Source organism: Phacochoerus africanus, chromosome 8 (genome assembly GCF_016906955.1).
Source record: "Phacochoerus africanus isolate WHEZ1 chromosome 8, ROS_Pafr_v1, whole genome shotgun sequence".
NCBI lineage: Eukaryota > Metazoa > Chordata > Mammalia > Artiodactyla > Suidae > Phacochoerus > Phacochoerus africanus.
The window spans coordinates 96,188,610-96,439,598 of record NC_062551.1 but is presented as its reverse complement, the minus strand read 5'-3'; the positions used below and the strand labels follow the sequence as shown (position 1 = coordinate 96,439,598).

Genomic DNA, 250,989 nt, shown 5'->3' with positions numbered 1-250,989 from the left:
CCTCGGCCGGCATCCCACCACAGCCTCTGCCTGGCATAAAGCAGCTTCTCTGAAATGACAGTTTTCTGTGAAATGATATTTTATCATCACGAGAGTGAGTTTTTTTCTCCCTTTCTCTCAGTATCTTTAAAGCCTAGCCAAGGCTCATTAAATAATCTCCTCTGAAACTTCTACCATTTTCAAATATCTTGAAAATGGAATAAACCAAGAACCACACAAATGCTCTTGAAGAAGGAACTCTGAGGAAGTTCACAGCTTTGCTCCATTTGTGACCTCAGTGGGCCAAGCGTGTCCCATTTTGTGGCCATTGTTTAAGCTGTGTGATGTCACTTCATCTTGAATCACAGCTGGGATTGCCCTAAATGGAGATGGGTTTGAATGAGCTACACAATTGTAGCTTAACATTCTTCTTTTTTCAGTGACAACACCGGATCCTTAACTCACTGTGCCACAGGAGAACTCACTGAGTTTCTCTTTTTAATTTACAATATATCAAGAGACATCCTCACGTCACTTTTATTGGACCTTTTATAGAATTATTTAATTGTGCAGTTTTTGTTTGTTTGTTTTGACTTCACCAGTGGCATGTGGAAATTCCTGGGCCTGGGGTGGAACCCGCACCACAGCAGTGACAAGCTGGACCCTTAACCTGCTGATCCACTAGGGAACTCCCAGATTTTCTTTCTTTCCTTCTTTTTTTTTTTTTTTTTTTTTTTTTTTTTACAGCCGCATATGCGGCATATAGAAATTCCCAGGCTAGGGGTTGAATGGGAGCTGCAGCTGCCAGCCTATGCCACATCTATGGCAACACCAGATCCGAGCTGCATCTGCAACCTACACCAAAGCATGTAGCAACCCTGCATCCTTAACACACTGAATGAGGCCTGGAATCTAACCTGCACCTTCATGGATACTCTCAGGTTCTTAACCCACTGAACTCTATTTTTTATGTTTATGTTTTTCTTTCTTCCTTTCTTCCTTCCTTCTTTTTCCCTCCCTCTATCCCTCTCTCCCTCCCTGTCTCTCTTTCTTTTTGGCCTCTCCGAAGCATATGGAGTTCCCTGGGCCAGGGATCAGATCAGATCTGATGGGAGCCACAGTTTCGAACTATGCCACAGCTGTGGCAACATCAGCTTTGGACTGAACCCGCATCCCAGTGCTCCAGAGACATCGCCAATCCTGTTGCATGCCAAAATGGGAACTCAGATTTTTTTTTTTCTTTTTAGGGCCGTACCTGCGGCATATGGAGGCTATGAGGCTAGGGGTTGAATCTGAGTTATAGCTGCCAGCCTACACCACAGCCACAGTAATGTGGATCCGAGCCGTGTCTGCGACCTACACCACAGCTCTCGGCAACACCAGATCCTTAACCCACTGAGCGAGGCCAGGGATCAAACCTGTGTCCTCGTGGATGCTAGTCAGATTCATTAACTGCTGAGCCACGACGGGAACTCCAGATTTTTTTTTTTCTTAAACCAATATATGCTCATGGGAAAAGAAAGTAAACAGCACAAAAAGCTGTACTTCACCCCAACACTCCCAGTTTGCCAGCTCCCCTGTCTAGAAGCAGCCATGCTTTTTGAGATTTTCTTTTTAGTGAATCCATCTAAAGACACTATCCACTAATCAGATATTAACTGAAGTTCTCTCAAATCCTTTTGTTAAGTTCCTTGGTGACCATGGTCCCCTTGACTCTAAGAAGAAGGGCAAAGTAAGACGCAAGCTTAACATTGGACTTAAAATCCCAGCTTCCGAGACCCACGGCATCATCCTGAAGGCAAACAGTTTATACTAGTAATAGTTGTGCTGTGTATTTAAAAAATAAAATTGAGTAGTAACATAGAGTGAAGTGCACATATCTTAAATTTACAGCTTTATTTTTTTTCAATTTTTTAAAAAGAGGATTATTGAGGTAGAATTTATGTATGGTGAAATTTGTCCTTTTGTTTAATTAATTTATGTTTTTGGTCGAGTTCATGGTATATGGAAGTTCCTGGGCCAGGGATCAAACCAGAGCCTCAGCAGTCATAATGCCAGATTCTTAACTACTAGAATCCGATGTTGCAGCTGCGGCATGGGTCAAAACCAAGGTTCAGGAGTTCCCCGTTTGTAGCTCAGGGGTAACGAACCTGACTGGTATCCACAAGAATGTGGGTTTGATCCCTGGCTTTATTCAGTGGGTTCAGGGTCCGGCATTGCCGTGATCTGCCATCTAAATAGATGGGTATCCTATAAAATTGGATTGTGATGATCATTGCACAACTATAAATGTAATAAATTCATTGAGTAATAAAAATTAAAAAAAAGATGGGCAAAGGACTTGCATGACATTTTCCCAAAGAAGCTGTTAGATGGCCAATAGGTACATGAAAAGGAAACATGAACCAAAACCCCAATATCACCTCGCACTTCTCAGAATGGCTATTATCAGAAAGAAATAACACGTGTTAGTGACGGTGTGGAGAAAAGGAGCCCTCCTACCTTGTTGGTGGGAAGGTAATTTAGTGCAGCCACTAAGGAGAATAGCATGGCTGTTTCTCAAAAAACTAAAAATAGAGCTACTATATGACTCAATTCTACTTTCATGTATTTATTTGAAGGAAATGAAAACTCCTAATTTGAAAAGATTATCTTCATCCACATGTTTACTGACACATTAATTTCAACAGCCAAGAAACGGGAATAACTTAAGGTTCCTCAGTTGGTAAGTGGATAAAGAAACTGTAGTAATATATTCAATGGAATACTTTTCAGTCATAAAAATGAATGAAATCTTAACATTTATGACAATATGGATGGACATGGAAGGCATTATGCTAGGTGAAATAAATCAGAGAGAAAAACTCCAATACTATGTGATTTCAATTCTATGTGGAATCTAAAAAACAAAACACCCAAATCAGAGAAAAAGACATTAGATCTGTGGATACCAGGGGTGGAAGGTTGGGGAAAGGTGGTCAAAACGTGCGTATTTCCAGTTACAACACGGAGGACGTAGAGCCTCGTGACTGCAGGTGCATAGGGAAGTTCAGACAGTAAATCCTCAGAATGCTCACCAGAAGCAAACTTTCTTTTTTTTTAATTGTGTAAGATGACGGGTGTTAACTTATTGTGGTAATCATTTCATAAGACAGCTGCCTCTTGACCAATGCAGAGGTTGGAGGCACCCACCTCCAGGCGGCAGGAAATCCTTGTCGGCATCTGTATCTATGATTCAACCTTCATCGGTTGTGCAGTCCTGGGGTACATGCTACTGAAAACATCCATGCCTAAGTGCACCTGCACGTCCAAAGCCAACTGTATATGCAAAGCAAACCATCATGTTTACAATCTAAACTTGTACAGTGATGGATGCCACTACCTCTCAACAAAACTGAGGGTAAAACCAGCACAGACAGTTAAGAGTGAAAAGATGAAATGGTGCACAGAATGTGCTGGGATTTAAATGAACGCAACATTCCCTAAAGTGGCATCAGAGAATTTTAAGGAGGGAGACAGCCAGATCTTCACGTGAAATCACTTGGGACACTGTGAGAGTGGACTATCAGGAAAACCCACGAACCCAATGAAGGCGTAAACCATGGCAGGGGTGCTAGGAGACAGGCTAGCAGAACTGTGCGGCTGGATGTTGAGCCCAGGCAGAGGAATTCAGAATGAACCTCAGGTTTCTGGCAGATGTGATCAAATAACCAGGAAAACAAAGGAGGAAGATGTGATGGATGTAAAGGAGATGACATTCAATTCTGGAGTTTCAGGGATTTAGGCAATGACCTCGTAGGGATCTAGATGTACGGTGTGTTGCTCAGAAGGGACATCTGGCAGGGGTCTGAAGTTGCACGTAATGAGCACAGAGGGATCAGATCAGGAAGGCAGGTGTTGGCACTGAGAGTGAGGCCCCAAAATGAGGCCTTAGGAACTGCAATATTCGAGTCAGCAGGAGAGAAACAATCAGAGTGAAAAGGCAGCCTACTGAAAGAGAAAATATTTGTAAAACATGAATTTGATGAAAGATCAGTCTCCAAAATACATAAGGAACTCCTGCAACTCAACAGCAAAAACCCCTAATAACCCAGTTAAAGGGTAAAAGATTTAAATAGACTTGTGTCCAAAGATGACATACAGATGGTGAACAGGTATATGAACAAAAGGCTCAATATAACTAATTTCCACAGAAATGCAAATAAAAGCCACAATGAGATATCACCTTATACCTGTCAAAAATGCTATTATCAAAAAACCAAAAAACCAAAGCAACAGAAACAAAAGCAAAAATAAACCAATGGATCTAATCAAACTGACAATCTTGCACAGCATAAGAAATCATAAAAAAACCAAAAGACCCCACGTACTTATAGCCAATTCATCTATGACAAAGGAGGCAAGAATACACAATGGAGAAAAGACAGCCTGTTCAATAAGTGGTGCTGGGAAAACTGGACAGCTACGTGTAAAAGAATGAAATTAGAACACTCCCTAACACCATACACAAAAATAAACTCAAAAGGGATTAAAGACCTAGATATAAGACCAGAGACTATAAAACTCTTAGAGGAAAACATAGGCCAAACACTCTCTGACATAAACAATAGCAACGTCTTCTCAGATCCACCTCTTAGAGTCATGACAGTAAAAACAGAAATAAACAAATGGGACCTAATTAAACTTAGCAGTTTCTGCACAGCAAAGGAAACCCTAAACAACACAAAAAGACAACCCACAGAATGGGAGAAAATATTTGCAAATGAATCGACTGACAAGGGATTAATCTCCAACATTTACAAACACCTTCTGCAGCTCCATACCAAAAAGACAAACAACCGCATCAAAAAAGGGGCAGAAGATCTAAACAGACAATTCTCCAGAGAAGACATACAGATGGCCAAAAAACACATGAAAACATGTTCAACATCACTCATTATTAGAAAAATGCAAATCAAAACCATTATGAGGTACCACCTTACACCAGCCAGAATGGCCATCATCAAAAAGTCTACAAACAGTAAGTGCTGGAGAGGGTGTGGACAAAAAAGAACTCCATTACACTGTCGGTGGGATTGTAAATTGGTGCAACCACTGTGGGAAACAGTATGGAGATTTCTCAGAAAACTAAAAATAGAACTACCACTTGATCCAGCAATCCCACTCCTGGGAATCTATCCAGAGAAAACCATGACTTGAAAAGATACACGTACTCCAATGTTCATTGCAGCTCTCTATACAATAGCCAAGACATGGAAACAACCTAAATGTCCATTGACAGAGGAGTGGGTAAAGATGTACACATACATGATGGAATATTACTCAGCCATTAAAAGGAATGAAATACTACCAACATGGATGGACCTAGAAATTATCATGCTAAATGAAGTCAGTCAATCAATGAGACACCAACATCAAATGCTATCACTGACACGTGGAATCTGAAAAAAGGACACAATGAAATTCTTTGCAGAACAAATACTGACTCACAGACTTTGAAAAACTTATGGTTTCCAAAGGAGACAGGTTGGGGGGTGGGGGGATGTGCTGAGGGTGCGGGATGGAAATGCTAGAAAATTGGATTGTGATGATCATTGTACAACTATAAATGTAATAAATACATTGAGTAATAAAAAAATAAAAAATAAAAACAAAAACAAAACAGAAAACAAAGACAACTTACAGAATGGGAGAAAATAGTTTCAAATGATGCAACTAACAAGGACTTAATCTCTAGAATATACAAGCAACTTATAAAACTCAACAGCAAAAAAGCCAACAACCCAATTGAAAAATGGGCAAAAACCCTGAATAGACATTTCTCCAAGGAAGATATGTAGATGGCCAACAAGCACATGAAAAAAATGCTCAACATCACTGATTATTAGGGAAATGCAAATCAAACCTACCACAAGATACCACCTCACACCAATCAAAATGGCCATCATTAATAAGTCAACAAATAGCAAATGCTGGAGGGGGTGTGGAGAAAAGGGAACCCTCCTGCACTGTTGGTGGGAATGTAAGCTGGTACAACCATTATGGAGAACAGTATGGAGGTACCTTAGAAAACTATACATAGAACTACCATATGACCCAGCAATCCCACTCCTGGGCCTATATCCAGACAAAACTTTCCATGAAAAAGACACATGCACCCACATGTCCATTGCAGCACTATTCACAATAGCCCAGACATGGAAACAACCCAAGCGTCCACTGACATGATTAAATTAAGACGATGTGGTGTATATATACACAATGGAGTACTACTCAGCCATAAAAAGAACAAAATAATGCCATTTACAGCAACATGGATGGAACTAGAGACTCTCATACTGAATGAAGTTAGTCAGAAAAAGAAGGACAAATACCATATGATATCACTTACATCTGGACTCTAATACATGGCACAAATGAAACTCTCCACAGAAAAGAAACTCATGGACTTAGAAAACAGAATTGTGGTTGCCAAGGGGAGGGGGAAGGAGTGGGATAGACTGGGAATTTGGGATTAATAGATGCAAACTATTGCCTTAGGAATAGATTAGCACTGAGATCCTGCTGTAGAGCACTGGGAACTATGTCTAGTCACTTATGATGGAGCATGACAATGTGAGAAAAAAGAATGTATACATGTATGTGTAACTGGGCCACCATGCTGTACTGTATAAAATTGATAGAACACTACAAACAAACCAGCTATAATGGAAAAAAAATCATTATATATAAAAAAAGTAAAGGCCAAAAAAAAAAAAGACAACATGGATGTGGTGAGATTGGAGCTTTTTTTGGATTTGGTGGGAATGCAAAATGGTACAGCTGCTACAGAAACAGTATGGATTTTCCTCAAGAAATTAAAAGCACAACTAGGAGTTCCTGTTGTGGCGCGGTGGAAACGAATCCGACTAGGAACCATGAGGTTGCAGGTTCGATCTCTGGCCATGCTCAGTGGGTTAAGGATCTGGCATTGCTGTGAGCTGTGGTTTAGGTTGCAGATGCAGCTCGGATCTGGCGTTGTTGTGGCTCTGGTGTTGGCTGGTGGCTACAGCTCCAATTCAACCCCTAGGCTGGGAATCTCCATGTGCTGCAGGTGTGGCCCTCAAAAGACAAAAAACAAAACAAAAAAACCCAAAAACCATAATTAGCACACAATCCAGCAGTCCCACTTTGGGTATCTATCCAAAAGGTCTGAAATCAGGATCCTAAAGGCATATGAGCACTTCTATGTTCACTGCAGGACTATTCACAGTAGTCAAGATGTGGAAATAAAGTCCATTGACAGATAAATAGGTTAAATTGTGGTCTAGGAGTTCCCCTTGTGGCTCAGCGCTAACAAAACTGACTAGTATCCACAAGGACATGGGTTTGATCCTGGCCTTGCTCAGTGGGTCAGGGATCCATCATTGCCATGAGGTATGGTGTAGGTTGAAGATGTGGCTCAGCTCTGGTGTTGCTGTGGCTGTGGCGTAGACCAGCAGCTGCAGCTCCAATTCGACCCCTAGCCTGGGAATTTCCATGTGCGGCCCTAAAAAGACCTAAAAAAAAAAAAAAAATGGTCTAGACAATGGATGTCAGCCTTAGGAAAACATGGTAAGTTCCTGTCGTGGCTCAGTGGTTAACGAATCTGATTAGCATCCATGAAGAGGCAGGTTTAATCCCTGGCCTTGCTCAGTGGGTTAAGGAGCCAGAGTTGCCTGAGCTGTGGTGTAGGTCGAAGATGAGGCTGGGACCCTGTGCCGCTGTGGCTGTGCTGCAGGCTGGCAGCTACAGCTCCGATTGGACCCCTAGCCTGGGAACTTCCACGTGCCACAGCTGTGGCCCTAAAAAGCAAAAAAAAAAAAGAAAAAAAGAAAAGAAAAAGAAAGAAAACATGATGAGCCTTGAGAACATTATGTTGAGTGAAACAAGCTGGTCAGAGAGGCAATGAGGGGTGATTCCTCTTACATAAAGTCCCTAGAATAGGCTACTTCAGAGTCAGAGTGGAATGGAGGTTGCCAGGGTTGGCAGGAAGGGGACCAAGGAGTGACTCTTCGACAAACCTCTTCTCTCCTGAGAAGCTTCAGAGGCGCTGGTGCAGCAGCCAGGGGGCAGGTCCAGGAGCACTGAGAGTGTCCAGGGGACGTGGCCGTGGCATGAGCCAAGGGGAGCCTTGGGGTGATATCTGGAGGGAAAGTCAGCTACCACCCTGGAAGAGTGCTGGCAAGTCAGGGACAGAGGGCCCCGTGGGCAGCCTGGTCTCTCAAGCTGTGTTGACGCGATGGAGGACTGTCTGTGCCAGTGTCCCGGGCACTCTTCAGGAAAGCTGGGTAGGGTCTACCAACATGTGATTACTCCTAAAATAGACCCCAAACCCTTGATGATGAAGCAAAGAGGAAAAACGTGAATCATTAAATTTTTAAAAGATGAAATAGATGTATTCAATGAAGAGTGTTACAAAACTCTCACAGTTGTCCAAACAAAAACAATTAGGAGTTGGGAATTCTCTTGTGGTGCAGCAGGTTAAAGACCCAGTGGTCTCTCTGCAGTGGCTCAGGTTGCTGCTGTGGTATAGGTTCAATCCCTGGCCTGGGAACTTCCACATGCTGCAGATGAGGCAACCCTCCCACCCCGCCCCCCGCAAAAGTGTGAGCTGTTAGACCTTAAGGTGACACATGATACAGAGGCCTGGGTATCTCTGGACAAGAATGTCACCAACAGCCTTGACTTGGTTGGGAAAGTAGATGGTTTAGAGGCCAAAAGCCCCATTCAGGGAAGAATCTCTAGTTTCTACAATAGGGAAGGTTTGGGGGAGGCTCAGCATCCGATACAAGAGTAACACCATGACTTAAAAACTGCACTGAATTGCTGTACTTATTCAAAGTTAATTTAATACCATTATCCATATTGATATTTTTCCAAATAGCAAAAGAAATAGCATCACTTTTCTTTGGTTGCATTCACTTAACCTACACTGATAGAGTACTGAGGAGTAACTTAAAAAAAAAAAATCTTAAAAAAGCAAGGGACCAATGTTTTGAACCAATTTCAATTTTTTTTTCCTTCTTGTCTTTTTAGGACCGCACCTCTGGCATATGGAGGTTCCCAGGCTGTGGGTCTAATCAGAGCCGTAGCCACCATCCTACGCCACAGCCCCAGCTATGCCAGATCCAAGCCGCATCTGCAGCCCACACCACAGCTTACAGCAATGCCGGATCCCTAACCCACCGAGCAAGGCCAGAGATCAAACCTGCGGCTTCATGGTTCCTAGTCGGATTCGTTTCCACTGCACCGCGACACGACGGGAACTCAATTTAAATGTCAATTGCTGGTTATAAAAATTTGAGAGAAAACCCTTAAGAAAACATTCATTATGTGGAGCAAAGCTGGCCTAAGATAATGCACACAAACCAATATAGTCTATTTAATAAAAATATTTAATGCTGCCAAAAAGTATAAAAATACAGTAGGAATGGCAGTACAATACAAAGTAGTCTCTCTAATTTATTTCTTTTACATCTTTCTACATTTCACACACGCATTAAAAAAATTTAACAATGCATCAAATTAGAGGGTTCTGCAAAGTCTTCTGCTGGTGGTGCTCTTCGTTCCCTGGATGTAAGGTTTACTTTGTAAACAGACAAGTGTGAGGCAATCTACAGGCTTATCAAGCCTCACTTAATTTCCGGAGTGGGCTTCAGGTCTTGCTTTGCACATCAATGGTTCAAAATTTATAGCTGCAGAATATTCTCAAGTCATGAATATTTAGGTGTCTGTCAATCTTGGCCTAAAACATAAAATAAGAAGTCATCTATTCAATTCATAGTTACCAAACACACAGACGTACACAGATACACGCAAACATAAAAGGACTAACAATGAACCAAAAAGGCAACACATTCCAACACATCACACTCAAGCACACTGAGGGCTTTGCTGTGTCTCAGTAAAACTGCTTACGTGCCTGATTTTCAAACAGAATTGGTGGCCTCATTTTAAATCGGAGTAACTTTTGAAAGCACCGTAATTTTTCAAGATTTACTAACTATGAATTTTTTAGGTCATCCTGTATTACTCAAGAAATGACCTGCATGTGCCATACATAGACAGACAGGTTTAAAAAAAATGTACCCACAACAGTTTAGGAAGATTACATGGTATGTGCTAGACTTACCAATACTTTGGAATTCAATGCAAAAGCCTAATCCAATTGGACCTCCACTGTATCACACTGCTAAAAGTGTCATGAACGTAATGTCTGAACATAAAGCTGGCTTACACCGTTAAATCATGGACCGTGAGCAGATGCCTTCTGTCCTGAAGGATAATGCTAATGATTATAGCAATACATAACTGAAGTGACACGATTAAAGTTACTATCAGTATAAAAGAAAACACAGACATAAAGTAATTGATAGGTTTATTGTATTTTTAGGCCAAAAAGTAAAGATAAATGAGAGTTTAAACAAGCAACAGAGGAATGAAACGACTACATTAAGGGCAGTTGAGCTTTTAATGTTATTTCACAGAATTTGCAAACAGCTGAACTTCTGAGACGGTAACTGGTCTTCCCTTTAAGAACTTCCCTTACTAGGACAAACCCCCAGGTCTAAACGCTATAAATAAATAGGGGATTTAAACCACACCCCACACTTATCCAAACGTTGAGTCAAAACCCCCAAGTACTGCGACTGGGCTTCTTCCTGACCAGGCTCCTTGGTGTCTGATCTTCTGACACTGACAGAGAGACATCAAGACATCGAGGAAACATTGCTGCGAGATGCCTGTGGTCATAGAAATGACCACAGATGCTTCTGGCGGGGACCTAAGAACCCCAAGCCTAAGTGGCTGAGTGAGGAAAGGACTCTGACCACGGCAAACATGCATGTGTTTCGCACGCAGAGTCCGCTTGTTAAAATGCAGGGACCCGGTCCACTGGTCAGAGTGAAATGCTTGTGTTGTTTAGGCTCTGATGCCCCACTATTGCTCTGCTCCTGTGCTACTTGAAACTGTTTCACGAAAGCTTCTGGAGTGAAAACCTTTGATTTGCTTCACTTAAAAAACAGAATCAGCAAGGCCCTGCTGTAGAGCCCAGGGAGCTGCACTCAATGTTCTGTAATAACCTACAAGGGGAAAGCATGGATGTGCATCTATGTCCAACTGGTTCACTGTGCTGTAATCTGACACCAACACAATACGGCAAGGCGACTATACGCCAACACAAAATAAATTTTTTTTTTAAAGTAAGGAGAGGAAAAAAAAAGAGGGTTATTTTGGATTTTAACAGGAAAAATTATCTGTCTAATGCTTTTCTATTTAAATATCTGGTTGAACTATCACAAAACAACAGATTTGGTGAGATACAATGGGAAAGCATGAGTTACGGGGAATCCAGTCAGACAGGAGTTTAAACCGCAGCTTTGCAGGAATGAGCTGTACAATCTTGGGCAAGGTACTTATTTTCTGACTCCATTTTCTCATCTGAAACTAGGGTAACATGATGCAGAACTGCCAGGCACTGTCTCCCCCAGCAGCGTGACAAAGACACGGTCAATGACTGAACCAGCCTGCCAGTGGCCAGCTTCCCACCGGAGGTTACAAACACACCCAAGGAGCTCCTGCCATTAAAACATCACACTAGGGTTTTAGTGGGAGAACCAAACACTCAGTCTCTGGGATAAGCAAGGCACTGCCTTACAGACAAAATCAGCTTACTCGGTTTCCCTTTTTTTGTCTTTTGTCCTTTTAGGGCCGCTCCTGCAGCATATGGAGGTTCCCAGGCTAGGGGTCGAATCGGAGCTGTTGCTGCCGGCCTATGCCAGAGCCACAGCAACGCCAGATCCGAGCCTCGTCTGCGACCTACACCACAGCTCGCGGTAACGCTGGATCCTTAACCTACTGAGCGAGACCAGGGATCGAGCCCACAACTTCATGGTTCCTAGTCGGATTCGTTTCCACTGCACCACGACAGGAACTCCAGCTTCCCTCTCTTGAATTCGCCAAAACTCAAAATAACTTTAGGTTTGTTTGCTAGTCAGATTCATTTCCGCTGAGCCATGAGGGGAACTCCAGATGCTTTTCTTTAAAAAATGGCTTCCCAGAGTTCCTGTGTGGCTCAGCAGTAATGAACACAACTAGTATCCATGAGGATGTAGGTTCAATCCCTGGCCTTACTCATGGGGTTAAGGATCCAGTGTTGCTGTGGCTGTGGCGTAGGCTAGAAGCTGCAGCTCTGATTCGACCCCTAGGCTGGGAACTTCCATATGCCTTGAGTGCAGTCCTAAAAAAGACCACCACCAACAAAAAAGGCTTCTGTAAGGAAAAAGAAATTCACATGCAATTGTCTTTACAGCATCCCAAAACATACTACATGGTGGAAAACCAGACATTATTAAAGTAGACTCTCTAAGTAGTACCATCACTGAGTCCTGTCATTCCCATATTCCACCCTAATGAAGCAGGAAGAGTTCAGATGATGCAACTTTTCATTCTCCCAGTGGACCCACAGAGATGGCCAAAGAGTCCAAGGGCTTTTTCACTGTCAGGCTGTTACTGGTAAATACAAGCCCTCAACCCAAGTAAAGCCCCTGGTACGAGTCTGTCACTTGGGGTAGCACTCTGAGACGTAGCGAATAGCACACAACGTGAGCAAAGGCTCAGCAACAGCAGCTGAAAAAGTCCTCCCCACAGAAGCTTCGAGACCCAGCAGCAAAGGGAGACAACATTTCTCTGAACAGGCTGAGCTAAAGCCCTGGGCACAGCTGCTCAACGCTGCTCTTGCAGCATCTGAAGACAGCGGGTACCGAGGAAAATTCCTGCTGCCGAGGGGAAGATCGCCAAACCCACTATCCTCCTAGAAGTTTCATCTTTACAAACTACTCAAGAAAGTGGCTACCTTAAAACTCCCAAGTTAAAAGCTTAAATTCCCAATCTGGACAAACAACAAAAGGGCTGTCTTAGGGCCAGGCACGAGAGGGAAGCCACTAAGTGTGCAGAGGGCTCCCGGGCAGGGCAGGCGCCATGACACCACTTACACACTCGACAGAACAGGATATGGTGTGTGTAACCTGCCCACTACTGCAGGGAAATGCAACCAGGTCCAAACCAGCGGACTGGGGGAAAGGCGGAAGAAATAGGTCAAGCCCAGAATAAGTCATCCAGGCAACAACCAAGACCTGGATTTTAAGCCAAAAGGGCTTCATTTTATTTTTTATTATTTTTTATTTTTATTTTTTTGTCTTTTATTGCCATTTCTTGGGCCACTCCCGTGGCATATGGAGGTTCCCAGGCTGGGGGTCTAATCGGAGCTGTAGCCCCCGGCCTACACCAGAGCCACAGCAATGTGGGATCTGAGCCTCATCTGCAACCTACACCACAGCTCACGGCAGCGCCGGATCCTTAACCCACTGAGCAAGGCCAGGGATCGAACCCGCAACCTCATGGTTCCTAGTAGGATTCATTAACCACTGAGCCACGATGGGAACTCCAGGGCTTCATTTTATTATGTGAAAAAACACTAAATTCCTATTTTTCAAAAATTTATTTTTAAGGTGTTGTGCCCCTAGCATCGAAGTAATAAGTCAATGCCAAGCGAGGGTTTTCTGACGTAATAAAAGAGACAGATGGCAGTGAGATGGGTGCCCAGGGAGTTTGCTGGTGCCTTGGTGGGTTAAGGCATTGTCACTGTTGTGTCTCAGGTTCAATCCCTGGCCCAGGAACTCCTGCATGCTGTGGGCAAGAAAGGGGGGAGGGAGGGAAGAAGAGAAGGGAGGGAGGGAGGAAGGGAGAGAGGAAGGAAGGAAATGGGAGCCCAGGGCACATCATTCCTGCTGGGCCAAAGCTCCAGATGGGGAAGCAGCACAAGCCCAGCCTCAGCTGTCCACACCCTGCCAGCAGGCAGACCCTCACCCCTGCGCCACACCTGCCACTGACACACCCTCTTGGACCTGCTAGGACTCAAAGTTGGAGCTCACAGAAAGCGTGACTCCTGCACATAGGGAGCAATAGATGATACGTGTAGACATTAGGCATACAATACCCTGCATCAAACTGATCTCTATGAGGCTTGAGTCTGAAAGCAAACATCAAAGCAAACCAAATTTAAAATCTGTGCAGTGGAATTCCCGTGGTAGCTCAGTGGTAACAAACCTGACCAGAACCCATGAGGATGAGGGTTTGATCCCTGGCCTCTCTCAGTGGGTTAAGGACCCAGCGTTGACATGAGGTCATAGATGAAGCTCGGATCTGGTGCAGCTGTGGCTGTGGTGTAGGCCGGCAGCTGCAGCTCCAATTCGACCCCTAGTCTGAGAACTTCCATATGCCATAGGTGTGACCCTAAAAGCAAAAAAATAAAATAAAATAAATAAAATCTGTTCAGTAACGAGGCTGGCACCTTGGAAATGTATTCCTTACAACAGTATACAATAGCCAATAAAAGACTTCTAACATAGCTAGGTTCTGATCTCTGTCTTTTCATATAGAATCTAATCAGAAGTGTTTTTCTAAGAGGGAAACAACCTTTTTTGAGAATGATCTTTCTAGATGCACCATATACCTGACACTCTTCAATGACAGCAGCATGGACAAAGGTAGGAAAGCCAAGCCTCAGGCTGGTTATGGCTCAATAATGTCTGACCTGTCTCACACTCCTGCTGGGAGGCTCACTAGGGTAACCGTGGAAGGCGCAGGGCACCGAGCCTGGCAGGGCGAATGACCACTGCGTGGGAAGCACCACCCCTCCTATGGCAGTGAAAACCAAGAGGGAACCGTGACAAACTGCAGGACTGCTCTATCTCATGCACCAGTTTTTTTTAACCAGTACGTATTTTTAAAATTCAAATCATTAAATTCTAATTTATTTGAAACAAAGGGGACATGCACAAGTGTACGTAAAATTAACATACAAGTCACAACTCCTTCCTCTGGCACACCTGTTAGGCAGAGCTATTAAAAAAAAAATCAGGTTGTTTACCTCCTTTGTCTTTTTTGTTCATTTCTTGGTAGAAATACTAATACATAATGAAATGGACCAAAAATATAGAAGAGGAAAAGGACAGAGAAATGTATAAAACCCCTCTAAATATGAGAACTGGCTACTATTATTATTCAAAGTTCTCTATGTACTCTTATATTACTTTTTTTTTTTTTTAAATTCCCTTAAGACTTCAGGAAAGGAGGAGTTCCCTCGTGGCGCAGTGGTTAACGAATCCAACTAGGAACCATGAGGTTGCAGGTTCGATCCCTGGCCTTGCTCAGTGGGTTAAGGATCCGGCATTGCCATGAGCTGTGGTGTAGGTCGCAGACGTGGCTTGGATCCTGCGTTGCTGTGGCTCTGGCGTAGGCTGGCAGCTACAGCTCTGATTGGACCCCTAGCCTGGGAACCTCCATATGCCGAGGGAGAGGCCCAAGAAATAGCGGGGGGGGGAAGAGTTCAGGAAAGGAGCTCCCTTTGTGGCTCAGCGGTTAACGAACCCAACTAGGATCCACGTGGGTTCGATCCCTGGCTGTGCTCAGTGGGTTAAGGATCCGATGTTCGTGGGCTGTGGTGCAGGTCGCAGACGTGGCTCAGACCTGGCGCTGCTGTGGCTGTGGCGTAGGCTGTTGGCTGCAGCTCCAATTCAACCCCAGCCTGGGAACCTCCGTATACTGCAGACGTGGCCCTAAAAAGCAGAAGCAAAGAAAAAAAAAAAAAAGAGTTCAGGAAAAAGGCATTATTTTAATATTATGTTATACATGGGTAAACTAAATAAGAATTTATTTTTAGATATAAAAATCAGCAGGTGAATGGGATAAAACGCTTCGTTGATGAAAGTGGAAATGAGCACAGAAGCAGTGGTGCATCCCTGAGTCGAGGCTGCTGTCAGTTTGTTGGCAGGAACAGATGTGAACACACACAAACTAGGAATTTAATGCAAATATCCTTTCTTAAAAACAATAAGGCCTCTGGCTTTTTTTTATTAGCAAAATACCACCACTTCATCAGAGTCAAAGCGCACAAGTGATCTTCAGCATCTGCCCCAAGGGGCAAATACCACGGAGATCCAAAGACACGCTGGTTCCCAAGGGAGCAGACCCACGAGGGCTGCTGACTAGACCCCTCCCGACTGGAGGCTCAGCACACTCCCCAGGCATCCACTTGCAGGAGGAAAGCCCACTCGCCTTTGCAGAGGTTTATCAACAAGCGCCCCTGCACTGGTGGGATCTAACATACAGGTAACAGACACCTCCCAGAAGGACAGAAAGCAGGAAAAGCAAAGTGTCCCACAGAGCACGTTCCCTGTGCAGGGACAAGGGCATCCTACCAGTGTGCCTCCCATAAAGTCTTTACCCTTCACTGAAAGCAAGGCTCTCTGCAGCTGGAATTTAACAGGTCTACCTGTATTTGACTTGCCGAGTAATATACTATATTTCAGCAAAGATAAACCAAGAAAAAAAAGTGGGTTTTTTTTGTTTGTTTGTTTGTTTGTTTTTTAAGGGCCACACCTGAGGCATATGGAAGTTCCCAGGCTAGGGGTCGAATCAGAGCTGTATCTGCCAGCCTACACCACAGCTCACAGCAACACCAGATCCTTAACCTACAGAGCGGGGCCAGGGATCAAACCTGAGTCCCTATGGATACTACTCAGCTTTGTTACCACTGAGCCATAACAGGAACTCCAGAAAAAAAAATATATATATTTTTTTAACCAATAGTAACCTAAAATGTAAGGGTCCTGGTTCCTGAACATAGGTGTAATGCAGACAGACACACAAACGTCCCTTTCACCTCCTTCCATTTAAAGGCTGCAGGACACAATGGTTACTGGGCTGGGGCACAGGTGCACGGTACACAAATTATACTTAATACACAGCCCCTACGTGCTTCTATGCTTTGTGTGATTCAACACATTTGAGGAAGCTATTCAAATCAACTCCAAATGACTATTTATACCAATGGTTTTCAAACGGTTAACCGCCCCCTTAAAGTAATCAAACTTGAATTCAGGAATTCTCACGCATTGAGTAAAACAGACAAAGCAGAGGCAGTCTGGGGGGAAGGGAAGGCCGAGGGCTTGAGCAATTCCTTCCACCTCTTGGGAGTCTGCACCCTGAGAAATCCATAGTTTAAAAACTACTGAAATAATGTGATTTCATTATTTCAGCAATTAAATTTATAACAACTGTAACTGGGACACCATGCTGTATAGTAGAAAAAAAATTGTACTGGGGAAATAACAATAAAAAAATTTATAACAACTATTTAAAGTTTAAGTAAAACAAGTTAAACACTGGAAGGAATGTTAGGATCTGAACAAAGCTAGCGCTCAAATGAGCAGTTAAATTCGAACACAAAATGCTTAAAAAATACCCATTAAGAATTTAAAGGGACAGCGTAAGGTTTGTACATCATTATACTATTTATTGAAGTGGAAAGAACTTAAAAATTTTTTTACTTCAAAAGTTCAGTCTAGTAAACTGAAAACATGGATAAGAAAACGCTGCTCCTTATTTTTATTTCCTACATCATGATATAACCCCAATTATAAATTAGGGTAATTACATTGAAATTTTCATGAAAAATAAACAGTATTAATAATGGGGTTTACAAAACCAGTTTTTTTGTTGTGTTTTCTTTTTACAAAGTCTTGACCAACTGTTACCTGACTATGCCAGTAAGGAGAATTACCCTTCAAAGATATTTTTTTTAAAGAGAAAAATTTTGTTTGTTTTTCTTTTTAAAATTAGGAAACTGTAAAACATAAAAGAAATGCAAATATATAGTAAAAACTGCTTATTCAGAGTTCTAACTGCTCATATCAAACCTCTCTTTAGGAAAACTTATCCAGTACAATTGAATCAACACACAATTTATTTTTTTATGGTAACAGAATTTTCAAATTGAGCTTTTAAAAAAGTACATTTAACTACAAAAGTAAGATTAAATAGGTACTTATAAAATATATTTACCCTGAAATGGTTAAGAATATAAATGTTGATGCCCATGTCAATAGTACATTATACATAACACACGTTACTTAAAGGTCATTTTCTTTCCAGTAATAATGTAGATAAGAGCACAATATTTATTGCTTTTATCAAGTGCAGGTTAAAATCCAGACAGCCTCCAAAACCAAATCCTTGTGATAAAGGACATTAGGCTTAACGTACACAGATAGAGCTGAGAATGAGCCAGTTCTGCATAAGCATCCGAGTCTTTATCTGGGGCAGTGGGTCCAGGACCCACCACCTCTTGTGGGCATCCAGCCTCCGCACCGTCTGCACACAGACGGACCCCTGTGATTCACGCAACACCGTCAGCTAACAGTGCTGAAGCTTGTGGCAAAATTAATTATTCATAGGACATTTTGCTGAAAAAACAGTGTCCAGCCAACAAAAGCGCCAACCAGAATGACCGACACAAACCCCATCTTAGTGAGAATAGGTTGCCAATATAACCACCTTTTCCTCTTTCGCTCGGTCTCGTTGAGCCTCTGCTTCATCTGCTGCACCTTCTGAGCTGTGCCGGCTCTCCTGTCCTCTCGAATGCGCTTCCGCAGGGCACTGTGGACCAAGCAGGACAGGTGAGCGGGAGGCTGGTTCAAACGCATCCACTCAGCCTTCTCTACCCAAACACCTAGACGCAAGTGCCCAGAGGGGCAGCTGGAGGCCAGTGGCAGTTACGTTAATAAACTCAACTTTTTATTAACACTTTATGTGAATAAACACTTGGAGCAGGACATGAAAAGAAGTGCAGTGCCAGCTTCCTTTGTTTCTTTGCTAACCAGCCAGCAGGGGTGGGAAGACAGGGTCTCCCAGGATGTGAGCCCCTTTAGAGTTTATATTTGATTTTTCACCAAGGCCCTTAGACCTAATGTTTCCATGAATATTCCATTGCACCTACTGCTGTTTGTCCACACACTTTTCTTTTTTCTTTTCCTTTTTTTTTGTATTTTTGCCATTTCTTGGGCCACTCCCGAGGCATATGGAGGTTCCCAGGCTAGGGGTCGAATCGGAGCTGTAGCCGCCAGCCTACAACAGAGCCAGAGCAACACGGGATCCAAGCCGTGTCTGCAACCTACACCACAGCTCACGGCAACGCCGGATCGTTAACCCACTGAGCAAGGCCAGGGATCGAACCCGCAACCTCAAGGTTCCTAGTTGGATTTGTTAACCACTGAGCCACGATGGGAACTCCTGTCCACACACTTTTCCAGCTCCCATTTTCCTTCCCAATACAGAGTTCTATTCCAACAGAAGCTCTTGACTCCCAAGACCACAGTCCTGGGACAATGCCAAGGGCAACACGTAAATCACTGTTCCTTCCCTTACCAAAAAACCCTCACAAATCCCATCTCTTTTCACTCACTGCTTATATTTCAGCAAAAGCCTAACTAGTTTCCCTTCCTGCCACAGTAGCTATTCTAAAGCATAGCTCTGATGGTACAGTATGATTAAAAATCTTGAATGTCTTTTCAGTGTCTACTACATTCAGAGTCAATTTTTTTCCTGGCCAAAATGTTTCCTTTTTCTTTTTTTTCTATTTCTTTTTACAGCCGCACCCCGAGGTACATGAAAGTTCCCAGGCTAAGGGTCAAGTCGGAGCTACAGCTGTCAGTCTACACCACAGCCAGAGCAACGTGTGATCCCAGCCACATCTGCCACCTACACCAAGGCTCACGGCAACACTGGATCCCTAACCCACTCAGCGAGGCCAGGGATTGAACTCATGTCCTCATAGTGGACATAGCAGTAGTGGGTTCATTACTGCTGAGTCACAACAGGAACTTATGTCAATTTCTTGAAAGACTTTTTTCTTCTTCCAATGATGGAATAAAACTGAAACATTCATTTAAGTATTTCATAATTTTATAAAGGCATATTATCAATCACATTTTAAGAATATGAACACTACGTAACTGCACAAACAGCAAGCATTCACACCATTTATTTTCTGTACCACACTATACATATTAGCACCTAATTGTATTAACTTTTACATCCAATTAGTATTGCATTAAATCATTTTCCAATGAGTTTCTGTCTGTAATTATTGGCATCTTAGGACTGGAAGCTCTTTGAGATGAATGATGTCATCATATATTACTTAGATGCCCTTAAGCATTAGTGTAAATTAATCCAGTACACAAGGGATTTATATCTGCTTATATCCAGGGAATCTAGTAAGAGTCTCATATTTTAGACACTTTACTGGAGCACCTTACCTCTCGCTGTTGTCCTCCACAGCATCCTGCATTTTAGAGGACAGCCCTGTGCACCTGTCCCCTGTCAGTTTTTCTTCTTCTAGGCCTATCCTGTTCCCATTGTATTTTTCAGTCATTATTTTGGTTGGTGAATGATCAAAAACAGGACAGACATCTTCCTTAGAAAGTTCTTTCCATCGTTTCTATATAGGAAAAAAGAAATGAGAAATAAAGGCAAACACTAAAATTTTGGCTTTCTTTAAGAAAAATTTATGAACTGAAATTCCTATTTAACTTAAAAAAATCCTATGATGTTACACATGAATGGAAAAGGCATTTTGTCATCCTTTTTCTATCTTTGTCTCTTTTAAGTTGAAGACTTAATAAAGCATTGAATATTGCAGCACACCAGTATTGAGTTGAATATAATCTTAATAAAGCTTAGTGGACTTTAACCTGAGAGAGTCTATACAAGAACTCATTATAACACCGGTCATAGTGAGATTTTTAGCCAAAGCCTGACTCTGCCGGCCTCCTAAGCCCAAAGGCAGTGGTCACTTCAGAAGCAGTGGCCAAGGTGGCACCTGAGTATGACCACTGTCTCCCTGCCGTTGCCACTGTGTAGTTTCCTGGAGAACCAATGGTGAGCTCGCATGTAGGTCCGTGCACACCTCAATCTGCCCCCACCAGCTATAGCAGCAGCCTGGGCAGCGAGGCCAGCACCAGGTGAAGGGACAGCTCAGCATGCCCAGACTTCAGAGCAAGCAGGATCCAGACCCAGATGAGGCTCTATTTCCTTCTATAGACATAGGAGGAATGTTACTCACCTCGGGACCTGCTGCGATTTATGCCTAGCAGCATGGGTAACAAATGCTAGCTTCCTTGGGCCTCACTGCCCCCATCCTAGGGACAAGCGGGGGCGGTGGTGTGCAGAATAAACTGGGCCCTGGAAGATTCAGGCAGTGACAAAGCGCGGGCTGGAGAGGGCAGAGGCAAGTGTAGCCTCTGCACAGGGACCCTGCGCCCTCGGTGTCCTGCAGGGGTAGAGCACTTCCGCCCTCTCCCCACCACAGAGAGAGGAGCCAAGGTGGCGGTCTGAGTGCCTATGCTGGCACAAAATGGCTACTTAGCACAGACGGGGTGGCCCTCTTAAAAGATGCCATCCTGAAAGCGTAGAGTCTTAGATCTAATGAATAAAGTCTCTAACTTACTGTCTGAGGATTAGTGATTCTAAACACAGACAAACCCCTCAAAACTTATACTGTTCTGGAACTTACACAATACTCATGCCCTCAAGGTGCTCTGCTACACCTGTATATTTGAACAATGCCTGTATATTTAGATTTTGTAAATTGCAGCAAATGCATTGACACACCAATAAACTAGTTTTTAACTTCTCTCATTATACAACAGAGGAATTAAAGATGGCATTTTACCACATTCTACCTTTTCGCAATATAGCTCTTCTATTGCGTAATTAATGCATCTCTTTGTTTTACAGTAGCTGACTCACAAAAGACTCAGAGAATGTAAACCTCTGTAACCTGTCACATTTGGAGGACAGTGACGAGAACAATTTGGCTAGAAGGAGAGCACGGAGGAGAGCCTGGCCTGAGAGGAGGCCGGGAGGGAAGCTGACCTGGGAATGACCTCTGCCCCTGACCTGGGGACCTGGGGGCCCAGCGCTCCTGAGCAGGGGCCGAGTCCAGGAAGAGTGTTCTGCCAACAGTAGAGAAAGAACTAAACACATGAGAGAAGGACTCATCACTGAGGGGACCATGTCAACTCTCTTCCTTCCCATGACAAAGCTGTTTCACTCAGTCCGAACAGCATTTGTTATATTGGAAAAAGCGCTAGTGGGGAAATGGTTCCTCTCTGAGCATATCCCATGCCCACCTGTACTGGTTCTAGGTCCTCAGGAGACCCCCCTGGGGGAGGCGCTGCCACTGTTACTCCTATCCCCCGCATTACAGATGTGATGGACTAATGCGCAGCAGAGCCAGAATTTTGCACCCAGACAGTCTGGGCCTGCTGTGCTGGAGCCCCTCAACAATACCTGTACCTCTGAAGCCATCATCAATTTCAGACACCAGATAGTTCAGGAAAGTACCAAATAAAAATGATACTGTCTCCAGAACTATGCTGGTCAATTCTTCACAAAGGTCTAGTTACAGCAACCTGGGCTCATATTTGGACAAGGCTCAACAATGTCAATAAACAAGTTGATGCCAAAAACCAAGTCTTACTGGACCACTTCCCAGATAGGTACAAATCCGGAATCTGTCAATAAGACTCAGCAGGGGGCTGCAGCGTGAGGGGGGGAGAAAAAGAGACTGAAGGCTAGTAAATTAAAAAAGAAAAGGACAATGCTGTTTTGCCATGTTTTGGGGCAGCAAACTTTGCTTTCCCATGACACAGGCAAAGAGGCGCCATTCACCTAGTGAAGTAGGAGTCAACACTGCACTCAGCCCCAAACTGAGCGGCTCCCTGTGCCCAGACTCACACCCACGTGGAGCCACTCCCACAGGCCAAGTGCAGCTGGGAACACCACCCCAGCTGCTTCTCATGGAGAAAAGCCCCTTGAAAGAGCTGGGGGTGATGTAACTAAACCTGAAATGCACTGTAATTTGCTGAAAGTATATAATTTCCTTATTACTTGATTAGTGGTGTCAACCTGGCAGCAGGAGGTCTGACACCATCAACTTTGATTTGGCAAATTACGCCCCCTGGGAGGTTTCCTGCAATCACCGATCTTAGGGGTCTACTCATGAGGATGTGGCAACGCCAGCACCTGTACTGCGTGCTTATGGCCACCTCGTGCCAGAAGGATGGAAAGTAAATGGTGTCATTATTAGAGACAACCAGCAATCATGTCTAGTCACCCAGGTAGCGCCAGGCCATGCGGACTGGTGCAGTGAATCACGATAGGTGACTATAATCACACACGTACTTACTGGTTTCAGGCACAATCACTTCAGATGTGAATATTAACAGCTCTCCTTTGTCCTTGCAGGTTTTAAATGATTGTATATCCACCTACGTCAGAAATCTTTGCGGGAAAACTAACGTGAAATGGTATCAAGAATGAAAACACCACGCCCTTCACATAAATCTACATTAAAGCTCAGGTGAGGACAGATGCTCCCTTCAGTAAAAAGAACTGGGGACATTGCTTTCAGGGTCAGAGGCACAGAGACGGCACCCTGGGGTGTGCTGAGGCAGGGAGTGCCCCGCCCACCCCATCAATTCACACTGGAAAATCTTCCTTCTTTCTTCTTACAAATACTGAGTTTTCCCAAAAATTAGAGGCAAAGAGGAGGCAGATGGAGAGAAAGAAAAGTCTTTTCATAAATTGAGCATCACATCCTTATACATCAAATGAGATATTTCTGGGGGCACAGGACAGTTAATTCATGCAGTTTGGGGATTCTAGACAAAGTAACTTCTGATCTTTGTAACAGTAAATTTATTTTTTTTTTTTCAGTTTTATTATGCAGTCAATACATAGAATGGAGACTGCTGAGGAAACTAAAGAGCAGGGGGAAGGACACCCTTCACTTCTTGCTGGCCTTCACTGCCGCCTTGGTGATATCTTTTATTTTGTCTTTTTAGGGCTGCACCCATGGCATATGGAGGTTCCCAGGCTAGGGGTCCAAACGGAACTGTAGCTGCCAGCCTACACCACAGCCACAGCAACTCAGGATCCGAGCCGCATCTGCAACCTACACCACAGCTCACGGCAACGCCGGGGATTGAACCCGCAACCTCATGGTTCCTAGTCGGATTCATTAACCACAGAGCCACAACGGGAACTCCAATAAAAATATCTTTATGAAAACAAAGCCACCAATCAATTTTGCGTCTGATACAAGTACTCAAGTTGTTTGCTTGTTGTTATAAAAGATGAAATATCTACTACATAAACTAAGTATTTCTGTATAAGTCCAGGTCGAATTTTTAATGGGGCAAAAGTACCTAAATTTTCTGATCATATTGATGATTAAATACTTAAACACTCCTTACACGAAAACTTTGCTTTCTTCTGGGTAATAGGCAGGATGTAACATGAGGCTGAGTTACATGGGTGTGACTGCACATTTTAGAATCTCAAGATGACCAGCTGGGAGTCCCCACTGTGGCTTGGGGGGTAGCGAACCCAACTAGTATCCATGAGGACACGGGTTTGATCCCCTGAGGATCTGGGGTTGCAGTGAGCTGTGGTGTAGGTCCCAGATATGGCTTGGATCTGGCATTGCCAGCTGGATTTACCACGGTCAAGTAAAGATGCTTTTCAGAAGGAAGGGAGAAGACAGGTGCTCAAATGGAGTATAGTTACTTGATACACAGGTACTATTTTCTCCCAAACAAGTTTACCTGTATATTTGAATCTCCTTTTATAAATTTTGCTCCTTCTATTATAGTCATATATGAAAATCTGAGTTGATCTGGTGTCTGAATCAGCCCCATTCGGTACTGTCTCATATTTAGTAACAGTTGTTTAATGTTAATATCATCTCCTTTTTCCATCTGCAAGAAAAGAAAAATTATTCAGGCCTTTCACTAAGAGCCCGGGCAAAAGAAACAACAAGGGAAAACTGCTCGGCATTCTGCGGGGCGCTGCCAGAGGAGGGGAAAGTGGGCACAGGGCGCCCAGGCCTCCTGGTCCAGCAGCAGAGGCAGCAACTCTGGTCCCTGGGGATCCATGCTGACACAGTAACCTCACTCGCTCTGGCTACTGGCTGGTCAAAGGAACGATTTATGACCAGTTCTGGTTTAACGTAAGGATAAATACATCAAGATTCAGGCTCTTTTTCTTACAAAGATCTTGGGAGGAGCAGCTTGGTTTTAGCTCAGTACCTTCAGCCTTCACGTCTGTGTGCAGCAGCCTCCTGAGGGTAGTGGAGCTGAAAGTTGGGCAGAGCCAGACTCACAATGACACCAGGGGGCCGAGGCACCAGCCTCTAACCACCACACCCCCACCCCAACCAGCAAAGAGAGAAGCTGAAGTTGCGTCTGCAGGGAAGAGGCAAATACCTACGTCAGTGTTAACATTTTCCATGAACAGGACAGACACCAGCGTTCTCAAACGTGTCAAAGTTCACTTCAGGAGTGCCTGTCGTGGCTCAGAGGTTAATGAATCTGACCAGGAACCATGAGGTTGTGGGTTCTGCCCTGGCCTTGCTCAGTGGGTTGAGGATCTGGTGTTACTGTGAGCTGTGGTGTAGGTCACAGACATGGCTTGGATCCTGAGTTGCTGTGGCTGTGGCTGTGGTGTAGGCTGGCGGCTACGGCTCTGATTAGACCCATAGCCTGGGAACCTCCATATGCCACGGGTGTGGCCCTAGAAAAGACAAAAAAAAAAAAAGTTCACTTCAAGATAACAATCCACTTGTGACTGAAGTAGATACAACATCAGGCAGAGAGCCAGGTGATACAGGACACGTGCTGACACCTGCCCAGGTGAGGAGTGGCATGGGCCTGAATGCGGGCTTCCGGCAACACAGGAACCTCGGGTGATACTAACACGACATGTGCCGAGAGCTTAGGCAGGACGTGTCCTAAGTGTACTGACTCATTTAATCCTCGACAGCCCTGCAAGGAAAATACCACCACCATCCTCAGTTCTAAGTAAGGAAACTAGGGCATGAGAGGAATTCAATGTTATCTACCAGCTGATGTTTGCCAAATAAGGGGGGCAGGGGAGGACATCTTAGTTACATAACATAAAGCCACCAGGAAAAGTCTTGGAGAGCGCTAGAAGCACTGCAGACACAACCCCATCAGCCACAAGCAAGACAGATGAGAAAGGACATGAATGAGATTTTCGGCCTCTTCTCAAAGGTAGAAGTTTGAAAAACAGAGTTCTGGCATCCTGACGCTGTCAGGACGCTGCCAGCTGCCAGCGGAAACGGTAAAAGGCACGAATGACGGAGGTGGGTGCCCAGAACACTTACCAGGACGAGACAGGTGTCCACCAGAGAAAAGGTGCCTGACCGCCCGATGCCGGCACTACAGTGGATCACCGCAGGCCCATGCTCAGGATCCAGGGAGCCAGACTCTCGCACTTTAAATAAGAAATTGAGAAATGAAGCTGGTGATTCGGGGACTCCGAAATCTGGCCAGGTAGTATAATGAAAGTGAGATATTGTTCTGGTTTCACCACTCTAAAAAGTGAAAATCAAGGGGAAATGTTAGTTCTACGTTTTTCTTTCTTTTTTTCTTTTTTTGGATGACCTAGTGCCTTTATTTTTTTAATGATTTCTTTTGTAGTTTTCTGTCAATTTTCTACTGTAGAGCAAGGTGACCCAGTCACACATACATATATACATTCTTTTTCTCACATTATCATGCTCCATCATAAGTGACTAGACATAGTTCCTGATGCTATACAGCAGGATCCCATTGCTTATCCATTCCAAAGGCAATAGTTTGCATCTATCGACCCCAAATTCCCAGTCCATTCCAATCCCTCCCCTCCCTCCAAGGGGAGCCTCTTGGCAACCATGAGTCTGTTCTCCAAGTCCATAATTTTCCTTTCTGTGGAAAGCTTTGTTTGTGCCATATATTAGATTCTAGATATAAGTGATATCATATGGTATTTGTCTTTCTCTTTCTGACTTACTTCACTTAGTATGAGAGTTTCTAGTTCCATCCATGTTGCTGCACTAAGGATTTTCTTTTAAAAACCTAGTGCGGAAAGATGTGTTTTGCGTAATGCTTTGAAACCTTAAGGATATTCTGTACCATGATTTTTCTTTTTCTTTTTGCTTTTTACGGCCACACCCACGGCATATGGAGGTTCCCAGGGACTGAATCAGAGCTACAGCTGCCAGCCACAGCCACACCAGATCCGAGCCACGTACGTCTGTGACCTACACACCACAGCTCATGGCAACGCTGGATCCTTAACCCACTGCGGGAGGCCAGAGATCGAACTCACAACCTCATGATTCCAAATTGGATTCAATTCTGCTGCGCCACAATGGGAACTCCTGTAACACATTATTTTGATGGCATTTTCTAAGCTTTTTAGGTATTAATTCATACAACAATCCCATTAAAATTCACTTTCCAGATGAGAAAACTGAAGCGAAGGGCTAAGTAATTTACCGAAGGTCATACATGGGGCAATGGCAGAACCAGGACTGGTGCCATAGCCTGTGCAGCTCTGGATTCCTCCATGAACCTGTCTGTACATGGTGCAGTATTTTATTTCATACATCATGATGAGTGGATGGATTCTCTTTCTATTTTTGAAATTTTCTGCCAGTATAATTTTGCATTCTTTACTCGTTTCTTTTTAAAGAACTCCAGCGTTTTTAAAGGTGTAATTGTCCCCTTCATACCAGTTATCTTTTAGATTCTGTTACACAGGCACAGAGGAACAACTCACGAATTAAAGAAACAATCTTTCCATTTTTTTGTTGAAACTGCTGTAATTGCTGTTTTTCCCCCTGGTAATAATTGTGGTAATAATTTCCCATCCGAGAACTGCTTGCATGCCCTGCCAATGTGCTGAAATGGTTTACCAAGACGCTAAATGCTTCCTGTCTCTTAAAGCCTGCCTGGCACTCGCCACCACTTCCTGGATATTCCCAATGACCTTTATTTCTGACTAACTCATTATGAAAATGCTCCTTAGCTTTTGCCAACTGCCTTCTGCCCCCAGGAACACTTCTCTGCCTCACACTCTTCACTTCTGTAAACAGTAGTAACTAACACGCCTTTGCACAATTTTCCAACTTTTATTACAGGACTGCTTTGGGAGAAGGGGCCACAGAAGCAACATAAAAAATCCCTGATTTTCCAATGGTGACCAGCTGCAGATTATTACTGTACCAGCCACCTTTCAATACAAATGTAAAAATTAAAGTTAGTTTTCAGGGTTTTTTTTCCTGTGTGTGTGTGTATTTTTTGCCTTTTCTAGGGCCGCTTCCCGCGGCATATGGAGATTCCCAGGATAGGGGTTGAATCGGAGCTGTAGCCACCGGCCTACGCCAGAGCCACAGCAACACAGGATCCAAGCTGCATCTGCAATCTACACCACAGCTCACGGCAACGCCAGATCCTTAACCCTCTGAGCAAGGCCAGGGATTGAACCCGCAAACCTCATGGTTCCTAGTTGGATTTGTTAACCACTGCACCACGACAGGAACTCCAGTTTTCAGTTTTTAAAAATAAAATTTCCTGGATTTCCCATTGTGACTCAGCAGTTAATGAACCCAACGAACATCTATGAGGACGCAGGTTCAATCCCCGGCCTCGCTCAGTGGGTTAAGGATCTGGCATTGCTGTGGCTGGGGTGTCGGCCACCGGCTATAGCTTTGACTGGACCCCTAGCCTGGGAACCTCCAAATCCCGCGGGTGAGACCCTAGAAAGACAAAAAAATTAATTAATTAATTAAATTTCCCCCTTTTCAGTAGAAATTAAGACTCCTAAGTCCAAGACTCGTTATATGAAGTACAACACTGATAAAATACAGTGCAGGAGTTTAAAATTTCTAAAAAATTATACACTCCTAGTTGACCAATTTTTCTTAATATCTAGCTTTCATAATTCCACATACACTGTGATCCCCAGGTTCTCACTATACTGCAAGTACTAGAAGATTTCCCTATTACTAATTAAAATGCTCATTATGACTACTATTATTTTATTTATTTATTTTTTGGCCGCCCTGCAGCATATGGAAGTTCCCAAGCCAGGGATCAAATCGAGCCACAGCTGCTGCAACGCCTGATCCTTAACCCACTGCACTGGACCAGGGATTGAACCCGCGCCCTCTAAAGACGAGGCAGATCACACTGTGCCAGAGCAGGAACTCCTCATCATGATTATTAAAGTTCAAAACACCTCCTTTTAAATTCCAAATGAAGTATGCTAAGTCAAAGCTGCCAGATTCTAAGTACACATATGACTCTGTTGATAGGACAGTCAGGAAAAAGCTCAATTATATGAATAGAAACCAGCTCAGTGGTAGCCAGGAGCTGGAAGGGGAGGTCAGACAGACTGTGCACAGGCAGCACAGAAAAACTGGGGGGCGGGGGGAGAGTTGTTCTTTATCTTGATTGGGGTGGTGGTGACACAACCGAATGCACTGTCAAAACTCAGAACTGTACACCAAAAATACGATCTTACTGTACAAGATGAAAGGAATTAAGTTTACTGTATTAAAAGGTGTTTTAAAACACTCCAAATTAAGAAGGCTAAACTGTAGCTTCCTTTTAGAAAAACCACAAATGGCAGCCATCCAGCACCCATACAGGCAGACTGTTAACTCAATGTCACCTTCGCCTTCAATGGGGCCTAAGACCCCAGGTGGTGTTCGAACCCTTCCTCTGACAACCGCCTGTTGCAGCCGCCAGCCACCAGACAGTGCTGACCACTCCAGGGGCCGACCCGGTAGGCCTGCTAGAGGTCCCCACAAGCTGAGCTCCCCAGGGCGTGGCCAGTGCTAGCATCAGTGTGTGTTCAACTGCTGCATCGCCTCCTGCCCAAAGATGTGGTCACCCCACAGTCCTGAGTGACTGCTTGCTTTCTCTTTGCTTGTGTGATTTTGGCTCAAGACTAATGGCCTCTTTCTTTCCTTCAAATTCAGGTCACACCGTCTGGGATCCTCAAAGCGAGTTCCCAGAAATGCTCACCAACGTTCATATAATACAGTCTTCCTCACTAAGAGACCTTTGAAAATCAGTCTTCCCCTACAAGATCAGAATAAAGAATTTCCTAGAGATTAATTTTTTATTAATTCACTCCTACTGAAACAAGATTTAAAAAACATAGCTCACAGAATCACATAATTCCCAAAGGACCATGTGAAGTAATAAGATCCGTATGTTTATGACTAGGGTAGAAAAAAGTTTATATCCGTGACTGGATACCTTTTCCTTCTTTTCTAGGCAGAAAGAAAGGAAGAAAGAAAGACAGAAAGATAGAAAGAAAGACAGAAAGACAGGCGAGGGGAAGGGGCTCCAGAGGATAGAAAGAAAATTCGTCTTTATTCGGAATAGGCTCTACATTGAGATGTTACAGTTCCTGACGAACTCCAAGTTTCCAACCTATGGGGGACGCCCCTCCTGGGACGCCCACCCCGGCCCACACCCACATCACCCAAGTGTCCTCCATGCAACTGGCACCACGCATGCCACACTCTGCACACAGCGGCAGCTCACTGTTCCTTTTAGGCAAAAGCTCCTTTACAGGTTTGGGAAGAAACCTAAATTTGAAGACTGCGATAAGATGCCAGTAGGATGTCTGTCTGTGAGGCCAGAGGCCATCTGAGCCGAGCAGGCGGGAGCCAGTGGGGAGCTGAGAGGCTTGTGGCAGCTGGGTGCCGCCTTGGCCCGCCGGCTTCCATCAAACTCTTCTCATTAGCAATGCAAGTAAAATGACCAACTCTCTGGTCATCAGGAAGATCCTAGACAGCCAACTATTTTCACACCTTAAGTCCGAATGAAGGTAGCAAGACTTTCATAAGCCCCGTTTCCTTGTCTGTCAAGAGGTTTAAGAAGTGATTACCTTCCAAGGCTAATGAGAGGAACAGGCAACACCTAGGGAGGATCCCGATCCTGCCGCACGTGGAGAATCCCAGAGATACCCCCATGATCGCCTCCACTGCAACCCCTGGACACAGCCGCACCTCTCTTCACCTGCCTTTCTCTGCTCCTGGAGAGGGGCAAGGAGTGTCGACCTGCCCCCCAAACACAGTACGACTGTAGAATCTGCACCACACTGCCACCGCCTTAGCTCAGGGCCCTGTGAGTTCTGCAGGGTCATTGAACTGCCCAAATTAGATATGTGGTCAGTCACTCACTCTGGAAGATGACCAGAACTCACCAGGCCAGGAGGAGAGGGGAGCCACAGAGTAGCTGGGACCTAAGCAGAGGGAAAGGTGATGGCAGAGGCATAGTCCAGGGACAAGCTACTGGACAGGCCAGGACAAAGCCTGGGTGTCACAGGAGGTAAAGGTGGACAAGAGGCAAGGGCCAGGCCGAGGACATCTGCATCAGCCACAGAGGGGTTCCTGGAGTGTGGGGGAAGCACCGAGCCTGTTTTAGAACAAGCACTCAGGTGTGTGTGGGTCACAGGGCACTCAGCACAACAGCAGAGGTAAGGGCCCTGCCCATGGGGAGCTGAAAACTCCATTATGGTGTCCCAAGTACAGACATACTCAAGTGCTGAGCAAGCTGGCAAAATGGTAAAATTTAAATTGTGGGGAGAAGTGTAAGAAGACTTGAGCTATTAGGAACGAGTGCATCACAGACACATTAAGAATATCGGAAGCAGGAGTTCCCGTCGTGGTGCAATGGTTGACGAATCCAGCTAGGAACCATGAGGTTTCGGGTTTGGTCCCTGGCCTTGCTCAGTGGGTTAAAGATCCGGCGTTGCTGTGAGCTGTGGTGTGGGTTGCAGACGCGGCTCAGATCCAGCGTTGCTGTGGCTCTGGCGTAGGCCGGGGGCTACAGCTCCGATTCGACCCCTAGCCTGGGAACCTCCATATGCCGCGGGAGCGGCCCAAGAAATAGCAAAAAGACAAAAAAAAAAAATATATATATATATATCAGAAGCAAGAAGTGAGCAGGAGCTGGTGCAGAAGGTACTCAGGGCAGAAGAAGCAGGGAGAGGAGGACGCCCAGGTGGGCACAGGATCTCAACTCGCTCAACCAAATTCCCCGAGCATCACACAATCAGGCTCTCAGCCTGCTCTGCAGAAATCTGCAGGGGCAGGAAACACAAGGCAGTCAACACAACAGCCTTCCTGGAACTCAATATACTGAAGCTGGCCAAGGACAAAGAAAACTGCGAAAGCCAACCAAACAGAAAAGTCCAAAAGACAAGTAAGTTCTCCAGCTGACCTCAGTTGAGACTCTGAGCTCCCATCAAGACTCAGGAGAGGTAGCTCCTGTTGAGGCGCAGTGGACACGAATCTGACTAGTATCCACGAGGACGGAGGTTCAACCCGTGGCCTTGCTCAGTGGGTTAAGGATCTGGAGTCGCCGTGAGCTGTGGTGTAGGTCACAAACAAGGCTCGGATCTCCCTCAACTGTCTCTCCCACTGCCCTTGCTCCACCCCCCTTCTCATCCCATCATGGGGGAACCCCTGACACGGATGGAGCCCACCCTGAGTCTCAGGCATGTTAGAGCAGTCAGTCACTGGAGCATTACAACACCCCACAAGGCAAGTAGTCATTATCCTCCTCGTGAAGACGAGAAAATGGAGGTGCAGAAGTTAAGTGATGGGACCGATCTCACAGACAAGGGTGCTAGAGCTGGGATTTAAAATCAGGCCATATAGTTTCAGAGTCTAAGCACTTAACCAAATGCAATTCTGTCTCTCCTCCTGAAATGCTATTTATTCTTTTACCTTGCCTGGCTCTTACTGAACATTGTAAAGTAGAACATAAACAAACTGTTCCTATTGAATCATGGTGGACTCTGAACCCAGGCAGGAAGAAATCACTCAACTGCTAGCAACAGAAATGTGGTAACTGGCCAGCTCTCAGGGCAGCCTCAGCAACTTTAGAGTGAGGGGCTTCCTATGTAACAATTAGCATCTTCTCCAAAAAACCTTGTCCTACAACATTAGAAGAGAGGAGTTCTGGTCTGTCACTTATTAGCTGAGAAAGCTGTTTATGGGGAAAAAAAATCTTATAATCTAGTGGATTTTCCAGGTTTCTTAAGTATGAAAATCAGGATTATTAAGAACATTCTATCCACATTACAGGCAGGCTGTGTGTTAGATGAAAGTAGCTTGCAAACTGATAAACAAAATACAGTTATTTACCTATGTAATTGAGGTGTAATCAATTCTCAGGACGGGTTTCAGAAATGGAAAAATATCAAAGCCTACCTCCATCTAAAACAATTTTAATGCCACAAGCAGATGAGGTACCTGGAACAAATAAGTACCAAGAGAAGACTTTTCTGAGCACCACAGGAGTTTAAGGAAATGCAGCTCTGTTTCTGGGAATAAGCAAAGAACACCCAGCATCAAGGAGCTGCTGGTGTGTCTCAGTGCAGCACAGAACGTGGGCAGATGGGACTCACGGGTACAGAACAAACATGGTAAGGAGGTTTACAAACAAGGCCCAGCCTCCTAATTCCCACCCGGAACCCCTCAGATGACCCAAGAGATCCCATGTAAGCTTAGTTACAAATGTCATGGGAGGCCGGGCCAGCCTTCAGCTCACGGTACACACCTGTGCTTAGCGTGGAATGGAAAACAGGTGTTTTAAGAGAGCAACCATAAAAGGTATTTCTGCACATCTGAAGAGTCTGTATCTCCCTTCTCCATAAAGCCTTTTTTTTTTTTCTTTTTCTGGTTAATGATCACATGCGAATCACTTAATTCACCTAATGCTTAACTAAAACACTATCTTGCTTTATAGACTAAATATATTCCTGAAGCCATTTTTAAAGTATTTTCCTATTTTCCAAGTTTCTAACAGCATCCAAGAATCACTCTCATTTGAAATTTTCTAGTTACTCTAATTATAAACCAGAGAAGGCAAGGAGTAAGTGGGAAGAGAGGGAGGGCTCTCCTCTGACAAGAGCAGACTCACAAGCCCCGCACACCTGCACCTCAACCAAGTGCCAAGGAACAAGTCTTGAATTTCTGGAAAAACCCAAGCAAATGTTCTATGCTAAATTGATTTCACCATCCTCACCAGTTCAGTAAAGACAAGTTTCTGTGTGGCGAGTCCCTGGGGTCTCCAGGCAGTAGCAAGTATCGGGCTGGCGGTTCCTGGGCACCTGCTGAGAACATGGCTCTCTGCACACCCTTACCCACCACTACCCTGAGCAGGAGCCGTAATGGGCTCTGCCCCCAGAGGAAGCCAGGCTTCAGGGGTCTAGAGCAGCAGAGGTGGACAGGAATCCAGGCCGGCCCGATTCTAAGCCTGCTCTTATTCCTCAACTAATTTTAATAAACTATTTTGAATCCTCAAATATCAACGTGAACTTTAAAATGCTTAGTTTCTAGGGTTTCTTGAGAGTCCCGGGAGAGCTGTAAAGAAATGGTTATGGCTATCCACCATCAGAGATGGCATCGAAATGTATGGGCTGCCCCAAACTTCAAGTCTAATAACAAAGAACCACCCTTAAAATCATCCTATGAAGCCCCATCTTTTGGGCACGAGAAGTCTTACATTGGTGTTTCCTAACTGCAGTAGATGGACTGTGTAATAGGACTTCACGTCTTCTGACAGGAACTTCACACTGAATCCCGTTTCCTTAAACAGCATTTCTCGGCTGTCTTTTGTCGGCCAGTACTGTGCACATTTAACCTAAATTTAAGAACGTGGATATGATTCTTTTAGTTCACAGACATTATGAAACCATAAAAAGCTGGAAAGGAAAACAAACCACATACACGGTGTATATTTTTCAAGTACCAAAATCTAAGAATAGTCACACTTCGTTTTATGTTCAATGTATTTCAGTAAGACTGACATCTTACAAAAAGCAGGTTTGTAAAATGTTCCTCTAACTTATACATTAAAGAAAACATAATTAGATATCATGTTCATAAAATAAAAATCATCTGTCATTTTTCTTTTCTTTTCCTTTTTAGGGCTGCACTGGCGGCATATGGAAGTTCCCAGGCTAAGAATCAAAATTGGAGCTACAGCTGCCAGCCTATACCACAGCCATAACAACATGGGATCCGAGCCACGTCTGTAACTGATACCACAGCTCATGGCAACGCTGGGTCCCCCACCCCTGAGGCCAGGGATCAAACCCACATCCTCATGGATACTAGTCGGATTTGTTTCTGCAATGCCCCAATGGGAACTCCCATTTGTCACTTCTAAAGCAGATAATTTATATTTTAACATCATACTGGCATTCACTCTGCTTCTAAAAATATCAAACTCTTGAAAGGATCTTACCTTCAAACAGTACTGAAAGGCTTTATTTTATAATATTTTCCATAAATAACCATTAATCTATTAAATACTGCATATCTAGAAACAACATTCATACTTACTAAAATCATGTCAGGGAGAGAATAGGAAGATAAGCCCCCTTTCTCTAGAGTTGTTACAATTTGGCGTAACTGCTGATGATGGAATTCATATTCATGATAATCAAAGCATCTCCCAAAAAATCAAATTATGAAGCCAGCAGGACAGGTAAGGTGAGACAGAGCCACTTCATTATGAAAAAAACACCAGAAAAACACCCTTGTAAAAATATGGAAAAAAAAAAAAAAAAAAGGAGTTCCCATCATGGTGCAATGGTTAACGAATCCGACTAGGAACCATGAGGTTGCGGGTTCGGTCCCTGTCCTTGCTCAGTGGATTGATGACCCGGCGTTGCCGTGAGCTGTGGTGTAGGTTGCAGACGCGGCTTGGATCCTGTGTTGCTGTGGCTCTGGCGTAGGCCAGTGGCTATAGCTCCGATTCGACCCCTAGCCTGGGAACCTCCATGTGCCGTGGGAGCAGCCCAAAGAAATAGCAAAAAGACCAAAAAAAAACAAAAAAAATTTGGCCACTCTACCTTTTTTAACTCACAAAGACCTACAAATAACAAACAATAGAAAATGCCTCCAGGAGTTCCCATTGTGGCTCAGCAGGTTAAGGACCCAACATTGTCCCTGTGAAGATGCAAGTTCAATCTCTGGCCTCGCTCAGTGGGTTAAGGATCCGGCATTACCACCAGCTGTGGTGTAGGTCACAGATGCAGCTCAGATCTAGTGTTACTGAGGCTGTGGGCCAGGCCACAGCTGTAGCTCTAATTTGACCCCTGAACCAGGAATTTCCATATGCTGCACGTGAGGCTGTAAAAAGGAAAAAAAAAAAAAAAAAAAAAGAATCCAAATGCAGTAGCTCAGGTCACTGAGGAGGTGCAGGTTCGATCCCTGACCCTGCACAGTGGGTTAAAGGATCCAGTATTGCCGCCATTGTGGCTCAGATTCAATCTCTGGTCCAGAAACTTCCATATGTCACAGGTACGGCCATGAAAAAAAAAAGAGAGAGAGAAAAGAAACAGAGGCTAACTAAACTAAAGGTAAAAGAGGTGAATAAACACAACAGACGATGTCTAAAGAGAAAAAGAACATCTTTTTAAATAAAAAAGAAAGGAAGAGTGAGTCAAATAGGATTAGAGAAAATGTGGCAAATACAAAAAACAGGCAAAGAAAATCTAACACATATATAATAGGAGGCCCCACAGAACACCAAAGCAAGCAAGGGAACAAAATAAATGTTAACAAGTATAATTCAATACTTTTTTCTTTAAAGAAAGAAAAAATATTTGAAATCCACACTGGAAGAACACACTATGCCCCTGGACAAACTGACCCAGCATGACCAACACTGACATATTTCAGTAAAATTAATGGAATTTGAAGGAAAAAAGTCCTATGGGTAACAGAGGTTTAAAAAAAAAATAAGCAACTTATAAAGGAAATAAAATTAGATGTCTGTCTGGCTTTGACAGTAGTTTGTAATGTCAGAGGAAATGAAATAACACATTCAAGTTGCTCAAAGAAAAGCAAATGTGAACCAAAGATTTTATACCCTGCCAAACTGACTTGAGCACTGGGACAGCAAATAAATCATCCAGAACGGAAGAAACAGGGACTACAGTGTCCCTGAGTCCTTCCTTAGGATCCTTTTGGGTAAGAGCTGCAGACAGAGTAATGGAGAGACACAGCAGTATGCACACATGTACACGAAGCAATATGAGAGATTGTAAAGCACTATAAACCCTGGCAGTGTAGGCGAAGTGCAACTTCAAAAACAATAGAATGGGGGTAGTTCCCATCCTGGCTCAGTGGTTACTGAACCTGACTGGTATCCACGAGGACTCAGGTTTGATCCCCAGCCTCAGTCAGTGGGTTAAGGATCTGGCACTGCCGTGTCTGTGGTGTAGGCCCTGGCTACAGCTCCAATTTGACCCCTAGCCTGGGAATCTTCATATGCCATGGGTGAGGCCCTAAAAAGACAAAAGACAACAAAACAACAAAAAATCAGAATGGGGAAAACAAAAATTTTCAACTTTTTTCAGTGGTTATTTTGATAATGAAGTTTTGTTATTATGAGTATATTCTCTGTGTAACATGGGACAAAGTAAAAGAGTCATTATCAGATGTTCTACATCCCTAGTGTCTCTGAGAACCAGAATTTATGGCCTGGAAAAAGGTTGTAACAGATGTAAAGCAGAAAGGGTTAAGCCACCTCTCACAGTTCTGCATTTGAATACTGAGGTATGTTATCTTAACACAAACATTTTTTTTTCTTAGCTCTGTTTACTGAAAGGGTAACAATAAATATCCCTATTTTTGTTGTGACCTTGAGGCACTATTGCCCAAGAAAAGAAACCGAGGCTCCTTAAAGAAATAGCTGATTCTTACAGAGGAGTTTTAAGATGAGCCTGCAGTATGGGGTCAGAACAGACAGCAAGAAAGCAAGAAACAAGACTCTTAGGCTTGTTTCAGAAGAACTCAGGGCCCAACTTGAAGAGACTTCTGCTGGCCCTGGAGGGACAATTTGACTACAATAGGGATAATAACTGTAATTGAGTGAAATGAATCAAATACCTTGAAATTCATGACTTCACAGTAACTGATCCCCTCCTGCCCCTGCCCCTACAGCAAGGAAACCTAAGTGATCACATACTGAGGACACTAGGGAATTAGCTTTTTTTTTTTTTTTTTTGCCATTTCTGGGGTCGCTCCCATGGCACATGGAGGTTCCCAGGCTAGGGGTTCAATCAGAGCCGTAGCCACCGGCCTAAGACAGAGCCACAGCAACGCAGGATCCGAGCCGCATCTGCGACCTACACCACAGCTCACGGCAACGCCGGATCCTTAACCCACTGAGCAAGGCCAGGGATCGAACCCGCAACCTCATGGTTCCTAGTCAGATTCGTTGACCACTGAGCCAGACAGGAACTCAGGGAATTAGCTTTTTTTGAAGACTGCTTTTCCTATACATATATGGTAAAGTAACAAGAGTGGGAGGGTTTTTTTTTTTAACAGAAATATTCCAACAAAATCTCAAGACTGCTTTGTCTAAATGACAAAACTGGAATATCACTACTTTATAACCGCTATCAATTAAGGAGCTGCGCACTGACTAGCAACAGCTGACTAACAACAGTATCATCACTATGCTGATAAACAATATCACCCAGAAGGATTAAACCCAAACCTCATGAAGCATCTAGATCCAATCACTGCAAAAGTGATTTCTAATTTCTGGTGGCAGTCTTATCTCTTTAACACAGTAATTATACTGCAAAGTGAGGAATAAAGCTTATAAATCCTCTAGCTTACAATGCTTCTCAAACTGTCCAAACCACAGTGATCTGTAATCACAGTGGGAAGCACAAAACCACCCTAAGTGACTACTGCTGACTCTAGGGGCACTGTGGTATAGCAACGCCACTTCAGATCAGAAACACTTCACCACAACTGAAGACCACTAAAAAGAAGGAAAAATCAGGAAGCTTAGGAAGTAAAGTGGACTCAAGGCTTAGGGCTGTAAGAGACCTGACAGACAGTACTCTCCAATCTGGTGTCTGACAGAAGAGGACCCTAAAGCCACAGAAGTTGAAAGACTTAAGCAATGTAACACCACTAGTCGCCAGTGGGACTAGATTGCACTTCAAACATTAATACATTTATATATCCCCACACTTACTATCTCATGAGCTGAGAGCCGATGGTAACTTAACAAAGATTTGAAAAACCTGTCACTTTTATCTTTTACAAAATTTCCAAGATTTTGGTAATAATAACTGTAAAGGTTCTAATAAAGCCTAGGGATTCCAAAGGTCTATATACTACTAGTCAGTATTTGTCACATCATACTTATACTTGGTGGAGGATAGCGGTCTGCGATTGATATTTAAATATTTATGTAAGAAAGGAAAGGAGACATTAGTTCTGGCCAGAAACACCCTACTAGCTTTTAGCAATTAAAGACCAAAACGAACAAATGAATATCCCCAAAGAAATACGAAAATACTTATAAGTTAATAACCACAGGCAGTACACAAAATTGTAAATATCAAGTATTACTCACCGATTCTTTCTCCACAACTCGGTTCAGCATGACGACTGCTTTGGTCTTTTGCTGCCAAACCATGAGCCAGAAATGACAACCTGTATTAGGAAGCGGACCCTGTGAGAACAGAGAAGAAAAAGTAGGTATATGAGAAAGGGATGAGCAAGGCACCAAGGAAGCTGCTTCAGGTAAGCGTCTTTTTCCAGAAGAGTGCATCTGATCATACCGAGGACATGGAGACCTGAAATCCACTTCAAATACAAAATAGGACCAGGGGTTCCCACTGTGCCACAGACGTTAAGGATCAGCATTGTCTCTGCAGCAGCTTGGGTAGCTGTAGAGATGTGGGTTCAGTCCTTGGCCTGGGAAGTTCCATGTGCTGGGGGCTTGGCCAAAATAAAATAAAAAAAAGGATGTATCAGGAGTTCCCGTCGTGGCGCAGTGGTTAACGAATCCAACTAGGAACCATGAGGTTGTGGGTTTGATTCCTGGCCTTGCTCAGTGGGTTGAGGATTTGGCATTGCTGTGAGCTGTGGTGTAGGTCACAGACAAGGCTCGGATCCTGCATTGCTGTGGCTGTGGTATAGGCCGGTGGCTACAGCTCCAATTCGACCCCTAGCCTGGGAACCTCCATATGCCGCGGGAGTGGCCCTAGAAAAGGCAAAAAGACAAAAAAGAAAAAAAAAAGGAAAAAGAAAAGGATGTATCGTTTCATCAATACAGTCATTCCTTAACCTTCTGTTAGTGGTTCTGAAAGGGGAAGGAGGTTCTCAGCCATTCCACTTAGCAGCAGTACTGCCAATTTCCTCCTGCAAAATGGAGATCTATACCAGACATGGAGAGAGAGAGAGAGATATCCTTATGCATTTGGGGGGGGGGGTGTCTCTATAGCATGTGAAAGTTTCTGGGCCAGGGATTAAACCCTTGCCACAGCAGTGACAATGCCAGATCCTTACCCCACTGCACCACAAGGGAACTCCTTTAGCTACATTTTACTTATTATTTTGTCTTTTGAGGGCCGCACCCACAGCATATGGAGGTTCCCAGGTTAGGGGTCTAATCGGAGCTATAGCCACTGGCCTATACCACAGCCACAGCCACAGCCACACCAGATCCGAGCTGAGTCTGTGACCCACACCACAGTCCATGGCAATGCCAGATCCTTTATCTCACTGATTGAGGCCAGGGACCGAACCCACAACCTCATGGTTCCTAGTCAGATTCGTTAACCACTGAGCCACGACAGGAACTCCCCTCCTTCAGCTACATTTTAAAGCAGACCAACCACAAAAGCAGCAGTGAGGTATCTGGTCCAGATCACACACTTGCCTGTGTTAAGATGTAACTCCTCCGAGCCTCTGCTATGTCAACCAAGCTGGCGTTAATATAATCATTTTCAACATTCTGCAGTTTAACACGACTATGATCATCTGAAATAGAGAGTAAACCATACTGTCATTCAAACGTGCCATTTCTCTTAAAATTTTATTTATTTAAAATTTTATTTTTCTGTTTATAGCCGCCACCTGCAGCATATGGAAGTTCCCAAGGTAAGGGTAGAATCCAAGCCGCACACGCAACCTACAGAGCAGCTTACAGCAACACCACTGAGCAAGGCCATGGATCGAACCCACATCCTCACAGACACTATTTTGGGTTCTTAACCTGCTCAGCCACAACAGGAACTCCTCTTTTTTATTTTAATTTTCTGGGTATTTATAAAATGACAGAAGAAAATAAATTGGACAAAGTCAAATAAATTAGCACCACAGGAGAGGTTAAGTCAAATCCCAAATTATGCTCTTTTTATTTTTTATTTTTTTTGGCTAAGCCCACAGCATGCAGAAGTTTCCGGGCTAGGGGTCGAACCTACACCATAGCAGTGACCCAAGCCACAGCAGTGACAATGCCAGATCCTTAATGAGCTGAGCCACCAGGGAACTCCAATTACTCCCTTTTTAAAAAGGGATGCAAAGATGAAATCCTTTTGTTACTGTATGTTAAAAGGAAATGCTTCTGCTTGTGTAGATTAGGTATTGTTTAACTAGAAAAACAAACCAAAGAGCAAAACGTAAGTAAAAAGAATAAAGCATTTATCTTCCTAAAAGTAAAAGGATGGAAGCTTCTTGGTGCCTAAGAACTAATAAGTCTACCTACAAAAACCAATGGCCTCAAATAAATAAGGCCAGACTCCACAGTAACTACATTTCATTCTCTTCATTCCTCAACAGATCTGCATTCAACTAAATTTAAATAATTTTAACTATATTTAGACTAAGTGCTAAACTATATTTATTTAATATACTTGGAATATTCCAATTCTTTAAAGGACAACTAAAGATGCTTCATTACTTAGGCTGTGTTATAGGAGTTCAGATATACCTCTAGTTTTTGAAAGTAAAAATCTCACAGATTTAGAATTCATGCTTAAATATGTGGAACACACAACTTTACCTTGGATTGTGTTGGTGGGAAGGGAAAAGAAGTATGACACTGGGAGAGAAAGCACATGTATAACAGCAGAATTGGCATTAACTTGAATTCCACATATGATCGTCAGAGGCACATGACTGAATTATAAACTAAACTCACATCTGATGTCTAAGTGGACAACACGTTCTATTAAAAACTGCTCCCCCTGAGCAAATAACAACCATTCTCTCCCCTACTTTTAAACTAAAAAGAACTGTTCACATTATCTCTATATGAAAGCAAATGTTAAATGGCTTTAGTTTCACATGTCAATTTACCTTCAGTTTCACACAACAATTTATCTGAGATGTTTCGGCAGGATTGAACCTAAGACCTCTGTAAATATTACATGCCATTTGCCAACAGGAAAAGGGAAGATCTTGTTATAGTAAATTACTGATACTAGTGTTCTCGGAAAGATGATGTCAACACTTAAAAAAAAAAGTCACTTCTTTTTAATAGTCTGATCACCCTTTAACTGTTATATTATGGGAGAAAGTAGAAAGGTCAGCTACATAATTAAAATAAAGATCATCTACCTTCTAGATAACACATATCAAGAGAATAACATGTGCTTTTTAAAATGCTACAGCCTCCCTAAAATTCAAGTCCCACTAAAATATAATGCCAAAGGAATGTATTTCCTCATGTTGTAATCACAGAAAGAACACAAACCCCAAAGATTAATCATATCTATTGCACAAGTGAAAAAAGAAATTTGGCAAAAGAAGCAACAATGCATAAGCACCAGGCAGGTTCCCTTCCATAGCCCTTGGAATTGGGGCTTATCTGGCAGGTCATCCAGACCCTTCCATGGCAGTGGAGGAAATAGGCCTGGGCAGAGACAGAGGTGCCCTCTAAAGGGTACCAACACCCTGCCCTCTGAACTCACTGTTCTTTTCCCTCTGGTGTGAACATGGACCCCAGGTGTCACTCCGGTTCATAAAAAACACCAATCACACACCCACATAAGTACAGAGCCATTCCTTGGAGCCCCAGCGCTGACCAGTGAGGAGCAGGGTGCTACCCTAAAGGCACCCCTATGAAAGGAAGGTAATCCTTGGGAAAGCGGTAGCTACTCAGGACTGGCTAAGAAATGTTTGTTCAACCTATATTTTTAATTCAGAACTGACTGATTTTTTTAAAAAAACTCTCCGAATCACCTACACCATTTTAATTCTTCCATTAAGATTAATAAAAAATGAAAAGTAGGTAACTCTTTGATTAAGAAGAGAATCAATCTGTGTAGAGAAAAAACTGAGTTTCTTGTATTAAATAAAACATATCCCTTTAAAACTATATACAAATACCCGCAAGTGACACAGGTCCCCTTAAACCTGAGGGTCTCCTCCCCCAGGTCACAGCTGGTCTGTGCGAAATCTGAAGGGTTCACTCCAAATCAAACTTTCAACTTCCGAATTAGGAAAAACCCAGAAAGCCACATGCTTGCTCCTCTCCCAGAGGAGTTAATTCTGCATAGGAACCTCTGAGATGAGTGTCAAGATGTCAGAGCCCCCTAAGCTCTGGGTCCCCAGTCGCAGCACCCACAACCTTCCTTAGGGGACGGCCATCTCCCCGCCCTGTCTTCAAAGGGTCCACAGAGGGAGAAAGTGACAGGGATTCTCACTTTGCCACACAACAGGCCACTAAAGCAAACAGACCATACTGCACAGGAAACCTAATTGCTCAACAACCACCAGCGGCAGAACGCAGGGATGAGCGCTTCCTCCTGCCAGGGAGGTGGCAGCCTGGGGAGGTGGCGGCCTCAGAGGGGCCAGCTCCCTCGGCCCCGCCCTCTCGGGCTGTTTTCTGAGAAACGGCGGCATCTGTCAAGAAATGACTGGCTCGAACCACAGCCTTAGCTGACAACAGAGCTAAGCAGCCTTTTCAACACTGTCACAATGAGCTTTTTTTAAACACCACCCCCCACAACTGGCTTCACCTTTTATCATTATTACAAAGATATCTTCTGGAAAGTCCGTCAGGTCAAATAGGAAGGGTTCACATTTACTGGAGAGAGATCAGGATTAACAGAAGCTGGGAAGAAGTCCGACCATCAGAACAGCACAGATTCTGCCCCCACCCCCGCCCCCAATCTCCACGGAGGACAGTGGCCTGCAGCACGGATTTCCATGGTACACAGCACTTCCCTGCCAGGAACGCAGCGCGTGCGACAGCTGTGTCAACCTTCCTCGACCCTCCAAGGAGAAGGCGTGAGGCACCAAGAACATGAATTTTCTCTTGTAAATCAAGTGCTAAACCAAAAGCGGCGCTGGAACTAAAGCCAGGTCCCCATAAGCACTAAGTGCCATGTGACAAGGGAACAGATGAGCATCAGACAGAGTGTCAACACTGCAGTTGAGAAAAAGCCACCTGCCACAGGATCCTTCACTGCCGACATAACCACCATGTCATTCTTGGCTGAAGGACACAGCTGGCTGGTCACCGCTCCACCCCGACACCTGTGCAATGTTCTGCTCATCTTACTGACACTCGTGAGCCAAGGTCATGCCCTGGAAAAGCAGGGACAGCAAGGCCACCACTGGGCCCGGCCCTGCCTTCATCACTGCGCACACCGTTCTCATGGGGAACCCACCTGTGACTTCCCTTCTCTGCTGGGTGCCAACCTCCCTGCACCCTCCATGGTCTGCTCCTGACCTTTACCACCTCCAACACTCAGCACACAAGTCCCACAAGCCGGACAAGAGGACAATATGACACTAAAAAGCTTTGTTCAAAGCTTTTTAAAAGAAAAGAATCCTATCAAGCAATGAACTTCACTGCCCCGGGAGCCAGGGAGCAGGCCAATGGGGAGGAGGAAGGCACACTTGGGCTGGGAGTGGGCAGGGGCCCCGAGGGCTGTGCAAGGCACCACAACCACCCCCAAGCACATGAGAGTTTCCAGGAGAGAAGAGCAGCAGGACAGTGGGCAGACTGGACAGAGGAGGATAACCCACCCACTGAGAGCTCAACCAGGGGTCCCTCAGAGGTAGAGGGGACCGAGTGGCCACCAAGCCTCTCCCAGAGCACATGTCACCAGGCTGGCTGCTTGGAGCACACAGTGGATTCAACCTTCTCCAAACAAGAGGTCAGCTGTCGGCAGACATCTGTCTCTCTCAGCCAATCATGATTTCAAGTTCCTAAACTTCACAGGACAGTTAGCTAACTAAATCCTGCTTACATATTCCCAAAATGACTCTACCCCCAGAGTCTCTGAGATGGAGAGAAGACCTGGAAAGTGTCCTCACAAAAGGGATAAAATGTGGAGTTCCTGATGTGGCACCAACAGGATCAGTGGCGTCCCTGGGGCGCTGGGACACAGGTTGAATTCCCAGCCCGGCACAGCAGGCTATGGATCTGGCGTAGGTAGTGACTGCAGCTCAGATCTGATCCCTGGTCTGGCCAGTATCTCATATCCCATATGCCAAGGGGCAGCCAAAAAGGGAAGAAAAAATAAAAGGGTAAAATTCATCACTGCCATGTGGAACATGGACACTGTTCCTCTTGGACAGCTTCTATAAAGTAAGACACACTGGCTTCAACGTAATACAGTCAGTGAGCATCTCACCATCTTCCTGGAAACTCTGAATCTCCTCTTCTAAGGGAGTCAGAGCCTAAAAAATTGAGGGGAGAGGCAGTTGGGGGAAGAAGTGTTACTTTCCTTACATCTACAAACACGTGGGGCACCACACAAACAATACAGACCAGGCATTTATTAGATACCCTCCCCATTCCAGGCACTTGGGACCTGTCCATACCCCAGGGAACACAGCTCTCAGAAAGGCGTGGACAAAAAGCAAAACAATGCAGCCAATGACACGTTTACAGTAATAACTCCTATGGGAAACAAGAGCAGAGTAAAGGAGATAAGCTGTCCTGGGGAGGGGCAGGTTAAGATTCTAAATGGGGTGGTCAGTGACACTGACATGCAGCAAAGACTTGGATGAGGTCAAGCACATGAATATCTGGGTTCAGAGTGTGCCATACACAGACAAGAGTGAATGCTTTACACAGGAGACTCGCCCACATGTCGGGGACACACGCCTGAGGCCCGAATCCTGAAAACAAAGGGAAGGGAGAGTTGAGAAATCCTGTTTGGATTCACCAGTCTCAATGCCCAAATTCAACAACCAGAGAAATCAGGTTTCCACTTCCATAATCTCCTAGTGCCAGTGCCACTGAGGCTGGCAAGAGCTCAAGTATTGTTTACACAATGAATTCCAGAAAACATTCATATTCAGATGGTGAAGCTGTGGCAGAATGGTTCTCGAATGATATATCGCTATTAAGCCACCATAAACGCCAGCAGATGAAGCCATGTTAACTGACTTTAGGAATGAAGTAATTTGGCCAAAGCAAAGAACTCAGAAAGCTTCAGGACTTACCAACACAGATAACTGAGGTTCTGTGAGGCAGATGAAAGCAGGCGTGGACTCTGGCGTCTGCTCTGGCCCTGCAGCTGCAGGCGTGGCTGGGATGTCCACGGGCAGAACAGCCTGCTACTGGAGATGCATCCCCTGGTCAGCACCACTGGTGCTCTGGGGCCTCATTCTCACCATGAAATGAGACGGCTGGCCTACCCAGCCTTTTTCCACTGTCTACTGCCCGACCCCCACTCAGATCTCAAAGTGTCAAGTATAGAGCCCTCGAAACGTCCTTTTTTGTCTGAAACATTTACATGAACTTGAAGTTCCCTAGTGGCTCAGTGGATTAAGGATCCAGCATTGTCAATGCTTTGGGTCAGATCACTGCCATGACTCAGGTTAGCTTCCACAGGCCACGGCATAGCTGGAAGGAAAAAAAAAAGGAGTTCCCATTGTGGCTCCGCCAAAATGAATCTGACTAGTATCCATGAGGACACAGGCTGGATCCCTGGCCTCATTCAGTGGGTTAAAGGATCCAGCATTGCCATGAGCTGAGGTATAGGTAGCAGACACGGCTTGGATCCTGTGTTGCTGCGGCTGTGGTGTAGGCCAGCAGCTGTAGCTCTGATTTAATCCCTAGCTTGGGAACCTCTATACACCACAGGTGTGGGCTAAAAGACAAAAACAAAAACAAACAAACAAAAAACCCCCAACTGTATAGGAGGTTAAAGATTCTACTTGTCTATGTACCTGTACTTTGTTGTTGTCATTATTCTTGGCTACAGTGAGCAATGCCTGACATGGGATCTCAGTTCCCAGACCAGGGACGAAACTCCGGCCACAGCGATGAAAGCAACAGACACGGGGAACTGCCTGTGCACCTGTATTTTAACATGTAAACTAGTCCTCCCCCTGAAGCCCGTTCTGAGTACAACTGCCGAGTGTAACTGACATCCTGGTGGATGTGCCAGGCTTCTTTCTTGACCCAATGCCCCATCACAGCTCAGACAGCAGAGCTCCCCCAGCAATGCGGCTGCTACCCTAGGGACAAGGCTGTGACCCACTCAGCCTGGGAGTAGTGGCAGCACCAGGGCCTTCTTTGTTCAGGCTAAGCTTGTGGTGGCTAGGGACCCTGACAAGCTCACCATGCCCCCACTGCCTCACACAGTGCCTTGCCCAGCACCCAGTTCAGGAAGGCCAGCAGATTCAGAAACCTAGAAAACTCTGGTCTAACCCACAGACACAGCCCCGCCTCCAGTTTTGCTGGAATCATTTGTGTGGTGAAAATAGTTCACACAGCTTTATCACATGTGTAGATTGATGCTTCCACCACAAGGTCCCCAGGGGCCACCCCTTCTATTCTCGCCCTTCCCACCCCACCCGCTAATCTGCCGGCTTCCCATCAGCATGACTTCGAGACTTCAAGAACACTGCAAGGTCAGAAGCACACAGCAGGGAGCCTTGGGAGTCTGGCCATCTGGCTCAGCCCAAGTCCTGTGTGGCCCATCCAAGTTGCTGCGTGGCACGTGTGCTACTCCATAGGATGAACACAGCCACAGATGGTTAACCACCAACTCACTAAAGGACATCTGGGTTGTTCCAATTTGGGGCTCTTACAATTAAAGCTGCTCTGAATACCCATGTACGCATTTCTGTGTGGACATAAGGCTGCAATTCTGAGATACACATCTAGGAGGACAGTGATCAGGTCCTATAAGGCAAGTAGATGTTTACCTTTTAAAGAAACTGCTTGTGCTATTTTCCCAAGTGGCCACATGGTTTTACACCTTCATCAGCCTTGGGGATCCTGTATCCTCAAAGTACCGGGGCCTCAGCTGCTCTAGTAGGTATGGTGACCTCTCACCACCATGGTTTTCATTTGCTTTTCCCTAAGGAAAAGCATGCATGTACTTATCTGTCATCTATGTTCATTACGTTTTTCCCATTACCGAATTGGATTGTTAGGGTTTTTTACTGTTGTATTTTCAGAGTTCTGTACACATTCCACATATGAGTTCTCTGTGGTTTATGCTTTCTCCCAGTCTGTCCTCATCTATCCATCCTCCTAACAGGGTCATTCGCAGAGCACAAGTTTTTAATTTTGGTTGAGTCCAATTTGTTAATATTTTCCTTTTGTGGATTGCGCTTCTCGTGTCATGTTAAAAACTCTTCAGTCAACATCAAAAATGAAGATAGACTCATAGGCCAAGGTCCTAATTATTAACAAGGACACTTTTAAGTAAATGAGCTGTCATACAATGGATTTTGAAAATGTTACGCAGATTCAGTTTTTAAACTTTCGATGGGATGAGGAAATGTTAGCAAATATGTACATAACAGTTACCATAAAATTTGTTATACCTATACTTATTCTGAATACTAATATACAACAGTCTTGGATTGGTTTGTTTTTGGCCACACCCAAGGCATATGGAAATTCCCAGGCTAGGGACTGAATCTGAGCCGCAGCTACAATCTACACCACAGCTACAGCAACACTGGATCTTTAGCCCACTGCACCGGGCTGGGGATTGAACCTGGGCCTCCACAGTGACCTGAGCTGCTGTAGTCAGATTCTTAACCCATTGCACCATGGCAGGAACTCCTTATACAAGAGTTTTTACCTAAGTCTTACTATGACAAGCACATCCTTGTCATGTATATATCTGTCTTCATAAATTGATTTACTGTCGTACAATTCGGAAATTATCAAAATGTTTGATAATTATTGGTCTGTGCATCTTTGGGATTATCTGTGAAGAAAACTGTATCATCTACAATCCTCATGAATTCTTCCATGATTCTCCATGCCATGGTGGCGTACTGACCCTCTGCCTTAATCTAGATGGCACAGTGCCAACCCCAACCAACAGCAGGAGCTGGAAGTGATGGGTGATGCCTAAGGAGAGATGACTGGATGCAGTGTGGCACTTGGGGCAAGTCCAGATCACATGCAGGGGCCCCGTACAGGCGTTTCAGCCAATGGCCCACAACTGGGGAGGGACAAGACAACCCGGCACAGCCACCACCTGAACCATGCTGCTCAGCAGATGTGGGCAAGGTTGCCTGAGTCTAACAGGGCCCTGATTCGAGACAGCATGAGGGACTTCTGCAGCATGGGTGGCTTGTCAGCCAGCAGCAGATCCAGTGGCAGCTTTGCTTCCTCCCCCCAGTCTGCATGCCCTCATCCCTTCCCTTCCTGCCCTCTTCCTGCAGAGGTAGGACCCAGCACCCTGAAAGGTGGACGTGGTACTTGTGGGCACCCTGCCTTGGCCTCGACTTTTAAAAACTGTTTGCAACATGTTAAGAGTGATGTGATTGCAGGTGTCATTTAGATATCTGACGTGAGGTTATAAAAGTTCCCTACTGGAAGGCAGGGGATTAAGATGGTGGAATAGAAGGACTGGAACTCAACTGCTCTCCTAAAAACAACAAAATTTACAACCAAATACTGAGCAATCTTCAACCAAATGGACTGGAAACTTTCAAAAAGATATCCTATTCTAGAAGACAAAGAGGAGGCCACATCAATAGGTAGGAGGAGCGATTACACGATATAAGCAACCCCATACCATTCGGGTGGGAAGCCCCAGAGACTGGAAAGTAACTGTATCACAGAGACTCACCTACAGGAGCGAGAATTCTGAGCCCCACATCAAACTCCCATGCATGGGGGTCTGGCACTGGGAGAAGGAGCCTCCAGAGCATCTGGCATTGAAGGCCAGCGGGGCTTGGGTGCAGGAGCTCCATGGGACTGGGGGAAAGGGAGACTCCATTCTTTTTTTTTTTTTTTTGTCTTTTGTCTGTTGTTGTTGTTGTTGCTATTTCTTGGGCCGCTCCCGCGGCATATGGAGATTCCCAGGCTAGGGGTTGAATCGGAGCTGTAGCCACCGGCCTACGCCAGATCCACAGCAACGCGGGATCCGAGCCGCGTCTGCAACCTACACCACAGCTCACGGCAACGCCGGATCGTTAACCCACTGAGCAAGGGCAGGGACCAAACCCACAACCTCATGGTTCCTAGTCGGATTCGTTAACCACTGCGCCACGACGGGAACTCCGAGACTCCATTCTTAAAAGGCAAACACAGACTTTCACGTGCCCTGGGTCCCAAGGCAAAGCAAAGTCTCCATAGGAATCTGGGTCAAACCAGACTGCAGTTCTTGGAGAACCTCTTGGGAAAAACAGGGGTGAAGGTAGCTTATTGTGGGGGAAGGACATTGGAAGCAAAGCTCTTGGGAATATTCATCAGCATGTGTCCCTCTGGAGGTGGCCATTTGGGGAAAATCTGGCCCCACCCATCAGTGCTGAGAAGCTCCAGGCCAAACAACAATCCAGGTGGGACCACAGCCCCACCCATCAGTAAACAGGCTGCCTAAAGACACCCAGGCACACAGCCACCTCTAATCTCACCCAGAGACAGAGCCCCACCCACCAGAGGGATAAGAATCAGCCCCATCTAGCAGTGGGTAGGCATCAGTCCCTCCCATCAGGGAGCCTACAGCAAGCCTCCCCTACCAACTTCAGCCACAAGAGGGGCAGACACCAGAAGTAAGACAGGCTATAACTCTATTATCTGTAAAAAAGGTCACCACAACAAAAACCTATAAAAATGAAAAGACAGAGAACTATAACTCAGATGAGGGAGAAAGAAAAAACCCCAGAAAAACAGCTAAGTGATCTGGAGATTATCAGCCTCCAGGAAAGAGACTTTAGACTGGTGATGCTGAAGATGATGCAATACATTGGAAATAAACAGGAGGCAAGATGGATAACTTACTGGAAACACTGAGCAAAGAGATACAAGATATAAAACTTAAGCAAGAAGAGATGCAAAATACAATAACTGAAATAAAAAATTCATTAGAAGCAGCCAGTGGCAGAATACAGGAGGCAGAAGAACGAATAAGCGAGGTAGAGGACAGATTAGTGGAAATTACGAATGTGGAAAAAGAGAAAAAAATTGAAAACAAATGAAGAGAGTTTCAGAGAACTGTGGGACAACGTTAAACACACCACATCCATATTGTAGAGGTGCCAGAAGAAGAAGAGAGAGAGAAAGGGACAGAAAAAATATTTGAAGAGATAATGCCAAAAACTTCCTAAACAGGGAAGAGGAACTACTCACTCAAATCCAGGAAGCACATGAGTACCATATAAAATAAACCCAAGGAGGAAGACCCTGAGACACATATTAATCAGACTGACCAAAACTAAAGACAAAGACAAAATATTAAAAGCAGCTAAGGAAAAGAAACAAATAACATAAGGGGAACCCCAGTAAGGTTATTGGCAGATTTTTCAGCACCAACTCTGCAGGCCAGAAGGGAGTGGCATGATATACTTAACATAATGAAAGGAAAAACCTCCAACCAAGAGCACATTACCCAACAAGGCTCTCATTCAGATTTGAAGGAGAAATCAAAAGCTTCACAGATAAGCAAAAGCTAAGAGAATTCAGCAACACTAAACCAGCTTTACGACAAATACTAAAGGAACTTCTCTACGCAAAAAAGAAAAGGCCACAACCAGAAACAAAAATACCGCAAATGACAAGGCTCCCCAGTAAAGGCATATATACAGTAAAGATAGGAAATCATCCATGCACAATTATGCCACCCAAGTCAGAAATCATGAGAAGGGGGGGGGGGGTACAATGCAGGACACTAGAGATGCACTTGCAATTAAGAGACCAACAACTTAAAACAATCTCATATATATAGAGACTCATATCAAAACTTCAGAATAACTACAAACCAAAAATCTACAATTGATACACAAATAAGAAAAATAAACTCAAATACAACACTAAAGATAGTCCTCAAACAACAAGAGGAGAGAACAAGAGAAGGGAAAAAAAACCAGCAACAAAAACAAATCCAAAGCAATTAATAAAATGGCAGTAAGAACATACATATCAATAATTACATTAAATGTTAATGGACTAAATGCCCAACCAAAAGACATAGACTGGCTGAATGGTTACAAAAACAAGACCCATATATATGCTGTCTTCAAGAGACCCATTTCAGTTCTAGGGACACATACAAATTGAAAGTGACCGGATGGAAGAGAACACTCCATGCAAACGGGAATCAAAAGAAAGCTGGAGTAGCAACATGCATATCAGACAAAATATACCTTAAAATAAGAATATTATATGAGACAAGGAAGGTCACCACATAATGATCAAAGGATCAATCCAAGAAGATATGACAATTTTATATATGTACGCACCCACAATAGGTTCACCACAATATATAAAGCAACTGCTAACAAACTTAAAAGGACAAATCGACAATAACACAATAATAGTGAGGGACTTTAACACCACACTTACAGCACTGGACAGATCATCCACACAGAAAATCAGTAAGGAGACACAGGCCCTGAATGAAGCATTAGACCAGATGGACTTAATAGGTATTTATAGGACATTCCATCCAAAAGCAACAGAATACACATTCTTCTCAAGTGAAAATGGAACATTCTCCAAGATTAATCACAGCCTGGGCTACAAATCCAGCCTCGGTAACTTTAAGAAAGTGGAAATCATATCAAGCATCTTTTCCAACCACAACGCTATATGACTGGAAATCAACAAGAAAAAAAACTGCAAAAAGCACAAACACGTAGAGACTAAACAAACATGCTATTAAACAACCAATGGATCACTGAAGAAAACAAAGAGGAAATTTAAAAATACCTAGAACCAATGACAACAAAGATGTGACACTCCAAATCCTATGGGATGCAGCAAAAGCAGTTCTAAGAGGGAAGTTTATAGCAATACAAAGCCCACCTCAGGAAACAAGAAAAAGCTCAAATAAACAAGCTAACTTTACATCTAAAGCAACTAGAGAGAGAAGAACAGACAAGACCTAAAGTTAGCAGAAGGAAAGAAATCATAAAGATCAGAGCAGAAATCAATGAAATAGAAACAAAGAAAACCATAGAAAAGATCAATGAAACTAAAAGATAGTTCCTTGAAAAGATCAACAAAATTGATAAACCCTTAGCCAGGCTTATCAAGAAAAAGATGGAGGACTCAAATCAATAAAATCAGAAATGAAAAAGGAAAAACAACAATGGACATCACAGAAATACAAAGGATCATAAGAGACTACTACATACAACTATTTGCCAATAAATGGACAACCTAGAAGAAATGGACAAATTCTTAGAAATGTATAATCTTACAAAACTGAACCAAGACGAAATAGAAAAGATGAACGGACCAATCACAAGTACTGAAATTGAAACTGTGATTAAAAATCTTCCAACAAACAAAAGTTCAGGACCAGATGGCTTCACAGGTGAATTCTATCAAACATTTAGAGAAGAGCTAACACCTATCCTTCTGAAACTATTCCAGAAATTTCACTGATAAACATCAATGCAAAAATCCTCAACCAAATACTAGCAAACCGAACCCAACAATACATTAAAAGGATTGTACATCATGATCAAGTGGTATTTATCCCAGGGATGCAAGGGTTCTTCAATATCCGCAAATCCATCAGTGTGATACACCACATCAACAAACTGAAGAATAAAATCCATATGATCCTCTCAATAGATGCAGAGAAAAAGCCTTTGACAAAATCCAACACCCATTTCTGATAAAAACCCTTCAGAAAGTAGGCATAGAGGGAACCTACCTCAACATAATAAAGGCCATATATGACAAACTCACAGCTAACATCATTCTCAATGGTGAAAAGCTGAAAGAGTTCCTGCTGAGATCAGGAACAAGACAAGGATGTCCACTCTCGCCACTACTATTCAGCATAATTTTGGAAGTCCTAGCCACAGCAATGAGAGAAGTAAAAAAATAAAAGGAATCCAAATTGGAAAGGAAGAAGTAAACTATCATTATTTGCAGATGACATGATACTGTAAGTACAGAATCCTAAAGACTCTACCAGAAAACTGTTAGAGCTCATCCATGAATTTGGCAAAGTTCGCAGGATACAAAATGAATACACAGAAATGGACTGAATTTCTATACACTAACAATGAAAGATCAAAGAGCAATCCTATTTACGATCACATCCAAAAGACTAAAATACCTAGGAGTAAACCTACCTAAAGAGACAAAAGACCTGTACTCTGAAAACTATAAGACACTGATGAAAGAAATCAAAGATGACACAAACAGACGGAAAGACACACCATACTCTTGGACTGGAAGAGTTAATATTACCAAAGTGGCTATACTACCTAAGGCAATATACAGATTCAATTCAATGCCTATCAAATTACCAAGGACATTTTTCACAGAACTCAAACAAATTATTTTAAAGTTTGTTTGGAAGCACAAAAGACTCAGAATAGCCAAAAACATCCTGAAAACGAAAAATGGAGCTGGAGGAATCAGGTTCCTGGACTTCAGACTATACTACAAAGCAACAATCATCAAAATCGCATGGTACTGGCACCAAGACAGAAATATAGATGAGTGGAACAGGATAGAAAGCCCAGAATTAAACCCACACACCTACAACCAACTAATCTATGACAAAGGAGGCAAGAATACACAATGGAGAAAAGACAGCCTGTTCAATAAGTGATGCTGGGAAAACTGGACAGCTACATGTAAAAGAATGAAATTAGAACACTCCCTAACACCATACACAAAAATAAACTCAAAGTGGATTAAAGACCTAGATATAAGACCAGAGACTATAAAACTCTTAGAGGAAAACATAGGCCAAACACTCTCTGACATAAACAACAGCAACATCTTCTCAGATCCACCTCTTAGAGTCATGACAGTAAAAACAGAAATAAACAAATGGGACCTAATTAAACTTAGCAGTTTCTGCACAGCAAAGGAAACCCTAAACAACACCAAAAGACAACCCACAGAAGATCTTTGCAAATGAATCGATTGACAAGGGATTAATCTCCAACATTTATAAACACCTTCTGCAGCTCAATACCAAAAAGACAAACAACCACATCAAAAAATGGGCAGAAGGAGTTCCTGTCGTGGCACAGTGGTTAACGAATCCGACTAGGAACCATGAGGTTGAGGGTTCGGTCCCTACCCTTGCTCAGTGGGTTAACGATCCGGAGTTGCCGTGAGCTGTGGTGTAGGTTGCAGACGCGGCTTGGATCCCGAGTTGCTGTGGCTCTGGCGTAGGCCGGTGGCTACAGCTCCGATTCGACCCCTAGCCTGGGAACCTCCATATGCCGCAGGAGCGGCCCAAGAAATGGCAAAAAGACAAAAAAAAAAAAAAAGGGTAGAAGATCTAAACAGACAATTCTCCAAAGAAGACATACAGATGGCCAAAAAACACATGAAAACATGTTCAACATCACTCATTATTAGAAAAATGCAAATCAAAACCACTGTGAGGTACCACCTTACACCAGCCAGAATGGCCATCATCAAAAAGTCTACAAACAATAAGTGCTGGAGAGGGTGTGGAGAAGAGGGAACCCTATCACACTGTTGGTGGGAATGTAAATTGGTGCAACCACTGTGGAAAACAGTATGGAGATGCCTCAGAAAACTAAAAATAGAACTACCACTTGATCCAGCAATCCCACTCCTGGGCATCTAACCAGAGAAAACCATGACTCGCAAAGACGTGTACTCCGATGTTCATTGCAGCACTATTTGCAATAGCCAAGACATGGAAACAACCTAGATGTTCATCGACAGAGTGGTGGATCAAGAAGATGTGGTACATATACACAATAGAATATTACTTAGCCATTAAAAGGAAGGAAATACTGGCAGTTTTAGCAACATGGAGGGACCTAGAAATTATCATGCTAAATGAAGTCAGCCAATCAATGAGACACCAACATCAAATGCTATCATTGACATGTGGAATCTGAAAAACGGTCAGAATGAACTTCTTTGCAGAACAGATGCTGACTCGCAGACTTTGAAAAACTTATGCTCTCCAAATGAGACAGGCTGGGGGTGGGGGGATGAGCTGGGGGTGTGGGATGGAAATCCTAAAAAATTGGATTGTAATGATCATTGTACAACTATAAATGTAATAAATTCATTGAGTAATAAAAAAATAAAATAAAAATAAAGCAGTCCTGATGGGGAAAAAAAAAGTTGCCTTCTGTTTTAGTTTGCTATGAGGTTTTTGGGGTTTTTTTTTTGCCATTTCTTGGGCCGCTTCCGCGGCATATGGAAGTTCCCAGGCTAGGGGTCTAATCGGAGCTATAGCTGCCAGCCTACACCAGAGCCACAGCAACGCAGAATCCGAGCCAAGTCTGCAATCTACACCACAGCTCATGGCATCACCAGATCGTTAACCCACTGAGCAAGGGCAGGGATCGAACCCTCAACCTCATGGTTCCTAGTTGGATTCGTTAACCACTGCGCCACGACAGGAACTCCGAGTTTTGTTTTTAATCAGCAGCAAGAATTGACTTTAGCTGTTTTGGGGGGTTTTTTTTGTTTTTGTTTTCTTTTGTTTTGTTTTGTCTTTCTAGGGCCACAGGTGCAGCACATGAAAGTTTCCAGGATAGGGTCAAATTGGGCTGCAGGCAGTGGCCACAGCCACAGCCACATAGGATCTGAGCCGAATCTGCAACCTGTACCACAGCTCATGGCAACACCAGATCCTTAACCCACTGAGCGGGGCCAGGCATCAAATCCATGTCCTCATGGCTACTAGTCAGGTTTATTACCGCTGAGCCACAATGGGAACTCCAACAATTGGCTTTAAGTAATCTTTCTGCATCTACTGAGATATTCACATGAATTTTTCTCCCTTACCTTGTCACTGTGATGAATTACACAGATAAGACTGTCTGATGCTGATCCACCCTCACATTCCAAAAACACACTTAGTACAGACCCTGCTGTCTTTAGGATTTTTACATCTCTATTGACAACGGAGCTGTGCTTGTAACTTTTATTTCTCTTACTAAATTTTTCTGGTTTGGGTATCACAGTCATCTAATAGCCTCAAAAAAGGAGTTGGGGGATCATTCCCTTTTTCTGTTCTCCGGGAGAGCTTGTATTACTATCAGCAAGGCTTATAAAACCACAAGTTCCATTATTTTCTTAGTGGAAATAGAGTTCACCCAACACAGTACTTATTAATTTATTTAGCTGTGACAGGCTACTTAGACTGTACTTTTTTTTTTTTTTTTTGGTCTTTTTAGGGCCGCATCCACTGCATTTGGAGGTTCCCAGGCTAGGGGTCGAATCCAAGCTGTAGCTGCCGGCCTACTCCACAGCCACCGCAACGCCAGATCCAAGCCAACACCAGATCCGAGCCGCCATCTGCAACCTACACCACAGCTCATGGCAATACCAGATCCTTAACCCAATGAGCAAGGCCAGGGATGGAACCCACAACCTCATGGTTCCTAGTTGGATTCATTTCCACTGTGCCACAGCGGGAACTCCTCTCCTGCTTTTATATTTGTATCATATCCTTTCTGCTTTTTGGGGTTACTTTTATTCTAAATTGGACACTTACCACTTCAATTTTCAATCTTTTGCTTTAATACAAACATTTAAGACAGTATTTTTTTTTGCAGTACTGTTTTTGTTACTTTATGCAAGTTGTGACGTATATTTCTTTACCTATTATTCACTCTTGAGTTTAAGTTTCCATTATGATGTGTTCTTAACTCACGAATTAGTTAGAAATCTTTAAACCTCCAAATTTATGGGAATTTTAATCTTCTCATTAATAATCCATAATTTAATTGCATTACAGTCAAAGAACATGGCCTGTAAGACAACAATCCTTAAATTGTGAAAATTTACTTTATAGCCTAGTCGATGGTCCATTTGTTAAATACTCCATCTAAGTCCTAGACGGATGTGCATTCTCTAACTGTTGGACATAAAGTTGCATATAATTTTCTTATGAAATTAAGCTTAACTGTGTGGTACAAGTCTTCTACTTCCTTACTAATATTGTACCTTATTAAGAAGTCCATGAAGGAGTGCCTGTCATGGACTAGGAACGAATCTGACTAGGAACCATGAGGTTGGGGGTTCCATCCCTGGCCTTGCTCAGTGGATCGAGGATCTGGCGTTGCCCTGAGCTGTAGTGTGGGTTGCAGACGTGGCTTGGATCCCTCATTGCTGTGGTTCTGGCATAAGCCGGTGGCTACGGCTCCAATTAGACCCCTAGCCTGGGAATCTCCACATGCCACAGGAACGGCCCTAGAAAAGGCAAAAAGACAAAAAAAAAAAAAAAAGTCCATGAATATTGGAGTTCCCTTCGTGGCTCAGCGGAAACAAATCTGACTAGGATCCATGAAGATGCTGGTTCGATCTCTGGGCTCGATCAGCAGGTTAAGGATCTGGCGTTGCCGAGAGCTGTGGCGTAGGTTGCAAACTCAGCTCGGATCCCATGTTGCTGTGGCTGTGGCGTAGGTAGGCCGGCAGCTGCAGCTCCGATTAGACCCCTAGCCTGGGAACCTCCACCTGCTGTGGGTGTGGGCCTTAGAAAAAAAAAAGCAAAAAAAAAAAGTCGATGAATATAGAATTATCCATTTCTTTCTGTAATTCCACTCCTCTTTGCTTACTATATATAGCCTGAGACTGTTTTATTAGGTGAACACAAGTGCCGCAGCTGATAGTGGCTGTGCATTCGGACAAGCTATGCCATTTGCTGAAGTCTGAAGTCTTTTGCTTTTTAGGGCCACAACCTCGGCATGTGGAGGTTCCCAGGCTAGGGGTCTAATCGGAGCTGCAGCTGCCGGTCTACGTATTCCACAGCCACAGCAACACCAGATCTGAGCCGCAACTGCGACCTACACCACAGCTCACAGCAACACCAGATCCTTAACCCAGTAAGAGAAGCCCGCAACCTCATGGCTCCTAGTCGGATTGTTTCCGCTGCACCATGAGGGGAACTCCTACTGAGGTCTTTTTAGGAGGTGAGGAACACAGAAAACGTTTTCCTCACTTCCTCACCATTTAGCAACTTACTTCAAATTGTTTATTTAGAATCTTTTTGGTTTTTTACTTATTTATTTATTATCTTTTTAGGGGTGCAACCGAGGCACACATAAGTTCCAGGGCTAGGGGTCAAATAGGAGCTGCAGCTACCAGCCTACCCCACAGCAACAGAAACTCGGGATCTGAGCCGCATCCATGACCCCACATCACAGCTCATAGCAACGCAGGATCCTGAACCCACTGAGTGAGACCAGGGATCAAATCCACATTCTCATGGATACTAGTCAGGTATCCTCTCTGGTGAGAGGAACTGAGAATCTTTTTGTTTAGATGGTCCCAACTAACATGCTACACAAGCTGAATCAGAAGTCTGTGTGTTCGTTACTTTAAAAGCTGACAGACAAACCTTAAAGACATTATTCTATGTGACATAAGCCAATCACAAAAAAACAATGCATAATTCTAAAGTACTCAAGCTCAGAAACAGTAAGTAGAATGGTGATTTCCAGAGGCTGGAGAGAAGGGGAAATGGGGAGAGTCTGTTTCAGGAGAAGAGCTTCAGTGTCACAAGATGAAAATATCTGTCGAACAACAATGTGCAGAGTTTAGAATACTGTAATGTACACCTAAATGTTAAAAGGGTAAATTTATGGTATATGTTTTCACAACAAAAACAAAACAAAAAACTACTCTTTCATGACCAGTGAAGGGAAGGCTAGTATCTCCTTTTAGATCAGAGAGTAAACTGGGACTTCTATGAGCAAAAGCAAACAGGAAGATTTCACCATCTGGCAGCAGTCTCTAATGGTATAAACACAATTCTCAGGGTGATTACCAAACCCATCTGCTCCTCCCAGCCCACCACTTTCTGGCCCATCTTTTCTGCAGTCATCTCATGGTTAACTGAGACAAATGAGGCATTTTTGGTCAAGGCAATTACACAAAGACTGTGGACTTCTTAACATTCTTTCTATTCCAAAATACCCCTCTTGGAACACATACCTCACATTTATACCTCTAAATGTAGTTTCAAGCCAGTATATAAGAATCATGTAAGGAGATACATTTCCAGGAGTTCCCTCATGGCATAGTGTATTAAGGATCTGACACTGTCACTACAGAGGCTCAGGTCACTGCTGTGGTGCAGATCTGATTTCTGGCCAGGGAACTTCTACATGCCTTCAGCTCCCCCACCAAAAATTTCCAGATTTGCTGAATTAAAATCTAGGAAGATCTGGGACTTAAAAAAAAAAATCCTTCGGCTTGCTCTTTTCAGCTTTGCACTTTTATTTCCTATATGAATGTGAGCAACTTTTTACATGAAAAATAATTGCTGGTTTAAAATAGACCTTTCTTTTTTTTTTTTTTTTGGCTTTTTAGGGCCACCTCCCACACCCCCAGCATATGGAAGTTCCCAGGCTAGGGGTCAAATTGGAGCTACAGCTGTAGGCCAACACCACAGCCACAGCAACACCAGATCCTTAATTCACTGAGTGAGGCCAGGGATCAAACCTGCATCTTCACGGATACTAGTTGAGTTCATTACCACTGAGCCACAATAGGAACTCTTAAGATAGACCATGTTGGCAAAATTAAAAAAAAAAAAAATAACATTATCTTAAAAGCCACCCTGACTCCTTAGGCAGAGGTAAGGGCCTCCTCTTAGCCCCCCACCACTGTGCTTCTCTGGGTACATCTCGTGCCTGCAGTAGACGTCATTAGAGGTCAGGGTGCGTGGACCCACAGTTCTCTCTGTGCACAGCAAAGGGAGACACAGAGCTGGTCTTCAACACAAGTTTTCCGAACCAAGCCAATGACTGTTCAGTACTATGTGTAGAAATGACACAAGGACTACCAATCAGGAAAAATGACCAGCATCACCTCGGGAGCTTTTGAAAAATACATATTCCTAGGAGTACCCACTGTGGCACAGCAGGTTAAGGATCTGGCACTGTCTCTGAGGTGGCGCAGGTTTGATCCCCAGCCCACAGTGGCTTAAGGATCTGCCTTAAGGTTAAGGTTGCTGCAGCTGTGGTATAGGTTGCAGCTGTGGCCCAGATTCGATCCCTGGCCTGGGAACTTACATATGCACGGATACAGCCAAAAAAAGAAAAAGGAGAAAAAACAACATGAACAACAAAAAGCCACATTCCTAAATATCCCATGCTCTTGGACTGGAGGAACTGTCAGAATGACTAGACTGCCCAAGGCAATCTACAGATGTAATGCAATCCCAACCAAATTACACATGGCATTTTCATATAACTAGAACAAATAATCCTAAAATTCATATTCTAGGTCCATAAAAGAATTGCCAGAGCAATCCTGAGGGGGAAAAAACCAAGCAGAAGGCATAACTCTCCCAGATTTCAGGCAATACTACAAAGCTACAAAAATCAGGACAGTGTGGTATTGGCAAAAAAACAGACAAATCAATGGAACAGAGAGCTCAGAAAGAAATCCACATACTTGTGGTCGATGAATCTTTGACAAAGGAGGCAAAAATATACAATGGAGAAAAGAAAGTCTCTTCAACAAGTGGTGATGGGAAAGCTGAACAGCTAAATGTAAATTGATAAAACTAAAACACTCCCTCACATCATGCACAAAAATGAACTCAAAATAGCTTAAAGACTTAAATATATGACACTGTAAAACTCCTGGGAGAGAACATAGGCAAAACATTGTTTGACATAAAATGCGCCAAAGTTTTATTAGGTCAGCCTACCAAGGCAATAGAAATAAAAGCAAAAATAGGAGTTCTTGTCATGGCTCAGCAGTTAATGAACCCGACTAGTATTCATGATGTTTCAGGTTCGATCACTGGCCTCGCTCAGTGGGTTAAGGATCCATCATTGCCGTGAGCTGTGGTGTAGGTTGCAGACACGGCTCGGATCCTGCACTGCTGTGGCTCTGGTGTAGGCCAGTGGCTACAGCCCCAATTAGACCCCTAGTCTGGGAACCTCCATATGCCTTGGGTTCGGTCCTAGAAAAGACAGGGAGAAAAAAACAAAAAGAAAAAAAGAAAAAAGAAATAAAACCAAAAATAAGCTAATGGGATCTAATCAAACTTAAAGGCTTTTGCACAGCAAAGGAAACTATAAACAAAATAAAAAAACAACTTATGGACTGGGAAAAAATATATGCAAACAATATGACAAAGACTTAATTTCCAATATATTCAGACAGTTCATACAACTCAACAACAAAAAAACAAATAGCCCAATGAAAAAATGGGCAGAAGACCTAAATAGTTACATTTTTCCAAAGAAAACATAGAGGTGGCCAACAGGCACATGAAAAGATGTTCAACATCACTAATTATGAGAGAAATGCAAATCAAAACCACAATGAGGAGTTCCCGTGGTGGCTCAGTGGTTAACGAATCCGACTAGGAACCTTGAGGTTGCGGGTTCGATCTCTGGCCTCATTCAGTGGGTTAAGAATCTGGTATTGCTGTGAGCGATGGTGCAGGTCGCAGATATGCCTCAGATCTGGCGTTGCTGTGGCTGTGACGTAGGCCAGTGGCTACAGCTCTGATTAGACCCCTAGCCTGGGAACCTCCATATGCCTTGGGTTCAGCCCTAGAAAAGACAAAAAGACAAAAAAAAAACCAAAAAACCCTACAATGAGGTTCCATCTCACAGGAGGCAGAATGCCATCATTAAAAAGTCAACAAGTGGAGTTCTCCATCATGGCTCAGTGGTAACAAATCCAACCAGTAGCCATGAGGATTCAGATTCAATCCCTGGCCTTGTTTAGTGTGTTAGGGGATCCAGCATTGCTGTGAGCTGTGGTGTAGGTCACAGACTCGGCTTGGATCTAGCATTGCTGTGGCTGTGACATAGGCCAGCAGCTACAGCTCCGATTTGACCCCTAGCCTGGCAACGTCTATATGCCAAGGGTGCAGCTCTAAAAAAAAAAAAAGTTAACAAATAATAAATGCTGGAAAGGGTGTAGACAAAAGGGGACCCTTCTATGCTAATAGAAGGAATGTAAACTGGTGCAGCCATGACAGAGAACAGTAAGGAGGTGCCTTAAAACACTAGGAGTTCTCTTGTTCCACTCCTTGGCATATATCCAGAAAGGATGAAAACTCTAATTTGAAAGATACATGCCCTCAATGTTCATAGCAGTACTATTTGCAAAAGCCAAGACATGGAAGCAACTTAAGTGTCCATAGACAGAGAAATAGATAAAGAAAATGTGGGACATAAATACAATGGAATATTACCCAGCCATAAAAAAAAATGAATAATGCCATTTGCAGTACATGGATGGACCTAGAAATTGCCACACTAAGTGAAGAAAGTCAAATATCATATGATATCACTTGTATGTAAAATCTAAAATTGACACAAATGAACTTATCTATGTAACAGAAACAGACTCACAGACATAGAGGACAGATCTGTGGTTGCCAGGGAGGTGGGGAGGAGATGGGCAGACTGGGAGTTTGGGATTAGCAGATGTAAACTAGTATACATAGGATGGATAAACAACAAGGTCCTACTGTATAACCCAGGGAAATATACTCAATATCCTGTGATAAACCATAATGGAAAGAATACAGGCAGTTCCCATGTGGCACAGCAAGTTAAAGATCTGGCATTGCTGCAGCGGTGGCACAGGTGGTAACGGCATGTGACCTGGGAACTTCTACATGCCATGGGCACAGCGGGGGGAAAAAAAAAAAGAGGAGAAAGTTCCTGTTGTGGCTCAGTGAGTTAAGAACCTGACTAGTATCCATGAGGATGCAGGTTTGATTACTGACCTTAGTGGATTAAGGATCCACTGTTGCCACAATCTTTGGGGTAGGTTGCAGATGTGGCTCAGATCAGGTGTTGCTGTGGCTGTGGTGTAGGCACAGCTACAGCTCTGATCCAACCCATAGCCTGGGAATGTCCATATGCCACAGGCACAGCAATTAAAGAAGAAAAAAGAAGAGTATGAAATATATATGTGCGTATAACTGAATCACTCTGCTGTATAGCAGAAATTAACACAACATGGTAAACCAGCTATACATTAAAAAAAAAAATTCCCTGGTTCATCTGGATTTAATGAGTCACCTCCTCCTCTTATGAGAGCAACACCCATGGGAAATTGATCATTGAAATGATAGCTGAAGGAAGAGGACTTCTTTTTTTAAAATCATGTTGTTTTTAAATCATGGGATCTTTTTCCTTTATACATTTGTCTTAAAATTTTTCTACAGTGAGTACACACTACTTTTGCAATTTGGGGAAGGAAAAATTACACCAATAAATACTTTAAATAATACCAATAAAGTCCATGGAATAACATGAAAATAAGTATACATAAATGAATTCACGATATATATATATTTTTTTTTTTGCCTTTTAGGGCCGCACTTGCGGCATATGGAGGTTCCCAGGCTAGGGGTCGAATCGGAGCTGTAGCCGCCGGCCTACGCCACAGCCACAGCAACTTGGAATCCAAGCTGCATCTGCGACCTATACCACAGCTCACAGCAACGCCAGATCCTTAACCCTCTGAACAAGGCCAGGGATCGAACCTACAACCTCATGGTTCCTAGCTGGATTCCTTAACCACTGAGCCACGACGAAACTCCTATAATTATTTTAAAAAGAGAAAAATCAGTATAAGAAAAAAGGTTGGTAGGAAAAACATCAAAATAATGGTGGCTATGTTGAAGGATGTAATAATTATGGACAACTTTCCTTCCTACTATTTAGGCCTTAAAATTTTTCTTTAAAGAACATGTACCATATTAATATGAAAAAAATCACTGTATTTATCAACCCTGACCCTACACTTTTTCAATCATGCCCTGCCTCCTACAACAAACCAACACACACACACACACATACACACACACACACACACACACACACCCCACAAGTACTTACATGGGCTTACATCTCTGTATCTGTTCCGATTTCTGTTTTCTGGAAACTTGGCCACTCTATGAGGATAGTCGTGGGACTCACTGCGAATTTCCTTAAAAGAACAAAAATATGTTTTAATATTTCTCTTGTATTTTATATAGCAAAACAGATGCTTTCCCAGTCCGTATAAATAGCTATGGTTCAGCACTTAAGATACACCAAGTACTATGCAAAATATGTCATCTACATGACCTTATTCAATTCTGACAATGCCAGTGGGAAGGAATATCTGCCCCATTTTTGTATGACAGGCTTTCAGGGGTGAAATAATCTATCAAAGGTCACAAAGCTAGTAAGTGTGAGTCCTCAGTACCGAACCAAGATCCTTCAAGAAGGCAGGCTCTCCCTGCATATACTTTTACTGCCATGCTGTATTCCACATCTACAAGCAATAAACACTGTATGGAACAATTAATGCAATGGAGGGGGGGTGGAGGGATGCGCTGGGGTTGTGGGATGGAAATCCTATAAAAGTGGATTGTGATGATCATTGTACAACTACAAATGTAACAAATTCATTGAGTAATTAAAAAAAAAAAAAGCAGTGGAAGAAGCCATGATTACATCATACTCACTGAGCCGCTCTGCAACCTACACCACAGCTCACAGCAACGCCAGATCCTTAATCCACTGAGCAAGGCCAGGAATCGAACCCGAAACCTCATGGTTCCTAGTCAGATTTGTTAACCACTGCACCATGATGGGAACTCAGTGGGTTAAGGTTCCGGCGTTGCCATGAGCTGTGGTGTAGGTCACAGATGGGGCTTGGATCCTGCGTTGCTGTGGCTCTGGTGTAGGCCAGCGGCTACAGCTCCAATTCAACCCCTAGCCTGGGAACCTCCACATGCCGAGGGAGCGGCCCTAGAAAAGGGAAAAAGACCAAAAAAAAGAAAAAAAAAGTCTACAAACAGTAAGTGCTGGAGAGGGTGTGGAGAAGAGGGAACCCTATCACACTGTTGGTGGGAATGTAAATTGGTGCAACCACTGTGGAAAACAGTATGGAGATGCCTCAGAAAACTAAAAATAGAATTACCATTTGATCTAGCAATCCCACTGCTGGGCGTCCATCCAGAGAAAACCATGACTTGAAAAGATACACGTACTCCAATGTTCACTGCAGCACTCTACACAATAGCTAAGACATGGAAAAAACTAAATGTCCTTCGACAGAGGAGTGGATAAAGATGTGGTACATATACACTGGAATATTACTCAGCCATTAAAAGGAAAGAAATAACAGCCTTTACAGCAACATCGATAGACCAAGACATTATCATGCTAAGTGAAGTCAGTCAGACAGCAAGACACCAACATCATATGCTATCACATACATGTGGAATCTAAAAAAAAGACACAATGAACTTCTTTGCAGCACAGGTACTGACACACAGACTTTGAAAAACTTATGGTTTCCAAAGGAGACAGGTTGGGGGGTGGGGGAATGCACTGGGGGTTTGGGATAGAAATGCTATAAAATTTGGTTGTGATGATCATTGTACAACTATAAATGCAATAAAATTCACTGAATAATTTTTTAAAAAGAAAAAAAATTATTCCTAGAGGAGTTCCCATTGTGGCGCAGCAGAAACAATTCGGACGAGGAACTATGAGTTTACGGGTTCAATCCCTGGCCTCGTTCAGAGGGTTAAGGATCTGGCGTTGCTGTGGCTGTGGCATAGGCCGGCAGCTGTAGCTTTGATTGGACCCCTAGCCTGGGAACCTCCATATGCCACGGGTGTGGCCCTAAAAAGCAACAATAACAACAACAAAAAAATTTATTCCTAGACCCAAAGATGCTCATTTTAGGACCTTATGGTTCTCGGTACTTCACCACAGAAGAAGCTGGTGAAGGTGTGCCTGCACTAGGCATCCAGCTACTTGGTGTATCCATCATGACAGTTTTTCTCCCAAATGAAACATTATTCCAATAATTCATGTAAAAACAGAAACACACAGAGAGAGAATGCATTAACAGTGAAAATTAATTTGGGATTTTGCTCATACTACCACATGTGGGAAAACCGTATTTTAAAAGTTAGGCATCAGGCAATTTTATAAAGTAGGCATAAGTAAGTTATCCAAGTTATTTCCCTCTGTCCCAGAAGCCCTAGGACAGCTAACTTTGTAGCTCATATTTTCACTCAATGGGCCTTCCAAGATGCAAGAGTAGGGAACAGAGACCACCCTGAAGTTCAAGGACTCACACCCTCTGTGCAAAGAGCATGCAGGATGCAACATACATTGATGCAGTCATTTTGGAAAATGCAACGGGCCACACACAGAAACAAACTCATACACACCCTTACAATTGTTGCTATTGACCTTCTAATGCTACTCTCACATTTAGCAATCTTGCTGAACTCTCCAACAACTGGCAGCTGGTTCTGAAATTCTCATTACCAGCAAACAGTGATAATTCTATCTCTTCTGCATACTTCATGTTTCTCATTCATACCTCATTCTTTTTCTTACCTAACTGTACTGGCTAGGACTGCCTATTCAATTCAAATAGAATTTTTCTTCCCTGATCTTGAAAGAACTGCTTCCAAGATTTAACCACTAAGTATAATATTTGCTTATGTTTCTCTTCAATATCCTCACAATTTCTAGTTTGCTACATGTTTATCACAAATGGGTGCTGAATTTTTCTCAATGTTTTCCCTGCATTCATGATGGTAAATTTTCTCCTTTAATCTGGTAATGTGTTGAATTACAATAATAGATTTTCATTTAGCAATATGCATTTAAGGTCCCTCCACGTCTTTTCAGGGATTAATAGCTCATTTCTTTTTTGTGCTAAATAATATTCTATTTTTTGTTATGTACCACTATTATTTTATTTAAGATGTACCCATTATATTTTTAAGCTGAACTGACTTCTAATTTTCTTGTCCATTACAATTTATTCAGTTTTGGTATCAAAATCCTACCAGCCTCAAATAGTATGTTGAACAAAACAAACAAACAAAAATTATATATACATATATATTTTTTGGTCTTTTTAGGGCTATACTCGTGGCACATGGAGGTTCCCAGGCTAGGGGTCTAATCCGAGCTGTAGCCACTGGCCTACGCCAGGACCACAACAATGCCAGATCCAAGCCGTGTCTGCAACCTACACCACAGCTCATGGCAACGCCGGATCCTTAACCCACTGAGCGAGGCCAGGGATCAAACCTGCAATCCCATGGTTCCCAGTCCTATTAGTTTCTGCTGCACCACAACGGGAACTCCCTTGAACAAAAATATTACCTTTCAGTTTCAACTACTTTTACATGAAAGCGTAACGAATTATTTTAACTGGATGGAAAGAAGAAAAAGCTTCATTTCCACAAATTATAAGTAAGTTTTAAAATGTCAAATAATAAATTTTGTATGTAAAATAAAACCATTCAGGTCTAGGCTTACATCTGTTGTACAACCTCAAACAATATATGAAGAGTTGAAACACTACAAAGTACAAGTAATTTTATATTTGAAGTTAGTAACTGATATAAAGAAAAACCTTAAAATGGTACTAAAACATGTACGTTTCTGTTGACAGCTCTTCTGTATCAAGTGCAGAGAAAGCAGTTGACAAGAATAAGAAATTCCAGTCTCACGAGGCAGGTGAGGCAAGTGAGGGATGGGTGTTTCCACATGATGCTATGGAATGTACACTGCTATGATGTTCTCATGAGAACAATCCAGTAAGATCATAATAAACTTGACCCACCGATTCTACCTCCAGAAATTCACACCATATAGTCACACACCTGTGTGCAAAGACTTATGCACAAAGATGTTCACTGTACCTAACAGAGCAAAACTGTAGCAAGCTCAGTGTTCTTCAGAAGTGAAATGTGCGGTAAGTGAGGAGGTAAGACGGCTGGGCACCAGGAAAGGGACTCAAGCACTGCACACACTTGGGGGATGGGGTCTCAAAGATGTACTGTGTGGTGAAAAGGTACAAAAGATGCTGAGTGGCTCCCATCTGGGAGAGCGGCCCACTCAAACATAAACAGGCCTGAGAACATGAGACATCCCAGAAGGAATCAAAACACTAGTACCTTCTGGCGAGGAACACCAGGGGCCTAATTGTCCGGGAGGGTGAGATCTATGTAATTAAAATTCTGATTACAAAATATTTCAAACAGGAGAATACAGATAATAGGAAACCCCTGTTTCCACCAGTGAGATTAAACACTTATTAACCACTTTTGCCATATTTGTTCCAAATGTAATTTTTTTAGAAAAGTAATAAAACACATCAGATACAGCTTTTCCCCACCCTGCTCCTCTCTCGTCTTTCCAAAGTAACCCACTGTCATTTTAAACTTTTACTGGAGACCTTTTGGGTCAATTAAATTTTAAACCATGTTTTCACACATTCTTTGGTTTATAAAGTACTTTATTTTTATTTTATTTTTGTCTTTTTGCCTTTTCTAGGGCCGCTCCCCTGGCATATGGAGGGTTCCCAGGCTAGGGGTCTGATCGGAGCTGTAGCTGCCGGCCTACACCAGAACCACAGCAACACAGGATCCAAGCTGCGTCTGCAACCTACACCACAGCTCACGGCAACGCCGGATCCTTAACACACTGAGCAAGGCCAGGGATCAAACCCACAACCTCATGGTTCCTAGTCAGATTGGTTAACCACTGAGCCACGATGGGAACTCCTAAAGTACTTTAAAACAAACTTGCTAAAATACTAATGAGTCCTAGTATAACATCAGTCAATGCAAATATATACTTTTTGGAGGGTGGTATGGTTTTTTTTAGGGGTCTATACCTGCAGCATATGGAAGTCGCCGGGCCAACGATCAAATCCAAGCGCCAACGATCAAATCCAAGCTGCAGGAGTTCCCATTGTGGCTCAGTGGAAACAAACCCGACTAATATCCATGAGGATGCAGCTTTGATCCCTGGCCTCACTCAGTGGCTTAAGAATCCAGCATTGCCACGAGCTGGGGTGTAGGTCACAGACGAGGCTCAGATCCCGCACTGCTGAGCCACGACGCGAACTCCAGTTAAATTTTTTTTTTTTCTTTTTGGCCACCCCTGCAGCATGCATTAGTTCTCGGGCCAGGGACAGAACCTGAGCCACAGCAGCACCCAAGCCATAGCAGTGACACCACCAGATTCTTAACCCACTGCACTACCAAGGAACTCCTCAGTTAATTTTTAAAAAGAGAGGATTCTTACCAAGTCTATTCTCTCAAATTTCCAACATTGCAGTTATCTGTTCTCCTTTACCTTCCTTTAACTGCTGTGGGTTTAGGAAGACAAGAATTCTGATACTGTAGAAAGTGGCAGCAGAGGTATGTACTAGCTGCCTATTCTTTCTTAATAAAGGTTTCTGAATTTATTTTTATAATGAATCCAACTAAAAGCCATATTTTCCAGTCTCTCGTACAACTACAAGAGTCCTGAGACATAGCTATGGCCAAGGGGAATAAGCAGAAACCCCCAGTGGGAGTTGCAGGTGAGCTTTTATGAAAAGGCCAGGCTCAGCTGAGTACATGCTCTGATGTAGGGGAGCAGTGGGAATGCCCAGGCAGCAGCTATGCTGTGACCCCAGCAAAAGCACATTCTGAGGAAGGCCAAGCAGAAACAGAAGAGACTGTGTCATCAATGATATCACTGAGCCACAATAACTGCTCTGGACTCCTATCCCCAGAATTCTCATCTCATGAGAAAAGTAAGTCCCTATTGGTTAAGTCAGCATTGCTTGATTTTCTCTCCAGGCAGCTTAATGCAGGCCTCTAACTAATATCCACAGAACTGCCAAATTAAGAGCTGAACGTCTGGACCAGACACTGATGAGGCATCTTCAGGAATACCCAAGAGACAAAAACAAACCGCTTGTGGGACCAATAAAACACGCAGTGTTTCTCGAGGTGGAAAAGGGAAGGCAGGTGTTCAACAATCCCTAAATCTATCATATTCACCCAAATCAGCCTCTATTGATGACTGATCAGAAGACGATAAAATGCTCCCCTCCTACAGCAGACAGGACCCATACACAGTGGCCCTAAATACTACATCAAGGATGTTTCCCCTCAGCAGGAAAACCTGTTAATCTGATGATTCTCACTCTGACATAGGGCTGGGTGACTGCTGTGGGCTCCTTGTGCACCTTGTGTGCCAAGCAGCAGCACCCAACTCTACTCAGATCAGCAGCAAGAGCCCTTCTCCCAGCTTAGCTGTGAAAAGCCAAATTCTCTTCTGCCAAAGCCAGTTCTACCACAAATACACCCCACCAGCATCCAGCTGAGAACCACTGTTCTCAACAAATACTCTTTTTTTAAGCTAAACTTAAGTGGAAAGGACTTTTGGTTTAAAGAATAATTTGATCCCCCAAATTTAAACCACATCTTTCTTTCTCTTTTTGGCCACTCTGTGGCATGTGGAATTCCCAGGCCAGGGACTGAACCTGCGTCCTGGTGCTGCAGAGACGCTGCTGACCCCTTTGCGCCACAGCAGAAACACCATGTTTGGTTTTAATTTTTTTTTTTTTAATTTTCCCACTGTACAGCAAGGGGATCAAGTTATCCTTACATGTATACATTACAATTACATTTTTTCCCCCACCCTTTGTTCTGTTGCAACATGAGTATCTAGACAAAGTTCTCAATGCTACTCAGCAGGATCTCCTTGTACATCTATTCTAAGTTGTGTCTGATAACCCCAAGCTCCCGATCCCTCCCACTCCCTCCACCTCCCATCAGGCAGCCACAAGTCTTTTCTCCAAGTCTATGATTTTCTTTTCTGAGATGTTCATTTGCGCTGGATATTAGATTCCCGTTATAAGTGATATCATATGGTATTTGTCTTTCTGACTTACTTTACTTATTATGAGAGTCTCTAGTTCCATCCATGTTGCTGCAAATGGTATTATGTCATTCTTTTTTATGGCTGAGTAGTATTCCATTGTGTATATATACCACATCTTCTGAATCCAATCATCTGTCGATGGACATTTGGGTTGTTTCCATGTTCTGGCTATTGCGAATAGTGCTGCAATGAATATGCGGGTGCATGTGTCTCTTTTAAGTAGAGTTTTGTCTGGATATATGCCCAAGAGTGGGATTGCGGGGTCATATGGAAGTTCTATCTATAGATTTCTAAGGTATCTCCAAACTGTTCTCCATAGTGGCTGTACCAGTTTACATTCCCACCAACAGTGCAGGAGGGTTCCCTTTTCTCCACAACCCCTCCAGCACTTGTTATTTGTGGATTTATTAATGATGGATATTCTGACTGGTGTGAGGTGGTATCTCATGGTAGTTTTGATTTGCATTTCTCTTATAATCAACGATGTTGAGCATTTTTTTCACGTGTTTGCTGGCCATCTGTATATCTTCTTTGGAGAAATGTCTATTCAGGTCTTTTGCCCATTTTTCCATTGATTGATTGCCTTTTTTGCTGTTGGGTGTTTTAATTTTTAATGGCCGCACCTGCAGCATATGGATATTCCCAGACCAGAGACTGAATCTGAGCCACAGTTGTGACCTATACTGCACCTGCAGCAACACTGCATTCTTTAACCCACCGCACTGAGCCAGGGAACTGAACCTCACCTCCACAGCAACCCAAGCTACTGCTGTCGAATTCTCAACCTGCTGCACCACAGCAGAAAACTCCTAAACCATACTGATTTTTATATGATTTTTATCAAAAAAAAAAACTAGGAATAATTGACTCACTCATTACTTCTTAGGGGCAATGATCCAAAATGTAGGTAACTCCCCTCTTAAAATGTTTTTCATGGAGTTACTTATAACATTTGAAAGGCTAGAAATAACCTAAATGTCCTCTGACAGGCAAAGAATTAGTTGGCTAAACCATGATACACCCAAATAAAGACTGTGTAGCCATTTAAAAGAGAGGCGCTCATGACAGCAATAGTATAAACCCATACAGTTTCTTAGAATCACACTATGTATGAACAAAGGCATTAAAAAACCAGTATGTGGAACTGAGCTGCTGTTGGGAGCAAAATTCATTTAGTTCCTTAGCTGTATTTGAAATTTATAGACATGTGTGAGTTAACTGCATTGCCCATCTTTTCCAAAGGATCTGATACAAATCTGATTTGTACTTCCCTAAACATAATTTATCTTTTTTTTTTTTTGTCTTTTGTCTTCTCAGGGCCGCACCTGTGGCATATGAAGGTTCCCTGGCTAGGGGTTGAATCGGAGCTGTAGCCACCAGCCTATGCCACAGCCACAGCCATGCCAGATCCAAGCCACACCTGCGACTCGCACCACAGCTCTGGCAATGCCTGATCCTTAACCCATTGAGGGGAGGCCAGGGATCGAACTGGCAATCTCATGGTCACTAATCGGATTCATTTCCGCTACGCCACAACGGGAACTCCAAAAGATAATCTATCTTATTTTCTCTTTACCCTAAATACTTAGAAAACTCAGACACACTCAGGTTTTCATGCTTTTTGGTTCATTTGTTTGCCTTTGGGGGGGGGGGGCCTGCGCCCATGCCATATAAAAATTTGAGGTTAGGGATTGTACCTATGCCACAGCTGCGACCTTAGCTGCTACAGTGACAACACCAGATCCTTAACCCACTGTGCCACCAGGGAACTCCCTTTAAATATATTCTTGGTGGAGACTTTGATCTTGAAATTCAAGGCTTTCTTCACTCAGAGATGTTTTTCCAGGGAGTTCCCATCATGGCTCAGGGGTTAACAAACCCAGCTAGCATCCATGAGGATGCAGGTTCGACCCTTGGCCTTGTTCAGTGGGTTAAGGATCTGGCGTTGTCGTGAGCTGTAGTGCAGGTCGAAGACACAGCTTGGATCCCATGTTGCTGTGACTGTGGTGTAGGCCAGCAGCTACAGCTCCAATTTGACCCCTAAGCCTGGGAATTTCCATATGCCACAGGTGCAGCCCTAAAAAGTGAGGAAAAAAAAAAGAGAGAGAGAGAGAGAGAGAAATGTTCTTCCAGATTTCCTGTCATGGCTCAGCGATAATGCCCTACTAGTATCTCCAAGGATGCAGGTTTGATCCCTGGCCTCGCTCAGTGGGTTAAGGATCCAGTGTTGCCGTAAGCTGCGGTGTAAGTCACAGATGCGGCTCAGATCTGGCATTGCTGTGGCTGTAGTGTAGGCCGGCAGCTGCAGCTCCAATTTGACCCCTAGCCTGGGAACTTCCATATGCTGAAGGTGGGACCCTAAAAAGACGAAAAAAAAAGAGAGAGAGAGAGAGAGAGAAATGTTCTTCCACTGTCTCTTTGGTTACTCTTTCATCTCAGTCTCCTCTGATCTTTTTCAGGAACTCGTGTCACAGATTTGAGACCTTCCTGTGTTTTAAACGCTCTCTCTGAATATTCATTTTAAAAATCTTTTCCTGGGAGTTCCCATTGTGGTTCAGGTTAAGAACCTGACTAGTATCCATAAGGATGCGGGTTTGATCCCTGGCCTTACTCAGGAGGTGAAGGATCCAGTACTGCCACAAGCTTTGGCATAGGTCGAAGCTGTAGCTCTGATGTAAACCTTAGCTCAGGAACTTCCATGTGCAATGGGTCTGGCTGTAAAAAAGAAAGTGCCAGAGGAAAAACACGCTCACAATTTGAGGTAAACGAGGAAGAGGATTTGTTTTCCCTGAGGGCGTGGCCAGCACAGTGTAAGAACACACCTGAAGCAAGCAGATGCCACGTCAACAAGGGGGGAAGGATGGGTCCAAGCAGAAAAAGCAGCTGTGCACAGTCACAGGGATGTGAGTATACGTAACAAAGAAAGGAATGAAAAGAGAAAAAACTGACATTTTGCAAGAAGTATAAGCAAAACAAGACTTGCGATGAACAAGAGAGGGAAACGCCAGAAATGAGGATGAACAGGTAGAGAGAGATTTCTGTTCATGGTCCATTCACCCACACATAGACAGGGACTCTGCAGCTATTAAGATGGTGACGCAAATGAAGGGGAGGGGGGAAGGAGAGAGTAGGCATTCTACAAACCAGATGATAAAAGCAGGCAGTTATTTAAGAAAAAAATCTAAGTGTTCAGGAACAAGACAAGGATTCTCACTTTCATCACTGCTATTCAACACAGTACTGGAAGTTCTGGCCAGAACACTTAAGCAAAAAAAAAGAAAAAAAACGCTAACAGGCATCCAAGTTGGAAAGAAAGTTGTTAAACTGTCTCTATTCACAAATGTGATCTTGTATGTAGAAAACCCTAAAAAAATCCACAAAAAATTACTAGAGTTAATAAATAAATTCAGCAAAGTTGCAAAACACAAAATCAACACACAAAAATCAGTTGTGTCTCTACCTGCTAATAATGAACAATCCCCCAAAAAATGAAATTAAGAAAATAATCCCACTTACAGTAGAATCAAAATTCTACTAAGAAAAAGCCTGGAGTTCCCATAGTGGCTCAGCAGAAACAAATCGGACTAGCATTCATGAGGACGCAGGTTCAATCCCTGGCCTCAATCAATGGGTTAAGGATCCGACGCTGCCCTGAGTTGTGGTGTAGGTTGCAGATGTGTCTTGGATGGCATTGCTGTGGCTGTGTAGGAGGCCAGTGGTTACAGCTCTGATTGTCTGATTGGACCCCTAGCCTGGGAACATCCATACGCCATGGGTGGGGCCCTAAAAAGACAAAACAAAACAAAAAAGCTTAACCAAAGAAGGTGAAAGACTTGTACTCTAAAAACTACAAAACATTGCTGAAAGGCGTTAAAGACAACCTAAATAAACAGAGCTGCCCTGTGCTCATGGACTGGAAGACTTAACATTAAGATGACAAAACTTAATATTTCAGTGATTTACTGATTCAATGTAATCCTTATCAAGATTCCAAGGGCGTTTATAGAAACAGGAAAAAATCACCCCAAAATTCATATGAAAAGTCAAAGAATGCTGAAAAGCCAAACAATACTGAAAATGAATAACAAAGTTGGAGTACTCACACTTCCCCATTACAAAACCTACAACGCTACAGTACTCAAATCTGAGTGGTGTGGCACAACAGGGGGCCAAGACTACCCAATGTAGAAAGAACAGTCTTTTCAACAAAAGGTGTTGGGAAAACTGGACATCCACATGCAAAAGAACACAGCTGGACTTCTACCATGTACAACACATAAAAGTTACTAAAAATGCATCAGAGACCTAAGTATGAGAGCTAAAAAACTACAAGAAATTCTCAGAAGAAAACATAGGAAGTGAAAATCTTTACATTTTTGGGAGTTCCCATGATGGATCAGCAGTAATGAACCCAACCAGTATTTATGAGGATACAGGTTCGATCCCTGCCATCACTCAGTGGGTTGGGAATCTGGCATTGTTGTGCCTGTGGTGTAGGCCAGAAGCTGAAGCTCTGATTTGACACCTAGCCTGGGAACTTCCATATGCTGTGGGTGCTGCCCTGAAACAAACAAACAAAAATCTTCACAATTTTGAATTTGGCAATGGTTTCTTAAATTACAACACCAAAAGCACAGGCAACAAAAGAAAATAAACTGGACTTCATCAAAATTAAAAACTTGTGGGAGTTCCTGTTGTGGCAAAGCAGAAAGGAGTCTGACTAGTTTCCATGAGGATGTGAGTTCAATCCCTGGCCTCGATCCTGTGTTGCCATGAGCTGTGGTGTGGGTTGTGGATGTGGCTTGGATCCCGTTGCTGTGGCTGTAGCTGTAGCTCCAATTCCAACCCTAGCCTGGGAACTTCCATATGCCGTGGGTGTGGCCCTTAAAAAAATTTTTTTAAAACTTGTATCCATCAAAAGACACTATCTAAAAAGTGAAAAGCCATGGATTGTGAGAAAATATTTGTGTATCATACATCTGATGAGATATTTATAACCAGAATACATAAAGAACTTACAATCCGGGAGTTCCCGTCGTGGTGCAGTGGTTAACGAATCCAACTAGGAACCATGAGGTTGCGGGTTTGGTCCCTGCCCTTGCTCAGTGGGTTAACGATCTGGCGTTGCCGTGAGCTGTGGTGTAGGTTGCAGACGCGGCTCGGATCCCGTGTTGCTGTGGCTCTGGTGTAGGCCGGTGGCTACAGCTCCGATTCAACCCCTAGTCTGGGAACCTCCATATGCCGAGGGAGCGGCCCAAGAAATAGCAAAAAGACAAAAAAAAAAAAAAGAACTTATAATCCAACAATGAAAGGACAATTTAAAAATAGTCAAAGGCTCAGAGATCCCATCGTGGCTCAGTGGTTAACGAATCTGACTAGGAACCACGAGGTTGTGGGTTCGATCTGTGGCCTTGCTCCGTGGGTTAAGGATCCAGCGTTGCCGTGAGCTGTGGTGTAGGTTGCAGACGCAGCTCGGATCTGGCATTGCTGTGGCTGTGGTGTAGGCCAGCAGCTACAGCTCTGATTCGACCCCTAGCCTGGAAACCTCCATATGCCGCGGGTGCAGCCCTAGAAAAGACAAAAAAAAAAAAAAAAAAGTCAAAGGCTCTAGAATGGCCAAAATCGTAAGCCCTGACAACACCAACAATTAGGATGCAGAGCAAGAGAAGCTCTCATTCACTGCTGGTAGGTACACAGATGGTTCAGCCATTTGGGAGGAAACTTCAGCTCTTTCTTACAAAACTGCATTTTTTTTTTTTTTTTTTTTTGCCACACCTTCGCAGCATGCAAAGTTCCAGGACCAGAGATTGAATGCTCGCCACAACAGTGACAACACCGAATCCTTAATCCACTGAGCCACCAGGGAACACCTGCTCTTTGGATTTACCCACAGGAGTTGAAAATCATGTCCATATAAAAACATGCACACAGATGCTTCTATAAGCTTTAGGCGTAACTGCCAAAACTAGGAAGTCCTTCGGAGAGTGGACGGATACATAAACTGAAACACGGAGACAAAGGAATACTAATCAGTGTGAAAAAGAAATGAGCTATCAACCCACGAAAAGACTGGAAAAACTAAATGCATTTTACTAAGTGAAAGAAGCCAATGTGAAAGGCTGCCCACTGTTTAATTCCAACTCTGTAACAATCTGGAAAAGGCAAAACTGTGAAAAAGATCAGTGGTTGTCAGGGGCTGGTGGAGAGGAAGGATGATGAGGAGCACAGATGATTTGTGAAAACACTCTGCATGATGCCTTAATGAGGGATACACATCATACAACACATTGGTCCTAACTCAGGGAGTGTGCAACACCAAGTGTGAACCTTAATGTAAACTATGGATTTCGGTGATTATGTGTCATAATATGGATTTCGGTGATTATTACAGTTCATGGACTGTAACAAATGCACCACCCAGTGTAGGTGTAGATAACAGCGGAGGTTGTACATATGTAGAGGCAGAAGGTATATGAGAAATCTGTCTTCCTCACAATTCTGCTGTGAAACTGAAACTGCTCTAAAAAAAAGTAAACTCTTGGGGTTCCCTGGTGGCCTAGTAGGTTAAGGATCTGGCATTGTCACTGCTATGGTGCGGGTTTGATCACTGGCCCAGAAACTTCCACATGCAATGGGTGCAGCCAAAAAAAATTCTTTTAATTAAGAAAAAAATTTTTAAGAAAAATAAGGAGCTTCTGGAGTTCCCATCGTGGTGCAGCAGAAACAAATCTGACTAGGAACCATGAGGAAGCGGGTTCAATCCCTGGCCTCACTCAGTGGGTTAAGGATCCGGCATTGCGTTAGCTGTGGTGTAGGTTGAAGACGTGGCTCGGATCCTGCGTTGCTGTGGCTGTGGCTTAGGCCGGCAGCTGTAGCTCCAATTGGATCCCTAGCTTGGGAATCTTCATATGCCAGGGGTGCGGCCATAAAAAGAAAAAAAGGAAAATAATAATAATAATAATAATAAATAAGGAGCTCCTGTCATGGCTCAGTATCCATGAGGACGTGGGCTCAATCCCTGGCCTTGCTCAGCGAGTTAAGGATCCCGTGTTGCCATGAGCTGTGGTAAAGGTCACAAACACAGCTCAGATCCCACAGCATTGCTATGGCTGTGGTGTAGGCCAGCAGCTGTAGCTGATTGGACCCCTAGCCTGGGAACCTCCATATGCCATGAGTGCAGCCCTAAAAAGCAAAGAATAAATAAATAAAAATTTAAAAATAAAATAAAAAGGCAAAAGACTTAAATAGCCATTTCTCCAAAGACACACAAATGGTTAATACGCACATTAAAAAAGATGCTCAACGTCCTTAGTCATTAGGGAAATGCAAACTAAACCACAATGACATACCTACCTGGCAAGACCATCAATTTAAAAATGGAAAATAACAAGTGTTAGTGAGGATGTGAAGAAATCAGAATTCCCAAACACTGCTGGTGGGAATGTAAAATGTTGCAGCCACTGTGGAAAATAGTCTAGCAGTTCCTCAAAGACTCAACACAGAACTATATTATCCAGCACCTTCACTTCTGGGTCCAAACCAAAAGAATTAAAAACAGGAACGTCAACAGATATTTGCATGCCAATGTTCACAGGAGCATTATTCACAATAGCCAAAAGGCGGAAACAATCCAATGTCCCTTAAGTGATAAACAAAATATTAGCCATAAAAAGGAATGCGTGATGTGCACCCTGACATGGTTCAACCTTACCAACATTATGGTAAGTGAAATAATCCAGACACAAAGAGACAAATATTGTATGAATCCACTTGTATGAGGTACCTAGAGTAAGCAAATTCACAGAGCTAGAAAGTGGAGTAGAGGTTACCAGGATTGGGGGAGGAGGGGAGACAGCTTAATGGGGACAGAGTTCCTCTCTGGGGAGCAGAAAGGGTTTTGCAAATAGTGTGAAGGTTGCACAACAGTGTAAATGGAAGGACACTGGATTGTGTACTGAAAAATGGTTAGAATGGCACACTGTTAATATATTTTATCACAGAAACAATTTTATTGGATGTCTACCCCATTCCCAATACCAAAATTAAGTCCTGATTAAGCAATGATTTAAACTTAAAAGAAATAAGAACTCCATATAGGGCACAGTGGGTTAAGAATCTGGGGATGAAAAAAAAAAAAAAAAAAAAAAGGAGTTCCCGTCGTGGCGCAGTGGTTAACGAATCCGACTAGGAACCATGAGGTTGCAGGTTCGGTCCCTGCCCTTGCTCAGTGGGTTAACGATCCGGCGTTGCCGTGAGCTGTGGTGTAGGTTGCAGATGAGGCTCGGATCCCGCATTGCTGTGGCTCTGGCGTAGGCCGGTGGCTACAGCTCCAATTAGACCCCTAGCCTGGGAACCTCCATATGCCGCAGGAGCGGCCCAAGAAATAGCAACAGCAACAACAACAACAACTACAACAACAAAAGACAAAAAGACAAAAAAAAAAAAAGAATCTGGGGATGCTGCAGAGGTACAGGTTCAATACCCCGCCCTGCACAGTGAGTTAAAGGATCCAGCACTGCCACAACTGTAGCATAGGTCAGGTTCAATCTCTGGCACAGGAACTTCCATACACCAAGGGTGTGGCCATAAAAAAATAAATACTAAAATAAACGTAAAAGAAATAAAACCATAAGCCTGCATTGAGGAGTTCCCGTTGTGGCTCAGTGGTTATAAACCCAGCTAGTACACATGAGAATATGGGTTGGATCCCGGATCTCACTCAGTGGGTTAAGGACTTGGTGTTTCCATGAGCAGACACAGCTCAAACCCCACGGGCGTGGCACAGGCCAGCAGCTACAGCTCCAATTTGACCTTAGCCTAAGAACTTCCATATGCCACAGGTTCAGCCCTAAAAAGCAAAAAAATAAATAAATAAAACTGCATTGAAAACCACTGGAGAAAATATTTTGTAATCATAGAATATAGAAGGCCTCTCTGAGCTATGGCACAAAAATCTAGAAAAGGCTGATAAATCTGATTTCATAAATATTTAAATTTTCTACATGAAAAAATACCATAAACAAAAGATAATCGATATATTTAAAACTACTTGCAATATACAACAAAGGCTTAATTTCCTTAATATGTAAAGAGCTCTTACATATCAGAAAGGGAAAGGAAATACAAAAGGCTTTTAAAATAAAAACTGTTGGGAGTTTCCATTGTGGCTTAGTGGTAATGAACCAACTAGCATTCATGAGGATGCAGGTTCAATCCCTGACCTCACTCAGTGGGTTAAGGATCCAGCATTGCTGTGGTCATAGCGTAGGCCAGCAACTACAGCTCTGATTCGAGCCCTAGCCTAGGAACTTGCATCTGCTGCAGGTACGGCCCTAAAAAAGAGCAGCATTCTTTTCTTTAGTGGATACTAACTAAACATCTAACAAGTCACAGGCCCATAGGCAGACAATGGGGAAACAAGGAAATGAAGCAACACTCAAGGAGCTAGGCAGACAAGCGGATATCCACAAAGTAATGTGACAAAGTAACGTGACACGTACACTATATAAAAGACAGAGGGCTCAGAAATCCCAGAAGGAGCACATAACTGCCTAAGATGAGAGTCTGGTCTTTTTTTTTGGGGGGGGCACGCCCACAGCATATGGAGGTTCCCAGGCTAGGGGGTCAAATTGGAGCTGTAGCTGCTGGCCTACACCACAGCCACAGCAACGCCAGATCTAAGCCACATGTGTGCGACCAACACCACAGCTCACGGCAATGAGAGATCCTTAACCCACCAAGCAAGGCCAGGGATCAAACCCGCAACCTTATGGTTCCTAGTCGGATTCATTTCCACTATGCCACGACAGGAACTCCAAGAGTCTGATCCTGAAGCTGTTTCCCAGATAAGGCAGCACAAGGGATTCCAACATTCGCAAAGACTCCAAGGTGTGACAGAGCAGGTGACTTTCAAGGAAATTCAAGGCATTTAACACAGTGAGCACTGAGCACCAAACTTAAAGGCTGGCAGGAACAGGTGCAGCAGACACTTGAAGGGAAGTGTTTTAGAGTAAGATGGCTGTGACTTATCCTCTGAACTGATACCCACTGTAAACACTAGAAGAATAGAGCTCACCTGACATTTCTAAAAATTAGCTTACAAATGCTAAGAACTCTGACAATATTTACAACTACAAATTTCTAATAAAGAAAAATGACTCAGGAGTTACCGTTGTGGCTCAGCAGGTTACAAACTCAACTACTATCCATGAGGATGCAGGTTCAATCCCTGGTCTTGCTCAGTGGGTTAGGGATCTGACGATGCCATGAGCTCTGGTATACGTTGTAGACATGGCTCAGATCCTGCATTGCTGTGGCTGTGGTGTAGGCTGGCAGCTGTAGCTCTGATTCAACCCCTAGCTCAGGAACTTCCATATGCTGCAGGTGTGGCCCTAAAAAAGCAAAAACAGAAAAATTACTAGTCAGTTAAAAGTTCCACAAACTCTGATTAATGAACAAAATTCTGAGCTACCCCTTACTAGAAACATAACTCCATGACTTAGCTTTTGCCATTTCCTTAGTTTTACTCTCCTCCCCAAGACTCAAAAAACTCCATTCCTATCCTCTGCCCTTTTACCACCCCAGCCTGATTCAGACAGCAATCAGCTGACAAAGGAAAGGCCAGAAGGATCAGGAACATTTCTCAGGAAGCCAGAAGTAACCTCAGGCTACATGAATGTTAGCAGTTTGTAGCTCAGAGCAATGAGACTTCTGCAGCTCAGCCCTCTGTGCCTTTCAAGGCAGCTCCGGCACCGGTGCCCCACCCCACCTGCTCCTGCTTTCCAAGGTTCCTGCTCCAATAGTCACCTACTACCCCTCACCTTCCAACCTCTTTCTTTAGCCCCCCCACCCCCACCCCACCCAATCACGTGAACACGTCAAGTTGCCAGTCTGTGGTGGGAAGTAACCACTCGGCTAACATTTATCAAGTGCCCCTGAGGGGCCTGAACCTGCCTGCTTGCAGCCTGATGAGATGGTGAAAAGATAACTTCCAACTCAGATATCCATTCCCAGAAACCTCCTATTTCGAAAGCTATGTTATAAACCTAACTGTTGGGGGGTGGAGGGGGAGGCGGGTAAGGGGCCAGAGTATTTCAGACTCAAAATAATAACAATCACTTTTCCTGCAATATATTTTCCCTGCATACCTCTGAGTGACAGGATATGAAGCATAAGTTCTCAATATTCAGCAAGCACAGTTTGCATTTATACTGAGCTTCTGCTCCAGAGCTAAGCCTTTCCTTCCCTAGACAACTCTGTATTTCCAAAACAGCACTACTCCTCTCCCACATTATCACCAATACACCCACTGCTGTGATCTACAAAGCAGAAAACCCCCCAAACACCCTTTCTCTACTCAACAATAGCGGCTTGCCTCACACCATCTGTGGTCCCAAAATTCACGAGCATCACGTCCAAGTCCTGGCATCGAAAGGGGAAGCCAAGGCTTCAGTGAAGTGTGTGCCAGGGAGGCTGGGAGGCCCGAGGAAGTGAGACCCTGAGGGATGAGTAGGAGGCAGGCACATACAGGGGGCAAGAGGAGGCGGAGAACTGCCCTCTGGCAAAGAGAACTCCCTCTACAAAGACCTGAAGGAAGGCCAGACAGCAAGAGAACTCAATTGAAAGGAAGAAGAAAGTCACATGGAGAGATAGGACATGTGAGCCGGCAGGGGTCTGAATTCTATATTGTGAGCAACAGAAACACCAAAGGTTTTAGGCAGGGGAGTCACACATTCATGCTTCACTGCAGCCACCACAGGCCACCCTATCATGCATGTGACTTGGCTCTCTTTGAGGTATCTGTTGATCTTTTAGCCATTGATGCACTGGACCCTTTTGGTTTCGACCACATTGGTCCCCTTGCAGCATGTGCCTGCTGATGACCATCAGCTCCTCCACACCCACCATCGATTTTTCTCCCTACTTCTAAGGCAATTTCTCTCCAGCCTCTCTTCTTGAAAGCTCCTCTTTCTCTACCTATGCCCTGAAATGTTCCTGTCTGACAAGATTCTGTCCTTGGCCTTAAGCATCTCCAAACCCTCAATTTTCCCTAGGTGGCCTCATCCACGTCTGGAACTTCATATACCACCTGTGTGCTCGTAATTCCCAAAGTCATGTTCACAGCTCAGACCTCTCCTCAACTCCAAATTTATGTATTAAACTATTCCTATTTTGATGTTTTATAGGAATCAAACGGTACTGAACAGCTTCAAAGCCAAACACATCCCTCACCTCATTGTTTCAAACCTGTCTCCCCATCCTTCTTCCAGCCACGCCTCCGCTCAGGAGCTCAAGGCTTCCCGGGTACCTGCCTACAGCTAGACCCACCCACCCTGCCGGCAACATGATCTTGCTAAAAAAATGTAAAGAGAACATGACTAAGGTACTTCTAAGCTTAAAAGTCCATGGTGAGTCTTCTTGACCAGCACCAATTCCTCAATCCCACCTCCAAGGGCCCGTAGGCTCTGCCTTACTGTCTGGTCCGGTCTTTGAGGCACCTCAGCCTCACACTGCAGGCCTCCCCAGGTTCAAGCGTTGACAGTTCTCTTGGCACTGTTTGCTCTGTGCCTCTGCACATGTTTCCTCCTCCTCTGAACATGAACCCCTTCCCCAGGCTGATCTGTCCTTAGGGAAGGCCCTCCCCCTGCAAGAAGCTGCAGCAGGACTCCCAGGTCATGGGGGACACAAAGCACCCTGTGCTTAATAACTTAACTAGCTTACCTAGTTACCACTCCCCAGTCTGCTGGATCCAGGAGAGCAGGGACTCAACTGGCATTGGCACACGGTGAGGGTGTGATAAGTGATGAATGGAAAGATGGAATTGCAGTGAGGCCCTCATGAGAACAGAACAAGTCTGAGAAGGTGAGGGCCTCAAAGCAAGAATTTGGTCAGGGTGCTCTGTGCTGAATCTCCAAGGCTGTGAGCAGGGTGCTCAGCAAACATCTACAGAATGGCTGAACTTAGAGTCCAAGGAAAACACTTAAGAGTCTAAATTCTTCCTGGACTTGCTTTCCATTTCTTTCTTGGTTTGTGGCCTATTTTTAACATAATACCAGTGTCTGCAGGATTTGTACCGAGCAAACTAATGTGCTTGCTCTTCCATTAGGAAATAAAAAATAACAGCACTGACCAACCCACTATATGAGTCCTAGGTACATGCCCACAGAAGGGTTTCCTTGAAAATGCATGTGAAGGAGTTCCCATCAGGACTCAGTGGTTAACAAACCCGACTGGCATCCATGAGAACTGGGGTTCAATCACTAGCCTTGCTCGGTGGGTTAAGGATCTGGCGTTCCAGTGAGCTGTGGTTTAGATCACAAACATGGCTCAGATCCAGTGTGGCTGTGGCTCTGACATATGCTGGCAGCTACAGCTCCATTCGACCCCTAGCCTGGGAACCTCCATATGCCGCGGGTGTGGCCCTAAAAGACAAAAAGAAAGAAAATGTATGTGAAAATTTCAGTTGATATATATGCATTTTTCTTGTGAGATAGATTACAGTTTTCATTAAATATTCAGGGATATTAATGATTAAGAAAAAAAATCAGACAGCTTGGGAGTTCCTGCTGTGGTGAAATGGGTTAAGGATCCCAAGCTGCTGCAGCTATGACACAGGTCCCAGCTCCCACTGGGCGCAGATTCGATTCCTGGTCCAGGAACTTCCATATGCCCAGGGGGCGGCCAAAAGAAAAAGAAAGAAAGAAAAAAGTCAAACTGCTTAATCAAAAATGTTAGCTGAATAAAGCTGCAACAGGCAGCTTTCTCTCTTCAAACATGAATTCTAATAAACCACTAACAATTTGGGGACAGGAGCCTCGGCTAAAACAAACAGAACTGCACAAGACATAGCTGGAAGGCTCTCACATAAAGCTTCCTACGAGAATTTGCATTTAAAACTTTCTATAGCTGGAAAAGTCCTTAAAGTTAATACCCAATTCTCCACACTCTAACCACGTGAATCAGGGTATTTATTACACTTCCTGCTAAAGTGTTCAAGAAGAAAACGTTACATCTCGAACACAAGAGAAACTGTCATCTAATTAAATGGGAAGGGGAAAAGTCCGGAATCACTGTGGTTTACAGGAAAGCCTTAATTCTGACGTTTCACTGTGCAGAGCGACCGCGGGAGCAGCATTAACTCACCAACCACTCAGTACGATCTTGGAAACAACGTGCTAATGATTAAACGGTGGAGAACAGACAACCGAGTCATTTTAAAAGAGCTTAACTCAAGTACCCTTGGAAGTGAAATGCTCCGCAGGTGGCCTGAGAAGCCAACATAGAGCTCGTTCCCTCGCGGAAAGGACTGTAACCCAGGAGGGCCTGGGGAAACAAGCGCCCGGGCGGGGAACCCCTCACGTCGCGCGGAAGTCGGGATGGGGTACGGGGCGACCATTCTCGGCACCCCCCTACCTCCCCGAGCTCCTCCCAGAACGCCGAGACCAACCGGGCGCGCCGCAACGCCCCTCCCCGCGAACCCCCGCCCCTGTCACCCCGAACCCCGTCACCCCGAGCCCCGTCACCTCGGGCCCCGCCGCATCCCCGCCCACGCCCGCCACCGGCACCGCCCCCCGGAGACGACTGCGCCTGCGCGCACGCCGGTACCCTGCTGCCCAGGCCCAGGCGGCGCACGCGCGTCCTGACGCGGCCCGCGCGCGGCCACTTCCGCCCCAGCGGGAGGCGGGGGAGGCGGCGGGCGCTGGCGGGCGCGAGCCGGGTCCTCGGAGGGGGCAGGCGGCGGCTGCGTGAGCCCTCCACTCACCAGGTATAGCTGCTGCCAGCGATTCTGAGCGTCCAACTCCTCAAACTCCCGCTCGATGGCGGCCGACATGGCGGCGGGAGGGAGCTGGCGCGAGGGAGCCTGCGCCGGCGGAGAGGTTCGGGCCCCGCACGATCCGGGCAGCGCGCTGCCGCTGCCGCGCATGCGCGCTCCACGCCCGCCCCGCCCCCTCGCAGACCGGGGCGCGGGGAAAGTACCTGGTGCGTGACGTCAGCGCGCTGCTTGCGCCACGCGGGGCGGGGCACTGGGGGAGGCGTGGTCCTGACGGCGCCCAGGTGGAGGGGGCGGGGCCGGGAGGAACCCCGGATATGCAAGCGAAGGACGCGGAAGGCGAGCTGCCAGGGTTCTGGGCCGCGTCGCCTGGCGAGGGTCCTGGGGAGACCTGTTTCCTCCTTGCCGTCCCATGTCTTTTTCCCTGTTAGTCTTAATTTTTAGAACACCGTTGCTTGAACTGATTTTGGGGGGAGGGGTTTATGCTTTTTAGGGCCTCACGTGCAGCATATGGAAGTTCCCAGGCCAGGGGTACAGTCAGAGCGCTGCTGCCAGCCACAACCAGGTCCAAGCTGCCTCTTCCACCTACACCACAGCTCATGGCAACTCCGGGTCCTTTACCCACTGAGGAAGGCCGGGGATCAAACCAGCATCCTCATGGGTACTAGTCCGAGTCTTCACTGCTGAGCCAGAACAGAAACTGCTGAACTTCATTTATTTATTTGTCTTTTTAGTGCCACTTCCTCTGCATATGGAGGTTTCCAAGCTAGGGTTTGAATTGGAGCTGTAGCTGCTGGCCTACACCACAGCCACAGCAATGCAGGATCCAAGCTGCATCTGTGGCCTATACCACAGCTCATGGCAATGCCGGATCCCTAACCCACTGAGCAAGGCCAGGGATGAAACCTGAGTCCTAATGAATACTAGTTGGGTTCATTTCCACTGAGCGACAATGGGAACTCCCTGAACTTTAAATGTTATCTAGGTCAGTTTAGACCCGTGTCCCACTTTCTCCTCTAGGAGGAAATAAACCAGACCTGAGGCCAGCTTCTGCGCAGCCTCGGGTTTTGTGCCAAATAAACCGCTATAGCAGAAGAGGTAACCTCTTCTGGAGGTTGGAGACTACACTTGTAAATGTTCCACAACTGAAAAACTAGTGTTACCTCTGAAAAGGACAAATCATCTTTTACCAAACAAACTGCTGATGATGGAAATCATCTCACTTTATGTTAAGATAATCCATTGTCGGGAAGCTCACATGCTTAGAACATCTTATATCACCTTCAGTTAGTAATGTGAAGGGTTAGAAGAACTTTAGCTGTGCATCCAATAAATAAAAGTTAAATTTAACCAAAGTTCCCATCGTGGTTCAGTGGGTTAAGAACCAAACTAGTATCCTTGATGTTGTGGGTTCATCCCTGGCCTTGCTCAGTGGGTTAAGGACCCCACATTGCTGTGAGCTGTGGTGTAGGTCGCAGATGTGGCTCAGATCTGCTGTGGCTGTGGCGTAGACCAGCAGCTGCAGCTCCGATTCAATCTGTAGCTTGGGAACTTCCATATGCTGCAGATGCATCCCTAAAAAAAAAAGTTAAATTTTAATTAAAGTGAAATGATAGAGTCCTCTGAGCTCTTTCTCAGCGAGGTCTGGGTTTTGGAGTTCCCAGTTTCTCTCTGCATTGTCGAATTTCATTAGGAGTCCCCGAATCTCAGTATCTGAGTATTTACAGTTTAAATCAGGTTCATCATCTTCTGCCATCCCCCAAGTGACATCTGGCCCACCTTCAGCAAAAATCCTACTAGATCAGCTTGCCCAACCAACATCCGTCTCCCCTTTCTTTGTGTAAACCAAGACTACTACAGAGTGTTCCCAAAGTGACGCAGCCAGTTATTGATCCCAGGTGGTCTTTGGATCAGTGCGGGTTTGACCCTGCAGAGGAACTTCAAATGGAGTCCTTGGGAAGTTGCATGTCCCCAGAGATAGACTTGAGTGTAGTTTCAGCTTTTCCAGAAATGGAATCTTAAAAGGAGTATGGTAGGAGTCACCTGATCATCACTAGTTGGGTGATCTCTGTGATGGACCCCTGACCCTGACCTTGCAGTAACCAATTGGCTTCTCTTCTGAGAATAATTCCCTTGTTCCTGCTCCCTTCTGCCCATAAGTCTGTCTTTTTGGTAGTTCCTCAGAGCTCCTGTCCATATGCCCAATTCATGAATCGTTTAATAAAGCAAATAAGGAGTTCCCATCGTGGCTCAGTGGTTAACGAATCCGACTAGGAACCATGAGGTTGCGGGTTCGGTCCCTGCCCCTGCTCAGGGGTTAAGGATCCAGCGTTGCCGTGAGCTGTGGTGTAGGTTGCAGATGCAGCTCGGATCCCGCATTGCTGTGGCTCTGGCGTAGGCCAGTGGCTACAGCTCCGATTAGACCCCTAGCCTGGGAACCTCCATATGCCACGAGAGAGGCCCAAAGAAATAGCAAAATGACAAAAAATTAAAAAAAAATAAAAATAAAGCAAATAAGATCTTTAAATTTTACTCAGTTTAATTTCGTTTTTTAAACACCGCTTGGTGTAGTTCCCATTGTGTCTCAGCAATAACAAACCCAACTAGTATCCGTGACAACATGGGTTCGATCCCTGGCCTTGCTCAGTGGTTTAAGGATCCGGTGTTGCCATGAGCTGTGGTGTATGTTGCAGATGCCACTTGGATCTGGCGTTGTTGTGACTGTGGTGTAGGCCGGCAGCTACAGCTTGGATCTGACCCCTGGCCTGGGAACTTCCAAATGCTGCGGGTACGCCCTGAAAAGACAAAAAACAAACAATAAACACCTCTTGGTAATTTTCCGGCCACTGACACCCTGTTCCTGGCTGGGCTATAAATTTGGCTTTCACATTCTATATATGGATCTGAGCCCCATTGTTCCCCCTTAAGGTGGTCCCTATACCTAGCTTAGTAGTCACCCTACAAACACCCTGAAGAAAAGCTTCCTTACCTCATCATCTACACGTGTCAGCAATAATTATTTTCTTTGACAGAAATTAAGAATTCGGTTCCTCAGTTGAACCAGCCACAGTTCAAATGCTCAAGAGCCACATGAGCCAGTGGCCAACACATTGCAGAGCACACAGCATCAAAATGCTCTGGAACAGAGCTACCTGAGAGGTTTAAAATACCTGGGGCCAAAAAGTGTCCTTCCACACCTAAAATAATGATAACACTGATTAGAAAAAAACAAAACAGTAAGCTGTGGGAGCTAGAAGAAGTTGAAGAAAGAAAATTAAGCAGCCAGTCGGACTTTCTACTTACAGAGTATAATTTAAGATACACAAAAATCTCACTCCAGAAATGTCCCACAATCTATTGTCCTGGTTTCTGAAGTTCTGTCCTTGAAATGGATTACTGACGTTCAAGGCGTGGTATCTCCTGGGATATTCTGCAGTTCTTGGCCTCAGTCAGCTCATCAAATCCAGATCTCTATCTCACAGAAGCAATTCTTGTCACCAGATACACACTGTCCCTTAACTCACTTGTCCACCTCCCTGGTTGGGGAGCAGTGCTTGTCCTCTAATGGTTTGCTCCAGTTTGCTGAGAGCAGCGAGGATTCTAAGGCAGTGCTTGTCACAGCAGCAGCATTTGCGTCCACTGTGAGCCATGAAAGGAAAATTTCAGGCCCCAGGACGTTCAAAGCACAGGTGAATTACATTCCCAGGTGGCACCATCTACTTGGTTCCAGGTGGGGGACAGGTTGCCCCAGATCTTCCAGCCTCCCTAGAGTGGCTTGGAAGACCTGGTAGCATCTTTCAGTGGCACGTGACAGGGACAGAGAGCAGAAGAGGAAATGAAGGTTGAGGAAAGCATGACGGTGGGAGAATTACTGCACAGGAGGCAAGTAGGAGGTCTTTTTTATGACCTCGGAAACTTGAGATGCAGCAGGGTGTAAAGATTTCTGGGAATGTTTCTGGGGTGTGTCCTGTGAAAACTCCTGGAATAAGACTAAGAAAAGTGATAAGAAAGATCTAAAGTGGAGTTCCCACGGTGGCTTAGTGGTTAACGAATCTGACTAGGAATCATGAGGTTGCGTGTTCAATCCCTGGCCTTGCTCAGTGGGTTAAGGATCCGGCGTTGCCGTGAACTGTGGTGTATGTTGCAGACGCGGCTTGGGTCCTGCGTTGCTGTGGTTCTGATGTAGGCCGTCAGGCACAGCTCTGATTTGACTCCTAGCCTGGGACCCTCCATATGCCGAGGGAGTGGCCCAAGAAATGGTAAAAAAGACAAAACAAAGAAAGAAAGAAAGATCTGAAGTTCCCGTCGTGGCTCAGTGGTTAACAAATCCGACTAGGAACCATGAGGTTGCGTGTTCGATCCCTGGCCTTGCTCAGTGTGTTAAGGATCCGGTGTTAAGGATCCGGTGTTGCCGTGAGCTGTGGTGTAGGTCACGGACGAGGCTTGGATCCTGTGTTGCTGTGGTTCTGGTGTAGGCCGGCAGGTACAGCTCCGATTCAACCCCTAGCCTGGGAACCTCCATATGCCGCGGGAGCGGCCCAAGAAATAGCAACAACAACAACAACCAAAAAAAAAAAGACAAAAGACCAAAAATAAATAAATAAATAAATAAATAAATAAATAAAGTATTCTTCAAAGCTGTAGTTGGATTTTTGGTTTTCTTTTTTTTTTCGGTCTTTCTTTTTAGGGCCACACCCATGGCATATGGAAGTTCTCAGGCTAGGGTCCAATTGGAGTGTAGGTACAGCCACAGCAACTCAGAATCTGAGCTGCGCAGCTCACAGCAGTGCCAGATCCTTAACCTACTGAGCAGGGCCAGGGATCGAACCTGTGTCCTCATGGATACTAGTTGGATTCATTACCACTGAGCCATGATGGGAACTCTGGATTTTTGTTCTCTTTTGAATGAAACTTCACACAGACAGGGGTCCAGGGGCCTGGCTTAAATAGTGCAGTGGCAGGAGGGTCCATAGACATTAAATAATGTCAAAGCAATCTTGCAAATCTTCTCAAACTCAAGTTACCCAAATGGAGGCCTTCTAGCTGAGACCTGCTTCTTTTCCCGCATTCTCTCTCCCATCACCCATCCACCCCAGCACAGACCTGGACTTTATCATCCCCATCTCCCCATCCTTTATCTTCTGTGTCTACTGGCTCACTTGGTTCTGTTGATTCTTCCTTCTAAAGACTCTCTCAAATGCATGCTCCACTCTGCCCCCTCCCCCATGCTGCCTTTGTTCAGGTTCCATCATCTTCCTGCCTTGTTTCCTGTCCTGTCCAATTGTATGACATTCCATTTGGGAATGCCCAGTCCAGCACAGTGCCCAGGATACAGTAGGTGAAAAATAAATGTGACTGGGAGCTCCCCTGTGGCCCGGAGGATTAAGGATGTGGCAGCGTACTGCAGGGGCTTGGGTTGCTGGCTGGCCTGGGAAATTTCACATCCCTTGGGCACGGCCCAAAATAAAAAAATAAATAAACAAACAAATAAATGTGACTGGATTTTTTTTTGGACGTTGAGATTGTTTCCAGTTTCCCTGTCATAAAAATGCTGCGATATGATTTTTAGATATAACTGCTCCTTCCTCTTGAAGGATTATTTTCTTGGGATAAATACCCAGAAGTGGAATGACTGGGCCAAAGGTATCAATGCATCTCCGTTTAGACATCCCAGAGGCCAGTCCGGAGGGGGGCCTGAGTGCAGATGCACTGTGTGGGAGGTAATGCCAGGAAAGCCTGGTAAAGGAGTGTGGAAGGGAGGCAGGGACAGGAAGGAAGGAAGTGGTAAAGGGTTTGCAACCAACTGGACCTGGTCCCACTGGGAACCCTACAAGGAAGTACAGAACCAGTGCTGTTGCCCAGATGGAGGCAGAGGAAGCTGGGGTTACCCACGAGCTGCCCCACCTGTCCTGGTGTGAAAAAGGCTCCTAGAGGCCATTAGCTCTCTAGCGCTCCAGCCTGCTGGCCAATGTGACCTGGGTGCCTTCCCGCCAGATTCACAGGTTGAGGTGGAGGCGGGGCCTTAGGGAGGCCAGTAGGTCCTGAGGGTGGAGCCTCCTTAAAAAATCCTCAGAGAGTTCTCTTGTGAGAAGACCAAAGGCAGCTACTGTGAACCAGGAACCTGGCTCTCTTTAGACACTAAATCCACTGGCATTTGATCTTGCACTTCCCAGCTTCCAGAACTGTAAGAAAGTTTTATTTGACCCACCCAGTTTATGCTGCTTGGGTTGTAGCAGCCCAAATGGACGGTTCCCACGGCCAGAACATTTTTAAGGAGAAAATAGCCTCTGAGAGTAGAGGTGATTGTTGAGGGGAGATGGGCCAGTGCTTAGCTCACCCACTAAAGATATTTTTGTAGCTTTTGAAAAGCACTACTAAATTGCTTTATGAAAGAAAAGAGCCATTGTGTACTTAGATAGGTATCTAAAACTATATGAAAGGAGTTTCTGTTGTGGCTCAGCGGTAGTATTGGACTAGTATCCAGGAGGATGTGGGTTCGATCCCTGGCCCCGCTAGGTGGATTAAAGAGCTGACGTTGCCGTGAGCTGTCTCGTAGGTCGCAGATGAGGCTCAGAGCTGGCGTTGCTGTGGCTGTAGTGTAGGCTGGCAGCTGTAGCTCTGATTTGACCCCAAGCCTGGGAACATCCATATGCTGCTGGTGCAGCCCTAAAAAGACATAAATAAATAAATAAATAAAATGATATGAGTTTACCCACATCCCTGCTAACATTAGGAATTATAATTATTCTCAACAAACTTAAGATATTTGAATGCGCTACATTCTTTTCTTTGTTTTCTTTTTATCTGCAATTGCTCCCTACTTCCTATTATTTTATGCTTAAGTATAAATTGGACTGCTTCTTAAGCGAATTACAACTAAATTAAATAAAAATACAGGAGTTCCCGTCGTGGCGCAGTGGTTAATGAATCTGACTAGGAACCATGAGGTTGCGGGTTCGGTCCCTGCCCCTGCTCAGTGGGGTTAACGATCCGGCGTTGCCGTGAGCTGTGGTGTAGGTTGCAGACGCGGCTCGGATCCCATATTGCTGTGGCTCTGGCGTAGGCCGGTGGCTACGTCTCCGATTCGACCCCTAGCCTGGGAACCTCCATATGCCGTGGGAGCGGCCCAAGAAATAGCAACAACAACAACAACAACAAAAGACAAAACAAAACAAAAATAAATAAAATAAAAATACAAAAAAATTCATATTGTTTGCAGAAAATTTTTTCTCCCCGGGTGGAACAGAAGCTCTAGACAGTTTTAATTCATATTTCTTCTATCAAAATTTTTTATAAAGTACGTTTTTACATGGAAGATGCATTCAAATCCCCAAATCTTAATCAGCTGTGCTCAGTATCATAGCAGTATGAATTCTATCTTTTGAGTGCCTCTCATTTCCTGCCTTGCGGTTTCCCTCATGCTGACACATGGCACACCCTAAAGAACCCACTCTTCACCAAAAAATGTCTAACTCAAGCGCAGGGAACCAAACAAAACTATAATTCAAAAAGATGGAGCTCCTGTTGTGGCTCAGTGGGTTAAGAACCTGACTAGTATCCATGAGGATGCAGGTTCCATCCCTGGCCTCATTCATTAGGTTAAGGATCTAATGTTGCCATGCACTGTGGTGTAGGTCACAGACATGGCTCAGATCTGGCGTTGCCATGGCTGTAGCATAGGCCGGCAGCTGTAGCTCTGATTTGACCCCTAGCCTGGCAACTTCCGTATGATGCAGGAGTGGCCCTAAAAAGCAATAACAGCAACAGCAAAAAGATACATGCACCCATATGTTCATGGCAGCACTCTTCACAATAGCCAAGATATGGAAGCAACCTAAATGTCCATTGATGGAATGATGGATTAAGAAGATGTGGTACGTAAGTACAATGTAATACTAGTAAGCCATAAAAAAGAATGAAATAATGCCATTTGCAGCAACATGGATGGACCTACAGATTATTATACTAAGCGAAGTAAGAGAAAGACAAATACCACATGATATCACTTATATATGGAATCTAAAATATAACCCAGATGAACCTATCTACAAAACAGAAACAGACTCAGACATAGTGAACAGATTCGTGGTTGCCGGGGTGGGGCAAGGTCCTGGAAGAATAGAGGGGAGGTGGCTGCACAAGGAGGATGAAGTGGCCAGAGTGGCAGTGAAAGTCCTGGGCCTGGGAAGACTGTGCTGGTGACAGACAGACCCAGGGGCTCTGCGCTGGGGGTGAGAGGGATGGCAGCCAGCTAATTGGGGTGCAACCTGACTCAAATCATGAAAAAGGAACCCAGGTGTTGGAAAGCTCAAGTATGAAATTAACCACAGCAATGGAAAATCATAGTCTCTCACTCACAGCTTAAATCAGTTCACAGACCTAAAAGCACACTGATTGGCAGGAAGCCTGCCAGTTCCTCCTGCTGAAGGACTTGGCAACACCAGTACAAGTATAAATGGTGGCTATGACCCCAGCCCTTCTCCAGAGAGCCTGCAGCCATACATCAGGGCGATGGAGCCCAAGGAAAGAGATGGAGAATCTGGGTTGCCCTGAACTATGTCCAACTTACCTCCAGGTAGAGTTGGGCATATGAAGACAGGTGATAAGTAGAGTTTTGATCCAAGACCCCCTGTTGTGGGGCCACTAGGTCCATTGGGTCTATGGCCTGGATGTGGTCAGTTCCCAGTCCCAACGTGTGTAGTTGTAAAGATACACAGCAGTTGAAGAGAGCCCTTGCAAAGATTTCCTGGCATGTAGAATAAGAAAGATGGGGAGAAGTTACTGAAACTGTCCCCAACCAGGCAAGATAAAAGTTAGGGCAATCCAGAGTTCCCTTCATGGCTCAGTGGTTAACGAACCTGACTAGGATCCATGAGGATGCAGTTTCCATCCCTGGCCTCGATCAGGGGGTTAAGGATCTGGTGTTGCTATGGGCTGTGGTGTGGGTGGCAGACTCACCTCTGATCCCGAGCTGCTGTGGCTGTGGTGTAGGCAAACAGCTGTAGCTCCACTTCAACCCCTAGCCTGGTAGCTTCCATATGCCACAGGTGCGGCCCTAAAAAGCAAACAAAACAAAACAAAACAAAACAAAAAACAGACAATCCTCAGGGGAACAGCAGAGCGTAGTACAGCCCAAGGGATGGAGGGTGCCCTACAACACCTGAAGGATCAAGGCTAATAAGGGTGAACTAGAGTAAACTTAACTAAGTAGGGAACCAGTTGCCACGCCCAGTACAGTGGGACTGATCGAAGTTTACAACACCTGTTACGTGGTGTTCTTCTCAACATTTGCCAGTGTCAGGGTCAGAGGAAGTGAGCTCTCACCACCTTCCCCAGGACTCTGACTTCTTGTCACAATATGGTCCTCTGTGATCATGACCTCAGCGTCTACACTGGATCACTACTGGAGCTGTTCACTCCAAGTAAACCTTTTGATCCTCCTCATTTGCATAGATGTCTGACTTCAGGACCTGGGGATCATTTGCATATGCATGTTTCCTTGGGGTTCCAGTTGAAATTAAGACTTCAGGGAGTTCCCATCGTGGCACAATTAAAATGAATCCAGTAGTTCCCGTCGTGGCACAGTGGTTAACGAATCTGGCTAGGAACCATGAGGTTGCAGGTTCGGTTCCTGCCCTTGCTCAGTGGGTTAACGATCTGGCGTTGCCGTGAGCTGTGGTGTAGGTTGCAGACGTGGCTCGGATCCTGCGTTGCTGTGGCTCTGGCATAGGCTGGTGGCTACAGTTCTGATTAGACCCATAGCCTGGGAACCTCCATATGCCGCGGGAGCGGCCCAAGAAATAGCAAAAAAAGACAACAACAACAAAAAGAATTACAATGAAAACCAAATCCAACTAGGAACCATGAGGATGCGGGTTTGATCCCTGGCCTCGCTCAGTGGGTTAAGGATCAGGCATTGCCGTGAGCTGTGGTGTAGGTCCCAGATGTGGCTTGGATCCTGCGTTGCTGTGGCTGTGGTGTAGGCCAGCAGCTATAGCTCCAAATAGACTCCTGGCCTGGAAACCTCCATATGCCGTGGGTGCGGCCCTAAAAAACAAAAACAACAACAAAAAATCAAGACTTCAGTATCACTTTTTAAATTGTTAATATTTTATTTTTAAAACAGAGTAAAACTATTTTTAGAATATTTTAGAAAATATGACACAATACTAATTTGTTTATTTCAGGTAGTATCTATATGAGTATTTGTCATTACTTTTTTTTTCTTTTCTGTTTTTTTGTGGGCTTTTTTTGTCTTTTTAGGGCCTCACCCTCTGCATGTGGAGGTTCCTAGGGGTGGAATTGGAGCTTTAGCCGCCAGTCTACACCACAGCCAGTCCTATTCCTGAGGACTAAGTGGTGTGTCCCTCCTGTGTGGAGAGTGGCCCAAGTACTGCCTTGTAGCACCCACCACTCTGTGGTAACCTCCTGCTGGCTGTCTCCTCTCCCTGGTGATGGCGGATGGGGCTGCCACCAGCACAGGCCCCAGGCCTGAGGACTTCTATCCTAGTTCTCGCTGAGCTGCATGGTGCTGTGTGGGCACCTCTGTGGCAGAGGGCAGAGTGAGGGGACTGGACACCCGCAGAGCCAGGAGAAATCAGGACGGATGACCATCTGCCAGAAATTGCAGTGCTGGATGCTGAGTACCACGAAAAGAAAGTCAACTCACTTAGTTTACTATTATTTTTTTCTTTTTCAGCCCAGCCTGTGGCATATGGAAGGGCCTGGGCCAGGGATGGAATCCCCGTCACAGCTTTGACCTGCACCACAGCTGCAGCAACACCAGATCCTTAACCAAATGGTGCCACAGTGGGAACTCTAAACTCACTTACTTTATTTTTATTTTTTATTTTTTGTCTTTTTGCCATTTCTAGGGCTGCTTCTGCAGCAAATGGAGGTTCCCAGGCTAGGGGTCCAATTGGAGCTATAAATGCCAGCCTATGCCAGAACCACAGCAACACGGGATCCGAGCCGCATATGCAACCTACACCACAGCTCATGGCAACGCCAGATCCTTGACACACTGAGCAAGGCCAAGGATCGAACCCACAACCTCATGGTTCCTAGTCAGATTCGCTAACCACTGAGCCACGATGAGAACTCCATTAACTCACTTACTTTAAATTTAGATCTTCAGGGTCCAGTTCCATTTTAATAGTTGTTTCATTTGAATGTCCCATTACAATGGATTGAATCAATCCTCTATTGTTGGACATTGAGAGTGTTTCCTGATTTTCACAATTATAAATAACAGCAAAAGAGCATTTTGATGTGTTGCCCAAGCTCCCTCTGAAAAAGCTGTCCTAATTCACTTCCCGTCAGCAGTGTGCCTGGGGGTCTGACACATATTACCTGGAAATACAAATGCGAATTTGCTGAGAATCTGGGACTGCCCTAAAAAATGTACACAACTGGTCTTAAAACAAATGCGGACATCACTTGTTTTAAGAACGTATTACAGGGAGTTCCTGTTGTGGCGCAGAGGAAACAAATCTGACTAGGAACCAAGAAGTTGCAGGTTCCATCCCCGGCCTTGCTCAGTGGGTTAAGGATCCAGCTGTTGCTGTGAGCTGTGGTGTAGACTTCAGGCACCTCTGGGATCTGGCTGTGCTGTGGCTATGGCGTAGGCTGGCAGCTACAGCTCTGATTCAGCTCTTAGCCTGGGAACCTCCATATGCTGCAAGTACAGCCCTAAAAAGCAAAAAAACAAAAACAAAAACAACAACAACAACAAAAGAACATATTACAAAATCCAAAGGCCTCTGTGATGCATGTGGATTTATGCAGCGTGGGTTTAGAAAAGTGCTAAAGAAGAGACACTTCCATATCCATTCAGTGCTCAACCAACACGTGTCAAGGTTCCTTGCAGCATGCCAGCCACCACCTGCAATGCTGGGGCCCTGGCACCCATCCGTGCCCACCCAGTGGGGACCCAGACCACCCCAGGGAAGCAGCTGCACTGTTGCCGGCTGCAGCCCAGTGCCCCATGAACACCGGCTTCCTAGTGCCCCGCACTTGGCCAACTGAGCAAGAAGAGTCAGGTGAGGGCTCTGTTCTGCTCCAGTGAAGGTTCTGTGGGGAATCCTGCAGCACAGAGCAGAACAACCTCCCAGCCCAGTCTTTCTCCGCCCCTTTGGGCACTCCATGGCCCCCCTCCATGTCCATCCCACCCCACACCCCCACCCCTCATATCCCCCCCCCCCACACACCCCTTCCCCCCCATCCTGCCCCACCCACACACAACCCCCCCACACTGCTTCCACACCTCCAGGCTGCTGGGCCAGGGGCAGCCAACCAGGAGAGGCTCATCCTGAAGGACCTGAGACAGACCAGGCTGAGCGATGAGGCTTGGGGTCCTGCTGGGGATGGAAAGCAGAGGCCATGAACCCTGGGAGCCAGTCAACTTGGCAGAATCACCAGTCTGAGTGCCAGCCCTCTGTCCTCAGGGGCTGTGGCCAAACAGCATCCAGCCTGGATGGACCACTTGGGGGCCACACACATGGACCAAGTTGACGGAGAGTCACCCACACCAGCGTGTCAACACCGCTGTGGACCCCATCCCTTGAGACTCTGGAAGGAAGCACTGTGCCAGCAAGGGACAGTGACCCCTCACTGCTCGGAACTGCCCAGCCCACAGAGTCCTGGGTTCTCCCCTCCTGGGCAGCTCATTGCCACTGAGAGGTGAGGACTGGGCTCTTAGATCCTGAGGGAGCTGGCTGGGGACCAGGGTGCCAATCTGTTGGAGAATGGCTCAGGTCGTCAGTGTCGGAAAGTGAGACACGTTGGACAAGGATAAATCTCGACAAGGCTCTTTACTTCTGCAGAAGGGAGAGGGCTCTCCAAAAAGTGTGCACACCAAACAAAGGACCCTCACCTATGTATCCCTAACGCAGGTGATGTTCCTGTCCCCTTCCTATCGGTCAGGTCAGGGCGCACATTCTTCCCGGTTGGCTAATCTGAAACATGTTGTTACTGGGAGAAGAGGGAAAGAGGAGGGGGTTGGAGGAGGGTCTTTTAGCCAAAACCAGACCAAAATGAAGTAACCAATTTCCTTTGATAGAAAAGACATTATGTTACTTTCCACACACCCAAACCCCCCAGCCTCAGGGGAATGCAGAAAAGTTTGACAGAGGCGAGACAGGGCGGGCTCCTGGCCCCAGATCCCAGTTTTAAAGCGGGAGCCCAGGGAGTTCCTGTTGTGGGGCAGCGAAAAACCCACATGACGTTGTGGGTTCCATCCCTGGCCTCACTCAGTGGGTTAAGGATTCGGCGTTGCTGTGAGCTGTGGTGTAGGTGACAGGCAGGGCTTGGATCTGGCATTGCTGTAGCTGTCGATTAGGCCAGCAGCCACAGCTCCTATTAGACCCCTGGCCTGGGAACTTCCATATGCTGTGGGTGTGGCCCTAAAAACACAAAAAATAAATAAATAAATAAGAATAAAGACAGAGACCAGACCACCATCTATAGCAGTAGCTGGACGATAGCTTTTGCAGTGTGTTCTCTGAGAGTGAGTGTTACTTCTATTGCCACTGTCACTGGTGGGTCTAATATCAGCCAAGCAAATGTGGAAAGTCATATGCCCTCCAGCCAGGGGCGCCCCAGGGCTCTGTTTAGCCAGATTGCTGGGACATGTACAGGCTTAGATGGTAAAGGAGGCAAGTATGGGGACAGAGTTCTCATCCACTGAAGATTACTTTTCATGCTTTTTAAAAAGTAATAGTCTTTCAGCTTCAAATCTGCTTCATAGGCTACTGGATCCCTTGCTCTTTTTAGCTAGGCTTTAAGACTAACTTCTGTTAAAGTGTTATTGCAAGGAAGGCTAATGTTTTCACAGAGCCTGCCAAAATAGATAGGGATGACTTTTTCTAAAAACAGTTCCAGGAAACAAGTCATGACCTTTTTAAAACAAAGATTCAGAATCTGGGTTTGTGAAAAATGCTGTATTGATGATCCCTATGATATTCTGAGGATCTTTTAAAGCAAAAGTAATAAACAAAAATAAGCGATTTAAAAGACTGTGGGGGTTGTTGAAAAATTTTTAAACTACTTTTTTATTTTTATGGGCTGCTAAGAAATTTTTCTTATATTTTAAGAGTAAATGATAGATGTTTCTTTACTGTGCAGCCTTTAAACATGGTGAAAGTTTAAGTCTTTAACCATCCTACATTCTCTGGACTGTAGTATTAGCTTTCAAATGAAAACTTTATGTAAGCAGTTCAGCCCTTTTCTCTTCCATGAGAGAAAGAAAAAAGAGTGGGAGGCAGGAAGAAGAGGAAAGAAGGAAGGGGAGAGAGAGAGAAAAGGAAGACAGAAACTTCTGGATTCACAGTTCGTGGGCTACCCATATAATGGCGTCCGTTTGTGCCTGTGTGAAGGTCATTACCATCTGTGTGAAGGTCATTACCAGCGGACAGCCCCTTCCTCTGGATTCTCAGCAGTGCCCCTTTCAGAGACTGCTGGCGCTGCCTCTCACTGGTCTACAGGACTGTGTTGTTTTGGGGCAGGAGTTGATGAGAATTATTTTGGAAAACTCACCACTCTCACTCAGATGTAGCTTTTCCGGAGCAGAGTATTTTCAGAACATTTACTGGCAGCATAACACAGATGATATCACAGGAGTGATTCCCGCTCTGCCTGCTGCTTAATCCCCCAGTTAAACACCGCTATGACCTCAGCAGCCCCCGCCAGGAGGCTTGCCAAAGACAGGCTGCAGTTAGGACTGCTTCTCACCAGCCTGGGGAGGCTGCTTTTCACCAGTACTAATTCCAAATAGCATGTAATTCCCTTTAGGTATACAGATTTAGATGTACTTTGTGGAGATCTGAAATTGCTAACCAAAATTTTATTTTTTCATTTTTACTTTTTGTCTTCTTTGGGGGGGGGCAATGTATATGCAGTATATGGAGCTTGCCAGGCTGGAGATCGAACCGTGGTTATAGCCACTGGCCTGCACCACAGCCATAGCAATGCCAGATCCGAACCACGTCTGGGACCTACACCATAGCTCACAGTGACGCCAGATCCTTAACCCACTGAGTGAGGCTGGGTATTGAACCTACGTCCTCATGAATACTAGTCAGATTTGGTTCCTCTGAGTCACGACAGGAACTCCCCTCACCAAAATTTTAAAATTCCAAGTGATTGAGACTGATGATTGCATTGCACCAGCATCACATGGAGTCATGGATTCAGAAAACTGTGAAGATTTGACTCCTGCACTTTTGCTACGCCTTTGTCCCAGCAAAATGTTACCTAAAAATTGGGTAGAATGAAGAATATTGGCATTGTGTAGCAACGCATATTCCTTGCTCACAGAAAGACGTCTACAAAGGATACCTACTGCTCTCATTCTCCTGGTCCCAAGTTTCAACACCTGTGGGACCTGAAATGGCATTTGTGCAGGTGACCTCCACGGCCCCCTGTAGCTCTGTCACTCTACGTGTGTGTCACTCCCTGAAACAGAGGGGAATTTCTGTTCTAGCAAAGGAGGGAGTTGAGTGGCCAAGAATGGCCTTGGCCCTTGGCCTGGCTGATGCCTCACTGTCTCACCCCAGGGAAACTTCTAGGCCAGTTAACCAAATTGGAGCAAGTGTGGTAGCCACACCTCTGCGACCCTTAGCAGAGGACATGGAAATGGGATCTAGGGCATTAAACTCAGGGATGCTGAGGCCCAAGGGCTGGCCCTGGAAGAAAGCTGTGCACCCAGCCCAGACCACACTTCCTACCAGAAGAGCTAGTCCCTGAGCTTAGCCTAGCCGGCAGAGATTCTTCCTCAAGAAACAGAACTTTGGAAGTTCCATCGTGGCTCAGTGGTTGACGAATCTGACTAGGAACCATGAAGTTGTGGGTTTGATCCCTGGCCTCACTCAGTGGGTTAAGGATGCAGTGTTGCTGTGAGCTATGGTGTAGGTTGCAGACGCAGCTTGGATCCCACATTGTTGTGGCTGTGGTGTATGCCAGCAGCTAGAGCTCCGATTTGACCCCTAGCCTGGGAAATTCCACATGCCTAGGGTGTGGCCCCGCATGCCCAAAAAAACCTCAGCCACCTATGTTTCGCTGGACCTCCCGACCAGATCCCCTAGGTCCTTGCCTGGGAAATGCACTTGTGCCCCTTAAGACTCCAAGTCTTAAGCAAAAGCAGCTGGAGTAAAGTTTTTAGTCCTCACTTAATCAAGAGAACTCTTAGGAATACCTGGAGACTGAGACTCGGGTCGGGTGGGCTAGGGCTAGTGAGTACAGGTTCAGGGTCAACTCCCACTGCCCTCTGGCATGTACCTCTGGTGTTCTGTCGGATAGCCAGGCGAATGTCCGTGAAAATTAATCAATAGTCAATCCAGAAAGAAATGGAAAAATGTATTCTGCCAACCCAAGGATTTGTTCAGTCTTTGGAGAGCTCTCCAGTCACAGCCCAGTTATAAACATTTTTGAGACAAGCTTCTCTACCAAATGACCTGCCCACAGCCTTCGCCATCCAGGTCTGCACGAGCGAGGTGAGTATCGAGTCCTCACGACTCTTACAGGATCTGGGGGCAAGAAGAGACAGCAAGAACCGACAACCGTCAAGAAGACTTGACAACCGAGTTGGCAAGAAGCGGCACTGCTGCGCTAAGTGGCTGATATGTTGGGTTAGACTGACTGCAGTGTAACTGAGGCCATCCTGGTTGATGGTGTAGCACAGGACGAGGGGCCTTTGTGCACCAAACTGGTCTGACGGTGTCCGCTTTGTGAGTTTTTGTTGCTGCCAAAGCCCCCTCGGTTCCCGCCTATTTTCCAGCCTCCAGGAGATTCTGCGAATCCCAATTTCTCTCCAGTGTTGCCTGTGTTTAAGATTGCAACCAAGGAAGGAGTTCCCGTCGTGGCTCAGTGGTTAACGAATCTCACTGGGAACCATGAGGTTGTGGGTTTGATCCCTGGCCTTGCTCAGTGTATTAAGGATCTGGCGTTGCCATGAGCTGTGGTGTAGGTCACAGACGCGGCTCGGATCCCGAGTTGCTGTGGCTGTGGCTGTGGCGTGGGCCAGCAGCTACAGCTCCGATTAGACCCCTAGCCTGGAAACCTCCATATGCCATGGGTATGGCCCTAGAAAACACAAAAAGACACACATGAAAAACAAATACAAAAAAAGATTGTAACCAAGGAAGACGATGGACACCCACTAAATGTGGTAAAAACCCAAATTTACTCTATAGCAGATTCTATTTACACGAGCAGTATTATGTTTCAGTTCCAGCATAATGTCAGATACAGCTTTAGGATTTGTTTGGTCATTGGCTGATAGACCAAGTTCCACTTCGGCCTATAAGTGCGTTGGAAACAAAGTGCCATCCCGTCGCTTGACGCAGTGTCAGAATGGAGCCTGGTGATCTGGGAGTGTTCTGCAGATCACCGCCTTCCCTGAGAGGGATGGCTTTCCCATGTGGACAAGGTGTGGTGACAAGTGAGCAGCTCAGGCTGTGTGCAGGCCCATGGATCAGTCAGCGCCACAGCAGAGAAAAGAACTACAGAAACGCAGGGGTCAAGGCCAGTGGATAGGCACTCTTGACTGTAGGGTTTGGGGTGCAGTGGGAAGTGGGGAGGCTGCCCCCCTGGACTGTACTCAGGCCCAAGAGGAAACAGGCAGGCACAGCGACATTACGCTCTACAACATGCCACCTTGTGACAGTGTGTATTTAATCTCCAAGGAACGCTGTGAGCCACCGACCAACAGGGTCTAAGGACAGCCACCAGCTAGTGCATCCTGTTGGACAGAAGGTCACCTCACAGGGAGTTAACACCCTCAGTGCTCCTGGGCTGTGCATGGGGTGAGGGGATGAGGCCATTCATCCCAAGTGTCCTAATCAACTAAGCACCCCCGGGGCAGGGGGGCAAGAGGGAGGCAGAGTGCTCCTGGCTGAGGTCAGCAGGAGGCACAAGCACATGGGAACCCTAGTGTCTGGTGGCTCTTGGGCTGGACCTGGAATTTGTTCTGAGCCTTGCATTAGGACCACTGAGCAGGCAGAAGTGACGAGGTCATGGGTAGGTTACATCCCAGGCTGAAGGCAGTCCACGATCCAGGGGCTTGTTTAATTTGTGGAATCTAGGAGTGTTTTCAGCCTGATCAGACTGATAGGCAGAAACAGGAGACATGGTTAATGGATAGAAGGACATTTAAAACTTCAGCATGAAAGAACATATGAAGCTGACTTTCATTCATTTATGACTCGAACAAACACAGTTGCATTTGCCAATGTATTAATCACACATTCTAGGTGGACAAAACTGGGATCTAGGTGCACTGAGGAACGAACACCTGGGCAGTTCTCGCCTTTGTGTACCCCGTAGATGGGAAAGTCCTTTCTGGTTTATTTCTGTATTTGCCTGGAAGTAAATGTCAGTGGAGAGAAAATCTTCCATTTCACCCCCTATAAACAGGGCTCCTACATGAAAGAACACTCTGGATGTAATGTGAGAAACGGAATCAATACAATGACGGATGAATCACAAAAATGTATGTACACTGAAGTTTGGTTTTGAATTTAATTTCATGGTTATTGCAGATTATTCAATGGATGCTGAATTGTTACTAGCAAGTTCCAGCAGCTGCCTGGAAAGCATCCGTCACCAGCCAGCAGTAGATGCAGAAGAGCCCATTACATGGTCCTTCTGTGCCTCAGGAGAAAAATGACCCTCCGCTAACTCACCGTGACGGCCTGCACTCTATAAGGACTTTATAAATAACAATGTCAGCATATCCATCCACCACATGTAGTGGCTAATACAGAGTTTTCATGCAACTTCCTAAGAATTAGACTTTACTCAGAAAACTATGTAATTTATTCTTGTTGATGTTCTCATTTATAATCACAAAAATCAATACTTTAATTTGAATTTACTCACTTGCCTTACCATCATCTAAATCATTATTATCATGTTGTCGTTGTTGTCTTTTTAGGGCCATACCCGCGGCATATGGAGGTTCTCAGGCTAGGGGTCTAATCGGAGCTGTTGCTGCTGGCCTACACCACAGTCACAGCAACATGGGATCCAAGCTGTGTCTTCAATCTGCACTACAGCTCACAGCAATGCCAGATCCTTAACCCACTGAGCAAGACCAGGGATTGAACCCGCAACATCATGATTCCTAGTCAGGGTTCGTTTCCACTGCGCCATGACAGGAACTCCCCTAAATCATTTTTTTTTTTGTCTTTTTGCTATTCTTGGGCCGCCCCCACGGCATATGGAGGTTCCCAGGCTAGGAGTCTAATCGGAGCTGCAGCCACCAGCCTACGCCAGAGCCACAGCAACGTGGGATCCGAGCCGCGTCTGCAACCTACACCACAGCTCACAGCAGCGCCGGATCGTTAACCCACTGAGCAAGGGCAGGGACCGAACCCACAACCTCATGGTTCCTAGTCGGATTCGTTAACCACTGCGCCACAACGGGAACTCCCCTAAATCATTATTAAATGAACCCAAAGGATAAGCTGTTCAGAGTTCCCTCATGGTACAGCAGGTTAAGGATCCATTGCTCTTGGGAGTTCTGATCATGGCTCCGTGGTAATGAACCTGACTAGTATCCATGAGGGTATGGATTTGATCTGTGGCCCCATTCAGCCCACTCAGTGGGTTAAGGATCCGGCATTGCTGTGAGCTGTGGTGTAGGTCGAAGATTTGGCTTGGATCTGACATTGCTTTGGCTGTGGTGTAGGCTGGCAGCTGCTGAACATCCATATGCTGCATGTGTGGCCCTAAAAAGCCAAAAAAAAAAAGGGATCCATCGTCACTGCTCTGGCTCAGGTCATTGCTGTAGCTCAGGTTCAACAGGTTCAATCCCTGGCCTGGGAAATTCCACATGCCATGGTGCAGCCAAAAAAATAAATAAAATAAACTGTTCATCTCTAAGTGGAAGTGTACATGCAATTTACATTTTGAAAACATTTTGCAAAGCAATATCACTTTCTGAAAACAATAATTGCCTGGCAAGTTATTCTCTGATGGTCCTGCACTATTCTTGTCACATTCAGGAGTGTCTTAACACAGGAAAATGTCAGGGGACTGAATAGGCTGTGTCCTCGATACTCTAAAAGTGGGCCAAAGGGGAAGAGGCCCAGAATCTCTCTCACCTGGTTGTATGAGCCCAGCTCCTGGCTCCCCCCAGGCCCCTCTTCTACGTGCACACGTGAGCACAGGACCCAGACAATAGAGGTAGATGGTGCAGGAGGGTCCAGGTACAGTGCTGCCAGCAAGCCTGTGCCCAACTTGACCTGCACTTGTCCCTCCTGGGAGCTGCTTGCACTTCTGTGAGCCCCTTGATGTTTCCAAGTACAGAAGAGTAGCCAGAAGACATGGCCTGGGAAAGAGATGTGGAAGCAGGGTTCTGACCTGGACCAAACCAGGGCAGGAGTGTTGTCCAACCCAAGTCTGCAAGGCCCACCAGACCCAAGTGCCACTTTGGAGCTGAGAAAGTCCTATTGCAGAGCTGGGCAGGGAGAACAGGCAGCTCGGGTCAAAGGCCTATTCTCCCATGGTTTGGGGGAAGAGTTTTCATTGGCAAAATTGGTGGGGGGGTGCATGGAGTGTGTGAGCCTCTTCTGGTTGATGGGTCTGGAAATCTCAGTTGACAGCCAGTCTGGGGTCCCTGTGCTTGTGCTAAGCCTGAAGTCACCATCTGCCACCTGGTGGCCTGGCTCCTGCAGGAAGACTCAGGTCTGTGTCAGAGTGTTTTGTGTCCCTTTGGGAGGCACCAGGGCCCTGCCCTGTTCTGCACCACTGTTTCTTGTCTGCTCCTCCTTTTTTCTGCTTCACTCACCCCTCACCCCCCTAATTAGTAAATGCATCTGCTCCTGGGGAGCTCTGGGAAGGTCTAGGAGGCTGAAGATTTTCCCACAAACGAGACCCAGGGACAGGGAAAGACTTTTGCACCTGGAAGGCCCCACAAGTCCTGCTCGTTGTCAGGCCCCCCCCCTTTCTTTGATACTCCCCAGTCTTGAGGGGAACAGGTATGAGAACTCAGCTGTAGGGGGACTTGGTTTCAGGAGGAGCCTCGTGGAGGATGGCAGGAAAAAAGCAAAGGAGAATAAAGGGGAATAAAAAGGGACAGGGACACACTTGGTGGGAGGCGCCCTGGGGACTCAGATATGGGGGGAGAGGGCTTGGGACGGCTTTGCCTCCCTGGACAGCAAGTCAGGCAGGAAGGGATGGGCCCTTCTGCACATTTGCACCTGGCAGCCAGTTTCTAGAAATGGTCAGGAGGGGTCAAAGGGTGTACAGCCCCCTCAGGACGCCCCTCACTCCCCATGCTTGTGCTCAGCCTCAAGTCACCATCCACCACCTTCTCATGTATGACATGCCTTCTGCCATCAGCGAGTTTTAGTGGCAGCTGCGCGTCCTGGGAAGAGTCTATGTTCTGCACGTCTAGCCTGGGGTAGGTCACATTATTTCCTCCTCTGTGTGGTTTTCTTAATGTGAAGAAGTCTCTGGGTCCTTTGCCTTTAGAGAAATCTATGCTTTTTCACTTTGTTTGCATTTTTGTTAATTGCTGCCTGGTTTGGGGTTTTTTGTTTTGTTTTGTTTTTGTTTTTTTGGTCTTTTGTTGTCTTTTAGGGCCGCACCTGCGGCATATGGAGGTTTCCAGGCTAGGCATCTAATCGGAGCTACAGGTGCCGGCCTATACCACAGCTCACAACAACGCTGGATCCTTAACCCACTGAGCAAGGCCATGGATCAAACCCGCAACCTCATAGTTCTGAGTCGGATTCGTTTCCACTGCGCCACAACAGGAGCTCCACTGCTGCCTGTTTTGATACCAACATACACACGCGTTCTAGGTAGATTCCAGAACCAGAATGGTAAGTAACCTGACTCCACGACCTGCCCTACTTCCAGGCCTCACAACGTGCTTTCTCTGTCATTTCTTGCTGCCTCCCAGAGAGACCTGGGAGGAGTAAGGCCATTTCTTCAGGTAGCTCTTCTTTTTTGCCATGCCTGTGGCATGTGGAAGTTCCCGGGCCAGGGATCGAACCCAAGCCACAGCAGCAACCCAAGCAGCTGAAGTGACAATGCCAGATCCTTAACCCACTGTGCCACGAGGGAGTTCTTGATGAAGGTTAGGGTAGGACGGTTGTGGCACTAGCTTTTTATCAACTGGAGGCTACCTCCTGCTGTTTTTCCCCCAGTTAATCCCAGGAAAGGAAAGCTGTTCAAATTCCCCCCGGGTGAATGAGCCTCACCTGCAAGCTTATCAGAAATAAGGAACTTTGGAGTTCCCGTCCTGGCACAGTGGTTAATGAATCCGACTAGGAACCATGAGGTTGTGGGTTCTAACCCTGGCCTTGCTCAGTGGGTCAAGGATCCAGCGTTGCCGTGAGCTGTGGTGCAGGTTGCAGATGCGGCTCGGATCCCACGTTGCTGTGGCTCTGGCGTAGGTCAGCAGCTCCAGCTCCAGTGACACCCCTAGCCTGGGAACCTCCACATGCTGTGGGAGCAACCCAAGAAAAGGCAAAAAAAAAAAAAAGAAAGAAAGAAATAAGGAACTTGGCCCTACCCAGGCCTACTGAGCCAGAAGCTGTTTATCAGACCCCCAGGCAATGCACTTTAGAGTTTGGGAGGTGGGTTTGGAGGTGGAAAACCCAAGTTCTGGTGCCACCTCTGAATTTGACCAAGTGTGTACCTCTGAGGTCAGCTCCCTATGTGCAGGGCGACCCATTCCATCCCTTCCACGGGACTACCATTCAGCCAATTCATCTAAAATAAATAGCTGAAAGCATTCTCTAAAATGTGTACTCCATCTAAAGCCTCCTCATCACCCACTGCCCTGTGTCATCAAGGCTCCCCCAGAGCAGTGTAGACACAAGCTCTGATCACAAGAGTGACCTGGTTAGGCACTGTGAATGGTCGACACACCCAGTGCCACTGTCAATCTTGGAATTTTGCAAAGCCAGCTGGGTGACACCGCCCACTCTGCTTCACCTTCTCCTTCCTTTCCGGGGGTACCCAGAGACATTTAGAAAACCAGTACCAGGGAGTTCCTGTCCTGGCTCCACGGAAATGAATCTGACTAGGAACCATAAGGTTGCGGGTTCGATCCTTGGCCTCCATCGGTGGGTTAAGGATCCGGTGTTGCCGTGAGCTGTGACATAGGCTGGCAGCTGTAGCTCCAATGAGACCCCTTGCCTGGAAACCTCCATATGCTATGAGTGCGGCCCTAAAAATCAAAAACAAAATAAAACAAAACAAAAACAACAACAGTACCCAGCTGAGGTGTTCTTGTCAAAGATTTCCTAACATATCTAAAGTGTTGTAACTGTCCCTCCTCCCAGTCTTTCACACAAAGCTAATACTCGTAACCTGGAAATTTGGCCTAAGATAGAAGGATTCCATGTAAATCGAATTTGAAAGCCTGATACTGTCCTGACAAAGCATATGAGGGTTCTGCTTTGGATTGCTTTGAATCACTGCAGCTCTCCTCCCAGGATTATTACTGGCTCTACTGCAGGGTGAGAAGATGAGGCACAGAGAATTTTTTTTTTTTTTGTCTTTTTGCCATTTCTTGGACTGCTCCCACGGCATATGGAGGTTCCCAGGCTAGGGGTCTAATCGGAGCTGTAGCCGCCAGCCTACGCCAGAGCCACAGCAACATGGGATCTGAGCCGCGTCTGCAACCTACACCACAGCTCACGGCAATGCTGGATCCTTGATCCACTGAGCAAGGCCAGGGTTAGAACCCACAACCTCATGGCTCCTAGTCGGATTCGTTAACCACTGTGCCACAGTGGGAACTCTGAGGCACAGAGCTATTGACTGGTTAATCGAGTAAGTAAATGTGGAGGCCAGCAGACCGAATGCCTTGGAGGCCCACAAAGCTGCCCAGACTAAAACCTTGGACTGGAACTCGAACTCATGGTCCTCTCATCAGAATCACTCACCTGGTGTCAGGACTTAATGAGGCTCAAGTTCTTTGTGTCAGTGCAGAAGGAATTCAATGAGACAAATGTTAGGCAAGTAGTAGATGTATTAATATCAGATACTTGTGAAGGATACAGGTGGGCAGGCGAGGGGGCTCTGCCCCAGAGTTAAGCGGGTACATTTTTATGTCACAGCTCAGGGAGAAGACCACTCAGTTCTTCATTCTTTGAGTAGCCGGCCAGCTTACCTCACTAGCTCCTCCTTAGCAGGGTTTGACCCTAAAGGTCAAACTAGGACTGTCCTGGCCCTTCTTCCGGTCAGCAGAAGAGTGGTGACATATGCTAAAATATTTAAATCATCTTGGCTGCAGTATAATGAAGGACTTACTTTGGAATGTCACCCTTCCCTTCAATTCCTGTTCTTGGTTTTAAGGATCATTATCTGGCCGGACTCCACTGGCAGGATTCAGGCCTTGTTTCACTTAATGGCCTGGGACACATGTCCTGTTTCTATTGATGGCTTTGTACTCAAGCCTGCTTGTTTTCCCATGTTCCCATAGCTTTCTCTCTTACAATGGTACCCCCCCACCCCCAAAGTTCCCTGTCTATCTGTAACCCCCTGGTGGGATTTCTAAAACTACCTGTGTAACTATTCTACTCCATCCCTATCAAACCCAAAGCCAGAGTCAGTGCATTAGACTCTGAGAAAATGAGGTGTCAGGACAACCACCACAGACAGACAGACAGACTTTCCCTAGGAACCACGTCCTGAGCTGCAAACCAATCAAAGAGTTTCCTTGCTTTGTGTCTTCTCTATAAGAACCTCCCCTCACTCCTAACCACATTCAAACTCCTGCACACTAAGGTCAACTCCTGAAATGTTTATTTTCACAAGACTTGCTGAAGCTCAGTCGAGGTGGGGGTCAAGGCCACATCAGCACCAGGTTACCTGACTCCAAACCCTCCCCAGGGACCAAGCTTGGCCTCCAGGAAAAGGGAGTTTAAAAGGGCTAATGTTAGGAGTTCCCATCGTGGCACAGTGGTTAACAAATCCGACTAGGAACCTTGAGGTTGCGGGTTCGATTCCTGGCCTTGCTTAGTGGGTTAAGGATCTGGCATTGCTGTGAGCTGTGGTATAGGTCAGAGACTCAGCTCGGATCTGGTGTTGCTGTGGCTCTGGCGTAGGCCGGCGGCTACAGCTCCGATTAGACCCCTAGCCTGGGAACCTCCATATGCCGTGGGAAGCAGCCCTAGAAAAGGCAAAAAGACAAAAATAAATAAATAAAAGACTTCTCCAAGAATGCTCACAGCAGCAGTTTTCCAGTTATCATGAGGCTGAAAAGCTCCCCAAAGCCTGGGGTGTCCAACTGCCGTTGTTCCCTTTCACAGCCTCTGGGGTCAGGGGCTGAGAGGGGCCCTGTTCCCCATCCCCACCACCTGGCTGGCATAGCCACCTCTGTGCTCTCTCACTCTGGCCTGTCCTCCGGCGGGCGGCTGAAGTCTGGGCTCAGACAGAGTGGGCCCAGTACCTTTGGGGCAGGGTGGTCCCAGCACAGCCAGGTGGGCAGCCCAGGGCACTGAGACAGGTGTTCCCAGAGAACGTCCCAGCTTGATACAGCCGAATGGCCTCTTATTTGTAGCCTCAGGAGTAACATGTCTGTGTTAGTATTCGGATGCTGTAACAAAATACCACAGGCTGGACAGTTCAAACAACAGATGTTCATCTTCTCCCAGTTCTGGAGGCTGGACAGAGCAGATCAGGGACTGGCGTTTGGTGAGGGTTCTGTCCTTGACTTGCAGACGGCCACCTTCTCACTGTCCTCATGAGGCCTCCTTTGTGTGCTTTGGGGAGGGGGGCTGTGCCAGCAGCATGTGGAAGTTCCCGGGCCAGGGATTGAATCCAAGCCACAGCAGCAACAATGCCAGATCTTTAACCCTCAAGGCCATCAAGGAACTCGTGTGTGTGTGTGTGTGTGTGTGTGTGTGTGTGTGTGTGTGTCTTTTTGCCATTTCTTGGACCGCTCCCGTGGCATATGGAGGTTCCCAGGCTAGGGGTCTAATCGGAGCTGTAATCCCCGGCCTACACCAGAGCCACAGCAACGCAGGATCCGAGCCGCGTCTGTGACCTACACCACAGCTCACGGCAATGCCAGATCATTAACCCACTGAGCAAGGGTAGGGATCAAACCGGCAACCTCATGGTTCCTAGTTGGATTTGCTAACCACTGTGCCACGACGGGAACTCCGGGAACTCTTCTTTTAAACGGACACCAGCTCAACTGGATCAGGGTCTCCCTTACAACCTCACTTAACGTTAATTACCTCCCTACAGGCTCTGTTTCCAAATAGTCACACTGGGGGTGTGGAGGGGGTGGGACTTCAACATATGAATTTGGGGACACAATTTCACTTCCATGGTCTTTATTAGTCAAAGCAGCTCCAGCAGGGGGGGACGTGAGGACCACTTTGTGGCCATCTTTTAAAGTCACTACATAGCCTTGTTCATAACAACCCCAAACTGTGAACAACCCTCAAATCCATCAACAACAACATCAAAGGGGAAAAAATAAGTTCCTTGTGGCTCAGCAGGTTAAGGATCCTGGTCACTGTAGCAGTTCAGTCTCTGCAGTGATGCTGGTTGAATCCCTGGTCTGGACTTTCTGCATGCTGCTCAACTGGAAAAAACAAACAAAACCCCTATTTTCTTATGGTTCTGGAGGCCAGTAGTTCAAAATGAGTCTTATGGGGCTAAGATCAAGGCCAGTGTTCCCTCTGGAAGCTCCAGGAGGGCATCTACTCCTTGCTTCTTCTGCCTTCTAGAGGCAGGCATATTCCTTGTCTTGCAGCCACTTCACACTAATATCTGTTCTCCTCACATCATCCTTTCCTCATAAGGACAGTTTTGATTGCATCAGGCCCTCCTGGATAAACCAGGATAATCTCCCCCACCCCAAGACCCCTAACTTAATCCCAGCCGCCCAGTTTCTAGTACCACGTCAGGTACCAGTCCAGAGGCTCTGGGGGTTAGGGCATGGGGGACCTGAGGGCCCATCATTTGGCAGGTGCAGTGCACCACGCACATGCAGTTTCCAGGTGGCAGGGACAAAGCTGCCTCCTTGGCTGGAATCTCGGAGCACAAAAGGCTTAGGAAGTCTCCGTTGGCCTCTAAACTGTTCCAAAGTGACCTGCAAAGGATTTGTGTCATCTCCCTCATCTAGTAGCACATGCGGCACACGCTCAGCTGTCCCACATAACCTGTCCAGCCAGTAACTGTTTTCTCTCTTAGGTCCCAGGACAACTGGCCTCCTTATGAGGTGAGAAGCTGTGATCAGGAGCTGCCCTGCTCTTGGGAAGAGGAAGTGAGGAAGGGGGTGGGGGTACAGCTTCTGGCCCCTCCCCTAGCCTGGAACAGAGGGGAACCATCTGATCTCAGAGGGCCTGGGCTGGGGACACACTAACTGTTCTCCTCACTCCCCCTTGTCCCACCCTCTACTTCAGTGCCTACCTTCCTGACAAGAAGCATCGTGGACTAACCTTCCTCACTCAAGGTCAAGGACTCCGGTTCCAGCTCCATCCTTCTACCTCCCACCAGGCCAGGCCAGACCACAGCAACTCCTGTCCCCCACCCCCCCACCCCAGACTCGTGGGTTGTGTTTGACCTCAGTCAATGACAAGCATCCTGGGGACCAGATGTGTCTGCTGGGAGAGACCTGGATCCCTGAGCACCCTGGACACCAGTCAGGAAACCACTGGACTGAACCCCCTAAGGTCCTTCCACCAGGAAAAGTCTGTTATCCTGCCATTTTACTTCTACTGTGTCCTTTCAGGATATGATACAAACCATAGTGGGAAAACCGGATGGATGTTGGGGGTGTAAACACAGAAGCTCAGTGCTTTCCTTACGCAACTGCAGAACTCCCATCCAGAAACAGGCCCTTCCTGTTCCCAATCCACAACTGTCCTCTGGACTTCCTTTGTGACCCAGCAGGTTGAGGATCAGTGTTGTCATCGCAGGGGTTCTGGTTGCTGCTGTGGCTCAGGTGTGATCCCTAGCCCACTAACTTCCACAGGTGTGGGATGCAGCCAAAACCAAAACCAAACAAACAAAACACCAAACCCAAACCGGCCTCTGAACCTGGTGCGAGAGAAGATTTTGTCCTCCACCCCAGCCCCAACTGCCGTTGCCTCTCCGGGAACAGAGCGCCTCCAAGGCCAAGAGTTTTCCCTGAAACCTGGCCAGGGTTCTGAAGACGCCCTGGTTCTCTCAAAGCCTAAGTCGGAGCTACTCGGAAGGCACCATCTTCCTCCACCTTCTCAGCGCCGCCGCGGTGCTGCGGGGCCACCTACTGCACCAACTTCTCTCTCTTCTGCCGCAACTGGAGGGACAGCGGCCGGGCTCTGGACGCCGGGACTAGACAGGTCCCCCCTTCCCAGGGGCAGGGGCGGAAAAGCGGGGCGCCTGCGGCGAAGTCCACGGAGAAGCCGCCGGCTCCCCCCACAGTGCAGCTTCCCGCCCGAGGACGCACGTGTGTGTATGTGTACAATGTGTACACGTGTGTACAGCGAGCAGCCCTTCTCCAGAGGAAAGGCAGCGTGCGTATAGCAGCGGAGGACTGAGGACGCGCGGGTTCGAAGCTGCTCAGTTATTCCGGCCGCGCTCAGAGCGCCTTGGGAACTGGGACCCTCGCGCGGGCCTGCGCCTCGGCACCATGGGCTCGGGGTGGGAGTGGCGATGCTGCAGAGTCAGGCTCTAGGCAGCAAGTGTTGCGACTTCCTGCCGCTGGAGACCCGGACCCCTGACCCGGGAGCCTGCAAACGGTGAATCCTGGGCGCTTCCTGGCGGGGCTTTCTCCCGGCTGCACTCTTGCAAATTGCACCGCAGCCTCAGCGCTTCAGGGCGTGGTGGCGACTGGCACTGCTTTTAGGAACGGCAGGTTTTCCTCACTAACTTGATTATATGCTGTCTGCTCCGTTACGAACCATGGAAATTTCAGACGTCGCCTACACCTAGGAACCTGCACAAGTGTCCGTGCACTTCAGAGTCCTAGGCGGGGTGTTTCAGTGCCACCTGCAGGCGGCTCTCCCGGAGGCGCTGTGACTGGAGGCGGTGTTCCCCCGCAGTCCATCCCCGCTGGAGGGACCCACGCAGAGCAGGGGTGAAGTCCACTCGTGTAATGGAGAGACAAAGAAGTTAGACGGAAAAGTACATACTGTACAATTTACAGAAAATACAAACCAGGTGAAACGGATGTATCAGAATTTTCCAGGGAAACAGAACCAATGGAATGTATCCTCTTCAAATCTCTTGAAATATATCCCTTTTATTTTTATTTATTTATTTTTGTCTTTTGTCTTTTTAGCTGCCAGCCTATGCCAGAGCCACAGCAACTAGGGATCCTAGCCGTGTCTGTGACCTACGCCGCAGGTCACAGCATCGCCAGATCCTTAACCCACTGAGTGAGGCCAGAACTAGAACCTATGTCCTCCTGGATACTAGTCAGGTTTGTTAACCACTGAGTCAGGACGGGAACTCCAAATCCCTTTTATATAAAATGAATCCCTAAATATATGCATGGAGAAGTCAATATGTATTTATATTTAAAAGTTTTAAAGAGTCAGCTCATGTGATTGTGGATGCTGACAAGTTTGAAGTCTGTAGGACCAGCTACCAGGCTGGAGACTGAGGCAGGATTTCTGTGTTGAGAGAGGAGAATTCCTTCCTTTTTTTTTTTTTGCCTTTCTCTAGGGCCACTCCTGTGGCATATGGAGATTCCCAGGCTAGGGGTCTAATCGGAGCCATAGGCACCGGCCTACACCAGAGCCATAGCAATGCGGGATCCAAGCCATGTCTGCAACCTACACCACAGCTCACGGCAACACCGGATCCTTAGCACACTGAGCAAGGCCAGGGGTCGAACCCACAACCTCATGGCTCCTAGTCGGATTCGTTAACCACTGAGCCACGACGGGAACTCCTGGTTTTATTTTTTGTTTTTATTCTTTGTGTTTTTTTTGTTTTTTGTTTTTTGTCTTTTGTCTTTTCTTGGGCCACACCCACAGCACATGGAGGTTCTCAGGCTAGGGTCTAATCGGAGCTGTAGACGCCAGCTTACGCCACAGCCACAGCAACTCGGGATCTGAGCCGCATCTGCAACCTATACCACAGCTCACAGCAATGCCAGATCCTTAACCCACTGAGCAAGGCAAGGAATTGAACCTGCAATCTTATGATTCCTAGTCAGATTCATTAACCACTGAGCCACAACGGGAACTCCTCCTTCCTTTTTTTTTTTTTATTAAAATTTTTTAACAGTTTTATTGAAGGATAGTTGATTTACAATGTTGTGATAATTTCTGCTATACAACAAAGTGATTCAGTTATACATGTACACACATCCACACATCATTCTCTCTCTCTCTCTCTTTTTTTTTTTTTTTTTTTTTTTAGGGCTGCACCTGCAGCATATGTAAGTCCCAGGCTAGGGGTCAAATTGGAGCCGCGCTGCCAGCCTACACCTCAGCCACAGCAATGGCAGATCCCTGACCAATGCCAGGTCACTGAGTGAGGCCAGGGATCAAACCTGCATCCTCATGGATACTAGTCAGATACGTTTCCACTGTGCCACATTGGGAACCCCCACACATCCATTCTTTTTCAGATTCTTTTCCCACATAAATTATCACAGAATATTGGTTGAGTTCCCTGTGCTATACAGTAGGTCCCTGTTGGCCAATAATTCCATATACCACAGTGTGCATATGCCAATCCCAACTCCCCAGTCCATCCCTCCCCAGAATTCCTTCCTTTCCCTGGGAAGCCTCAGTCTTTGCTCATAAGGCTTTCAATGGAATGGATGAGGCCTATCCACATTATCTAGCATCCATCCAGCATGGTACAGCTATCTTGTCAACATCCAAAAACATGCTGACCCTGGCATTCCCTTTGTGGCTCAGCAGTTAACAAACCTAAGTAGGATCCATGAGGATGCAGGTTTGATCCCTGGCCTTGCTCAGTGGGTTAAAGATCCAGCATTGCTGTGAGCTGTGGTGTAGGTCACAGACACAGTTTGGATCCCATGTTGCTGTGGCTGTGGGGTAGGCCTGTAGCTATAGCTCTGATTCGAACCCTAGCTGGGGTGCCACAGACATGCCCCTAAAATAGAAAACAAAACAAAACAAAAACAAAAACAAAAACAAATGCTAGCCCTTCCTGGGAGTTGATGCAAAATCCTTGAGTGATATTTACTCTTCTCCTTGATGTCCCATAACTTACATACTATGATGTCAATAGTACACCTTGTGTCATATAATAAGGGAATACGAGGGGAAACAACAAAGATATTTACTATAGGTGTGTGCATATGCACATTTACCCTATGAATATACCCTTAACCAGATAAGAAATATGTCCTAGTTTCTGCAGCTGGCCACTGGTGACTGTAGCACACCTTCTACTGTCCATCCTAGAGTCCCTTTGCCTTTAGCAAGCATCTCAGCTGGTTGTGGATCTTTATTTGGGAGGGTGACCCAAAACTTCATTTGAGCCATTAGTTCTTCTGCTTGCATTAGGCCCTGGTTCCCCCCGACTTTAACCACAGGTCATGGAATCCTAGGAGATAGGTACTGCTCCTCACTTCTGTGAGGCAGCAGCCCAATCTCCCCTTGATATTCAGGACCCATCACCCCAGACAGCACGGTAACTCCTTTTCTGCCTGTTTAATCACAGCAGTAAGGAGCCCATGTGGCTCCAATGCAATGGCATCATTGTGTCTCCTGACAGAAGCACTCCTCCCTTTGGAATTAAGACCTTTGGGCAGAGCAGGAACAGGAAACAAAAAGGTCAGTGGTGACTAGGGGCAAACATGTGTGGTGCCCCTCCCACGTCCTCCGCTGGATTCCTGGCGTTGGGGAAAACAGCACCATGTACAGGATGCTGGCTCAGAGCACACACAGCCTTCTGGGAACCCTGCCCCAGCCCTGCAAGCTGTGACTCCATCTTTCACAAAGCAGTCCATGCTCCCATCACTCTTGCTCCTTCAGGACCAGGGGGATCATGGTAGGACATGTGAGTTCATGGACAGGGGCCATGGCCACACTTGATGTGCCGTGAAGCAGATTCCTTGATCAGAAGCAATGCTGTGTATTGGAGTTCCCTTGTGACACTTTGGGTTAAAGATCCTGTGTGGTCACTGCAGTGGCTCTGGTCACCACTGTGGAGAGGGTTTGATCCTGGTCTGGGAAATTCCACGTGCCAAGGGTGTTTGGCAAAAAAAAAAAGGGGGGGTGTGGGGAGCAGTGCTGTGTGGAACTCCATGATGGTAGTTTTGGCAGAAGCCCTGTGTGATGGAAGACAAATCCATATGCAGAGTATGCGTCTCTTTCAGTAAGAGCAAAATGCTGCCCCTTCTGTGATGGAAGTGGTCCAGTGTCATCAACCTGCCACTAGGTAGCTGGCTGGCTCTCTTGGAGAATGGTGCCATACAGGGACTCCGGGCTGGTCACTGCTGCTCCCGATTGGGCACCCAGTGGTGGTGGATCCAGGTCACCGTGGGCAAGTGGAAATCCACGTACGACCTCCACCCCTGACTGCAGACATGTTCATGAGCTCACCGGGTGATGACAGGTGACTGGGTGGCATCCACTGACCTGTGGACCAACAGCTGCCAAACCAGCTACCACCGGATGTGTTCATTTACTAGAGCCCTGAAATCGCATCTGTAACAGCAGCTGTAGTGGCAGTGCCTGCCTGGGTAAGTGTACAAGAACTGGTCATTCTCCAAGATCCATCTGTTTTTTGCACAGGCCTTGTACCCTGTAGGTGAACTGAATGGGGCTGTAGTGAGGGTGGGCACCCTTCATCCAGGCTCTTGTTAGTGGTAGTGGCCTCTGCAGGCCCAGAAGTGCAGTACTGCTTTAGGTGCTGTTTTCCTCCATAGGGGCCATTCCAGTGGCTTCCACTTGGCCTTTCCCATCAGAATATCATGCCTTCACAGGTCAGGGAGCCAGAGTGGGGATTCTGACAGCTGCTGAGTATGTCTGCCTCGCACACTCCAGAATTAGGGAAATAGCCATAGGAGGGGTTTGGGGACCCACTGTGAGACATACCTGAGCTAAAATTCCCCTGGTCAACTGACCTCCACAAGGCCTACCCTGACCAGTGGACCACAGTGATTTTTTGGGGTCCCTTGGAATTAGGGTCAGTTCAGGGTTGGTGCTCAGTAATTCCTGAAAAGCCTAATTACTTCCTTTTCCCCACAGGATAATGACTGTGATGAAAGGCCCTGGGTCCCGGAGGGAAGCTGAGAGGAAGGTTAACAGGGTCTATTTTGGGCAGCACAGCAGGGTCTTTCCTCCAGGGGACCTGGCTTCCCCTTTACTCAGGGTTTTTGGGTCTATAAACTGGGTCAATCTGGTGTTGATCGCAGTCACTATCCTAACTGCTGCCTTGAATCTCCTGTACATTATGTACATTATGTAACTGGGCACATCTTGTCTTTGGCAATGGTCCTGCTCTCCTGGGACCCAATTATTCCAAATGCATTTAAGGATCCTGGATCAGTGTCAGCAGTTCCTACTGTGACCCCATGCCTACAGGAAAGAATGAGCACAGGAGCTCTTCAAGGTTGCAGAGTCTCCCTCACAAATTCCTATCTCACCACCACGGTGCAAGTGGTATTCTCTGGGCCCTCCTGGGGTGGGGTGAGCGGGTGTTACAGAATAAACCCTCTAACATGCCAACCTTCCGAGGCCTCCGGATCCCTTCCTTTACCATAGGCCAAGGCAGGTCTGGCACTCCTTCATTTAGTGTGCATCATCTTTTGGTCTATTTCTCAGCTCTCCAAACAAATGGTAGAGTCCTTTCTAACCCCTTGACCTACATCACTGAACCCAGAATCTCTGCTCAGGGGTAAGATTTCAGAGAGACAGCAGTGGGTGATGGTTTGAAGGGAGATCTTAATTTTCTGCTCAGGAATTGACCAGGAATCCTAGCCACTAGACTAGCTAGAGGCTGAAAGCAGAATTGCCCTGATTCTCACTCCCCTGCCTCTGTTGAAAGCAAAGGTGTTTCAAGGAGTCAAAGACTGTCAAAATAGGTGTCAATTTATCTTTAAAAACGCAGTACAACATGTGGGAGAGCATGGAAATACAGAGAATTAGTCTATTTATCTAAGACAGAAGCAAAGCAGTAATACACACCCAAAGGAGTAGTGAGGGTGCAGGTGTCCCCCCCTCAGTTAGGGTCTGCCAGAGAGGTGACTTAAACCACTCATGTGGAGTAGTTCTTCTGCTCTGTCTTCCTTTAGCTAATTATCTTGCTTTATCTTTCACACCTGACCAGACCCAGGGCCCTCCCTGATCTGATCTTTTGGCCAAGGTGGATTCCAAAGCCGAGCAGGGTGGGTAGATTATTTAGACTTATTATGGCCTGGCACCCCCTCCCTCTCTGACCCAGAGGGGGGTCTCTGCGCATGTGTAGTTGGGGTGTCCTTGATCCTGAGGATGGGGAGTACCTGACCTCTTTGTTCTTTTGTCCAAGAGGGCTCAGCCCCTCTTTTGATGCTGTCATTACCATTGTTTAACAAGTTCACAGAAGTTATTTGCCTTGTGCCTATTGTATTTCTATCTTGAAGCATAGGACAGGTGGCTGGTTGGTAAATGTGAAAACAAGAGGCTAGTTGTGATGTGTCTATCCTGGAGCCCATTTATCTTCTGCTTCAGGTTCATACAATAAATTCAGCCCGATCCTACTTTATTTGCCTTCCACCATTATTCCACACTCTTTTAAAAAATTGCTCTATAAAGGAGTTCCCGTCATGGCTCAGTGGTTAACAAATCCGACTAGGAACCATGAGGTTGCGGGGGTTTAATCCCTGGCCCTTGCTCAGTGGGTTAACGATCGGGCGTTGCGGTGACCTGTGCTGTGGGTCGCAGACGCGGCTCAGATCCCAAGTTGCTGTGGCTCTGGTGTAGGCTGGTGGCTACAGCTCCGATTAGACCCCTACCCTGGGAACCTCCATATGCCATGGGTGCGGCCCTAGAAAAGGCAAAAGGACACACACACACAAATTTGCTCTATAAAAAAAAGAAAAAAAATTGCTCTCAAAAATAATCTCTTTAAAAAAAAATCCTTCTATTCAAGCTTCCACCCATATAATCTCTGACCTCCATTGATCTACTTACTGTCTCAAAACCTATAATTTCTTCTTAAGGTTTGGAGCTTGTCGACACACAAAAACACAACCTGAATGTTGAGAGTTAAGTTTTTCGGTTTTTTGTTTTTGTTTTTTGTCTTTTCTAGGGCTGTACCTGTGGCATATGGAGGTTCCCAGGCTAGGGCTGTAGCCACCGGCCTACACCAGAGCCACAGCAACGCGAGATCTGAGCCACGTCTTCGACCTACACCACAGCTCACGGCAACCACGGATCCTTAACCCACTGAGTGAGGCTTCCTAGTCGGATTCGTTAACCACTGAGCCATGACAGTTAAGCTTTATTTGGGGCGAGATTAGGACTTAAGTCCAGGACAAACCTCTTAGGTAGCCCTGAGAAACTGCTTTGAGGTGAGGGAGGAAGCTAGGATATATGAGTTTTTGCAACAAACAGGAGGTAATAAGAACGAAAGATTTACGGATAACCAGATTTACAGAAGATGATTTATGGGAAAACCAGTTTTTGTGGGAAGACATAAAGGTCTTAGTGGAATCACTCCGTTGATATGGTTTCCTGAGTCCCCTCAGGGCTGACTGGCCCACCCTTGGCAGTAGCTGTTCTCACAGATGACATCTTTTGTTTTGTCCACTAACTTTCCAAAGAGGAAAGGAGGAATATCAAGATATGTCATACAGGTGAAGGGGGAGGTGCATGTAGCCTTGCACACATTTTACAGAAGTTTGCTGCTGGTCTTGTGAAGGTTACTACTAGTCACAGACATTAGTCATCATGAATGAATTTCAGTGTTTTTCTAGATATGAGAAGATGCAATAATTGGGCTCATAAAACCTTCTCCTAAAAATATCTAATAGTCTGAAGATCTGTTCATCCACTTTTCCCAGAGCACAGAAGCCTCAGTCCTGGTTTCCACCCTGAGCTTAGATCAGGAGGTACTGTGGGTGGGCAGCTGCAGTAGAGGCTGATGGCAAGTGCTAAACTTCAGTTAACAAGCTCCTGTAAATCCATAGGACTTTCATAGACAGTACTTTCTTTGGAAATGAGTGCCTTTGAACTTATGTTATAATAGTTCTTAGTACTCATACCTGCAACTCAGGGATTTCGGCCTTTGCCTCTTAAAACGCCAATAGAAACTGACCATTTTTAGTGGTGGGGGGCAGGCACGTGAAGGCACTTCCAGCAAGACCAAGCATTCCCCACCTCCCGGTGGGGGCATCTCCCAGCCCGCAGTCCGGCCTCCCTGCCGCAGCCAGATGCACGCCCGTCTGCGCTGCCCACTCTGGTGTGCACCCCGCTGACCCGCTCCAAGCACCGCGTCAGCGAACAGGGGCAGAGGATATTGAGTCAGGGCAGAGGCCTGCTGACAGCAGTCTTAACCTTTGCATTCTCCCCAATTTCTACACATCGACAGTCAGTTAACTTTCTTCAGATGGTGGCGGGAGTCCCAAGAGGCCAAGGGACCCCGTGAGTTCAAAGGGCGGGGAAGAGTGAGGCCTCCGAGGGGAAGTACAGGCTCAGGAGGGTCCCGCTGATTGTGACGAGCCCGGGGCGTGACAGCGAAGCGTAACGGCCTAGGGCGTGGCCTCGCGGAATAGGCGGAGCCGAGGCGGGGTGGGCCTCGTGGGGTTGCTCGACCTTGGGCTGGATCTCTTGGGGTACGACGGACTGGCGCGCGGCCTTGCGGGGCTCTGTTGGGCTGAGCGCGGGGGCACACGGAGTTATGGTGGGCAGGGCGTGGCCTCACGGGGCTTGACGGCCGGGGGGTGGGGTGGGGCGGGCCCCCAGGGGTTTGACGGACATGGGGCGGGGCCCGCGGAGTGTAACAGGCGGGGCGGATGTGTGGCCTCGCGGGGTAGGGAGGGCCGGGGCGGGGAAAGTCTGAGGATTATGAGGCTGGGGGGGCGGGGCCTGGAAGGGAGTCTCACGGACTGGGGCGGGGCCTCGGGGGTATATAGGAGGTTGGGGGCGTGGCCTCGCCGGGTATGGATAGCTGGGGGCGGAGCCCGCGGGGTATGATGGGCCGGGGCGGGCCCTCGCAGGGTGTGACAGGGTAGGGGTGGGACCTCCCCGGGTATGACGGGCTGGGGCGGGGCCTCGCAGGGAATGACGGGCCGGGGGTGGGGCGCCGCGCAGCACGGGGCGCGCAAGCAGCACGCGGGAAGCACTGCTGCGCGCGCCCTGGCCCCTGGTCCCAGTGGGCTGCGGTCCGCGCGCAGCCGCGCCTCCCTCTCGGAGGCGGGAGGAGCCTGCCGCAGCCATGTTTGTGGCGCGCAGCATCGCGGCGGACCACAAGGATCTCATCCACGATGTGTCTTTCGACTTCCATGGGCGGCGGATGGCCACCTGCTCCAGCGACCAGAGCGTCAAGGTGCGCGCGGGGCCGAGCCCGGACGTGGGGCAGGAGCGTGCGGGGCCCGCCATTGGAGCGGAGAGGCGCGTGGAGAGTTCGGTCCTCCCGATGTGAGGCGTGCTACTGGGCACGAGGCCTGGAGGTCGTCCAGTGGGCAGCCTCTGTCCTCCCCCCGGGTATTGTGGGATCACTGTCACCCGGGGCCGCAGGGGGCGCGTGCTTGCACGCATCACGGCGGCGTGCGCGCCCCCGCCGTGGGGGACGCCGGGCGCGCGGGTCAGCCCTTCTCGGTGGGAGCGCTGTGGCGGGCCCGTGCCCGGGCCCTGGGTCGCGGAGTCGCCATCCGCGCCGTTTGGGTCTGTCCTCGCGGCGTCCCCCGCCCCTCCGCAGACAGGCCGCGCCGTGAGAGCTCGCTCCTCCGGCTGTCGAGTTGGCTTGCGAGGGGCCGGCCCTCCGCCCTCCGTTTGGGTGTAGCGTAATGTCTGTTAACAGAACAGGTTTCTTTACCCGCTGAGTACTCGGTCTTCTAGTAGCTTTGTGCGCCAGCAGTGTTGCAGTGAAAATCATCATTAACTTAGCTTGTTGTATTTCTACGGTGATTGCCTTAGGCACATTCCAGTAGAGAAATGAGTGCGTCTTTTAAAAGCTTTTGAGAATAATCTGTAGATTGCCTTGTTGGGCTTGTATTACAACTGAGGGAGAAGAGTATTGTGTTATTATCGTCCATGTCGGGCATCATCAGTGCAGTTCAAATTTTTGTTGTTTTGTTGTGGTGAGTACATATAACAAATTTCTCAACCACTTTTAAGTATACAGTCCAGTGGTATTAAGTACGTTTATATCTTTGTGCTACCGTCACCATCATCCATCTCCAGAACCTTTTGATTTGGCACTGTGCCCATTAAACATTCACTCATCAGTCCCCCCGCCCCTGGCACCCACCTATCTGCTTTGTGTCTCTGAATTTGACTCCTCTAGGGACTCCTATAAGTGGAATCTTAAAAAATATTATCTTTTTTGTGACTGCCCGATTTCACTTAGCATAATGTTTTGAAGTTTATACATGTTGTAGCATGTATCATGATTGCTTTCCTGTAAAGGAAATATTTAAGTTAAACTTAAAAATTTTCAAAGGCTTATTGTTGGAGTTCCCACTGTGGTACAGAGGGTTAAGGATCTGGCATTGCCACACCTGTGGATTGGATTTGACCCCTGGCCTGGAACTGCCATCTGCCCTAGGCACAGCCAAAAAAGGGGGGCGGGTGCTGAATGTTGTACACACCACGTTTTACTTATCACTCATCTGTTACTGGAGATGGGTTTCCTCTACATTTTAGTTGTGAATAATGAATGCTGCTATGAATGTGGGTAAACAAACACCTCTTCAATATCCTGCTTTCAGCACTTTTGGGTGTAGATTCAGAAGTGGAATTGCAGGATCATGTGGCAAATCTTTTTTATTAGAGGAGTTCCCATTGTGGTGCAGTGGAAACGAATCCGACTAGGAACCATGAGGTTGCAGGTTCAATCCCTGGCCTCACTCAGTGGGTTAAGGATCTGGCGTTGCCCTGAGCTTTGGTGTAGGCCTGCAGCTACAGCTCTGATTCAGACCCTAGCCTGGGAACCTCCAAGTGCTGCAGGCGCAGCCCTAAAAAAAAAAAAAATTTATTGGCGTATACTTCATTTACAATGCTGTATTAGTTTCAGGTGTATAGCAAAGTGAATCAGTTAAACATGTGTATATGTTTATGTCTATCTATCTATCTATCTTTATCTCAAATTTTTTTTCCCATATAGATTATTGCAAACTATTAAGTAGATTTCCCTGTGCTATACAGTGTTCTTGGGGCAATTCTTTTTTTTTTTGCTTTTTAGGGCCACACCCGTGGCATATGGAGGTTCCCAGGCTAGGGGTCGAATCAGAGCTACAGCTGCCAGCCTGTGCCACAGCCATAGCAATGCCAGATCCGAGCCATGTTGGCGACCTACATCACAGCTCACTGCAACACCGGATCCTTAACCCACTGAGCAAGGGCAGGGACTGAACCTGCAACCTCATGGTTCCTAGTCGGACGCATTTCCCATGCGCCACAACAGGAACTCTGGGGCAATTCTATTTTTATTTAAAATGGTTTTTTTGTTTGTTTTTTGTTTTGGTGCCCTACCCAAAGAATGTGAAGCTCCCAGGCCAGGGATTGAACCTATGTCACTGGAGTGACCTGAGCCACTGCAGTGACAGTGCTGGATCCTGCAGCCATGCAATGCCAGATCTGAGCTGTGTCTGTGACCTACACCACAGCTTACGGCAGTGCTAGATCCTTAACCCCACGCTAGGGGTTGAATTGGAGCTGCCAGCGTTTGCCGCAGCCACACCGGATCTGAGACACATCTTCGACCTATACCACAGCTCACGGCAATGCTGGATCTTTAACCCACTGAGCAAGGCCAGGGATCGAACTCAAGTCCTCATGAATACTAGTCAGGTTTGTTTCTGCTGAGCCAGGACAGGAACTCCTATCATTACTCTTTTTTTTTTTTGCTTTTTAGGGCCACACACGTGGCGTATGGAAAGTTCCCAGGCTAGGGGTTAAAATTGGCTACAGCTCCTGGCCTATGCCATAGCCACAGCAACGTGGGATCCAAGCTGTGTCTGGAAACTATACCACAGCTCACGGCAACACTGGATTCCCCACCCACTGAGCGAGGCCAGGGATTGAACCAGCATCTTCATGGATACTAGTCGGATTCATCTCCACTGCGCCAATGAGGGTAACTCATCGTTACATTTTTTAATAGGTTAAAATGTCATCCTGGTGTTTTTTGTTTTTTTTTTTTTGGTCTTTTCAGGGCTTCATATGTGGCATATGGAAGTTCCCACGCTAGGGGTTGAATTGGAGCTGCCAGCGTTTGCCACAGCCACACCAGATCTGAGACACGTCTGCGACCTATACCACAGCTCACGGCAATGCTGGATCTTTAACCCATTGAGCAAGGCCAGAGAAAGAACCTGCATCCTCATGGATACTAGGCAGATTGTTTTTGCTGAACCACAACAGAAATTCCTGTATCCTGTATTTTTGTGGGTAGTCAGGTTCAATATTTTGCATTTTGCATTTATTGTATATACAGTTGATCCTCGTTATTTATAAATTCTGTGTGAATTTTCTTATTTTGTAAAATTTATTTTTGCAACCCCAAATCAATACATATGCTTATTTGTTGACATGAGCAGAGTGGCAAAAAATTGAATTTCAGTCATCATCCAGTGTGCATTCCCAGCTGAGGTTGGAGAGGTGACACTGCCTTAGAATTTGGCTCTTGCTGTAAATAAGTGTCCTCATGTATTTAGTGCTACATTTCGCCCATTTTTGTATTTTCTGGTGTTGATTTCCACCGTCTGGAGGGGTCCCCAGTTGCCGTGCTCACGTGCCGCATGGAGGTCCCACATGCAGGAGGCCGTGATGTATCCTGCTGAGGATGTGTGTAGGGGAAGCTTCATTCAGACGTGAGTTATTGTGCTGTTGGCAGTGAGTTTAGTGTTAATGAATCAATAATGTATATGAAATAAGGTTTGTTTTTTTTTTTTCCTTTCTTTTTAAGGCTATACCTGAGGCATATGGAAATTTCCAGGCTAGGGGTCGAATCAGAGCTGTAGCTACTGGCCTACACCACAGCCACAGCAATGCAGGATCCGAGCCACATCTGCAACCAACCTACACTGCAGCTTGTGGCAACACTGGATCCTTATCCCACGGAGCAAGGCCAGGGATTGAACCCACATCGTCATGGATACTAGTCGGGTTCTTAACCTACTGAGCTACAACAAGAACTCCGAAATAAGGTGTTATTAAACAGATACACAAAACAAGATTATGTATTGGCTGACAGTCATGACCAGAGGTCCTTATGAACCTCACCTTGTATTTCCCAGGAGGCGTGGTCAGGTATTTGCTACCTCAGTGTTCATAGCGACATCATAGGACATAACCACCATAAATAACTAGACTTGACTGTAGCTGTAATTGTCTCTGTTACTTGTTAGAATGAAGAGTCCTTGGCCACTCAGTGCTCAGCACGGTGTCTGACATAAGGTTCTCCATAAATATTGGACTGAATGAGTGAATGTTTGCTTACTGGTTATTTTCTTTTGTGAATTTATGTTCCTTTCCTTTGCCCTAGTACTGACTCTGTTAATGTTTTGCATATTAATTTGCAGCAATTCTTGGTATAAAATATCTTTTTTTCTTATAGGTCTGGGACAAAAGTGAAAGTGGGGATTGGCATTGCACTGCTAGCTGGAAGGTTAGTGTTTATTTTTACAGTGATTTAAAGAAATTGAAACATTTACTATTTGGTAGCATCAGTACTTGTTTTGATGAGAATTATAAAATTTATACTTTTCTTTACATTTTTAACTGTTAAAGAAACAAATATACTTCATTTATTTATTTATTTATTTTTGTCTTTTTAGGGCCGCATTCATGGCATATGGAGGTTCCGGGCTAGGGGGCCAGTTGGAGCTGTAGCCGCTGGCCTACGCCACAGCAACTTGGGATCCGAGCCGAGTAGTCTGCGACCTACACCACAACTCACGGTAATGCTGAATCCATAACCCCCTGAGCAAGGCCAGGGATTGAACCTGCGTCTTCATGGATGCTAGTCAGATCCATTTCTGCTGTGTCACGATGAGAACTCCCCCTGAAGTGTATAATTTAAAAAAAATATCTAGGAGTTCCCATCGTGGCTCAGTGGTTAACGAATCCGACTAGGAACCATGAGGTTGCGGGTTCGGTCCCTGCCCTTGCTCAGTGGGTTAACGATCCGGCGTTGCCGTGAGCTGTGGTGTAGGTTGCAGACGCGGCTCGGATCCCGCGTTGCTGTGGCTCTGGTGTAGGCCGGTGGCTACAGCTCCAATTGGACCCCAAGCCTGGGAACCTCCATATGCCGCGGGAACAGCTCAAGAAATGGCAAAAAAGGACAAAAAAAACCCCCCAAACTATTTATTTGTTTATTTTGTTCTTTTTTAGGGCCGCAACTACAGCATATGGAGGTTCCCAGGCTAAGGATTGAATCGGAGCTGCGGCTGCTGGCCTACACTACAGCCACAGCAATGCTAGATCTGAGCCGCATCTGTGACCTGCAGCTCACAGCAATGCTTGATCCTTAACCCACTGATTGAGGCCAGACATCGAACCTGCATCCTTGTGGATACTAGTGGGATTCATTTCTGCTATGCCATAGTGGGAACTCTGTGGATTTTTCTTTATTAGTAAAATGTTAGAAAACTTGAGTCCAGACTGCAATCCTAAATATAAAGTAGCTTTTAAAAGTTAAAAGTTCTAGAATTTAACTTTTTATTTATTATTATTATTATTATTATTTTTGTCTTTTGTCTTTTTAGGGCTGAACCTGTGGCATGTGGAGGTTCCCAGGCTAGGGGTCTAATCAGAGCTACAGCTGCTGGCCTATACCACAGCTCATGGCAACGCTGGATCCTTAACCCACTGAGCAAGGTCAGGGATCGAACTTGCAACCTCCTGGTTCCTACTTGGATTCGTTTCTGCTGGCCATGACAAGAACTTAACATAACTAGAATTTAACTTTTTAAATGTTAAATTAAATAGCTTTCTCCTCTTGTTGAAGTAAAAATATCTGTATTCTGCTTCTTCAAATGAAACATTTTATGTGTGAAATATAAATAAACTTAGTTTTTTTTGTTTTTGCTTTTTTAATTCCTCAGACACATAGTGGATCCGTGTGGCGTGTGACGTGGGCCCATCCTGAATTTGGCCAGGTTTTGGCTTCCTGTTCCTTTGACCGAACAGCTGCTGTTTGGGAAGAAATAGTAGGAGAATCAAATGATAAACTGCGAGGACAGAGCCACTGGGTGAGACGTTGGTTGCTGGTGGGGAGGGGAGGGGGCAGGGGGTGTGCAGGAGCACCCAAGGAGCAGAAGTCTTTCCAGGAATGCTTCAGGTGGTTGGTCAGACCCAGGCCAACTCCCGACCCCCAGGGAGGGGAGAGGGCCTGGAGATTGATCGCTCATCATCTGTGCCTGTGTAATGCATCCTCCATAAAAACCTCCAAAGGACCTCTAGGCTGGTGAACAGTGAGATTCAGGGAGAATAGCGCCTGGGAGGGGTGTGGCTGTTCCACCCCTGCCCTGCCTTTGCCTGTGTTACCGCCCGGCAGGTCGGCACGAGCATAGGTAACAAGTGGGGCTTCTTGGAGTCTGAGGAAGGGTGCTCCTGTGGGCTGAACTCTCAGCCCATGGCATCTAGGGCTGTCTCCCAGTGGAGAGTATCCAAAATGAGTTGCTCCTTAGACACCCCACTGTGTCCAAGATTGTCTCTTGGGGTGGGGAGTAGCTCCTACTCCCACCTTCCGAAAGTGGAATTGTCACCAGAACCCTTTTATTTCTTTAGGGAAATGTCTACTCTAGGCCTTTGCCCATTTTCTTGTTGAGTTGCAGGTTCTTTATATGTGGATATTAATTCCTTACCAGACATACGATTTCCAAATATTCTCTCCCATTCTGTGAATTGCCTTTTCACTATCTTTTTTTTTCTTTTTTTTTGTCTTTTTGCTATTTCTTGGGCTGCTCCCGCGGCATATGGAGGTTCCCAGGCTAGGGTTCTAATCGGAGCTGTAGCTACTAGCCTACACCAGAGCCACAGTAACACGGGATCCGAGCCGCATCTGCAACCTACACCACAGCTCACGGCGACTCCAGATCCTTAACCCACTGAGCAAGGGCAGGGACTGAACCCGCAACCTCATGGCTCCTAGTCGGATTTGTTAACCACTGCGCCACAACGGGAACACCACCTTTTCACTATCTTAATAGTGTCCTTTGGTGCATAAACTTTTCATGAAGTCCAGTTCATTTTTTTCTTTAGTTTCCTTGTGTTTTGGGTTCATATTCAAGAGTTCATTGCCGAATCCAGTGTCATGGAAGTTTTCTCTGAAAGTCTCCCCCCGACCCTACAGCAAATGGAAATTCCTGGACTAGGGGTCAGATTGGAGCTGCAGCTGCTGGCCTACACCACAGCCACAGCAATGTCAGATCCTTAATCCACTGAGCAAGGCCAGGGATCAAACCTGTACCTTCATGGATACTATGTTGGGTTCTTAACCCACTGAGCCATAGCAGGGTCCCCTCTAAAGTTGTCTTTTAGGAGTGTTGTGGTTTTAGTTCTTACGTTTAGGTCTTTGACTCATATTGAGTTAAATTTTTTTTTTTTTTTAGAGCCGTATGTGTGGCACATGGAAGTTCCCAGGCTAGGGGTCAATCGGAGCTGTAGGTGCCGGCATATGCCGGAGCCACAGCAACACCAGATCTGAGCTGTGTCTACAACCTACACCATAGCTTACGGCAATCAGATCCTTAACCCACTTATCGAGGCCAGGGATCAAACCCACACCCTCATGGATACTATTCTAGTTCATTACTGTTGAGCCATGACAGGAACTCTAGAGTTAATTTTTGTACATGGTATAAGGGGTCCAGCTTTGTTCTTGTTCATGTCAATATCCAGTTTTCTGGAGTTTGCACTGTGATGAAACTGGGTAAGGGTCTGGTCTTGTCTCTGCACTGGGCTGACATGAGTTCAATCCCCAGCCCAGTGCTGTGGATTAAGGATCTGGAGTTGCTGCAGTTATGGTCTAGGTGACAGCTATGACTCAGATTGATTTTTGGCCCAGAGACTTCCATATGGCAGGTACGGCCATTAATTAGAAATAAAAAATCCAGGAGTTCCCGTCGTGGCGCAGTGGTTAACGAATCCGACTAGGAACCATGAGGTTGCGGGTTTGATCCCTGCCCTTGCTCAGTGGGTTAAGGATCTGGCGTTGCCGTGAGCTGTGGTGTAGGTTGCAGACGCTGCTCCGATCCCGCGTTGCTGTGGCTCTGGTATAGGCTGGTGGCTACAGCTCCAATTCAACCCCTAGCCTGGGAACCTCCATATGCCGCGAGAGCGGCCCAAGAAAATGGCAAAAAGACAAAAAAAAAAAAAAAAATCCAGTTACCCTAGCACTTTTTATTGAAAAGATTATTTTTTCCCCCATTGACTGGTCTTGGCATCCTCATCGAAAATCAACTGACCTTGTAGGGAGAGTTTATTTCTGGACTCTTATTCCATTGGTATGTCTCTTCTTATGCTATAACACATTTTTAAAAATTTTTTTGGGTCTTTTTGCCTTTTGTAGGGCTGCACCCGTGGCATATGGAGGTTCCCAGGCTAGGGGTCCAATTGGAGCTGTAGCCGCTGGCCTAAGGCCAGAGCCACAGCAACACAGGATCCAAGCTGTGTCTGCCACCTTCACCATAGCTCACAGCATCGCCGGATCCTTAACCCACTGAGCAAGGCCAGGGATCAAACCCGCAACCTCATGGTTCCTAGTGGGATTCGTTATCCACTGAGCCAAGACGGGAATGCCTCTAACACATTTTTAATTACTGTGGGCTTGTATTCAGTATTGAATACATGCTGTTCATATTGTTTTACAGTTTTGTGTTTGTGATGAGGGGTTGGTCGAGTTGCTTTTGCACTGGGGCTTCTTCCGGCCAACTGCTGCTTGAGGACAGGAAAACGTGGGAAGTTTAGAGAAGAGAAGGGATTTTTCTAGGTCAGTCAAGATGAATCAGCGAACTATAGGTTGGCTTTAGGAGTGGTGGCATACAAAGGATTTTTATTTGACTTAATTATTTATATTTAGTTAAGTCCACTTAGCATTGCTATTTCAACATTTGTGTTGTGTATTCTTCAGTGGTGTTTGTAGACAAAACTTTGCAAAGATGCTGTCTTTGAAGTTTATTTGATATTCTTTTGATATTCAGACACCTTAAGATGTATTTTAGTAATCAATAGTAAACTGTTAATTTCTAATTTTATTGACATTTTCAGTCAAGAATCATCTTAGGTGCCAGAAAATAGCTGGTACATGCAGTGGTGGAATTCTGTAATTATCAGGACAGCTGCTTCGTAGCCTTAGCTTGGTCTCTACCAAACGCCTTCTCTTCAGGGTGGATAGAAGTCCAAACAGGGCCAACCAGCTCTTACACTTGATGGGAAAAGTTGCACACCATCCATTTTGCTCTTAAAGTATCTTCGCTCTTTTACTTTGCTGCTCATGGCAGGCATTGCATGACAGAACTGTCCATGTGAAAATTACATTTTCCGGTTTACTGACCTATCTGCTTAAGAAGAGAGTGCCTGGGGAGTTCCCGTTGTGGCACAGTGGAAATGAATCCGACTAGGAACCATGAGGTGTCAGGTTCGATTCCTGGCCTCACTCAGTGGGTTAAGGATCTGGCGTTGCCATGAGCCGTGGTTTAGGTCGCAGATGGCTTGGATCTGGCATTGCTGTGTCTCTGGCGTAGGCGGGCAACTACAGCTCCTATGAGTCCCCTAGCCTGGGAACCTCCATATGCTGTGAGTGCGGCCCTCAAAAAGACAAAAAAAAGACGGTACTTATATAATTTAATAAAGTTAGACTTTCTAAGGCTACTTTTCTTCTGCCTTAAAGGGAATAATTAGTTACTGATTTGTTGCTGATTGCAAACTGTATAAGTGGTATTTTGCCAAGAACTTTGGAAGAAAATTGAGGCCTCCTGGTTTTGAATATCTTACTCAGGGTCAGATACCTAGAAAATGGCAGAGGAGTTCTGATTTCAGAGCCTGTGTTCTTTCCACTCTGCCATCCTTTCCTTCTGTATGTGATATGAATTAATATTTTTTTCAGGTGAAGAGGACAACGCTAGTGGACAGTAGGACCTCTGTTACTGATGTAAAGTTTGCTCCTAAACATATGGGTCTTATGTTAGCCACCTGCTCAGCAGACGGTATAGTAAGAATATATGAGGCACCAGATGTCATGAACCTCAGCCAGTGGTCTCTGCAGCATGAGGTTTCCTGCAAGCTAAGCTGCAGTTGCATTTCTTGGAACCCTTCAAGGTAAGCTCACACAGCAAACCTCTGGAGATATAAGCCTAGTCATTATTTCATTTAGAACCTGGTGGTTTATTTTTTTTTTTGGAAATGCTTTTCTTAGGTAGTCTTGTTTATTACTTTAAAAAATATAGTCGGAGTTCCTGTCATGGTGTAGCAGAAACGAATCCCACTAGGAACCAAGAGGTTGTGGGTTCAATCCTTGGCCTTGCTCAGTGGGTTAAGGATCCGGTGTTGCTGTGAGCTGTGGTGTTGGTCGAAGATGTGGCTTGGATCTGGCATTGCTGTGGCTTTGGCGTAGGCCGGTGGCTACAGCTCCGATTAGACCCTTAGCCTGGGAATCTCCATATGCTGCAAGTGCAGCCCTCAAAAGACAAAAAAATAAATAAAAATAAATAGATAAAAAATATAATAGTTCCCAATATGGTTCAGTGAGTTGAGAACCCATCATAGAATCCATGAGGATGCAGATTAGATCCCTGGCCTTGCTCATTGGGTTAAGGATCTGCCATTAGAGCCAAGTTTTGGTGTAGGTCTCAGACATGGCTCGGATCTAGTGTTGCTGTGGTTGTGGCATAGGCTGGCAGCTGTAGCTCTGATTAGACCCCTAGCCTGGAAACTTCCATATGCCAGAGGTGTGGCCCTTAAAAAAAAAAAAAAGAAGTGGCATTGGGACAGTGTTGGACAGCTTGATCATTGGCTGTGCTAGGAAGCTGCCTCCGAAACAGCTGCCCTTCGCCTGTGCCATTCTGGGCCTGGCTGTTCTGGGGCCTGGCTGTTCTGGGGCCTAGCTGTTCTGGGGTTGGCCATGTTGGGCTTGGCCCTGTCTGAGGCTATGGCCTCTTCTGACTCTTGCCATGAGAGGCTCTGTGGAGGTCACCTACCTGTCCCTGCTGCTTCAACTCCAGGTCATGTCCGGTGCTGGAGTATGCTGAGTACTGGGATTTTGCTTTGTGGTACAGTGGGTTAAAGGTCCAGCATTGCTTCACTGTTGGGTGGGTTCAGTTCCTGGCCTGGGAACTTCCATGTGCTGCAGGTGTAGCCACACACACACATCAATAAATAAAAAAGAGCGAAGTAGCTCTTTTTGCTTTTTCCGCCCTCTCATTTCCAAAGTTTTTTATATTGCTTGTATACTGGCGAGATTTACAGTATTTGTATTTACATGTATTTACATTCTATAAATATTTAGTACAAATATAAGTGGTTTGTCTTGACTACAAGTCGATTCCAAAAATTAAGTACCAAATTTACAAGGTTAGATTATGTAAATATTCATTATAGATGCAAATGTAGTCTATTTTGTGAAAATTACTGTTCACACAGAATAATAATGGCATTAACTCTTAATGGGTGCTCCTTTCCCTTTTTTGCTTTTAGGGCCACCCCTACGGCATATGAAAGTTCCCAGGCTAGAGGTTGAATCAGAGCTACACATGCTGGCCTATACCACAGCCATAGCAATGCAGCTGTGGCAATGCTGGATCCTTAACCCACTGCGCCAGGCTGTGAGCCTGTGTGGCAGTGCTCCAGAGACATTGCTGATCCTATTATGGCGTAGCAGGAACGCCCTTGCTCTTCTGGTTTTAGGGATACTATGTTTATCTTTTAAGTTCTAATCATCTCACTAGGGTCCTTCTTAGACTTTGTTTAGCCCAGTGTCATCTGCCAGCCATGCGAGTTTTCTGGTTGCATTTCTTTTTTTTTTTCCTTTGGCTGTGGCATGTGGAAGTTCCCAGACCAGGGATCGAACCTGCGCCATAGCTGTGACTGACCTGCGCCACAGTGTGGCAACACCAGATCCTTAACCTGTTTCATTACACAGGAACCCCCTGATTGTACTTCTTTAAATGAATCAATTCACGATTGCCCATGACTCATTACTATTGATTATTTGCTTATTGCTTAGAGGTTGGATCTTCTAGAATTATCTCCTCATTGAGAGTGGTTGAACAGAAAGAGCTCCCTTAGCATTTGCTCTGTCTGGTCTGCTTCCTGTCTTCCTGGAATTCCTGCAGATTTCTTGATTTCTGAGGGCACCTGATTTCCAGTGCTGTTGTGGTGTTTCATCATTTCCATGGAGCCTAGGAAGGAGATGATCAGTCTACTGTATTCAGTTTGAGACTTGGGTAGTTTTGCTCACTATTCAATTGTGAGTCATATTGTGGAAAATGGGTGAAATGTGAATATCTTATTTCTGGGTATACAAATGAGGTAGCCTCAATTCAGTTGTTATCTGGATGTTTTATTATTTATTTTTTAGAATATTTTAAAATGACTATATTTTCAATCATCTTAGAATATATTACTGTACTTGTTCTTGCTCAAATATTTAACCTTGTTTAAAAAAAGTTGGATTTGTAGAACATTGGAAAAAGAAATTGGAGTTCCCATTATGGTTCAGTGGAGACAATCTGACTAGTATCCATGAGGACGCAGATTTGATCACTATCTATTCACTCAAAGGGTTAAGGATCCAGCATTGCCGTGAGCTGTGGTATAGGGCACAGACTTGGTTCGGATCCTGCATTGTTGTGGCATTGTTGTGGCGGTGGTGTAGGCCAGCAGCTGTAGCTCTGATTCCACCCCTAGCCTGGGGCTCTCCATATGCGTCGGGTGCGGCCCTAAAAAGACAAAAACAGGATTTTCCTTCCTGGCTCAGCCATTAACAAACCCGACTGGGATCCATGAGAGTGAGGATTATTTGATCCCTAGCCTTGCTCTGTGGGATAAGAATCCAGCTCGGATCTTGCATTGCTGTTGCTGTGGCCATGGTGTAGGCTGGCTGCTATGGCTCCAATTTGACCCCTAGCCTGGGAACTTCCATATGCTGTGGGTGCGGCCCTAAAAACCAAAAAAAATCACCCCCCAAAAAAAACCCCCCACCAAAATTTGTGAGCTACAGAAACTACTATGGAATTTATATCCCTTTGAATAGCCAAGAATCATAAGTAAAGTGTAATTTTATTACTGTACTACTTTTCAGTTTACCTGGTATTTTTCTTATCTCAATGATATGATCTCATTAACTAAAGCTTTATTACTAATGATAAAGATCTAAACCTTTTTTTTTTTTCTCTTGGCTTTTGGAGCCGTGATGGGAACTCCAAGATCTAAATTGTTAATCACATTTTGTTTTTGGCTTCATGAGACTGACAAGACAGATCTTCAGGAAGAAAAACTTTTTTTTTTCTGGGTTCATTACCGCTGCACCACAACGGAGTTCATTCTAACTCTTGAAGTGTCTTTAAAGAAAAAAAAATCAGGGGGAGTTCCCGTCGTGGCTCAGTGGTTAACAAATCCAACTAGGAACCATGAGGTTGCGGGTTCAATCCCTGGCCTTGCTCAGTGGGTTAAGAATCTGGCTGTGGTGTAGGTTGCAGATGTGGCTCAGATCCCGCGTTGCTGTGGCTCTGGCATAGGCTGGTGCCTACAGTTCCTATTAGACCCCTAGCCTGGGAACCTCCATATGCTATAGGAGCAGCCCTAGAAAAGGCAAAAAGAGGAAAAAAAAAAATCAGCTTGAAACCTTTTGGGAAAAGAGCTACTTTCTATTTCAGCCATAAAAAAAAAAAAAAATGTGGAAAATAAGGTGAAAGGCTATGATCCCAGTGCCCATGCTGAGCAACTCGGGGACCCACCTCCAAGCTGTGTTGTGCCGGGTGTGTGGCAGGCTCTAGTCCCAGCAGTGACATGCTGCTTGTGAGTTGCAAGAGCTTCTGGATGCAGTTTTAACCCTCTACAAGTGTGTATCAACATTCTAATCATGTGAGATCCTTTTCCCGCTTCGTTTCCAGCTCTCGAGCTCACCCCCCCATGATCGCAGTGGGCAGTGATGATGGTAGTCCTAATGCAATGGCCAAGGTGCAGATTTTCGAATATAATGAGAACACCAGGTCAGTACTGCTTTGGCTTAGTTCTTGTTTTCAATTGCTTTTTTAAAAATGTTATTTCATTATTTGTTAACTCAATTATGCATTACTCATCACGTATTTGCTGATATCCTGTGATGTGCTAGGTTCTGTGCTTGGCTCTGGTAATATTAAATTGAGTGACTCGGTAATTGATCTCCCAGTGTGTACCACCATGCAGAGAAAGGAAAAATAAAAAATAGTGATTAATTTTATAAACTCTGAGAATCAGAGTGTTAAGAGTTTATGGCTAGGGGAGGAGGCTAGGAAGGTTTATTCAAAAGAAGACCTATAAGGAATTCCCGTTGTGGCACAATGGGTTAAGATCCCAATTAATATCCCTGAGAATGCAGATTCCATCCTGGCCTTGCTCAGTGGGTTAAGGACCTGCCGTAGCCTCGAGCTGAGATGTAGGTCACTTGGATCTGGCCTTAGTGTGGCTGTGATACAGGCTGGCAGCTGCAGCTCTGATTCAGCCCCTAGCCTGGGTTGAGCTGCTTTCCAGCCTTTCTTTGTGCCTTCCTGCCTCTGGAGGCTCTGGGGCTGCCTGGCTGGGCAGTGGCACTCTAGCCTCAGCCTGTGTCTGCGCACGGCTTCTCCTCTAATGTCTGTTTCTCTCCCACCCTGAGCTCCTTAATTATGTCTTTGAAGGCCCCTCACAGATCACAGTCCCAGTTTCTGGGGTTAGGACTTGGACATGCTACATACTGCAGAGGTAATACTTCATTGTGAGCATGATGAAAAAAATTCAGTACCTAGACATGTGGATTGTAAAACTTCACTTCTGATTCTTTTGACATAAATTGTTTTTTCACTAGGAAATATGCCAAAGCCGAAACCCTCATGACAGTCACAGATCCTGTCCATGACATTGCTTTTGCTCCAAACTTGGGGAGGTCATTCCACATCCTAGCCATAGCAACCAAAGATGTGAGAATTTTTACACTGAAGCCCGTGAGGTGAGTTTTTGAAATAGTTACTAATTTTGAATGTTCTCCTACCTCTTGATTGTTTTTATTTGTGGGGGAGAGTGTACAGGAGTCAAATCAGAGCTGCACCTGCTGGCTAACACCATAGCCACAGCAGCGCCAGATCCTAGCCACATCTGTGACCTATACCACAGCTCATGGCAACACCAGATCCTAACCCACTGAGTGAGGCCAGGGATGGAACCTGCATCCTCATGGATACTAGTCCGGGTTCATTACTACTGAGCCACAGTGGAAACTCCAAGAATAGATTCTATTTTTTTTTTTTTTTTGTCTTTTTAGGGCCACACCAGAACATTTGGAAGTTCCCAGGCTGTGGGTCAAATTGGAACTATAGCTGCTGGCCTATGCCCCAGCCACAGCAACTGGGGATCTGAGCCGAGTCTGTGACCTACACCACAGCTCACAGCAATGACAGATCCTTAACCCACTGAGCAAGGCCAGAGGTCGAACCCACATCCTCATGGACCTAGTTGGGTTCTTTACCGCTGAGCCACAATAGGGATTCCCAAGAATGTTTTTTTTTTTTGTCTTTTGCCTTTTTCTAGGGCCACTCCCTCGGCATTTGGAGGTTCCCAGGCTAGGGGTCTAATCAGAGCTGTAGCCACTGGTCTACGCCAAAGCCACAGCAACGCCAGATCTGAGCCTCGTCTGCGACCTACACCCTAGCTCATGGTAATGCCAGATCCTTAACCCACTGAGCAAGGCCAGGGATTGAACCTGCAATCTCATGGTTCCTAGTCGGATTTGTTAACCACTGAGCCACGACGGGAACTCCTGAATTTTTTTTTTTTTTTTTTTTGTCCTTTCTAGGGTTGCACCTGCTGCATATGGAAGTTCCCAGGCTAGAGGTCTAATCGGAGCTACAGCTGCCGCCTACACCAGGGCCACAGCAACTGGGATCTGAGCCGCTTCTGTGACCCACACCGCAGCCCACGGCAAATGCCGGATCCTTAACCCACAAGGCCAGGGATCGAACCCGCAACTTCATGGTTCCTAGTAGGATTCGTTAACCACTGAGCCACGACAGGAACTCCCAGTTATTTGTTTTTGCTGCGCCACAACAGGAACTCCGATTCATGTTTTCTTAGTTATGCTTTATTTAGGCAGATTACTGAAAATGAAACGGATCCTCTGAATGTAACTGGTTCTCTAAATATTTGAAGGAATGGGAGATGCCAGTCTACTTGGAGAAAGTTAAATTAGCGCTGAGACATTCTTGTGAATATCCTATTTAGTTTAGCTTTAATTTTGGAATTTTAATTCCACTGTTTTCTTTCCTTTTTCCCTTCTTTCCTTACTCCTATTCTTCCCTTCCTACTGCTTTCCTTTTAAAATTACTTAATTATTTTGGGGGAAAATCCTCTTTAGACACTGAATGTCTTTTATGTGGTAGGATCATGCAGGTATTAGGGGGTCACAGGAAAGTGACACGGCCTGGCTTTCAATAGCTAGTGAAGGTAGGGGTGTGGATATGCACGTTGATGTGGTATGGGTGTGAGACCATTTTTTTGTTTTTGTTTTTTAATTTAGAACTCTTGTGTGTGGTGTGTACACAGAATTCCTCAAGACACTTTTTTTTTAACAGGAAAGAACTTACTTCCTCCGGTGGGCCAACCAAATTTGAAATCCAGGTGGTGGCTCAGTTTGATAATCATAATTCCCAGGTCTGGAGAGTGAGCTGGAATATAACAGGGACAGTGCTGGCATCATCAGGAGACGATGGCTGTGTCCGACTGTGGAAAGGTAAGATTGCAGTGAAGGAATCATTGCTTTAGAATTTTCACTTGGAAATGAGAACTCTGAAATATTTGGGAAAAAAATTATCTATAGTTATTTTTAATTATAATGTTTCAAGTCTTTACCAGTTTACCTAGTTCGTAGCAGCTATTGACTAACGAATTAAGTTTCCATGTGGAACAAAGTATAACTAATTGTAGCAATGTATAGTATCTTCAGCAGACACTGTCTGCTACATGTGAAACTTGAGCGACTTCTCTATATGCTCAGAATAAAGTCATCTCCTACTTGATGAAACAGTTGCTTTAGCCAGCTAGCCCTTCCTAGGAGAAAATCCAGGGTCTTCCCCACTTCTCTACAACCCCTAAAAGTTAAAGAATCTTGAGGCCCCTGATTCTAAAAGTTTCTTTCAAATTCCTGGCGGAGAGGCTGCAGTTTGTTCATTTTTTTTGTTTTTTTTTTGGTCTTTTTTTTTTTTTTTTTTTTGCTATTTCTTTGGGCCGCTCCCGCGGCATATGGAGGTTCCCAGGCTAGGGGTCCAATCGGAGCCGCAGCCACTGGCCTACGCCAGAGCCACAGCAACGCGGGATCCAAGCCGGGATCCAAGCCGCGTCTGCAACCTACACCACAGCTCGTGGCAACGCTGGATCGTTAACCCACTGAGCAAGGGCAGGGACCGAACCCGCAACCTCATGGTTCCTAGTTGGATTTGTTAACCATTGCGCCATGACGGGAACTCCTGAGGCTGCAGTTTGGGTGCTGAGGCATCAGCTACACTTGCCACGGATGTTTGTCCACTGGGCAGGGGGGTCCTGGGGATCTATGCACCATTCTGGTCAGTGGTGTCCCATGTTTTGGATCCGAAGTTGGGCTGAGTTCATTGACCACAGGAGTCACTCTTCCCAAGGTGCAGTTTTACGGTGGAGCCAGCCTAGACCTCTTTCCCTGGAGGTCTTTGCTGCCCCGCCCAAGCCCAGCAGGCTCCCTCACGTGGATTTCCTGGGTTCAGTGTCTGCATTGACCAGTGCTGCATCCTGAACAATTAGGCGAAGTTGGATAAGCCACTTAAACCCCAGAGGTTGTCTTCCCTAGTCCATGGGAAAGTTAGGTATCTGCATGACTGAAGCTTGCTTAACCAAGAAGGTGACGCTATTACCCACACATTGTAATTGAAATTCATTATAATGAAGACAGAATTAATTTGATATTAATGTAATCACATGGTAACTTGGAGAATTGTCTGTTAATATTTACCTGAAAAGGAAAGGAAATGGATGGTGAAAGCTTTGTTTGTTTTTAATAGCCACACCCGCTGCCTGTGGAAGTTCCCAGGCCAGGAGTTTAATCTGAGTTGCCACTGCAACAGTGCTGATCCTTTAACTCGATGTGCCCGAGCTGGGGATCGAACCCGAAGTCAGATTCTTAACCCATTGGGCCACGTGAGAACTCTGAAAGCTTTTTTTTAATGAATTAATTTTTTTAAAGCTTCAAAAAATTATTGATATATATATATATATATATATATATGTGCGTGTCTTATATAAAAAACATCTTTACCATTTATCCAGAGCGATGTGTAGCCCGTAGGTCTCTTTTATTTAATTGTAGTTTTGTCATTTGAGGACAAGGACACAGACGTAGGCTCCAAAGCATAGTATTAGCTGTGTTCATGTGTTGACTACTTTCCTTTCAGCTAACTATATGGACAACTGGAAGTGCACTGGGATTCTGAAAGGTAACGGGAGCCCTGTCAGTGGGAGTTCTCAGCAGGGAAACGCAAATCCTTCCCTAGGTTCAAATACCCCAAATCTGCAGCATTCACTAAATGGATCTTCTGCCAGCAGGTAGGCTGTTTTATGAGAAAACTAGACATTATCTTCCTTTTAAATCATTCTGGTAGCTGTACTAAAGATGTGCTGTTTCTTGGATTTTAAGCTTGAATGAAGAAATTCACATGTAACTGTGATGCTAGAAAAAAATGCACTTAGGTGGCTGTATATGTGGCTTACTTGGTCTTAATATTTACAGGTAGGTTCTGAGGCTGTTAAACCAAATTGTTTTCTGAAATGTAGTGGTCTCTCAGAAATGCCTATAACTCTGTAAGATTTTACTTTGCTTTGAAGTAGTGAGACGAAGAGGAAATGCTGGACAACACTGGGGCTTTAGTCCAGAGGAACATGAGTGTTGCTAGTGCTGGTAGGGTAGCCTTTGAGTCAGGTGAAAATGAAATTTTAAGTAAAAACACCAATCAAGGCTTTGTAGAAGAGTGAGTTAAAATTTTTTTTTTTTGGTATGTGCGTTTCAAACTTTCATGGAGATTATAAGAGGAAATGGTAAAATTCTGAGTTCTTGATTTTTAGAATTTTCAGTGTATTTTAGATTCTCAGTAAAGAACGATGTCATCTAAAGAATCATCGTTTTGTTTTCATATTCAAGTTTCAAATGTGAATTTGTAAGGTAAAGTTATTTTACTCTGACTTTGTGAGTAATTGGGGATACTGTCCAGGAAACATCAAAGCACAGCTATAACAAGCTGTCCTGTGGTTGTCCTGTTGTGATAAAGTATGTAAGAGAATTGTATTTAAAATGTCCTCAACTCGTTTTATATTGTTATATTTTTATAAAGAAGTCCTGCTTTTTAATAAGTATTTGCATGAAAACAATTTCAGGTTACTATAGAAGATAGCAGATTATAAAGGTTATTTCACGAAGCAGAAGATACTAGTGTTGATTGTGTTTTAAAAATCTGGGTTTTGGGTGCTGCCTGTACTGCATATTTTCTTTTGTAAAGAGCTTTGACCTCTTGATCTGTGTTCTTATTGTGCCAATAACCGTGTGCGTTAGATCTGTGATGCATTTTCCCTTCTCCATTTGTATTATGTCCTTTAACAGAAAGCACAGCTGAGTACCAGCTAACTGGAGTAACTTTGCTGTTTTGCTGCTTGTTGCATGCACACAGGAATGGAAAGCGAGCTCCTTTTCCCCTTCCCCAGCGCCGTTTGACCTCTCCCAAGATACACCAGCAGCCTGCTTACTACTAAACGCAATCCAAAAGGCCTTTAAAAATACAGTGTATATCATTTTTTTTGTACTAGCCAGTTTATTGACACTATTTGAAACTTTTGAAATATAAACGGAGAGGCTTTTTGTTGAGACATTGTCACCAAAACAATTTTTTGAAATGTTTCTGAAACTAACATGGGTTTTAAAATTAAAGGATTGTTACCATCCTCAGTTGTTGGGAGGAGGGAAAAATATCACTTTATTCCATTTGGAGAATATTATTATCTATAGGTGTATGACTTTTATTTTCTAAAACAGTAAGCTAAAATGAATTTTTATAATTTTAATTTGAAGACTGAATAAATATTTTTCATAAAGATTGTTTTGAGTGCTAATTTGTTTACCTTTTGTAGAATTGGTTTATACATGATAATCAGTACAGCTGTTATTTCTTTGTAATATTTAAAAAATATTAGTGAAGGACTAAGAGATGTAGTGAAATGAAAGTAACTTGACTGTATAGTTTGTAGCCAAATTAAACATTTGGTATTGCTTCATTTATAATCTGGTGATAAAATGAAAACACCTTTGTAAGTTCTTGATTCATACTCACTAAAGATATTTCTAATATGTGCTTGTACATTTTTATGGTGTGATTCCGGGGCTTAAGTTTTCCTTCAAGTTGAATTTGGACACATTATTTAAGAAGCAGTTAAAATTTAGCTAAAACTGCATGGACAGTAACCTCCACATTCCATGCCCCAGGATCTTCTTGATTTTGTTGGCTGCTTCATTTAGTTCATGTCTCCTGATGACAAAGCTAGAAATCTTTTTTTGCAAAATTGCTTAAGTATTACGGGTAAGTCATAAAATGGCAGAAGACTAAGAGGACATATTTTTTGAGCCCTTTTACTTATCAAAATTTTGTACTATCCTAAGATTTCTGAAGAAAAACAGCTAAGTATGTTCAAAGATCATGTTTCTTCAAAAGCACGTTGCAATAGCTGGCTATACTCTGTGATTGTCTCTCTGAATTGCTTCTGGGTATCATGTATTCACTAAAAAACGTGCTGCTGCTGCTACTGCTGCTACAGATGAAGCGGTGCTGAAAGAGAAAGCTTACTTGATTTGTAAATTACAGTGCAGGGTCAAATGCGTCTCTGAGAGATTAAGAAATGTTTTAAATTATAAAATTAACGTCTTTTTGTAACATTCATACTGAGAATTTCTTTTCTTTTTTTTTTTTTTTAGCATTTTTAGTTTAACAGATTGTATTTCTTTTTTCAAGTTTCTATACTTGCTTAAACAAGCCTGATTTGAGTAAGGGTCTTGATTTTGCTGTTATGTTCTGTTAGTTTTGGCATGAATATACTAAAGCTTTTTTTTCTAGCATGTGTTTTTTCCTCTTTGGTTCTCTTTGTATTTACTCCTTTTCTCTTTTTCTTCTGTTTTTTCTTTTTTCTCTCTCTGTTGTTTTGGTGTTTTGTTCCTGTCTTCGCTGTTTCAGGTGTTTCTTTCCCCCTCTGGACTCCCCACGGGCTGCATGGAGCCGGCCCAGCTATGCCCAGCTCCCTCCTCCTCCTCCTCTGGTAGAGCACTCTTGCGCTGCTGACACTGCCAGCCTCCAGTATCCTCACCCTCGCAGACCATCTCTCTCTCGGCCTCTTAATCCCTTGCCTGAGAATGAAGGGGTTTAAAACACTGATTTGACACTTAAAGGCCTTATTCAAGTGCTTGTAAATGCTTTCATTCTTGGCTTTTTGTTTTTCTTCATTTTCTTTCAGAAGATTTTTCTAATTTAGGGTCTGTCTTGCATGTACTACAACCAGAACATGGTGTTTGGAACCTAAATGTGTTTGTGCTTCCACATCAAAGGAATAGTTGCCTCGTTGGTTGATAACCTTTGATGAAATATGAGATGTGTACACACAACAGTGACTCTGAGAGTTAACACACAGTAGCTGACTTCAGAACCTTTGGTGAAATACGAGAGGTATACACATGACAGCCACAGTAGCTGGCTTCAGAATGCCTGTTCTGTACATTTTATTTTGAACTGTCACGGTATTAAGTTTCTTGTGATTTGTCATACTGGTTAATGTGAAAGCATATCATTACAAAGATCATTATAAAGTTCACTTTGCCTTTGAGATGTATTAAGAAATGTTCTTAATTTTACAGGCTAATGTTGCAAATGACTAGTTTGTAAAATAAATCATTCCTGTGTATAAAGCAGCAAAACTTAATATGGACTGTTTGGTCTTTTTTTTTTGTTTGTTTTAAAGGAGACTGCCTCTTTTACTACTTGGAATTACTGTTTAAAACTTTTGTAATTATTGTCCAAGTAGATTCTTTAATAAAATATATTTTTAAAGATATGAATCTGTTGACTTATAAAAATAGAATGTATCCTATTTGATGGTTGGTAATGCTTTTATCTTCTTAAAATATCACATTGCTAAAACAAAAAATCCAAACAAATTAAGGGCTAATCATGACATTTATTTAGAAAGGAGAAAGTTATATGTAGACTAATATCTAGAACTGAAAAATGTCCGCTTTCAATATAATATACATTAGATTGTATTCTAAAATGGTATTTTATTTTTTGCTTTTTAGGGCCTCATTCACAGCATATGGAGGTTCCCAGGCTAGGGGTCCAATAGAAGCTATAGCTGCTGGCTTACACCACAGCCACCACAACGCCAGATCCGAGCCACATCTACGACCTGTACCACAGCTCATGGCAACGCCAGATCCTTAAGCCACGGAGCAAGGCCAGGGATGGAACTCACAACCTCATGGTTCCTAGTCAGATTTGTTTCTGCTGAGCCATCACAGGAACTCCCCTAAAATGATATTTTAAAATCTGAAATCAGAATATACTTGACAATAACTGATAAAATGATTAAAACTGTGGGACTAGTAATATTTCAGTTTTCTCAGGAATTCTCATGGCTAGAGAAAGATGTAATTGGAACAGCATGTCTGTAAGCTAATCACATATAGATATAGTTATAAATGTATAACTTATAACCCAATTTTCTTTTCTTTCTTTTTTTTTGTCTTTTTGCCTTTTCGCCTTTTCTAGGGCTGCTCCTGTGGCATATGGAGATTCCCAGGCTAGGGGTCGAATTGGAGCTGTAGCCGCCAGCCTACGCCACAGCCACAGCAACACGGGATCCGAGCCACGTCCTCGACCCACACCACAGCTCATGGCAACGCCGGATCCTTAACCCACTGAGCAAGGCCAGGGATCAAACCCACAACCTCATGGTTCCTAGTCGGATTTATTAACCACTGCACCACGACGGGAACTCCCTAACCTAATTTTCAAAGACTCTTTCCTGTCAGTGTCATAACCCTTGAGCAAAGGATAAATAGCTTCTAAGATACATTTAAGGAACATGTGAATTTTGTTATGTCTAGTAATTTAAATGTTTTGTATGTAGAGTTATCTTAGCATTCCAATGTAAGAAAAAAGCTCTTTCTAAATAATTTTCAAAGGTCTTCATTCTGTTAAAGAATATGTTTAAGACTAGTGGACTTGTCTAGTTTCGTAGTAACAAGGATCTCACTTTAAGCTGGGATCTAGCTCAGGATTAGGATTCCAGGTCTTTGAGATTTCCAATCATTGTAGAGGCACCTGGGATAGGATGGTATAATGAGTTGACACAGACTCTTCAATATTAGTGAATATTGGGCATCTTGTATAAGATACTGAGTCAAATAATCAGAGATATGTAAAAAGGAGGTAGTTTGCATACATTCACTCTGATGGAAGAAGGCATTTACAGAATTTACAAGGGGTAATGAGGATTCAGCTTCATAGTAAAGGTTGAGCAGTACAGTAGGCATTACATTGATTTATTGGAGCCAGCAGGGTTTGGAAGGGATGTGACATCTCACGGAGGAAGGTAGAGTCCAGGGAGATGGTCCAAACCCAGAACAGGATGGGGTGTGTTCAGGCAGGAGGATGTGAGTATTAGTCTCATGAAAGAATAAGATTCATCTGGGGAGCAAGTGAGATTTACATTGTAGAAGGTATCTGTGGTTGACATGTTACCACTCAAAACAGTTGGTAAAGGGGAGTTACGGGAGACACCTGCCTTTTCCTAACTGGATAGGCATTACTTCTAACTCCCTGGGCGGTACCTGTGGCCATGGGGCTGCTTCAAGCTCTACTTGAATGTGGAGATGGGAATTCACTGGGAGTTCTTCGTCTTCAGCTGGCAAGTGAAGTTGGATATGTTAGTTGAGTACTTCCTTCTACAGGCCAATATTGTAGATGCCTTATGCAACTTAACTGGTTTAATCCTCAACCAAACCTTGAGGACACCTGCAGCTTAAAGCTGCGTGAGGCTGCACAGCATAGGCAGTGAGAACACTGAGATTTGAGCAGATTTAGGCAGTCTGGTGTCAAGAGTCTAGGTTCTTGTCCTGCAGATACTTTGGGATCATGGTCGGGTTGCTGGGTGTTTCGGGGAGAGCTCTGGTCATTTGATCTTTGTGAAGGATGGTAAGCTGGTAACAGGGTGGAGCATGGACACATTCCAGCAGTTCACCACCAGCATGTGGCCATGGTGTAGGTAGAGGGCTGCTCCTTACACAAAAATAGCATCCTTTCAGCTCTAGCGCTAAATATTTGGATTATTTTTCAAGATTCAGAAAATCTTGGCAGTGCTTCTTTGCCTGCCTGCTTGTGTCTCTCACAAGCATCCTATTTTAATAAATCTATTTCTGGCCTATCAAAAATATTTGAGATTTTCTCCACTTAATCTTTGTTCATTGAGTGTGGACAGAGGTAGAAGAGGGGGGTAGTTAAATGTCAAGGCTGGGAGATTTCAAGAAGAGATGTCAAGAGAACTGCGGAGATGTCACTGACTCTGACATTTGTGGAAGTAGTGTTTGGGGCCAAGCCAGCCAGAAAACATGGAATGAGTGATGTAAGATGTGAGAGGAGTTGATTAAGGGTAGGAAAGACAGAATGATTTTTGTGAGATGAAACAATTAAGGAAGGGTAGGTGTTTTGCTTCGTTTTTAAGATGGAGAGATGCAGCATTTCCAAAGGCAGAGAGAGAGCAAAACAGTGACATGGCCTGCAGGAATGGTAATTGGGCAATATTTTGGAGGAGGTAGAAAGTCATGTGATTAACATGTCTTTCCCCACCAGGCTAAAATTAGGAATAGGGACTGTTAAAGTCAACTTTTTTCCCCCATTCTCTCCCAAATGTGCTGGGCAGCGTCAATATTCATAACCGGTTTGAATGAAGTTTAGGAGTTTACTTTGGAAAAGAGGGACTGTGTGGAAGAAACTCTGAGATAAAGCGAAGTGGTTTGAGTAAAGCTGAGCAGCAGTAAGGTTTCAGTTAGGGCTTCGTGCTGAGCAGGTGTTGGTGATGAGATTCGTGGCTACGGAGGACGGGAAAACGTAGGAAGGTAATTAGGGATGGATGGTCTCACCCTTTTCCACCCAGACCAACCTTACTGCGCTGTAACAACGACTCGGTGTAGCGCGGACCCGGGGATGACTTAAAACAGTAGCTGCAACCGTGTAAACAAACGTGCGGCAGATGACCGCACATTTCACCGTCCGTTCCTGTAGGGACAGAGTGCCGACGCTTCCGAGGTCGGGGTGTGTCAGGTGAATTGTCCACCCGAAATACTGTAGTACACACAAGGTGAGAGACCGCGCCCGGGTGTCCCGGGTAAGGGAGGGCGTTCTTCTCCAGTGGGCGTGGCTCTCAGGGCGGTGCCTTCAGGCTGGAGTACGACTTCAAGCTTCAAATCCGGGCGCGCACCCTCGTCCAATCAGCGCGCTCGTCCCTTCGCGCTGTCCAATCCAAAGCCCGCTCGGTGTCCCCGCCCCTCGCCTCGTGCCGCGAACCGACGTAAACCCGAGGGGCGCGCGGTACGGCCTAACCCGGCGGCCGCAGTGGGGGACGGGCGCACGCGCACTTTCGATGCTCTCGGACACCGGACGCCCCCTCCTCCGCGAACTTTGAGCTTGCTCGGCCTTTGCTTCCCGCTACGCGGGCTCGGTGGAGGGGCGGCGGCGACTTGTGCTGATGTGAGAGCCGGGCTTCCGGACTCGGGTCTCGTTTCTGTTGCCCGGTCCCGGGCCTCCCCTCCCTCATACGCCCCCCCCGCTCGCGGGCTGGGCGGGCGGGGGTCACGCGCTGCTGACCGGCGGGTCCCGCTGCGGCCCCGCGGATCGTTTCTTGGAAAAACGGGAAAAGAGACAGTGTTTGACGTCACTCTGCTTTTTTTCTCCCGACTGCAGACTTTGTTTGCTGAAGCATGAGGTCCCCTTCGAGGCGGTCGCCTGGAGGACAGCTGTTTTCATGACAGTGTTTTCACTCGCTGTTACCATTTTGAGGTCGTTCGACTGGAGTTTTTACTGCCCAAAATAAACTCTTTCTCCGGATTTCAAGTTTTAGGGCAAAGATTACGGTAAGCTTTGAAAACTGCTATACCAAGTGCCTACCTAGTTGTAAAGAGTGCCCTAGGATTTTGGGGAGGTTTGACTTTGCCTTTGTTCTGCAGCATATGCTTTTGAATGTGTTCACTTATAAACGTAGGCTTCCAGTCGACTACAGCAAATGATATTTTATATATCCAGGCCCGAAATTAAAGTAATTAAATGAGTAAACTCAAGCATGAAAATTGACGTTGCTGCTTTAAGCAAAAATCAAGAGAAATCCCAAACATGGTTACTTAGTTCAGACATAGTCAAGGGAAGTATAACATTGTGTTGTGTTAATACTTAAGGTGATTGAGGAGGGCTGGTAATGCAATATGGATGAGTTAGGGGATTTTCCTTTCTAAGAAAGCTTTAGGAATGTGGGGCAACATGGATGGCTTAGAGCAAGCGTAATTCTTTCTGGGAAAGAGAGACTGCGTATTAGATTGCATCTTGAGGAATCTTCCACTGGATTGTGTTACTGTTTGCATGCTCAGCAAAGCTCTACTGGAGCGCTTTAGCTGTGTCATAATTGATAGGGGTTGTCAGCTTCCTTAGGGGAGCTGCCATGTATGTTGCTTCATGCCACCATGCAGAGGGTCTTTCATAGTTTGTGTATGATAATGATTGTTGCACGAATGATCTTTGCTTAATATCTGATTTTCTTGGATTTGAATCCTAAAGAGGGATGGTAACCTTTAAAGAGATTGGTGTATATTTGGACAGGGTGTATGTATTTGTAAATGAATGAGTGACTTAGTAAGCACAAAACTAGATGCAGGAGGCTAGTTGGAAGATTTGTGTAGTAGTTTAAGGAGTGACATACAGGCAAGGCCTCTGCTCTTAGGAAGCATTCTTTTAGTGGAAGAAGACAGACCAACATGGACAGTGATAAATGCTGGAAGAAATTAAAATGATCGTGGAAAACTGTGGGGCCACTTTGACTTCCTGATAGGGGGTCACCTCGCTTAGAAGGTGACCTTTACCTTGAGGTGAATGTTGGGAAGGAGCCAGCTGTGCAGGTATCTATAAGCGTATTCCAGGCCCCAAGGTAGGGACGGGTTTGGCTGTTGCAGGAATGGAAAAACTAGTGTGTGGTGAGTGAGGCTGGGTGGGCGGGAGAGGAGGTGCCTCACTGAAGTTGTCAGGAAGGTACGGTTCCAGATTCACATGTAATGGCCCCTTTGCCAGTGGAGAAGGAATTGTAGGGTAAGACTGGAAGCGTGGAGGCTGGTTAGGAGGCTTTTCAGTAGGGCAGGGTAGTTGTAGCAGAGACAGATGTGGAATGATTCAGGGTGTTTTCAATGTAGACATGCCTTGCCCTCAGGAATGGGCTCCACTAGATGTGTTTTGTTTGGCAACGATGATTTCACTGAATTTAAATAGGTTCACGTGCATCTGTAGCTTCACTTGGTCTTAGTGTCTGTCAGTGTGTTTGCCTAAAGGCACTGAGTTTGAGATCTCTCCATTTAAGGCGAGGGCTGCATGATGGAGCTGAGGTCCGAGTTCTGGGCATCCCCAGCAAGTAAGGTGAGGATGGAGGGAGGGGAGAAAGGCTGACTTTCTCAGGAGACAGGAAGCCAGGGGAGAGTTCTCAGCTAAGGAGTGATGGCCTTTGACTTGTCCAGCAGGATCACTGGAGTGTAAGGGGTGAGGGGGTGTCTTGGGAGGAGGAGGAGAGGCAGGGAGGCTTCTTGGAAGTAGCAAGAAACCACTTGGCTGTTGGGAGTTGCTGAGGGGTTGCATGTAGGGTGTGTGTGTGGTTTTTGGTCTGAGCACCTGGTGAATGGGGTCGTCATGGCTCTATGGGAACGACTGAAGAGCAAGCTTTTTTGCAGGGGTTCCAAGGAGATGGAATCAAGACTGACGTTAGGGGTGCTTGTTAGAAATCCAAGTGACAATGTCAGGTGGGTAGGGCAGGGGAAAGGCCCCAGGCTGAAGATGGACCTGTCCTGTGGCTTTGGCATCTGGAAGCTGAGGGCAGTCATGCAGAGAGGGTGGGCAGGTGGGAGAGACCCAGGAGCACCCCAGGAGCCGTCACTGGCAGGGGCTGCAGGAGAGCAGGAGGCACCCTCCAAGGACCAAGAAGCAGTCGGTGAAGCCCCGAGCCCAACAGCTATGAGTCAGAAACCAGGTGAAGGAAGTTTCTGAGAGGAAGGAGTGAGAATTCAGTTGTGTTGGGTCAGAGGCGGAGGTCTGAAAATTGACCTGGGGTTATGGGGCTGTGTAGCAGGGAGGGCAGTGGTGATGTTGACAGGTGTTTGGTGGGGTGGTGGCACAAAGCCAGCCTCGAGTGGAGCTGGGTGGGCACAGGTGATTCCTCCTGGAGGTCTTGTGGGAAGGCAGCGCAGATGGGGCAGCAGTAGCTGCAGGGGTGGCAGGGTCTGAGCTGGAGGAGGGCTTCCTTAAAGGTGGGAGAACGAGCAGTGTTGAGGGAAAGACCGCAGAGCTGGGGTGCTGGCAGGAGGGGGCAGTGCTGGAATCCTTAACCCACTGAGCAAGGCCAGGGATTGAACCCACATCCTCATGATTCTCACTTGGGTTCGTTACCCCGAGCCACAACGGGAACTCCTTACTCGTCCTGTTTTTTTTTGTTTGTTTGTTTTTTATTTTTTTAGGGCCACACTCAAGGCATATTGAAGTTCCCAGGCTAGGGGTTGAATCGTAGCTGTAGCCACCAGTCTACATCATAGCGACAGCAACACCAGATCCAAGCTGTGTCTGTGACCTATGCCACAGCTCACAGCAACGCTGGATCCTTAACCCACTGAGCAAGGCTAGGGATCAAACTCGAAACCTCATGGTTACTAGCTGGATTTGTTTCCACTGAGCCACTGCAGGAACTTCTCCATATTCATCCTTAATCTCTGAAATCAGGGGCTAGATTTTGCTAGTTCTGTTTTTTCTACTCCATGTTAGAATGTGCACTCGACTGACATACTTTTAGGTAATGTTCTGAAATAATTTGGATGTGCCATTAGTGTTGTGCCATTAGTGATAAGTTCAGTCCGAGAGTAAATTAAGCTGTGTTGTATTTCATTGTTATGTTAATTATAAGATAGTTCTCAGCTATAAAGTAGAAGTGTAGTCAGAATTACTTTACCTTACAATGCTTGCTGATATTACGCCTTCTTAGTGCTGTTTCAAGAAAATAGGATTTTTTCCCTAAGATTTATCTGTTTTCTAAGGTTTATGAGACTTGTACTCTTGATCATTTGAAGAAGTTTTATAGTAATATTTGATTTATAAAATATTTTTATTGTTGCAGTGAGATGGAGGATTTTCGAGGTATAGCTGAAGAGTCCTTTCCAAGCTTTTTAACCAACTCATTACTTGGTAATAGTGGGATTTTGGAAAATGTCACTCTTTCTTCAAAGCTTGGCTTGCCTGTTGCTGTCTCAACACTTGCTAGAAATAGATCCGGCACTGATAACAGGTAGGAATGGATCCTTAAAGCATGTGACATATTGATTCTTCTGTACATTTTCTCAGCTAAACTTGAGCTTTTGCTTTACCTGAGGGAGCTGGCCATTTATGCAAAGTCAGTATAGGAAATAAAACTCTCTTTTCTATTCCATCACCTTCTCAGTGGTGGGTGGGTAAATTTGGGATTGAGCACCAGTGATGAGCACCTACTGATGGCTTTTGTGCCCATAGTGTTTGCCTTTGGACTAGTTCAGCCTCGTGGTGGCTGATCATTTGAGCTGCGTCCCCAAGGGTGATGTGTACCGTTTGCCTGTTGAAGAACCTGAGTGCTTTCCTGCCTTTCCACCTGTACCATCGGTGCAGAGATTCATCTTTATGTTTGGAATGAAGGGGTTGGATTAACTCTCTCAAAACCTTGAGCTTTAAGATTTCTGTGACTCTTTGGTTTACTCCATACACATTCTACTGCAGAGATTTTCACTGCTTTGCAAGTGAGGTGATGGGGTTTTTTTTTTTTGGTCTTTTCCAGGGCCACACCTGCGGCATATGGGGGTTCCCAGGCTAGGGGTCTAATCAGAGCTGTAGCTGCCAGCCTACGCCACAGCCACAGCAGTGCAGGATCCAAGCCACATCTGCGACCTACACCACAGTTCACGGCAACGCCGGATCCTTAACCCACTGAGCAAGGCCAGAGATCAAACCCGAAACCTCATGGTTCTTAGTTGGATTCGTTAACCACTGAGCTACTACGGGAACTCCGGGGTGATGGTTCTGAACATTGGGGGCCCCATTCGTTTTTACCCCAAAGTGGTTGGTTTAAACTGTCAGTACAGTTCTATGTCTTGGTGGGTTTTAAATGTGTCTGATTTAATTATAACAGTTAAATACATTTTTTTGTGTGTAGGTATTCTGATGTCCAGGCTTCTTACTTAGTGGAAGGAAAGTTTTTGGTTCCATCTGAGTCCCCCGGCAGCCAGAGTGAAGGTGTGCCGAGAGAGAGGTTACAGCTTGTCTTCCAGGATGATGAGTAAGTCCCTGCTTGATCTTGCATCTCCGTGTATGTTAGCACCGGGCTTCTCATCTACCAAAAGTGACCTGGGGTTGTGTCTCTTCCAAGAGTTTTTCTTTTTCTTTCTTTCTTTTTTTTTCTTTTTTTTTTTTTTTTTGCTTTTTAAGGTCTCACCCTAGGCATATGGAAGTTCCAGGCTAGAAGTTGAATTGGAGCTACAGCTGCTGGCTTATGCCATAACCACAGCAACACTATGGGGTCTGAGGCAAGTCTGCAACACACATCACAGCTCATGGCAACACCAGATCCCCAACCCACCGAGTGAGGCCAGGGATCAAATCCACATCCTCATGGATCCCAGTAGGATTTGTCAACTTCCAAGCCACAAAGGGAACTCCTTCCAAGAGTTTTCTTTATGTGATGCTAGTAACAAACATTTTTAGTCTTTCAAAATACCTTTTCTCTTCCAAGCGTAATATATACTTACTGAAAGAATTATAAAATACAGGCAGTAAAAAGGGAGACAACAAAGGCTTGTAGCTCCACTAATGGGCACATAGCCATTAATTCTCTTCTTTCTTCTTTTTTTCTTTTGTTTTATTAGGGCCGTATCCTCGGCATATGGAGGTTCCTAGGCTAGGGGTCTAATCGGAGCTGTAGACACCAGCCTACGCCACAGCAATGCCAGATCCCAGCCGCATCTGCGACCTACACCACAGCTCACAGCAACAACGGATCCTTATCCCACTGAACGAGGTCAGGCAACGAATCTGAAACCTCATGGTTCCTAGTCAGATTCGTTTCTGCTGTGCCACGCTGGGAACTCCAATTCTCTTCTTATTAGTTTTCTTGACCATCTTCAGTGCACGTGTACATATGTATATGTATGAAATGGTTTTTTACAGAAGTGGGATTAAACTGCACAAGCTGTTATAACTTTTAGAAATTAACAACTGTGGTCATCTTTCTATTATAATGAATCTGGGTTACATGTCAGTGTCAGTGACTATACCATGTTAGGCATTTAGATTATTGGATATATTTTTTTTTTCTTTCTTTCTAAGGCTGCACTGGTGATGTATGGAGGTTCCCAGGCTAGGGGTTGAATCAGAGCTGCAGCTGCCGGCCCACACCACAGTCACCTCAATGCCAGATTCAAGCCGCATCTGACACCTACACCACTGCTCACAGCAGTGCTGATGCTTAACCCACTGAGCAAGGCCAGGGATTAAACCTGCATCCTCATGGATACTAGTTGGATTTTTAACCTGCTGAGCTGCAGCGGGAACGCCTTCTGTCCATTTTTTAATTGGGCTTTTTTTTGGCTATTGAGTTGTATGAGTTCTTTGTGTATTTTGGATGCTAGCCCCTTTCTGAACATATGATTGGCAGGTATTATCTCCCATTCAGTAGGTTGCCTTTTCATCCTAGTAATGGTTTCCTTTGCTGTGAACCCCCACTTCTTTTTCTGTTTTCTCTATTACAGGACTTTGTACCCATCCCAGTCTTTCCACCCACCCCTGCCCTCTGTTTTACTCACTTCTCTTTGGTTGGGATGAAGCTCTCCTGTGAATGTTCCTTTGGGTTAAGTGAATGCCTTTCTGTGATAGCCCCAATAAAGAGATGGGGAAACTGGGATGGAAGTTACAGTTTGCCTTAGTTATGGAAGATTAGGACTTGGGAATCTATGAAAGAGCTATCTTTTTTTTTAATTTACTCTGGCCAGATTTAAGCCTGGCCCTAGGTATCTGTTTGTCATGTGATGAATGTGAATGTATTGCATTTAGCAGCTTTTTCCTGAAGTTCTGCCTGAGCCTTCCCCTGACCCCAACCTTGTGTGTGGCATGGCTGTGGTTAGCGTGACAGACCCAAGAGCATGTGCCATAGGTTGAGTGGAAAGTTGCCTTTAAGGAAGAACCTTTTAATCCATATATAACACAACAGAGGTAGGAAGATGGGGATAGGAACAGTGACAAGGCAGGGAGTTCTTTGTGGTGCAGCCAGTTAAGGATCCAGCGTTGTCACTGCAGCTGCTTGGGGTCGCTGCTGTGGCCCAGGTTCAACCCCTGGTCCCAGAACTTCCACCTGCCGCTGCCAAAAACAGTCAAACAAAGAACAGTGGCAGGGACCAAAGTAAAACCTTCACAGTATTTGTAATTCAGAGAAGTGGTGATTTGGCAAATATACCAGTGTCCTTTAAGTCTCCATTATTTTTAAAAAGCTGAGCTTTTCTCTGGATGTGATAGTCACGATACTTGGGAGGAAAAAAAGAACTTGCTTTATCATTTGAGAGGTAGAGTGACAATGTATTTGGATTTTGGTAGGTGTATACCACTGGACCCAAAATGTTGGTCTAGTCCCCAGGACATCTGGCTGGGCCCAGAAATAGTTCTGTCATTTTTTCTTTTTTTTTTTTTGTCTTTTTGTCTTGTTGTTGTTGTTGTTGTTGTTGCTATTTCTTGGGCCGCTCCCTCGGCATATGGAGGTTCCCAGGCTAGGGGTCGAATCGGAGCTGTAGCCACCGGCCTACGCCAGAGCCACAGCAACATGGGATCCGAGCCGCGTCTGCAACCTACACCACAGCTCACGGCAACGCCGGATCGTTAACCCACGGAGCAAGGGCAGGGACCGAACCCGCAACCTCATGGTTCCTAGTCGGATTCGTTAACCACTGCGCCACGACGGGAACTCCTGTCATTTTTTCTTTTTGAGAGATGAACCCATAACTGATTAAGGATATAGCTATGATGATTATAGATACACCCAAGGTAACTAACATTTTATCTTATTCTGTTCCCTAATATAAAAGTTCCATCTCCAAGGAAAAGAACCATGCAGAAAGTCAGCAGTTGTCAGATGTTGTTCTCAAAGCGGCCGTTTTTTAAAATGGAGGGGTAGGTGCAGAGGAGCAGGCGGCAGCCAGGAACCCCCTGCAGAGCCAAGGTCCCTCTGATGGGGTTTCACGGTGGTGGAACAAGAGCAAGGTACTGGATCTTGTAGAGATCTAATAGAGATTATCTAATAGAGATTATTTCTCAATGTGTATACCGTAATTTCCTTTTTAAAATCGTTTTTTGTTGAAGTGTAGTTGATGTACAATATTATATAAGCTATAGGTGTAACAATATAGTGATTCACAATTTTTAAAAGGTATGTTCCATTTACAGTTATTACAAAATATTGGCTATATTCCCTGTGTTGTACAAATACTTTTGTCACTTTTCTTTTGCATTTAGGGCTGCACCTGAGGCATATGGAAGTTCCTGGACCAGGGGTCAAATCGGAGCCACATCTGTGACCCACAGTGCAGCTTGCAACGACGACAGATCCTTAACCCACTGAGTGAGGCCAGGGATCAAACCCACATCCTTGTGGATACTAGTTGGATTCTTAACTTGCTTGGCCACAACAGGAATTCCTGGGAAAGATCTCTTAATCTCTTACTTGTCCTGATTAAGCTCAGATCTCCTTTCCTGTGGAAGCTATGCTATCTGATGGTCACATCACACTTGTGTTCAAGATAGGGAGGCTATTTCTGATAGACCATTTCCTTTTTTCCCAACCAGTTAATTTATATTCTTGTTGGTGTTTTTATTCCTAAGGTTATTTTTTTTTCTTTTTCTTTCTTTCTTTTTTTTTTTGTCTTTTTAGGGCTGCACCCGAGGCATATAGAGATTTCCAGGCTAGGGGTCTAACTGGAGCTACAGCTGCCAGCCTACTCCACAGCCACAGCAACATCAGATCCGAGCCACATTTGTGACCTACACCACAGCTCATGGCAATGCTGGATCCTTAACCCACTGAGTGAGCCCAGGGATTGAACCCACAACCTCATGGTTTCCTAGTAGATTCGTTTCCCACTGAAGCCATGGTGGGAACTTCTCCTAAGGTTATTTATTTTTTTTAAATTTGTCCATTTTATTTTATTTTACTTATTTTATCTTATTTTTGTCTTTTTAGTGCCACACCAGCAGCATATGGAGGTTCCCATGCTAATCAGAGCTGTAGCCTCTGGCCTATACCCAAAGCCACAATCAACGCCAGATCTGAGCCACGTCTGCAGTCTACATCACAGCTCACAGCAACACCAGATCCTTAACCCACCGAGCAAGGCCCAGGGATCAAACCCACATCCTCATGGACACTAGTCAGATTTGTTTCTGCTGAGCCACGATGGGAACGCCCCTCAGCCTATTTTTATATAAACTGGTAAACTATAAATTCTTGAATTATTTCTAAGAAAATCAAGCTGAGCATTTTGGAGTCATTTGACAAATTGCTATCAAATTAGATTTGGGAAACTAAAAATGTGGGGGATGGGCTTCTCTTGTGTCGCAGCAGGTTAAGGCTCTGGTGTTGTCACTGCAGTGGCTCAACTCACTGCTGTGGCTTGGGTTCACTCTCTCCAGGAACCTCACACATGCACATGCCACAGGCATGGCCAAAAAAAAGCAAAAAAAAATGTAGGATTGTACTCTACGTTTTTCTTCAGAGAAGTCAAAACTAAAAATCGAAAACTGTGTATTCTAGGCTAATGTGCTAAGGATACTGTGTACCTCCAAACAGCAGCAACTCAGAAGGCCTTGCTTGAACCCATGTTAAAAGATTTATGAATGAGCGTGTATTTATATGTTTAGCTAAAAATTTTAAATGATGTTTGTATATCTCTCTGATGAAAAATGTTAAATACATAAAAAAGTAGAATAAATTTTTTACACAGGCAGTAAAAGAAAACAAGACAAGTTTGACTTAGAATTGGAAACTTTGTGTTTCAGAAGGACTTTGAGAAGTTCCCGCCCGTCATGGCTCAGCAGTAACGAACCCAACTTGTATCCATGAGGACGTGGGTTTGATCCCTGGCTTTGCTCAGTGGGTTAAGGATCCAGCGTTGCCGTGAGCTGTGGTGTAGTTCACAGACTCGGCTCGGATCTGGCGTTGCTGTGGCTGTGGCGTAGGCCGCCAGCTATAGGTCCGATATGACCCCTAGCCTGGGAACCTCCATTTGCTGCACCTGCAGCCCTAAAAAGCAAAAAAAAAAAAAAGATACTTTGAAGGCAGTAGAAAGACAACCCAAAGATGGGAGAATATATTCACAGATCATATATATCAGTATATCATATGTATATGATAAGGGCTAACTAACATCTAGACTATGTAAAAAAGACTTATGACTCAGTAGGAAGACAAATAACCCATTACTGTAAAGGGGCCAAGGCTTTTCATTAGATGTACCTCTAAGAAAGTTGTCCAGATGGCCAATAGACACATGAAAAGATGCTCAACGGCTGTAGTCAGCAGGGAAATGAAAATCAAACCCGGAGAGACCACATGCTCACTGGAATTACTAGAGTCAAGAAGATGAGAAATAGCAAGTGTTGGTTAGAAACTGACGCAACCACTGCTGGGCAGGGTTGTAAATGGTGCTGCTGCTGTGCGGGATAGTTTGATGCTTCCTCAAAACATTAAAGGTAGTCTTACCTTGTGACCCAGGGTACACCCAGAGAAATGAAAATGTATGTCCACACAAAGCTTGTATACATGAATGCTCAGGGCAGCATTAGTCACAATAGCCAAAAAGTGGAAACAGCTCAGAGTTCCTGTCGTAGTACAGCGAAAATGAATCTGACTAGGAACCATGAAGTTGTGGGTTCAATACCTGGCCTTGCTCAGTGGGTAAGGATCTGGCATCGCTGTAAGCTGTGATGTAGGTCACAGACGTGGCTCGTATCTGATGTTGCTGTGGCTGTGATGTAGGCCGGCAGCTCTAGCTCCCATTGGACCTCCAGCCTGGGAACCTCCATATGCTGCGGGTGTGGCCCTAAAAAGAAAAAAAAAAAAAAAAGACAGCTCAAATCTCCACCAACTGATGTATGGATAAATAAAATGTAGTGTGTCCATACAGTTGGAGTATTACTCAGAAAAAGGAGAGAAGTATTGGTATGTGCTATAATATGATGAACCTTGAAAACAGGCTAAGTGACACAAGGCTATTGCTGTGGTTTCATGTGTCTGAGGTAAGTCTGTAGGTACAAATTAGCATAGTGATTGCTAGGGCCTGGGGGGAGAGAGAATGGGTCGTGATTGTTTATGGGTACAGGATTTCTTTCCAGAGTGATGACAGTATTGTGGAATTAGTGATAATAGTTGTACAACTATATAAAGATACTAAAAACCACTGATTTGTACACTTTTTTTTTTTAACTTTTTTTTTAGGGCCACATCTGTGGCATATGGAGGTTCCCAGGCTAGGGGTTGAATTGGAGCTGCAGCTCCTGGCACAAATGCAGGTTCAGTCCCTGGCCTTCGTTAATGGGTTAAGGATCCAGTATTGTGGGCTGTGGTGTAGGCCAGCGCCTGTAGCTCCAGTTCAGCCCTTAGCCTGGGAATCTCCACATGCCGCAGGTGCGGCCCTAAAAAGACAAAAAAAATAAAGGTATGTAGGAGTTCTCTAGTGGCTCAGCAGGTTAAGGATCTGGTGTTGTCAATGTTGTGGCTTGGGCTGCTGCTGTGGTGCGTGTTTGGTCCCTGGCCCAGGAACTTCCACATGCTGTGAGTGGGGCCAAAAAAAGAGTATACAGGAGGGAAAAATAAGAGGATAAAAGTTTCAGACGTTATTTCAATTAATTAATTAATTAATTATTGTCTTTTTGCCTTTTCTAGGGCCACTCCCGAGACACATGGAGGTTCCCAGGTTAGGGGTCTAATCGGAGCTGAAGCTGCCAGCCTATGCCAGAGCCACAACAATGTGGGATCCGAGATGTGTCTGCAGCCTATACCACAGATTCCGGCAATGCTGGATCCATAACCCACTGAGCAAGGCCAGGGATCGAACCCACAACCTTGTGGTTCCTAGTCGGATTCATTAACTACTGAACCATGATGGGAATTCCCAGACATTATTTTATTCTCACACAGCTTGTGTTTCTAAAAATATGGGCATTTTCCTAGATAACCACAGTGTTAATACACTAACAAACATGATTTTTGTTTATCATATAGTTCTCTGGTCCATACTCAGTATACTAGCCATCTTGGTCAGTCTGCTTGAACTGGGCTCCTTGGAAGGTTCCATTGTGTTTTGGTACCTTTTTGTGGTGTCTATGAGGTCACTTGTCCTGGAGGTGTCCTGCTCCCTGTGGTGTCATTTTCCTTGTTTCTCTCTTCCCTCGTTCCCACCCTGTGGTGTTTTTTTTTTTTGGCTGTGCCCTTGGCTTGTGGAAGTTCCTGGCAAGGGATTGAACCCGCACCGCAGCAGCAACCTGAGTTGCTACAATGACAATGCTGGAGTCTTATCCCGCTGAGCCACAGAGGTTCCTCTAACAGTTTAACTGACCAGTGATGGGCTCCTATACCATCATTTAGAAGTGCTCTATTCTTTTCAAAGAGAAAAATGTTTAGTTTGTCGGTTTGCTGGTTTTGAGTATTGTTGGATATTTAGTTGATGAAATAACTTGGACTCTCAGTTTTTTTTTTTTCTTGAACAGACTTTCCTCTTGATTTTTGTTCACCATCATGGATGAATAAGGAGAACAAGGTAATCTTACATGTTATCAATTTTAATGTTATTAGAGTGAAAGTTCATTTTTTGCATATATGAGTGCTGAGTGCTATAGTATCGAAGTCTTACGTGTAAGTAGCAGAAATGCCTGTGACCGCTGTGAGTAAGCGGGAGGTTGAGGGCTAAGTGGGGGCCTTGTGTGTGTCTCCAGGATGGGCTGCACCTCTGCTCTGCTCCCAGTGGGATCCGGGTCATCCTCATTTTGTTTATTGCATCCTGTGTGTCCAGCACAGAGTTGGTACTCGGTCATCCGTTGAATGACAGGGAGGCTGTTTTTGTTTGTAAGCAACCCAAGTGTACACCCTTAACGTTTGTAATAAAAAAGGAAGGTCATTTGGGGAGTTCCTGTTGTGGCGCAGCAGAAGCAAATCTGACCAGGAACCATGAGGTTGCAGGTTCAATCCCTGGCCTTGATCAGTGGGTTAAGGATCCATTGTTGCCGTGAACTGTGGTGTAGGTCGCAGATGAGGCTCGGATCTGGTGTTGCTGTGGCACTGGCGTAGGCCGGAGGCTACAGTTCCGATTGGACCCCTAGCCTGGGAACCTTCATATGCAGCAGGTGCGGCCCTAAAGAGCCAAAAAAAAAAAAAAAGGTCATCTTTCAGAGTTAAAAAAAAAAAAAGTTATAATGAGCTCACTTGCGCCTGTCTTCCCCTGAGTAAATCACTGTGTTGGATGGGTTGGGATACAACTCTGATTTATGAGCCTGGACATGATGTCCACTTCTGTTTGTGTGTACATGTGCGTCATGCATGTGTGTGCACAGGCAGAGGCATGTGACTGAAACCCCCCACCTCTTTCTTGAGGTGAAAAGGAAGGGCTGAGCAGTGAGCAGTTTTATGTCCAACATAAGCAGTGAACTGCGTTTTCAGGCCTGTAGTCATGTATTAGAGTTGTTTATAAAATATAACCTAACCTAAGTATTTTTAAAACTTCCAAAAAGGAAATGCAATTTTTATTTTGTTTTACTTTTGTAAGAATTTTTAACATTATTCTTACAAAATGATGGATATCAGTCTAAAGTAAGAGCTGTTTCCCTGTGGGGGCTGGCATGGAAAGACATGGAAACAAACTAAATGTCTGTCAACAGAGGAGTAGATAAAGAAGATGAGGTACATATATACAATGGAATATTACTCAGCCATTAAAAGGAAAGAAATTATTGCATTTGCAGCAACATGGATGGCGCTAGAAATTATCATCCTAAGAAGTTAGTCAGACAATGAGACACCAACATCAAATGCTATCACTTACATGTGGAATCTTAAAAAAAGGACACAGTGAACTTCTATGCAGAACACATACTGACTCACAGACTTTGGAAAACTTATGGTTTCCAAAGGAGACAGGTTGAGGGGGTGGGAGGATGCACTGAGGGTTTGGGATGGAAATGCTGTAAAATTTGGTTGTGATGATTGTTGTACACTTATAAATGTAATAAAATTCTTTAAAAAAGATAAAATCAACGCAAGAATAGCCAACATTACAGTTTAGACCAGCAACAGAAGCAAAAAAAAAAAAAATTAACATTATTCTTACAAAATGGTGGAAATCAGTCTGAAGTAAGAGCTGTTTCCCTGTGGGGGCTGCCAAACGATAGCTCACTGACCATGTCAAATCTGCTGCCTCTTTCTGTAATGTTTTATGGGAACTCGGCCATGTCCATTTGTTTCTGTATTGTCTACAGCTGCTTCTGTGCCACATCAGCCGAGTTGAGAAGTTGTGACAGAGACTGCACGGCTGGCAAACCCTGAAATGTTTACTGTCTGGCCCTTTACAGAAAATGCTTGTGACCCCTGCTCTGCACACTTGCTCCCTCTGTGCGCAACCATGAGCAGCCATGTGTGAGAGAGGTTTTTTAGAGGAACTTGGAGAGTCAAATTGAAACTCAAAAGCATGATTTCTTGAACATTTAGGAAAAATGGTTTCTTTTTTTTAAAGTTTCTTTGAAGTGTGGTTGATTTGCAATGTTATGATAATTTCTGCTGTAAAACAATGTTTTAGTTATACATGTACAAACATCCATACTATTTCAGATTCTTTCCCTGCGTAGATTATCACAGAGTACTGGGCAGAGTTCTCTGTGCTATGCAGCAGGTCTCTTTTGGCCAGTGATTGATTCTGTTACCTCCATGTGCATATGCTGATCCCAACCCCCTAGTCCATCCTTCCTACCCTCCAAAAAAATGGTTTCTAATAGAGGGATCATAACTTTTCCTATGATAGGTAATTTATTTCCTTAGGATGGTTGAAGAATTGACTTCCTAAAAGTATTAGAAATCATTAATGGAAAGAGGGGGCCATAAAACAGGAAAGCAGGAGTTCCCATCATGGCGCAGTGGTTAACGAATCCGACTAGAAACCATGAGGTTGCGGGTGTGGTCCCTGCCCTTGCTCAGTGGGTTAACGATCCGGCGTTGCCGTGAGCTGTGGTGTAGGTTGCAGATGCGGCTTGGATCCCGCGTTGCTGTGGCTCTGGTGTAGGCCGGTGCCTGCAGCTCCGATTCAACCCCTAGCCTGGGAACCTCCACATGCCGAGGCAGCGGCCCAAGAAATAGCAAAAAAAACCAAACCAAAACAAACAAACAAACAAACAAAAAAAACCAGGAAAGCAGTGGAGCACATGCAGAGAGATGAGATGCTTGGTAGAAAGGGGTGGAGAAGTGAGGGCAGGAGGTGATTGGGTGCAATAGGAAACCTGGCCTCTGGGCCAGCAAGGCAACCTTGGCCTTGTGGTTGGGCTTGGGCTGTCCTGGAGCCGGGGCAGGGGCTCTCGTCTGGGGTGCCGTATGTCGTAGCACTTGATGAGAGTGGGACAGGTCTTCGTTCTGTTGCCCTGTGTGAGGCACCGAGCATGGCAGAGCAGCTGTGCTCTTAGTGCCAACATGACCCAGGAGGCAGAGGTGTTCTTCCTCATGATTATTATGAAGAATCTCAAACCAGATTGTGACAGCAGTTCGCCTGGTGCCCTAGATTGGATGAGCATCCCTTGGTGTTGTCCGTCCACTCTTTCTACCACCAGTGTGCAGTTGCATGGAGAGCCTCTGTTGTTATCTGAAAAGTTAGGTTGCATTTTGCAATCTAATTCTTTTTTTTTTTGCTGTTTTGTTTGTTTTTTTTTGTTTGTTTTAGGGCTCCAACCACGGCATATGGAGGTTCCCAAACTAGGAGTCTAATCAGAGCTACAAGCTGCCAGCCTCCGGCACAGCCACAGCAACGCAGGATCTGAGCCACGTCTGCGACCTATACCACAGCTCATGGCAACACCAGATCCTTAACCCACTGAGTGAGGCCAGGGATCAAACCTGCAACCCCATGGTTACTAGTCTGATTGTTTCTGCTGTGCCATAATGGGAACTCCTGCAGTCTAATTCTTAAGATGGATTGTTTGCTGTATATTTAATATGAGTGTGAAATAAAACTTACGGTTGAGGAAATCGACATTGTTTTTTGGGCCTTGAGTGTCCCAGCAAACTGCTCTGTGCCTTGTGGTTCCTGGCTGGAGCAGTGAGGGTCTCCAGTCCAGCTCTGCTGTTAACTTGCCCTCCTATCCAGCCTGGAGCTGCCTGGATCAATTGTGTGTTAGCGTGGAACTGCGTGACCAGGTCTCTGGCATGTGCACACAGTGTGAAACCCTGTATTTCAGGATGTCTCCTGGGGAGCATCAGGGGAGGGAGAGGCCTGAGGTATGAAGAAAGTTATTAATTAATACTGTACAACAGCCAGCCAGCCCTTCTTTGCCTGACCAGTGGCTGCTCATGCTGACCCGGGGCCATGTTGGTAGCTGCTTTTGCAACCTGTGTGCTGGTCAAGTGGTGACTATGCTCCTCTCATCATGGTTTTATTTCCTCCAGGTTGTTGTTCCTGATGCTGGAAAACCTTTTGAAGAGAGGGAGCCAAACAGTGACTTGAGCCACACAAGTTTCCTAGAAAATGAGAGACTGATGGCCCTGGCAAGCCTGGAAGAGTCTTCTGGTAAACGGCCTGTTTCTTCGACCCTCCTGTGCTGCTCCAGGTCTCTGCAGCCTCATTGCTGTAGCTGTTGTGCAGCTTTTTGTTTCTTTGCCTTCTCCTTTACCTCCTATGTGCCAGCACTCAAATGGCTATGTCTGGCAAGTGATGGGACTTTAAACCTTTCCCTGGATAGCAGCCCTGAGAGGGTTATGCTCACCCTTCGGTTGAGTATCATTAGGGGACAGGTGACACTGTAGGTGTCCCATTCAGTGTAAAGCACTGTGTTAAGAAACTGGGACAGTGCTTTCTGAAAGGCCTGGCCACATGGGGGAAAGGGACAGCATGGCTGGCCTCCAGCTCAGTGTATCTCAGCGGTACACTGTGGGTGCACAGGAGGAGGACATTTAGTTCTGATTGACATACTTGATGTGAAAAGGAGGCCTGTGCTAGGCCTTCATGTAGACCTGGGAAGAGATGTCCATTCAGGAATTGGGAGCAGCCTCAGTGGAGGTCCTCAGGAGGGGGCGAGTGGACCACGTGGTATGCAGCATGTTCAGAGCACCTATAGGATGATGAGTTGGACAATAAACCTAAAAAGTAGGCAGAGACCAAATTATTCATGGCTTCGGAGTTCCCCCATTGTGGCGCAGCAGAAACTATGACTAGTATCCATGAGGATTCGGATTCAAACCCTGGCCTCACTCTGTGGGTTAAGGATCCATCATGGCTGTGAGCTGTGGTGTGGGTCGCAGACGCAGCTCAGATCCCAAGTTGCTATGGCTGTGGTGTAGGCCAGAGGCTTTCTCTCTGATTCGACTCCTAGCTTGGGAACTTCCATACGCCTTGGGTATGGCCCTAAAAAGCAAAAAAAAAAAAGAATTAGTCATGGCTTCAAAGGCCAGTTTGGTGAACCGAGTGGGGTAAATAGAAACTGTAAAATCAGGACAGGTTTTGCTGCTAAAGTTTTTAGATCTTTTTGGATTATGTAATTGGGGATAAGGAATTATGGGCCTAAATTTGTATAGATCTTTGTTTTAGTAGACTGGATTGTTAGAGGCAATCGCAAAATTATCCTCTTGAAAAGGCTTATGATACCATTATAAGCGATGGACAGTCCTAGTTTTATCCTGCCCTTGCTGGGCTAGGTGCTAGAACACCAAAAAGCACTGCCATAGTTTTGTTTATTGGCAGATTTTTTATTTTGGTGGAGGTAGGATTTTTTTTTTTTTTGCTTTTTAGGGCAAATTTGCAGCATGTAGAAATTCCACACTAGTCCAATTGGAGCTACAGCTGCTGGCCTACACCACAGCCACAGCAATGCCAGATCCAAGCCACGTCTGTGACCTGTACCACAGCTCATGGCAGTGCCAGATCCTTAACCCACTGAGCAAGGCCAGGGATTGAACTCTCATCCTTGTGGATAGTAGTCAAGTTTGTTACCACTGAGCCACAATGGGAACTCTAGCTTTGTTATATCTTTCTTTTATTTCTTGTTGAAGGTCAGGTACTGTTTGTGGTTTCATTTTACAGTTAATCATTATTAATTTACCTTGAATGTGACAGGCTTATCTTTTTTTTTTTCTCCTTCTTTTTTTGGAAGTTCCTGGGCTAGGGATCGAACCTTTGTCACAGCAATACAACCTAAGCTGCTGCATTGATAATGTCTGACCCTTAACCTGCTGCACCGCAAGGGCACTCCTTAACTATCCTATTTTGATAGTGGCTCATTTGCCATATTACTTTCTGACTAATCTGCCACTGCTCTTTGCCACATTTATTAGATCTTAACTTTTGATTCACGTCAGGATTTATTTCTGCGCTGTCTTCTTAATGAAGGTTGAGTATTTATAGGCTGAAATTATAATAGTTTTTCCATGTCAGATGTTAAGAAAAATCACTTATGTGACAGGCTTATGTGACCATTGACCTGTGCTTTCCTTTTGAGTTAAATATTAGAGTTCAGTCAGTACTTTAAAATTTATCCTGTTTTTTTTTCTTCCATTTTACTGATAGATGATGATATTGATGATGAAGAATTTTATGATGATCATTTGGAAGCTTATTTTGAGCAACTGGCAATTCCAGGAATGATGTATGAAGACCTAGAAGGACAGGAACCTCCGGAACACTATTTTAAGTTACCTACAAGTGATCCTAGTCAGGTATATGCCAGTCTTTATTGTCCTTCAGAAATTTGACATTAGAAAATTATTACTGGACTCACTGGATATTAACATTAAAACTGAAGCTTTGGTTTTCTCTGGACTCTGTTTTTCCCAGATAGAAACTGATGAGAACTATCTTTCCTGTCCTTTCCTGCTGCTTCTTACCTTCCCCTCACCTGCAGAAAAATAAAAAGAATGATGCAGTGAACATCTGTATACCCTTGTCCTGATTAACCAGCTGTGAAGATTTTTGCCATCTTTGTATTTTCTTTTTTTTTTGTTTTTTTTTTTGTCTTTTTGCTATTTCTTGGGCCGCTCCTGCGGCATATGGAGGTTCCCAGGCTAGGAGTCGAATCAGAGCTGTAGCCACTGGCCTACGCCAGAGCCACAGCAACACGGGATCCGAGCCGTGTCTGCAACCTACACCACAGCTCACGGCAACGCCGGATCGTTAACCCATTGAGCAAGGGCAGGGACCGAACCCGCAACCTCATGGTTCCTAGTCGGATTCGTTAACCACTGCGCCACGACGGGAACTCCCATCTCTGTATTTTCTTTCTCACTGCATAAGTACTTTTTTACCAAATCATTTGAAAGTAAGTTGCAGATATTATGACATAATACTTCAGCATTTACCTTCTGCAAATGACATTTTCCTATGTAATCGCAGTTCTCTTGTCTAGCTTTGATATTGTGATTTCATTTATTTTTCCCATTTATGATCCCATTTACCCCCTTGTCTCCAAACGTCCTGCACTTTTATGGTTCTGATACAGGCTTTGATCGGGGATCACACTTGTGTTTGGTGGCCATGTCTCTGTTCTTTCAGTCTGGAGTTCTTTCATGTCATTTGGCTCTGTGGTTTGGCGAGATGACCCATGTGCTAGGTGTGTCTGACTGCTTTCTGCCTTCCTGCTTTGAGATTTTGCTCATGAGCAGATAACCCTAAATGCGGCAATGATGTACACGCTCATCGTGGCCCACCTCGGGTGGGGGGTTTGCATGTCTGTTGGTCTCTGCTAGTGATCCTCAGTCGGATCGTCTGGGTTACCGTGGTGGTGGACAGGTGTCTCCTTGTGCAGGGGCCTTTCCCCTTTCGTTAGCATTGAGGTCCGGTAGGGTACAATAGTGTGCCGTAGGGTGGTCCCTTAAGGTCATGTGAAGTGGTGTTTCCCAAGGTCCTCTTGTGACCTGGCTTCAGTATCGGTGCTGAGGCCTCCCAGACACAGTTGTTACCATGGTGGTTACAGTGGGAGCCTTTCCAGTTCATTCTGCGGTAATTACCTGGCATCCTTCTGTGTGGAAGACTTTGCTCCCCATGTTTTCCCCCAAAGTATATGTTTTTAATTTTAACAGCTAAGGTACTCTTTCCACAGGCAGATAAAAACAGCGTCTCTCTGCTCTCCCATGGCTCATGCTCTTCAGGCAGCTCCGAAATTCCCTGCGGAGAGTCTGGTGGGGGGCACGTCTGTCCGTCTGCAACCCGTGAGTATTGACGTGATTCCTTTGCTTGGAAATTGTTTGACTGCCTTTTTCAAAAATTTCATTTCTTTGGTATGATTTAACATATATTAACCTTTTTATCCCCTTAAAGCTTAACACAGTGTAAACCTTTTCAAATGAGCATTTAGGAACATCTAATATGTTGACATCATTTAGAAATACTGTTGTCTGTCGTTCTTAGATTGCAAAGTACAGATGATCGTGTTCTTTTCAGACACTTGAGAATCAGAAATGAATTCTGTGTGTGGCTGCAGTTTGTTGTACCGGTGGTGATTGTCTTCTCTGCAAAGTTATATAAACGCTTAGTGTTACATTTACATGAAATAATCTGAATGGTCAGAAGAAGTTGTCACAGTACATTGCTGGAACTTTGACGTTGCTCTGTTAATGTTCCTCTTTTCAGATAGTTCTGTCTGTCCTGGAGATAGTAGGGGCGGCACGTGGATGGTGTGTTACGTGTTTCCTCTAGTACGTGGGGAACTGAAAAGGAGAAAGAAAGGGCAGACGGGTTGAAGAGTATTGTTCCACTTTGTGGCAGAGTAAGTTTATATTCATTTTCTTTAAATTTTCTATGAAAAGGATGAAAAGTCTTTTGTAAGACAGTTTTTTCAAACATGAATTGTTGACTTCTGGAAAATGTAGAAAAAGTATTTTAAAAAACCCTACCGATAATATTTTTATGTGTGTGTATGTATCTTGGGTAATCACTAAGAGTATATTAAATATACAACTTTAAATATTTAATGATCTGTTTATATTATTATTATTAGAAAAGTTATTTAGTTCGGTGTTTAAAACATTAAATTAGAAAACAGGAGTTCCCATCCTGGCTCAGCAGAAACGAATCCAACTAGGAACCGTGAGGTTGCAGGTTCAATCCCTGGTCTTGCTCAGTGGGTTAAGGATCCGGCGTTGCCCTCAGCTGTGGGTGTAGGTTGCAGACTCGGCTTGGATTTGGTATTCCTGTGGCTGTGGTGTAGGCTGGCAGCTGTAGCTCTGATTAGAACCCTGGCCTGAACCTCCATGTGTCATGGTTGCAGCCCTAAAAAGACAAAAAACAAAAACAGAGTTCCTGTTGTGGCGCAGTGAAAACGATTCCAACTAGTATCCATGAGAATGCGGGTTTGACCTCTGGCCTCGCTCAGTGGGTTAAGGATCTAGTGTTGCTGTGGCTGTGATGTAGGCTGGCAGCTCCAGCTCCAGCTCGACCTCTAGCCTGGGAACTTCCATATGCCATGGGTTCAGCCCTAAAAAAAAAAAAAGAAGAAGAAGAAAAAGCGATCATCTTTAACCTTGCCGAACCATGTATATTTTTGAGTATTTCACTGTTTTCAGTTTATTGATACTCCATTGCGCCTATGCTTGAAAGTTGATAGTCATTTCTGACTCTTAGTGATTCTTTGTCCCCTTTATTGAAGTAATGTGTTCCTCAGGGTTGTATGATGGTTTTTAATTTAGAGGTTTGTGTGTGCTTATATAGAGTTTTTTTTTTTAATTCCTATAGTAATCTAACCTTTTATAGGGCCACTCCTGCAGCATATAGAGGTTCCCAGGCTAGGGGTCCAATCAGAGATGTAGCTGCCAGCCTACACCACAGCCACAGCAATGCAGGATCCGAGCCGCGTCTGCAACCTACACCACAGCTCACGGCAACGCCGGATCATTAACCCACTGAGCAAGGCCAGGGATCGAACCTGCAACCTCATGGTTCCTAGTTGGATTTGTTAACCACTGAGCCATGACGGGAACTCCAGGATTGTTATTTTAAAGCCATGACAGGCAGAGAGCCCATGTCCTGTTAGTATGTTCTCAGAACTGTGTCTTAGGTTTATTCTCGCCTGTTTCCTCCTTTTACCACCACTCAAGTTCAGGATGTTTCCTCCTACTGTCAGAACTTACTGCCTCTACAGTAGTTCTGCCCTTCCATCATGTTTGTCAACGCCGGGTTAATCTTGTTACAGTGAGTTTTGTGTTTGTGTATGTTGTTTATGTCTCTGTGTTTCAAATCAGTGGTCCTTAAAGTGCTTTATAATATGACACCATGTTAATCTATTTTTCTCGTATTTCTTCCACAAATCTCTTTTGTAGTTTTTCTCCTCCTTTTTCTTAATTCAGATTATTTTTCAGTTTTAGGTCAAGTCCCTGGTTACTTTTCAGTAGCTCTGGATTGTGTTAGTTTGAATTCCTAGCATTGTGATTGTATTCTGCAGGAAGGTATTATATATAAGGATATTTTTTCTTCTCTAAAAGTTGCCTGTTCAGGAGTTCCCTCCATCATGGCTCACGTAGGCTTAACTAACCCTACGAATCTGACTAGTGTCCATGAGGACATGGGTTCAATCCCTGGCTTCGCTCAGTGGGTTAAGGATACAGTGTTGCTGTGAGCTTCGGTGTAGGTCGAAGATTTGGCTTGGATCCCGTGTTGAAGTGGCTGTGGCATAGGCCGGCAGCTGTAGCTCCAATTGGGCCCCTAACCTGGGAACCTCCATATGTCGCGAGTGCGGCCCTAAAAAGCCAAAAGACAGAAAAGGGGGGCTGTTCAGCAGCGTCTCGAATTTGTTACTTGGGGGTTCTCTTGTGTGCAACAGGTTAAACATCCAGCATTGTCATTGCAGCAGCCTGGGTATTTGCTGTGATGTGGGTTCGATCCATGGCCTGGGAATTTCTGCTCACCATAGGTGAGGCTGGAATAAAGGAGCCAGTTGTGTAGAAGTACAGTACAAAGCCAATTCCCTCAGATAACAGAACAAGCATTCAGACATAGTGAGTATTTCCTCCTAGGACAGTGCCATGGACACTTGATCATATGTATAGTCATCTGACAACATGTTAAAATTCTAACGTTTTTTGTAACAGATGTCTGGCTGTTCTGTTTCTTCTGCTGATTAGAGGTAGCAAATCAGAAAAGAAAAGAAAAAGGGAGATGGCATCTATTAAATCTTGATTTTGTGAAAATGAAAGTGATAACTTTTATAAAAATGTCTACTGGTGGCCATTTAATTTTTTGGCTGTTGACTTGTTTTATTATCATAATCATTTATGTAACTAGTGGTTATTTGTCATTAAAAACAATAATTTTTTATTTTTTGCTTTTTTTGGGGGGGGGGGGGTCTTTTTAGGGCTGCACCCGTGACACATGGAAGTTCCCAGGCTAGGAGCTGAATTGGAGCTGACAACATGGGATCCGAGCCGCATCTTTGACCTACACCAAAGCTCATAGCAATGCCAGATCCTTAACCCAGTGAACAAGGCCAGGGATCGAACCTGCGTCCTCGTGGATACTAGTTGGCTTTGTTACTGCTGAGCCACAGTGGAAACTCCCCAAAACAGAATTCTTTTAGTTTTAATGTTCTTGACTATTCCCAGGTCATTTCAATAAGAGTTTTTGGGTAGCTTCTCACTGGTAGGTGTTGCTGCTTCTGTTGTAGGTCATGAAAGATAAGTCTGTGAAACTTAGTAGGAAAAGAAAAGAAATACTTCGGATTTGCCTTGCTTTATACTTACCTGGTTATTTAACCTTGGCATACTTGAAAGCCCCATGTTGTGACTGAGTTACATAGTCAAAGGTTTTTGGGATTTGGAAGACTTTCTATGTGAGTGAGAACATAGTTTCTGAAAATCCATGTCTAGTCTGTCTTCTTAAGAAGTATTTATTTATTTAATGAATTTTATTACATTTACAGTTGTACTGTGATCATCACAACCCAATTGTATGGCATTTCCATCCCAAACCCCTAGCGCATCCCCCAGCCCCCAGCCTGTCTCCTTTGGAAACCATAAGCTTTTCATAGTCTGCGAGTCAGTATCTGTTCTGCATAGAAGTTCGTTGTGTCCTTTTTTATATTCCCCATATAAGTGATAGTATTTGATGTTGGTGTCTCATTGTCTGACTTCACTTAGCCTGATAATTTCTAGGTCCATCCATGTTGCTGAAAATGCCATTATTTCTTTCTTTTTAATGGCTGAGTAATATTCCATTGTGTATATGTACCACATCTTCTTTACCCACTCATCTGTTGATGGACATTTAGGTTGTTTCCATGTCTTGGCTATTGTATAGAGTGCTGCAATGAACGTTGGAGTACGTGTATCTTTTCAGGTCGTGGTTTTCTCTGGATAGATGCCCAGGAGTAGGATTGCTAGATCAAATAATAGTTCTATTTTTAGTTTTCTGAGAAATCGCCATATTGTTTTCCACAATGGATGCACCAGTTTACATTCCCACCAACAGTGTAATACGGTTCCCTTTTCACCATTGCCCTCTCCAGCATTTATTGCTTGAAGACTTTTGGATGATGGCCATTCTGGCTGGTGTAAGGTGGTACCTCATAGTACTTTTGATTTGCATTTCTCTAATAATAAGTGATGTTGAACATGTTTTCATGTGTTTTTTGGCCATCTGTATGTTTTCTTTGGAGAATTGTCTGTTTAGATCTTCTGCCCATTTTTTTGATGGGGTTGTTTGTTTTTTTGGTATTGGATGGTAGGAGGTGTTTATAAATTCTGGAGATTAATCTCTTGTTAGTTGCTTCATTTGCAGATATTTTCTCCCATTCTGTGTGATGTCTTTTCGTTTTGTTCAGGGATTCCTTTGCTGTGCAGAACCTTTTAAGTCCCGTTTTTTTTGTTTGTTTGTTTGTTTTTATAGTCATTAATCTGGGAGGTGGATCTGAGAAGATACTTCTGTGGTTTATGTCACAGTGTTTGGCCTGTGTTTGCTCTAAGAGTTTTATAGTGTCTGGTCTTACATCTAGGTCTTTAATCCACTTTGAGTTTATTTTTGTGTATGGTGTTAGGGAATGTTCTAATTTCATTCTTTTACATGTGGCTGTCTAGTTTTCCCAGCACCACTTATTGAACAGGCCATCTTTTCTCCATTATATATTCTTGCCTCCTTTGTCATAGATTAGGTGACTGTAGATGTGTGGGTTTAATTCTGGGTTTTCTTTTTTCTTTTTTTTTTTTTTTTTATCTTTTTGCCATTTCTTGGGCCACTCCCACGGCATATGGAGATTCCCAGGCTAGGGGTCAAATCGGAGCTGTAGCTAACGGCCTACGCCAGAGCCACAGCAACTCGGGATCCAAGCCTCGTCTGCAACCTACACCATAGCTCATGGCAATGCCAGATCCTCAACCCACTGAGCAAGGGCAGGGATCGAACCCGCAACCTCATGGTTCCTAGTCGGATTCCTCCAGCTGCATTTTTCTTTCTCAGGATGAATTTGGCTATTTTGGGTCTTTTGTGCTTCCAAACAAACTTTAAAACATTTTGTTTGAGTTCTGTGAAAACTGTCCTTTGTAATTTGATAGGGATTGCATTGAATCTATAGATTGCCTTGGGTGGCATAGTCATTTTGATGATACCGATTCTTCCAATCCAAGAGCATGGTATGTCTTTCCATCTGTTTGTGTCATCTTTGATTTCTTTCCTCAGTGTCTTATAGTTGTCAGAGTACAGGTCTTTTGTCTCTTTAGGTAGGTTTATTCCTAAGTATTCTTCTGAATGTGATGGTAAATGGTATTGTTTCCCTAATTTCTCTTTCTGATCATTTGCTGTTAGTATATAGAAATGCAGTTGATTTCTGTGTATTAATTTTGTATCCTGTGACTTTGCCAGATTCATTGATGAACTCTAACAGTTTTCTGGTAGAGTCTTTAGGATACTCTAGGTACAGTATCATGTCATCTGCAAATAGTGATAGTTTTACTTCTTCCTTTCCAATTTGGATTCCTTTTATTTCTTTTTCTTCTCTGATGGCTGTGACTAGGACTTCCAAAACTGTGTTGAATAGAAGTGAGAGCAGACATCCTTATCTTGTTCCTGATCTCAGCAGGAATTCTTCAGGTTTTCACCATTGAGAATGATGTTAGCTGTGGGTTTGTCGTATATGGCCTTTATTATATTGAGGTAGGTTCCCTCTATGCCTACTTTCTGAAGGGTTTTTATCAGAAATGGGTGTTGGATTTTGTCAAAGGCTTTTTCTGCATCTATTGAGAGGATCATATGGATTTTATTCTTCAGTTTGTTGATGTGGTGTATCACACTGATTGATTTGCAGATTCTGAGGAATCCTTGCATCCCTGGGATAAATCCCACTTGATCATGATGTACAGTCCTTTTAATGTATTGTTGGGTTCAGTTTGCTAGTATTTGGTTGAGGATTTTTGCATCTATGTTCATCAGTGAAATTGGCCTCTAGTTTTCTTTTTTGTGGTATCTTTGTCTGGTTTTGGTATCAGGATGATGGTGTCTTCATAGAATGAGTTTGGGAGTGTCCTTTCCTCTGCAATTTTCTGGAATAGTTTCAGAAGGATAGGTGTAGCTCTTCTCTAAATGTTTGATAGAATTTGCCTGTGAATCCATCTGGTCTTGGACTTCTGTTTGTTGTAAGTTTTTGTTTTTTTATTTTTGTCTTTTTGCTATTTCTTGGGCCGCTCCCACAGCATATGGAGGTTCCCAGGCTATGGGTCAAATCGGAGCTGTAGCCTCAGGCCTACGCCAGAGCCACAGCAACGCAGGATCCGAGCCGTGTCTGCAACCTACACCACAGCTCACGGCAACGCCGGATCATTAACCCACTGAGCAAGGGGCAAGTTCCAAACCCGCAACCTCATGGTTCCTAGTTGGATTCATTAACCACTGTGCCATGACAGGAACTCCTGTTGTAAGTTTTTAAATCACAGTTTCAATTTCAGTACTTGTGATTGGTCCGTTCATCTTTTCTATTTCATCTTGGTTCAGTTTTGTAAGATTGTACTTTTCTAAGTATTTGTCCATTTCTTCTAGGTTTTCTTTTTTATCGGCATGTAGTTGCATGTAGTAGTCTCTTATGATCCTTTGTATTTCTGTGATGCCTGATGTTACTTCTCCTTTTTAATTTCAATTTCATTGATTTGAGTCCTCTCTCTTTTTTTCTTGATGACTCTGGATAAGGGTTTATCAATTTTGTTGATCTTTTCAGAGAACCAACTTTTCATTTCTTTGATTTTTTTTCTATGGTTTTCTTTGTTTCTATCTCATTGATTTCTGCTCTGATCTTTATGATTTCTTTCCTTCTACTAACTTTAGGTCTTGTCTGTTCTTCTCTCTCTAGTTGCTTTAGATGTAAAGTTAGCTTGTTTGTTTGAGCTTTTTCTTGTTTCCTGAGGTAAGCTTGTATTGCTGTAAACTTCCCTCTTAGAACTGCTTTTGCTGCATCCCATAGGTTTTGGAGTGTCACATCTTTGTTGTCATTGGTTCTAGGTATTTTTTAATTTCCTCTTCAATTTCTACAGTGATCCACTGGTTATTTAGTAGCATGTTGTTTAGTGTCCACGTGTTTGTGTTTGTTGCAGTTTTTTTTTTCTTGTTGTTGATTTCCAGTCGTATAGTGTTGTGGTCAGAAAAGATGCTTGATATGATTTCAATCTTCTTAAAGTTAGCAAGTCTTGATTTGTGCCCCTGAATGTCAGCAATCCTAGAGAATGTTCCGTGTGCACTTGAGAAGAATGTGAATTCTGGTGCTTTTAGATGGAATGTCCTATAAATATCTATTAAGTCCATCTGGTCTAATGCTTCATTCAGGGCCTGTGTTTCCTTTTTGATTTTCTTTCTGGATGATCTGTCCATTGCTGTAAGTGGGGTGTTAAAGTCCTCAACTGTTACTGTGTTATTGTCAGTTTCTCCTTTAAGGTTGTTAGCAGTTGCCTTTTATATTGTGGTGCTCCTATGTTGGGTGCATATATATTTAAAATTGTTATATCTTCTTCTTGGATTGACCCTTTGATCATTATGTAATGTCCTTCCTTGTCTCATATAATATTCTTTATTTTAAGGTCTATTTTGTCTGATATGAGTATTGCTACTCCAGCTTTCTTTTAGTTCCCATTTGCATGGAATATTTTCTTCCATCCTCTCACTTTCAATTTGTATGTGTCCCTAGAAGTGAAGTGGGTCTCTTGAGGACAGCAGATATGTGGGTCTTGTTTTTGTATCCATTCAGCCAATCTGTGTCTTTTGGTGGGGGCACTTAGTCCATTTACAGTTAAAGTAATTATTGATATGTATGTTCTTATTGCCATTTTATTAACTGTTTTGGAGTTGGTTTTCTTGCTCTTTTTTCTTCCCTTCTTCTGTTTTCTCCTCTTGTGGTTTGATCACTATCTTTAGTGTTGTATTTAAGTTGATTTTTCTTATTCGTATGTGTATCTAGAGTAGATTTTTGGCTTGTAGTTACCCTGAAGTTTTGATGTAGGAGTTTATATATATGCAAGATTGTTGTAAGTTGTTGGTCTCTTAATTGCAAGTGCATCTCCAGTGTCCTGCATTTGTAGCCTCCTCTTCTCACAATTCCTGATTTTGGTAGCATATTTGTGCGTGGATGATTTCATGCCTTTACTGTGTACAGGTCTTTACTGGTGAGCCTGTCATTAGTGCTATTTTTGTTTCTACTTGTGGCCTTTTCTTTTCTGCCTAGAGAAGTTCCTTTAGTATTTGTTTGTAAAGCTGGTTTAGTGTTGCTGAATTCTCTTAGCTTTTACTTATCTGTAAAATTTTTTTTTTTTCTGTTTAGATCTGCACCCACAGCATATGGATGTTCCCAGGCTAGGGGTTGAATCAGAGCTACAGCTGCCAGCCTATACCACAGCCACAGAAATGCCAGATCTGAGCCGAGACTGAGACCTACACCTCACCTTACGGCAACACTGGATCCTTAACCCACTGAGCGAGGCCAGGGATCGAACCCACAACTTCATGTTCCTAGTCGGATTCGTTTCTGCTGTGCCACAATAGGAACTCCTTGTTTATCTATAAAGCTTTTGATTTCTCTTTCAAATCTGAATGAGAGCCTTGCTGGGTAAAGTAATCTTGGTTGGAGTTTTTTTTCTTTCATCACATTAGTATATCATGCCACTCCCATCTGGCCTGCAGAGTTCCCGCTGAAAAATCTGCCAATAACCTTATTGGGGTTCCCCTGTATGTTATTTGTTTATTTCCCTTAGCTGCTTTTAATATTTTGTCTTTGTCTGCAATTTTGGTCAGTCTGATTAATATGTGTCTTGGGGTGTTCCTCCTTGGGTTTATTTTACATGGTACTCATGTGCTTCCTGTATTTGAGTGAGTGGTTCCTCTTCCCTGTTTGGGAAGTTTTTGGCTGTTATCTCTTCAAATATTTTTTCTGTCCCTTTCTCTCTTCTCCTTCTGGCACCCCTATAATATGGATATTGGTGCATTTAACTTTGTCTCAGAGTGTTCTGAGACTCTATTCATTTCTTTTCCGTCTTTTTTCTCTTTTCTGTTCCCTATCAGTGATTTTCTGTTTCCCTATCAGATTTCCCTAGTCTGTTCTCCACCCCGTTTATTTGTTTTTTCTGCCTCCTGTATTCTGCTGTTGGTTGCTTCTAATGAATTTTTTATTTCAGTTATTGTGTTTTCATCTCTACTTGCTTGTTTTTTAAATCTTGTATTTCTTTTTAAGTGTTTCCTGTAATTTATCAGTCTTTGCCTCCAGTTTATTTCCAATGTCTTGAATCATCTTTAGCATCATCTGTCTAAAGTCTTTTTCCTGGAGACTGGTTATCTCCAGATCACTTAGTTGTTTTTCTGGGTTTTTTTTTCTTGCTCCCTTATATGAGTTATAGTTCTCTGCCTTTTCATTTTTATAGGTTTTTGGTGTGGTCTCCTTTTTGCAGACAACAGAGTTGTAACCTCTCTCACTTCTCATGTCTGTCCCCCTTGTTACTGAAGTTGGTACTGGGGCTTGCTGTAGGCTTCCTGATGGGAGGGACTGGTGCCTGCCCACTGGTAGATGGGGCTGATTCTTTTCCCTCTGGTGGGTGGGGCTTTGTCTTTGGGGGAGCTTAGAGGCAGCCGTGTGCCTGGGGGACCTCTAGGCAGTCTGTTTATTGATGGGTGGGGCTATGATTTCACCTGGATTATTGTTTGGCCTGGGGTTTCTCAGCACTGCCAGGTGGGGCCAGATTTTCCCCAAATGGCCACTTCCAGAGGAACACACGCTGATGAATATTCCCAAGACTTTTGCCTCCAATGTCCTTCCCCCCCAACAAGCCATAGTCACCCCCCTGTTTTCCCAGGAGTTCCTCCAAGAACTGCAGTCAGGTCCGACCCAGATTCTTATGGAGCCTCTGCTTTGCCCTGGGACCCAGTGTACATGAAAGCATGTGTGTGCCTTTCAAGAATGGGGTCTCCATTTCCCCTAGTCCTGTGGAGCTCCTACGCACAGGCCCCACTGGCCTTCAATGCCAGATGCTCCAGGGGCTCTTTCTCCCAATGCCAGATCCCCAGGTGTGGGGACTTAACGTGGGACTCAGAACTCTCACTCCTATAAGTGAGTCTCTGTGATAGTTACTTTCCAGCCTGGAGGCTGACTACCTGGCAGGTATGGGGTTGTGTATACCGTGTAATTGCCCCTCCTACCTCTTGATGTGACCTCCTCTTTGTCTTCTGGAGTAGGACATCTTTTTGAAAGTTTCCATTCTATTAGTTTTAAGGTTTTTCAGCCTTTGGTTGTAATTTTGTTGTTTTTATGAGAGAAGGTAAGATCTAGTCCTTCTTTTCAGCCATCTTAATTCTGTCTCCCTTAAGAGGTATTCGATCTGTAAATTAGCCAGGTTTGGTGGGAGCCTCTAGGCTGTTTGATGATAAATACCCAAGGGCCCTGCGTGTGTAGTCGGGATGAGGACAGGCCCTGGCTCCCAGTGATTGGGACAGTGCTCAAGAACCATTCATCATAGCTTTGTTACCTGTGGGTCAGTCATAAACCATGTTACAGTAGTGCATGAAATGTCTTACCTTTGCTGTGTTTTAACGTCATTCTGTGTGTGTCACCAGAGGTAACAGTATTGTGTCCTTGATCTGGCAAGGTAAGCTGCCCATTTTTTTTACTGAATGGCATTTAAGAACTCAGAAGTACATGCTACTGTCTTAAACAGACTTCTCTCTTTTTAGATATATATTGTTGTATATAAGAAATAGACTTATTTTCCCTAGTGACTAATGACGTGGAGCATCTTTTCATATGTTTAATCAGCCATTTGCGTATCTTCTAAAAAATGTCTCTTAAGTCCTTAATCTATTTTTCAATTTATTTCTTGCTGCCTCTCCCTCCCCAGGTTTCCTCCTTGTCTGCAAGTTCTGACACTGATTTCATTGACTCTAAAATGAATCAATAGTTTCCTATTTTTACACTTCTGAGGTCAGCATGTATCTTACAGTTACTGATGTGTCATAGTTGAATGTTTTCTTCCTTGGTGCTGCATAAAATAATGGCACATCTCAAAGTTCACAGTTAGGTTTTGTGAAGGATGCTGTTTTCTAGTCTCTGGAGGGCCTGCTCCTCTCACTAAGTCATTAGCAGACGTACTTCTCTGCTGTTGTCTGAGCCGATGCCAACACGTCCCCAGGGTGCATCATAGGCTCTTTGTTTCCCTGAGATGCCAGTAAGAGGGTCTCTGATACTTTGCTCGCCTTCTCCTAAAACCGTACCTGCCAAGAGACTTTTGCATTGCTTTTATTTTTTTCCCTCCTCCTCACGTTCCCTAGCGCTCAAGTTTTGCTGAGTTACACTGTCAGAGTGCAGACAAACGCGTTTTGTGTTTAGGATTAGAAAGTGTTAGAGCATGGAGTTCCCGTCGTGGCGCAGTGGTTAACGAATCCGACTAGGAACCATGAGGTTGCGGGTTCGGTCCCTGCCCTTGCTCAGTGGGTTAATGATCCGGCGTTGCCGTGAGCTGTGGTGTAGGTTGCAGACACGGCTCGGATCCCGCGTTGCTGTGGCTCTGGTGTAGGCCGGTGGCTACAGCTCCGCTTCGACCCCTAGCCTGGGAACCTCCATATGCCGCGGGAGCGGCCCAAGAAATAGCAAAAAGACAAAAAAAAAAAAAAGAAAGTGTCAGAGCAGCTGCATCCCCTTTTTTAAGCAAACCCTGTGACTCTCAGAACCAGCGAGGGGGCTGCTCTGCTCCCTAGGAGACCCCGACTCAGACTGGCTCCCCTAGGGTTGGTCACAGTCCCACACCTGGTGGCCTTGCCCCTTGTCCCAGACAACACAGAGACCATCCAACTACATTCTTTTTTTTTTTTTTGTCTTTTCTAGGGTCACACCCACGGCATATGGAGGTTCCCAGGCTAGGGGTCTCATCGGAGCTGTAGCCACCAGCCTACGCCAGAGCCACAGCAATGCTGGATCCGAGCCATGTCTGCGACCCACACCACAGCTCGTGGCAACGCTGGGTCGTTAACCCACTGAGCAAGGCTAGGGATCGAACCCACAACCTCATGGTTCCTAGTCGGATTCGTTAACCACTGAGCCATGAAGGGAACTCCCCAACTACATTCTTTATTCCAGATTGTTTTCAGATGTTTTATAGAGGAGGGAGATGGTTTCCTACGTCTGGTACTTCTTATTGCTGGTATCCTGTGTAAAAGGGAGTTGTCTAGTTTTACATGATAGTTCCTTGTCTCCTCTGTCTTTTTTATCTATTGGGATAGTCTTTTAAAAATTTTTTTGGCTGTGCTTTGTAGCATGTGGAAGTTCCCAGGCCAGGGATTGAACCTGAGCCACAGCAGTGACAACACTGAGTCCTTAACTACTAGGCCATCAGGGAACTCTGGGATATTCATATTTTAACTATTGTTTTCATAAGCTGTCTATGTTGAGATATTTTGATTCTTGTATATTTGATTTATTCAATTTTTTGGCTGGAGCATCAGACATGTATCTTCACAGTCCCGGAGGCTGGGAGCTGGGACCCAGGTGTGGGCAGTGCTGCCCCCCACCCTCCCACCACCCCTCCTTGGTTGGCAGACAGCAGCTCTTCCCAGCATGCTCACTCTTGGGGTCTTCCTTTGCTGGTCCTCATACACTTTAGGCTGTAGGGTTTGTGGTAGTTTCTTAGTGCTGCCAGGACAAATTACCACAATGTTGCTAACTTAAAACAATAGAAATTTTATTTCATCACAGTTTTAGAGGCCAGATGGGGAAATTGAGTTGTTGAAAGGACAAAGCTCCCACCAAAGGCCCAGTCCTGCCTCTGGAAGCTTCTGGGGGTTCTTTTCCTTAGCTCAGGGCAGCATCACTCCAACGTCTGCCCCGTCTTCACATCGTCTGTCCCTCTGAAGTCTTCATCTCCTTTCTCTTACAAGGACATTGCTCACTTAAGGCCCTCTCTAAGTCCAGGATAACTTCATCTTAACATCTGTTTTCTTTTCTTTTCTTTTTTTTGCTTTTTAGGGCTGCACCCAAGGCATATGGAGGTTCCCAGGCTAGGGGTCCAATTGGAGCTATAGCTGCTGGCCTACAGCAATGCCATATCCAAGCCGCATCTGCAAACTACACCACAGCTCGCAGCAACGCAGGATCCCTAACCCACTGAGCGAGGCCAGGGATTGAACCTGTGTCCTCATGGATGCTAGTCAGACTCATTAATTGCTCAGCCAGGATGGGAACTCCCATCTTAACATTTTTAACTGAATTACATCTGCAAATACCCTGTTTCTGAATAGATCACAATTTACAGGTACCACCTGGGGTTAAGATTTAGATGTATCTTTTTTTGAAGATAAAATTTGATCTACAGACATGTTAAGCTTAGAAGATGTTGTTCACCTGAGGGGTATAAAACTATCTATCTCTATTTTCTCCTAGTACTTTTTTACATTTAAGTCTTTAAATCTTCTGTAGTAATTTGTGGCATTTCCTATTTTACTCCTGTTTAAAGTTATTAATGTTTGTGTTTTCAATGTCTCTTAATCATATTTCTATGAGTCTGTTCACACTAATGGGTTTCCCATCCTTTCAGAGACTTTCATTGGTAATTAGAAAAGTTAACCTGGCAAGTCTAACATCCTGTAATGTAATGAATATGTTGGACCCACTTTTGGTATCTGATTCTGTTGGTGTATGTTTGCCATGACCACATTTTCAATTTTGGTTTTGGTATAAATTCCTTACAGTTGGCTCACATACATTCTTGAAGAATACAGGAGTTCCCATTGTGGCTCAGTAGAAATAAATCTGAGTAGTATCCATGAGGACACAGGTTCAATACCTGGCCTTGCTCAGTGGGTTACAGGACCCTGCGTTGCCGTGAGCTGTGATGTAGGTCACAGATGCAGCTTGGATCCTGTGTTGCTGTGACTGTGGTATAGGCCAGCAGCTATAGCTCCCATTTGACTCCTAGCCTGGGAGCCTCCGTATGCTACAATTGCGGCCCTCAAAAGAAACAAAACAAAACAAAACAAAAAAAACACTTGTGCAATACAGTGAATACTGTGTAGTCTGTTCCTTTTTAGAATAAATATTTTATTGTCAGCTGTGTAACTTTTTTTTGGAAGGAGTTGTAATAAGCAAAACTTAATGCTGTTCTGTCATTTAATTTTTAAAGGACAGTGGAAGAGAGGTTGTCCTGATGAAGACTCTGAGGGCTAGTAATGTTTACTTTCATGACACAAATGCAAGTGAAGGTGATGTTGGCCTGGTGGACCCTGTAAAGCTGGCAGCCGGGTCTCCTCATCAGAATAAGCATTTAGCATCAGCTTCAGAGACAGTGTTGCCTGTGGATGGATTTTTAGACACTGAGACACGTAAAGTGTCCATTCAAAAAAGTGTGGACGTGGCATCTTTGAAGTCTGTTAGTGACAATGGATTTAATTCCACCGATGCTCTTTGGTCACCAACTAGTGCAAGGCACACATGTGAATCTTACGAGTTGGTTGGAAACAGCAAGGACCGTAAGTGGACCTCTTCTTTTTTTAAGTAAAAGTAAAGAAATATGTAATAGTTCTATACGTAAAGAAATATATAATAGTTCTATACAGTTTGAAAAGAATACAGTTCCAAGTGGAACCTGCCTAACCTTTCACATTGGAATATTTAAGTGTTCTATGGATTTAAAAAATGATGTTCTTCACAGCTCTAGTGGGATTGTGCCCCAAGTATTAGTCGTCTCTTCCGCCCTCATTCTCTTGTGATGGACTTTTATTGGGATTAAGGGTGGCTTTTCCACTGTCAGAGAGATACTTGCTGTTGGGGAAATGGGTTTTCCTTTCTCTAACCAGTTTTGGGAAGATTTCAGGACTGTTGATAATTGAGATAAGTCAATTAAACGAAATTATTTAAGAATATTTTATTTGTTGTATGTGTCATCAGATATCTTTTTTGAATTTTATTTTTTAGAAACGGATCTACCACAGAGCGTTGTCTATCAAAATGAAGAGGGCAAATGGGTCACTGATCTTGCTTATTACACATCTTTCAATAAAGAACAGGATTTAAATGTGTCACTAAGCAAGGAGCTCAGTGAAGACTTCAGATCTGGCTGTAAGTGTGTTGAGAACCACTGCACTGAGCCATGTTAACTGTTGCCGATGTTGCCGAGGTCATCAGATGCCTGGTGCATGTTCTTAGCTCCTCACTTGTCTTTATAGGAACAGAGACGCATGGGGGTCACTGCTGGCCTTCATGAGTGGCTCAGGTCCCTGCAAAGCGGGGGGGGGGGGCACTATGCAGCCCCTCGGCCTTTACTTTCTCGCTTTCTAAATTGTCTTGAACAAAAGAACTATTCTGTTAAATAAGAGACTGCAAAGCTGATCTTTTTTTTTTTTTTTTTCCCTTTTTAGGTCTGCATCTGCGGCGTATGGAGATTCCCAGGCTAAGGGTCTAATTGGAACTACAGCTGCTGGCCACAGCCACGCCAGATCTGAGCTGTGTCTGTGACCTGCACCACAGCTCACGGCAGTGCCAGATCCTTAACCCACTGAGTGAGGCCAGGGTTTGAATCCGCAACCTCATAGTTCCTAGTTGGATCATTTCCACTGTGCCATGATGGGAACTCCAAGTCGATCCATTTTAGAGTAAAAGTGCAGCAATGTGGAAATGGAAGAAAAGGGACGAAAAAGATAAATGGAATCTCAGAGGGGGAGATTGTTAGGAATATCCGTTGGGTTTGTCAGCAGAGCATCTGACAGTGAAAGGAAAGCTTTGCAGAGTGCATGGCGCTATGAGCCTTGGCCCATGGCTGTGTTGATGTGCCGCTGAGGCTTCCAAGTGGGATGAGGAAAGCAGATGTGCATAAGCCCAGGCTTGTTTCCAGTGGGCTCAGAAAGGTGCCCTGGTAAGATGTGACTGTAACAGCTGCTTGTACTAAGCTGCCCCTGCCAGGGTCCAGTGAGGCAGTACAGAGATACACGCTTTTAGCCGGTAGCAAACTGTCCACCAGCAGAGAGAACACTGGACAGTCTGCAGCCTTTGGGGTCCAGATGAGGGAAACCTTGGCATGAGTAGGTAGCAGGAGGAGTTGGCTCTTGATGTAGAGTCTCAGCAGGTAAATATGGGGGCATGAGAAATTCCAGATGGATAGAAAGCCCAGGGAAAGAGAAGGAGATGGGAAAGCCAGGGCATGTTTTAAGAATGGTAGGTACCCAGTGTGGCTGGTACCAGTTCCTGGCATGATGCGGGGAGGGGAGTGGCAGAGCAGTGGCCCTGCAGCAGCCAGGCCTGTCTGGTCAGCACTTGGGACTGCTGGAGACCTCCTTGTCCTGGCGGCAGTTGAGTCTTCTGGCAGCAATGGACGGTTCCCTAGGATTTTGTAGAAGTCTAGTTATTACCTTGAGAGTGAGAAGTAGCTCATGAAAGACATGGAAATAGAATGTTAGGCTTTGGTGACTGGGTTTTAGAGGATAGGAAAGATCAGAAAAGATGGAGGTTTGTGGTCTGAGTTATTTTGGGGAAATGGCAGTACCATTAACTGAGATGAGAAAAAGCAAAAGAAAAGAAATTAAAGGATTTTGGATAATTGTGGCTTGAGGTGGGGGTATTCAGTAGTTGGAAATAGGAGTTGGAAATTGGAGGTTAAGGTATAGTTAGAGCTTGCTCAGTCCTATCTTGATTTACAGTGGACACACACTGGACACTGGATATGGACTTTGTCACTGGGAAGTCATTAGTCATGGAATTTCATGTGCTGCTGGTGGGAATGTGAATTGATACAACCTTAGGGAACTTGCTGGGCAGTATCTCATGAACTTTACGAACTTCATACTTTGTGACCCAGTAATGCTACACCTGAGTATGTAGACCCGGTATTGAGGGTGTGCATATTGACCAAAAGACATTCATTACAGTGTCTATAGCAGCACTATAGTGTCAGTACCAAACTAGAAACTCCCAATTCCTGTTGACCTTGGACTGGTTTGTTTTTATTCCTACTCTGAAACGCTGTGTGGCAATGAGAATGATGTCTAGCTACTGGCTGCAACGTGGATGAATTTCACAAATATGTTGAATGGCATAAGGAATAAGGCTAACTAAGAACACATGTTTTATATGTAGTCAGCTCTGCAAAGGAGGAGGTTAGGGTGGTGGCTCCCCTTGGGTGGGTGTGCAGTGACGGGAAGGAAGCTCCAGGTCTTGTGGGTACCAGGGTGTTTTGTTTTTTGATCTGGCAACACAGATGTGTTCAGCTTGTGAAAATTCCTTGAGTTATACACTTAAATACACTATACAGTAATAAAATGTTATAGTCATTATATAATAACATACAGTGATACAATAATACACATTTTGTGTATATATTACACTTTGGTAAAAAGGTTTTAAAAATTAATGATCAAGCTGAGAAAAGATAGTTGCATTTCGTAGTACAGATTGAGGCTTAATTCCCAGTATATAAATAGTTTTTTTTGTGTGTGTTTTTGTCTTTTTAGGGCTGTACCCACAACATATGGATATTCCCAGGCTAGGGGTCCAGTCGGAGCTATAGCTGCCGGCCTACACCAGAGCCACAGCAATACAGGATCTGAGCCGCATCTGCGACCTACACCACAGCTCACAGCAACGCTGGATCCTTAACCCACTGATCGAGGCCAGGGATGCTAGTCAGGTTCGCTAACCACCGAGCCACGACATGAACTCCTATAAGTAGTTTTAATAAGCAGTAAGAAGATGATCAACTACTCAATACTGAATTGGGCAAAGGATGTAAACCATGTATAGAAAAAGAAATAAAAGGTCAGTTCTCTAGGAATAGTTCTTCAGCTCCTCCTATGCGGACGTATGGCGTCTCTGTGCACATTGCTTATCATACAGTAGATTGGAAGCAAGGTAGGTGTACAAATGGGGGGCTGGTTAAATAAGACACAGCCACACAAGGAAATACTCTGCGGCCATGAAAAAGAGAAAGGAGCTTTTTAGTTCTTTTTTTTTTTTTGGTCTTTTTGCTATTTCTTTGGGCCGCTTCCGCGGCATATGGAGGTTCCCAGGCTAGGGGTCTAATCGGAGCTGTAGCCACCGGCCTACGCCAGAGCCACAGCAACGCAGGATCCGAGCCTCGTCTGCAACCTACACCGCAGCTCACGGCAACGCCGGATCATTAACCCACTGAGCAAGGGCAGGGACCGAACCCGCAACCTCATGGTTCCTAGTCGGATTCGTTAACCACTGCGCCACAACGGGAACTCCAGCTTTTTAGTTCTGATAAGGGAGTGGTCACCAAAAAAAATTATTGAAAATTTAAGACATAAAAGAGCACATGCAGGAGTTCCTGTCATGGCACAGTGGAAACAAATCCGACTAGGAACCACGAGATTGCAGGTTCAACCCCTGGCCTCACTCAGTGGGTTAAGAATCCCGCGTTGCCGTGAGCTGTAGTTTAAGTCGCAGACGCGGCTAGGATCTGGCATGGCTGTGGTGTAGGCTGGCAGCAGTTCCGATTTGGTTCCTAGCCTGGGAACCTCCACCTGCCTTGGGTGTGGCCCTTAAAAAGCAAAAAAAAAAAAGCACATGGAATGTTCTGCATAGACGTTGGGGAGAAGGGAGGAAGGCACACATATTTTTAAATACATATAGGGGAAAGGTTTTTCAAAAAGAAACTTTACAGGCATCCCTAGATACTTGAACTAAAAAACTGGGTGAGTTCAAACAGTGTGGGAATTTAGGTACCACGTGGGAGGGGACAGTGATGAGGGGAGCCTTCCATATGTTATATTCCCTATTATATCATTCAGTTAGCTTCCAAAACTCTTTATTGAAGCATAATACACATTACCTTCTGCAATTTGAACCATATGGACCTGTTACTATTAAAGGAAAAAAATAAAATAGTTCCCATCGTGGCTCAGTGGTTAACAAATCCGACTAGGAACCATGAGGTTGCGGGTTCAATCCCTGGCCTTGCTCAGTGGGTTGGGGATCAGGTGTTGCCGTGAGCTGTGGGGTGTAGGTTGCAGGTGCGGCTCAGATCCCGAGTTGCTGTGGCTCTGGTGTAGGCCAGCAGCTACAACCCCGATTAGACCCATAGCCTGGGAACCTCCATATGACTCAGGAGCCGCCCTAGAAAAGGCAAAAAGACAAATAAATAAATAAATAAATAAAATAGATAACGGAGGGATTTCATGAGACCATGCTTGTCTCACGAATGAGCAGTGCCAGGTAGGAAAGGATGACTAGCATGGGTGGAGAGGAAATAGAGAAAATGACTACAAAAATCATGGAAAAGTTTGATGGAAGCGAAGAAAGGATGAACTGAGTTAACGGGGAATCAGGCTGGGGGAGGCTTCATATAGGAAGGAGAAGGGAATTTTGAAAATGTAAAGAGAGATAATCAGAACAGGAAGATTGGACCAAGGGTATAATTGTATAATATCAAGGTAGTTTTAAATGAAAATTTACTTAACTATTTCTCCCTCAAACATTCTTTAAAAATTAAAAAAGGAGTTCCCTTGTGGCCCAGCAGTTTAAGGCTCCAGCATTGTCACTGAAATGCCTCTGATCGATGCTGTGGTGCCAGTTCTGTCCCTGGCCCAGGAACTGCCACATGCTGTGGGCATGGCCAAAGAAAAATTAACAACTGTGGCATTTGAAAGGACTAATGCTTAAATCTGGCAAAGAATTAGGCATAGGATCTTATGAGAAATGAAGTTCTACTTTTTTATAATCTGAGTGATTTCTGACGAGCATATGTGGTTACTGTAGAGTTCCTTAATCATGTCTTAAAAATTCAGAGATAAAGTACTCAGGAGTATACTAAAAAAGAGTTTGGAGCTGTTTACATAATGACTTTAAAAATATAATATGTCAGGAGTTCCTGTTATGGCTCAGTGGTTAACGAATCCAAGACTAGGAATCATGCGTTGTGGGTTCGATCCCTGGCCTCACTCAGTGGGTTAAGGATCCAGTGTTGCTGTGAGCTGTGGTGTAGGTTGAAGATGCGGCTGTAATCTAGCATTGCTGTGGCTGTGGTGTAGGCCAGCAGCTACAGCTCCAATTAGAACCCTAGCCTTGGAACTTCCATATGCCTTGGGTGTGGCCCTAGAAAAAGACAAAAAAAAAAAAAAAAAAACCACAAAAGATATGTTAACTCATTAAAGTAAGTTTTTCTGGGTTATCTTCTTGGCTGATTCATGCATGCCTACCTGCCTTCCAGGGCCACCCCATAGGCTGATTTGTTATTTTCTCTTCTTCTGGCTATTAGATTTGGTTGGTTGATTCTTTACATTTTAGAGCACTGGTGTTTTGGTTTGGGGTTTGTTTGTTTGCTTTTTAGGGCTGTGATGCAGCATACGGAAGTTCCCAGGCTAGGGGTTGAATTGGCGATGCAGCTGCCAGCCTCCATATACCACAGCCACAGCAGCACCGGATATGAGACCTACACTGTATCTTGGGGCAATGTCAGATCCTTAACCCACTGAGCGAGACTAGGGATCGAACCCGGATCCTCATGGACACTAGTTGGGTTCTTAACCTGCTGAGTCACAATGGGAAATCCTAATTTGAATCTTTTAAAAATAAGAAACTTACATGTTAAGCCCATTTAATAAGTTAGGGCAGATTAGCACTTGGTGAAATCAGTTAGGTTACCAAGAGTGTCAGAAGGACAGACTCTTGTGTTTTTGTTTTGTTTTGTTTTGTTTTTGCTTTTTTAGAGCTACACCCAAGGCATATGGAAGTTCCCAGGCTAGGAGTTAAGTGGGAGCTGCAGCTGCTGGCCTACACCACAGCCACAGCAATGCAGGATCCAAGACTCATCTGAGACCTACACCACAGCTCAGGACAATGCCAGATCCTTTAACCCACTAAGTGAGGCCAGGGATCAAACCCGAGTCTTTATGTATACTATTCGGATTCATTTCCAATGAGCCACAACAGGAACTCCTCTTGTGTGTTTAATACAGATGTAGCAATTGTGTGATAGAAGCTTTCCCATCGTTTTTTCAATTGTATTGCTTTAATATTTCCTTTTCCTAAGTTAAATTTCTATGCTAGTATTGAATTAGATATTAGTATAATATAAAATTACATAAACTTACTCTTTTTTCAGCTGACGCATTGGATTTGATTGCACATGATGAAGAAGAATTTAATAAAGAGCACCAATTTATGCAGGTTTGTATTTTATTGACATTAATCAAAGCTTAGGATTTTTTTTGCATTTAAATGTAGACAAATGTTCATTTCTTTCTGAATAGATATTTAGTGAGTGTTGGTATTTTTTGTGTTCAGGCAATTTCTGCCTTTTCCTTCTTACTCTAAATTATTAATTGAAGAATAGCTGGTATACTGAAATAATGTTCAGTTCACCTAAAATTGCCTTAATAGACTTCAAAGATATTTCCATTGGTTTTAGCCATGTCTTCAAGTGAGGTAATGCTATTCGTTTTTATTGAAGATGTACTTCTTTCTAAAGATTTATATTAATGACAGCATTTGACTAAGCAATATATTTAAAAAGTGCATATTATAACTCCAGTGTTAAAAATTAATATCTCTCCTGGACTTCATTACATTTATTAACTGCTTAAGCTTGAATCTGTCCAAATTTAAAAAAAAATTAAATATGTAAATTTTCCTAGTTAAACTTTTATTTCTATGTGTGTTAGGACAGCAGAAGGAAAGCTTGCTAGAGAAGTGAACTGAAACGATACCTTTTTTTATAGGGCGAAAGTGTGGGTGTCCAGAACACCTCAGAGGCCTTGGGGGATACTTCCTGGGGGGCTTCAGCCAATTACAGTCTGTTGAGGAGGTCACTTAGCACGTCTGATTTGGACAGAGACGACGCCAGTTACCGACGTCTGTCTTTGGGAGAATTCTTTGCTCAAAGGTCTGAAGCTCTTGGTTGCCTTGGTGGAGGTTACAATGTGAAAAGAGTGAGTATGGGGTGTGCAGCCCTTGAGTTTCGAAGGTTATGAAGGTGTCTTTGAAGTGCGGTACCTGGGGGATGTGGTCGGGTATTGGTAGAGCCTCGTTTGTACAGTCGGCCATTTCCTGACTGCGGTCCTCGCTCTGCCTTTGAGCAGTTCTGTGCCATTGAGCAGTGTACTGACTCCTCTGTGCCTTCATTTCCCCATTTCTCGAATGAAATACTGTTCTGTAAGGTCTGTGGGGATTGATGTGATGGTGTACAGAGAGCGGGTGGCACAGCAACCATGCTTCCAGGGTCCTGCCCCTCTCAATTGCTATTTTGTTAGGGTTTTTTTGTTTGTTTGTTTCTTTTTTTATTACTCAGTTACATTTATAGTTGTACAGTGATCATCAAAACCAAATTTTATGGCATTTCCATCCCAAAGCCCAGCACATCTCCCCACCTCCCAACCTGTCTCATTTGGAAACCAGTTTTTCAAAGTCTGTGAGTCAGTATCAGTCCTGCAAAGTTCGTTGTGTCCTTTTTTCAGATTTCACGTGTAAGTGATAGCATTTGATGTTAGTGTCTCATTGTCTGACTTCGCTTAGCATGATAATTTCTAGGTCCATCCATGTTGCTAAAAATGCCATTTTTTCTTTCCCTTTAATGGCTGTGTATATATATCTCATCTTCTTTATCCACTCATCTGTCGATGGACATTTAGGTTGTTTCCATGTCTTGGCTATTGAAAATAGTGCTGCAGTGAACATCCCGGAGTACATGTGTCTTTTCGAGTCATGGTTTTCTCTGGATTGATGCCCAGGAGTGGGATTGCTGGGTCAAATAATAGTTCTATTTTTAGTTTTCTGAGGAATCTCCATACTGTTTTCCACAGTGGTTGCACCAATTTACAATCCCGCCAACAGTACAATAGGGTTCCTTTTTCTCCACACCCTCTCCAGCACTTACTGTTTGTAGACTCTTGGATGCTGGCCATTCTGGCTGGTGTAACATGGTACCTCTTAGTGATTCTGATTTGCATTTCTCTAATAATGAGTGATGTTGAATATCTTTTCATGTGTTTTTTTTGCCTATCTGTATGTTTTCTTTGGAGAATTGTCTGTTTAGATCTTCTGTCCATTTTTTGATGTGGTTTTTTTTTTTTTTTTTTTTTTGGTATTGAGGTATTGGAGATTAACCCCTTGTCAGTTGTTTCATTTGCAAACATTTTCTCCCATTCTGTGGGTTGTCCTTTCATTTTGTTTAGGGATTCCTTTGCTGTGCAGAAACAAGTTTAATTAAGTCCCATTTGTTTACTTTTGTTTCTGTTGTCATTACTCTATGAGGTGGATCTGAGAAGATGTTGCTGTGGTTTATATCGGAGAGTATTTGGCCTGTGTTTTCCTCTAAGAGTTTTATAGTATCTGGTTGCTGTTTTGTTGGTTGCTGTTGTGTCATTGCTTGTGGGAAGAACTCAGAGTTTCACTGTTTAAGCCCCTGGTCTAAAGACAGTACATATAAAAGTGTTCAGTGCAAGTGGTAGTGCTGGTTGTATGCAGGAGCGAGAGCTACTTGGGCTAGGGGGGGTCAGGGCGGGGTCTGAGGAGGTGCTGGATGGGCCCCAGGGTGGGGGCAGTGGGGGGAGGCCTGGAGGCAGGGCTGGGGCGGCCTGTGGAGAAGCAGGGAGTGGCTGGCAGCTCCTGTGAGGGGCGGAGGGCTTGATGATAGAAGATGAGGGTAAGGTCCCAGGGCTGGGGTTCATCTCTGGCAACCGGGGAGAAGTGATTGGAGCAGGTGGCGACGCCAGCCTGTCTCCAGGTGTGACAGGAACCTCGGTGGAGAAGGCCCAGGCCCTAGAGGAGAAGCAGGCAGAGGCTGAGCACAGGAGACATGTACAGGCAGGGGTCAAATGGCAGGATGGGAACAGGAAAAGTCTAACTTGAGGGTTTCCTAGAGGTCCGGTCTGAGTGCCTATCAGTGAGTCCCTGGAGGGACATGATGCTCTCGGAGGGGTGTGCATGCAAACTGGGTCTCACTCCAGGTGGGATGGAAACCGCTTTGGGGTTAGGACTCAGCTGACTTACAGAAAAGTTGGAAACTGAACTCTGTGGGTCCTATCTGTGCAGTGAATTAAAAAATGAGAGTAAATATTTAGAAGCAGATTTTTCTGCCTGGACTGATGGTTGACATTATGAGGGAAGTTGTGGAATGACTGAGTTCATTGATCCCTGGTCTTGTTGGACCAAACACTGGGCAGTGGGGTGATGGATTCGTCTTTTGGAATTTCCTTTTTGTATTAGTTTTGAGATGGTCCTTGGTTCAAGTTGCTGGGTCAAGGGAAGAAATTCCCATGTAAAGATCAGTTGAAAATTGAGTGCATTTAGCAAATTTCTATTTCAGCTTTGTCAAGTGAGATCTCTGGAGGGAGGACAGGGGCTGGGGAGTGGGGGGATTCCCTGCCCTTGAGCAAGTCCTTGAACTCTCAGCCACAGCAGTAGAAACGTACCTAATCTTAACACAGACTTGCGAGGATGTATTTATCATATAAAATAAAATACACTTGAGAGTATTATAACTTCCAGGAAGGCAAGAAATCTTATCTTTTTTCTCACTGACTTGTCACTGATGATTAATAACAGTGCCTGACACACAGTAAGGCTCAGTAATAATTACTGAAGGAACAGTGTTGTTTCAATTTGAATTTCTTAGGACAGGTTATTTGACAGTATTTCTCCTGATGATTCAAGATACCTTGCAGTAAGGAAATAAAAGATCTTCTCTGGACTTGTAAAGTTTATTTCTAGTAATTTGTCTATTCAGTTTTTTTTTTTTTTTTTTTTTAGGGCTGCACTTGCAGCATATGTAAGTTCCCAGGCTAGGGGTCAAATCAGAGCTGCAGCTGCTGGTCTACACCACAGCAGTGCCAGATCCAAGCCACATCTGTGACCTGCACCACAGCTCATGGCAGCCCAGGATCCTTAACCCACTGAGCAAGACCAGGGATCAAACCTGCATCCTCACGGATACTAGTCAGGTTCATTACCACTCAGCGACAGCCGCAACTCCAATTTCTAGTAATTTATATTTAAAGGGAAAAAATCAGAATTCTTTTGTCAAAATCATTTTAGCTAGGTTACTGGATATTAGAATAAAATAGTCTAGAATTTCTCAAAAACAAATGAAAACTAAATAAATAATTTACATGTTTATTTTGTAGCCATCATTTGGTTATTTTATTAGATCACCAGAGAAGAGAGAACCTGTTGCTCTAATAAGAAAATCAGACTTATCAAGAAGTAATTTGGAAAAAGAAATGGTTCATCTTAATCACAGTCTATTTGCAGGTAATGGATTAAATGAAGTTTTTAGTAACTTTTTTTTTTAACTTTTAAATCAGTGGCCATATGATCATGTTTATGAGGAAAAATTGTATATGCCACTTTGAATGTTTTCCTTATTAGTTACGGTTTTGATTTTTATGTAACCTTACATTGCTTTCTCAATCTAAAATTTACATTGCTTTCTCAATCTAAAATCTAAAACAGATCAGCCCAAATTCACCTAAATGGTTTTGTAAAAACCAAAATAAATGAAATGTAATTTGTTCAAGCGGTTAGGTTAACTTTAGCTTACTAAACTACTGAGTCAATGAATTATAGCTATTTATTATTTAGGTAGACTTTTAAAGAGGAGCTTTGAGATTTGGACTGTGATAATCTGAATATGATAAGTATCTGTGATGAATATTTAAAGTCAGACTCTTCTTGGTTAATATAGAGTAGCCAGCAGCTACTTTTCAGTAGTGTAATGCCTAGTGCTACCTACTGTAAAATTGCCCTGAAAGAGCGTGTATTCCACCAGAGGGGCTGGCATAAAGAGGCTATATATGTAATCAGTTGGTTTTCTGTTATTTTCAAGAGGTACTCTGGTTTTTTTTGTTTGTTTTTGTTTTTTTTTGGGGGGGTGTCTTTTTTCCTTTTAGGGCCCCACCTATGGCATGTGGAGGTTCCCAGGCTAGCGGTCTAATCGGAGCTGTTGCTGCTGGCCTACGCCAGAGCCACAGCAATGCCAGATCCAAGCCACATCTGTGAACTACACCACAGCTCATGGCAACACCAGATCCGTAACACACTGAGTGAGGCCAGGGATGGAACCTGCCACCTCACGGTTCCTAGTCAGATTCGTTTCTGTTGCGCCACAACTGGAACTCTGATGTACTCCTTTTTTAATTCAGCTTGTGTACTTGTGAAATATTTCCAGTTGAAAAGTACTAAATGAGCTTGTCAGTATTTTTCATGGAAGATATGAAAATCCACATTCTTCAAAGTTTAGACTTGAGCGGAATTAATAATGCTGTGGTTCTTTGTCCTAGTGACTGTACATTTAAACAGTTTTTGTGAGGGTGACTGATATTTGGGGGTACAAAGATGTCTTGCTTAGCAGTTATGTTTAGTGGTCCTTATCCCACAGATGGTTTTTGTGAAGTAGTTTATAGATGTGTGTTGAATACTGTATATTTTCTACAGGAGATTTAAAGGCACAACTAAGTGAAGGCTCAGTTACACTTGAAGCTGAAGAACTGGAGAATATTTCACAAGTGGATGAAAATGATGTGACTTTAACTGCCAGTAAAGGGAAAACAGAGGTATCTTTAAGCCTTTGAGCAAGGAAAGCACAGCATTATCATAATTCTTGTACAAGATCAAAGTAGGGGTCACATGTAAAAAATGCATAACATGGAGTTTTTTAAAATTCAATTTATTACAGGTTTTTTTTGTTTGTTTGTTTTTTGGTCTTTTTAGGGCTGCACTTGCCGCATATGGACATTCCCAGGCTAGGGATGCCGATGGCCTACACCACAGCCATAGCAACGCTAGATCCGAGCCAAGTCTGTAACCTATACCACAGTTCACGGCAGTGGCGAATCCTTAACCCACTGAGTGAGGCCAGGGATCAAACTTGTGTCCTCATGGATACTAGTCAGATTTGTTTTCGCTGAGCCATGACAGGAACTCCCATAGGTATTCTTGAAAGTTTTATCAGTGTACAGTTAACATTCAAAGGAGTTTATTTTTTATTATTATTTTTTTTGTCTTTTCGCCTTTTCTAGGGCCACTCTTGCGGCCCTATGGAGGTTCCTAGGCTAGAGGTTCCTAGGCCAGAGGTCGAATTGGAGCTGTAGCCGCTGGCCTACACCACAGCTCACGGCAACACCAGATCCTTAACCCGCTGAGCAAGGCCAGGGATCGAACCCACAACCTCATGGTTCCTAGTCGGATTCATTAACCACTGAGCCACAACGGGAACACCTCAAAGGAGTTTATGAAACAAACTTAGGATTAGAGTTCTCTTGTGAAGCAGCGACCTAAAGATCTGGCTATGGCTTGGGTTGCTGCTGTGGCATGGGTTTGATCCCTGGCCCTGGAATTTCTGCATGCTGCAGGTGCGGCCAAAAAAAACAAAAAACAACTCAGGGTCAGTGAATTATCACAACTCAGACACCCATGTACACCCAGGTCAGAGAGCACTGCCAACAGCCCAGAGTCACCCTTCCCCCACAACACTTTTCCCTCCTGTCTGACCTCTACCTGATATCAATTTCACCCATGTTTGAACTTTACAGACAGGAAATCATCTAGTGGCATATATTTTTCTTTCCTTTCTTTTTTTTTGGTTACTGTTTGTAAAATGCAAGTATGAGAAGTTTAGTAGCTTCTTTTCTTTTTTTTTTTTTTTGTCTTTTGTCTTTTTTAGGGCTCCATATACTGCACCTGTGGCATATGGAGATTCCCAGGCTAGGTGTTGAATCAGAGCTGCAGCCGCCGGCCTACACCACAGCCACAGCAACACCAGATCCAAGCCGCATCTGTGACCTACACCACAGCTCATGGCAACGCTGGCTCCTTAACCCACTGAGAAAGGCCAGGGATCGAACCCACAACCTCATGGTTCCTAGTCAGATTCATTTCCGCTGTACCACGATGGGAACTCCTAGTAGCTTATTTTCATTGCTGTATGATATGAATATTTTGCAGTTGATAAATCCATTCTACTGTGATGGACATTTGGGATCTATCTTATGTCATTGTGATGCTGTTAGAATATTACAGTTTTGTAATAAGTCTTGATATCTAGTGGAACAAATCTCCTTTTATTTGTCTTTAAAAGTATCTTGGTGGAGTTTCCGTCGTGGCGCAGTGGTTAACGAATCCGACTAGGAACCATGAGGTTGCGGGTTCGGTCCCTGCCCTTGCTCAGTGGGTTAATGATCCGGCGTTGCTGTGAACTGTGGTGTAGGTTGCAGACGCAGCTCGGATCCCGAGTTGCTGTGGCTCTGGCGTGGGCCGGTGGCTACAGCTCCGATTCAACCCCTAGCCTGGGAACCTCCATATGCCGTGGGAGCGGCCCAAGAAATAGCAACAATAACAACAACAACAACAACAACAAAAAAAAGACAAATAAAAGTATCTTGGCTGTTCCTGTCACTCTGAGTTACCATGTATATTTTAGGTCAGATTGTCTTCCACAGCCACCCCGAAGCCCAGCTGGGCTTTAAATTGGGGTTTCATGTAATCTATAGAGCAGTAAAATTGACATCTTTATAATATTAAATCTTCTAATCTGTGAAAATCACACATCTCTCCATTTAGGTTCTAATTTCTCTTCGTATTTTATTATTTTTTTGTGTGTGTGCAGAGATGTCTACATATTATTTGTTAGATTTCTTAAATTGTTCGAAACTTTATTTTAGTGTTATCTTTCTTGGAGTTCCCATCATAACTCAGAGGAAACGAATCTGACTAGTATCCATGAGAACGCAGGTTCAATCCCTGGCCTTGCTCAGTGGGTTAAGGATCTGGTGTTGCCATGATCTGTGGTGTGGGTTGAAGACACAGCTCGAATCCCATGTTTCTGTGGCTGTGGTGTAGGCCAGCAGTTACAGCTTGGATTTGACTCCTAGCCTGGGAATGTCCATATGCCACGGGTGTGGCCCTAAGAACATTAAACACAAAGAAAAAAAAGATTAAACGTTAGGTACATGTCTATGGAACCGAAGTAATAAATTTATCTGTTATCAATTTTCTCATTTCTAGGACACTTTCGCCTCAGACAGCAAACCCCAGAGATGCAGAAGCGAGCTGCCTCGTGCTGGTGACTCTGTGCTCAGAATCAGCACCATTGCTTCGGCCATTGCAGATGCGTCTGTTAGCGCAGATCCCTCCCAGCTGGCTGCCATGATCAAGGCACTTTCCAATAAAACCAGAGAGAAGGCTTTGCATGAAGATGGTAAACAAGAGCTCAGTCCCACTGTGTCTCACTTCTTACCTCACGATCTGGAAAAAAGTAATGGATCTAGCATGTTTGACATGGAGAAGTACCTTCAGAAAACAGAAATCAGTAGATGTGAAGGTGGACCAGGAGAACTCTCAAGAGCTGGTGTGTCTGATATTTGGGATTTATCTTTGTCCAAAGAGCAGACTACACGTGACATCCATGCAGTGGACATGGGCACTGCTAGCATAAGTGTAAGGGAGCCACAAGGTCTGGCAGCTGCTTTTTATGGCGAAAATGGAGCAAGCTCAAACCAGGCCTCATTGAGGACAGTGAACTCTTCAAATTCAGTTCTTACAAATATGAGAGGGGGTGCTGGAGTCGATGTGAAGACACATTCTGTTGAGCACAAAGCCCCAGATGCTGGGGATGGTGGAGACACTGCCTTGGCACCAGCTCTAGGCTCTGGTGGCTTCGCATCAGTGAGAAACGCCAGGGTGGCTTCACTTTGGCTGTCGGAGGAGTGTGAAGTGAGACAGAAGAGCAGGGGATGTCAGAGGCAGAGTGAGCATGCCAGTGAGATGAGCAACAGTGAGAAGCATGTGACTTTTGAAAACCATTCCTTAATATCACCAAAAAGTATTGGTAAGTGTCACGGGTAATTGGTCACATTCACAAAATTACAGGGTGGTCTTTTTTTTTTTTTTTTTTTTCCTCTTCTCATGGAAAGATACACTTTCTGATAGATGTGAAAAATTCTCCTGAGCACAGTGGACTTGGCTCAGAGGATGACCAGGATAGCTTCCGACCATCCACGTCTCCACTGAGTCATTCTTCTCCTAGCGAAATTTCTGGAACAAGTTTGTCAGGGTAGGTACTTATGTTTTTGTTTTTTAAATAGTAATAAAAATACATGCTCAGTCTAGGAAAATGGAAAAGAATATAAAGGAGAAGATGAATCATCTATAGGTTCAGTTCTCAAAGGTAGCCACTATAAATACTTTGTGAATTTCTTTCAAGCCATTTTTTTTCTATGCAAATTTCTACTCTGCATTTTGCACTTATTATAATAATTCCCTGCATTTAAGAGAAAATCAGCCATGTTACAGACTGCATAATGACTCTGTCACTGTTTATTTGGTACTCCTGGTGGATATTGGTGTTACTATATTTTACTCTTATTTTTACACCATTTAAGGATACTGAAATGAACAACTCTGTTCATAAAATTTTCTCTATGTTTTCACTGATTTCCTCAGGATAGGTATCTGGAAGTGAAAGTACCACGTGTGGGGAGTTCCTGTCATGGCTCAGTGGTAACAAAACTGGCTAGTATACAAGAGGACTCAGGTTCGATCCATGGCTTCACTTAGTGGGTTAAGGATCCTGCGTTGCTGTGGCTTAGGCCGGCAACTGCAGCTCTGATTTGACCCCTAGCCTAGAAACTTCTGTATGCTGAAGGTGTGGCCCTAAAAAGGAATAAAAAAAGGAATCACCAGGTGGGGAATAAGAATGTTTTAGGGCTCACCAGCAAAGTAATTTTCTGGGTTTTTTGGGGGGAAGGGGTTGGGAGTTTTTTGTTGTTATTTTTCCTTTTTAGGGCCACACCTTCGCATGTGAAAGTTCCCAGGCTAGGGGAGGAATCAAAGCCACAGCTGCTGGCCTGTGCTACAGCCACAGCAGCAAGGAATCTTAGCAGCATCTGTGACCTACACCACAGCTCATAGCAACATTGTATCCTTAATCTACTGAGTGAGGTAAGGGATTGAATGGATATCCTCAAGGATACTAGTGGGGTTTATTACTGCTGAGCCACAATGGCAACTCCTATATATGGGATTTATTAATGAAATTGCCCCGATGCTTTTTTCTGTCAGTAGCTTACCAGATACTTCATTTAGCAGGGCTATAATTTAAAGTTTTTTTTTTTTAGGGCCGCACTCACGGCATATGAAGGTTCCCAGGCTAGCGGTCGAATCGGAGCTGTAGCCACAGCAACACAGATTCCGAGCCGCATCTGCAACCTACACCACAGCTCATGGCAACCCCAGATCCTTAAGCCCCTGAGCAAGGCCAGGGATCGAACCTGTCCTCATGGATGCTAGTCGGGTTTGCCAACTGCTGAGCCACAGCGGGAACTCCTAAAGTTTTAGATAATTAAAGGGAAAAGGAATGAGTCATGGTTGAGTTATAAATGGCACCTGGGACAGAGTGCAGGAGGAAGGGTTGTAGGCAAGAAGGAAGGATTTTCTATCAGTGTAGATGGTGTAGGTGCAGTTGTTCTCTCTTCCAGGTGTGCCCTGGAGTCTTCTGGTTCAGCAGCTTGTCCAGAGGTGCCCCCTGGTGAGAGGGAGTCATCCCAGCTGATGTGCCCACAATCAAGTGTGAGCAGGTTGACCTATGTATCTGAGCGGGACAGCTCGTGGCCCACCACAGCCTCAGATCGTGGCCTTGAGGACCGCAAGGTGGGCGCCCTCTACTATCTCTCTACTCAGGCTCCTGGTGCTCGAGTTTTAGGACGAAGACTAAAGTCAGCCTGAAGAGTTCTATTGCTCTTTCACCTTTAAAGTGTGTCTGTGAGAGAGAGAGGCAGCTGCTTGTGCTGGTGGGCCCTGCAGGTATAGATGTATCAGCATCTGCCCTCAGTAAGCGTCTGGGGGCAGAGATATGCCAGGCAGTGAGATGTGCTGATGGATTTGGGAGGTGAGGGTTGGGGGCAGTCAGACCAGGGGCATGTCCAGCAGAGCTTGGTGGGAGGACTGATTGGAATTAGGCCTAGGAGAGGCAGGGACCAAAGAGTACACGCTGCTTTGAGGGACCCCAGGAAGTTCAGAATGGCTGCCCTGGAAATGGAGGAAGAGGAGGGCCACACACAACATCGTGGATGTCTGGAGTTCAAAGGCTGTCCAGGAGGAGTAGACACAGTCTGTGTTGATGTTTCAAAAGCTTGTTGCAACAGAGGATGTGCTGGGGGCGAGTTAGATCAGGATGATTTGAGCCTAGGCTGTTGGACTCTTTTGGCGGCGGCGGTGGCTCAGGCTCAGACCAAGGTTGTGGCCATGGGGGCGGGAAGGAGGCAGAGAGGTCTGAGACTGGCTGGGGGCAGGGAGAAGCTAGTTGTTATGACCTGGGTGTGTTGTGAAGGTAACAGTATCCTGTTTCCAGTGAGCTGCCTGTTGTGAGTATGCAGTGCAGGCCGCCTCTGCTGGGCTGTTTCTCAGCCTGTGGCTGAAGTTGTCAAACAAGCACGGTTTCTGGCCCCGTAAATGGTATACCTCCTCATCGGGATTTCTGTAAAACATTGAATGCAGATTTTCCAGCTTGTAATCCTGCATTTTACTGCTGCAAAACTGCTTTTCTTGGTATAAGACATCTCTCTTTCAGAGAGGTGATTTTGTGTAGATTCGTGACTCGAGAGCCGATTAGTGGGCTGTGTATTTGTAGCACAGGTTGTCTGTGGATCACATCTAAGCATTTTTTTGTCACACAGAGCGATATCACCACTGAGCTGAGCACCACAATTATTCAGGCCAGTCCACTTCCATCTCAGGAGCCAGCTGTGGATAGGTTTAGAGAAGAAAGGCCATTTCAAAGTCGAGCAAAAGGAGCATTAGTGTACATCACCCAGAAGAGCTTGGATCCGGAGCATGTGACTGAGACCACTTCTCTGAATAGCAGACCTGAAAGAGGAAAACCTCGCTTGAGATCCAGTTCAGAGCTTTGCTCCAGATCTGAAGACGTGTCGGAAGCCAGTGTACTGGGTGTGCCCTCCGGCCCCCGTGAGGAGGACCAGCTCAGCCCGGCTCTTCTGAGCCACCCGGTCCTCCAACCCCCGGCCGCACTCCGCCTGCCCGCATCCCGCCAGGCGCCCGTGGGCGCGGCTGGGAGGGTAACCCCTGAAGACGTGCCAGGTGGCCAGGGCTGTCACCAGATGGCCTCAGCAGGTGGCTCTGCTCCCGAGACGCAGCCTGTGGCACCCACACTCACAACACAACATCCCCCACCAGCCCCAGTGCCCTTTGCCCAGCCATACCCGGGAACCCTGCCACAGAGCACCATGGTCTGTGGGTGCTCAGGAGGCTGTCACCCTGCCATCACAGGGGAGCACATTCGGAGCGTGGCACCCATGGGCATCTGTCTGGGACAGAGTGTTGGCTCAGGCTGGATGGGTGCCGTCTCCCTCTGTGACCTGTACCCGAGTGCTGTGAGTCAGAGCCTCTTGAGTACAGCAAAGCCTTTTCCTGCACAGGCTGCTGCCACCAGCTGTGGCATTGAATCTTGGGACTCAGGAGCAGTGACAGGATTAGGTAAGAGGCTTTTTCTCTGTTGCTGCCTACTGATTGCTGCTGTTTAAAAATTCACCTTTCTCAGTTGGGACCATAAAACTCGTTCATTTCAAGGAGATGTTGATTAGCGTGAATTTCTTGTAAGCCTTTCTCTTTTCCTGACTTTGGAACATAGACCGTAACACTTCTGTGCAGGGGTCCCTGCGTGGTCTTAGAAAACCATAAAAGCTTAGGCAGGTAAAACTCCCATTGCCTTTGTCTCTCTGTTTCTGTCTTATGCTTAAAGAGAGGAGTCCTGTTGTTATCTCTGTGAGGAGATGTCTGGTTCACAGGCCCTCCTTAAGGGAATGAGTCCCCGCCAGTGTCTAAGTCTTTTGGGAGTGGTTCCTGGGTGTTGGGAGACTGCACACCCTCCATCAGAGGGGGCCCACTGTGCCAGCAGTCCCCCCCTCATAAGCAGATTGGGGTGCTCTGCTCTCTTAACAGTGCTCACCACCACTGGAGTGCAGTCTTTACCCTTTGTCTTCTGGAGGAAACTAACTCCAAGACAACTGCGTGAGGATGTACAAAGCTGGTGAAAGCTTCTGTCATTTCTCATTACATTAGACAGTGGCTTCTATTTATAGGAGAAAGAGGGAAGAGGTTACTGATCGGCAGTAACATCTACAAGTTGATTAGCTGTAAATTGTTGAATTTGATCAATTTTGCTTTTCCTCACGAGCTGGATGCAGCAGGAAAAAGTTACTGAGCTGCCTGCACTGAGACGTATACCGTGTTAGCAACTTCTGTTTAAATCTGGGGCCCAGGTATACACAGGCAGCCTTGTGTGAGAACTTCCATGTAACCTGTGTGCTTCAGGCTGGGGGTCGGGTGGGCGTTTGACTCTGCCCCGCCTCTCCACAGGGACCGTGAGCGTGCCTGAGGAGTTGAAGTTCCCACATGCTTGCTGTGTTGGCATTGCTTCTCAGACCTACCTCAGCGTGCTGAACCCCACTGACCGCTGGCTGCAGGTCAGCGTCGGGGTTCTCAGCATCAGCGTCAATGGCGAGAAGGTAAGCTCACGTGTCCTTCCCTTGGAGCTGATTGTTGCATTGCCGCCGTGCTGGGTTTCCCTTCCCAGTCCCTAGTATTTCGCTTACACTGTGGAGCCTGGCTTCCCCTACACACACCTTACATAGAATCATTGCAGCAGGATCATTTTCTTGGTTCCCTTTTTTGTGGTACTTCCTGTATAAGAAGTGAAATCCGAATGTTTGGCTCAGTTTCCATAAGTTGTTATTATTAATGAATCATTATATATCATTATTAACTTATTTCCAAATTCATGTGAATGTGCTTCTAGTCTTGTTGTTTATTTATTTATTTTTTTTGTCTTTTGTCTTTTCAGGGCCGTACCCGTGGCATATAGAGGTTCCCAGGCTAGGGGTCCAATCAGAGCTGTAGCTGCCAGCCTACAAAGAGCCACAGCAATGCGGGATCAGAGCCACATCTGCGACCTACACCACAGCTCACAGCAACGCTGGATCCTTAACTCACTGAGCAAGGCCAGGAAATGAACCCACCTCCTTGTGAATACTAGTCAGGTTCATTAACCGCTAAGCCACGACAAGAACTCCATTAGTGTTGTTGTTTAAAAGGATGATTGGAGGGAGTTCCTGTTGTGGCACAGCAGAAGCAAATCCAGCTAATATCCATGAGGATGCAGTTTGATTCCTGGCCTCACTCAGTGGGTTAAGGATCCAGCGGTGCCGTGAGCTGTGATGTAGGTCACTGACATGGCCTGGATCCTGCGTTGCTGTGGCTGTGGTGTAGGCTGGTAGCTGTAGCCCTGATTCATCCCCTAGCTTGGGAACTTCCATATGCCATGGCTGCAGCCCTAAAAAGCAAAATAAATAAATAAATAAATAAAAATAAAAGGATGACTGGAGTTCTGAGTCTCTGGTCTCTACTTAATTGCTTTTGTTAAACGTGATTGAATATAAGTTACTGTCATTTATCCAAAACAAAAAAGAAACAAGTTAGTTTTGGGACCCCTGCCTTTATTTAGTCAGTGGCATCTTCTTGAGTAATTTATCTTATCATGTTCGTACGTGATCTTTGAAATACCTGGAAGCACAGTTTTAACACTGGAGCAGGACCTCTCACACAATTGGTGACACCTGAGGTTCTAGACTCTAGCTGTCCTGCGGTGACACCTGCTCACCGCATGAGCCTGGTGAATAGGTGGGCCGGCACACGGCCAGCAGCTGTTTGCAGAGGTCAGCTCCCACCTCTTACCTGCTGGTGACCACCTGGACCCCATGTACGTCCCTCCCCTTTTCTGGTCCCGATCCGGAGGGTGACTGGAGGAAGGGTTGGGGGTGGAAGGAGGTGAGATCGGAGGCCTTTTCAGAAGCATGGAGGAGATAATTTTGTCTCTGGAACTGGGAGTCGAAAAGATCCCTATTTATAGTAAGGAGGGAGGGAGTCCATTATAATCATGGTCTCGGAGGCCTGATGAGGAACCTCAGGGATCAGTCTAACCCTCTGTTACCCAGCTCCAGAGTCCAGGGCCCAGGGTGATGTCCAGGCCCGGGAGGAGAGACTCGGGGACGTCCAGGCCCAGGAGGAGGGACCCAGGGTGATGTTGGGCCTGTGAGGAGGGACCCAGACCCAGGGTGATTGCAACCCTAGGAGGAAAGACCTAGGGCGACGTCCACGCCTGGGGGGAGAGACTCAGGGGGACATCCAGGGCCCAGGAGGAAGGACCAAGGGGAACAGCTAGGCCTGGGAGGAGGGACCCAGGGAGACGTCCAAGCTTGGGAGGAGGGAACCATGGGGGCTGTCCAGGCCCAGGAGGAGGGACCCAAGGTGTCGTCCAGGGCCCAGGAAGTGCTGTCATTTTTGGTGCCCTTTTCAAGAAAAGTGAGATTGAATAACTTACTTTCGTGTATCCTCACAATTTTGACTATTTGTACTTTACATATAATGATTTCTGAGGCCTGGATAGTTTTGAAGAGGAAAAGAAATGTCTAGCTTTGGCAGTTTGGGTGACTAGGACAAGGTATCTTAAACCAGTTGGTTCCTCTTGATTTCAATGTTAACTTCTTTTTTAAGCTAATTTCTTAATGGACTATGTGGTTCTTTTTTTTAAGGTGGATCTTTCAGCTTATCCTTGTTTGGTTTTCAAGAATAAAGTCATCGTAAGACCTCATGCCACAGAAGACATCAAAGTGCTTTTCATACCCTCTGATCCTGGGATTTTCAGATGTATCTTCAGTGTTGCCTCTTGGCCGTTTTCAGCAGATGCAGAAACAGTAGTACAAGCAGAAGCCTTGGCGAGCAGGGTCGTTCTCACCGCCATTGCTGAGACCCCCATGATCGAGGTGACTATTTTAAGCGTGTCCTTGTCATAACTGGCATTTTAGTAAGGATATTTAAACTTAGAAGTACCTGTTATATGGCTAAAATAAATTTGTTATAATCAAGCTAAGTATCTGCTCTTAATATCGTCTTATTCTAGAATTTAAAATTATTTGTGTTGTTTTAGAGGCACTTGCTATGATGTTTGTAAGCAAAGTATAACATTATACCCTACTTTCCAGCTGATTTCTGTTGTGTAGTTTGAGGTACCGGGAAAGTACCATGTTCATATTCTCTTCCCTTTTCTGTACCTGAAGACCCTTTGCTCAACAAAAACATTTCTCTTCTACAGTCACCCACTTTCTGGAAGTGAAAGAACTCAGGTCGAGGCTGGTTGGCTGACAGACCTCTCTAGGACAGAGGCTCTCAACCCTGGATGCACATTGGATTAACTCTGGGGATTCTAATTGCACCCTGGTGCCAGGTCCTGTTCCCCCCTCCCCAGACCAGCTAACTCAGCATTGAGTGGGGGGAGGACACAGCCACGCATCAGTACTTTTTAAATCTCGGCGGATGATTACAGATTACAGCCTTAGTAACAGCCTCAGCTGTAGGAGTAGTGTCTTGTCTTGGTTGTGAGTGGAGTCAGAACTGACATAATGAAGATTAGGGAGTACGTGAGGGGCGGTGAGGAGGGTGCTAACAGAAAAGCAGAGCCGCTCTCCAGGATGACGGGTGTTGGTTTAACCACAGGGACTCACAGTTACTGTGTTGTTTGCTCTGGCAAAGTGTGGTGGTTGTATCTCGGCTGTGGTGTGTGTTGGGGGGGCGGGGGGGAGGCCTTCTCCCACCCTCCCATTGGGGGTGTGCTTGCTGGCCCAGCCCAGCAGTGTACTTTGCCAGGGCGTGGAACAGGCATGTGATTGGTAGAAGTTCTCTTGTTAGAAACTTTCCGTCCTTTTTTTCCTGTCTGCTTCAGTGCCATTTGATGTCATTTTGAGTCACAGCTCTCTGGTACTTGCTGCAGGCCCAGGATTTTCTGCTGTGGCACCAGTGACATCTCGGACCGGGTGGCCTTGCTGTGGGTGGAGGCTGTCCGTGCAGTGTGGGGGCCTTCGCAGTGTCCCTGTGTCTTCACACTAGTGTCAGCGGTGTCTCCTTCCCTCACTTGTGACAGCCACGTGTGTCCACACTTCACCAAGTTACCCCTGCCTGAGAAGCTGTGTCATTAATCTTCTGCATTTCACTATGTCCCACTAACAAGGCTTTTGAACCTGTCCCTAAGCAGACCATGTTTTTTTAGCAGATGTGAGGACGCAGTAGGATCTGAGGTGGCTGCATTGTGAGAGGCTCACTGGAATTACCTAGTGTGTGTCCTTCCCAGAGCCCATGATCTTGCTGGCACGTGGTGTCGTTTGGGCTCTGAGTCCAGTGTTCAGACAGGCTTGGGAGGCACTGGTGAGGGCAGCCCAGCATTGGCCAGGCTGCGGAGAGCCTTCTGGGAGGCTGGGCTCTAGAAGGGTTGGCAGGATTAGACCAGGGAACAGTATTCCTGTGAGTGGACTCAGGGCCTGTACAGAGGCCACACCTTTAGATTCCTTTTCTGACTCATAAAGGGTCTGTGATGTAGCCGTAGCAGACACCGTGTTTTGCAGTAAATGTCCTTTTATCCTGGTTAGGTTGTGCCAGAATGCTTATTGAAGTTCCCAAGAGAAATCTATGAGAGTTCCCTACTTGTTGCTGACACTTGCTAGTAAACTGTCTGCTCGCTTCTTGCATGTGAAGTTAGTTGTGACTGGTGTGCTCGGATTACTGCGATGCCGAGCATCTTGATGCGTCTGTTAGTCATTCTGGTTCCCTCCTCTCTGAACACTTGTTCATGTTTCCTGCCCATTTTCTCTTGTTTTGAATGTCTTTACCAGTTTCTGTAGATGTTCCTTGTAGTCTGGAGTATAAATTCTTGCTAATGCTTGTGCTCTCTGGTTATTTTCTGTGTTTCTTGGCTCTTCAACTCTGTGGGGGTTTTCCCCCCTTTGGTTGGGATGAACTTTTAAATCTAACACAGGTAAGACCCTGAGCCCTCATATAAAACAAGGCTTGCTTTTCCTCCTCCAAAAAAGTGTCCCTCTGAAAAGAGGGAGAGGTTGCTTCAAGATTGAGGGTTAGGCTTTACTGTAATTGCTGATGGATGTTAGTTTGGGACGTTCTGAAAAGTTACTTGACAGAACTGGTTTGAAAAAGAGACTAAGAAATAGAACCAGATGCAGTGATTATTCTAGGTGATTGGAGTGTTGGATGTTATTCTTGAGCCTTTTTGGTGTCACTTGGAGAAACAGTGTGGTCTGTCATTCCCGGGGACCTGAGTGTCCGTGTGCAGGAACCGCTGCCCTGGACCGTGTGATCGGTTTTGCTTGGAGCCAGGCGCAGTGACAGCACTATGTGGAGATCTGAACAGCAACGAGGGGTCAGTTTGGATGCTAATGAGGACTTGGCCTTGCGGGCACTGGAGGAAGAAGTGGTGAGGCAATGGCCGCAGGCCCCATGGAAGTTGGACGCACCCAGTGCTCTGGTGTCCTTCAGCCCACTCTGCTGCCCTGTCCAGCACTATGGCACCGGATGTGCTGAATGCTTCCCTGTTTATAGTTGTCGTCTGTCATCACCCCCCACCCCCTTGGGGGCAGGAAGTGGACAGTGCTCAGTGCACAGTAGACCCAACTAATAGTTGTTGAGATAAACCCTAAGAGGTAACGCGCATGCATAGGCACTGTGTCCCCAGGAGAAATTTGTGTTCTCTTCTCTGTGGTGTCTGTAATGGTGAGGAGCCGGACCTGCTGTGGTGTCGGTTCCCAGTTCCTGCAGCACTTCATGCTGTGATGGGCTGCTGTTCCTCAGTAAAACTGGGGAGAAGTTGTGTATGTATTAAAAAATATTGTATTACATAACATGCACCAGAGCTGATGAATGCAGTCAGGTAGCAGTTTTATACAGTTGCTAAAGTTGGCCATAGAGACTTTTTGGATCTTTTTTGGGAACCTGACTGCTGCGCATTTTAGATTCATAGTCTCCAGTGTGCTAGGAGTGCTTGGGCGGCTGTTGCCCCCTCCCACCAGCCTCTGGTCAGGGCGCTCTGGCTGCTGAGTTTGTGTTGGTGTTTTTAGTGTTGTAACATGTGGCTCCCCTCTCTCTCTGGTGCAGATTCCTAGCTCCTGTCCCTTGACTCGGGTCTGTTCCTCCCAGTTCTCATTTCTGATATTTCCATTGACTTCCGGCTCTTACTGGCCTGGGTCTGTCCATTTCTTGTGAGAGTCTCCTGCCTTAGTGGATTGTTACCCTCCAAGTGAAATAGTTTCTTTTAAAGTAACAAGTCTCTTTGCCCCATTGTTTCAAAGTGTATTTGTCTGGTGTATCTGTTTCCATCTTTTTATTTCTCAGTCTTCAACCTCTGTTTTGTTACAATGCTTCTTAAAATTCCTGTTTTTTCCCCACCTTTCTTGACTTCTGCTGGATAGATTAAATTTTTCTTTAATCCGGAGTTCCCGTCGTGGCGCAGTGGTTAACGAATCCGACTAGGAACCATGAGGTTGCGGGTTCGGTCCCTGCCCTTTTGCTCAGTGGGTTAAGGATCTGGCGCTGCTGTGAGCTGTGGTGTAGGTTGCAGACGCGGCTCGGATCCCGCGTTGCTGTGGCTCTGGCGTAGGCCAGTGGCTATAGCTCCGATTCGACCCCTAGCCTGGGAACCTCCATATGCCGCGGGAGCAGCCCAAAGAAATAGCAAAAAAACAAAAAAAAAATTTTTTTTCTTTAATTCTTTTTTGTATCCACTTTGCTCAAAGTTACACATTTCTATTCTCTCTTTTCCTTTTTTCACAGATTTTCTCAGGTCTAAAATTAATCAGGAGCCACATTCTATTCCCAAACAACACAGGAAGCTTGAATCGTTTTAATGCTAATCTTTTTTTTTTTTTTTTGGCTTCACCCATGGGATGTGGAAGTTTCCAGGCCAGGGATTGAACCCACACCACAGCAGTGACCCAAGCTGCTACAGTGACAACACTGGATCCTTAACCTACTACATCACAAGGGAACTCCTAATGCTATGCTGATCTTTTCTTCCATATTATCTTTGATTAATCCAAGGTTTTAAAACTCCAATATTAGGGAGTTCCCATCGTGGCTCAGTGGTTAACGAATCCGACTAGGAACCATGAGGTTGCGGGTTCAACCCCTGGCCTTGCTCAGTGGGTTAAGGATTTGGCATTGCCGTGAGCTGTGGTGTAGGTCACAGATGTGGCTCGGATCCCGCATTGCTGTGGCTCTGGCGTAGGCTGGTGGCTACAGCTCCGATTAGACCCCTAGCCTGGGAACTTCCATATGCCACGGGTACGGCCCTAGAAAAGGCAAAAAGACAAAAAAAAACCAAACAAAAAACCCTCCAATATTAAACTTTTACAGATCGGTCAAGTTATTTATACATTTTTTTTTGCTCGTCCTTGCTTCTTGAATCTTCTGCTTTTCCTTTCTAAGTGGACTCTATTATCTATATTTAAAAGGTACTTATTTTGTAATTTATTTCAGATTATTTCTAGTTCTTTGAGTGCTAATTCTTCCACTAGTTTTTCTAGGTCTCCCTGATTCTTTTCTTTATGTGGTTTCTCATTTTTTCCTTTTCTTTTCTTTTTTTTTTTTTTTGCTTTTTAGGGCCGCATCCACTGCTAATGGAGGTTCCCAAGCTAGGGGTCTAAGCTGTGTCTGTGACCTACACTATAGCTCACGGCAGTGCCAGATCCCTGACCCACTGAGCAAGGCCAGGGATCAAACCCGCATCCTCATGGATACTAGTTGGATTCGTATCCACTGCTAGTTGGATTCGTATCCGCTGCACCATGAAGGGAACCCCTCTGTGGTTTCTAATTTTATAATTGGTATCTTAAAATGTTTAATGTGAGCTCATATTCACAAAGGCTGCTTTTTGCCTTAGAAATCCCATATGTCCTGGTTTTTCAAGAATGTCCCCTGGAAAGCGCTTGTTCTAAGTGCTGGGGGTGTGCCGTTTCAATGATTTTTTAGCCTGGACTCCCCCTGCCTGGTACAGGTCAGGCCTAGGAGCTCACATTCTTGGAAAGCTCTTCCAGTGCCCACATGTCCCTGGACACAGTTCCTGTGTCCTCCAGTACGCACACAGGCTTCCCAGTGCCCTTCCATAAAAAGGGCTTTTCTGAATTTCTGCACCTTGTGCAGGAGTCAAGTTCCATATAGCCTTGCTCTGCCCTCAAGCAGCCCAGAGCCCACCCCCTGCTCTGGAGGATGTTGAAGCTCAACCAGAGCCTCGTGGGCTACCACTGCTTCTGGTTCCCTTCACTGGATGTTGGGCTTGGCCAAAAAACTGGCATGTATTAAGTGTTACCCATCATTTCTACATGTGTGGGTGTGAGGCTCTGTTAGATTGATCTCCCTGTTTAAAGAAGTCAGTCTGTCATGACAATCAATAGGTGCTTGTTTTAACTTGGGACGTGCCTGTGTTAATATCATTTTAAACATTTTCAGTGTTGTCAGAAGTTTGGACCACGTCTGGAAATGCCAGCATGTGTTTTGAAGGGAATTGAGAAGCCAGGTGTGGACACAAGGGAGGCTGTGTTTTATAAAACTGTCAATTTGTCTTCCGGCCTCACAGTCTTTGAGAGCTGAGATACTGCTTAGTTCTGAAGTGTATTTTAGTACATAGACTAATTCACAAAAGGGATTTAACATTTATTTTTGTAGAAAATAGCCTTTGTAAAGCAGACCAGGGAATCTTAGGTAAGTTCACCCTTAATGCTGACTCTCTGTGGCTAGAAAGGAAGTGATGGGAACTTAAGCTGTGGTATTTATTAATATGTTGTTTTATAAATCCCCCTTTTTTCCAATTAGGTGGAAACAGAAAAGAAAGATGTTCTTGATTTTGGTGACTTGACTTATGGAAGTTGGAAAGCGTTGCCGTTGAAACTAATAAACAGGACTCATGCCACCATCCCAGTCAGACTTATTATCAATGCTGTAAGTACCAGTGGTACTTGGTGACGAGCCTAGTCATGCTTATCATCAGTGCCTAAGTACCGGTACTCAGTGACAGGGCCTTTACAGAGCACATTGACTTGGAATTGCAAATACAGTGGTAGCAGCCTGGGTTACTGTCTCTTAGGAAAGCATATTCTTCTGTTAAGGGTCTGTCAGCACGGTTACCATTATACCAGCATTATACCACCTGCTCTACTGAAGCAACCTCTCCCCCTCCTGACAGAATGCCATGGCCTGGCGCTGCTTTGCCTTCTCCAAGGAGCCCATCCACGCAGCTCTGAAGGTTCTTCCTTACGCCGATGTGGTTGCTCAGCTGACAGCCCCTTCTGTGATCAACCACATGATGCCCGCCAGCTCCGATGGGCAGGTGAGCCGGGCATAGAAGGGCTAGGGTACAGTTAAGCTGGAAGTTTAGTTTCCAAACTGCTGTTCTCTTGTTAAGATTTTACACTTTTTTTTTTGTCTTTTGTCTTTTGTCTTTTTGGGGCCACACCCGCGGCATATGGAGGTTCCCAGGCTAGGGGTCTAATCGGAGCTGTAGCCACCGGCCTACGCCACAGCCACAGCAATGCCAGATCTGAGCCGCATCTGCAACCTACACCGAAGCTCGCGGCAACACCGGATCCTTCATCCACTGAGTGAGGCCAGGGATCAAAACCACAACCTCACGGTTCCTAGTTGGATTTGTTTCTGCTGCGCCGCAATGGGAACTCCCAAGATTGTAATCTTAATTGTCAATGTATATTCAAAATTTTTTTATTTTACAGGATCCAGAATTTCTGATAATTTGGGTTCTTTTCCGTAGTCCAAAGAAACAGATCACTTCTTCAGGTATCGTGTTTATATTTTATGGAAATTGCTTTTATTCTGTAGCTAAAATCATACCTACATATTCCTCTGTTCGTATATCTGTCAAAGATTTACTGTAATTTGTGAAATATATTGTTTTGAGAATAGGCAGAGGGTCAAATCTGTCCAATTGTGGATAACCCAGAGAAGCACCACTAAAGACTTTTGGGGTCTTTTCTGTTGATTGATTTTATTGCATCTACCAATCAGATGCTGTCTTCCCGTTTTTCCTCCACTTACTTCTGTTCCTCTTTGAGTTCTTTCAAAAATCACTTTGCTTAGTATTTCACATGCCCCTGATTGTGTAGTGTTGGCCTTAGAATTAAATAACTCTAGTATTGGACTAAAGGTGTGACTTTTATAGAGATTCTAGACTCAGCAGAAGAATTCTTGGCAAGAGTTGATATCGAGGTTGATAGTCCAAACCCTACACCAATCATTAAAAGTATCAGTCTTCGAGCAAGAGCAGGAGTAGCCAGGATCCATGCTCCGAAAGACCTCCAGGTACCCAAGCTCTGCTCTGCCATTCCTTTATGTTCAGGTGGATTACATTCCAAGTGTCATGTGTTTTTAAAATGCCTGTTTTACCCCTCCTGTAGACCATGCACTTGTTGGCCACTGTGGCTTCCTCAACAAGGCAGTATTTACCTTTGAAAAATGCTGGGAATATTGATGTCTGCCTGGATATCAAGGTAAGGATTTGTGCCAGAGGCTGTAACATATCCCTCAGCAGTGAGACTGTGACTCCTGCCTCCTGAAGGCTGCTGTGCTGCCTACCTTGTCCGAGCTCCTGAGGTTCACACAGGAGCGACCTGCCTGGTGTCAGAGCTGGTGTGAGTGTCTGAGGGTCATTCAGGAGAGTCCTGCCTGGGGCTTGGAACTGGTGCTTTGCGAGGAGGAAGCAGATGGTCAGGAGCTTCAGCTGGGGTGCCTGAGGTTGTTGGTAGAAGAACTGAGTTCTAGACTAGCCCCCACAGGTGGTGTGTGTCCTGTGTCCAGGTGGAGAGAGGACAGTGACCCTGTTGTAGATGTTGTATCTGAGATGTGTGGGTGTCTGAGGGGGTGTCTGTGACCCGGAGATGGCGATGGGGTGGGAGACAGTTTGTTCTGGAAAAGGAGAATGAAGTATGCTCTCCAAGAAAGCAAGGTGGAGCATTGATGGATGAGCAGGAGGGAGGTCATGTCACAGAGAGAGGGTCGAGGAGGCGGGAGCGAGCGTGAGCAGAGGTGTGTCTGCACCACCAGGTAGCATCTAGTTACACTTTGGAACTGTCTAGATCCCAGGGCAAGGAAGCCACTTGTCAGTGGATCCAGAGAAGCTGTTCCTCAAACCAGGAGAAGAACATGAAGTGGCGGTTTCGTTTACTCCGGAGGATCCCGGAGCCTGTGAGGAAAGGTAAAACTTCTGTGGCGGCCAGTTATTTAGATGTACTGGGCCCCCAGCCTCAGGACAGAGCACGTGCTTCTCTCAGCCACACGGCCCTCTCCTTGAGCCTCACATTCTGCTCTTTCTGTTCACTCAAAGTCTCCTTAAAACAGCGGCCTGGAAAGTAAGAAATCCCTGTTTTCACGCATTTTCTTTTTCTTTTCTTTTTTTGTCTTTTTTTGCCATTTTTTGGGCTGTTCCTGCAGCATATGGAGGTTCCCAGGCTAGGGGTCCAATGAAAGATGTAGCCGCCGGCCTATGCCAGAGCCACCGCAACTCGGGATCCGAGCCACGTCTGCGACCTACACCACAGCTCACGGCAACGCCAGATCTTAACCCACTGAGCAAGGCCAGGGATCAAACCTGCAACCTCATGGTTCCTAGTCGGATTCGTTAACCACTGAGCCACAACAGGAACTCCCTTCACACATTTTCTGACTCAAGTAAATAATACCGTGTCTGTGTTGGTGTTTTTCATTCGCTTTTTTCTCTCTCCAAAGAAACCATGCATTGTCAGTTGTTAAAGATGCTTTTCCTCATCCCTTCTCCAGGCCGGTGACTTTTTTTTAGGGCCACACCCACAGCATATGGAGGTTCTCAGGCTAGGGATTGAATCAAAGCCATAGCTGCTGGCCTACATCACAGCTATAGCAGTGCCAGATCTGAGAGGTCTGTGACCTATACCATAGCTCACAGCAATGCCGGATCCTTAACCTGCTGATCAAGGCCATAGATCTAACCTGAATCCTCATGGATCCTAGTCAGATTTGTTTCCACTGAGCCGTGATGGGAACTCCAGGGCCAGTGACTTTTTGATGCCCAGATCTTATAATGTCAGGGCACCCTTGTCACCAGCATTTGAACTGCTTGATAGAGTAGCTTAGCCACTGCCCTGAGATACACATGGTCTGTATCCTGCTGGGTCCCTGAGCACCCTGGGGAGGGGGGCGGGGGGAGCACTGGCTGTGCCACTGTTAACACTTGTGTCCCCCTCAGGCTTTCCTCAGCCCTTCCAAGACCTTCCCCACCAGGCCTTCCAGGCCCTTTCCAGACCCCCAGACCCGCCCCCCACCCGGCTTTGCTCAGCCCTTCACAAACCCCTGCCATCTTCTAGGGCCAGATGGCTCCTTCCTTGTCTGCATCCTTGGGGTGTAAGCTCCAGGGGTGGGATGGCATTGCATCCTCAGCACCCAGCTCAGTCTCTTGGATACAGGCATTGAGTTCTACACACTGAACTTAGATGGTTTTGTTTGTTAGGATCTTGAAAATATTTGTGCAGCCATTTGGGCCTCAGTACGAAGTGCTATTAAAAGGTGAAGTAATTTCTTCAGGAAATCAGTCTCTGACACCTGGATCTTGCTGCTCTGATATCCCACCAATTTTATCAAACAAGCAGTTTCTGGCCTGGGGTGGCATCCCTCTCGGTAGAACCCAGTAAGTACGTGTGTGGCCTCCGCTGCCAAGCCTTTGTTGCCATCGCCTAACGCTCATTGTGACCATGGTAATAGAATTGAAATAAAGTTACCTTCCATTCCTTATTCCTTCTGTCATCACTTCCAATTTTCTAATTAAATTTTCACCTATTTTAAAAATACAAGCCCCCAAAATTGGGTGTTAATTTTCTTGAGGTCTTGGGTGAATTCTCTGCTGATGACGAAACTTAAGCAATTGGGAGTGTTTTTGCTCTTCTTCCTGCAGTCTGGCAGAGAAATAGGCATTGCATGGGGTTCAGGAGCTTACAGCCTGGGTGACGGATGGCATGTGTTCTTTACGCAGCTCTAAGTACAGGCTTGTCTTAGCATGCAGAGTGGCTGTGACTTTGGGGTGCTGAGCCCCTCAGTAGCTCCTGTGCCAGCGCAGTCAGTCTCTAAACACTGCACATGGCTTTAGTTGGCCTTGTTTTTATGAGAAAAAGTTTTTGAGAAAGTCTTTCCTAGTCAGTGTGGCTTTGCTCAGGTGTGCTGATAACTGAAGGTCTTAGATTTTATTCTAAGGCTAATTAAACTCAGCAGCCTTTCCCTTTTAACAGACCACAGCTTAAATAATTTAACTGCCAGTTTTCAAAATTTGAGTAGAGATTTATTCATGTGTTCCCTGTTCCCCAGTGAATGGAAGGTTCATATACTTTCAAAGATGTAAGGATTTTCACACTCCCAGCCATGGCTCTGCATGTATCTATTCTACTTGCATTGTAACTTTAAAAATAAGGTTAATTCAGTATGCTGTTTAAGAGACTGCTTTGTGCAAATGAGCCTCTCGGAGTGAAAAATCTGGGCAGTGTACTTGGGACCCTTGTTTCCACAAAAGGTAGGTTTTGGAGCTAAGTGCGGTATTGATTTAATGACTTAATGAGTTTGTTAATCTGAGTGTTCATTTATTACTGCTGTTTTATAAGACAGATAATACCTAACATATAGTAGAAATGATAGGGCAGCTGAGGAGCCCCAACCGGAGAGATTAAACCAAAAAGCTCCTCTGAGAAGGTGAGTCTTGTGGGTCTGTTCCCAGTCCCAGTCAGGCCACTCCCCACCCCACAGGCCCTTTTAGTTGCCGTTGTTTTTATGATGGTAGCAACATCCACAGAGGAAAACCACCTTTACAATGTGTCTTTGTTTCTAGGCTCCAGAAATTGGCTTTAAGAAATAATTCCATATCTACCACCCAACTCTTAAGACTGCTTATTAGAGGACAGGACCAGGATTGCTTTCAGGTTTGCCAAATTTTGTTGTTTCATGTTCCATCTAGATCCAGAACACTTACACATGGGCACCATCTCATGTTTTTCGTATTTGAAGGGTTCACGTTAGGGTTCTGGCCTGTTTTATTTGTGCTGCTGCTGTTTTATGCACAGATTGTTTCTCCCTTGTAGCTTCAGCACACATTTGGTTCAGAAGAGCGACTTACCAGTAACTGTGAGATCAGAATTCGTCCAAAAGAGGACATTTGCATTTCTGTGTTATTTGCACCTACTCGATTATCATGTATGTTGGCCAAACTAGAAATTAAACAACTTGGAATTCGATCACAACCAGGCGTTAAGTTCACGGTAAGATAATTTTATTGCTTTTTGTTCCTTCCATGGAGTTTATGACATGTCGTGACTATTGGCTAAATACTAGTAAATTTTACATACTCTGCTTTTTAGAAGTCAAAATATGTGGTTACCTAGAGGTAGAAACAAATCAGGGAGTAATTGTTTACTTTTTAGAACTGTCCTGTTACAAAGGCAGCTGCCATGGTGTTCCTATAAGTCACAGTCTGTTCTAATGCTTGTAAGTTTCATTTCAGTTGTAAAATTTTGAAATGTACTCAACTTTTCAGGAACCCATTTTTTGGCAAGTCCAGATCCAACTGTTTAAGACACTGACTTTCAAGTACATCTTACTCTTCCCATTCCCCAAAGTATCTCTTGACACTGCTTGTTCCAATGCCCTGGGGACAGTAGGGATACAGGGGCAAGAGCTTTGCAGTTTGTTTCTTCCCAGCATGATTTGCAAAGACTCCAAGGCCTTTCTTTAGCTGGATTCAGAGCCCTGAGAGAGAAAGATGATACTGTGGAGAAAGGAAAGGAGAACCTTAAAGCTGAGCCATTCCTGGCAGTGGGACTTGAGCTGAAGCTTTGGTGCAGTTCCTAGTGTCAAAGAAGACATGTGAGGGAGTTCCCATTGTGGCTCACTGGGTTAAGAACCTGAATAGTATCCATGAGGATGTGGGTTTGATCCCTGGCCCCCACTCAGTAGGTTAAGGATCTGGCGTTGCTGTGGCTGTGGAGTAGGCCAGCGGCTGCGGCTCTGATTTGACCCCTAGCCTGGAAACTTCCATGTGCCACAGGTGTGGCCCTAAAAAAGAAAAAAGAAGAAAAGGTCATGTGGTAAATTACAAGATTAATAAAATATCTGAAAGGTTTTTGTTTGGTTTTGTTTTAAAGAGTGGGTGTTTGTGGCAAATCTAGCTTTGTCTGACACGAGCTAACATGCTCTGGAGCCTGCACTTGGTACATGAGCTGGGCTGGGCAGTGTGAAGGTGCACAAGGCCTGAGGAGCAGTGGTTCTCACCTTACAGGGGACATTTGTGGTTGTTGCCTAGGAGTGGGGAAAGTGCTCTGGCACCTGCTGAGGGCAGGCTGGGGTGCGGCTGACACCCCATGGTGCATAGCACGCCCACATTGGCCACCCCAGCCTGGCGTCCACTGTGCTAAGGTTAGGAAACCGGCCCTATGGGAAGAGTTTTTCTGGTCGAATCTTTGGGTGTGTGGACATCAGTCACATTTTGAGTTGGCAAAGGATTCTTTGAAACATTTTAATTATTAGGAATGAGAGATGGTTTTTAAGGAGTGCATCGTGACGGGTAGGGCAGTGTGTTTCCTGGCAGGGTGCCACTGCCCTACCTTCTCACTTACAGTGGGGGTTCTCTGGCTCCTTCCTCCTGGTGCTGAGCCCTGTTTAAGCCTGGTCCCTCAGGATGGCACACTGGGGGCCTCCCTTCCCCCATATCCACCACCTGCATGGGTCCTCTCAGGCCTGAGTCCGTGCCCACCATCTGGCGTGGGTCTTCTTGGGCCCGTTTGAGTCCTGGGCTCTCTGGTCCCTTTTCCCACTTCTCTCTGACTCTGCAACCCAAAATTCATAGGGTTATATCATCATAGATTTTTCTGCCCCCGCCCCCCCACAATTTTTCATGTTTAAAATTCAAAATTACTGGGAATTTGAAAGAATCACATGGTGAACACTCACATACCCCACCACCTACATTCTACAGGTAACATTGTGCTGTATTTTGTCACATCTAAAAAACTTAATGGAGTATACCTGATTTATAATATTGTATTAGTTTCAGGTGTACAACAGAGTAAATCAGTTAAATATATATTCCTTTTCAAATTATTTTCTCGTATAGGTTATTGAGTAGAGTTCCCTGTGCTATACAGTAGGTCCTTGTTAGTCATCTATTTTATATATGGTAGTATGAATCTGTTAATCCCAAACTCCTAATTTCCCCCCCCCCCATTTCTCCTTTGGTAATCATAAATTTGTTTTTGAGATCTATGAGTCTGTTTCTGGTTTGCGGATAAGTTCATTTGTATCATTTTTTATTAGGTTCCACACATAAGTGTATCATATGATATTTGTCTTTCTCTGGCTTCACTTGGTATGAGAATCTCTAGTTGCATCCATGTTACTGCAGATGACGTTATTCTATTCTTTTTTATGGCTAAATAATATTCCATTGTATGTATGTATGTACCACATCTTCTTTGTCCATTCCTCTATTGATGGACATTTATGTTGTTTCCATGTCTTGGCCATTGTAAATATAAGGGTGCATGTATCTTTTTGATTTATGGTTTTCTCTGGATGTATGCCCAGGAGTGGGGTTGCTGGATCATACGGTAGTTCTATTTTTAGTTTGTTGAGGAACCTTCATACTGTTTTCCATAGTGGTTGCACGAGTTTACATTCCCACCAACAGTGTAGAAAGGTTCCCTTTCCTCTGCATCTGCTCCAGCATTTATTGTTTGTAGACTTTAAAATTTTATGGCTGTACCCACAGTATATGGAAGTTCCTGGGCAGGAATTGAATCTGAGCTGCAGCTGTGGCAACACCAGATCCTTTAACCACCATGCCAGGTTGGGGATCAAACCTGGACCTCTGCAGCAACCTGAGCCACAGAGGGAACTCCATTTGTAGGCTTTTTGATGTTGGTATTACATTTTTAACTGTCCATCAATTCATCTTTTTTTTTATGTATTTCAAAGTAAAAACACCAGTATGTTTCATGCTAAACACTTTTTTTTTTTCTTTTTAGGGCCACACCCGCAGTATAGGAAAGTTCCCAGACCAGGGGTCAAAACGGAGTTACAGCTGCTGGCCTACACCACAGCCATGGCAACATCAGATCCGAGCTGAGTCTGTGACCTACACCACAGTTCACGGCAACGCCGGATCCTTTACCCATTGAGTGAGGCCAGGGATTGAACCCGCATCCTCATGGATCCTAGTTGGGTTCCTTAACCACTGAGCCACAAAGGGAACTCCCGTCATGCTAAACACTTTTTAAGCAAGCACATCAATACTAATATCTTTATTAGTCCAAATTTATCATCTAAGCTTGGTTTCCACAACAGTGAAATAATTATTCTTGGCATATTGGAAAGTAATTTTGTAGCTCTTTGATTTGGATTCCCTTCAAAACATAATCTTTAATAGAATGCTGGATCAGAAGCAGGATAAACTACACAAAGGGTAATAATTTTAATTGTAGTAAATCTGTATTTATATTCTTCTGACTACAATTTAATCTTCTACTCTTTGCTTGCATTAACAGTAATTTTTTTTTTTTTCCCCACTGTACAGCAAGGGGGTCAGGTTATCCTTACATGTATACATTACAATTACATTTTTTCCCCCACCCTTTCTTCTGTTGCAACATGAGTATCTAGACAAAGTTCTCAATGCTATTCAGCAGGATCTCCTTGTAAATCTATTCTAAGTTGTGTCTGATAAGCCCAAGCTCCCGATCCCTCCCACTCCCTCCTCCTCCCCCTCCCATCAGGCAGCCACAAGTCTCTTCTCCAAGTCCATGATTTGCTTTTCTGAGGAGATGTTCATTTGTGCTGGATATTAGATTCCAGTCATAAGTGATATCATATGGTATTTGTCTTTGTCTTTCTGGCTCATTTCACTCAGTATGAGATTCTCTAGTTCCATCCATGTTGCTGCAAACATAACAGTAATTTTGGATGTATATATTCTGTGCTTTCAGATACCTTTGTCTGGATATGGAGGAACAAGTAACCTGATTTTGGACAATGTTAAAAAATTATCTGACAGTTACATGGTAACAGTGAATGACTTAGTGCCTGGCAAAGAAAGTAGAATTGTTTTTTCTGTTCGTAACACTGGCTCTCGTGCAGCTTTTGTTAAAGCAGTAGCTTTTAAGGATTCTCAGAAAAAAATTTTGCTGGATTCTAAAGTATTAAAGATTGTTCCAGATACATTTGTGCTCAAGGAAAGAACACAAGAAGTAAGTATAAAAGTCTTTGCACTAAAAATATGAACTCATTTTTAGGTTGAAGCAATAATTATATATTTTATGGCTGAAAGTTAAAATCATACTTGAAAGTAATGTAGGATAGAAGGACTTGTCTGATCTTGGAAATGCTGTTTATGTGCATTTGTGTCTGGTGACTGTTCTCCTGTGACAGTTTTTTCAGAGTAAAATGATTTTGTTAGCAATATTTATTATATTTACTCCTGATTTTTTTTTTTTTCTCGGCGCCAGGATGTTACTATAATATATAATCCATCAGACAGCGAAAGCAATTATAAAACCACACAACTATCAACTATATACTTTTTTGGTGGAGATGAAATTTCAAGACAGCAGTTTCGAAGGTGGGTTATGTCCCTAAGACCACTGTGAGAACTATTCAGTGGAAACAATAGCAGCTTTAAAAGTGGTTGGGATTGAGAATTTAAGGGACATGCTTCACAACTTATTCATGCTCTGGTGGGTGTAAAATCTCGGTAAAGTTGGGGTGGCTGTTATGCTACCTGTAGGAGAAACTGGTGGAACTACTGCAGGACGCTTGTCCCCTGACTTCCTGCAGTGCTCCTTTCCAGATGTGCCCCTCTCCAGTCCGAGTCCTCAGACCACTGAGTGGTGGTGCAGAAGAGTGTCAGAAGATTTGGGAGCTACTAAAAGAGTACACAGTGTAAACACACCTGACCCGGGACGTTTCTAGGAATGCTGAGAATTGTTTGAAAAGATCAAGCTGTATTTTACAAATATGTAGGTCTTTAGTTACTGAAACGTACTTCTAAGAAATTAGGTACATCCAGTTAAATATGGTTTTAACATGCTCGAATGTTGTCAGCTGTATACTTGGGCCCAGGTGTGGTTAGACATTCTTGTGTGTCCTTGTCTCACAATGTGAGATATGACACTCCTGCCGATCTGGTGAGGAGGGTGTCTTTACCCTGAGCCAGCCCGGGCCTGGACCGTCTCTCCTCCTCCCTATCCTTTGTGCTTCACTGTTTCACTCTGATGCACAGTTCAAAGCATTGTTCTCGTTTTAGTCTGTTTTTTTCTTTTGGGTTTTGTTTTTTTTTTGTATTTTTATTTTACTTTTTAAGGCTGCACCTGTGGTGTATGGAAGTTCCCAGGCTAGGGGTCTAGTTGGAGCTGCAGCTGCTGGCCTACGCCACAGCCACAGCAGTGTGGGATCTGATTTGCATTTGTGACCTACACCACAGTTCCCAGCAATGCCGGATCCTAACCCACTGAGTGAGGCTAGGGATCAAACCCACATCCTCATGGATGCCTAGTCAGGTTCTTAACCTGCTGAGCCACAGGTTCAGTTTTAGTCTGTGCAGGACTCTGAGAATGTTTTAAGAGTTACGTTGTGACTTGCTCTGAGATGGTAGCACAGACACCGTGTGAGGAGCTCAGCTTCAAACCTGGTCTTGTTTCTCAGTTGAGCATCTTAGAAATAGAAGCTGACATTTGGAGAAATTAGAACACAAGGCTCTTTGGTTTTCCCCCTTTCTCTTAGGTTTACAATCAGCGATTACTTCATAACTCCTTTTTGCCATTAATTTATAGTAATGAGATTTCTTTGGTTGTGACCATCTGAGAAGTTTTTTTTGTTTGTTTTGGGTTTTTTTTTTTTTTTTTCTGGTCTTTTTTTAGGGCTGCACCCACAGCACATGAAAGTTCCCAGGCTAGGGGTCGAATCAGAGCTGTAGCTGCCGGACTACACTGCAGCCATAGCAATGCCAGATCCAAGTGACATCTGCAACCTACACCACAGCTCATGGTGACACCGGATCCTTTAACCCACTGAGGAAGGCCAGGAATTGACCCTCTGTCCTCATGGATACTAGTCAGGTTCGTCAACCACCAAGCCACGACAGGAGCTACAATGAACATCTGAGTTTTTTTTGTTTTTTGTGTTTTTTTTTTGTTTTTTTGCCTTTTCTAGGGCCCCTCTTGCAGCATATGGAGGTTCCCAGGCTAGGGGTCGAATTGGAGCTGTTGCCGCTGGCCTACACCGGAGCCACAGCAGCAAGGGATCCGAGCCACGTCTGCAACCTACACCACAGCTCACGGCAACACCGGATCCTTAACCCACTGAGCAAGGCCAGGGATCAAACCCGCAACCTCATGGTTCCTAGTTGGATTCGTTAACCACTGGGCCACGACAGGAACTCTGAACATCTGAGTTTTACAGAGATGTTTACATTTCAGTTCTCTCACTTCAGAATTTTCTAGAAGATGTCAGACGAAATTATATGGTAATTTAAACATTTTCTTCTTTTGTCTTATTTGTATGACTTTCTTGGCATGGGGTGTTTTTTTTCTGAGACATGTTCTAACTGACCAAATTATCACAAATAATCACAATGTGTGACCTGAAAAGAACCTAATTCTTTCTACTTTTCAGTTAGAGAGTTCTTGTGTGTGTGTGTGTGTGTGTGTTTTAGGGCCACACCCAAGGCATATGGAGGTTCCCAGGTTAGAGGTCGAATCAGAGCTGTAGCCACCGGCCTCTGCCACAGCCACAGCAACAATAGATCCAAGCCTCGTCTGTGACCTGTACCACAGCTCATGGCAATGCCAGATCCTTAACCCACTGAGTGAGGCCAGGGGTTGAACCTGCATCCTCATGGATGCTAGTCAGGTTCATTAACTGCTGGGCCATGACAGGAACTCCCAGAGAGTTCTTACTTTAATTCGTAACTGAAACTGGTGATGGTACTACCATGCATAACTTTCAAGAGAGTTTTCTTTTCTTTTCTTTTTTTTGTCTTTTTGCTATTTCTTGGGCCGCTCCCATGGCATATGGAGGTTCCCAGGCTAGGGGTCGAATTGGAGCTGTAGCCACTAGCCTACGCCAGAGCCACAGCAGCGTGGGATCCGAGCCGCGTCTGCAACCTACACCACAGTTCATGGCAACTCCGGATCGTTAACCCACTGAGCAAGGGCAGGGACCGAACCCGCAACCTCATGGTTCCTAGTCGGATTCGTTAACCACAGCGCCACGATGGGAACTCCTCAAGAGAGTTGTCAAAACAAGTTCTCTTTTTAAAATTACTTAGATTGGAATTTACGACATCTGTGTAGTAATGTACTGTGATGTCAGTGGGACTGGCAGGTGCGCTAATAAAATCTGACAAAGGGTGTTTGAGAAGCACAACCCTTCTGAATATACCCTCTGCTGGCAGAGCTGTGCTGCAAGACCCGGGGCTGGTGAGGCAGGCCCTGCCGGCGCACAGTGTGCTACAGAACATCAACTTTGCCATGGCCTTCCAGGATGAGCTACAGGTCACTGAAGGTAAGGAGCTCAGGCTGGGTTGAGGTTTTGGGGTCCAGGCACATGAGAGTGCCTTGACAGGACTGCGCTTTGGGGTCTGGGAGGGCACCCCGCTGAGGACACCACGGGCCAAGGTGCAGAGGGAGCTGTGGGTTCAGACTCTCAGGACAGCCAGTCACACCCTCAGTGGCCTGCGAGGGCCTGAGACGGAGTGGAGCTGGGCTTCATGGTCTCTGGGTGCCAGGTGGCCTCTTGGGTGCTGGCTTCCATGGGGGCACATTGTGTCCAGGGCAGGGAGGAAGCAGCCCCACTTGGTTCCCTCTCAGCTGTACACTGGATCCTACAGAAGGTGGCAGTTGAACTTGTTACATGATTATTTTGAAAAACAGTTGTTGGAGATTGTCACAAGCATTTGTAGTGATCTTTTGCAAAATGTGTAATTAATGTGGCAAATAATTTCAGTTAAAACTTTTTTTTTTTTGTCTTTTTGTCCTTTTTAGGGCCGCACTTGCGGCACACGGAGGTTCCCAGGCTAGGGGTCCAGTCAGAGCTGTAGCCGCTGGATCCTTAACCCACTGAGGAAGGCCAGGGATCGAACCTGCAACCTCATGGTTCCTAGTCGAATTCATTAACCACTGCACCATGACGGGAACTCATATGTACAATTCAACCATGTTCTACACAGTTTCCTGTATTTATAGATTCGGGTGGGAGCTATACAGTGATTCGCCTCAAGCGCTGTCTGATTAGGCTGCATATGGCGGTAATGCTTGTCCTGCTGGTTAAATATTCACGAGACACCACTTAGGAAGGGTGTGCTTCCAGTCTCTGGGCTCAGATTCCTCCCTGCTGAGTGGAGATGGCACCTCCTTGGGAGATGTAGAGGTCATAGCAGTGCTGGCCCACTGTGCCTTATAGGGGTTTGTTAAAGCTCCCAGCCCTGAGAGAGCTGTTCCTGGCTTGTACTCAGGGGCCTGACGCCCAGGGAGTTGAAAGAGTTTGCCAGAGGTCACAGAGCTGTTGGCTAGGGCCAGAACCTGAGCTTCCCATCACTGGTACTGAGCCATAGCTTTATTTTATTTTATTTTTTTTAATGTTTTTATTTATTTATTTTTTTGCCATTTCTTGGGCTGCTCCTGTGGCATATGGAGGTTCCCAGGCTAGGGGTCGAATCGGAGCTGTAGCCACCAGCCTATGCCAGAGCCACAGCAACACGGGATCCGAGCTGCGTCTGCAACCTACACCACAGCTCACGGCAACGCCGGATCGTTAACCCACTGAGCAAGGCCAGGGATCGAACCCACAACCTCATGGTTCCTAGTAGGATTCATTAACTACTGAGGCACTACGGGAACTCCCTGAGCCATAACTTTAGTCACTGGCCCCCAAGCTAAGAAAACATGAGGCAATGCGGAAGTCTATAAATGTCTGTTTCCCTCATAATGTGATTACCTGAAAATTCATGTATTTCAAACGTTATTTTCTATTTCAGTCTACGATCTTCCCCAGCGGCCCAATGACATTCAGCTCTTTTATGGAAATATGCGCAAGATTATCCTTTCAGTAATTGGCGAATTTAGAACATCCACTCCTAACAGAGAACGCCGTTCGCCTGCGTCCCGGGCTAGCTCAGAGCCTTCCAGGTAGGACTCACAGAGCACCTCTCTCCAGCCCTCCAGGTTATTTGATCCATTAGAAAGCTGATCTTTCCCATGTACTTATTGGTGTTTTTAATCTCAAAATGTGCATCTCACCTTTATTTTTAAGTTGAAATGATGCCAAATTTATAGAAAAGTTTAAAAATGACAGAGAACTGCTGTACACTGCACTGAGATTTCCAGTTGTTAACGTTTTGCCCTATTTAGCTTGCTGCTCTTTATGTATATTCACCATTTTTCTGAGCCATTTCGGAGTGGGTTGCAGGCAGGATGACCAGTTCTAGATGCGCTTTTGCTGCTCCCTGTGTAGCCAGGTGAGGGTGCCGATGTGATACAGGACTGCCACCCAGGGTCCCAATGACCTCCTGTGTAACTAAGACAGGAACCAGGAGCTTCCTCTTTGGTCTGGGATCTAATCTGAGATCACACATGCGTTTGGTTGGGTTGTCACTGAATCTGTTTCCATACCGAGAGCCCCTCAATGTTTCTTTCACAGTTGAGAAATCACACAGGGTTGGCTCATCAGGTGAGGCCTACAGATGCAAAGATGTTGTCTAGAACCATGCTTCATTAGGAACCTGGGGTGAAGCATGGGAGACCTGGGTGACTCGTGCTCCCCAGGTCCCCTTTACACCGTCAGCATTCCACTCTGGCCTAGATGTAACACGTCCGTAAGGTATGGGTGTCATGTGTCACACAAAGGTTACTATTTTAAGCACGGAAAGTCTATTTTATACTTTTTTTTTTTTTTTGCCACCCCTGCACCATGTGCAAGTTCCACCACAGTAACAACACCGAATCCTTAACTGCTAGGCCACCAGGGAACTCCTTCCCTGTACTTTTAATGTTTATTTTCTCCCAAGATAATCAAAGATAGTAGTTATATATATATTAAAAGTTATTTTGGAGTTCCCATTGTGGCTCAGTGGTTAATGAATCCTACTAGGAACCATGAGGTTGCAGGTTTGATCCCTGGCCTCACTCAGTGAGTTAAGGATTCGGCGTTGGCCATGAGCTGTGGTATAGGTCGCAGACGTGGCTCAGATCTGGTGTTGCTGTGGCTCTGGCGTAGGCCGGCGGCTACAGCTCTGATTAGATCTCTAGCCTGGGAACCTCCATAAGCTGCTGGTGCAGCCCTAAAAAGGCAAAAAAATAAAAACCTTCCTGAACTTTATTAGCATTTCTTACACTAGTATTTTGCCCAGAAGATTTTGTTGTAACTTTTTTTTGTTGTTAACATTTAGCCCAGTTATCATTATTCAGCTGTAGATACGTGAAGGGTTTTGTTGTTTTCACAAATTATTATTATTACAACTATTTTTATTTATTTATTTATTTTGGCTGCTCCACAGCATATGGAGTTCCTAGGCCAGGGACCAGATCTGAGACACAGTTGTGACCTATGTGGCAGCTGTAGCAACAGCAGATCCTTTAACCCACTGTGCCAGTCCAGGGGTCGAACCTGCATCCTGGTGCTGCAGAGATGCACTGATCTTGTTGTGCCACAGCAGAACCCCCATAAGTTTTTAATATTGGGTAGTTTTCTAGTAAATCTTTTTTTTGTTGTCTTTTTAGGGCCGCATCCACATCATATGGAGGTTCCCTGGCTAGAGGTCAAATAGGGGCTGAAGCTGCTGGCCTATGCCACAGCCACAGCGGCATCGGATCTGAGCCACATCTGCTACGTACACCACAGCTCACAGCAACGCCAGATCCTTAACCCACTGAGCAAGGTCAGGGATTGAACCTACGTCCTCATGGATACTAGTCTGGTTTGTTAACCACTGAACCATGATGAGAACTCCTCTAGTAAATCTTTTAAGAGACCTCAGATGGCATGCAGAAGTCAGAGCAGGAAAGAAATCACTGTGTATTCCAATTAAAAGTTAATATAACCTATACTCTCCTTTATTTTTTTATATATTACTTTAAGAATACACAAGAAGGATTTTTAATCAATGAAAAATATACATATATAATGCACTTTTAGTTTTATCTAAGTGTTTTTAGATTTATGAAAAATATAAAAATGTGACACAATCTGCTTTCTCATCATTTTTAATTTCTTTTCTCTCTCCAGTGACCCTGGCAGTTGTGGGAAGCATGGGGGTAACGTTTCTTTGGATGTTTTGCCAGTTAAGGGTCCTCAGGGCTCCCCGCTGCTTTCCCAAGCCATTCACCCACCTCAGGACAGATCGGTCTCGGAAGAAGTGTGGGCTGTGCAGCCTGAACACTTGGTCCTGGTCGCCCCTTCTTGTGAGTGTGTCCCCAGGACCCGGAAGACAGACCAACTCCATGCCGGTGGGACTGGTGCTCTAGGACCCAGCCTGAGCACTGCCCTCCCCAGGCTCTCACTCTGCCCTCCCCACCCAGAGGGCTCGTCTGGTGCCTGGTCTCTTTTACCCTTAACACTGATGTAGGTGGTCCCGAGCAGCACCAAGTCCAGTGCTTACATTCCTGCCCATGATAAGGCAGGTGGTAGCACTTTCCAGATTTCCTTCCTCCTCTTTGTTCAGTGTTGAACTTCATTCAGTATCTTTGTAGTTTCCAAGAGTAAATGAAGGTCTTGCTTTACCAGGAACTTGAAATTTCTGTAATTGGGCAGTTGGGAAAGCAAAATGCGTTGGTATTGTAGTGTATTTATTTAGGATTTATTTTTACTGTTTGTTAACCTCTCTTTTTCACTAATGCTAAGTGTAAGTAATACTTTATTTATCTGCCATCATAGATGATATGGGGAAAACTGGACGTTTCCAGATCATCAACCATTCTGTTAGGTTACTGAGATTTGAGCTGTACTGGCCGGCGCATTGCCTGACAGTGACGCCACAACATGGGTTTATTGCGCCAGAGTAAGTACGAGCTCCCTTTCCTCCGGTGTCATCACATACTGGCGTGGTGACTTTCTGGGGTCAGATAACAGGCTGTTTTCCTCACTCAGCAGAGTGGTGCAGCGCCAGCTTCCTGCAGAGCAGGCGGGGCCCTGGGACCCGGGGTGAGCTCCAAACCGCTTGCCAGGTGGGCCACACACACAGCCAGCCACACTCTGGCCTGAGGAGGTAGCTGGGAAGACATGGGCGCTTCTCAGTCTTCTGTCCTGCCTGCACCTCACTCTGCTGGGTCATCTGAGATGCTTTGCAGATGCTCCCAGACCCCCTGACATGTCTTCTCCAAGGGGTGTTTTAAGTCGAAAGGAAGTCTTCGGGCCACATGGCAATGAGTCACTGCCCATGTGCAGCCTGATCCTTGACGGACAGGCCTGAGCTCTTCAGCTTCTTGGGACTACTGCTGGGGTGACCCAGGATATGCTTGTCCAAAAGGGCTTCATATGTGGGAAGAACAGTGTGACCTTTGCTCACTTGTGTGAAACGATGGCAAGTGCACTTCAGAGAGTTGACTTGACCAAGACTGAGTTAAGGTGTGGGTGGGGACGCTCCCAGGAATCCTTCCTAGGACGAAAGCAGTCTGTTGAATGGTTGCTGTTTGCAGAGATGCGAGATGATGGCACAGGCTGTTGTCGGCAGCTGCATAGGAGGTGCTCCTGCTCTGCCCTTTGGGATGTGGGCACCGAGATTGCTCGTGTCCCTGGCCATTCCTCCTCCGTCACAGATGTGGTCACGTTGCCCACATTGTCTTGGACGTCCCTTAGCTCTGAAGGGAGCAGTGAGCACAGGAATCTGTGAAAAAGAAACCATCCTTCCCACCTCCCCCGTTCCCTCTGGTTGTGATGGTGCTGGCAATCTTTACCATCTCATGGATGGCTCAGAGCTTCTGTGCTGTCAGGCTTCTGTGCCAGAAATGTTTGCTTCGAATTGCTGTTTAGGTGGTGTTTCTGTGGGATTGTCCCTTTCCCATGAGCTTTGGCCTTAGGTTCTTGGGTTCGTGCCTCTCAGCTTGTGTCGGCTGCTGGGTCACCATGCGTGGGGTGACCTCTTGTTCTCTGCTCCTTCTGAGCAGTGAGGGAGCGTCTGGTCCCTAACACAGCAGCATGCACACCTCTGGTGGTTACCGCTGCGACAGGGCACAAGGGCCTGGCTCTCAGTGTCATGTTCTTCTTTTAAGGAGTAAGCTGCAGATTCTGGTGAGTCCTAACTCCTCCTTGTCCGCAAAACATGCAATGTTCCCGTGGAGTGGCTTGATCTACATTCACTGTGACAATGGGCAGAAGGTACTTTTTAAAATGTTTTTTAATCAATGTTTCTCTTTTTTTGCAGTTTAAGTGTTGTAATCTTTATTATAGCACTTACATTTCAGAAATCAAATCGAGGTGTCCTTTCTGCCCAAACATACTTACTTAAAGAGAACACTTGAGCAGGGTTTTCCACGTGGTCTGCATGAATCGGCTGGGTGGCTGGAGAGGATAGTGGGCCTCATGACCATCATTAGCATGAAGAAAGAGGGGTCTGGGGGACAAGGATAATGTCAGACATATACTCTGATATGTGAAGGGACTTAATGTTCTCAGTTCATCAGTCTTTCATCTGTTTGGCATTACTTTGCTCTACCATGATTTAAAAATAGGCATTTTGAGAATTTGTCCTGGCTCAGCAGTAATGAACCCAACTAGTATCCATGAGGACTTGGGTTCGACCCCTGGCCTTGCTTCTGGTTAAGGATCTGGCATTGATGTGAGCGGTGGTGTAGGTCGCAGACTCAGCTTGGATCCTGTGCTGCTGTGGCTGTGGTGTAGGCCGGCAGCTGTAGCTCTGATTTGACCCCTAGCCTGGGAACTTCATATGCTTCAGGTATGGGCCTTTAAGAAAAGAAAAAAAAAGATAAAAATAGGATTTTTTTTTTTTTTTTTTTAAACAACAGTTTCACTTGCCTCTTACCCTTTTGTGTGGCTCATTTCAGAAAATTGTGAAGGTTCAAATTCGAGAAGACTTGACCCAGGAAGAACTTTTCATTCGTTTAACCTCCAGTGCCCCTGGAGTCCTTTCCCTGGGACCTGAGCCCTCAGTTAGCCATCTGGTGAAACCGCTGACAAAACCACCTTCCACCAGGGTTGAGATAAGAAACAAGACTATTATTTTTCCCACAACAGAACCTGGTGAAACTTCAGGTATGGGATCGCAGGGTTACCTGATTCAAATGTCTACTCCTGTGTTGGGTAGAAGGCTCTCCACCTAGTTAGCCACGGTTCATGATGGGCGCAGGTGTCATTACTTCAGGTCATGATCAGGTAGTTGCTGGAAATCCTTCCAGTTATGGGCTGGATTGGGGGAAGCTTGAAACAGTAACACATGGATTCTAGGCTTCTAATAACTCTGTAGTCTAGGAGCCCTGGACTTTTCCTCTCATACCTCCAGCTCTTCAGACCAAAATTGCTGGGAAGTCAGTGGCTGAAGGAGAGAGGAAAGTGTCACTTAGGATGTGACAGTCAGGCTGTAGACCTGCCCACCTCCCCACTGTGGAGTGCCCACTGTGACGAACCCCGCCTCTGAGGGCTTGGGGTGTGAGAGAGCGAAGCTTAGTGTTGGTCATCCAGCCTCCTTCCTCAGAGGGCCCGGGAAGAATACTGCTTTGGCTCCTGTGTGTGCCCACCCTCCCTCCCCCGCCCCCCACAGTGTCTACAATTGTAGGTAAACCTCTTAGACAGGATCTGGCTCCTGGCCCCCTGTCCCTTGCCGTTCCAGCCCAGCCCTGATCTCAGGGCCATGTTTGGACTCGGCACTTCCTGATTGCTCCCCCCATCTTTCCAGCTCAGTTCCTGCAGGAGTTAGAGCTGATCTCTGGGTTCTCAGACCCCCAGGCCCCTGGCCCTCTCACGTTTCCACTGCCCACTCCTTCTGGCTCTGAGGTCTGTCACCCCATCCCCCTGTGTCCTGTGTGCCAGTCCCACCCTCATTCAACCCTGCTGTCTCCCAGCCCCTGCCTCTGCCCCTGGTGCTGTGACACCTCGTCTCCCAGCTGCCACTGAGAGTCTGGAAACTACTGTGTTGCCTGTTTCAGGGGTACCCCCTCCCCAGCTCCTCCTGCCGGGGTCTGTGCTCCCTTCCCTCATGTCCTCAGCAGTCAGCTGTGCCACTGCCAGCCCTGAACTTGCTCCTGTCAGGTCACTCAGGAGCTTTATTTTACCAAATCCAGGCCCTCTTGTGTCTGTTAGTTTATGCTCAACACTCACCCTCTAGGCACTGGCCCCCACCAGGTGCCCCCTCTGCCGTTTCTGCCGTCCTGAGCGCCAGCTGTCACCCCAGGCTCACCCAGGTTCCACATGTGGATGACTCACACGGAGCTCTTGTTGACCCATGACCCCACTTCTCCAGCCTCCTCTGCAGTGGCACCACGGCCGCCCACTCATTTGAGCCAGTTCCCTTCAGTCAAGTCTCTTCGTCCCTCTGTCCTCCTGTCCCATCCATCAGCAAGTCCTTCACTGACTTTGCTCCCTTGGCTCCAACTCAGGCCTGACGCAGGTTACCCTGTGCTGCAGTGACCTCAGCTGGTCTCTGCCTGCACCTCCCTTCACCCCGCAAGCCACCCCCTCCCTGCTTGGCACCTGCTTCAGTCCTTCAGGAGCTTTGCATCACACGTCCGTTAAATCCAAAGTGTAGCTGTCAGATAGGACCGTTTTAGGAAACAGTATCGTGTTAGGAAACAGTATCGTCCGGTTGGCCTCCTGGGGATTTAATTGCATCTGTTCCCTGTGATGAGGTAATTAGTACATGTTGTCACCGGAATCTGTGCAATTACTTAACCCCAGTTTGTTTGAGTTGTGAAATGTGTCCCTTTTAGGAAATCACCTGGAACTTGAGAATCACGGGGACACGCAAGTGCGATGGTACCTGTCATCTCTAGCCCCTCCTTATGTCAAGGTCAGTGCTAATTGCCTGGAAGGTGCTCTTTTTAATGTTTGAGTGTCTGACCTGTGCTCATAGCTGGAGGTTGTTGGCTTTTGCTTCTCCCCCTCCTGGGGGCTCGTCCTTGTGGGCGGGGATCACTCCAGGGTGGGGCTCTTTCTCACAGGCTGGCTCTGAGCTGTGCCTCCCTGGACAGTGAAAGGTGTGCTTTCTCCGTTTAGCACTGCCTCCTGCAGCCCTCAGTTTTATCTAGAATAACTTTATTTTTAAAAATATATAGACATGTTATTACAGCATGCGCATGCACTTTCCTGTCCTGGGGTCATGGGGGCACAAGTGCAGGAGGCAGAATTGACTTCCTTTGGCAGTGTGTCCGAGCCTCTGTGCAGACAGCCTGTGCTGTGTATGTGGTCACGTGTGGTGGGGGAACACGTTGGCCTCTCTGCCTGTTCTTCGTGCAACTGTAATGGTTTTGAGCCGAGACATCACTAAGACGTGTGCAGAGACAGTGCAGGACCCACTGACAGGGGACCAAGTGCTGGTGCTGCCTGGGGTCAAGTAGCAGGGTTGTCAGGGTCTCTGAGGAGGCGGCACCCCACAGACTATCACAGCCAGGGGTAAGCCCAACCCGGGGGTGCTTCTGGCCACCATGGAACAGGCTGGCTGTCCTCAGTGACCATGAAGAGAATGTGTTGCTGTGGCATTGACCCACCGACTCTGTTGTTTGTCCTGACTGTTGCCTCTCTCCATAGGGAGTGGACGAGAGTGGGGATGTTTTTAGAGCTACCTATGCTGTGTTCAGGTGTTCTCCTATTTCCGGTGTCCTGGAAAGTCATGGAGTCCAGACGGTGAGTGTGGATGTTTTCCCAACCTGGTAAGAACACAGTGTCCACTGCCAAGAGCACCTCGCTCATTCTCACCTGGGACCAGTGCTGCCCATGGCCAGGCACCTGCAAGAGCGGCCACGGTGCAGGGCAGAGCTCTGCTCCTGCCATGGGATGTCGCACTGAGAAACATGGCACCGAGCTCAGTGCAGCGAGTTACAAACTGATGTAAGCGCTTCGTCTGGTGGCATGTTGTCAGTGCTTAGAACACACTTCCAGTAGTACTGCCCTGGACAGCAGTTTTACCCACTAGCCACAGTCAGAAAGGTCTCCTCTTGCCACCTACCACTCAGTGTTCATGAGCAGTCAGCGGTGTCCTGGCAGGTTCTGATTTGTTATTATCGCTGACCTTGTCCCCTAGGGTACCCTCGGGGTGGGGGTGGGGGGCTAGTTGTTCATGTGGCCTCAGTGACATACTTTATTTTTCATTCTAAAAGCCAAACCTATCTAAACTATAGCATTTACATGGTATGTAGTACTATCAGAGATTCAGACTTAGAATAAGTTGTGGAATATAATGTGAACTCTTAACTGATGCAAGAGAAACTTTGAGCAATGATAGTCACAAACTCCGTGGCTTCACTGGGTCCAGAGGGGCTCCATCTGAGAAAGGTGTGCAGTTCTGCAAGCATCATCTGTTTCATTCCCCACATCACAGGCAGCAGAGCAGGGAGCACACATTGCTCAGCAGAAGTTCAGCGTCTGAGAGGAAGTTGCAGGAAAGCCCCCCCCCCCCCACAAAAGACGTCTTCTGCTGATGGATCAGGAGACCTGACTTTATTAGGAATAGCAGGACCCCCTACACTGACACACAGCTTCAACACCGCCCCGCTCAGAATCCCAGCTTGAGTGTGTGTGCTTATGAGACTGACAGGCTGATTCTAAAATTCATAGGGGACCCAGAATAACCAAGACAATCTGAAAGAGAATAAAGTTGGAGGACTTACACTTCCCATTTTCAAAACCTCCTATAAAGCTGCAGTAATCAAAGCAGTGCAGTGTTGACATGCAAATAGACAGGCAGAATTTGTGGTACAGATTTGACAACCTCCAAATCAACCCTCATATTTATGGTCAGTTGATTGTTTTACTAGTAAGAGTACCAAGACAATTCCACGGTGAAAAAGTATATTTTTCAACAAATGGTACTAGAAGACCTGGATATCCACATGCAAAAGAATTATATTGGATCCTTACTGCAACCATGTACAAAAATCAACTCAAAATGGACTGTAGACTTTGGTGTAAGAGCTAAGCTGCAAATGGTGGAAAATACTGTCCCTCTTCATGATCTTGGGTTAAGCACTGGTTTATTAGATGTAGCCTGAGAAAACACGGGTAACAAAAGGAAAAACAGATGGATTGTCAGAGTTTAAAAGTTATTTTGTGCCATCAAAGGACAGACACTGTTAAGAATGTGATAAGAAAACCCAGAGTGAGAGAGAAAATGTTTACAAATCACGTGTTTTGAGGCAAGACTTGTGTCCAGAGTGTGTAAAGAGCTCTTATAACTCACTAATACAAAGACAAATGCCTAGTTTAACACACAGGCAGAAGTTCTGTATAGACACTTCTCCAGAGAAGATACACAGGTGGCCAGTAAACACTAGAAAATCTGTGTAGAGTCACCAGTTGTCAAGGACATGCAAATCGAAACTGGAGTGAGGTCACTTTACACTCACTAGAGGACTGTGACTTTTAAAAATCACAATAATAATAGCAGGTGTTGGCAAGGATGTGGGGAAATTAGAGCCTCACAGGGGGCTGGTGGGAATGGAAAACAGTGGTGCGGCCACCGTGAAAAGAGTTCGATGTGAAAACATCACGGCTCTGTGTAACTTAAAGGTGGAGTTGTCATATGATCCAGCAGTCTCACTTTTGCATAAATACTCAAAAAAGTCAATCCCAGGATTAAAACAAAAACTCGCACAGAAATATTCATAGCAGCCTTATTTACAATAGCTCAGAGAGGCAGAGACAGCCCATGTCTGTATTAACTGATAGGCAGACAAAATGTGGTGTGTCCATACAATGAAATGTTCTTTGGCAGTAAAAAGGAATGAAATACTGATATCATGCTACACAGGGTGAACCCTGAAAACATGCTGAGTGCAGCCAGACTCACAAGGCCAGGTATTGTATGATTCGATGTGTGGTCCATGTCTAGAACAGATGAATCTGTAGAGATGGTAGCTAGATGTTTGCTGGGCTGGGAGGGAGGGGCTTGACTGGAGGTGGGTGATTGTTGAGAGGATTTTTCTTCTTTTTTTTCCTCTATTTAGGGCTGTACCCGCAGCATATAGAGGTTCCCAGGCTATGGGTTGAATTGGATCTGCAGCTGCCAGCCTACACCACAGCCACAGCAACACAGGATCTAGGTCATGTCTGTGACCTACACCACGGCTCACAGCAATGCCAGATCTTTAACCCATTGAGTGAGGCCAGGAATTTAACCTGTGTCCTCATGGACACCAGTCGGGTTCATTACCACTGAGCCACAATGAGAACTGCCTGTTTTTGCTTTTGTTTCCTTTACTTTAGGAGATGGATCCAAAGAAATATTGCTACAATTTGTGTCAGAGTGTTCTGCCTATGTTTTCCTTTAGGAGTTTTATGATTTTTGGTCTTATATTTAGGTCTTTAATCCATTTTGAGTTTTTTTGTATATGGTGTTAGAGAATGTTCTGACTTCATTCTTTTACATATAGCTGTCCAGTTTTCCCAGGACCACTTTTAGAAGAGACTGTCTTTTCTCCATTGTGTGTCCTTTTCTCCTTTGTCACAGGTTACTTGACCATGAGTGCATTTGTTTATTTCTGGGCTTTATTCTGTTCTGTTGATCTGTGTCTGTTCGGGGGCCAGTACCATGCTGTTTTGTTTTTGTTTTTTTTAATTTTCAGTCTGTTCTTTTATTTACTAATATACATTTAAAATTCATCCATGTTGTTGCACAGATTGATAGTTGATTCATTATTTTTTGTTTTTTTTTTTTTAATTATTTATTATTATTTTTTTCCCACTGTACAGCAAGGGGGTCAGGTTATCCTTACATGTATACATTACAATTACATTTCCCCCCCCCATGCTGTTTTGATTACGGTGGCTTTGTAGTGTAGTGAATTCTACCAGACATTTAGAGAAGAGCTAACACCTATCTTTCTCAAACTATTCAAAAAAATTGCAGAGGAAGGAACACTTTCAAATTCATTCTATGATGCCGTCATCACCCTGATACTAAAACCAGACAAAGGTGTCACAGAAAAGAAAATTATGGGCAGTTCCCTGGTTAGGACTTAGCACTTTCACCACTGCAGCCCAGGTTCAGTCCCTGAGATCCCACATCAAGCCCCTGCATGCTGTGGTCAAAAAAGAGAAAAGAAAAAATCACGTCCAGTATCACTAATGAATGTAAATGCAAAAGTCCTCAACAAAATACTAGCAAACTGAATCCAACAAAACGTTCAAAGGATATACTACGACTTACCTTGGGGTGCAGCAGGTTAAGAATTCAGCATTGTCACTGCAGCAGCTCAGGGTGCTGCTATGGCTCGGGTTCTGTCTCTGGCCAGGGAACTTCCACATGCCTCAGACACTGCCAAAAATAAAAATAAGGGTACAGCATGATTGGGTGGGATTTATCCCAGGGATGCAAGGATTCTTCAGTATCTGCAAATTAGTCAATCGGTGTGATATATACCATGTTAACAAGGATAAAAACCATACAATCATTTCAGTAGATGCAGAAAAAGCTTTTGATAAAATTCAACACCCTGAGAGTTCCCATCATGGCTCAGTGGTAACAAATCCTGCTAGTATCCATGAGGATGCAGGTTCGGCCCCTGGCCTCATTCAGTGGGTTAAGAATCCAGCATTGTCATGAGCTGTGGTGTAGGTCACAGACACGGTTCAGGTCCCGAGTTGCTATGGTTGGCAGCTACAGCTCCAACTTGACCCCTAGCCTGGGATCTTCATAAGCTGCATGTGCACGCCTAAAAATAGACCAAAAAAATTTTTGACACCCATTTGTGATAAAAACTCTCCAGAAGGTGGGCATAGAGGGAACCTACTTCAACATAATAAAGGCCACATATGAGAGACCCACAGTGAACATCATACTTAGCAGTGAAAGCTGAAATCATTTCCTGTAAGGTCAGGAACAAGACAGGATGTCCACTCGCTACTTTTATTCAACATAGTTTTGGAAGTCCTAGCCACAGCAGTCAGAGAATACAAAGAAATGAAAGGCAACCAAATTGGAAAAGAAGTAAAACTGTCACTGTTTGCAGATGATATGATACTGTACATAGAATACTCCCAAAGATGCTACCAGAAAACTGCTGAAGCTTATCAGTGAATTCAGTAAAGTTGAAGGATACAAAATTAATGCATAGGTATCTGTTGCATTCCTATACACTAACAGTGAAAAATCAGAAAGAAATTAAGGAAACAATCCCATTTACCATTTTTTCAAAAAGAATAAAATAGAAATAAAAGAAAATTGATGAACTGAAAACAACACAGATGGAAAGATTTACCATGTTCTCAGATTGGGAGAATCAATATTGTTACAGTGACCTACTACACAAGGCAATCCTATCAAATTACCCATCGCATTTTTCATAGAACTGGAATAAACATCTTTCAAATTTGTGTGGAAACACAAAAGACCTTGAATAACCAAAGCAATCCTGAAAAAGAAAAATGGAACTGGAGGAATCACATTCCCTGACTTCAGACTACACTCCAAAGCTGCAGTAATTAATAACTTTAATTTTAAAAATTTACATTTTGAGGACTATATTACATAAAACCTTAAAGGAAAATATACTTGGATCTGGTATCGTTACAAGCCTACTGAAAAATATTCAAGTCCTTTTTCCATAGGCACAATCAGCCAATGCAAAAACATATTCCCTTCAGTTTTTCATACCACGTGGTGAATTGGTAACTAACTACATGTGTGTAAGGTTCGTTCTCTGAGTTCCTCTCCCGGATGTGTGTTTCATAGGTGTCAGTCACGTTTTTTGCCCAGAGACAAAGGGGAGTATGCCCAGTTTTGGGATGTTGAGTGTCACCCTCTTAAAGAGCCTCACCTGAAGCACACCTTGAGGTTCCAGCTCTCTGGACAAGTGAGTGTTTACACTGAACTTAAGTCGATTACGGGGTGTGTTTCAAAGACACCAGGTAGAACTAGCATGAAAAACTAGCCTGAAAATGCAAAGTATGTTCCTGGTGTTACTATTATATCATTAATTCTGTTGTAGATTCTTCACCTGAGTCTTTAGTGTGTGTTTCTATTGGCATGTTAGAGGTCTGGGTTTGGCTCTGTGAAATCCGTTTGCCTTAATTAGGTAAGATTGTGTGTGGTGTGTAAGAGACAGACAAACAGTGCAAGATAAAGCATTTGTGATTAGAGGAATTTAAAAATCTTAAACCTTCTTTTAAAAATTGTGAAGGAAATAGTGGAATTCAAATAGGGAAATGTCCATATATTTGTTTCTCCTTCTCCACCCTGTGATTTTTTTTTATACAGAGTGTCAAAGCAGGACTTGAACCTGAAAATGCACGCATGTCCACGAATGGCCTCATTAAAGTCAATAATGTAATGAAGTCCCAAAGACGAGCTGAGTCAGAGGCCTCGGTCCCCATTCCTAGGTATGCTGCTCATTCTCATGACTCGTCGCCCAGGGGTCATTGAGGTGTGATTACTGTGAGAGATGGCCCAGGGGCTTACCTAGGACTTGATGTGTGTCCCCCATTCAGTCAAGGCCCAGACTGCTCCTGTGGCGCCTCTGTAGCCCATCCCACCCTAAGCAGGTGCTCAAGACTGTTCTCCCAGCCATTGGCCATGTCAGCTTGTTGAACTTCCTGCTTGTGGTTCCTTCACTTACGGTGACAATTTGGGGCTCATTCAAGCTGAGTGTCTGCAGCTGTTCCTTGTTGTTGACCCTGCACTGCCATGTGAACACATCACAGCTAATTCACTGTGCTTCTGGCATTTAGTGGCTTCTGATTTGGAACCCTTTTGAATGAAGGCGCCATGGACATGTTTTTTTCATTTCTTTTTGGTAAAAATGTCTAAGGGTAGAATTGCTGGGTCGTATGATATTTATTTACCTTTAAACTGCCAAATTTTCCCCAAAACAGCTATACCATTTTATTTATTTATTATTTATTAGGGCCGTGCCTGCAGTGTATGGAAATTCCCTGGCTAGGGGTCGAATCAGAGCTGTAGCTGCTGGCCTGCGCTCTAGCCACAGCAACTCGGGATATGAACTGCATCTACAACCTACACCACAGCTCACAGCAACGCCAGATCCTTTAACTCAATGATCAAAGCCAGATTGAACCCACGTCCTCATGCATACTAGTCAGGTTTGTTATTACTAAGCCACAATGGGAACTCCCTAAACCATTTTATATTCTCAAACACAGTATATGAAAGTAGATTCTTATTTTATTTTTTTGCTTTTTAGGGCCGCACCTGAGGCATATGGAGGTTCCCAGGCTAGAGGGTCGAATCAGAGCTACAAATGCTGGCCTACACCACAGCCACTGCAACACAGGATCCGAGCCACGTCTGCGACCTACACCACAGCTCACAGCAATGCCAGATCCTTAACCCACTGAGCAAGGCCAGGGATTGAACCCACAACCTTATGGTTCCTAGTCGGATTTGTTTCTGATACGCCATGATGGGCACTCTGAAAGTAGATTCTTAAAAACTTTAAAAAAGTATGTTATAGCAACAGCATATACAACTTAAATGATAATATTTTAATGTATTACCTAATACTTAGGGCTGACCTAGATCTGAGGGAAGATGCTTGTGAGGAAAATGTATGTGAAATGCCTTCTGGATGTGATGTAAATGAGGTCACACACACATTAGGGGAGCAGGTAATGCGTCTTAGGAGAAGCCTGAGATCTGAGGGTCTGTGTTGTCAGCACCGCTGCCAGGCCGACGGGTGCCTGCTGCCAGCTGGTCCAGGAGAGGGACTTGGGACCAGAAGCAGGGCTGCTCTGACCGGGTGGTGACGTCACACTAACAGGCTCCTTGACAGTCCCAGCAAGGATGGGAGGCAGTGAATGGGAAATTTGAAGAGTAGCTTGGTCTGTCATATCTGGGGAGACACCCCCCGCCCCCGCCACCGCCCTGAAAGGGGACCTGTGTAAAGGACCAGGCTGGGGATGGCTCCTGAGCATGAGGGTAGCATGTAGGGGCAGCGTGCAGACCAGCAGGCTGAGGCTGGGGTGTCTGGACAGCAGGGCATGCCGTCCAGTGATGGGATAGATGAGTCTTTGCAGGCTTCTCACTTGGCTGTGGTAGGGGCAGTGGGAGCAGACCTGCTGCTAGCCGGGGCTGTGTTCACTAGGTTTGGGATTCAGTTGGTGTTGGGGAGGACAAGGAGGATGGAGAGAGGGCAGCAGTGTCAGGTCAGCTCTGGATGGCACCCAGACACGGGGTCTACATGGAGGGCTAGGCTCGCAGAGGAAGGACAGCAGCGGAGCCTGTGTTTGGGGGACAAAGGTCCTGGAGTTAGCCAGAGGGTACACGTGGGTGGGAGGGCAGCCAGGGCCGAGGGGCTGGGTGTGGGTGTGGACCTGCTCCGGCTGCCCCAAATGGTCCATCCTGTGACTTGGAGGCCACCCACTGACTATGCTGTTTGTGAGGTGACCACAAGGAAGGGCAGCTCTGCCCTTGAGGGGCTCTGGGTACAGGGGCAGGTGGTGCCCTGGGGGCCCTACTGCCTGCAGTTTGTCTTAATGCAGACAGACCAGGAGTTAATATATGCAAAGAGTTAGTTACTATGGATTCCAGATAATTAACTTGAATCTTGTTTCCATAGCAGGCAGCTGGACCTAATTCACCATGGAGTTTATGCCCCACAAGACGTGTATCAGTTTCTGCAACGAGAGTTGGAGAATCGAGGACGTTGAAAGTTAATTTGCGAAATAATTCTTTTATTACACACTCGGTAAGTTGGAAGTAATGCTGAGGGTTGTGGGAAAGTAAGTGTATTCAGCTCTTTGATAAAACATTTCCCTGATAATTAGAAACTTGTTTTATAAATTTGTTATAATAGTGTATTTTTTAAACACCTCAACTACTGTATTTAAAAAGGAAGTTCAGGACAATTGGAAACATTTAGTATTTGTTTTCATTTTTTAATGTTTCCTTTTGTTTTCTTTTGTACCATCACACCACCATGTTTATGGATAACCTTCACTCCAGTCAAAACTAGAATAAACTTGGACTTCCCTGGGGGCTCAGTGGAGTGAGTAACCCGTGTTGTCACTGCAGTGACCTGGGTCACTGCTGTGGTGCGGGTTTGATCCCTGGCCAGGGAACTTCTGCATACTGTAGGCAGACCAAAAAAAAAAAAAAGAAAAAGAAAAAAAATAGAGCAAATGCATTAAAATTCCTTTAAGTGTGTTTTGTTTTTTTGGGGGGGGGAGGGGGGTTTTGTCTTTTTGCTATTTCTTTGGGCCGCTCCCGCGGCATATGGAGGTTCCCAGGCTAGGGGTTGAATCGGAGCTGCAGCCACCAGCCTACACCAGAGCCACAGCAACGCGGGATCCAAGCCGCGTCTGCAACCTACACCACAGCTCACGGCAACGCCGGATCGCTAACCCACTGAGCAAGGGCAGGGACCGAACCCGCAACCTCATGGTTCCTAGTCGGATTCGTTAACCACTGCGCCACGACGGGAACTCCAAAAAATTCCTTTAAGTGTGTTTTCATGAGCATTTGTTATTTTACCTAATTTTGTGTCTATACATAAATTGACAACGTGTGTCTTTAAAAAAACGCGTGGTATATTGATTTAAGTATGCACAAATATCTAACTTGCATAACTTCAGAAAGTGTTTCATATTCAATTCCAGCTGAAGTTTTTAAGTCCCAGAGAGCCTTTCTACGTCAAACATTCAAAATATTCTTTGAGGTGAGTTTATCCTGAATCCAAGTGCTCTCATCCTGGTACAGGACCCTGAGACCCCTCTTGGGGGTTAGGACTCTGAGGCTGCCTTCTGTGCAGGCCTACCGCCCAGCACCGGGCTTGGATCTCCACACAGGAGGGGACAAGCCTGCAGGGAGACAGGCTGTGCCCTGATGGTGTGGTGGAGGTGGCCACCCAGACTTGGTGCAGTGTTGGGACTGAGCCTGTGGCTCATGTTTCCCAGTGTTATGACAGCTGTAAGCCTACATAGAACCTTAACTGTCTTGCGATTAATTTTTGCATCAAATGTAATTTTCACTCTGTTGAATCACAGATTCAAATTTTTCCTAATTGGGACAAAAACTTCCCCAGATTCACTGGGAAAATTTTATTACCCTATTTTCTGGTTATCATTCTTCAGGTAAACCTATATTGGGTCTCGTTCTCTTGTCGTCCTTGTTAATTTTCTTTCTTTTTTTTTTTTTAATGTGTTTATTTTTAAGGGGTGTGTGTGTGTGTATTTCCAAGTTTATTGATATAACTGACACATGGTGGGTGCTGTGTAAGTTGAAAGTGTACAGCGTAATGATTTGACTTACATACGTCACGAAGAGATGATCACAAGTTTCATGAAAACTATCGTCTCATATAGATGCAAAATTAAAGACATAGAAAAAAATCTTTTTTTCCTGTGATGAGAACTTCTGAGATTTATTCTCTTGAACAGCTTTTATATATAACGTACAGCAGTGTTCAGTATACTTGTCGTGTTGTACATCATGTCCCTAGCACGTACTTATCTCACAACTGGAAGTTTGTATTTTTCACAGTCTTCATCCACTTCCCTCTCCCCACCTCCTGCCTCTGGTAGCCACAGCTTGGATCCTTTTTCCCTGCATTTGTTTTTGAAATACAGCTGACCTACAGCACTCTGTTAGTTCCTATTTTTCTATACATTTCACACTGACACGCAGTAAGTCTAGGGTGATACACTGCCATGCAGAGATGTTAGCAGAGCTGCTGACAGTGTCCACACCAAGTTCATTCATTTTGGAACTGAAGTTTCCACCCTTCATCTTCCTCACTGGCATGTCCCCCCTGCTCCCCTCTCCCCTTTGGCAGCCTGTTCTCTAGGAATATAACTCTATTTCTGTTTCGTTATGTTTGATCATTTGTTTTGTTTTTTTAGATTCCCCATATAAGTGAAATCACATCGTGTTTGTCTCTCTCTGACTTATTTCATTTAGCATAGTACCCTCTAGGTCCCTCCTTGTTTTTACACATGACCAGATTTCACTCTTTTGTGGCTGAGTAGTGTTCTACTGTATGTATGTGTCTGTATACCACATCTTTACCCATTCATCTGCCGATGGGCACTTGGTTTTCTTCCCTAAGATACCTTTTCCCATCCCCTCACTTCCAGTCTGGTGTGTGTCTTTAGATCTGAAGTGTGTCTCTTGTAGGAAGCATATACATGGGTCTTGTTTTTGTATCCATCATTCAGTCACTTTTGATTGGAGCATTTAACTCATTTACATTAAAATAATTATTGATAGGTATGTGCCTGCTGGCGTGTTGTTAGCTCTTTGGGGGTCTTGCTAGTTTCTTTTCCCATGTGCTGTACATAAAGGCTGAAATCTAACCTGGGGTGTCCCTGTCGTTTAGAATTTTCACCATTGGGCTCTGTTGTACTTAACACTAAAAGTAATTTTACCTTCATATTTGAATCTATAATTAAACCATTTGTCATTATAGGATCTTTCATTTTAGCATCAGGAGGCTGTCCCAGAAACATGTTCTGTTTTGTGAAAACTTAGCTTGTTTGCAGACATTCGAGGCTGTTTCTGAGTTGCTCAGCCCAGCAGGGCTGACTCTGAAGCTTGTGTTGGCTTCTAGATACTGGTGGATATGGGGGGGGGGGGGCGGGTGGGGAGGGCAGATTTTCCACCACCTCTCCTTTCTTTCCCTCCCCTCTCCTGTGTGCTGTGAAACCTGCTTCCCCACAGCCCAGCCTCAAGGCACAAATTGTGCAGTTTCAGCAATGAACAGATCTAGACTTGATTTCTCTCAGCCTTGTTTCCTCATTTGTAAATGGTAATGCTACTGGCAGCATGGCCTTGTTTCAGGAGCTCAGGAGGCAGCCTGTGAGCGCATCCCAGGAACACCCAGTGGTGAGGAACACCCAGTGGTGAGGGGTCCTCAGCAGCACGGGGAAGCCATCCTCTGCAGGGGGCTGTGGGCAGGACCCACGGATTCGCACAACATCTCATGGTTTCATGTCAGTGATATCCTGCCTGGTCCTTCTGCAGGTACATGGACAAGAGGGGCCTGAGTTCAACACGCTCCAGGCCCTGCCCTCCAGCTTCTCTGCCCTGAGCTATGTCTCCCCTAGGCCACCAGAGAACCCCTGAGCAAATATTTTTTTATTAACCAAATTTGAACAGTTTGTATCATTTAAAATAGCATTACAAGATACATTTTGTTTGTCTTATATACTTAGAACATGTTATTATTTAAAATGTTTTTAACTTTTTATACTTTGAAATTTAAATAAGGTAATTTTATACTCCACTAGTGGCAGGTACTTGTTATTCTACTGCATTTCCAGAAAATGTTCATCCATATTCTGGAACTTAGAATAAATAGTAAAGTTACAGATTCCAGCATCAGCTTTAATATTTAGGGGCAGTGGTTCAGTATAAACTTAATGAAATACAAGAAAACCATGTGTGCAAAGCAGTAACTCTGACCTGTTTAACCAAGCAAAGTAAGCTACATCATAGAAAACACTTCTCTCGTGACCCATGTGTAGGCTTAAATCTTACGTACAGGGAGGCAGGAAAGTGGTTTCTTCATAATGTAACACTCTGGCCAAGGAGCAGACCTCTGCTTGCCTGAGATTTCTGGCACAGAGCTGGGCAGTGGGACTTGTGCTCAGGGAGGGCTGGAGGGCTTTTGTGCCCATCCTGCTGGTGGGAGTGACAGCCAGCCTGTCTGGGCAAGTGATCGTGGGCTTTGAGGCCCTGAGCCCTTCCCAGCCCCTCAAGATCACATCGCATTCCAGACAGGTGAGCCACACGCATACTCCTGGGGAAGCTGGCTTCAGTCACAAGTGGGCACCTTGCCCAGGCTGTCGCAGGCCTGCAGGTGACTATGCAGCCGCAGAGGTGGTGAGCGAGGGCATGTGCTGGGAACAGCTGCATGCCTGGGAAGTGGGGGACTAAGGAAGGTAACGGAAAAGTTGGGAGCATTGATGAGCAGTTTTTTGGTGAAGGTTCTTTTTGAGGCTCTAGATGATCATCTTTTCTTGTGTCTTTTTTAAAAGAATTTGTTCATGTTCCCGCACAGACCCCAAGCATCTACTGTTAGCTGTTTATTTAGGTTTCATCTGTGCTGAGGTGTGGCAGCTGCTGTGTGCCCACAGGCTCCGCCGAATTGCTGCGCAAGGCAGGGTGGTTCTCCAAGTTGCAGCCAGGAGAGCAAAGCCCTCCTTTAATTAGAGGAAAAGAAGGATTCCGGTTACTGTAATTTGTAGGTTTGGCGCCACACCCATGCCTGCACACTCCCCTCTCTGCTCCCGCTCCAGTTCCTTGGCTGTGAAATTCTTCCTTGGCTGGTGGAAGGTTTTGAATTAGACCTGGGCGTTGGTTTCGGCACTGGAGCTGTGTTCTTTTTTTTTAATTGAAGTATAGTTGATTTACAATGTTGTGTTAATTTCTGATGTACAGCAAAGTGATTCAGTTATACATATATACATGCATTGCTTTTCATATTCTTTTCCATGATAGGTTACTACAAGATACTGTATATAGTTCCCTGTGCTGTACAGTAGGACCTTGTCCTTTATCCATTCTAAATCAATAGTTTATATCTGTGAATCCCAGTTCATCCTCCCCCACCCCACCTCCCCGCTGGCAACCACAAGTCTGTTCTCTCTGAGTCTTTTTGTTTCTTAGATATGTCGATTTATGTCCTTTTTTAGATTCCACATATAAGTGATATCATATGGTATCTGTTTTTCTTTCTGACTTCACTTAGTATGAGAATCTCTAGTTGTATTCATGTTGCTGCAGATGGCGTTATTCCATTCTTTTTTGCGGCTGAGTAACACTGTCGTATACATCTACCACATCTTCTTCATCTATTCATTTGTTGATGGCCATTCCAGTTGTTTCCATCTTGGCTATTGTGAATAGTGCTATGAATGTATGGGTGCATGCATCTTTTAGAATTATGGTTTTGTTTGGCTATGTGCCCAGGAGTGGGATTGCTGGGTCATATGGTAGTTCTGTTTTCAGTTTGTTAAGGAACTTCCATCCTATTTTCCTTAGTCCTGTGCCAACTTACATTCCCACCAGAGTGTAGGGGGTTCCATTTTCACTGGAGCTGGGTTCTTAGTGGCATCCCAGTCTATTCACGTGTTTGTAAATCTAAAGCAGATGATACATGTTTGTTGTAATATATTTTTTCAAAACACTCCCTCAGGTAAATACAGTGTTCTGTATCCATATTGTTAGTAATGGGATCTTCTAGAGATTTATTTTGAGATATTTTAATGTTTTAGTAATTTATAAGTTACAAAGTCTCATAATTGGGCATATTGTACTATATCATTCTGAGGATTGAGATGCTAACATGAAAGAGAAAATTGTAGTTTGTCAATGCCATGGATAGGTACCTCCTTTTTTCTCTTCTTTTTTTTTTTCTTTTTATTGCAGCACCTGTGGCATATGGAAGTTCCTGGGCCAGACATCAAATGAGAACTGCAGCTGAGGCTTATGCCACAGCCACAGCAACCCTGGATCCTTAACCCACTGAGCCAGGTGGGGGATCAAACCCACATCCCTACAGAGACAACATCGGGTCCTGAATCATCTGAGCCACAGAGGGAACTCTGGTGCCGCTTTTTTTTAAGGCACATTGTTTTTTGACCTGGGGAATATGGTATATGTATGCATGGGGTGGGGGGAGATGACCCAGACTTTAGATATACATATTCTACATTATCAATTATATCAGGAAAAGAGTTTTGAAATACTTAGACTGTTCTCTAGCCTACAGTGCTGTTGTACCCAAGAGGCCGCACTGTACTGATTTAATCAGGAAATAAGCTGGAAACAGCAGCACACATCAGTTGCAGTTGTTAGCTCTGAGATGAAACTAAGTTATCTTTCCCCAAGGAAAGTCTAGAAGCTGTAAATTTTCTGGAGTTCCAGTCGTGGTACAGCAGAAACGAATCCGACTAGGAACCATGAGGTTGCGGATTCGATCCCTGGCCTTGCTCAGTGGGTTAAAGGATCTGGCATTGCTGTGAGCTGTGATGTAGATTTCAGACACGACTCGAATCTGGCGTTGCTGTGGCTCTGGCATAGGGTGGCAGCTGTAGCTCTGGTTAAACCCCCTAGCCTAGGAACCTCCTCCAAATGCTGCAGGTGCGGCCCTAAAAGCAAAAAAATTTTTAAACTGTAAGTTTTCACTTAAATGCGGGTAAAACAGAAAGTCGATAACACCACGTGGGCTGTGGTGAAGTGCCTGCATCATTAAGAATAAAGGTATATTTCTTAAAGTTTGGGGACTTCATTACATGAACAAAAACAAACCTTCCAGTATACTATGTGCAAACACAGGGCACTCATACCTGGCGCATGAAAATCTGCAAATAAATTGTCATAAAGACTTTCATAGGGATTTTGGTGCACACCGCAGAAGCTGTGAGCTACGGTGCAGCAAGTCCTTGGGTGGGTGGGGACCCAGGGTGCTGACGAGTGGGGGCGCTGGTGGGGACCCAGGGTGCTGACGGGGACCCGGCACGGTGCTGATGCCCCTCTTCCCACAGGGCCCAGCACTACATCAACATGCCCGTGCAGTTCAAGCCCAGGTCCACGGGCAGGTTTGAGGCTTTGCTGGTCGTGCAGACAGACGAAGGCAAGAGTGTGGCTGTCGGCTGATGGGTGAAGCCCTTGAAAAAAGTTAACTGGAAGCTTTTTGCAAAGTAAATGACATACATTATATCTTGGTAACTTTATTTTTTCTGCACTACAATTATGCTCTTGTATATATTTTGTATGCTAAATTGGATGTCTGTAACTAGATTTTTCTATTTCAAGAAGGCTAATCCCGAAGACCTGACGAAAATAATCATGTGTCTAACCTACAATATGTATGTAACTTTTACAGGGGAAAAAGAGTTCTATTTTTGCATTGATTATGATATCCTTAGTAAATATGGCATATATTTTAGTTGGTATATCCAGAAATAACTTAATTTCCACTGAACTCGTCTTTTTTTTTTTTTTCTTTTCCTTTTTAGGACTGCACCTGAGGCATATGGAAGTTCCCAGGCTAGGGGTCCAATCAGAGCTGCAGCTGCCCTGCCTACACAACAGCCACAGCGAGACTGGATCCTCAACACACTGAGCAAGGCCAGGGATCAAACCTGAATCCTCATGGATACTAGTCAGGTTTGTAACCCACTGAGCCACAGTGGGAACTCCTGAACATGTCCTTTTTTTATATGATGTCAAATAGAAATTAGAATGTCACTTTTCCTGCTAAATTTACAAGCTCCTGGGTCTCTTCTATGGGTTTTTTCTCCATTATACAGTTTCATTTTCTCGTGATGAATTCCTTCTTTGTCTTTTGTCTCATCATCCAGAGAAGAAAGGGAAGCTTCCTTTCAAGAAACTTTCTCCAGAGTAGGGACATCTCTGTGTTCTGTGCGGACACGTTGGAGAGGCTGAGGATGTATTTTCAGAGAGCATTTATTGAAATTAAGGCTGGACGGGCAAACTCCAGGGTCCAGTGTGAAGGCGTCACAATCATGGCAGGTGGGGAGAGGGTGCTTAGCCAGGCCGAGCCCTCCTGTGCTGACACCTTGAGCTTTGGGAAGGTGGCACGTTCCCTGGCTTTACCAGGAGCCTGGATGATAGCTCTCCTTTGGGGCGGGCAGACCCCAGATTGTGCAGCAGTGTTGGGGGCACTGCTGGGTGTTGGGGATGCCAGAAGGACCACAGGGCTGCTGGGGTGTCGCCAAACCCACCACCTTAAGAATCAAGACCTGAGCCTGAGCTGCACATCAGCCATGTGGGTAAATAATCACAGGTGAAGAGTAGAGACTCCAATGACCATTAGTCCTTTGCGGCTAAAGCTGATCTCCTGAGATGTTTAATTTTATGCCCAGGTTAAGATCTGGAGCTGTCTTATGAACTGAAGACCTGGAGACCAGTTTGCTGCGGGAGCCAGGCTCACTCTCATCCCACCCCATCCTGGCCCTTTTCATGCACTTCCAGGGGCCTGCGCATCCCCAGTGTTGGCCCCCCAGCTCCTCCCTGGAACAAGCCCCTTGCTGACCCTTATCTGCTCCCTGCAGTGGACCAGCGGAGTCCTGAGGGCAGAGCCCAGACTGGTTCCCCTCTGAAGCCTCTGTGAAAAGTTCAGCCCAAGAACAAAGGGATGCATCACTCCTGGCTTTCTGTATCTGTTTCCATGGAAATATCTAGAGCCTGTGGATACTGTCTTAGGAGTGGATGACACTTGTTTAACACAATTAGGAATTTATATC

At 45.1% G+C, this 250,989-nt stretch overlaps 3 protein-coding genes across 5 annotated transcripts; 2 read left to right on the top strand and 1 right to left on the bottom strand.

The window, feature by feature from the left end:
• Window positions 1-9,377: 9,377 nt before the first annotated feature.
• PTPN2 (protein tyrosine phosphatase non-receptor type 2) lies at window positions 9,378-86,577 on the bottom strand. Of its 3 annotated transcripts, XM_047793613.1 has the most exons (10): window positions 86,406-86,577; window positions 64,790-64,880; window positions 40,485-40,585; window positions 39,174-39,272; window positions 34,287-34,424; window positions 26,093-26,302; window positions 24,513-24,665; window positions 20,160-20,341; window positions 18,397-18,498; window positions 9,378-9,745 (listed from the first exon to the last, which is right to left on the bottom strand). In XM_047793613.1, exons 1-10 carry the CDS (start codon window positions 86,565-86,567, stop codon window positions 9,724-9,726), a joined length of 1,260 nt encoding a protein of 419 aa, XP_047649569.1. In that variant the 5' UTR covers window positions 86,568-86,577; the 3' UTR covers window positions 9,378-9,723. The 3 variants fall into 3 exon arrangements, with proteins under 3 accessions (XP_047649569.1, XP_047649568.1, XP_047649570.1); XM_047793612.1 differs by lacking the exon at window positions 9,378-9,745 and having other exon boundaries at window positions 17,434-18,498; XM_047793614.1 differs by lacking the exons at window positions 9,378-9,745; window positions 34,287-34,424 and having other exon boundaries at window positions 17,434-18,498.
• A 36,995-nt stretch (window positions 86,578-123,572) lies between these two features.
• On the top strand, window positions 123,573-249,704 carry CEP192 (centrosomal protein 192). Its single transcript, XM_047791468.1, has 46 exons — window positions 123,573-123,833; window positions 128,067-128,117; window positions 129,556-129,702; window positions 133,560-133,771; window positions 137,563-137,661; window positions 138,495-138,635; window positions 140,254-140,411; window positions 142,099-142,249; window positions 144,916-145,103; window positions 149,014-149,089; window positions 149,157-149,503; window positions 151,346-151,401; window positions 183,872-184,217; window positions 184,663-184,806; window positions 190,802-190,866; window positions 191,418-191,627; window positions 194,820-194,946; window positions 196,129-196,247; window positions 198,697-199,519; window positions 199,621-199,744; window positions 201,168-201,339; window positions 202,365-203,181; window positions 204,064-204,212; window positions 206,295-206,525; window positions 212,410-212,535; window positions 212,780-212,923; window positions 213,324-213,387; window positions 213,770-213,909; window positions 214,005-214,097; window positions 214,683-214,801; window positions 216,089-216,265; window positions 217,451-217,541; window positions 217,701-217,877; window positions 221,595-221,855; window positions 222,114-222,226; window positions 225,059-225,168; window positions 226,640-226,790; window positions 228,886-229,061; window positions 229,534-229,657; window positions 230,868-230,973; window positions 231,660-231,867; window positions 233,538-233,617; window positions 234,355-234,450; window positions 242,337-242,465; window positions 243,376-243,434; window positions 249,265-249,704. The coding sequence occupies exons 1-46, from the start codon at window positions 123,723-123,725 to the stop codon at window positions 249,374-249,376; spliced, it is 7,920 nt and encodes a 2,639-aa protein (XP_047647424.1). The 5' UTR covers window positions 123,573-123,722; the 3' UTR covers window positions 249,377-249,704.
• LOC125134376 (centrosomal protein of 192 kDa-like) lies at window positions 157,213-170,025 on the top strand. Its single transcript, XM_047793611.1, has 6 exons — window positions 157,213-157,290; window positions 161,791-161,840; window positions 165,719-165,839; window positions 167,832-167,980; window positions 169,360-169,468; window positions 169,890-170,025. The coding sequence occupies exons 2-6, from the start codon at window positions 161,823-161,825 to the stop codon at window positions 169,997-169,999; spliced, it is 507 nt and encodes a 168-aa protein (XP_047649567.1). The 5' UTR covers window positions 157,213-157,290; window positions 161,791-161,822; the 3' UTR covers window positions 170,000-170,025.
• Window positions 249,705-250,989: the final 1,285 nt, after the last annotated feature.

Bases quoted from the DNA above. Each gene is read 5' to 3' on its own strand.
- PTPN2 (XM_047793612.1), bottom strand. From the start codon at position 86,567: ATGCGCGGCAGCGGCAGCGCGCTGCCCGGATCGTGCGGGGCCCGAACC. The intron at 64,881-86,405 runs GTGAGTGGAGGG...TGTTCTTTTAAG, and splicing joins GCTGGCAGCAGCTATACCTG to GAAATTCGCAGTGAGTCCCA. The intron at 18,499-20,159 runs GTAAGGTGCTCC...CTTGGTCCACAG, and splicing joins GTGGAGGACAACAGCGAGAG to TGCCCTGCGGAAGCGCATTC.
- CEP192 (XM_047791468.1), top strand. From the start codon at position 123,723: ATGTTTGTGGCGCGCAGCATCGCGGCGGACCACAAGGATCTCATCCAC. The intron at 123,834-128,066 runs GTGCGCGCGGGG...TTTTTCTTATAG, and splicing joins CCAGCGACCAGAGCGTCAAG to GTCTGGGACAAAAGTGAAAG. The intron at 129,703-133,559 runs GTGAGACGTTGG...TATTTTTTTCAG, and splicing joins TGCGAGGACAGAGCCACTGG to GTGAAGAGGACAACGCTAGT.
- LOC125134376 (XM_047793611.1), top strand. The intron at 165,840-167,831 runs GTAAACGGCCTG...TTTTACTGATAG, and splicing joins AAGCCTGGAAGAGTCTTCTG to ATGATGATATTGATGATGAA. The intron at 169,469-169,889 runs GTGAGTATTGAC...TCCTCTTTTCAG, and splicing joins CGTCTGTCCGTCTGCAACCC to ATAGTTCTGTCTGTCCTGGA.